This window comes from Trachurus japonicus, chromosome 6, assembly GCF_045865225.1.
Source record: "Trachurus japonicus isolate A0001 chromosome 6, Traja_1.0".
Lineage (NCBI taxonomy): Eukaryota > Metazoa > Chordata > Actinopteri > Carangiformes > Carangidae > Trachurus > Trachurus japonicus.
Genome location: NC_140912.1, coordinates 3,019,773 through 3,279,402, shown reverse-complemented (window position 1 = coordinate 3,279,402; position 259,630 = coordinate 3,019,773). Strand labels below are relative to the sequence as shown.

The 259,630-nt window shown below is 42.0% G+C and overlaps 15 protein-coding genes across 22 annotated transcripts in view; 5 read left to right on the top strand and 10 right to left on the bottom strand.

The window, feature by feature from the left end:
- Window positions 1–1,995: 1,995 nt before the first annotated feature.
- Window positions 1,996–12,149, bottom strand: tat (tyrosine aminotransferase). Its single transcript, XM_085778329.1, has 12 exons — window positions 11,966–12,149; window positions 10,829–11,133; window positions 10,488–10,592; window positions 10,028–10,095; window positions 9,669–9,827; window positions 8,180–8,318; window positions 8,020–8,072; window positions 4,092–4,244; window positions 3,881–4,009; window positions 3,497–3,580; window positions 3,142–3,240; window positions 1,996–3,023 (listed from the first exon to the last, which is right to left on the bottom strand). Exons 1-12 carry the CDS (start codon window positions 11,968–11,970, stop codon window positions 2,883–2,885), a joined length of 1,440 nt encoding a protein of 479 aa, XP_085634455.1. The 5' UTR covers window positions 11,971–12,149; the 3' UTR covers window positions 1,996–2,882.
- Window positions 12,150–22,125: 9,976 nt separating this feature from the next.
- Window positions 22,126–28,335, bottom strand: LOC146985377 (uncharacterized). Its single transcript, XM_085778319.1, has 7 exons — window positions 28,013–28,335; window positions 26,987–27,210; window positions 26,721–26,822; window positions 26,245–26,346; window positions 25,032–25,145; window positions 24,804–24,912; window positions 22,126–23,471 (listed from the first exon to the last, which is right to left on the bottom strand). Exons 1-7 carry the CDS (start codon window positions 28,125–28,127, stop codon window positions 22,195–22,197), a joined length of 2,043 nt encoding a protein of 680 aa, XP_085634445.1. The 5' UTR covers window positions 28,128–28,335; the 3' UTR covers window positions 22,126–22,194.
- Window positions 28,336–28,547: 212 nt separating this feature from the next.
- Window positions 28,548–32,730, top strand: pdf (peptide deformylase, mitochondrial). Its single transcript, XM_085778318.1, has 3 exons — window positions 28,548–28,659; window positions 29,770–30,448; window positions 32,040–32,730. The coding sequence occupies exons 2-3, from the start codon at window positions 29,821–29,823 to the stop codon at window positions 32,195–32,197; spliced, it is 786 nt and encodes a 261-aa protein (XP_085634444.1). The 5' UTR covers window positions 28,548–28,659; window positions 29,770–29,820; the 3' UTR covers window positions 32,198–32,730.
- Window positions 32,731–33,796: 1,066 nt separating this feature from the next.
- On the bottom strand, window positions 33,797–39,876 carry spata2l (spermatogenesis associated 2-like). 2 transcript variants are annotated; one of them, XM_085778316.1, is made up of 4 exons: window positions 39,728–39,876; window positions 37,629–37,998; window positions 36,459–36,743; window positions 33,797–35,164 (listed from the first exon to the last, which is right to left on the bottom strand). In XM_085778316.1, exons 2-4 carry the CDS (start codon window positions 37,992–37,994, stop codon window positions 34,172–34,174), a joined length of 1,644 nt encoding a protein of 547 aa, XP_085634442.1. In that variant the 5' UTR covers window positions 37,995–37,998; window positions 39,728–39,876; the 3' UTR covers window positions 33,797–34,171. The 2 variants fall into 2 exon arrangements, with proteins under 2 accessions (XP_085634442.1, XP_085634443.1); XM_085778317.1 differs by having other exon boundaries at window positions 39,718–39,857.
- Window positions 39,877–40,738: 862 nt separating this feature from the next.
- On the top strand, window positions 40,739–48,143 carry LOC146985374 (peroxisomal trans-2-enoyl-CoA reductase). The gene is made up of 6 exons (XM_085778315.1): window positions 40,739–40,915; window positions 42,142–42,249; window positions 43,119–43,258; window positions 43,478–43,574; window positions 45,746–45,870; window positions 47,705–48,143. Exons 1-6 carry the CDS (start codon window positions 40,831–40,833, stop codon window positions 47,879–47,881), a joined length of 732 nt encoding a protein of 243 aa, XP_085634441.1. The 5' UTR covers window positions 40,739–40,830; the 3' UTR covers window positions 47,882–48,143.
- Window positions 48,144–67,252: 19,109 nt separating this feature from the next.
- On the bottom strand, window positions 67,253–96,147 carry vps9d1 (VPS9 domain containing 1). Its single transcript, XM_085778328.1, has 17 exons — window positions 95,999–96,147; window positions 94,511–94,583; window positions 92,146–92,349; window positions 91,846–91,981; window positions 91,344–91,455; window positions 89,032–89,094; window positions 88,629–88,681; window positions 87,831–87,918; window positions 87,151–87,236; window positions 86,193–86,341; window positions 84,022–84,375; window positions 83,756–83,885; window positions 81,569–81,774; window positions 80,774–80,858; window positions 77,793–77,897; window positions 70,890–71,006; window positions 67,253–67,587 (listed from the first exon to the last, which is right to left on the bottom strand). The coding sequence occupies exons 1-16, from the start codon at window positions 96,089–96,091 to the stop codon at window positions 70,895–70,897; spliced, it is 2,049 nt and encodes a 682-aa protein (XP_085634454.1). The 5' UTR covers window positions 96,092–96,147; the 3' UTR covers window positions 67,253–67,587; window positions 70,890–70,894.
- Window positions 96,148–96,430: 283 nt separating this feature from the next.
- Window positions 96,431–104,776, top strand: znf276 (zinc finger protein 276). Its single transcript, XM_085778314.1, has 12 exons — window positions 96,431–96,573; window positions 97,031–97,332; window positions 98,421–98,736; window positions 98,838–98,881; window positions 98,993–99,382; window positions 100,602–100,683; window positions 101,026–101,109; window positions 101,231–101,350; window positions 101,944–102,019; window positions 102,348–102,465; window positions 102,594–102,693; window positions 103,230–104,776. Exons 2-12 carry the CDS (start codon window positions 97,101–97,103, stop codon window positions 103,498–103,500), a joined length of 1,833 nt encoding a protein of 610 aa, XP_085634440.1. The 5' UTR covers window positions 96,431–96,573; window positions 97,031–97,100; the 3' UTR covers window positions 103,501–104,776.
- fanca (FA complementation group A) lies at window positions 104,770–132,123 on the bottom strand. Of its 5 annotated transcripts, none has more exons than XM_085778313.1 (42): window positions 131,914–132,123; window positions 131,047–131,159; window positions 130,773–130,869; window positions 130,295–130,446; window positions 124,985–125,080; window positions 124,690–124,763; window positions 123,540–123,649; window positions 122,609–122,719; window positions 122,360–122,423; window positions 121,063–121,175; window positions 120,669–120,745; window positions 119,456–119,597; window positions 119,192–119,325; window positions 118,885–118,995; window positions 118,602–118,697; window positions 118,400–118,462; window positions 117,402–117,484; window positions 117,157–117,217; window positions 116,992–117,041; window positions 116,745–116,815; window positions 116,246–116,344; window positions 115,667–115,800; window positions 115,508–115,578; window positions 115,293–115,392; window positions 114,638–114,825; window positions 114,388–114,484; window positions 112,373–112,576; window positions 112,080–112,153; window positions 111,861–111,989; window positions 110,964–111,042; window positions 110,659–110,837; window positions 109,922–110,027; window positions 109,762–109,821; window positions 109,560–109,664; window positions 108,717–108,832; window positions 108,357–108,516; window positions 107,220–107,282; window positions 106,490–106,583; window positions 106,278–106,353; window positions 105,683–105,833; window positions 105,203–105,301; window positions 104,770–105,074 (listed from the first exon to the last, which is right to left on the bottom strand). In XM_085778313.1, exons 1-42 carry the CDS (start codon window positions 131,972–131,974, stop codon window positions 104,976–104,978), a joined length of 4,362 nt encoding a protein of 1,453 aa, XP_085634439.1. In that variant the 5' UTR covers window positions 131,975–132,123; the 3' UTR covers window positions 104,770–104,975. The 5 variants fall into 5 exon arrangements, with proteins under 5 accessions (XP_085634439.1, XP_085634434.1, XP_085634438.1 ...); XM_085778308.1 differs by having other exon boundaries at window positions 105,668–105,833; window positions 117,402–117,490; window positions 131,914–132,115; XM_085778312.1 differs by having other exon boundaries at window positions 117,402–117,490; window positions 131,914–132,115.
- A 4,472-nt stretch (window positions 132,124–136,595) lies between these two features.
- Window positions 136,596–139,136, bottom strand: slc10a3 (solute carrier family 10 member 3). The gene has a single exon (XM_085778307.1). The coding sequence runs from the start codon at window positions 138,635–138,637 to the stop codon at window positions 137,210–137,212; it is 1,428 nt and encodes a 475-aa protein (XP_085634433.1). The 5' UTR covers window positions 138,638–139,136; the 3' UTR covers window positions 136,596–137,209.
- A 6,308-nt stretch (window positions 139,137–145,444) lies between these two features.
- On the bottom strand, window positions 145,445–154,220 carry chmp1a (charged multivesicular body protein 1A). The gene is made up of 7 exons (XM_085778306.1): window positions 154,101–154,220; window positions 153,147–153,166; window positions 152,973–153,050; window positions 149,260–149,406; window positions 148,999–149,127; window positions 148,661–148,854; window positions 145,445–147,139 (listed from the first exon to the last, which is right to left on the bottom strand). The coding sequence occupies exons 1-7, from the start codon at window positions 154,105–154,107 to the stop codon at window positions 147,118–147,120; spliced, it is 597 nt and encodes a 198-aa protein (XP_085634432.1). The 5' UTR covers window positions 154,108–154,220; the 3' UTR covers window positions 145,445–147,117.
- Window positions 154,221–160,708: 6,488 nt separating this feature from the next.
- LOC146985368 (charged multivesicular body protein 4b-like) lies at window positions 160,709–163,922 on the top strand. Its single transcript, XM_085780546.1, has 5 exons — window positions 160,709–160,917; window positions 162,083–162,179; window positions 162,746–162,851; window positions 163,394–163,520; window positions 163,776–163,922. The coding sequence occupies exons 1-5, from the start codon at window positions 160,737–160,739 to the stop codon at window positions 163,844–163,846; spliced, it is 582 nt and encodes a 193-aa protein (XP_085636672.1). The 5' UTR covers window positions 160,709–160,736; the 3' UTR covers window positions 163,847–163,922.
- A 2,089-nt stretch (window positions 163,923–166,011) lies between these two features.
- The window catches only part of cdk10 (cyclin dependent kinase 10), a 192,800-nt gene continuing 99,181 nt past the window's right edge, over window positions 166,012–259,630 (top strand). Inside the window, exons 1-13 of one of the 3 annotated variants that reach the window (XM_085778305.1) lie at window positions 166,012–166,244; window positions 169,728–169,800; window positions 169,885–169,956; window positions 171,639–171,741; window positions 173,189–173,270; window positions 174,536–174,603; window positions 178,017–178,069; window positions 179,777–179,846; window positions 180,137–180,196; window positions 181,542–181,665; window positions 181,797–181,936; window positions 184,353–184,405; window positions 184,495–185,558. In XM_085778305.1, coding sequence (XP_085634431.1) covers window positions 169,938–169,956; window positions 171,639–171,741; window positions 173,189–173,270; window positions 174,536–174,603; window positions 178,017–178,069; window positions 179,777–179,846; window positions 180,137–180,196; window positions 181,542–181,665; window positions 181,797–181,936; window positions 184,353–184,405; window positions 184,495–184,589 — 867 coding nt within the window. In that variant the 5' untranslated portion in view covers window positions 166,012–166,244; window positions 169,728–169,800; window positions 169,885–169,937 and the 3' untranslated portion in view covers window positions 184,590–185,558. Of the gene's footprint in view, window positions 166,245–167,599; window positions 167,797–169,727; window positions 169,801–169,884; window positions 169,957–171,638; window positions 171,742–173,188; window positions 173,271–174,535; window positions 174,604–178,016; window positions 178,070–179,776; window positions 179,847–180,136; window positions 180,197–181,541; window positions 181,666–181,796; window positions 181,937–184,352; window positions 184,406–184,494; window positions 185,585–259,630 lie in introns of those variants that run through there. The other 2 variants (XM_085778303.1, XM_085778304.1) reach the window with 2 other exon arrangements.
- On the bottom strand, window positions 187,322–198,596 carry vps4a (vacuolar protein sorting 4 homolog A). Its single transcript, XM_085778299.1, has 11 exons — window positions 198,356–198,596; window positions 197,590–197,701; window positions 197,320–197,464; window positions 197,157–197,218; window positions 196,336–196,455; window positions 195,301–195,457; window positions 194,904–195,052; window positions 193,892–193,973; window positions 189,807–190,026; window positions 189,581–189,721; window positions 187,322–188,134 (listed from the first exon to the last, which is right to left on the bottom strand). Exons 1-11 carry the CDS (start codon window positions 198,374–198,376, stop codon window positions 188,033–188,035), a joined length of 1,311 nt encoding a protein of 436 aa, XP_085634425.1. The 5' UTR covers window positions 198,377–198,596; the 3' UTR covers window positions 187,322–188,032.
- On the bottom strand, window positions 199,344–240,032 carry sntb2 (syntrophin, beta 2). The gene is made up of 7 exons (XM_085778298.1): window positions 239,223–240,032; window positions 214,138–214,357; window positions 212,729–212,939; window positions 209,757–209,899; window positions 208,189–208,385; window positions 204,468–204,658; window positions 199,344–202,462 (listed from the first exon to the last, which is right to left on the bottom strand). The coding sequence occupies exons 1-7, from the start codon at window positions 239,986–239,988 to the stop codon at window positions 202,370–202,372; spliced, it is 1,821 nt and encodes a 606-aa protein (XP_085634424.1). The 5' UTR covers window positions 239,989–240,032; the 3' UTR covers window positions 199,344–202,369.
- Window positions 244,283–259,630, bottom strand: part of spire2 (spire-type actin nucleation factor 2) — a 39,591-nt gene continuing 24,243 nt past the window's right edge. The window contains exons 7-15 of the mRNA XM_085778297.1: window positions 258,970–259,087; window positions 257,715–257,881; window positions 255,566–255,788; window positions 253,145–253,272; window positions 251,720–251,857; window positions 251,458–251,525; window positions 251,128–251,155; window positions 249,447–249,544; window positions 244,283–245,806 (exon numbers count right to left, since the gene is read on the bottom strand). Of these exons, the coding sequence (XP_085634423.1) occupies window positions 245,422–245,806; window positions 249,447–249,544; window positions 251,128–251,155; window positions 251,458–251,525; window positions 251,720–251,857; window positions 253,145–253,272; window positions 255,566–255,788; window positions 257,715–257,881; window positions 258,970–259,087 (1,353 nt within the window). The 3' untranslated portion in view covers window positions 244,283–245,421. The remainder of the gene's footprint in view (window positions 245,807–249,446; window positions 249,545–251,127; window positions 251,156–251,457; window positions 251,526–251,719; window positions 251,858–253,144; window positions 253,273–255,565; window positions 255,789–257,714; window positions 257,882–258,969; window positions 259,088–259,630) is intronic.

Sequence of the window (259,630 nt, the reverse complement as noted above, 5' to 3'; positions counted from 1 at the left end):
CACACACACACAGATGCACACACACACAGAGGGAGGGAGAGAGAGAGAGAGAGAGAGAGAGAGAGAGAGAGGCAGTAAGGGTCACATTGTACTTAAATGTTGGTTGTAATATCTCCATTTCAACAACAGAGGGCGGTATTAGATTAATTTACTGTGTGGCCACAGGAGTAACCAAGACATGTAATAATACGAATCACATGGTAATAACATTTAATGGATACTAATTAAAACTTCATGTCACAGATAAAATATATCTAACAGTAAATTTATTTCATGATTTAGCTAAATATTAATCTTTTTGTTATGTTCTACCTTTGTCAATTAAAGCATTAAATACTTATGAAGTAACTGTCATATTAATTTTACAGATAAGGTATAAAATAAAATTTAAAATCTTCATTCTTCTATTTTGAAGAAATAAACACTTTCCTGACTGAACAGTTATTCTGTCCTTCTGTTCACACTGGAAATGAAAACATACTTTGTAGGTGATGTAGGTAAAATGCACAAAATCCAAAGTATCTTTGTGCTAAAATGAAGTCTAGTGTTACACTGATATATTACACTGGATAATGAGGTGTGTTTTTCAGAATAACAAATCGAATCAAATGGAAAACTTACAAAACTAGAGTGTTTTTGTTATTTCCCCACCACTACAGATCATCAGGAAAAAAATAAAGAGGGAATCAAACAAACTAAAGCACATGCAACTTTGAAACTTGGCTGACTGAAACTTAACTTTAGCCTCAGACAAAGTTTGTTAAACTTGTTTTGCACAGAATGAGGACTGTTGATTTTTATCCCTTATCACTTCCTGGAACAGCATCAAAGGATTTTAAGTTTTTAATGAACAGGTTGACTGATTACAGATCAAGGTAAGTGAAACCTGTGTACATATGGCCTCCTTGTTTTCAGACACACTTGACAAACAAGTAGAATAAATCTGCCTTTATTGTCATTGAACAAGTATGTACAACAAGATTATGGCTGCACCTCTGCAGCCACAATGGTAAAGAGCAACATGGGGCATGTTTGTTAGTTGTTGATGGATTTGAGCCTGTTTCTGCACAGAGCCTGCATGTTGTTGAGGTGAATGGGATTAGGGACAAAAGGACCAAAGAACCAAAAGTGAGACATATCTGTCCAGCAATTAGGTGCTGGAGTAAAAGTTTGGGGATCTTCCGGAATCATTTGGATTCATCCTAGAGACCATGTGAACAAAATTTCATGAATTGGCCGATTTGCTTGCTTCTTACTAGAGAAATCCTGCCCAATGGAACGAAACCAGGGGGCAACGGACTGCAGCGTAAGGATCCATATGTGTACTGTGCATTTATAGTCACGTGTGCAGTTACATAACAGTCGCTGTGAAAAAGTGGAGGAAGGGAAACACATGGAGAGTCTGCATGTATCGCTGATTTTAAAGACTTCTGAACTAAAATCACCAATGACTTGTTTTGTGTTGTAGGTTTGTTCACTGCTGTGCATTCTACAGTCATTGCATATATGATTGATGTGAAAAACGCTCCACGAGGTGAGTCTCCATCCGTCCATCCATCAATTGGCTATACAGTACCTGCAGCCAATCCCAGCTGACATAGGCCGAGGGCGGGATACACCGTCTATCACAGGGTCAACATACAGTATAGAGACAAACCACCTCACATACTCACATTCACAAAGTAAGGAGAATTTAAAGTCACCAGTCAAACATTAAACTCCACATAGCCCAGAGTATCTAATCCTCAAATGACCTTCAATCAACCAATAACTTTATTTACAGTATATAGCACATACAGCAACACAGGCAATACAAGAACCCAACAACAAATTGAGACCAGACCTTCTCTCACATCAATCAATACCAGTCATATCAACACGTTCTTTATTAGGTTATTATCAACAAAACAACTACATACAATTTTGTGTCTGTAAAAATATATTTATATGCCTTTCAATATGACACAATTAACATACAAATGTAAAGAGAGGGTCCTGACAAAGAGCTTGCCCATGCAGTCTAATTAATACATTGCACCGAGTCATTTTCTACCACAAGCAAAGAATACAGAGGATAATCAATACATAATAGTTATAAAAAATTGATACTGTAACTATATATATGCATACATACGTACATATATACTGCCTCTAATTGTGGATGAGAAAATAAAGAACAGGCGTGAAGTATCAAATATCAAAGAAGCCAACTGGTGTGTTCATTTGATCCTGCAGTTGATATTGAAGAGGCTGTATCACACAGTCATACAATAGCCGTACACAAATTATATAAATACACAAGGTTAACACAAGTTGCCTGTATAAAATATAAATATTGGGTCTACTCATTTCATATGGCTCGCATGAAAAATTACACCATGAATGGACCATCAGACACACTGCCTAGAGGCTTTTTGGTGCCACAGTGATGACAATATTTACACAGATTTGTGTGACTATAACCTCATAATATGGTGGATTATGGTGGAATAAAACCCCCAAGCTGATTCCAGTTCAGTATACACTAATGAGCCAAGACATTATGACCACACAGTGATAATCTCGCATCAGCGGTGCATGTCAAGGTCAGGGGTCAGGGTGCTGTGTGTGATTCACATATGAACACATGAACCTTTCCATGCTCGAGACTTGCCGCTAGAAACAACACCCCCCCATCAAAGCAGCCCCTGAACGCAGCATAGGTCTGATCCGCTGCTAACAACACATTACTATAAGAGGTCCTATTTTTTGGTGGCATGTGAGGGACAGTGTGTTGGACATAATTTGTTTTGGCTTATGAATGTATGTGAGCAGGGGACAGTTGATCCAGTCTTTAGGCCTAGGTCGCCACACTGTTAGACTCCAGGTCTAACTCAGCTCCTTCACTGGTCCAGATCGTTGCTGTCGCGGCTGCGGGGCCGATAGTGGCACTGGCAAAACTCCCTGATACGAGCACAAGCCTCCACCATCATCTCCTCCGGCACCGTCACCACAATGCGGAAGAAGTCGGGATACTCAAATGCCTGGGAGAGGACAGAATATGGATACTCTTACAGTAGGTACTAAAGCAATGATGCAATAGACACATGTAGGGACAAATGGATGAACGATACAGTGATAGAAAAAGTGATGGTGTCTCACCGAGGCAGGCAGACAGAAGACCGACTGCTCAGTCACCAGCCGTTCAGTGAAGTCCACATCATTCTTAAAATCTGGAAAGTGGTCCATGTCGATTCCCACCTGGACAAAGATGCACACACAGAAAACAAAAAAGTTTACTCAATTAAATAATGTACAATGACAGAAAGAAAAGAGCAGAGTAGAAAATAATCTGAATGACACATCAGACACATAAAATACACACACATGGTTCATTCACTACAGTGATTATCTTGTAAACTGATGTTTTACTGCTTCATCATAATAAAATAACATAATAAAATAAATGCATGAGTGTCTATGTCCAAAATGACCCTCACAGACTTCTGGTACTGACCATGAGGTACATGGCTCCTGAGGGCATGACGGGGTTCAGGCCAGCGACAGTGGACAGCTCATTGTAACAAATCTCTGAGTTGGACTGAGGGAGGAAAAAACATATTACACATGAGTGTGGTGCATCATTGCATTTCAGAATAAAAAGTATAATGTTTCTGGCAGAGATGATAAGAAATAAATGATTGTTTTTCCTTTGACCAGGCAGAAATCAGGTCATCTGTAGCTTTAAAGCTGCACAAGACAATAGTTTCACAGTAATAATATGTTGAGCTGTTAATCTTATGATCTTATGATACTGATCCTGGTTTAATTATACAAACAAGGATCATAATCAAAAAGAAGATACAATGTATATATTTTAATTCACTGTCTTCATCTTTACCTTTAGGAAGCTGATAGTGTTGTTGTAAAAGCTTTGACTTGTGTTGTTGAGGATTCCCTCCAGCGCTCCCTGGACAATGGTACATGCTCCCAGGATCCGTTGGCTCAGTTTCACCAGCCCCTGTCGAATCTGCAGACACGTACGTGTCAGTTAGTTCACGGTAACAGTATCCTACAATCAAAGTATACACACATACAGTGTATATATGTACCTCGGATCCAAATATCTCATTCCTGTCATGGATCTGGATCCATCCCAGCCTCCAACCAGGAACCAGCCAGCGTTTAGCCAAGCCACCGCAGGAAAGGATGGGAACATCACTGCTGAGAGACGCCATGGAAGGACAACTGCAGCCTGGGAAAACCTGAAGACAAGAACAGGAATAAAATCAAATACCTTCAGATGGCAAAATCATGTATACAGTAGGTATGGGTTGCCATGAAGTTAGTGCGCTTGAACAAGACTCATAGTCTCATGAAAATGTGAAAGTCATGGATATGATATGCTTGACATAAGAGCAGACAGACATTAAAAAACCCTGATCTAACTAAAAGCCTGTTTGAACAAAAGTCTTCTAGGGCTTTTTAAAAGAATGGACAGAACCACAGTAACCACAGTGATCTAGGCTCCACCCACAGAGAGCTGCTTCTCATTACAGTATCTTTGACATTGAGCGGGGAGCCGCCCCGCATCCCATTGGTCCGACCGCTGGGAATGACATAACAGTGCATTTGAAATAGTTCTCTAATTTAGGGCAATTTTTGGCTTGTAGTTGTGAGCTCACCTAACACGCAAAGCGGGCGAGATCACATCAACATCACGATCAGCACAGACAGGTCAGGGGAGTGCGAAAGTTAAAGTATAGCTGAACCAATAGATTGTCTTTACAGCTCACACACTTTTCCTCCAGACAGTGTGATAAAAACCTACTGCCGGGGTCTAATGGAGGAGACGGCCCCACTGTCTCGGCCTTGATTGGCTAGTGCCGTGCACAGACATCCTGGCCCCTCGAATCGCCATAGTCATAAACGCAAGACCTCACCACCACACCCCCCGACGCAGCTCCCCAGCCCCCACCCCCCCCCACTCCTCCCCTCTTTCCTGCTGCTCCAGAACCTGACATTGGCCTTAATTGCAAACACATGCAACCAAAAAACTGCAAAGTCATTCTGGTCTGCTTGTGTTCAGTGCAAAATGGTCAGATGGTGGTGGTAGTGGTGGGGGTGGGGTTTTCTGGATGCACCCAACGACCCCGACTCCAAATTTTTCCATTGACAATAGCTGCAACAAACAAATTACAAAAGCGCAGATGCAAGCGTTCAAAATGCATCTGCCTTTGTGCAGCAGATGAAAAGCCGCATTTTATTAATGGTGGCTGAGACAAAGTTTCCTCACACGCTTCTGCTGCTTATATTACATTTTACTCCGCTTGGCAGACACTGAGAAGTAAGGGACAAGATCAGAGTTTAGGACACTTGTATCAAATGCCTCTGTCTGTGGCACAGCAGCCTGAAAACTCCCCATGACACATGATCACACACACACACCTCACAGCAGGACTTGTGTGTCTCCAGCAACAACATCAACATCAGGTTTCCAGAAACTCTTAAAGTGAATAAACAGTGAGAAGAAACAACAACAAGTAAATGTGAGGAAGAGGTTTGAGATGTAACTGCAGGGGAAATGTGCAGACTATAATCAAGGTAAACCCCTTAATGAATGATATTCTCACAAATGCTGCAAGTAGGAATATTTTCACATCCTGGATTAAAGCTTTCAAGACAGCAAACTGGCCAATGATAATTGTGGAGTGTTTTTCCTGTTTTCCTTGATCTGTATGCTTTATTCTTCAATAGGAGAGTCTATGAAGATATGTACATCTCTGCTTTTCTGCTTCTTATTATCAACCACACTGTATGTACTTCAGGAGAAGCAGAAGCAAAAGTGTATTATTAAAGCAGAAGTAAGCAATCCGGTTGTTTTGGCTAATGCTGCGTTCCAGGCAGGCTTTTGAAACTGTAAAATACAGCTTCAAGTCACAACTTACGACTTTGTAGCGTTCCAGGCAACCCACTCGTGTTTTTCCGACCTGTTTTACCTGTGAAAGTGCACTATAACGGCCACTCGTAACTTTCGACCCGTGAACTCGTACCAGTTCCTTCACAGGTCGGAAAAACACGAGTTACGGGTTGCCTTGAACGCACAATAACGTCTTGTCAGCCGATGGAGTTAGCAGCCCCCGCCCTCGTCATGGCTCTATTGGTCCTCGTCCCTACGTCACCACATTCAGGCGCATCCCTTGGCTGCACACACAGCCCTTCATGCCATTCTCTCTCCTCATTGAATAAAACTTGTAGGATACGAGAAAAGCTTTCTCCTCGGCTCAGAGCAGAGCAGAGTGAATGACAGACCCGTGTTTCGGTCCAAACACTCTATGTAAGTGATTGCTGTCGGAAGATATAACTATTTAAGACTTATATTAACACAAAAATATCGCTTACTTCTGCTTTAATTATCATTATTATTGTCGTTGTTGTTTTCATTTACTGTCAGTATTACCATCAGAAACCGTCCACTTCTATAATTTTTTATGTAAACACGACAGCTACTGCAGTCACCAAATGGGTCAATGAGGAAATGAAATGTTGTATTTAAGCACTAACAGCTTCAAAGTGTGACTGTAAATAAGGCTCTCAGGGCTCTCAGTCTGCCACATTACTAATCTTTGATGGGACTGAATTGTTGACATGAGTCTATATGTGCTGATTAGTTGGTGCTGGAAGTCACGTAAGGTCTTCCACCCAAAGACCTTATGTGACTTCCTGCAGCAGCTGTCTGAACCTACAGTTTGACGTCCATCAGGTCATTTTTACCTCCTGACCTTGTTCTTATGTCACTATCAGTGAGTGTGGTCAGAACGAGGTCAGACCAGTGGAGTTACTGGCTTACGTTGTTTGTGTGAGTGAGGGTTTCCTCTGTGAGCACTCTGTAGCTACAGCCTCCCTGTACCGAGCAGAGATGGTTGAACCCTTGTACTTATTCTATGGTATATTGTATTTGTGTGTTTGTTTGTTTTTTTTTGTTTTTTACGTTAGTTCTCTTTTGAGCCACCTTATCAGTATGGAACTGAAGTGGAAAACTACTGAACAAGACAATTCAACTCTGACCTGATCTCCATTCATTGTGAGCTCATACACACACGCGCATGTGTGTGTGTGTGTGTGTGTGGGTGTGTGTATATCTGTGTACATGACCTTCAACTAAACTTTGATCAGTACAAACTTTTCAAGGCTGAAAAAACAGATGGCACAGATTTGGACTGAATGTGCTGACGATGTTATTTTCTGCTCTTCAGTTTGGTCATTTTCAGACTAATCATCAGTGATATCTACAGTCAGAAACCATGTCTGTGTTATCCTTTGATTCATTTCTCTATGGTAAGACTGCTGGGGAAACTGCATGTTCTTTGTGTACAGAGGAAGGATATATAATAAAAGTGCAAACATAGTGTATGTTAATTTGCTTTAAGATGTTGTAAATATGCTTCCATTGACTCAAAATCAGTGTAGTGAAATAAAAAGAGCTTTCACACAGCCACACATTTGTTGTTGCTCCTGTGGCAATAACAGTCCTGTACCTCATTTCAGAGTTTTAAACATGATAAAAGTCGCTATTACATGTGATTCCCCACATGGAGCATTGGCGTAAGGTTCGTACCAGCGCTGATCTGTTCTGTGCATCCCTAAGAGAGACATCTGGGACAGACATGTCAACATCTGGGGACATAAAACCCGTTGGTATCTAAAATAAGAATAAAGTTGCACTGTGGGCAGAGCTACACCTCTGAATCTGCATTTCAAATGAACCATCATTTGACAAAATCATCATTATATTAGAACTGGGCGACCTTACTGGTTGCTGCTCCCAGGCCTCATTCACGGCACATGGGCTCTAATCCCTCCTGTGCTGATGTGGGGTTGTGCCCTCGCCATCCAGAGCCAGGGCAAATACCACCAAATGCAACGCAACCTCTGCTGGCAATGTGCTGAAGAATGTGCCTCGCTGGTGTTATACAGGGCCAAACACACCTGGCAACTTGTAATGAAATGTGACTTGTGTTGGTGTGAATTTTTACTCACCATATCAGTGTAGATCTCATCAGCCAGAATGGGAACACAGTGTCTGGAGGCCACTGAGAAAACAAGAATCAACTTAAGTCAGTTATGTCCAGGCTGTGTTTGCTTCCATGGACAATGAAAGACTTTTGAGAAGTTTCAGCTCTATCGACTAGCGGCTCACCTTTGAGGATCTTCTGTAGGTGCTCCTTGGTGAAGACGGAGCCACATGGGTTGGATGGATTGGTAATAATCAAACAGGATGTCCTCTCGTCAATCAGGCTCTCCATGTGCTGCAGGTCGATCTCCCATGACTTCTCTGGCTGTAAGTCACACATGCATGTCAGGATGACGTCAGACACTTCACTGTGCATGGTAATACACCCTGATGATGTTCAGAGGTGACAAACACGGCCAGCACCCACCACTGACCGAACCACTTGGTCACACTTACACTTTAATAAAAAGGATTTTTAACAAACGTCCAAAGACTTAGAAAATGGAGCCACTGCTGCTCTATAGTCCCTGTGTACAATGTCCTAAATTCTTTATACTGATGCCAACAACTGTTTATTTCACTGTCCTTAAGTGTCCTTCCTGTTTCTTTTCTGCCATGCATCAGGCCCACATGCTCCTCCCAGTGGCCTGATTCCCACGTCTCCTCTATGATGTCTGTTTTTTTGTTTCTACTGACCTCTCGTCACCTAAATTGTTAAACAGAGATGTGTTGACTGATGTACAACCAATGTACTGATTCAGTATATTTCATTAAGGCATTGATTGCCACCTAGTTTGGTTTCCTTCTGCAGTGTATTTTTTTTAAAGGTTGTGATTATCAGTCTGAGATCTGTTTCCACTCTGTAGAGTTGTCACGCTGGACCACTAACTGCTCACAGCTTTTTCAACAAAGGAGAGAGAGAGAAAATGTGAAATCTAATGTGATGCCAGGGATATACTTATATAAGAAGTTGTTATTTTATGTGAAAGAGCTCTTCAATTACAGTACATTCATGACGTTGACAATTTGAGATTATTTTACACAATAAACACAATCTACACAATGTAGTGTACAACAAAAAGAATTTCTATATTTGCAAAAGCTGACCAGAGCCAAGAGAATATGTTTAAAATGTGGCTATAACAGTGTCTCCTTATAAAATCCATAGCCAACGGCAAAACAAAACACCAAAGTGGCAGGAAGACTAATAACATTTTTGGTGTATGCAACTGGATACTGTTTCAAGATGGTGACTGAAAGCTGCGTACAGTGAAAATGTCCTTTGGGCCTCATGAGGCTCCTGTTTTATGGGGTTCATAAATTACACAAATTAGAAATTCTTGTGTAGCTCTTGAAATGGCGCAAAGAGAATCTACTGGTTTGGCTACTCTCAGCTTTTTTTAATTCACCTCAAGAAATGAGTCAAATGTTTAAAATAGTCACATCAGAGTGTGATGTTCAGAATCAAAAAAGGAACTTTATTTGTGGCTGCAGTTCCTCTTTACGGCCACTAGGGTGTATCTCTGTTAGAGCGTCAGACTGACCACAGACTTCCAAGTGTTCCACTTCCATGTGAATTTGAAACAGTTTGTTGTTTTGTCTATTATCTTCTCATCAAGTGAAAGTAATGAACATGCTTTAGTAGGAGCAGGGATTGTCCCCTCCTCTCACTTACCAGCAGGTTGTAGAGTTTGACGTTGATGCCCATGGAGACAGCCAGAGTCTTATATAAGGAGAAGCCTGGGCATGGGACCAGGATGTTGTCCCCTGGGTTACACAGGACACTGATAGCCAGGTCAATGGCCTGGCTGCAGCCACTGGTCAAAATCACATCCTGAAAGAGCACAGACACAGAATTAATGTCCTTCTATACAGCTGATAACATCATGCTGCGTCTCGTCTCTGACCTGAATAACATCACATGTATTACAATCCAATTAAAAGCATTATGTAGCTATTGTATTTAAAGTTCTGCAGAGTAGTGAGGGTCAGAGAACATGAATGAAAAAGTGTGTGAGTGAAGCTATGAGGTACCTCTGCCTCTAGTGGAGCCTCTGGGCAGCTGTAGAAGTTGGCCACTGCCTGTCGGCTCTTCAGATAACCTGATTACAACACAAAGAGAAACATCAGACATACAGGCAGTGAAGAATCAAACTGTAACATCACCAGTTGTTTAAAACTGGCAAACATGAGCCAGAAGTAGCCTGTGTTACTGTCAGACATCAAACTATTTCTGAGCACTAAATATTTCATTATGATGAAGTGGCTAATGTAGCATTTAATCTACCGAATCTATAAACTATATCTGCACTCAGGGTCCAGGAAACAAAGATGATGTTCACCCAGATGTTCATCTTGTTTGTTCTAAACCTCACCTGGTGTACTACACTGTACCACTCATCATTTCATAATAAACACTGGTTTCTTCATCTCACAAGAATTGTCACACTATTTTGGTGCATTGTGTTGCATCTAGTCATTCAGTGCAACTCACCAACAGAAGGAGCGTAGCCGTTGTACTTTTGTGAATCTATAGCATCTTTCATTGCCTGAAGCACAGCATCATCTGTAGGCAAGTTTCCAAACACAGTAGGGTCGCCTGGGGAACAGACGTGGTGGTAAGAAATCAGTCAGCAGTGTCAAAAAGCTAAAAGTCAACATCCCCTCTGGAGACTAGTTAATTTTAAAAAATCTTGGCGTAAAAAACTCTGTGTCTTTACCAGACAGTATTAGTAATATTGTGTAATTGGAACTATCTCACTGTCGTCTTACTGAACATGTTAAGTGAAGCTACAACAAAGAGGTTTCTCCAGATGTTTCCACAAACCCTCTCACCTATGGAAAGTGCGATCATTGGTTTTTCTGGGTTGGGGGTGATCTTCATGCCATCCACAATGGCCCTGATGGGGTTGAGTGTATTGATGGCCATCTCTGAGGGCTTCACTTCCCATCGCTGCCTGCGGCTCTTGGCTTTGGCTGGATACAAGCTGCCATTCACGTTGACATGGTGGATGCCATTCCCGTTCATTCCTTTCCCATTGACTCCAGACCCATTCAGGGTTTTGCCATTGAGTGTGGTTTTGCCGTGGACTCCATTCCCATTCATCTGCACCAAGTAAGACTTGTTTTCCATCCTGGAACTGATGAGGATGATTGACAGAGTGTGTGAGCAGGAAGCACATTTACTCAAAACTCAACATTTACACATGTAATATTCCATGTTATGCACCTTTAATATTTTTTCTCCATTGCATTACTTTGATAGACATTAGTTACTACTTTACATATTAAGATGCTTCATTACCTTCCTTTAAGAGAATGGGAAAATGTCTCTTTGTTTACACTGATGCAAAAAAAAAAAAAAAAAAAAACCTTTTTCCTTTTTTTTCCACAGCAAAGATTTTTTTTTTTTAAAAGGGAAAAAAATGATTCAGATATATTCTGGAAATCTTAAAAAAAAAAAAAAAGAGAGAGAAAATCCTTGATCATTAATGATATAATCACCCTGCATTGATTTTTATAAATCAAATTTGTTTATGTATTAACTTGTGTATACATTTTCTGTCCTTCTCTGTGACACAAAGAGCACACAGTGATCAGCATCATAAACTCTGCAAATATTAGCGGAGTGAGTCCTTATATTCTCAGGTCATGTGATCATTTTCATTATGCTGCAAAATTAACGGTGGAAATGAACCGACAAAGATTTAATCTCCAAACATGGATAAACAAAGATGAAACGCAGATGCTCATAATTTAATATAATGTATGAAGGCCATCACAATCCTGCACAGTGAAACTCATATGGGCCTAATGCATTTCTGTTTTTCTAAATAAATGTAAGATTAAGTTTTATAATCATGCAAAATCTGACATTATTGTACAACTTAATTATTCTATAAATCAGTCATTCAAATAAAAAAAACAATAGTGATCTCACATCAGAACATGAGATGAAAGTTATTTACTTACCTCATTGTAAATTCAGCTTTCTCCAAAAGTAGCAGCACAGGTTAATTACATCAAATGAACTGTGCGGGATGAATTAACCCGGTTTTATAGCAAGATCCCCGAAAATGGGTGTCGAACCCGGCCCATGTTTCCATTGGTGGAGACTGAGGGCTGTGCCATTACACCCCTCTTACATCACTAACCAGAACCATACCACCTCAAACCATCAACTGTATCAGTCAGTCGCTGCAGGAGGGTCACAGACTGGACGCCTCAGTGCGTCATGCGCACTGGCGTCACAACAGAAAAGGCGCAAAGTGCGAGTCCGTCATGATAACACCAGGGATGAAACACTTCACATTAATTATACGTTATTGACAGAGAGAAACTAGATCCAACAATTCCCCAACAACGGGTCTCGTTAAAAAAAAGAAAGAAAAAAAAAAGGGTTAGAAGAATTCATTCACACAACTTCTTCACTACATTTCTGGTGGTTTATGATACTTTTCAGTCCATGACAACTTTAATTTACACAATTAGATTTCACATTCAATACATGATGTAGGCTAACTTTTTATATATATATATATATATATATATATATATATATATATATATATATATATATAAATTGTAGAAATGCATAACAAAAAGTTCCATCTGGAGTAAGTAAAGGAGTTTATACAGGTTTATGCATTGATGACAGTAACCACAACATAAACAGATGGGGCACTTCTCTTTTTTCTTTGAGGTAAAAGTGGTGAAACAAAAATGTAAAAAATAAAATAAAGTAAATACTCCATTAGGCCTACAAGTCTCCAGCATGGCTCCTCGGTGAAGGAAAGTATTCCTCCTCCACCCCCATGTGTATGACATTGTTATGTAACAACCCTCCGTGCCTCATTCACTCGTTCCTGAAAAGCAGGCTGCAGGACTTTCTAGAATTTGATCTGCAAACACTCATACAGTCGCCTAATGTTTCAGACAGAGAAAACCATATCACCTCAAATCAGCAATATGACTAAATATCGTTAACCCCTCATGGACTGTGAGGCTGGTCCACAGTTTACAGTCAGTGTTAATGCATTTCAGGACAACAAAGAACTGTTTAAATAGCTCCTGACATATACTGAGTTACATCTTAACCACATTTCGTCACATTGATCTTCATGAAAATGAAACCTATATCTTCTCAGAACTTTATTGATCAGTCTCTTCCAAACATATTACTGTGGAAATTAAACCACACTTAACCTTTGCAAACTGTGTGTCCAGGCCTAAACAAAATTGGAGGTATTGAACAATAGGAATTTTTCAACCTTGGTATTTGGTTGAAAATTATACAGACAATTCTGTAAATGTTGACTGCACAGACTTGAAGTAGGAACAGGTGATTAACTGCAGTATGTAATCACTGCACCATGTGTAGGAATAAAAAGAGGAATGTGTCTGAAAAATGATTCCAACTTCATGGGCAACAGATGTACATAGTCATAGTCACACCTTTTCATTCAATGGTTTTTCTTTACTATTATTACTTTCTACATTGTAGATTCATACTGAAAACATTAAAGGAACACATATGGAGTTGTGAAGTAAACAAGTGTTAATTAAAACAAAAGTCTTATCACCTGACCTAAAGCAAGTCAAGGCATCTTTATTTATACAGCCCATTTCATACCAAGGGGCAACTCAATGTGCTTTACATAAGACAAAATTAGAGTAGTTAATGAGGAACTAATGAAGAACTAATGAGTAGTTAGTGAGGAATTGAGGTACTTACTTAGTTACTGAGGAACTACTGATTAATTAGCTATTAGTTAAAGCAGAAGTAAGCGATCCGGTCGTTTTGGCTAATGCTGCGTTCCAGGCAGGCTTTTGAAACCGTAAATTACAGCTTCATGTCACAATTTACGATTTTGTAGCGTTCCAGGCAACCCACTCGTGTTTTTCCGACCTGTTTTACCTGTGAAAGTGCACTATAACGGCCACTCGTAACTTCCGACCCGTGAACTCGTACCAGATCGAACTGGTACGACTTCACAGGTCGGAAAAACACGAGTTACGGGCTGCCTTGAATGCACCATAACAGTCCTCGTCCCTACGTCACCACATTCACACGCATCCCTTGGCTGCACACACAGCCCTGCATGCCGTTCTCTCTCCTCATTGGATAAAAACTGTAGGATACGAGAAAAGTTTTCTCCTCGGCTCAGAGCAGAGCAGAGTGACTGACAGACCCGTGTTTCGGTCCAAACACTCTATGTAAGTGATTGCTGTCGGAAGATATAACTATTTAAGACTTATATTAACACAAATACATCGCTTACTTCTGCTTTAATGGTCAGTTCTTCAGGAACCCCTGATCAAATTTCAGAGGAGTAGTTACTGAGGAACTAATGAGGAACTATTAATGATCAGTTCTTCATTAACTCATGATCAAATTTCATAGAAAGTTAATCACAACTTGATGATTAGTGAACTAGTTAGGCTACTTCATCAGTACAAAATCATTACTCAATAACCTGTCCAGTAGTTAACCTTTATGACCTAAAGTGACACATAATGAGTGGTTTTTCATTTCTTCATCTTCATCTTTACATTAGTAGTTCCTTAAAAAAAATCACAGACAGCAGGATTCTTGAGAAGATTTTATTCATTAATTTCAGACCACATATACATGAATATGACCAATGACCATCCATGTTGCCTTCGAAATAAATATGATAGTTTGTCACATGTTTGGTAGGCTAAATGAATGTATCATGGGGCTGTGTGTAAAGTAGGCTACTGTATACTGATCACACCGTGGTTCACAGTTAGTCACTACTCACTATTAGTTAATGGCGAGTTCTTCAGTAACTCCTAATCAAGTTACTGAGGAACTAACTATTACTTAATCATTAGTTACCCTTTTTGTGTACCTTAAGGTAAAGTGAGACATCAAAATGAGTAGGTAATGAGTATTGAATCATTACTTAATCATTAGTTACCCTTTCTGATAAATGACACATCAGCAGCACGTCGGATGACGCTTCTGAGGAAGACTGGAGTCACAGTCGAAACTGTCAAGCAGGTAACATCACCCTTGATTTCATTGTCTGAATACAAGAAAAATATAACTAAGGGTAACTAATGATTCAGTAATGATTCAGTACTCATTACCTACTCATTTTGATTTCTCACTTCCCACGACCTTACAACCCTGAATTTAGTTTACCTGCTTTGAGAATGTACATACCAGTCAAACATTTGGACACATTCTCTCATCAGCTTGAAGGTCGTCACCTGGACTGGTTTTCCAACAGTCACACACACACACACACACACACACACACACACACACACACACATAACACACACATACTACCAGTCAGAAGACACTTCCAGAATAGGATTGGGAAAACAGGACTGGACCGAAGAAGCCCCAGTGGTGATGTAAAAAAGAAAAAGACTATTCCTGTTGGACATCTTTGACTTTTTAAATAACTGATTTATTCTGTGAAGTCTGGAATAATTTGTATTGAATGTGTGTAACTCTGGTTGATTCCCCCCTTGATTTTACTGTAAGAACTTGTGTTAGGCTGCCTTAGAGAGTCCTAGGGTTCTGCCAAACCCTAGGTGGCGTTGTTGGCGTATCTTTTTTTAAAACAACTTTTAATTAAACGGATCAACAATCTATTAGATTCATCATCACCACAACATGTAGTGACAAAAGAGGATTTAATTTCAACACATTCCAGGAGGAGAGAAGTACGACAGGCTAGCACCCGCACTTTCAGTCACAAAACAGTTTTGTTAATCACTGTTGATTATAAAATGCTCCACTTTGAAATGCTGTTAATAGTTGCAAAGAAATGTTCTTCCTACTCTGACAGACCTGCTGTCAAAAAGCCATATGAACTACAGTACCATATTTTACAGAATTAGACTTTGTCCCATGTGCAGGATGTAGGCCTAAAACTGTTTAATGAAAATACTTTGCCATGTCAAACAAACATTCAGTCATTAGCCTCTTGTCTCTATGGTGTTCCCTGCCCAAACAAAAAGTTACTTATTCATGATGGGAATGACATGGGCTACTAAGGCTAATATGAGTCAACAAAACATGTTATGACTGAAGTGCTCCTGTTTTTCCAGATGTAAGAATCTCCAGTCACGTTGTGTCAAATCAATATGTGAGACAGACAAATAGTGGACAAAACACAGTGGTGATGGCGTTGTTACGCCACATAAAAATTGTTCAGTCATATATCCAATGTATCCCATGTCCTTCAGTTATGATCAGTGAATACTGAGCACCAGTGAGGGTGAAAGATGTTGGTCACACCTCTGTGGAAAACTCACTTGCTGGTGGGTCAAGCTCTTTTCGCTGCTTTGAACCATGGGGTCCCTGTGCTCAGCATCACTCCATTTAATTGTCCCACTGACTGAATGACGTCAGTAACAGTAAAGGGAAACAGATGTTTGTTACAGGTAATAACATAGAGGGAAGAAGCAATAAAAACTACAGGGCAACGTGGTACTCTTGCAAAAGAAAAGAAAATAGACTAGAATAGAATTTGTTACTATAGCAGAAAATCATAACTTTTAAACTGAGCAAAATGCAAGTATTTTCTGAACACTGGACACATGAGCAAGTGACTGGTCCTAGTAGTTATGTGAAGATGATCTGGTTGGTTGTGTGGCCCCACAGTTTGACCCCAGAGTTCATCCAAAACTGCACAGTCACTGTCTGGTACTTCATCATGGGGAGATCTCCCACTTTCAGTATGTGCTCTGCATAAATAATCAAAGTTGTCAGAAAGTTAAAGTAAAGCAAATATTAATTTAAATGGTGCATTTTTAATATTACTAGCATAATTCTCCTTTATTAGCTTGACGACAATGGCAATTTAAGAGGTGAGGTGAAGTCTTCAGTATCTCCAGAAGAGGAGGGTAAATGTAGGGAGGTAAACTGGGTGAATGACCCTGCACCTCCAGCAGGTCAGCACTGTAAAGAGAAGTAAACATAAAATAGTGTAAGTAAATACATGGGAGGTCCCAAGTTACTGTAAGTGACAGAAACAATGCTCATCTTCTCCATATCTTTAAGTTAGCATGCAAACATTAGCTATAGCACAAAACACAATTTTGTGTATGAGTGAGTGTAGCAACTTGGAAGAGGGAGCTAAGACCTACAATAGCATTTTAATACTTTTAGTACCTTTATCCTAATTACTTCCGTAATTAGGCTGGTTGCTAACAAAAGGTAGACTACAGATGTTGTTGGGAACATTAAACATCATCATAGCAAACCGGAAAACTGACCCGATGAAAAAAATATAATTACAAGTTACAAGTGGTTGTGATGTTGAGGTCATGTGACTTGGTGTAGACCTAGTTGCTTTATTTATTTAAAGGGATACTTCGGAAAAAATTAATTTGATCTCTGTTTTCAGCCTTGTTGTAGCAGTAGCTCCCAGTGGCTGCGCCAGATTTGCTGTGAGATTTTCTTCCGTGTTTACATCATACATCCAATGTTTTTTTTACAACGATGAACAAACATCTCGCAGCAAATCTCGCGCATGTGCACAAACATCAACAGAGCCACTAGGATCTACTAGTACAATGAGGTTAAAAACAGAGATCACATTATTTTTTCATGTGGCGGCTTCAGGACACTTGGGTCAGTACGGACGAGCAGTATGGAGGTATCTGGATGTTTCATAGTGTGTGTTTTGGATGATTCAAAAGTGAACTCCGAAAGCGATTTGATAACTCCAAAAGTTCTCCGAAACCTTCCTTAGCATGACGGTGAGTAGAAAATCGATGAATTATCGAATTTGGGTGAAGTATCCTTTTAACCTTTATTTATCCAGGAAGATCTATTGAGATTTTTTTTTTTAATCTCTTCTCCAAGGATGTCCTGGCCATGTGAGCAGCAACACATTGTGCACCAATACAAACAATTAAACATTAAACAGATGTTTTAACAACAGAATAACAATTAATTGCATTCGTGAATTGCAATGTTCATGTCTGTTAATTAAAGCCATAGCCTCTGTACCTCAAGCAGCTGGATTTAAGCTTCAAACATCATAGACATGTAAGATGTTGGTAGCACAAACTTTTGTTAATATAGTCAATAACCCAGAAGCCAGTGTTAAAAAGCCATTGGTCAAGGGAACCAGGTTGATTCCAACTTGTAGGTGTGGCCTTCAAAAATATATGATCCTTACCACACACACTGAACAAAGCAAGATGATGGTGCTGGGAACAAATTTAGAGGAACCAAAGTTCTCGCAATTCATCGTCTGGGGGACATTAATGTCATAAGATTATTTCTTCAGTAACTGTCTGCACATTTCACTCAAATATCAAGCTGCTGGTGGTCATAAAGATAAAGATTAAGTAAAGATACTGTATTTAATTAGAAACCAAAATCGGAGGAAATCACACTTGCTTTGAATACAAAAAAAAAACCATGTGTTTTCTCAGTCATCCACTGAGCCTCATGGGACCATGCAACATCACATGTATCTGATGCAATCCTGATACAAGGAAAAACTCAAACTAAACAGTCACAGCCAGTACATCTGACATTAAACAAATAAATAAATGTGTCCCTGACTAATTCTATCACTAAAAACTCTTATACGTCTGCTGGACTTTTGCTCTGCTGTCTCTAAAAAACCAAAGTCACTAATAACACAATGTTCAATTCAAGTATGATCTTACATAAACACTGTGACTGTCATTGGATTAATTATTATTTAGGTGTTTTGTTTTGTTTTTTTGCTTTTTGCTTTTAGTAGGGATTTATATAACACCTCGGTACACACAGTTTACCCCATGCTGTGCACTTTGCTCCCTGCCATTTATCCAGCACTGTATCACTTAGCAAAGAGCCAGGGCCATTTTGTCCTCTACTGCTGGTGCAGGCACCTGTGCACAAACAGAGTACGTGCAGCATGTAGCATCAACAAGGAGGATGAATGGATAAAAGCAAACAACACTTGTAGTAACCACTTCATTTTGTAGGGGCCTGGTAATGTGAGTTACAAAAACATGGTGGATACTAGGTATGTTTGATGATCTTGTGTTATTGTGTGACACACACACGTGCACTCAGATCCTGCTACTCCACCCAAACCTCACGGGTCCCAACAAAGTAGGTTTTGGGTCACGTTAGGGCTGATGTGGTATATGAAAATTTGGGCTAGAGTTGGCTTTCAGTTTCTCTTTCTTCCTCTGGCTGTGTCAGTGTCCACGTCTGTTATGACCTAATGTTTTCCATTAGCCGAACAAACTAATGTTCAATAAGTGGAAAAAATAATGCGAAAACATCGTTTTTTGAAAAGTATTCTAAAGACAGACAAGAGCAGCATTTACGTTGCCAGACAGTTCCAGAAAGTTATGGTTTCTATTTTTTTTTTAATGTAATTAAAAATATGACCAGTCTGATTGGATTCCAACAAACTCGATATACAATCACAATCAGTATAGGCTGTATTCAGCTGATGTCGGGTGGTTTTGGGTCACTTTTTTCACTCTTTCTGACCACACTGTTAAACCATGTTGTGCATGTAAGTGTTTAGTTGTTGTGATGGCCACACTTGAAGGCAGAATGAATGTGCAATGTCATGCATTTTCAGAAAATCTCATAGCATTTTACTCATTTGTACACATGGAAAACATCAAATACTTGTGTAATGAGTGGGAAAAGACAGCCAGAGGAAACATCAGGTCAGTGTTGATACTCTGATTTTCAAACCACCAGCAACAATTTAGTAAGAAAAAAAAAAAAGAGAGAGAGAGAGAGAGAAACAATATAAACCCTCACACAGACTTGGCATCCTGAACAGCACTCCAGGTTAATATTATGTAAGGTTGACTTTATGATGAAATCAGATCAGAAAATGAAGTTTATTAACCAAAATTTTCACAGAACATTTATTATGAAGTCTAAACTGCTTTACTGAAGGTCGCTTCAGCCGTTAATCTCTAAGATATCTGTGCGCTGAGCTCTGGACAGAAAACCACTGTGAAGAGTAAAAAACAATATTCTAGTCTTTGGTGACTGAAGAGCCATTATGCAAAGTTACATGTCAAGGTGACGTCTGCTATAAATCCTGTATTTGTTCTGTGTTGAACTTATGTTCAGGATATATCATTCAAGGGCACATTTCCTAATCAACCCCTGAGGTCAAAAGTCAATAGCCAGTGTCCTCATTTTACTGGATTATCTACTATTCCTACCAATAACAAATAACACTGTGTAAACACACTTGAGTAAACAGAGCTGACCCTTTGTGATTTGCTGCTCACATCTTGGCTGTTGCTGGGGTCGTGCCACTCGACAGCTCCACACACACACAGCTGATTGACTCACTCAGGTGAAAATAACATAACTGGCCAAATAAAGTAGACGTGACTCCCAGAGGCTGGTCCATGGAGAACCGGTCTGTGTCTGACTGGCTGCATTTACATGCACGCTTGTATGCTGGTTAGGTTTTGTGCAGGTTACCAGCTTATCAGAAACCTAAATATACAACTTGGAGAAGACAGAAATCAGCATGTTGTGATGCATAAACTTGTTGTCCAGTTTTTTAAACCATGTGGTGCAGGACATACCTGCAGGCTCAATGTGAGAAACCTGGACACTGTTTATGATCATGTACAAGGACATGATTCAAAGGTTTCTCATGTTGCAGGTGAACACCAAATCTAGACGATAATCGAATCAAAAGACACCTGTTGTAAACACACTCACTAACATCAACAGGTACAGGTAGTGAAGTAGCAGAAGTGATTTTGGTGTTTGAAGAATTTATCTCTATAGCACTGTTCTGTTTGCATTCCCTCTCTGCTTTATGCCATTCTCTCTCCTCATTGGATAAAGGTTGTAGGATACAAGGAAAGTTTTCTCCTCGGCTTACAGCAGAGCAGAGTGACTGACAGACCCCAGACCCGTGTTTCAGACCAAACACTCTTATATAAGTGATAATAAAGTGAAAATATGTTGATGCTGAGATATTTCAAGTGTCAGCTTTTGATGGAGACCATGAGCATCCATCCGACAGAAATATTTCAATAAAGAGATGGACTGACTTAACTCTGAGTGAATAAAAAAACTGATGAAAAAGGTCTGTTACGAATCCCACTGGGTTATTTAATCTGAGCACCACAATGACACACATAATATTCAGCATTGTTCACACATTCACAACAACAACCATTTTTGTTCACAGTGCAGTCACCACCCGTCAAAGGCGCAAGTGGAAGACAAGGATCTACAGTTACCCTTGTCCTTTAAAACTTATTAAATAGCTGTCTTTTAAAAGATTGTAAACAGGTTATTTTCAAATTGCATTTAGCATGGCATGGAACACAAGTTCAAAATCCCTTGTTTGACATACAGTATTATGATTATTGCTGAGCAAGTAGCTTACTGAACTGTTTCAGTCCCTGCTGGAGCTGAGATAGATAGATAGGTTGTTGATAGCACCTTCGTCTGTATCATAACCTGGAGTTAGAGGAGTTGGAGTGTAACATCTCATCAGTAACACCAAATGCTAGACTGTCTGAACAAGAAACTGCTAAACAAAAACACACAACTATTCTTGAGATCATTTGGAAAAAGCCTCACCATGACAGGGCTTGACCACCAGGGACCAGTAACGACTTCATTTTTACCATGTAAAATGTCCAACAGACCAGATGTGGTGGTTCCCTATGAGATGGTTTATGCTATAATAGTGCAATCTTGGGTAACACTTTACTTGAATACAGGTTCATAAGATTGACATAATACTGTCATAACCATAACATGACACCTGTCATAAACATCAATGAATACTTATAACAGCTGTTGTTAAGTGTCATTCGGTAAGTTATGTCACTTTTGATGCAAAGTTGACATTATTTGAGATGTCCTTGTTATGAGAACTTGACATCATTTTAAAATTTTGGCAATTAGGTCTGCTATGACAGGTTATGTTGTCTTTATGTCAAGTTCTCATAACAAGGACATCTCAAACAATGTCAACTTTGCATTAAAAGTGACATAACTTACCGAATGACACTTAACGACAGCTGTCATAAGTATTCATTGATGTTTATGACAGGTTTCATGTCATGGTTATGACAGTATTATGTCAATCTTATGAACCCATATTCAAGTAAAGTGTTACCCAATCTTGTTATTGTGTGACCTTTAAATTTCCCAAATATCAATATCTCATTGGTCTTCCACTATCACAGTGTTCTCATTTTAGGCTCCTTGCATTCTCATACTCTAACAACAGTCTTTTCTTATTAATGTTTGGTTTATAATCAGGGTCGCAGTTAATCGAGTCCTCACTACTGTCGCTACTTGAATAATAACTAGAGTCAGAAGCGTACACATCAACAGAGGAATCTGAATCTTCATCTTTCTTCTTCCTCTTCCTTCCCTCCCCGTCGCTGCTTTGTGACTCTACATGTGTGGCTGACGATCTGCCTCCGGTCACTCGGTAACACTCCTGAGCGCTCAGCCTGGTGAGTCTCACACAGGGCTGCAGCAGAGCCGACTGCAGCAGCACGGCCTGACACGGCAGCGACAACCTGAGCCGGGCTGGGCTGGGCTCAGACCGGACAGCCACACCATCTGAGGTGGAGGTAGTGGAGGCCACGTCGGAGCACTGGAGCGCCTTTGATTGACGAAGCCTGCTTGAGTTCCGAGTGACAACTTGTGGAGCCGGTTTGGTAGATTCAGGGGTTTTATTAGCGGCACGGACCGAGGCCGCCTGAGCCTTTTCACACCGTTCAGCCTCAAGGTTTTCACTGCTGGTGATGCTTGCCTGCCTGTGATTTCTTGAAAATCTGGAGAAAGACTGTAGAGTTTGTGTCTGACGGCTGGTTGATAGAGGTAATGTAGATGCATCATGAGGCACAGGGGGGATCTGCAGTTTGGCTGTTGTGTTCGGGGGGTCGTCTGGGGGCAGAGGAGAGTCTCTGGAAGAGGTCTGAGGTAGAGCTGTCATTCGAGAGGCATCACATGCCTCTTGGGGGTTTGCTTGGTCAGATAGGTGAGCTGCTGTCGGAGCAGGGGGGGCGGTCTCTGAGGGTGGGGGATGCTGCTGGTCAGGGGGGCTGGAGACAAGGTCTGAGGGGGTACGATCTTGTGAGGAAGAGGTGGATGAGGACGACAGGAACAGTAGGGGCGAAGACGACACAAGCTGCAGCTCCTGTGAACACTGGACAGGACACTCCTGCAGGATGCTCTTCACCCAGCGCTGGTGTTTGGAGCAGAAATGAGGAGAGGGAGCCGTTTCACTGCTCTCTTCCTCTATCCTCCTGATGACCTCACCGTCTTTCTCTGTTTGTTGATGTGTCCTAACATCTAAATGGTTTTCACTCTCCAACAATGACTGAAACCCTTGGGCTGTTTCATCTCCCTCCAGCTTAAGAAGAGCCTTTGCAGAGCTGCCAGGTAAAGGTGACTTTGAGAGTTGAGAGCTTTTCATTTCATCTTCTCCACGCTCTGCTCGACAGGAAGTAACATCTAAAGGAACAGAGACGCAGCACGTTCTGATTAACATGTGTTCTGCAATTGAATTTACAGCTGACATCAAACATGTAATATAATAATGTGTATCATGTTAAAGAATTCACACAATTAATACATGATAGGCACTAAAAATGACTTAGGTGTCTCATAAAAAGTAGTTTGAGATGCTCGATTAGCATAATGCATCCAGATCCCGAACAATTCTGGTTACACACAACTACACTGTGTGTAATAATGTAAGCACAAAGTTTTTACAGGAAAAAAAAACACATCAGCTGCATCACTGATGAACTTCGGTGTTTCCTGTTGTTTGCTGTTTTGTCAGTTACTGTATTTCCTAATACTATAATATTATAAACAGAGGGAACATCCCAACACACACCCTGCACCAAAATACATTTTCACCATTTCCATATATTAATCATATAAGTGAGGATAGAAAGTTAGAAACAAAATGTCCTGTTGATTATTTGCATTATGTGTGACACATCATGTCGTTAAACAAGTCTAGTCCCCTTGTGTGTAACTCCAGCACCCAGTTAAAGGGATAGTTCACGCAAAATTGAAATTGGACTCATTATCTACTCACCCTCATGTGGACTAAGGGCTGGGAGAAGTTTCAGAGTCCTCCGTGGCTTCTCTGAGTTACAGGGGGTCTCGGCGTAGCAGTGCATGTCCATATAACGGTTGCAAATGGATACCAACTGTCTTCGTAACAAAAAGACACACCAAAAAACATCTAAATACCTCCATGCTGCTCGTATGTAATGTCCGTCTTGTATTGAAGCCCCGAAATGCGAAATTGTCCCGAAAAAAATTAAATAAGTCTATTTTTCAAGCTTGTTTGTAGCGGAAGCTCCTCTTCCCGGTTTGTCAAATTTGGACGAACTGGGAAGAGGACAGACCCTGGTTCGTCCAAATTTGACAAACCGGGAAGAGGAGCTTCCGCTACAAACAAGCTTGAAATATAGACTTATTTAATTTTTTTCAGGACAATTTCACATTTCGGGGCTTCAATACAAGACGGACATTACATACGAGCAGCATGGAGGTAGGCTATTTGGATGTTTTTTGGTGTGTCTTTTTGTTACGAAGACAGTTGGTATCCATTTGCAACCGTTATATGGACATGCACTGCTACGCCGAGACCCCCTGTAACTCAGAGAAGCCACGGAGGACTCTGAAACTTCTCCCAGCCCTTAGTCCACATGAGGGGGAGTAGATCATCTCAAATTTGAAATTTCAATTTTGGGTGAACTATCCCTTTAACAAAAGTATTAGTAGTGCATAGTAGCATGTGTATGCGAACATGGAGGTCTTTCTTACCGCAGTGCAGAAGTTTCTTTAGAGTTGTTGCTATAGTTGCAGAGTCAGATGTAATCACCTCCAACAGCAGCTTCTCCTCTTCAGTAACAGGGCTTTCCTTCCTCAAGATCTAGTGAACATATTCAGATGTGTAAAGTTTCCATCATAATTACAGGTAATTGTATTATTAAGTCAGTCTTGGCAACAAACAAACTTACTACAAAGTGCTCACTACTGGAAACCACAAACCTTATCGATGAAGGTATCTCCTGGTAACACAGTCTCCAGCTTCTGAAGATAGTGCAGCAGCCTGTCCTCTACTTTCTGGGCGTAATGTTCACCGTACTGCGTCTCCATCCCATTCTGCAACACAGACAGTATTTGTCATGTAACACTGAGATGTACATCACAGTTTAGACACTTTATTGGACGTAACCACATATGCCCAAAGCCAGAGAGTAAAGGTATTGAGGTGAAATGGTACAAAAAATAACCTGGGTTATTTTTTGGCGAAAGTTTTTTTTTTTGCAGTCAGATTGTAAATGAAACCACTGTGTTATGGGGTTCCTTAGAAACCAGCTGTTGTGGTCTGTTGTTCCCCATCTGTCTGTTTGCTGTTTTTACCTACTGAACTTTAATACTCACGTTCCAGAGATTTCTAGGAAACCGTTTTTGTCTAATTTCACTCTGGCGCCTCTAAACAAGACTTTTCTAGCATTTTACCCACAGCTCAGTCAGTTTATTAGATATCTGGTTGGCCACAAGGAGAAACAACAATGAAATCATTAATTACTTCTCATGACATCAGTTTTTGAATGCTGCGGCTCAAACTTCTCTACATTTGTTGGTATACATAATGCAGATCTGTGGCGCATCCTGCTGGACAGACAAGGAGTCACAGTTTAGGGCTAAAGACTGGACCCTGTGCTGTGGACTAATTCAACACACTGAGAGCTACATGTTTGAAATGATGGGAGACACTGGGAACCAGTTGTTTTCTTATAATCCCAGTTTGCAACAACCATAGCAGGATGAAGACTCTTAACATGTGTGCAAAATGATCTAGTGAGTGATTACAAAACTCTCAGTAGCAGGTGAGCTGTGGGAGAGATGGAAAGTGAGACACGCTCTTCATTTATTGGCCTACTGTATTTGTTGTTGTTGTTTTTTTAGGCCTCTTGTAGTAACTTTGAGAATAATTCTGGGCTGACTTGAGTTTGTGTTTGATGTTATGTTGAAGCCTAATACGGACTACGCCTAGTTGTATGGATGCAGCATGATACAATAATAACTTAATAACAACTTAATTTGCCTATTTACACAACTGGGAGAACAATTCAGTTGTGCAAATAAAATGTAGGCTACTCAATCTTTTATCAAACCATGTTTACAATCCATTTTTTAAGGGTAAATGTGGATACATACAGATATTCATATCCCTAATAAGTTATTGTTTTTCTACCTTAATATAATCTTCCAGTTTGTCCTTGTCCATAGCAAGAGATTGTGCCAGAGCCTTAAAGTCCTGGGTGTTCTTCCTCATGAGGAACATCTCATGTTGGTTCTGTGCAAGAAAAACAATAAAGGATTATTGATGCTGTTTAGTCAATTTTCTGTCTGCTAATGGGTGCTGAGCAGGTAATGTACAGTGACGAGTGTGATAAGAGTAAACCAAATCAGTCATGTGACAGACTATTATATACTATATTAAACTGAACCAATGAAGGAAAAGAGACTAAATGCTCTGTGAAACTGCAGTTAGGTTGGTGATACTTACTACAGCAGACCCCTTTCATATTAATAGTTGTCATTTTTTTCATGCTTAATGTCAAAACAGTGATTACTACAACTTTAAGTGACTGTGACTTGTACACAGATCTAAGATCAACTGAGTGTGTTTGGCTGAAATATGCAGGGAAGCTGGTGTCGGAAACTTACACTTTGATCCTGGTATTGAGGCAGTTTACTTGGGAAGAACTGGGAGATTTTAAACAGAGTATGGACCATCCCTAGATCCTCCCTGAGCATCCACATAATCACCTGAAGAGAGCAACAATAACCAAGAGAGAGGGGTGGATCAATAAGAAGCACATCAATACAGCCATGTATCATCTGCTACTAGAACGTGTGCTTAGCAACCGTTTAATGTGATCTTCTTGCTTGTTGAATGAATGAATGACTGTTACAACCACTCATTGCCTTACCATGGTTTTAAGGCCAAACACGACCTTCATGTGTTTGATGGGGGTCACCAGCGTGGGGAGAAGTCTGTAAGTGGTTTCCAGGAAGCTCACCACTCTTTCAAAGTGCTCCATGTCCCTGTTCTTCACTATGGAGTAGACCTGGGCCGAGGCAACACGCAGCCTCCAAGAGTCCTGGATGCTCAGAGGCTGAGAGTCCACATCAGGCCAGTCGCACGGCTCCACAACTGAGAGGAAGAAATATGTGAAGCGTGTCACAACCTAATCTGATTTCAATTTCAAGGCAATTGTCAATTTGAGGAGAGTCAGTGATGTTATGGAACGTTCTCTCTCTAATCAGAAACACATCACATCATCTAACACACAAGTGGTTCATCTTGATTATAACCAAATTACACCATAAATACTTAATTAATCCCCCTGAGGGAAACTGTTTAAAGCTGATACTTTTCATTTTAATGTGGCATCAGAACTAATTAAAAAAAAACAATGAGCAGTATTGGACATCTCTGCACACCCTCTTTATGATCTCTTTTCTTCTACTCTTTTCATGTGCAATCACAATCATGTGCAACAAATTAGTATGAAATTTAGTGCATAAATCATGAGCTGACAGTAGGCTAAATAGTATGCAAATATTAACTATGTATATTATTATTGACAGTTGTGTTTGTTTGTTTTTGAGTAGGCTACCTACGGGGTTATTTTGTTATTTTTTGAAATTGAGCTCTGCTGCATAACAAATTCCCAATGAGTTAAAACAAAATTTCTGATAAGATGTTAACACTGAACAACTTCTGGCTGCAGTCACTTAATGCTTAATGAACTTCCATACTAACACGATGTACTCGTACTTAATGCTTACACACACACAATAGATAATCTGACTGAAAACTTTTGTCCTCGTTGCAGCTTGTTTATGCCTACTTGTAACAAAGTAGCCTAAGGGTCAAAAACATCAATCGAGTTACGTTGTTGCTGCAGTGTAACAACTAGACAACACCTCAGTAAGAATAACTTTAAACCAACCTTCTTGTATATCCATCATCTTGTGAGCCCAGACATACTCTATGATCCACACTGGTAACTTGGGGAAGTTGTGTAGAGACTTGTTCCTCTCAGCCTGCAGCTCTCCTCCCTCCATCTCAACCACAACACCGTCGGCTCCGCGGCTCTGACGCTCTGGTCATCGGCCGACTGACCTTTTAAAACCGGGTTCATGAATACACTATGCCGGGCATGTACCGGCAAGTCAAAGGCGTCAAATGTTCTCCATCCAGTTTCTATTTACAGACCATTTCAAGTTAGAGAGAAACATAGGAATCACTTCCGGGTCAAACTCTCGGATGATGGCTCTCTTCTGAATAAAGTTTGAGAATGGCTAATTACGCATGTGAAAATTATTTTTATTTTATTCTATTTTATGTTATGTTATCATGAAACTTTATTTGAATTTTCACTCAATATTTTTTGTCAATGTAAATATCATGTTTGGTGTTTGTCTGTGTGTGTTACAATTTGGATGTGGACTTTTATTGTGAAGTTCACTCTCCGGTGTGACGTCGTTGACCCGGAACTAGTTCCAGTCTCTCCGGTGCTGTTCTCTCCTGTCAACTGTCTCCTGTCCTGTCCAGTGTCCACAGTGTAAGGTGTTGGTCCTCTACAACTAGTTCAAGGTAATAGAAACGTGCACCGTCTTAAACAAGCAACTGCTCCCCTCAGTTAGTGGAGCTGTCTCTGTGTTTATACATGTAACTCATATTGTCTCGTGCTAAGGACGTAGCTCTGGTACTTGTCGCGGCTGTCGAGTGGGCGCGCTTGTTTAGCAGCACCAGGTTACCCCGCTGGGGGTGTGGGGCTTACTGCTTAGCTGTTGACAGCAGAGCGGATGATGGAAACTGACCATGTAATAAACCGACCATTAAGTGTACGAGCGACAAAAACATGTAGGCTACTGTGAAATAACCACAATGTTGTTCTGGTATCTGCAATTTTAATATTAGTTATTCTACTGCGCGGAGCTAGGATTTGTGACCTTGATTAACTCCAGAACAATATTAAATGTTGAAATTCCATACACAGTGGCTGTAAATAAAGCCTGGACGTCAACTACATGATGATGATATGGTTTGACAATGGAGCTCCGATGATCTGAATGCTACATCCCAAACTACAGCCCCTGAATATGGACCGTGCCCTTGCTCTCAAAGGTCGGCCCACAGAAGAACATGACCTGCACTGAGTCCCAGCCTCAATAATGGGAGGAAATCTGCTTAAGTCTGAAACCAGAGGAGTGCAGGCAAATCAGTGCCCATGTTCAACAATAACACATGTTTATTCAAAATTGAACAAATGTATTTTCAGACTTTACATTCTTCACATTTTAGATTCACATCTATGATTGAAATGGTGGAACATAATGTTTGACAATGTTCTGACTCCACATTCCATCTCTGGTCTCCTCCACTACCATGCAAATGAATGGGTAGTTTCTTACACAGATGACATCAGCAGGCTTTAAAGAAACGACCCCCTCAATCTTAGGGCTTCATATTTTGATATTCATCCATCAGTTAATCATGCATAAAGTAGTCCCATACACTGGGAGAAAAGGACGATGGTGAGAAGTATTGGGGATCTGGGAGGGTCTGTGAGAGGCGAAATATAAGAACATCGGATCTGCACCCCTGATTGTCATCAAGTCTCTTAATGTGGTTTGTTCTTCTTGATACAGGGCGAGAAACATAAAGTAACTGAGTGTCCTTCTCCTGTTGACATCCTTACAGCTCTGTGGATCAGCCCTCGATGTGGTACTTCCTCCCAGCTGCCGCTCCACCATGAACACAACGTCATGTGTGTCTTTGCTCCAGCTCTCCAGAGCGGGGCTCAGACTCTGTGCATCTAAAGCTCCTCACTGCCGAGCCTCCTCCTCCAGTTCACCGGCAGTGACTTCCTCCTGTCTTCCACACGTCTCACCTCGCTCACCTGTTCCCTACAGACGCTCTTACTGCAGCAATGTCAGGGTGCGCTCCTATCTTCAGTACGTAAAACGCAAGATCATAGCCGCTCCCACTCCTCCATACAGTCACGTGTGCCAGGTAGGAGACCCAGTGCTGCGTGCGCATGCAGCTGCTGTCGACCCTGCAGCTGTGACAGGCCCCGAGGTCCAAAAGGTCATCGACACCATGGTGAAAGTAATGCGGAAACTCGAGTGCGTGGGACTGAGTGCGCCTCAGATCGGGGTACCGCTCCGCATCCTGGCCCTGGAGTATCCAGAGAGGATGCTGGCCGAGAGCTCAGCAGCATCCAGGGAGGTCCGCGGTCTCTCCGTCCAGCCCCTGAGGGTCTTCGTCAACCCGCAGCTGAGGGTGCTGGACGGACGGACTGCCCGGTTTCAGGAAGCTTGTGAGAGCATCTCAGGCTTCTCTGCCTCAGTTCCTCGCTACCTGTCTGTGGAAGTGTCTGGTACGTATGTTTATAACTTAATCTCAGCTGACTTAACATTTGCTGTTCTTTCAGTCATCATATCACATATCTGCTGTGTGTAAAACACCAAAGCACATGAGAGAAGTTTCAAAATGGAGTCTTTTTTTCTGTGTCTGCATTTGTCTTCCTAGTTTAACACCAACTTTTTCAAAGATAAATGCACTGTTAAAGGATAATTTAGCATAAAATACGATCATTTACTCACCCAGATAACTTTGGTGTCATTTGGAGTCGTTTTGACGAAATTAGCCCCAGTGGAGCGGCACGTATATCCATATAATGCAAGAACACGGGGTAGCGCAATGCAGCCTCTAAATAACACATTATCCGCCACAAAACTAGTTCATTTCACCAATATGTTGTTATGATACGCTAGTGCTATTCCCCTCCGAGCCCGTGGTGGCATGTTATCAACATCCGGCGTCTGTAGGTTGACCTACTAACCTCTGATCTGGATGATGTCATCTCCGAGCGCTGCCCGGCTCATTCTGATAATAATCATTCTGCTTCGGCATTCGGGTCCATTTTTATCTCAACTAGCCGGAGCTTTAGTGAGTCCAGGCTGAGGAGAGGAAGCCCGTGGAAGCTGAACTTCATCCAGCTGCCTTTTTGTTCTGACAAGTCAGAAACACGCAGAAACAAACTGTAGCATTAGCGGTAGCAAGTTAGCCGCGCCGTGGTCAAAGATGACATCATCCAGGTCAGAGGTCAGTAGGTCAACCTACAGACCCTGGATGTTGATAACAGCTAACCCCGGACTCAGAGGGGAATAGCACTAGTGTATCCTAACTAAATATTGGTGAAATGAACGAGTTTCGCCGCAGATAATGTGTTATTTAGAGGCTGCATTGCGTGCCCCGAGTACTCGCATTATACGGATATACGTGCTGCTCCACTGGGGCTAATTTCGTCAAAACGACTCCAAATGACACCAAAGTTGTCTGGGTGAGTAAATGATCGTATTTTATGCTAGAAATAAGGTCCAGGTTGTAAAAAACGGAAATTATCCTTTAAGTCTTGCAGCTGAAAAATTTTATACTGTTACTGTATGAGTTTGTGAGCGTCACCATCCCTCCCTGAGAACTAGGCTATCACACATTATTGAGGAGTTTCCTGTGAGAGCCAGAGACGGCAGTGGGTCAAGGGGGCAGTGAGGGACAGAAAGTAAGAGACAAACAGAGATGCTATATAGGAATGGAAAAGTCTAACTAGTGTGTAGTGGCCTGGCAGTTGTTGGGCTTCCCTCAGATTACAGGTGGAAAACAATATACTGAACACCAGAAATGTGAAGGTCCTAGATGTGGAGTAGAGCATTGTAACAGGTTCGGCATGTTGGACCACTTTTTGGGCGGTTCAATTGGTTCTTTACGACAGTGGACCCAATATGCATGGACCAAGGGAGCCGCAGGGCTAACAGCTTGCAGATGTTAATGAGCATGCTGACACTACACTGGGTTTCTGATGTGATCGTAACTTTTCTATGTCTTATTATTACATACCTTCAAGGGTAGGGTTTTTTTTGCTGATGTATTTTCTGTGTGTTTTCTTGTCCTGCTCACTGATCCTGCAGGTATGGATGAGAAGGGTGAAGCTGTGTCGTGGCAGGCCAGCGGCTGGCCAGCCCGCATCCTCCAACACGAGATGGACCACCTGGATGGGGTCCTCTACATTGACCGCATGGACAGCAAGACCTTCATCAACATCAACTGGCACGCGCACAATGAATAGAAAAAGGACAAATCCCAGACATTTACATTAAGACTGACCGTAAAACGGATGCAGACTGCAGTAACAGAAGTCTTTCTCCATCTTAATGGCTGAAAGCTTTTCATCTGCTCTCTGAGCACACTGTTTCTACATAAGCTTTCATGTGAAAAATGACTGATTTTGGTTTCTGGTTCTGGTTTGAATAAGAGCTGAGTATCAGGATCAAGTGCTTCACATGAAGAACCATCCAGCACTGGAAGGTGCAGGGAAGAAACTCAGAAGCAAATTACCACCACTTTAAAGTGCAATGAAAAGAGAAAGGTTTTGTGGACCACCAGATAGTTGATCAACAAAAAGGTTGATATTTTCATGATAAAATGAGTGAATCATGACTGACACCATGATAACTCATATGTTTTCATTTAGAAAAAATAAGGGAAAATACTTATTGAGCAAAGAATATTGTCTCATGTCAATAAAATGACTTCTGTCTGTTCAGCTCCTCTAAATACAAAATGCTTATAAGTTGTAATTAAAGTTATTTGTACAAAGATTTTCAGTCATTATTTGGAAAATAATTTTTAGCAGCCGGTTTCACAGCACTGAGAATGGAGTCACTATGAACCTGGTCACATCTGGACAAGGGACTCAGGACATGTCCCATGAACCTGGTCACATCTGGACAAGGGACTCAGGACATGTCCCAGACATGAGCAGACATCTCCCCTGGTCCTCCATTGCACCTTTTTGTGCTGTGTTGACAGAAATCTCATCTATTGGTTTTAGGGCTAAAATTATTATTTATTAATGGAAAAATAACTACTTCTCATTACCGATTAGTCATTTAAGTCTTTTTTTTTTTTCGCCCCAAAATGCCCAAATACCTGAAGTTTGCCTTTAGGAAACCGATGGCCATTTTATCACCTACACAAAGATTTGATTTCATTTTCTGTTGTACTTTGTAGTTTGGCCTTGGTGTCTCGCACTCTCTCTGTGTTTCCACAGATCCACCGGAGTTCTATCTCTCTGCACCAGCCGCCGCCTGCAAACCCCCCCCCCCCCACACACACACACACACTTCCCCTGCTGTTAGACCGGTCTGCCCTCCCTTTCCATGGACCAGTCTACCATCCAGTCCCCCCATTAAGCTGGCCTACTCTCCCTGCCTTCCTTTCCTACCAGAAGCTTCCTTCTTCAGCTGTTGTTAACATTTCCATGTTTCTCACATTCTCCGTTATAAACTGTTTTCTTGTCTGTAACAACATCTATTGCACATCTGTCCGTCCTGGGTGAGGGATCCCTCCTCTGTTGCTCACCCTGAGGTTTCTCCGATTTTTCCCCGTTAAAAGGGTTTTCTATGGAGCTTTTCCTCAGTGGATGTGAGGGTCTAAGGAGAGAGGATGTTGTTGTGATGCCATGTAAAGCCCTTTGAGACAAACTGTTTGTAAAAACGGGCTATACAAATAAAATTGCCTTGCCTTGCCTTGATTGATCAAATATAAATAATAAGTAAATCATCTACTATCTCTAGATGAATCAAGAACACGGATCGTTTGTTGCAGCCTTTGTTTCCACAGCAATTATACACTAGGTGATAGAAACACATTTAAGAGACAAGTGGCATAGTGACTATTTTTACTCCAGTCTGAGTGCAGGCAACAAATACAGATGAAAACAGACGACCATGTGCTTTGCACCAAGTTACATTTAAGTGACTCAAGAGTACAAATTGTAACCACGACTTCAAGTCTTAACAATACACAACAGGTTAAATTGCTGATGGTGGTAAACATGTCCATTTACAGAGTAACTGGATGATAAAGAGAAATGAGACAAGTCCAAAATAGAAAAACTGGAGCACACTTAATACTGCATTTCAGCGCTGTGTCAAGGCAACATTTGGATTTGATTGTTCTTGATTTCAAAGTGTGCAGATTTAAGGCATTGTGATTTTGCTAGTTGTGCCTTGTTAGTGTATTACGTTTCAAATACACATCACACAGGGGATGACTGGTCAAAGGTTTGGCCACAGATGCATGCAACAGGATTCCTGTACCAACAATCCCGGCAGTACTCCTTTCCACAATATCTGCACAGAACCAGGGGGTTTCTGGGACACGTCTTCCCGCAGAGACACACTCCAAGCTTTTGGACTTCGTGGTGTTGACTTTGGCAGCGGTCTGCATCTCTGCAGACCCGGGAGTGGAAGACATTGCAGGTGCGACACAGTAGTTGAGGGTCCAGCTGGGCGAGGTTGCAACAGTTGTGGTAGGTGATCGGAGGAAGAGACGGATGTAGGGATTCGGGGTCGTCACACGGAACTAAGGAGGACATCGCTGCGCCGCCGCTGCTGGTGAGAGATATGGCGCCGATGTCGCCCACATCCAGACGTTCACTCTGTGCCGACCCCACTTCTGACTCTTCAGGCGTGATGTAAGACCTCCCTATACTGTGGTTGTTCTTCTTGCAGTGCTGAAGCAAGTCACAGGTGATGTGGTGCAAAGTGTTGCATTCAGTACAGTGATTAGGACAAAGAGGAGAGGACTGGAGGCAGCTGCAGAAGTGGTTGGTTTCAGGCACACTCCTGGAAAGCCCCATGGCTCCCAACTGCAGGCTGACCGACTGTGCCTCGGCACTGACCGACCCCGATTCTTCATAGGGACGTCTGGCTTGGCCTCTGCTGGCCGAGGAGGAGCTTCTCTCCGACTCCACAGGCGTCATCTTGGGCAGCTGGCAGTTGAGTGTAGAGATGCAGAGCTGCTGCGTCGCTCCGTTGCTGTGTGGTTTAACAGCAGCAGGTACGTTCCTCTGAGTCAGCCAAAGAGGGGAGTCCAAAGAACGGCGACTTTCATCGTCGTTCACGACCGCCTCTCTCTGCCGCCCGTTGATATGCTCATCTGTGTACAGATCCATGTCTGATTCACCATCAAATGGCTCCATCAGCGGCTGACTGACTCTGAGTGTCTTCTTGGTGTTGTCCAGCGAAACCTGTTGACAAGGACGGACGAGAAACATCCCCAACAGTTAACAAGTCTAGATGAGACTGGATCTTATTGATTCTGTGTAATACAGCGTAGAAATCTGCTTTCAGTGTTGTTGAGTTTGTAGACTGTAGGCTCTTAACAATTTTGACAGGCCTCAGCCCCAACACAATACAATCAGCGAGTTTACTAAATTTAAAGCAGAAGTAAGCGGAATGTTTGTGTTAATATACTGTAAGTCTTAAATAGTTCTATCTTCCGACAGCAATCACTTATATAGAGTGTTTGGTCTGAAACACGGGTCTGTCAGTCACTCTGCTCTGCTGTAAGCCGAGGAGAAAACTTTCCTTGTATCCTACAACCTTTATTCAATGTGGAGAGAGAACGGCATAAAGGGGCCGTCCTCTCTGTGTGTGCAGCCAAGGGATGCGCGTGAATGTGGTGACGTAGGGACGAGGGCGGGGACTGCTAACTCCACTGGCTGACAAGAAGTTAGCCAAAACCACCGGATCGCTTACTTCTGCTTTAATATCGGCATTTATTAACCATTTATCTACTATTAACTCACATATTGCACTTAGACTTTGGTGAAGCAATTTCAAGCATAAAAACAATTCAATTCAAGGGTGTGTTTTCAAAAGATATTTGAATTCAATCATTTCAGAAACCTGTCTTAAATTTTTACAGAATTTGGGCCAAATTATGTCTTTTAATATTGACTAGAGTGTATCTATATCAGTTAGTATCTAAAACTACATTTCAAACAATACCCAGTAAGAATGTGTCACTTAGAGGCAGAGGAACAGAAGAGAACATCATTTAAAAAGGTGTACTTTTACTTGCAAGATTTCTTTTTGAAAAACTCATCTACATATTAACTGAACTTATATTTTAAGTGGAAGTGTGTAATGGAAAAATGGAATAGAAAATCAACAACAGTGATACTCAAAGATCTGGATAGAAATGGATCTGGTGCCGAACTACAGCATGACATTTTTAACAGTCTGTAATAATATCAATAATCAACCAATCAATAATAATCTTCATTATTGCCTTGTGTTTACACAGAGTGAAACATTCAAGTCCAAGACTCCGTGGCCTCCTATGGTGGGACAGATCCTTCCATGAGATAAAACTATATTACGTAATTATTTTATGTACATTTCCCCATGATTCTGCCTCACTTAGTGTTTGGCATCTTTAGAAAGTTTGGGATAACCCCAGAAGTAAAAATATACCTGCAGGTGTGTCAAAGCATTTTTCAAAATACAGAAAATTTCCCAACAAGCAGGCGAACATACCTGCAGGCTGTTTCCTTTCTGCCTCTCTCTCACCAAACTCAGCTCCCACTGGGCGTCACCGACGTGCTTCCCCAGAGCCGCCTGGAGGAGGCGGCACTCGCAGCGAGCCAGGTAGAAAGCACAACACAAGCGGAGGAGTTCATCCAGAGAAGCAGCGAGTGCCTGGAGAAAAAGTTGCTCGTGGCGAGATGAGCTGGGCTGATATCCTAACAGGCCAAAGAGTTTCTCAATCTGTGGCATTGACAGCACTGGTTTGATATAGTGGGTGAACATGCCAGAGTACATCTAAGACACAAAGGTAGAGAAGATCAAAACAGAGCAAAAAAAAAGAAAAGAAAAGAAAATAGATCAGATTTTCACCAGTTACTTTGACTTAACCACACATTATTTCTTTAAAGGGATAGTTCACCCAAAATTCAAATTTCACTCATTATCTACTCACCCTGTGAGAATTTTCAGAGTCCTCTGTGCCTTCTCTGAGTTACGGGGGGGTCCGTGCAGCAGTATTTGTCCATAATGGTTGTGAATGGATACCACCTTTCTTCGTCCAAAAAGACACACCAAAAAACATGCAAATACCTCCATACTGCTCGTCTGCAATGTCCCTCTTGTATTGAAGCCCCGACATGAGAAGTTGTTCCGAAAAAAATTAAATAAGTCTATATTTTAAGCTTATTTGTAGCGGAAGCTCCCAGTGTCTCGGTTCACTGCTCTTCCTGTGACCGGCGGAACAATTTCTCATGTCGGGGCTTCAATACAAGAGGGACATTACACACAAGCAGCATGGAGGTATTTGGATGTTTTTTGGTGTCTTTTTGGACGAAGAAAGTTGATATCCATTGACAACCATTATATGGACAAATACTGCTGCGCAGACCCCCCCGTAACTCAGACAAGGAACGGAGGAATCTGAAAATTCTCACAGCCCTTAGTCGACATGAGGGTGAGTAGATAATGAGTGAAATTTGAATTTTGGGTGAACTATCCCTTTAACAAAGAGAGTCATTACCAAAATATCTACTCTACTGTAATAGTCATTTAAAAACATGCAACACATTTGAAGCTTGAAATGATTTTGTCCTGGCAAAAAGACAGTTTTATTAATCCTAACTATTTACATCATAATCATAACAGGCAGGACTAGTCTGAACCCAGTTATTTGCAGCCAACCTTGACGACTTTGTACTCTTCCCTCCAGGGGCCGAGGTACAGGTTCAGGGCAGCTTGCTCCAGGACCTCGAAAGCTTTAGCCAGACCTCGCAGCCCTCCTCTGGCTCTGACCGGCCCACCGCTGGCAGCTGCTGCTGCCGCCGTGGCTGCCTTGAGCGACTCCTCCATCACGCTCAGTGGATCCAGCCCCAGGCAGTGCGTCTCCTGAGCATCCCCATCCCTCAGCCGCCCCTCCACCTGCTTCCACAGCTCCTCGTCTCTGCACACCAGGGTGGAGCCTCGGCCCAGTATCTGCTGCTCCAGGCTGTGATCATAGGCGTTCTGCAGATCACTGGCCCTCTGCTTGGAGTTGCTCATCTCTATCATTCAGCTGAGCAGGACACAAACAGAACATTGAAATGAAGGTTTAATCTACTAATCACAGTGCTATCTGTCCATAATCATTTCTTGTGCAATTGAATCTGATCCATAATTTCGCAGTTTTTGTTTTCCATGTTTGGAATTAAAGCAAAAGTAAGTGATCCAGTGGTTTTGGCTAACTTCTTGTCAGCCGATGGAGTTAGCAGTCCCCGCCCTCGTCCCTACGTCACCACATTCACGCGCATCCCTTGGCTGCACACACAGAGAGGACCGCCCCTTTATGCCGTTCTCTCTCCTCATTGGATAAAGGTTGTAGGATTAGGATACAAGGAAAGTTTTCTCCTCGGCTTACAGCAGAGCAGAGTGACTGACAGACCTGTGTTTCAGAACAAACACTCTATATAAGTGATTGCTGTCGGAAGATAGAACTATTTAAGACTTATATTAACACAAATATTCCGCTTACTTCTGCTTTAACTCAGAGGATGCACTTCAGCAGGAGACTTGTGTGTTACTATTTCAACTAGTCTTGAGTCTAACTCAAATAGATATAATAAATGCACATTTTAAGCAATGTAGTGCTTATTCCAAATTATATTAAATTATTACGGCTGTGATACTGCAACAGTAACCACCACAGCCTCCTTCCTCATGCCTCAGGTCAATGTGGAAAACATAATTATATGATGACCCTTAACATATTTTAACTTCCTGTTTTAGATGGCAAACCACTGGGAAGAGATTTTCAGACAGAGCTACAGTACTACCAGACTAAATGACTATCCTTCTGGCACAGCAGAGACACTACTGACATTGATGGTGTGACAATGATATAGAATATGGCCATTATAATAGCATGATATGATAAGTACATGAAAAAGACCAGTGGTTTTATAGTAACACAGAAAGACTTGATACATTACACTAGACAATAACAGATGGTATATAATATGTCTGAAAATAAACACGAGCTTAATAAAGCTCAAGTCACTGGAAAAACAAAGTATTACAACACACTGTTACTGTAGCTGCAGCTCAAATCCACTTGTGCTCAAGGCGAAAGTGAAACCTGAGAGACTTTTGGCCCACAGAAATATATATACATCTATGTCCGTGAGCTGTCTTATGTAAAGAAGAGCCATGTTGACCGACACCGAGGTCAGGTTAAATCAGGTGGCCTTGTTGTTAGCATTAGCATCCTCCCTCACTGACTAGCTGCGTTTGCTAGGTTGAAATGTTTCTGTCGCTTTATTTATTTATTTATTTATTTATTTATTTTAAGGGCGAGAACTTCACGCCTAAAGTATTTATTTACACATTTCTTCCCTGGTTTCTCATAATATACCGTTTAAATGGTTTTCTGATAAGTTAAGGTTATTATCCAACTCGACTGACACACATTAGTAAACTTTTAGCAGCGGCTCAGACCTCGGTGTTTCATTTTTGGGAGAGGACTCAGGAAGTCACGTCAAAGTCAAACACTTAAAAAGAAGAAAAGATCCATATTGTCTTAGTCACTCTCTGTGTTAAAGGTCCAAACTCCTGAGTCACAAAACGACATGGCTCACTGTGATCTTTAACGCAAAGCAACATCATATTTTATCAAACGTGACCGACGCCTCTGACCGACCAGACTAGCCGAGCTAAGCTAATGTTAGCTGTGTGACAGAAGCCGTGCTTTGACAGCAGTGTCAGTTTTTACTGACACACAGGAGGCACGTGAACTCACGTGAACTCACCTGTGTCTGGAGCGTCGTCAGATGTCTCTCAGATGGTTGTGGAAGACATTTCCGGCCACGCCGGTCATCGCAGTGTCGCTGCTCGCTGCTCGATCTCCACAATAAAGTAAACATTGTCACGTGGCACGGAGTTTCCCAGCTTCAGGGGTGCGCTTCCTAGGTGTGTCAGGGCGGGCCGGCGGGCGGCGTGGAGGGCTTCTGTAAAGAGTATGTGGCTTCAAAAAAAAATTAAAGTAGCCTACATAGATAAAATAGATGAATGTAAATTGATAGATTAAAAAAAAAAAAAGTTTTATGGATAAATTATGGAAATCCCTCTCAACTAAATTCAGAGGTGGACATGGAACATTATGAAGGACAACAAAATGACTATAAATAACTAATACAAAATACCAAAATAACTAATACACAGTTTTAGAGTTTACATCTGGTTATCTATCCAGTCCACTGGGTGGCAGTATTTCATAGTTTTAAACCCTCTGCCTTACCAACCTCAACTCTACATGAACCACACACACACACACACACACACACACACACACACACACACTTGTAAATCTATCTTTGTGAGGACATGTCATTGACATAATGTATTCCCTAGCCTCTTACCCTAACCTTTACCATCCAAAACAAATGCCTAAACTTAACCATTACTCTAAACCTAATTTAAACCTAATTATAACCTTACGTCTTAACCCAAGTCTTAACCCTCAAACAGCCCTTGGAAAAAGTGAGGACCGGCCAAAATGTCCTCACTTCCCAAAAATGTCCTCACTCTGCTGGTTAAAAACTCGTTCAGGTCCTCACAACGTAGCATGTAGGCCTACTAGAACACACATACACACACACACACACACACACACACACAGTAGTGAGGTGAATCAGTGGTGAGCCTCTTTTTGTCGACCTGGGGGCGGGACTTCAGTGAGTGACACCGGTAGAAGGGCGGAACTGTTGTTGCCCCCTGAGTTTTACTTAAAAGCCTCCTGGGTTGGTGAAGATGCCAAGCACAAGTCAGCAGCTTCCCTCCAGCTCTCCTCTCCTCTCCTCTCCTCTCGTCTCCTCCATCCTCCAGCAGACCTGTGCAGCTGCAGACAGACAGCATGTCAAACTCGGACAGGGTGGTGTTGGCTCTGGGAGGAGCAGGGACAGTGGGCTCTGGGATAGTTAAAGGACTGCTGGATAAAGGTAAGCTGACAGGAAACACCTGAACTAAATATACTAAGAATTTAAAAGCTGACTTCCACACTAATTCTAATTCTGTATGATTATTATTTTGTTTTGCAGGACTTTAGATGGAATCAGAAGTGGTTTTGGCAACAGTAAAATCAGCTATTTGTGATATGTTGTTGTGGTGAGATTATTAGTTTAAAGAAATTGAAGAAGAAAGTATGTTATTTTGCAAAACACTAACCAACAACCAATGTTGTGAATTTATGATGACATGCGGTGGACATGAAACATGTGAAGGACAAAAAATGACATGGCAGGTGTAAATCATTTTTGCTTTTATTTGTTTCTTTATTACATTTCTGCTTCCATCTTTTTATGTAAAGAAAATTTGATTCAACAAAATAAGTAGGCAGTCCTATCATCAGTTGTTAATGGGATTAGCTTTAGTTATACTTTTGTCATTTCATATTCACAGAAACAGCTCCATTACCTCAGACACCGTACAGATCCTCCTGGTCAAATCTGACAGTCAGATTTTTACTTGTTTTAAAAGAACTGGAGAATTTTGAATAATATTCAAAAGTAGTTTTGAATTTTCTTATGTAAACACATTGTTTTGTATTGCTCCAAATGTATAGACTCTACTATAAATGAGCCATTATTGTTTCCTTATTGGTTTATGGTGAGATTGTAAACTCAGCAAAGATGTCAGACCTCAAGATCAGAGCTCTCTGGACATATTAGTCAAGATTTGTCTCCTGTTGATTTGATTTTTACTTGTCTTTTTATACTCTGACCTGAACTGATCTTAAGTCTGGTATACTTTTCACCATTACACAGTGAAGATAGCTGAGTGTGGCACATGGTTCTTCATCCCAGATCAGGGCGCGTCTCAGTCCCAAAGCTGAAATTGAATTCCTCTTTCTTTATGTTGCTCTGCAGCCTCCACACTGTGTGAAGCAGTGATAGGGACAGCGCTAAATGCTGTGACAGTTTACTGCTTTGTCCATAGTTTGCTGCTCTGTGACAGTCACTCCTCTGATCTGACCTTGATAAACAGATTAGAACAATTTAGGCCTATTACTGAATATTGATTTTCATGTGAGAGGGATTAGTCTTGTATCCGTGTTAAAGGTGCTGGTTTTATCTGTCTGCACCACAGATTAATCTGATCTTTGTGTGTGTGTGTGTGTGTGTGTGTGTGTGTGTGTGTGTGTGTGTGTGTGTGTGTGTGTGTGAAGGTTTTAAAGTGGCTGTGATCTCCAGAGACAACAGCCGGCTGGAGAGACTGCGATCTTTCGTTTCTCCCAACACAAAGGATAACCTCACCACCATAGTGGGGAATGTGGGTAAGTTGTGGGTACACCACACCATCCATCCATCAGTGAGGAGTGTTCGTTAACGTTCAAGTCATCATACACAACCTCAGTACTACTTAGCTTGATAATGATGTTGTGTAAATCTTATTGGTGAGTCAGTTGTCGTGTCAGGAGGTCATTAAAGGGATAATAGCATTTTTTTTAAAGTGGGGTTGTATGATCTACAAATAGCCCCTAAGTACTTTAATTGCAGTAGAAGACTCTCTGCACTCCTCCCGTTAGCAACGCCAGCCCATAGCCCTGCCCAGAGGTTTACAACATACAGTGTTGTGAACAGACCCAAAGAAACGGCCTATTTTCACGGCCTAAAAGAGGTTTGACCTGAAAGAGGTTTGACCTGAAAAAAAAGTTTTTATTTGGAGCTAACCAACTGCTGATCGGCGGGCGCTAACCCTGGGCGGAGGGATACGTGAGTTGGTTAGGTCCAAATAAAAACTGCATTTTTCCTGCACTTTGAAGGGCTGGAAAAAATTATATTATAGTGAACAATGGAACTGTGTATTTTTTTTCAAGTAAAATCTCTTTTAGGCCGTGAAAATAGGCCGTTTCTTTGGGTCTGTTCAAAACACTGTATGTTGTAAACCTCTGGGCAGAGGGAAGAGAGTCTTCTACTGCAATTAAAGTACTTAGGGGCTATTTGTAGATCATACAACCCCACTTTAAAAAAAATGATACTATCCCTTTAAGTATCATGTATCACCAAAAGATAGAAGCGTCAGTCAAAAACAGCCAGTGTCAGCCTTTCAGACCCATGTGAGGGGCACACATTGCTCTGGTCTCTGTGGTCTCCAATGGACTCTAACCTGGGGACCTTTCCTCTTCTGACCCCTGTGTTCTAGGGACAGAGGAGGGAGCGGAGCAGGCCAAGCAGGCCCTGCTGAAGGCTGTGGGGAAGGTGACTGACATTGTTTCCTCTTTGGGCTTCAGCTGGTGGCAGGGAGGACCTCCACACACCCAGACCCTCAAAGACCTTCACTGGGTGAGTAAAAAACCAATAGCTCAGTACATGAGACAATACGTGCTTCTATTGTGACTTTCTTTGCGTTCATGAAACATGTATATAATTTGTTACTGCTAATAGTTCCATTGGTGGTACTATTACTACTGGTTGTTGTAACAGTAGTTCTACTGTTATAATATGTCTAATTGTTTATTCATCAGATTATTGTGTCATATTTCTTTTCCTTCAACCCTCCAGGTGATTGAGACATTACTTTATAGCACATTTGTGTCTTGGAAGGCCTTCTTCCCCCTGGTGAGAGATGACTCCAACTGTACCTACACCTTTATAACAGGTGAGTCCTGACCTTCAGCCAGTATTTCTACTAAGAGCACAGTAGACAGTTCCCTGTGTAATGTAGGAGATGCTCGCCTGTGCTCGACTCATACCGTACTGTTGGTTTTACATATTGAAATAATGAATGAATACATAAGTGAGAACAGGAAACATGGTTTGTAAAAGCAGTTTATGTGATTAGGTTGTTGTGACATAATATATATCAAACTGTTGTGTTTACACATCCAGCGACACTTAAACAACAGACAACATGGGTAACGGCCCAGTTGGGTGATATTTCTAACACAATTAGTCACTTCATGTTACCAGAGATGGACAGAGTACTCGACCTCAGTACTTGAGTAAGAGTACAAATACTACTGGTCAAAATTTACTCCGTTACAAGTAAAAATAGCTCAGTTGACATGTTACTCGAGTAAGAGTATAAAAGTACTTGCTTTTAAAGGTACTTAAGTATCCAAAAGTACAGCTTTTAAATTTACTTTAAGTAAAAGTAAGAGTAAGAGTAAATTTCTTATTTTTCACATCAATGAATTACTATATTTTTTTCTAAATGAATTTAAGGAGCTTTTAACTCTTGTTTGTGAGAATGAACTCTTTGAAAGCAGCTGCACTGATGTGCTGCTTTTAGGGGTTAGGGTTTACTTCTTTGACAAACACAGCTTGTGTCCAATAGGATTTTAGAAAAAGACCTGAAAGTAACGAGTACTTTTCAGCCTTCCTAGAAATTAACTCGAGTAAAAGTAAAAATATTTGTCTTGGAAATGTATTCAAGTAAGAGTAATAAGTACCAAAGAAATCTACTACTCAAGTAAAGTACAAATCCTCTGGATATGTACTTAAGTACAGTACTCAAGTAAATTTACTCCGTTACTGTCCACCACTGCATGTTACACAAACTCACTTTATCTTTTGTTATTATAAAAAATACAGTAGGGGAGAGCAGGGTCGAAAGTAACGGAGGACGAAAGTAACAGAGCGATTTTCTCCGAGCCCATACAAGTCTGACATGTCTAACTTGGTCAGCATGTATATCATGCAGGACCTAACAGAACTGCAAAAAAGCTTAAGAATATGTCTGACTTTGACCGAGTTACACTCAAGAACCTGTTTTCAGTGACGAAAAGTAAATTCGTTTGAGCGGTAATTTTTTGGGTTAATCAGCTGTGTTTACCGTTTCAGTTGTTATAATTATGATGGTTAGACACTTTAATTAGGCCTCTAACACATCATAAAGTTTGACTTGTCAGAGTTTTTCAGTATAGAAGCAGCTCAGGTTTGTGTGTCGGGAGTCGCTGGAGGGACGAAAGTAACGGCCTGTTACTTTCGTCCCTCTACACATTAACAATGAGCAATTCAGTGCAAAAAAAAAAAAAAAAAAATCGGTCACCGTGCTACGGGAGGGATTAAAACACACAACGTAAACAATTTGACCATATATAAGTGGAGAAGTGCAGGAGGAGGGCATGACCAGTTGCTCATGGTGGTCCAGTCATAGTGGACCAGGACAACAGGCTGTCAGCAGGAGGGCAACAGAGATCTGTTCTGACCAAGTCTCAAGGTGTAGTGTAGTAAAAAAAAAAGTTAATAAATTTTATTTAACACCAATTCACACTGTAATTTAGAGAAAATAGCGGGAATTTAGAGAAAATCAGCACGCTAATAAGCGATCTACAAACGTAAAAAAAAAATCCAAATGAGCGTCATTGATCGTTCGTTCTAAAAATTAAATTTAATATATTTTTAATAATATAGGTCACAATATGTTTGTAATCACATATTAACAAGAGCATTGTCAGACATTTTAAATAAAAACAAGAAAAATAAGAACAAGTCCAGTTTATATTGTCGTGTTACTTTTGACCCACCCCCCTGTTACTTTCGTCCCTGCCATGAGGGACGAAAGTAACAAAGCGCAGCTTCTCTTCAAAGTCAAATTACACCGACGTCGTTTCACATTTTTACAAAATAACACCTGGTATTGATAGAGAACACATATGAGATGGTGATTACAACAAAAAAAATGTCTCTTTCTGTAATACTATCTTTTTAAATGACATTTATTTGAAAAATGTTACTTTCGACCCTGCTCTCCCCTATGTCAAACTTAGGGACTATAAAAGTGGCCTGTGCTAATACAACTTGATGCTGTGCTGCTCTGTGCCACAGGAGGAGCAGGAGAAAAGCTGCTGATGCCGGGTACCGGCTTCCTGACAGTGGGAGCTGCCAGCACTCTGGCCTTCTGCCAGGTGCTACGAGAGGAGTACCCCGAGGTGCCCTGTAAACTCAACCAGGTGAGACTTTAAATGGATTACGCTGCACGACGTCAGTGAACAAAGCACCGGAGCTGATATAGAGTTTCTGTATGACCTGGGTCTCACAGCTTCAGTCCTGATAACAAAAGGAGACTTCAGATTTCATTTCAAGAGGAGAGATCCTGTTGCTTCTCCCATAGAGCAGCCAGGAACCTTTTTAAAACACACACTATTTGTTAATTATACCAGTTATCACTTTGATGTGCTGTAAGCTGCATTAGTAAAGACACACAGCCTCAGCATTTGTGTTTTTCACACATTGTTCATTCAACAACACCCAGTTCACCACTGTTGTAAAGTTGGATTAGCAGGTCTGGGCTAAATATGTTCATTTGTTGTTTTTTTCTCCCACCATTAAAAGGTTTTTTAACAATCCTGAAGTTCTGCAGCCACAAAGCTGATCCCACATAACATAACAACCAATGCTGCAGAAACCCAAAATGTGAAGAACATCACCGCCTGTTTTTCCCAGGTTTCAAATCTGTCATAAAGTGGCTTCAGGTTGAATTACCAATAAGCTTTGTTGGACTTTATAAAGCTGTATAGAAATTTACAGATACAGTATGAGCATGTCATAATTAAATTAAATTCAGATTCTTTCAAGGATTTCAGCAGCAATTCTCAAGCACATCTCTAATTCAGTAACTGGAGAAGGAGGAGCTGTTTTATTATAGATCACTGTGTGCAGATAATTTACTGTATGTCTGGTCAACTAAAGTGCAGAATGAAATACAGTATACCAGTTGGAAGTCTGAACCAAAAACCAGAGGAAAGGGTTTACTCTCGTGAACTCACTCTGCTGAAAGACTAACTAATCCAATCAGTGAAATCCGTCATTATCCAACTCAGTGCAGATGCAGGACAGAGCCAGCTGTTTTCCTTCAGCTCAGCTTCATCTTTTATGATACAGTTAGTGTGTCTACGCTGTTTAGCCTGTCTCTGGATACTGCACTGTTGAGTTTCCCTCTGAAATTGTGACTAACTAACAACATACAAACCCTGATTTGAGTTTGTGAATCAGTTCAGAATCATAGAAAATAAGTGCAATTCTCATGTTAGGAAAGTGTCAGTAGTATATGATGTGATCACTGGGCAAATAAAATAATTACAGGAAAAAACATTCTTATTAAGTACTGATTACTTTTCAGATCTTCTTTTCATATTAATAACACATTTTCTAGTTGTGCTCACCATATGAATAACATACACACCTACATGGGATTGTGCAGTGTTGAAGAAACTTAAAGCAGAAGTAAGCGGAATATTTGTGTTAATATAAGTCTTAAATAGTTCTATCTTCAGACAGCAATCACTTATATAGAGTGTTTGGTCTGAAACACAGGTCTGTCAGTCACTCTGCTCTGCTGTAAGCCGAGGAGAAAACTTTCCTTGTATCCTTCAACCTTTATCCAATGAGGAGAGAGAACGGCATAAAGGGGCGGTCCTCTCTGTGTATGCAGCCAAGGGATGCACGTGAATGTGGTGACGTAGGGACGAGGGCGGGGACTGCTAACTCCATCGGCTGACAAGAAGTTAGCCAAAACCACCGGATCGCTTACTTCTGCTTTAAGAGAAAACAAAAATGGACAATAAAGTTTTTAGACTCATAGTAAACAGACCAACTTCCTGCTTTAAGGTTGACATTTCACAGTTGACCTCCACATGAAGAGGTTTGGATCAATTGCATGACGTACTGGCTTGTTTTCAATGTAATTGATCACTTTAGTGTTATGGAACGTGTGAGCAGTAAACCTGAATTACTCTATGATACAATCATGGCTAAAACTCTCTCCTCACTGTTTGGTGGCGGTAGGTGAAGATCGACACGGGTGTAGCCACTCCGGAGCGCATGGCCCCTGGTTACCTGAACCACCTGGACCTGGGCCAAGGGGTTGCAGCCCTGGTGGAAAGGAAAAGCTCCTCCCACAAAGTCTTCACCGTCAACTGCCCCTCAGACTTAAAGACTGTGCTCCTAGAAAGGAACCTTTAAATTGGGAGAGTTGTCCTCCAGCCTCGATGCCACAGAGACACATTTACATTTACTGCTCCTGCTCTTGCTGAACTCTCCACACACACATTTACAGTGTCCGTTTGTTTTCCTCTCCCACGACTCTGAGCTATGTCCTCGCACAGCTGTATGTGAATTGTTTGTTTCAATATATATTGTATATTCTACTTCCTATTCCTAGATCATTCACAAATGTTTTCCCTGCATGTGCTGTTGTGAAATGTTTGTAAAAAAAAAAAAAAAAGAAAAGAAAAAGAAAAAAGAATTTGTATACTGACCTTGTCATTGTTTCCTATTCTATACAAATACTACACAATTCTGCTCTGTCCTCTGTGATGTTGGGAGGTACTCACTGTTTTCTCCATCTCTTAAATATATTAGGTATAAAACTAGACACCATTGGTGCAAACAGATAAAGATTGAGCTGTGTTTCCCACTGAAAAGAGTCTTTGTACAGACATAATCTGAATCACAAACCAGAATTTAAAGGTAAACTGCACACATAGAGGATGCACATGTAATACTAATATAATAAACTTTATGAATATATAGTAGGCTACTTTTCTAAACTGAGTTTCAAAGTGCGTCAGTCGGTAAAATGAAACTGGGTAAGAGAAACACAAATTCAAGTGGGCATCATTATAATGTACAGTATAAAAACATCTCAAATCAGCACTGAGTAAAGGTTTCGAACAGCATTTTAACATGTAGAAAGAATGATGGGATTTAAAATAGATAATAACAGACAAATCTGACATTACCAAAGGTTAAGGCAAAGAAATGTGTTTCAGAAGTGGTCAAAGAGTTACCGTCTCTGCTTTGGGATGATGATGTTAACCCCTTAACATATTAACTTAAGAAACTGAGATATTTAAGACCTTCTATGTTGGCAGAAATGATTTGTTGTAAAATCAGAAGAGTGAATGAATTCCCTGTAGACATGTGCTTGAAATGAACTTTCATGTTTATAGCAGGTCCAAGCATCCATCAGAGCCTCCAGTGACTGAGGTCAGTAAACTGGGACAATTGTGTACAGCTTCTTGTTGAAGATGTTCGTGGGTTAGAAGAGCGCTTCAGAGCAATGTTCAAACCCTGCATGCCTTTATCACTGCAGCGCCGTGTCACATGCACACCGACTCCTTAAAGCCTGGAATGAAAAAGCTCATACAACAGGTCACAACAGTTGTGTGAAAAGGTGCAGAAAATGATGAGACGAACCATCACTTGAAGTGCACTGTCCCCTCATGGATGGACACTGTGGCTCTGAACAGTAGCCTATGTCTCTAACATGTCAGAAGCTGCCTGACCACACACAGCTGACACAGCATGGTTTGGCCTATTTAGTCTCTTTGTTAAGCTAAAACACATGAGGCGTAAAATCGTTGAACGAGATGTTCTTCAACATTATTGTCTCTATGTCACTGGTTTATTTTCCTAGAAGTTATAGATTTTAGTAGTTAAGGTCAAGGTTAACTGTTAGGTCTCCATGGAAACAAGGTAATACAGATAAAGGTTGGTCTTTGGGGGGTGGGGGGGTTTGACACATTTACATCCCCGTATAGCGTGACTCTCAAGCACCAGCAGCGACCTCCTATAGGCCCCTTTGTCTGTTGCTCATTATTTGGGGCAGCGGGGCCCTTAGATAAACCAAACAGAAGTTTGGGGGCCGTGGTAGATTGCAGTATCAGAGGGGGCATTGTTGTGTTGTCTACTGTCTTGTGTTGTGTATTGTACAGTTAATGCGTGCATGCTTTCACAACAAGAATGTGGGTTTGTCGTGCCAACGGAGGAGCCTGTACGGACTAATTTTGGCTTCCCCTGGTTGACATGGATAACTGGGGTTGGACAAGGAAGCGGAGTGGGGGGAGTAAAAGTCGTAGTAGTTTTGTTGTGGGGGTTGGGGGGTGGTTGAGTGGTGGGGTGGTCAGTCACAGTTTTTGTTTTGAACTTGTGTGGCTGACAGCTCAATTAGGCCAAATTATGATTAAACCACAAGGGAGAACCCACTGGGCCCCACTTTCTCTTTCTCTACCTCATCACCCCCACAGAAAAGGCGGAAACGGTCAAACACACTCACACAAACGGCCATGCTTGCCCTCCGATGATGACTCATCTCATTCTAATAAGAAAAGAAAACTGGCTTTTGTTTAAAAGGGAGCAAGGGGCCACTGTCTTCTGAACAAGGCCCAACAGATTGAGGATCAGTCAGAAAGACACAGTGAACTGGCTTGATGAATGAGAGAAAAGTGGGGGAACAGGAAAACACTGGCACCGGAAAAATGTTGGATTGTGATTTCTTTAATGTATATTGGCAGCAATAAAGTAACAGAGCCACAAGTTTGAGAATTAAGTCTTATTATGTCTTTATAATAATAATCTGTGAAGTCAAAGTATTATAATTCAAAATGTAAAAAAACAACCTTAATATTTAGGGATATTACAAGCAACCAGTAAAACGTGTGCAAGGAGAGTCCTGTGGATGGTGATGATGATGATAATGATACTTATAGAACTTCATAGGACGCTCCATGCTCCTCATTTGAAACATTTTCATTCAACATTACTGCTCTTCAGATGTTTCACATAAATTGATTGATAAAGTCAGTGATTCCTCTGGTGCCACCATGACACTGACTGATTAGAGGTTTATAATTAAAAGCTATGATGAAGTGTCATGTTCCCTGCGCTTTTATTTATTTATTTATTTTGTAGCAAGTGAAATGACGATGTATTCAGTGACATAACCCGATCAAAACGAGATAGACAGACACACGGTTCCTAGACAACGGTCAGACCGAGTGTGATGATGCCCTGACTGCTTGAGCACCACCCTGGGGTGGATATGTATGATTTTAAATAAAATGTCTTGACAGCTATTGATGACACCCTCAGGATGAAGTGTCATCACTTTAATGATCTTCTAAGTCGCCCAGTACTTTGGTTTACAGTTAAATAGCTGCAAACCTAAAGGCATTCACCCTCAGCTGTTCTCCGCTCAAACACAAAACTGATACGGGGAACGTGGTAACTATTAACAGCAGCTGTGACTACAGTGTCACAGAGCGTGCAGACTCTCAGATGAGAAGTTGCATCACAAGGTTAAGTGAACAGAAAAAAAACCTTACTGTGACCTTACTCTGAAACAACCAGGGAACTAGAATTATTCTTGGATGATGATCAATAAGCCGAGGGTAATTATACTATAGGTAATTATGGTAATTGCACAAACTTAGGTCAGTGTGATTGATAGTGATTGCATATTAGGCTAATGAATGGGGACAGATGTTGATGTCTCTGCACCTGATGATACAACAGATTACAGTCAGAACACAGAGACAATGTCAACGAGGGAAGGAAAACAGCGGCTCAACAGTTGAGAGACAAGTGCCAAACTACTCCTCTGCTTTTGATTAAACACTGGTGGGACTGAGATAAGAGGGATTAACATTTTGAACCAGATGGAAAAACAAGCCGTGAGCTCAGCGCTCTGCCTCTTCGTGACAGAGCGGTTAGTCCTCATAGCAGCTTCTGAAAAACGAACACATCCCACAGCACCAACGCACAACACCACAAGATGCAGTGTGACAAGCTGACAGACGGCAGGTTCATCGGAGAGGCCAAGAAGCTATGAAGCCAGGAGACTGCGACTGTCTGTGTGTCTCTCTCTGTGTGTGTGTGTGTGTGTGTGTGTGTGTGTGTGTGTGTGTGTGTGTGTGTGTGTGTGTGTTTGTGTGTCTGTGTGTGCATATGTAAGTTCATGATCCCCAGTGAGATATCTCCTTTCCCCGGCCTGATGTGTGTGAAAAGGTGACAGAAGGGTGATCGGCCATAAATACTGCATCCACTTAATAACAGCTGCCTGCATGCTTGTTGCTATGGAAACCATTAATAAAGGCTTAAACACTCCAGAGGCTTGTGTCATATCAGTGGCCAGCTTTGAGGTCAGGGGAGCTCAGAGTCAGGAGTCTCAAGTCACGCTATCTCCAACAGGGTGTGTCCCGTCCCGTCACACCAAAGGACACACAGTCACTGACAGTGCAGTAAAACACACACAGTTGTAAACACAGACAGATGCCAGCATGTCACACAGAGTAACTCAATTATAAACTAATTGGTTCAAAATGTGGTTTAATTGGGCGGTTTAAGACCAGTGAGACAACAGGGTGGGAGAACACCGCACCGCAGCCATGTTTAGGGGAACACGTGTGGAGCAGTCGATTCACAATATACCAAATAAGTACAATTGATCCATGTGTCAAATTTTTGAGCGATGCAGAAATTGCAGGGAAACAGTGTGTACATGTGTAATCCGCTGTGCTGTGACATGGATCCATCTGTCTGTTATCTACATGGCTTATCTGCAACAGGGCCGGAGCCAGTCCTAGCCCACATTGGGCGAGGGTAGTGGGGGGGTGGGGGGCCCTCAGAGGCGGCTGACTGCTAGTCGCCAGTGCTAACCACTGTACCACCCTTCTCTCAGCAGAGGTTAAAAAGCATGTGAGGACAAAAGCAAACAGTGCAAGAATGTGACCTAAACAACCCAAGAGAGAAAATAGAGGCAGAGAAAAAACTGAAAAACAGATCATTCCTGACATTAAAACATGGAACCCCAATATAATGTCATGATAAGGTTCAAGATTAAAGGATAACTATTAATCTATGATATTACATATAGAGAAACTGAAACTCACTGCGCTGTTAAAGGCACAGTCTGTAATGTCTGTAATGTAACGTGTGAAACCTCTGACTATAGGCTGCTCTCCATCAAAACAAAAACAAAAGATGCCATTGAATGGCATCAATGAAATAACATGGATTTCTGGGAGTTGTTGTCTTTACCACCATGACCATAAGCTCCTCCCAGTTTGGATTGCTTAAGTGTTAGTGGGTAAGTAAATCAAACCACCCTGTGATTATGATGTGAATAGTGAATACACTGAAAGCAGCTTCACATTTAAAGTTTCACTGGTGCTGCACAGAGGAGACTCTGTTCTGGTTGTTGTTTCTCTGAGAACTTATGAAGCAGATGTTCAGCAGGTTGTAAGTGAACTCAGACATAGAACAACGCTCCTCAGTGGACATGGGACAGGACGTCTCTAGCAGCTGTCCAACATTCACTCAGCTTGTTCCTCTAATGAACTTGAGTTACAAGAGTTGAAAACCACAAAGGAGCAAAAAAGTGTATGTGGCTTAAAACTTGGTAAAAGTGCTGATTCGGAGCATATGATGTCACTGACGGTCAACCAATGACACAAAGTGTTTCCACACTTAAACAACATATTTCTCTGGTTTGAAGATTGACTGAAAGATTTAGGAAAATATAAGAACACAACTCAACAACATCTAGAACATCTATCTAGCTGCTTCTCGACATTTTACAAATTATAACTTTAAAGCTAGGATGCAATGGTTGGAACATTTGTTGGTATGTTGTAACAGGGTAAGTGAACTAGAAAGGGACAAAACATTCATGGAAAGAAAGACCAGGATAAAGCGAGCGAGAGGAGGGTGACGTGCTGAGTGGTGCTGTGGCTTCTAGTGGCGCCGTGACTGATTCAAAATGGCACGTTGTTTTTTTCTTCAACTTCTCAGGCCTCTGCTGCTGTTCAGCCATGTGCCCATCATCACAGCCTCCTGCATCATCCAGGAATCATCCTCACACAGACGCCCCAACAACTGACAGCCGCAAAGAAAAAAAAAAAACAAAGGAAAGAAAAACATGTCACATCAGTTTGAGCTGGCGTCGTTGGACAAGGACTGTGAAAAAAATGTTTTTCATTTTGCCTTTGTTCCCAATTACAGTCATCAAACCTCAGTAAATAAGGACAGTATATCGAGGATATACTATATTGAGGAGTTATCGAGGAGTCACAGGAGTTTCACTTCACTCTTTATAGTAGGAAAAGGGAATGTCCTTAAAGGGATAGTTCACCCAAAATTCAAATTTCACTCATTATCTACTCACCCTCATGTTGACTAAGAGCTGTGAGAGTCCTCCATGCCTTCTCTGAGTTACAGGGGGGTTCGCGTAGCAGTATTTGTCCATATAATGGTTGTCAATGGATACCAACTTTCTTCGTCCAAGAAGACACACCAAAAAACATCCAAATTAGCCTCGTAAACCAGCCTCTCGCGGAAATGCATTTCATTTCATTTCTCGGGAGAGTCTGGCCTCATCCCCCCTCTAAGCGTTTGGGGTGGGCGGGAGCTGGGCGGGAGTAGTAGCAAAGACGGTTTAATATCTTTGGTAGTGGCGTTGACAGACAACCCCATTCAGCCAATCAGCAAGTTGGTGTAGTGACGGGGCTTTGCACCAGTTGGTCCCTGATTGGCCAACGTGCTGTGTCAATCACAGCGGGCGAAGCTGATTGGCTCGGCCTTCTGAGGGTTTCAGTCCAAACGCTTAGAATGGGGATGAGGCCAGACTCTCCCGAGAAATGAAATGAAATGCATTTCCGCGAGAGGCTGGTTTACGAGGCTACATCCAAATACCTCCATACTGCTCGTCTGTAATGTCCCTCTTGTATTGAAGCCCCGACATGAGAAATTGTTCCACTGGTCAGTGCAAATCACGCGAGATTTGCACTGACACAGGAAGAGCAGTGAACCGAGACACTGGGAGCTTCCGCTACAAACAAGCTTGAAATATAGACTTATTTAATTTTTTTCAGAACAATTTCTCATGTCAGGGCTTCAATACAAGAGGGACATTACACACAAGCAGTATGGAGGTATATGGATGTTTTTTGGTGTGTCTTTTTGGATGAAGAAAGTTGGTATCCATTGACAACCATTATGGACAAATACTGCTGCACGGACCCCCCTGTGACTCAGAGAAGGCACGGAGGACTCTGAAAATTCTCACAGCTCTTAGTCGACATGAGGGTGAGTAGATAATGAATGAAATTTGAATTTTGGGTGAACTATCCCTTTTATGACACTCATTCTAGTTTGAAGATATTAATCACTGTCTCTTCTGCCCTCGGCTAAACGGAGTGCTTTAGCTTATGCAGCGAGCTAAACATAAATGGCTTCAGTAACCACTCGTGAGTCACTTGTAGCATTCTTCTGAGCTTTACTGGTGTACCATTTCTCACTTGTAAAACTGTGACAACAGAAACAGAATAAAGAGCATTCAGTTCCAGTGTAAAAATATACATTTCACATTCAAAACTATTGCTATGTGCAAAATAACCAATTCACGTACTTAACGTTAGCAACAGATCCTGTATTGAATAGCAACCAAAAGGCCAACTCATAACACGTAGCTTTGACTGATTAGAATAGCGTATCGGCTGTAATAATACGAAATGAAAGCACGAATACACGTCCATAATCATAACTTACAGATTATGATCTTCTCAAGCGCAACAGGTGAGGAAAACAGCAGACTTCACACAGGAACGACATGTTAGGAGGACTCGGCTATACTCTGCCGATACAAACTCACTTCCTGCTCCCGCTTTACGCCACTAGATGGCAGTGTGTGTCAACAAACTCAAAATCCACTTCTCTTAAAGGGACAGTTACCAGATCAAAACAAGAGCAAAATAGCTAGAGTGTGTCACAAAATAAAACCTCAAGTACAGAATAACTAACAAAACAAGACTGAGAGACAGAATACTCCCCGTCTGACATCAGTAGGATGTCACACCCACTGTTTTCAAAGGACATGTCTTTCAGGTGTGGTCCTTCGCTACCAGCAGGATGACTTCACTGATAGGTCTCAAGTACAGTCTCTGTTCGCCGTTGCGGACTATCTTGACTTGGATCTTCCTCACTCTTCCATCCTGGCTAGGAAAGGTCTTTGCAACAACGCCAAGAGGCCAGTCGTTCCTATTCTCTTGCCCATCTTTAAGTAGGACGACTATTTGTAGGTTGGGTTTGGGTGTTCTCCACTTGCGACGAGGTTGTAGTCCACTGAGGTATTCCCTCTTCCATCATCCCCAGAAGACATTGGCCAGGTACTGTACACGTCTCCATTGTGCTCTAAACAGGTCACGGTCGTCAAAGTGACCTGGGGGGACTAGAGGCATGGCAACTTTCTGCGTGAGCAGCATGGCAGGAGTGAGAATCTCAGGGCAGGGTTTGAAATTAACTTTTTGACCTACTAGCCAAGTGGCTAGTAAGTCAAAAAAGTTACTCGCCAGACAGATTTTTTACTAGCCAAAACCAACAAGTTGCTTCACTATTGTATTTCGACGTCAAGTTATATAACAGTCATCCTGTTCTTCTCAATCAATTGTGCTCTGTAGACGATGACCTTTCAACTTTTCTGGAATAACAGTAGTTTATGTGTGGCGGCCTGCCACAGGCTCTCACAGAAAAGAAAAAAATAATTTTATTGACAGCCCTAATATATATATATATATATATTAGGGCTGTCAAACGATTAATTTTTTTAATCGCGATTAATCGCATTTTTTCCATAGTTAACTCGCGATTAATCTCTATTAAAAATATTATATATGGCGCTTTGGACTTTCATCCCTCCAAAGTGTTATAATCTCTAGACAAACAACTTTTAGACCAGACCTAGCAGGCCTAGTATCTAATCATAACACATGATGCATGAAACTCACACAGAATTGAAACGAATTGCATCCAGTGGAAATTGCCCTTTACTTTGCTACGCCTCTGCCTGGCCACGTGCATTTGTTGACAACCGACCCCGTCAAAAAAATCAATACATGGCCATGTGCATTTGTTGACAACAAAGCCGTCAAAAAATCAATGGATGGAGCTGTGGATATATGTTAGACTGTGTATATTTGTGTAGCAACCAACTTGAAGGTGCCTTACCGCCACCTACTGGACTGGAGGTCCCACACTCCAGTCCTCCAGTCCAGCAGACAGAGGACAAAATGGGCCGCTATTAACCGCGATTAAAAAATTTAATCGCGTTAATTTTTTTAATTAATCTAATCGCGATTAACGCTTAACTCTGACAGCCCTAATATATATATATATATATATATATAAAATATATATATATATATATATATATATACAGTATATATATATATATATATATATATATATTATTATTTTTTTTTTTGATGACTTTCTTTAATGGAAGCAATTTCACAGGTAGCAACATGACAGTACAACGTGACATAGAGACTTCCATTCTTCCGTTTTTTCCCCAGTTTTTTATCCCTCCCACAATCCCACCCCACTCAAAGAAGAACAGTATAATAATAATTTTTAAACAGCGCTTCACCAACTCTCATCTCTGCCAGTCAGTCCACCTGCCGTCTCTCTCGCACGCACGCACACACACGCGTGCGTGCACATACACACACAGACACGGGCGCGCACATACACACACAGACACGGGCGCATGGACAGTTGGCACTTTGCCGCTCGTAAATGCGCTATATCGCGCTGATTGTACAGTGTTCAAATACCACCCCCCACCCCCCCGTCCGTCGGATAGTCCGACCACCGACTCCGGCGTGCTACCAGCTAACAGCTAACAGCTGTGCTACAGCAGCTGACTGAGCCTTTTGGAGCCGCGGCTGGGCTCACATTAACTGGGCTCGGTGCGTTCCTCTCGGTCAGCTGGTGAAGCAGCGGTCTGATGAGCATGATGTCCGTGACGTGTCCCGTTATGCGCGACTAAGTTGTGACGTTGTCAGGTGACTATAAGTTTATAATACACTGGGGGAAACCCTGGAAACAGATTGGGAGTCTCTTTTTTTCTAGCTCGCCAAGTGGCGAGACGGTTAAAAATCTGTCTCGCCACAGAGAAATCTGGGTCGCAAATGGCGAGTGGCGACCGCTAATTTCAAGCCCTGTCTCAGGGTGTTCTGAATCAGTGGAAACTGCTGTGAGTGGTCTTGCATTAACTATAGCAGAGACTTCCGACATGAATGTCACTAACACCTCACGTGTGAGCTTGGCCTTTCCATGTTGTAGCAGCATTGCATCTAGAATCCGCCGACTGACGCCGATCATGCGCTCCCATGATCCAGCCATGTGGGAGGCATGTGGAGGATTAAAATGCCACTCACAACCACTATCTCCGAGGTAGGTATTGATTTTGTCATTGTGACAGCCCCTCTTGTCAATTTGAAGTTCTCTGCAAGCGCTCACAAAATTTGTACCACAGTCTGATCTGAGCAGCTTGGCAGCACCTCTGATGGCAAAGAAACGTCGCAGTGCATTAATAAACGACGAAGTGTCCATTGACTCTATTACTTCAATGTGTATGGCACGAATACTCATACATGTGAAGATTACAGCCCACCTCTTAGCTTCTGCTTGACTTCCACGTGTTTTTCTGACTGTGACGGGCCATGGGCCAAAAACATCAAGGCCTACACATGTAAAAGGAGGGTCTACTCTGTGCACATTCTGTCCTCTGGCAGATCTGACATGATCTGTTCTTGTCGTTTGCCTCTTAATCTGCGACATGTAACGCAGTTAAAGATAACACTGCTGATGGCTCTTTTCCCACCCACTATCCAGAAACCTGCAGCTCTGATTGCGCCTTCAGAAAAGTGTCTGCCCTGGTGGCGTACTTGTGAATGAAAGTGCGTGATTATGAGCTGAGTTACGTGGTGTTTACTGGGGATGAGTATGGGGTGTGTTTCATGTGCCGTGAGTTTAGCTTTTGTTAGCCGACCTCCCACCCGGAGAATCATGTTAGTGTCCATGATTGGATTCAGTTTGCTAAGTGGGCTTTGTTTGGGAACAGACTCACCACGTTCTATGTGCCTGATGTCATCTGCATACACCTCACTTTGAACTGCACGAATGATGATGGCTTTGGTCTGCTGGAGTTGTTCTTCAGTGATGTTCTTGTCACACTTGTGCCATCCATGGCATGCGCTCTCGGGTGCAGCTTTAAAGGATGTGACTATGTGGAGTAGCCTGGCAATGGCCTTTAACAGACGACTCCAGCTAGAGAATCTTTCAAACTTTGCAGCTCCGAGCGTTCCTTTTGACAGGGCGGTAGCACAAGACACAACCTCTGGACACAGTTCAGTGTCTTGTTCGGGGCTGATGAGCTCAAAGGGCGCTTCCAGTATTTGACCTTGGCCTGAGTCAGTAAGGAAGGGAGGCCCGCTGAGCCATGTAGAGCTGGAAAGACGGTCAGCAGGCAGTCCACGTGTGGCGTGGTCGGCTGGGTTTAAATGTGTGGGCACATAATGCCATTGGTGGGTCTGAGTGGAGCGCCTGATGCGTTCCACACCGTTATGTACATACACATAAAAGCGTCTCTTTTCGTTGAAAATGTAGCCCAGCACTACTTTGGAGTCTGTGTAGAAGTTTACTTCATCAAATGTAGCATCAAGCTCTTCTTGGACTATGTCTGCAACTTCTACAGCCAGCACGGCAGCACAGAGCTCTAACCTGGGAATGGTAACGTCTGGTTTTGGAGCCAGTCTAGCTTTGCCCATGAGAAAGCCCCCGTCCCTGTGTCCATCAGCAGCTGTAAGTTTCAGATAGGCAACTGCCCCGACTGCCTTTGTGGATGCATCACAAAAAACATGCATTTCTTTTCTTTTTGCTTTGGACAGTGAGATGGATGTATACATACGGGAGACCTTGAGCTGTTCTAGGTGCTTTAGAGAGTCTTTCCACTGTTGCCACTTGTCCTGTTTCTCCTTTGGTAGCAGAGTATCCCACTCACTGATATCCTTGGAGATCTCTCTCAAAATGGAGCGTCCTTCAATGCTGACTGGCACAGCGAACCCAAGTGGGTCATACAAACTGTTGATGACCGATAGTACGCCGCGTTTAGTGAAGGGCTTGTCACTTATTTCCACTTGAAATGAAAACTGGTCTGTGGACAAGTTCCAGCCCAGTCCGAGGCTGCGTTGCATGGGAGGGGCATGCTGTCCAAGCTCGAGTCCCTGCAGACCTGTAGCTAGATCTTCACCTGGGAACGCACTAGTGACTACAGGACTGTTAGACGAGATCTTGTGGAGACGGATGTTAGCCTGAGCCAGTATTTTTTGTGCTCTGCAAAGGATGTCGATTGCTTCATGCTCAGAGGCGAATGACTTTAGCCCATCATCTACGTAAAAATGGCGCTCAATAAACTTCCTCACCTCGCTGCCGTACTCCCTCTCTCCCTCCACAGCAGTTCTCTTGAGTCCATAAACGGCAACTGAGGGGGATGGACAGTTTCCAAACACATGAACTGTCATTCGAAACTCCTCCACTTCTCCATCCAGGTCGTGATCGCGGAACCACAAGAAGCGCAGATAATCACGATGGTCCTCCCAGACCATAAAGTTGTGAAACATCTGCTCCACGTCAGCCATCACCGCATATGGTTCGCCTCTGAAACGGACAAGCACACCTGGTTTTTGTGGATGGTAAATCCCAAAGCTTGGGAGATACCAACATTCTTGGTGGGGTTTGAGCGGAGGAGCCCTTTCTACATGTCCTTTGTTGAATGTTTTTTTCATAAACTCCACGTAGTGCCCTTTCATCTCTGGCTTTCTCTTTAATGTCTTGCGTAGTGACATGAGGCGGTTGAGAGCCTGCTCTCTGTTGTTAGGTAAGCGCTGTCGTGGATGACGAAACGGCAGGGGAGCCACCCAGTTATTTGCATCATCTTTAGCAAACCCATTGTGCATAACATTCAGAAACGACTCATCTTCTGCAGAGAGTGCCAGTTTGTCATCATTTGCTGTTTGTTCAAAGATGTATTTGCTCAGCTCATCTTGGGGTTGCGTGCTCTCACAAAAAGGCTTGTCTTCTGTGAACCTTCCCTTGGTGTGTAGATTCTGCTTTCACAGGGAACTAGAAAACTGGGGCGGCCATTGTCAAGTATGTTAGTCTTGTAGGAATTTACTGTGGGTCTGTGTGCTCCTGAAAGGCAGACCATCTCCGATAATTACCCACCCGAGATCAAGCTGTTGGGCATAAGGTGCTTCGTTTGGGCCGTTTATCTGGCGGCGAACCTTGTGAGCCTGAATCACATCTCGGCCCAGCAGGAGAAGAATGTCGGCTGATGGATCAAGGGGTGGTATTTGTGTGGCTACATGAGATGGGTGAGGATGCGCAGCTGCAGCTTCAGGAGTGGGTATCTCACTCCTGTTGTCTGGGATCTGATTACATTCTGTAGTATGGGTAGTGACATCGACACTTTCCTGTTTATGCCCTCGATGGCAAAGCCGTGAGCTCTGCGCCCTAGTGTGTTCACTGTTCCAGAGCATGTTTTCATTGTGTATGGGAGGGCTTCACTGTGTAGGTTGAACATATCAAAAAAGGTGGAGCGGGCCAATGACGCGTTACTCTGATCATCTAAGATTGCGTACACTTTTCTTTTCTCATGGGGGGCTGAGCAGGGGTACACATTTACCAGGCAAATTTTTGAACAAGACTTCCCCTGTAGTCCTTGTCCACACACCTCAGTACAGCTGGATGTGGTCACTGTGGGGCTTAGGGTATCCGGCTCCCCGCCATGAGCCCCTGGTAGGTTGTCAGGGCCTGCATCTGCCCACGGGGGTGGCCCAGCATGCATGGCGGAAATGTGTGAATCACTGTTGCACTCTACACAGTGAATAACAGCTCTACAGTTTTTTGCCCTGTGTTCTGTTGATGAGAGACACTTGTAGCAGATTGACAGCTCCTTTAGTAGGCCCCTCCTCTCATCTAGTGTCTTCATTCTAAACCCTCTACATTTGGTGAGTGAATGTGGCTTCTTGTGTACTGGACACTGTTTATTAGGGTCAAGAGAGGGAGGTTCTTTGTTAGTTGCACCGACCTGTGTTTTGTTCGTTGTGACGGGAACTTTGAACCGTGTTTGTCTCACCAGCAGCCTTTCTGTTTTCATGTGTGCAGTGCCGCAGTTTTGCAGAATAAAGCTGGGGTCTGTCCTCATTTCAGCATGGTTGTTAACAAACTGTACAAAATAGGAGAAAGGCGGGTAGTGAGCTTTATGATCTTTCTTATATCTCGAACCTTCTCTGACCCACGCCTCCTGCAGGCCACTTGGGAGCTTTTCCACAATTGGGTTTATTCCTCTTGAAGTGTCGAGAAAGCTGAGGCCTGGTAGATACCCTTCATTTTTTGCTGCTTCGAGCTCTTGGAGAAGATCTGCAAGCTCCTGCAGGAGGTGACTGTCTTTATGCGCAGCTTTGGGAAAGCTTTCCAGGCGATTGAACAGAGAAGCTTCAATGGCTTCTGGTGAGCCATAATTTCTGTCGAGTCTTTGCCATAAACGTTGAAGACCTGCTTCTGGGTTGCTAACGTGGACAGCTCTTCTTTTCAGGGCATGCTGGAGAGACTCACCGCTCAGCCATTTGGTAAGTAAATCAAGCTCTTCGCAGCATTTCAAGTTCAAATCTCCAGTAGCGTTGCGAAACATAGATCTCCATGCTATGTAGGTTTCTGGCCTGTTATCAAACACTGTGAGTCCCGCTGTCAGGAGGTCACGACGTGAGAGGAGCACAGCAAGGTCTGATACATCAGTTTGTTGACGCGAAGATGGAGCTGGGGTGCAATCTGCTCTGATATGGCTGAAAGAATGGGATGGTGAATGCTTGGGGTGTCTGATACATGGAGAGCTGGGGGAGTACTCACATGCATGTGCCATTGCTGCTGGCGTGCTTGGCCCGATGTTGTTGGTGTTGTTTATGTCCCACTTTTTATCAGGCTTTGTGTCCTCATCCATATTTGTGTCGTTATGGAAGTGAGTGTTTACATATTCTTGAGTGCGGCTGGCAGCCATGTCTATTGTAGCAGGAACCTCTGCGCTGCCTTTGCCTCTCCCTCTTGCTTCAGGGCGTTCATAGTAGCCACCAACCGAGTCTTCTCCATCTCGATGCATGCCTTTTCGACCTCCATGTCTATTTGGCGTTTGGCGTACTCTGCTCTGATGCTGGCGGCGGTTACACCCCGCCTTTCCGAAGCCCCGCCTTTCCGACAATAGACTTCCATTCATCGTAATAGCGGGGTTTTCTATTTTTTCTAAAGACCCCGCTACTCCGAAAAGGCTATTGGGGGAAACCCCCAGCGCGCAGTGCGCATTGATCCTTTTTTCCTTTTTGGGGTCAAACGGATCATGTGCATAATTAACTGCAAAACAAGCAAATACTTCATATTAATGACATATAACGTTCATTATGCTTCTAGCCTGTCTAGCCTCTACCTGGTCTTTTTTACTAAACTTAACCAACTCCTTTCTTCATTGCCTAAGCCCAACCAAAGCATCTCCCTCAGTCAGCTGTCAGCACGAGCGGCGGCTGCAGCAGCCTCGCGCCCGTGTGAGCTCAAGCCGGCTTCAGCCGTGCTCGAGCGGAGCAGGGGGGGAGAAAAAGAAAAAAAGTGTATTTCTATTACTGTGTGGGAGATCTCCAACAACGGAGTCGGGGAGAAAGCAAGTGGGACAGATCTGCCCAGTCCCTGAGCAGCGCACGTTTCACAGACAAGCCACAAAGCAGAATGTAAACAACGTCACGCGGTTCAGCACCTTGGACAGCTGCGGGGGGGAGGAGGGGGTGTCGGAGTAGCGGTGTTTCGAAGTGGGGCTATTTCGGAACAGCGGGGTGTCGAAGTGGAGGGGTGTCGGAATGGAGAGCTGTCCCCGCTGGCGGCTTCAGCCTCGGCTCGTGCCTTTGCTGCAGCTAGGCTAGCTGTGGACCGGCGTGATGAAGCTGAGCTGCACTTTGACCTGACTTCCATTTGGGAGAGCGGAGGGGTGTTTCCGTGGGTAGACATGTCTGCTTTCACTGGCGTGGAAAGTCTCCGGACCCCGACGATGCACTGGATGCGTAGACAATCTTTTTACTCTTCTGCCCTCGGCTAAACGGATCGAGTGCTTTAGCTTATGCAGCGAGCTAAACATAAATGGCTTCAGTAACCACTCGTGAGTCACTTGTAGCATTCTTCTGAGCTTTACTGGTGTACCATTTCTCACTTGTAAAACTGTGACAACAGAAACAGAATAAAGAGCATTCAGTTCCAGTGTAAAAATATACATTTCACATTCAAAACTATTGCTATGTGCAAAATAACCAATTCACGTACTTAACGTTAGCAACAGATCCTGTATTGAATAGCAACCAAAAGGCCAACTCATAACACGTAGCTTTGACTGATTAGAATAGCGTATCGGCTGTAATAATACGAAATGAAAGCACGAATACACGTCCATAATCATAACTTACAGATTATGATCTTCTCAAGCGCAACAGGTGAGGAAAACAGCAGACTTCACACAGGAACGACATGTTAGGAGGACTCGGCTATACTCTGCCGATACAAACTCACTTCCTGCTCCCGCTTTACGCCACTAGATGGCAGTGTGTGTCAACAAACTCAAAATCCACTTCTCTTAAAGGGACAGTTACCAGATCAAAACAAGAGCAAAATAGCTAGAGTGTGTCACAAAATAAAACCTCAAGTACAGAATAACTAACAAAACAAGACTGAGAGACAGAATACTGTCAATGAGCTGCCAATGCACCTGACATGAGATGATGCAGCCATCACAGATGTTAGCACTCACACCGCTTTGTGCAGTGACAGTGTATATAAGCATTAACAGTAGAGAGTTTGCAGCCAATAATGAAATGAGTGTGTTAGCCAACCAGCTAATTCTTTGGTCAACACTGTGGCTTTAGTCTCGTAAAGTCCCGTTTCCATGTTGACTGACACTATTACAGATCATAACATAAATACAGCTTCAGCTGCAAGAAAACATGACCAAGCATTTACAGCCATGTAGCTCTTTGAGATATTGGTGCCAAAAGCTGTCGTCAGCATCAATAGCCTACTCCAATGTCAATGCTATAAGGCTAGTTTAGTTTAGAAGGCATTGTCCCTGTCTGTTCTATAGTGGAAATTCTGTTCAATCTAGCTAATCCAAACTGCTTGCAGAGGTGTGTCAAAGAAATTTCAGGCAATATATAGAAAACTGGTGAAAACGTACTGTCCTAAATACTGACTTTATAACTGTTGTAGTGAAACCAGGGATCCCACCCAGTGGCTCAGAGACTCAAGTCCATTGACTTTCATGAAACAGAGGATCACAGTGAATGATTTGAGCAGAGTTCTCTGTTCTCTTTAGACATATCTCTCAAAACACACACATCAGTCTCAATCTTACATTCCCAAGCTTTCACAGTAAATAAGTTTAATAATGAAATGACATTCACATTACAGAATGTACAATAAATCATTTACATGAATATAGTGGTTTCATCCACTTTGCAAATCATCACAGTATTTTGCCGTTTTTATTATAATTACACAAACATTTAATACACGGACAAAGATAAATCTGTATTTGGTGTTAGTATTGCAAAATATAAGCAATAGTACTAAATCCAAAACAGTTCAGACACAGATCTTTTCTCATCTTTTGGACCCATACAAAATAAAAATTATTAAATAGTTAATTCAAGCAGGCAAACAAATAAAATAGCACTTTATAAAACTATAGTTTTTCAGTCTCTAAGTTAACCAAGGGGCAAGTCTGCTAAATATGTGTCTACAAAACACAAACCAAACATTGGTTTTGCATATTTTAGCCCCTTTAGTCCATGATGCCATAATCACTGCCCTCCATATACAGACACACACCACAGGGTGGTTCCTTCCTCCAGCAATTGGTTTCCATTTATTTCGGTACATTATAAAAATTGACTTAAAAAAAACTACAAACCATTGACATTAACTTGGTAATAAGGATCATAACACATTCGGCCTACAGACACATTATTGTTGTTGTTAACTTGCAGTAGATATCAGAGTTTAATATATTCACATGAATGTGCCATAGCAGCACATCAATGCAACGCATGTTTCAAGGATTGATTTGTATGTTGAGGTAAAATTAATGGAAACAAACGGCTGCCTGGAAGGACTGAACACACACTTATGACTTAAAAGAAAAACAAACAACAAAACACAGAGACTCTTCAGAGAATGGTCACAGAGGTTAAGATGATTTGCAGATTTCTTTTTTAAAAAAAATGCAAAAACACAAAGCCTTTCCAGGTTAACACTCACTCTAGTGTCTGCATGTATTAAAAAAAAAAACATTTTGAAGGATTCAAAACAATTTAAAACATAAATGTAACACAATCCCTTTAACAACCATCTGTCTAATATTTCAAGATCTACTACTGGATGACTCATTTCCAAAAAAGCTGGTGTTTTTTTTGCACTCAACCTGTTACTCAGGCAATGCTGATATTAAAGAATGCGTTGAGCTGTGAAAACAATATTCACTTTCAGCTTTTACCTTTTAATAGGCAAAATGGAAAATCAAATTATGTCACAGCTGGATACTGAAATAAAAATCATAAACCTAAATGACCAGATGATGGTCACATGTGCCTGCAGGTAAAGCTGGCTCGGCACGGAACCACCCACACACACACACACACACACACACACACACACACAGGAGCAAACTAACAAAGTGCAACAGTATTACCACCTACCCATATACCTGTATACCCATCCTAAATGGTACAAACATGGTGTTATAGGCAAACGCAGTCACTGTCACGAGTCGCTAACAGGAGCAGTGACGTCCTTCCACTGTCTCAATGTCCCTGTTAGAAAGTGTCTCTGACTGTCCCACCGACCGGTCTGAACTCAAAGCCAGCATCCCGTGTAGCCTGACCCCTGAACACCTCAACACCCAAAGTGCATAGATTTATACTTGATAAGTTTAGCCACTAGTCTGAAAACCCATGAACAACCACATGCACACACGCTTTAGTATGTAAACAAAAAAGTAAAAAAGAGAAAGAAAAAGCCACAAGGTAAACAGATTAAAGCATTTTTTGCGCAGCATCAGTCTGAGACATTCATGTCTTACAAAAGATTTCCTAAAGCAAAGGCCCGTTTGGACTGGATTTAATTCTCTACGGGAGGTGGGATGATTTTAACACCACCTTCCCCTGGTCATTGACTTTAATGGCACCCAGTGGATCTAATTTTCCATGGGATATTTTTATTCAATTCACTTTTGTGTGAAAAAACATGATGCCAACACACAAGCCCATTGGGAAACTCAATTCAAGTCAAAGCCATCAGGAAGGTTGCACCTCCTAAAGTGATCAAACCTCTCCTACAGGTAAGTATCAGTGCTCTCATTTGGCGCCAACTGCTTTTATGTGCCACTGGTATTTAACAGCATGATGACATCACATACACAGGTCCTCAGTTATGAACGATGAGATAAGTAAAAGTACAAACAACACATTAGAGCCAAACTCTCGCTCCTAAGTGTGAGTGGTGACACCACTGTCTGGCCACATTCTGTAATTTTGTTAAAGTTTGAACTCCGGTCCAGATCTAACCCATCCTAATGGGGCTTTGGCAAACATGGTTCACACAATTTCAGTGTTGTGTTTAGTTTTTTTTTTTTTTACCTCAGTTGCCACAGATGTGACCCATTTCTTGAATGAAATACATTAGTAAACCATGACATAATGTTTCCTTTGTAAGCGTTCATGTCATCAGGGGCATCCCTTCCAAAGTCCAATCTTAACCAAATACAGTTCATCCCTTTTACCATCCAGTGCCACAATCTGACTTGGTTAGAAATGACCGAGGCACTGGTTTAGTCCTCTCGTCAATCAAGCGTTGCTTTTGTACAAGATTATAATGCATCTCCACAACTTGCAGGGCGGAGCAGGTTCAGCCTCTGTGTAGTGCAGCAGGGAATGTGGGATGTGGGAACTGTTGGGAAGGTTTGCAACGGCCTGCAACACAAAATGAGAGACTTATTGTACAGGGAATGTCTTAAAAAGTAAAGCATCCAGGGTTCAGTTAAACAAAAGCTCAGTAAACTGCCAGACAACGTCACTCTAACTAAACAGGAGGAAATGTGATCGTTGCTTTGGCAGTAACGTGGGTATTTTCAGTAGCTGAACATTGACCAGCTACAACATTAAAACCACCGCCTCATACCACCCAAAAAGCAGCTGACAGGGACTCCACTGGACCTCTGAAAGTGAATGACACACACACACTGGTCTCTGTGAGAGATGCTTGTGTTAGGGATTGTGTGTTTTTAAAACTTATTTCAGGGCTACCGCTCACTCAGGATGTTGCAGCCCCAACTATAATTTACATAATTTAAAGCACAAACCTTTTTTGTATTACATTATTGCAGGTAAGTAGTTCTTTGTCACCAACAGACAAAATACAGAACTTTCAGCCATGTAAGTGCTGCTTATAATTAACAACGGATTCAGTTGATAACCAGCTTTGGGTTATCAAGATCTTGCTTCTTCAGATAGGTCCTTGGTTACTGTGAGGCCAATAGCTGAAGATTTTCAGTTTGTCTTTCACTGATGCTAGTTTGAATCTGCAAAAGTTGTTTCCTGGATCATTTATTCTGGTTAAATCAATCTGTTCAAACAGGAACTTAAGAGTCTTAAAGAATCTGTTTCTAAAGCTTTGGCTAGAAGCAACTACAAATGACAAAAAAAAAGCATTATTAGAAATGAATGTGGTCAAATCTGTTGCATAAGAGAATGTGTGTGGAGTCATAAATGAAAACCCTGCCTGTATATTGTATGAAGCACACATTTTAAAACGTACTCTGTTCCTCCAGCATTAAATACTCTATCTGCTCCCACAGCTCGGTTGACGTTGTCGGGCGGCAGTGGCTCAGGTGGTAGAGCGGCTCGTCCAATGATCAGAGGGTTGGCGGTTCGAATCCCGCTCTGTCCCGGTTGCTGCCGTAGTGTCCTTGGGCAAGACACCTTACCCACCTTGCTCCTGATGGGTCGTGGTTCGCGCCTTGCATGGCAGCTTCCGCCATCAGTGTGTGAATGTGTGTGTGAATGGGTGAATGTGATGTACTGTAAAGTGCTTTGGGTATCGTTCAGGTATAGTAAAGCGCTATATAAATACAAGACCATTTACCAGCTCAGGGCGGCGGCGCAGCAGATAGGCGACGGCTCTGTGGAGCACAGCGGTCTACAAAGTTCAATATTTGGCAGTTGTGAATTCATTGTGTCACTGGGAGTTTTGGGGAGTGCTGTTTGACGATGTCACATTTTATATCCTGCAGTGTCATTGCGCCCCGTCCTGCTGAGAAGCAGTGTGGAAACATCACCTTGGGCACCCGACAAGATAATCAGCAACACTCTCACCCTTCAGTGTAATGCATCAGTCTGAGTCTGCTTCATCTAACCCCTAACCACCCCCACCCCCAAGCTCTGCTCATAACTGTTAGGAAAACCGCTCTAAGAGTGGCCTCTGTTTCATAGTTCAGTCTGTCCAAAAGATCAGATCCAAACACTGAAGTGATTGAAACATTAGGGGTGGTGAAAAAAATCGATAATCGATTAATTGTGATTATTAAATGACTGTTTATGAATCGATTATTAAAGGTACAATATGTAAGAAATCTAATGCAACTGGCCGTAAAATCGCCTCCAAAAATAGGGGTCCATGATCAGTTAAAGTGTTTGTTGTAACAAAAAATCCAAGAATCAAAAAATGAGCCAACAAGCAATCAACGCAAAAAAGAGTGACTGACTTTAAATAAATTGAAGATCAATAATCATTAATAATCGAATCGATAATCGATAATAATCGAAAATCGGTCTGTAATTGAATCAAGACTTCAATAATCGTAATCGAATCAGGAAATTGGGCCAATTAACCACCCCTATGAAACATGAGTCATCAGTTCAAAGGAGCCCCAAAATCCAAACATGTCTTATTTTACTTGCCTAAACACTTTGGTTTTATATTATATAGTAGAATCTTTCTTATTGAATACCAAATTAAATAGATGTGTATGTTTTTCCTCATTATGCGTTTGTACACTAGGGACATCGCAAGAAATGACATGTCAATGCCACGTTGATGCCAAAACTCTGACGGTCCTTGTAGTAAAGTAACACTAAAAGTGAGTGTTCTAATCTGGGATCCAACTCATTGTTTAGTGTAACCACCTCCTTCCTCTCACTAACAGGTGAGATGATAAAGCACATGAAGGTGCAGCAACAGGTCAGCAGGGAGTCATGGCAAAAAAATTTAAGGTCTTTTTTTGACTAATTTTGATTAACTGAGTGACTTTCAGTTGTTGACTTATTCCTAACATGGTCAACATGTTCAGGTCCTGAAACGGCGCTGCTACCGTTACAGCTGTGACAGCTGACATCTGTTGTAACAACACTCCACATACACTCAAAACACTAACATTAGCTCAGTGTAAGCTAATGTAGTGTAATGTAGCCTGGTGTCCCAAAATTAGCCTCTACAGTTAATATAAGACTGCCTTTTAAATGAATATTTGCACACCACGGGTCCGTCTCCATGTTCGTTTACCTACCGCTTGTAGATGCACAAGCTTCAGTGAACATGAACATCAAACATCAGACAGAAATGTGATCTCAGTGACACCAACTCAACACATTCAGATCCAGACGGGCCAGTTTGAGTGTTTCTGAAACTGCTGATCTACTGGGATTTTAACTCACAACAGTCTCTGGAGTTTTTAGCTCAGAATGTTTTGAATCAGTCGATCACTTAATGGCTCCATGGAAAGTACAGAAAGTCTTAAAGCTGCAATTATTGATTTTTTTGGCAGCTTGAAGGCAAGTGAGCAGAGCTGAAACAACATCTGAGTGAGTTGACAAGACAAGAGGAACATTTGGAGTCTTGTTTATCATGACCTGACATGTTCAAAGCTGACTCTCATCTGGTTTGCTCTAAGGTGCTTTTTGAGCTACAGTCTGTTATTAGTGCTACAATACTGAAGACAAAACTGATTGTACTTTGTCATCTACAAACATTCACAATGAATTAATTTACAACATTCACAATGAATTAATTTACAATAGTGGAATCAGATGGAGATACTTTTCTGTGAAGAGGTTTTGTGGATACCATTATTTGTGATAATCATCAATTCTCTATATTTTCATCACTGGCATCAAACATTTCAATATTCCTTTCATGAAACATTCATACCATATGTTCTCAGATGTCTTTAAACATAGGCCAATAAAATGCTTATCAGTACGTCCAGTATAGACATTACCTTTTTCATAGAGGCTTGTCTGCAGGAAGCAGGGCTCCTCCTGTGTGCAGGGACTCAACGTAGGCCAAGGCACTCTGCATGGAGGTCAGACAGTAGCCCTCCTCTCCTATCAAATAGCTGAAACAGAAGTGAAGACAACGGAGAGTCAGCAGTGAAGTCACTCATCTCACAGAACAGATTCACATCCATTGTATGTAGTAATGTACTGTAAACTAATCAACAGTGACACTGGTTTATGTTCCAGAAGGACAAGGGTGTTAATACCCCTCCTCTCATGCCCTCAAGTTACACTGGTCCACTGTTTGGTTTGTCCAAGCTGGTCTGCAGCAGAAAGATGGCAGGCTTCATGGAAGACCACCCGACACTGCTCCTTAAAGATTTTTTTTTTTTAGAAGTGGTGTGATGTGTTGCAGTAGCCTAGAAATCTAGCTGCACCAGGGGTCGCGTTAACCGGATATTTTCCGTCATTGACCGTTTTTTTAAAACGGTGACGGAAAAATTTTGAGGCCATCCGTCATTTTGACAGATTGTAATTCACAGCCATGGCCGTCTGGTCATGTGCATTTGTTTACAATGAAGCCGGCGGATAATCAATACATGGAGCGGTGGATAACGATATAAAACATATACAATGTCACAAAGTCACTACGGTGAGAATTAGATTAAAAAAAAAAAAAAAAAACCTCACAGCTGGCTGGTGCGCTCAGTAGAAAACGCTGTAGTACCTCCTCTAGGCCTGTGTGGAGCGTGTGTGGCGCTGTAGCGCTGCCACACAGAAACACCAACAACAGAGAAGAAGACAGAAGCTTCCCCGCAGTATTCAAACTCCTTCAAGTGGATTAAAGCAGAAGTGAGTGATCCGGTCGTTTTCGCTAATGCTGCGTTCCAGGCAGGCTTTTGAAATCATAAATTACAGCTTCAAGTCACAACTTACGACTTTGTAGCGTTCCAGGCAACCCACTCGTGTTTTTCCGACCTGTTTTACCGGTGAAAGTCACTATAACGGCCACTCGTAACTTCCGACCCGTGAAATCGTACCAGTACGTCTTTTTGTACAGTCTATGTACCAGATCGAACTGGTACGACTTCACGGTCGGAAAAAAACGAGTTTCCTTGAACGCACCGTAACAGTCCTCGTCCCTACGTCGCCACATTCACGGCGTCCCTTGGCTGCACACACAGCCCTGCATGCCGTTCTCTCTCCTCATTGGATAAAAACTGTAGGATACGATAAATGTTTTCTCCTCGGCTCAGAGCAGAGCAGAGTGACTGACAGACCCGTGTTTCAGACCAAACACTCTATGTAAGTGATTGCTGTCAGAAGATATAACTATTTAAGACTTATATTAACACAAATATATCACTTACTTCTGCTTTAAATGTTGATGGGAGTCGTGTCAGTGCAAATATGACGGTCGATAATGATTTAACGGGCGATATTCAGCTGCAGTGTCTGAGGGACCGACAGTAGTCAGCTGTTAAGTTACGTAGCTGTAGCTACACAGCGGTGTGTCTCGGTACAGGTAGAGCGGTGGGGGTAGTATGGAGTTATTTTTGTCTCATAAATATCTGTAAACGCACAGAAGGTGATCTACAAATGTTCCTTGGTTTGCACACGTGTTTTGCTATCCACAAATACAAATTTCTAATTTGTAACTTGTATTTTGGTTTTTACAAATAAATGTGTATTTGTAAATATATTGTGTATTTGTAAATGTATAATTTTCCATTTGTAAAAACAAAAAAGCCATTTGTAAAACCGAAAATTCTGTTTGTGAAGTGTAACTCTGCATTTGTGGATCACCAATCACACACACGCATCTCTTTCCGCAATGACGTATTTCTGAGACATTCCTGCCGAGATCCACACAGATCCACAAACTCACAGCTGCTGATTCACAAAGGGCCGCTCTCCTCACCAGGAGGGGCAGTGTTGGCGAGTAGCTGAATGAAAACTAACGAAGAAGACTGCTACTGGCTTCAGGGATGCAAACAGTGCACCGAAAAGCGAAACTCGCTTTTTTCATGACCAATTAGGTGACTTGTGTGAATCGTTCAGATCCGAAGAGTTTTTGTTTTTGAGAGGGGGGGGGGTCTCAGCGTCTCAGCTGGGGTCAGTAAAATGTTTTTCTAACAGGCTGACAGTGACAATCACGTGAAACTGAGGCGAACTCATTCATGGTTGTCTCTGATTATACTGATAACAGCCGACCTCAAACGTAGACGCGCGACATGCGCGCTCATTAAGCGGCGCGTATCCGCGTGCAGTCGGTGCGACGGCGACGCTGTTTTTTCCCCCCGTGCATGTCATGGATGTATTATATTAACGGTGCATGTCCGTGGAGCTGTGCACCGGACATGCCCCGTTTCAGAGGTGAAGGAAGCCCTAAAGACGTCGCCTCCGCGATGTAGAATGTGTTCAATTAAAGTGAAACTAACACATTATATAGGGCTATATGTCCATTACACACTGAATGAAACATCCCGTGTCTTTATTTATTCAGTTTATTTTAATAGTAATAATTATGACTAACATTCAGTGAAGACCTAAAAATCAGTATCTCCAAAATGGAAATATTGCAAAGGATTTTTTTTAAAAGCATTTTAATATAGAAATGTTGGCCTTCTGAAAACTATGTCCATCTATATGCACTCAATACTTAGTTGGGGTTGAACTACTGGAAATTGACTTTTCCGTGATATTGTAATGTACTTATTTGTTAATGGTGAGCGCGCCCTCCCCCCCCCCCCCCCCGGAAATTCCTCTCTTTTTTGGTCCTGACCCGTTTGCATCCCTGTGGCTTATCTCGAGAAATTATTTTAATTCCCACTGTTAATGCGTCACTTTATTAAGTTTTAATGTTTTTTTCATGCGATAAAGTAACTGTTTAGATCCCCAATATGCGGTTAGTTTATCCAAATGACGCCTGTTTGGAAGTTTGCTCCGCCGTTCGCGGAGCAGTGAAGCTCCATCTGTGGAGCAGCTAAGCTAACTAGGCTACCACCGGACGAGCGGTCTATCACAGAGGCTACAGCCGGGCTGCTGTGGTTTTCGGCCGGCTAACCTCCGCTGTCATCCAGGTCTCCCCCGGCTCGTTTTTGCCCCCGGAATGACGAAGCTGGTTAGCCAGCCCACCGCAGCAGCCCGGCTGCTGTTTAGATCTGATTAGATGTTTAGATGTTAGACTGTTTAGATCCCCAATATGTGGTTATTTTTATCCAAATGACGCCGGAGCAGTGAAGCTCCACCTGTGGAGCAGCTAACTACAGCCGGGCTGCTGTGGTGGTCGGCCGGCTAAGCCGCGGTCTCCTCCCAGGGGAGAAAACGACCTGCATTGTTAATGTCAACTGACTGACCGTTTCATTGTAAAACATTTATTTATTGATGTAGCGGTGGTGATTGTACATAGCCCATTATAGACTAAATAGTTTTGTTTGTTGATATAGCCTACTACACCACTGAATGAGACAACATTTATCTCCTAAAAATAATTCATCCAGCCGGCGGTAAACCTCTAAAAAACTGCCGGTAGATTGATGGGCTCCTTTTCTCCCCTGGGAGAACGACGCAGATTAGCCGACCGACCACCTCAGCAGCCCGGCTGTTGCTTCTGTGATGATCCGCTCATCCAGAGGCAGCAACCGGGTTGGGGCTTGGTTTCTCCCCTGGAATGACGCCGCGGCTTAGCCGGCCGACCACCTCAGCAGCCCCGGCTGCTTCCTCTGTGGTGATCTGCTCATCCAGAGGCAGCAACCGGTGTACTGAAGTGCTCGTTTTCTCCCCCGAGAAGATGCCGTGGCTTCGTCAGCCGACCACCACAGCAGCCCGACTGTAGCCTCTGTGATAGACCGCTCGTCCGGTGGTAGCCTAGTTAGCTTAGCTGCTCCACAGATGGAGCTTCACTGCTCCACGAACGGCGGAGCAAACTTCCAAACAGGCGTCATTTGGATAAACTAACCGCATATTGGGGATCTAAACAGTTACTTTATCGCATGAAAAAAACATTAAAACTTAATAAAGTGACGCATTAACAGTGGGAATTAAAATAATTTCTCGAGATAAGCCAGTAGCAGTCTTCTTCGTTAGTTTTCATTCAGCTACTCGCCAACACTGCCCCTCCTGGTGAGGAGAGCGGCCCTTTGTGAATCAGCAGCTGTGAGTTTGTGGATCTGTGTGGATCTCGGCAGGAATGTCTCAGAAATACGTCATTGCGGAAAGAGATGCGTGTATGTGATTGGTGATCCACAAATGCAGAGTTACACTTCACAAACAGAATTTTCGGTTTTACAAATGGCTTTTTTGTTTTTACAAATGGAAAATTATACATTTACAAATACACAATATATTTACAAATACACATTTATTTGTAAAAACCAAAATACAAGTTACAAATTAGAAATTTGTATTTGTGGATAGCAAAACACGTGTGCAAACCAAGGAACATTTGTAGATCACCTTCTGTGCGTTTACAGATATTTATGAGACAAAAATAACTCCATAGTGTAGGACATCACCGTTTCACACACTCGCCGCGCACAACTCTTCCAAAGGTAACGTTAAGCCTTCTTTTAATGTATTTTGCCCGCCGTGGCATTGTTTATAACACTTACAGCTGAGTGGGTCTTGTCCTGTCTGAATTTGTGCTGCATCTGGCTGTGTGGTCTATAGCTTCAGTTGTTTCAGTGATGCGCAATGGCTGCGTGCGTGCGTAAAAGAGAAATGGCGTGTGTGTGGTGTGCGTGTGTAAAAGAGAAATGGCGTGTGTGTGGTGTGCGTGCGTAAAAGAGAGATGAGAGGCACAGAGAGAGAGAGAGAGAGAGAGAGCTAACGCCAGTGCACTATGCGGTGCCTATGTGAAAACGTGCTCCTTGGGATGTTTTGGTATAGCCTAACACATGGGTTAGCATGTTGATTGTTGACAGAAAACTGATGTCATCATCAGGTATTTACGTTGTATTTAGATGTTGAGGCAGAAAGTGACCCCGCATTCACTGACTGACCCACGGTTAGATGTGCTCTGACGCAGACTCTGCTCCGGAGCATCCTCTGTTCAATTTGTTTGGACTTGATATGAATTAAACATGAATTAAAATTGAATGCTATTGAATATGGCATTATTATAATTTTTAAAAAATTAAAGTGACCGGTAAAAATAGATTATGACGGAATTTTTATGACCCCGTCAGTCAAAACGACCGGCGACGAAAAAGTCTAGTGCAACCTCTGAGCTGCACTCTAGCGGCAGCAAAAATATTTGCTCTGCAGGTGGGTCTAGAAACGAGCCATAGGAACTTTTTGAGTCTCGAACACCGTTTGTGTTCACCAATCACAGCATTCTATCTGTTTAGAGAGTCGTTGGGTGGGCTTAACGCGATGACGACATACATTTTAATTGGCTTGTCAGGCTAACGTCATCCTGTTCTTTGCTCTGATTGGTCGTAGCGCTACCCTATTGGTGCAGAGGCAGTTTGAAAGACAGCCTTCATCCCGCCCCCTGGATTGAGCCATAACTTTTGCTAGATCAAATCCATTCAGGCTGCCCCCCTTTCCTCTTGTGAGCTGGGTTGTAACACCATGCAACACGTTTTTGAATTAAATTATGGACATGAGATCAGGCTAATGAGTATCAAGTCAAAGTAAAATGAAACGGAGCAGGAACATTAAAACTAATCAGTCCCTTCTACCTTCATGTTTTTACCCTTCATACCTTTTACTGGCTTCTTGTGAACTACACTTGGTCATACAATCTGTCAGCTGACTACTCACCCTCCACCTCTCCTCTCATTGAAGCCTTCCAACCCACTGAACTACTTAAATGTCAACTGGGACTTTATTTGTGTTTTTATAGAGAAGAAAAAAACCCAAAACCCAAATATCCTGGTATTCCTCATCCTCTGCCACACTGACCATTTTTACAACCCACTGTTTTACAGCCGTTAGTTGATCTTTTGGGTGTGGTCTGAATTCACACGCAACAACGCTCAGTGTGATGGCGTATCTCGGCTCAAGACCATCGGCCCTCCCCAGCTGTCCTACTTGACCTTGGTACATGGCACAACACTAAAACTGTGTGAACCCTTCATGGACATTAATACTAGAGAGATACAAGAGATCATCAGGGTTTCCATTCATTTCCTACAAATCATTTTTCTAGGTCTTTTTCAGTAATGATCTAGCCCATATGACAAGAATAACACCATACACCAATATATTCCTGTCTGTGGATATTAGTACTTACCTATGACATCATCTGACTCACTTTCTTATGAATTACATTATCCATTACTGCTTGAACACCAGCCCACAATTTTCCATACTGACAAATCTAGACTGAACCTGATGACTAAATTAGCTCAGATTAAGTCCTATCAGTATATCACACTTGAGCCCCTTGACTAGTAACAGGAGTCCTGAGGTTCAACTCACCCATTGAGAGTCATTTCATGTCAGCAGCAGAGGTAAGTGACTGAGCTGAATGAGAACTAGATCGACCTGAACTTCTGCACGTTCTGTCAAAACCTGGTCTGACCCATTAACTGAATATATAGGCCCGAGGCTGATTTAAACATTAACATTTTAGTTATAATTTGTCTATTATTATTAAGTTTCACATAATAATTCAGAGTTGTTTGAAAGACATAAGTCTAACCTCTTTTATAGAGAGGTCTCCGCCTTTGCGAATACCTCTCATTATTCTATTTTTGTGTCTGATGACTGACAATATACTCCCATACTCCCAGGTTCGATCTTGCTAATACAGATCTATCATTAAAAACCCTGTACTCAAAGAAGTCCTTGTCATAGTAATTGATGCTGACTGACTCTGGCAATTTTTTTTGTGTATTTGGTGCAAACAATAGGAGACCTTCATCCAACATCTTCTTTCCACCACGGTGACTCACCCCTCATGAATGAATTCCTCCAGAGCAGCACATTCAGACAGCAGCTGAGGACACTGGCAACGCAGAGCCACGAAGGACAGGATGGGCAACAGGTCATCTGCACCGCTGTCAGATCAAAAAGACAGAAGAGGGCGGTGAGACTGAGTAACAGAGGAAAACACGAGTAAATAAATAGAGCAAAAGGGGAAAATATAGAGTGACATTTACAGAGTCTGATGGCATGTGCTCCCCGGGGGACTCAATGGAAACTAAATCAAACACAGCTCTAAATGGGATGCGTGTTCGGGGATGGGAGTGATAAAGCTTTTTTTCTCTCCCTGAGATCTGTAGGGAGGACAAATTGCAGCCTGGGAGTTGATGACGGTCTGATAGCATTCTCCCTGTGTGCAGACAGTGACCATTTGTTTATCAGGACTCACACGCAGGGCTAACTGCTTGCTTGCTAGTTTGCGTGAGAAGGTAGGTTTGCTGGCCCTGCACTGACCCGGCCGCATGCAACTGGATACTCTCCTTCTGCAGGTTCTGGAAGGTGTGGACAGGCTCATGTAACCGCTGAGAGTTGGACCTCACACACACACACACACACACACACAGACAAACCCCTGAATTATAATCTTCTGAGTTCACTACTGTAAACACACACATGGGTCCTCTCACACGAAAACTGGCGTCTCTGCATTCCAAGGATACAATGCACTCTCCCCACATGCATAAATACTGATTCCACGAGGAGATTAGATCCCATTAAGGATTTGCAATGTGCTCTCATTTGGTGGAGGATCAAAAAGGTGAAAAAAAACCCATCAGATATTGGCAAAAAGGATAAAAAATTCTTGTGGCCAATTTAGACAAGAAAAAAGGGATATGGACGAAAGCACACAATAAGTGAGCTCCCGGTTGGCTGAAGACAAGGCACTGATGCTCCATGAATAAAAAAAGGCAGAGAGAACAATAAAGTGTGTGTGTGTGCAATTCCAAATTAGAACCTGGAATCCAAGGGCGTGGCAACAAACAGACACACACTGATATCCAAATATGCAGCGTTTAAAACCATGCCATACAAACATACAACACAGTCACTCCTTCTGAAATAATATGAGCTCGTCTCTCAGCAGAACATCTTGTTTAGCTATAAATCCACCTCCAGAGTCTGAGCCCAGCCTTGATCAGAAACACTTCGTATGAGTCAGAGTGACACGCAGAAAGCCAACCTGTATTTAGATGGACTAAGAAAAGCAGTCACACATGGCCCGGTGCTGAGCCGCACTGAGGGCCGAGGCCGACAAAATATGAACATTGGATTCGACACAGGAAACTTCACAGTCCAGATCTAACCTCTTTGAGAAGCTTAGAATTAAAGTTAGACGCTAAGTGTTCAGTTCAATTCTGCGTGAGAGTTTTATTGAATTAAAGCTGCCAGCGGTTACTGGCTCAAATGTGACATTGTTAAGAAAGAAAAAATTAAATGGATCTGTGATGAGTTCTTAGTGCCAGAATTTGCCTTGGGGGAATAGTTGTGACTTTGAAATGCTGGTTTTAATTCATACGTTTTTTTTTGTTTTTTTTTTTTTTTTTATTTTGGCAAAGCTGCAAAGAATTTCACCACAGATTACATCCTGTGATGGCAGACCTGATTGCATTCTTGGTCTATAAACTATAAACAAGAGAAAATAAATGACTGATTCAGATGCCTTGTGTGGTTTGGCCATGTTTGACTGATGTATCAAAACAAACTCAACAAACTTAGATTGTGTTTCATTTCTCTAAACTATACTTTGTTTCTGCTGAACATACTGAGAGGACAAGGAAATCCTTCATCGTCACAAAAAGCTTTGAGAAGTGCCATCGTCTCTTCTACCCCGCTGTCCCTGATCACTTCACACACACTCTCAATACAAGGAGACAGATATGGCGCAAGAGACATAGTCCCTGCAATTCTCAAAAACCATTAGTGGGTTGAACACCAGGGAAAGAGGGACGAGGACAGGAGTGGATAAAACACAAGATAAAAGATCAATGTTTGGAAAAGAAACATTATTGGATAATAAACACTTTAATTGTTGGAGAAAACGCTGATGAGTTTCATATCAACCTTTTTTCAGCCTTATTAAAAACAAAAACCTTAAGCCTGGCTCTCTGAACAACCCACTAAGTGCTCCTATTCTGAGACTTCAGTTCCCCACCCACCTTAAAAAAAAAATTTAAAAAAACCCTTTGGCTCTCAGTTTGTTTACTTGTGTGTCTATAAAGAGTCAGAGTTCTGCGTATACAATAATGATGCCAACTGTCAGTCTACTAACTTACAAATGAGAGTTCAGTCAGGCAGTGATGAGGTTGATCATAACGACTTAACTGCCGTCTCTCTGATGTGGTTCAGGGGATAATGTGGAGCCGCGATCAGGAGATGCACAGACAGTTTCATCTGCGTTCATTTATTTTTCAGTGTTTCACTCAAACTTTGTCGACACAGAGCAATTTAAGCTCGCAGTGGTCTGTATGAGCTCCATTATCAGCGCTTTGACCCACTGAGCCTTTGTCCGAGTCTCTGTGCATCATCATGGATTCCACAAAGTTCCGTCTCTTTTCTTCTTCTCGCCGAGCTCGTTGTCGGGACCTGGGTCTTTTCCAAACCCAGACAGGACGACCTACTTTTAGACCTGGCCAGGAAGTGGCTCTCTGTAGGGGGCAATGGGCCTAGGACAGCCCATGCTGTGTCGGGCAGAGCTGAGCACTGATGAGACCTGACAGAGCAGCTACCCAGGCAGGGAGCCCTTAAATGATGTTTGGCTACTTTCACTGGACTTTGGGATAGTCTCTTGCTCCCTGTCAGAAGCATGTAGTCAGTGGGGAGAGGGCTCCTATTTCTAAGTTTAATAAGGTCACCATTTGAGCTATTTACCTTTTAAAGAAAAAAAAAAGACATATACACCCACACCTAATAGTTTTACACTGTTCTGCACATTAAGATGATCAATACTCACATGGCAGCTGTTTTGGGTGCAGAGTCCACCTCATGAAGACTCCTGTAATCCTCAGCACAGGCACAGATCACACGTAATGTCCTAACTGTGACAAACCATAGCAGAAGAAACATTATTACTTACAGTACAGGTGCAGAAAGATAATACTGAGAGTACGCATTGTAGCAGAATGCATTGCCATAATGAAAAACAACACTGGTTGCATATGACAAGGATTAATCACTACTGTTAGAGCTAATTCAACTATTTATAAGTCAAATTTGGATTGTTACAGATGAGTTACACTTTCTTTACACAAACCAATGCTACACGCCAATAGACAAAAGGTCGGAGGTGCATGGAGGCTGAACGACGAGCTGGGTATGATGGGTAACATTTTTTTCAATGTTTTACACAAGCCATCTTTGGTTCTAATAGTTGTGTTTTTCTTTCAAAAGACACATCTGTGTTTCTGTTATTGAATTTTCAGCTCTGAAATACTTCTACTGCAGAAGAGATTTTGGCAAATATGACTGTGGAAGTGATCCCACTTTGAGCTCACAGTTGTGTAACATTGCCTGACAGCTTTCAACAAAACAGTTTATTACCAGTTTGCTAACTGCGTACCTTTCAATACATTTTCTGTTTTGTTGTTTTTCTGAGGAATTGTTTTCAAGAAGTTTTCATGGCCTTGAGTCCTTAAGAGTCAGTATCACGTCTGTGGTAATGATGCTCTGTCCACATTTAAATTAATACTCTGCATCCTAAAAGTCAGCATTTGTTTCAGGGAGAATAAAACAACACTGTGTGACTTACCAATACATTCCAGCTTCTTCTGTGGACAGCTGTCTTTCACGAGAAGCTCCAGCTCCTGAACAGCAGACTCGTAGGGGTAGGAACCTTGTAGTGCGCTGGGTTCTGGGGGGAACAGTTTTGCAGGAACACCGACGTCTCCAGGTGAGACGTCCTGATACAGTTTCATACTTGTTTCAAAGGCCTGTTCTCGTTCCCTGTTGACTTTCCTGAGAAAGAAAGACAAAGAGAGAAGTTTTTCCTGCTTCCAACTGGATGGAGGCATAAATAATATCTGGGAACAACAGTGTTGGAGGTAAAACTGAACTGAGAACAGTGCTCATCCTCCTCAGGCCAATAGTGGACTTAGCAGAGATGTAAACAACAAGATGTAACCAAATTTCTGAAACATTCACAATTTTCTTGAAATCTGATCAAAATCTCCCAGAAGAAAAATACAACACACACACGCCTTATCATCTTATATTTATTCAAATGTATCTGTGGCCTTCAGAAAGAAGGAAATTATGAGTTCTAATTTCATTTATACACGATAAGCCTATAAGATGCCAGATTTTCACAGACAATCATAAAAACAATGGATAAAAAAAAAAGTTTGTCAATAGCACTGTCTCTGTCATTCATCATTGAGGCGGCATGATTTTCATTACCGTACATTATTTTTTTCACGCAAATCAGAATAAACTACAAGCTAAAGCACAAATATGAGCAGTGGGTGAAAATGTAACACCCAAATAATAATAATCCATTAAAATTAAATGTCCCATCATGTCCCATCAATCCAAACATTAATTCAACCGGCCAGATTATAAATGATATGAGAATAAGAGCTCAGTAGAGGAATCGATTGTGAAAACTCACAACAAGTTGCTACACAAGTTGAATCAAATTTTACCAACAATGGGCTTTATGCACAGCTCTACTACTTCCTAAATTAAGCCAGCTCCTTTATTGGACCGACTGTTTAATCCAGGTGTGTCTGACCACTGCTGGCAGGTCAGTCGGTCCAATAATGTCAGACAGGAAATAAAGGAGCTGGCTTAATTCAGGAAGTAGTGGAGCTGTGCATAAAGTCCATTGGTGCTTTATGTTATTTTGATTTAGGATGAATAATTGTCAACCATAAGGGAACAGAATCACCCCAAGCACCTTGTAGCTTCTAACATCAGTGTTTTATTATTAATACTAAACACTTCCTAAAACAAGATGTTTTTTTCCTTGTTTTTTTATTTTATTTATTTAACTACACTCAATGTTCTTATGATATTATGAGAAAAGGTCCATTAAGTAGAAATCAGTAAAGACTCTTCTATTAACACTGCATTCAATGTACAATTATCAGTGCTACTGCAATGAAGCACAGAGGAGGAAGAGAAGCAGAAACTGACATACTTGGAGTAGCACTGCCACATGCTGGTCAATGAGAGACCTCGACTCACTTTGGGTTTTCCAGGATATGATCCCATGATATTTGCTCTCACTGCAGTTTAACAATAAACCCTGACGATACCAAACTTGTGCACCCTGTGACCTCGGATCTACTGACTGAATACCATGAACATGATGGGGCTGGAGTGAAATGTTGAGTAAACCAATCAATAAATGATCCATTATTTGATTTGGTCTGTGCTTTATTGCCAATTGGATACTTTATTTCCACAAACTTTTCCCAAAGAGTACCGCTAAGTTTTAATTGGTTTCAAATTCTGGAGCAGTGAACTAACATCACACCCTCTGAGCTCAGAGTTTCACTTTTTGAACGAGTACTTAACAAGCAAATGGCTTTGGTTGTGAAGTGTGAAAACCAAATGTCCTAGACAGTGAAGGCTTCTTTAATAGACCACCAATAAAGAGTCTGCAGTGATTTGACTGGTAGTTAGTGTGTAGGCTGAGACTAGGCAAAAACAACAGTGCCAAACAGTGTCATTATAAGTACTGAGTGAAAATCAAGGTCAAATTAAATTATTTTAGCAGATTGCAACATAACAAAATGTGGAAAAGGTGATTCCCTGTACAGGTATATGTGTAAAAAGCTCTCACAGTTACTATGACCAGAGGTTATATAACTGCCCCCTGTGAAACTCTCAGTCTCGTTGATTTACTAAAGCAGTAAGAAACTTAACTAATTTAAGACAGCAGCATTGTAGGCATAAAGACAGGTTGAAGCCACAGGGGCTGAGGCTGCACTACCTGTAAAGAGCCACCAGGGCGCTCCATAGCGGCGTGAAGAAGGACTCCTCTATGTGGGCCAGGCACAGGTCTCTGGAGCTGGCTGTGTTGAGACACTCGAAGGACAGCAAACACAGAGACAGCAGCTGATCTGAAATAATAAAAACAGCAACACTGACTACTTGTCAATGTCTTTAACTTTCAACAGGAAACTGCTGATGCCAATCAATATGTGACAGTTTCTCTGCATCCTGACACACACATCCTTCCTCTAGGGTCACGCTCACCAATTGCAATGTGAATGTCTTTGACTGTGGCCTTCAGATGTTCTTTCAGCGCCCTCATCTCCAGCTCTTGTATCTGGTCCTCATTCAGCATAGATGTATCACAGGTCAGCTCTGAGTCTGAGCTGGCGTCGCCGGTGCTGCCCTGGGGTGGGGCCAGGTCCAGCTGGGACAGAAACTGCTCCAGATCTTCAAACGAGTTCTCTCGGTCCACCGTCAGCTGTGTGTCAGGCTCCTCCCCTTCCTCCTCGGCGTCGTCGGTGTGGAGGTCATGAGAGCGCGAAGGGGAGAGCGACAAACTGGTGCTGAAGCTCTGGCCACCGGTGCCACTACTCATAGTGCTGGTCGACTTCCTCTCTGTGTGACACACAATGATGCACAATTTAACCATGAATGAGTGATTTACCGATGGACCATTTAGACAATACTTAGTGTCCTGATTTCTTATTCATCTATACAAGAAAAATCGAATCTGATAAAATAGATATCTGTAAAATGTTTTGCACACCGATTCCTGAAAGCCAACACTGAAACACAGTAGCCTTTCCAGCTATATTTTTCGGACAGAACCTTTACATACAAGTAAGTCATTTCAGATTTCAGTAAGTGAATGAAACTGACAGCCACCAACGGCCAAAGACTGGAGCTTTTTCTTATAATAAAACATGCTATAAATAAAAAAGTGAAGGTCATGAATCTTTTCAGCATCAGCCTCTGCAGCACTAGGGACGTCTCCATTAACCTGTTAAATTCACAATTTGAAACAACAAACAAAGAAATGGAAAAAAAAACTGAATTTCTAAAAAATGTGCACACACTCAGAAGAGGTGGTTTTATCAGAGTTGACAACAAAGCAATCTTTGGCAAAATTGATATTGAAAGACTGAAAATCTGTTTAATTGAACTAGGGCCCGACCGATTTATCGGCGAGCCGATTAAATCGGCGAGCCGATTAAATCGGCCGATTATAGCCCGTTTGAGAATAATCGGTAATCGGCCAAAACTCGTCGATTGTCGCCGATATTTTCAGAAATAAAATGCAGGGAATAAGACTTGGTTTTACTTTGAAAATGTTCCCCCATTTGAAAAGATCCCCCGACATTAGGTTATTTATCCTGTAGAGGGCGCATCCAACTGCATCCACTAACCACCTCACAGCACAGCAGAGTGACTGATCTGCAGCAGGACACGCTCCGCCATAGCCTTTGTCACTCACACACATCACACAGCTTATTAACAACTTGATTAACTGTTAACTGTCTCAAAACCAGTGTTGCTGCTGGCTTTCTTTTTACTTTTTTTTTTTCTTCTTTTTTTTACACCGCGGTCGGGTTGTGAATTAATTAATTAATGCTCGTGACTCCGGCCGTGTTGGGTCCGAGATTCAACAAGCCGGTCGGGTTTTACAGTTATTATCGGCAGTAGCTACGCCCGTTTATCAATAAACTGGATGAGGAGGGTGAGTGACTGAGCTCAGGCTGTGTAGACTGGGGGGCGGGGGCGGGGGGGCGGCGGCGGTGCGGGTCTCTGACTGCAGCGGGACAATCATGTCTCTGCTCCGTGACACACTGAGCGCTGTGGGACCGGGGCTCGCGGCAGCACCCGCTAAACATTGAAAACAGCGGTGATACGTGCTTCCACGTCGGAGTCAACAAACCAGAAACGTCTGGAACAACACTGGAAAAAGTCGCTTTTCAAAAAAAAAAAAAAAGAGAGCGAGAGAGAGAGAGAGAGAGACCGCCGTGCCGTGTAAAAACAACATCAACAACAAAAAAGTGTCACGTGTCATGACTTCCTGTATCTGGCCCTTCAAAATAAAAGCCCTATAGCCTTTCACAGTTCAGTCATTGATTTTGACTTAATTTTGACAAGACAGTACTCCAAATGTTGTTGTTTTTTCCTGCAACCAAATGACCAATGAAAATTTGGCAGCCCTAATTTATATATTATATAATATATGTAGATATATTACTTAAATTAATAAAATTGTAAAACTTTATAAAAAAAATAAATAATCGGCCGATTAATCGGTTATCGGATTTTTCCCCCCCTAATAATCGGCATCGGCATCGGCCCCAAAAAATCCATATCGGTCAGGCCCTAAATTGAACAACACTGGGCAAGTAAAGGATGCACTGGTTGCCTCTGTAAGCAGCAGCAGGCTCTGGGCCTACCTGGATGGAGCAGGTTGTGAGTGCTGCGAGAAGGTCTCAGCAGCAGGGGGGGAGTCTGAGGGAGGCCTTTGCTGACGAGGGGGTAGAGGCGGTTGTAAACCCGGTACTGGTGTTTCCTCAGCAGCTTCACTACAGGGTGGTCAGACCGGCTGAGGACAAATAGTAGTCAAACGTTACATATAGCACCAGCACTATACAAGTTATCAAAGATAACAGTTCAGAAACCAGAGCGACCATCCAACACTGAACAGAATGCCTTCACTGTCAGTATATGTCAGCACCAACTCCTGCAGAGAACATAAACAAGTACATATCTTCTAAAAAAAAAAATCCTCACACACATATCAACACACACGCCATAAATGAAGTATAACAAGAGATAAAATATTCATCAATACTAAGAGAAACAATGAAGAATATATTGGAGGTGCGAATTGGCTTTAAAAAATGACTATTTATGACAGAAGTCACGGTTACATAATGATTTAAATGTGTTGAAACTGTCTCAGGTCATACTAACTGGAGCTGACTCTGAGGATAACAAAAAGGAAACACAAACACAAAAAAAAGTCATATATTGACACCAAGTCTGATGCTCCACCACCAAGCTAGAACCAACTTTTTGAGCACAAAAAAATCTATTTATGTGTGGTTGGTGTCAAAAAAAACAGTGTCACTAACTATAACTTGCTAATAGGAACACTGCAGAATGTGTATATTATATAGACATACCGTATAGACACACACATAAGTTTGTGTGGTAATCGTGAGTGCCGGTAACTGACTAAAATGCAGGTGGAGGCGAGGTGAACACAAGAGAAATGTTTGGGAAGTTCTCCACTGATCTGATTACACAGGACAGCTACCAGGTCAAAAGTTCTGGTCAAATCCTGATTTATTAACTGTGATGTCATCTGACAAACACATGAAACACACCAAACACAGAAAAACCTCCTACCTGAGCAGGTAAGAGACCAGACGTGACACTAATGTGACATCTTCAGGATTCTCCTTCATGCTGGCTTTCCACAGCTTGGGCCAATCCTGAGGAGGCATCAACATGTGTAAATGACCTGCAGGTAACCATATCTAGAATTTCATATAACCATGTCATCTTTAGGAGCTCTGGTGGGTGAGTGGTTAGAGAGCACATCCCATATGGGCTCTGGCCCTGGAATATCGTGTACTGTTGCCCCATTCTTTGTGTCCACACATTGACTTATTTATTTTAATGTGTATTTTAATGTTATTTATTGCAATTGTATGTAAAAAAAAAAAAAAAAAAAAAAAATCTATTTCTAGGATTGAGAGTTTTTAGAATTTCATAAAATTAAATTGTGAATGATCCAGGTTTTCTAAACAGACCAAATTCACAGTTCAAGGCATCACCTCACAGTCTGCTGACTCCCTCCACCTTTTTATATCAATACTAGATACCCATAATGATCATTTTTCCATTATAATACAACAACAAATTCTAAAATTGTTGTCATTATAGGGCATTGAGTATAGACTGATGAGTGAAAACCCTGCAACATGACAAAATATGTGTTAAAAAAGAAAAGTGAAGGCGTCTGAAGACTTCCTGATTCCACCATGTCATTACCATTGTTTGGATAACATGAACTAAAAACTTACATGGTCTTGCTCATATTCCAGTACATTGGTATAAAGCATACGTTGTTCCTGCTCCTCTGCAGTCATTGCCCCAGATGCTGCAAATCTCCTGTAGTGAAAAACACAGGAAACATACTGACACATTTCCATACTTGGATCACCCCCAAGAGTCCATGACAACAGTCCTTGGTCTTTTTTCGTTTTTTTTAAATTATTATTTACTTAATATCCTTACACAGACTTGTCTGTTATTATTATTATTCTCTTGACATATTGGTCAGTAAATTCTATGGATTTTTTACAAACTATACAAACTTGCAGAAGTGAATACTAATGTACAGAACATGCACTCAGCCTTTAATATTTCATGTCCCAACGCCATTTCTTTATTTATTGAATTGGGACAGTGCACATTCATCAACACTGACGCATTAAGCACCAGTGTAAATGTGCTGGACTTAGCACAACTGCTTAATGAGTTTAAAGGTGAAAACAGCAAGCAGTAAATTGTTCTCAAAACTGTGTGACCCTAAATTATTTCCAAAATGGACTAACCCCTTTCCAAGAATTTAATGACTGCTTTACCTTCAGATAACTTAACAAATAGATAACACCACTGACTCCATATGCATCCTGTCAAATGCACTTTGGAACACGAGTGGGTGAAAATATCACTTCAAAGATTAGGACACGCTGAGATAACAACCAGAAACTCTACATCATTACAGGAAAAATAAGCTGGTGCTACGATACTTTTAGTTTTTAGGCGTTTAAAGAAAAAACGTGACAACAGATAAACCTGACACCGTGTGTTTGTACCTGTTAGCTTCCTCCTGGAGCCTTAGCCTTCTCTCCTCCATCTTCCGTTGCAGCTAATATTACAACAAACATTAAGGAAACCTCCAAACATCATAGTCATCACATGAAACAGGAAGTGGCAGTGCCTTTGACTTCAAATTTAAAAAAAACTGAAAACAAATATGATGACTGAGTGAGCTTGAGCTTTCAACTGAGTTCACAGAAGTGCACACAGATATCAACAGAAGGAAAATGTGTTGCTTCAAGGAACCGCTCAGCATCAATGTAAAATAGGGCATGGGTGGAAATGTAAGACAATATTTTATTTAATCAACACAAATATCTTATGTGTAATGGTCTGGCAAATACACAGCAAAGATGTACAACAGTGAAAACAGGACACAAGTTGACAACACAAGGATACAGCATCCTGTCTGGCCTTGGCGATGATGAGGTTCTCCATCATCTGCCGCTGGAGAGAGAGCTTCTGTATTGAAAAAGAATCACAAGCCTCCATGGGATGTCGGGCGATCACATAACACCAGGGCAAAAAAAAAAAAAAAACTACATAAAGTTGTATAGAGATATTAATAGTTTGTCTAATCTAGGTTGCACTGAATGATCATAACTAATTAGATCCAGTTTTCTTATTTTGGACCTGCAACATGAAACAACTGAAGCAGAATACTCTAAAACTTTCTTCACTTTTATTCTAAGGACACTTTAAATCTTTAATGATATCACTATTTACTTTCAGACATTCTTGTTTTAGCCTGTTATATTTTAATTATTGTTACTATTTTTATTTTTTCTTAATGATTAGTGTTGTTTTATTTCTTGGGACTTTTTCAACTTTATTGTGTATAAGTTTCCTGACAACTTTTATGCACAAGCTCAACATCGTTGTCTCTTGTGTCCAGGACCTATTATTAACCTATCCTTTGCACAGAGCTATACTGTAAATGAGTCCCAACCTCAGTGTATTCCCAAGTTAAAATAAACAAATGAATTAATGGATCAATGAGCGAACAAACAAAAATGCATTCCTAACTTATGGCTGATTTTTAGATAGTTCAGGAGGAAACAAAAAGTCAGATGTCAACAATTACAACCAACTATGTCCCATCCAGACTCTATGTCTAAACAAAGTGAAAAAAAAAATTCTCCATCTTAAACCCCTGAAGTGGACCCTCAACCATGTTACAGCCTGCACAGATCAAAAGTCAGCACTGACAACACAGAGCTACAGACTGTGTGGTGTCTGTGATCTGCCACAATAAATGTCCAGAGACCATAAACATGACTTTGTCTACAGTGAACAGTAACACCTCACTAATGATGCTGTTTTTGTTGTTGTCGCTCCTTCGGTGTTACAGTGTGTTACTTAGCTCTGGCCGCACCGTGACTTTACAGTACCTTCAGAAACGCCTTTAGCTTTCTCCAGTAAGCTCGGAGCTCCACTTGACGCCGAAACATTTTCCGTATCTGGACGATAAGTTAACATGATTTTTGAGAAAATCTCCATCGCGACACAGGTAGGTGGCATGCCGCGAAAAATAAATTAGCTTAATAACGACGGAAATTAAGAAAATGTGTCAATAAACTGCAGGTTAAAATGCTGTGTAAAAGCGCTTACCATGATGTTACTGTGTGGAGAAAGTGGCCTTTATTCTCTGAGACACCGACACGACGAGCGGAGAAAGTTGTGCGTTTTCAGAGGTGAAGTTACCTACGTTTAAATATCCATGTGGCTCAGACACACGGCTCACTACGGCTCACTCCCCCTTCACTCAGGTATTCATTCATCAGCTGGTCACGGACGTCAAGCTGACGTAGGCTACGTAGCCGGAAGTACTACAGGTCATTCAAAGTAAAACCATGGATACATGAGTAAAACCCGCACAACAATTCCGCATGTATATAAGTTTTATTATGAATGGTATTTTTAGGCGATTGATTTATTCTCAAATAAGCCTATGTGTATTCCTAACGGCAAGAATCCTTTTGCACAATATTGACCTCAGCTGTGTTTTGTTTTTGAAAAATTGCACACTGTTCAGTCCGTACATCAAATTTAAGGTAGTTGTGTTGACTGCTTTCTTGTTATCTAATGTGTCTGGACAATCAAGTTGTTTTGAAGTAGCAGAGGTTGCTGTGAACATTATCTTGTGTCTGATCACTAAACTGTATGAAATACAGAGTAACCATGTACGCTGAACCCATTAAAAACCTTTAGTCCCACACATTAATTCACTCATTTAAAAGTCTCATTAAAATCATTATATTAGATCATTAGATCCACCAATAGAAAAACCAAAATAATAAAGATTGTTTGAAAAAGCATGATAGTGGATTAATCAGCTGATACCAGAATAGCTCTGGGGTGCATCTTGTTACACTGTTAAATGTCACTCTCACTAACAGAGTCCTGAGTTAGGAGGATCCTAAAGTGTGGCTGGATGATAATGGGTGAGGGTAAAGTACACCCCGGGCCCGGACAAACCCACACAGACACTAGCTGAACCCAGAAGCTTTGTGCTGTGAGGAAACAGTGCCAAACACTGTACCACCTGTCTGATTAAATAGTGCTTTCAAAAGTACTTATTCACGACACGGTACAATGTAACACATTTCAATCAACACAAGCCAGATCCTCCAGAATGAGCTTCAACACAAAGGAAAGCACTGTTTAATTAGCTAGGTTTTCCTAATACACTACCACACACACACACTTACCAAGGATGTCTTCTGATAGGCCTGACCAGGTGTGAGTCTTGCCAGACGAGCTTCATAATTGGCTTTCAACTTCTGGTTCAAACGCGACGCTTGTTCAATGGGTGTTAGCTCCCTAGAGCCCAAGCACACACAAACATGACAAAATTAAAAATACAAACAAATAACATGTGGCTTAGAGGTGTGCTCTCCATACATCTGTCATCATAACAGGCTTAACTGCTTTTACTTGTTTTTAGAGACCACTGAATATATTAATAAGCATGGATACTAGTATTATTTTTTTATTTTCAAAAGTAACATAAAACACCAATGAGAAGGAGCAAGACTACCTTTAAATGAACTAATCTTCAGTGTAGATACAGAAACAGTGAAGGGCGTGTTTGTTGTTTTGATGTGGTAGAATCCAGAAGTGTCTGGTTCTTGGAAACTTGTTATCATTGCTGTGTGTGTTGTTCACTTCAGGGTGATATCAGGAATTGACCAGACCAACATTTAGCCGTACTTTTTGCTGGCGTCCTGTGACTCCACTGTTTGCAGTCTCTTGAAGACTTCAGGGGGGAGAAAGGGGGAGAGCTCCCCGTCGCCCTCTGACAACACCCTGCGGTGACCTGTCTTTGTGGGGCTGGTGGCTTTACGTCCTGTATCAGCAGGAGCAGCAGATAGGACAGTGACTGACAGCAGAGGTGAAACAGGAGAAAAAAGAAATCATGTGGCTGCACATTGGCTAGATTGGTTTTGTGAGCCCGGGGGCAGACTCCAGGTTAGCACAGTTTGAACATTCATGTTGATCAGATATAGTCACCGGTGTTTGCAGCAGTGGTCACTGGTAGGGCGTTAGTCTGAGGCTCTTCTGATTGGGCAGTCGAACAGGAAGAGGAAGGAGAGGCAGCCACAGAGAGGTCAGGACGCTCAGTTCTCTTCTCTATAAATGACTTGGCTCGCTCCAGACACTGCTCAGCCAGCCTCAACATCCGCTCCACCTCCACCGCCACCATCTCCCTGTCCTCTGAGGGTGGGACACAAAGATAGACAGGACAGAAAAGGTTATGAGAAATGATTTTTTCCTGAATGATTCATCTAATGCCGGTATATTATATAAGGGTCATGGGATTTAAGATTTGAGGCAGCTTCATGCTGAGTCAGGTACTCTATTCAGGCTGATTAGTTTAAATCTGGTTAGAATGATTAACTCCACTGGCAAGACATTCCACTGTCTTGACGCATGCTCAAATCTCTTATTGCTTTATTTATTTCTCTTACTCTTTAAAACAGTAAAAACACAACGATTTGAGAGTTTGCAGAGTATAAAATTTGTTCAAAATTAAATAAAAGCCTGTCTCAAACATAGACACAAGTCGGGTCAGTTCGGCTACAGTTCGGCTATTTGAGAATTTACAGTACATAAATGTCTTTCTATTTCTATTTCTTCTCCTTGTTTTTCTAATAATACACTGTTTTCCTGCTGTCTTAGGTCAGTATGTAACATTGAGTAAAGGGCAATGGTTCAAAATGATTGATCTCTTGTCAAATATAGGCTAGTGTAGTGCAGTGGGCTGTCTTGTTTTAGTTGGTATTCAAAAGCATTTGAAGCTACTTGATTTAAAAATGACTCAGCAGACAGATGCTCAGCAAAGTAAAACATGAACACAAAACTGCATCTGCATGAAATTCACTTTTAATTGTTCTGTACTGATAGAGGGCAACTGTTATTGTTATAGATCGACTCTGTTGCATTAAATATTTCTCATTTAACCAGCATTCTGATCATAAAGTGGCCAAAAAACATGGCTGCCAAAGTGCCATGGGTAGGTCCAGTCATTGGGAAAAAGGTTTACAAGAGTATTTCAAGCCCAGCCCATAGAGGGCACCAAGAAAAACATGGTATAAAACCAGGTGGACTGTATGTGCACTGGAGACAGGTGTTAACCAAAATGTCAGGTCCACAGCTCAACACTAACCATATTAGACATGAATGAACACATGATGTTAGAGAATCTCTGAATTTCAGTATGTTACTGGTGTTTAAATTTAGTTGATAGGACTTTGTTTTGGTGAGCAAAGCAAGAAACCTCGGGACTCCACATGATCGCAATAAAGGCATAAGTAAGTTTAACTGTGAGCCAGGAATAAAGGCTCATTTCTCCACTGATGCTCTTCTAGTGTATAACCCAATAACGGTTCAACTTAAGGCTCTCAATAGTGGTATGTTCACTTTTTTGATCAAATCCTAAGTATTGCACAGTCAACAATCTGGCCTCTGTGAGATGTTTAAGGGCCTTCTTTGTCCTAAACTATGTGTTTTCTCCCCATTTGCCAGTTATACAGTAACATGTTGCAAGCAGTTGTTTAACTTACTGCCACTTTTTTTTCACCTGAGGTAAGGAGAGAGGAGAAGTGAAACACTGTATGGGTGATCTAGTGGTAAATGTCAAACATACCTCAAAAAACAATTCCTTTGACCAACAAATTAAAGTTGAATGTCATATGAATGAATTTGTTAAACTTTGTTTCCTCCAGAAATATTAAAGAGAAATCTTCAGTTTAAATCGTTCTAGTTGTTTCAAAATGCAGCTGCCAGACTCTGACAAATATCCTGTCCATTACACCACAGAGTGCTGAATTGATTTTAAATATGTTTAATCACCTGTAAAGTGTATGGCTGGTTCACTCTTATATTTATATCTATATTTATATTGGTGGGATCACTGATGAAAATGGAACAGCACCTTCTTGCACTTTATTCAGTTGTTGTTACTCCCTCCCTCTCCAATCAACTTCCTCTAATCATTAAAGATGCTGACGGCTGAGTTTTAAGAAGCTGCTAAAAGCTCACTTGTTTCTCTATGTGATGTGTTATTGCCCCCTGTGGAGCATGTTTGTTTTTTTTTTATCATTTTCCTTTTATAATTTTTGAATATTATCCCCTGTTGTTGTTGTTTTTTAAAGGTTTTTACTGTACAGCACCTTCTAAAATGTTTTACTTAAATAAATGTCCAGATGGGGAGTTCTATTTTTTCAACTCTCTACAGTTCAACACACGTTCAACTCTGTACAGTATGCCGAACTGACTGAACAAGAAAGAGAGAAAGCCATCATCAGGTCAGACATCTTATTGTAAAGCAACTGTGTCTTTTACATAACTCACACTTGCCATGACTCAGACCTACTTTGAGACCCAGCTTCCTCCAAAAGTGCGTGTGATATGTAGTTGATCGTCCGGAGGTATTCACAATATGCTTCCTGCAGAGAGACCACAAACACACAAACAGTAAACAATGCAAGATGCTGCTCACACATAGATAGTTATGTACTGCATCAGTCAAACTGGAACAGGAAAAGTGGGTATGATAGATATTCATTAAAGCAGAAGTAAGTGATATATTTGTGTTAATATAAGTCTTAAATAGTTATATCTTCCGACAGCAATCACTTACATAGAGTGTTTGGTCTGAAACACGGGTCTGTCAGTCACTCTGCTCTGCTCTGAGCCGAGGAGAAAACATTTATCGTATCCTACAGTTTTTATCCAATGAGGAGAGAGAACGGCATAAAGGGCTGTGTGTGCAGCCAAGGGACGCCGTGAATGTGGCGACGTAGGGACGAGGACTGTTATGGTCCGTTCAAGGAAACTCGTATTTTTCCGACCGTGAAGTCGTACCAGTTCGATCTGGTACGAGTTCACGGGTCAGAAGTTACGAGTGGCCGTTATAGTGACTTTCACCGGTAAAACAGGTCGGAAAAACACGAGTGGGTTGCCTGGAGCGCTACAAAGTCGTAAGTTGTGACTTGAAGCTGTAATTTACGATTTCAAAAGCCTGCCTGGAACGCAGCATTAGCGAAAACGACCGGACCACTTACTTCTGCTTTAATCATAGTCAGGATAGTTATTCCTTCACTGTATGTGGTGGTTAAAGCATGTTGTCTTCGTTGGTCTACTGAATTCATCGTTGCCTGCATATCATCACAGTACATACTTAACTTCTGTTTTTTTTTTTCATCTACAGTGCACTGAGCTATAAAAAGTAAAAAGTCTTTAATAAAGCATATCACCTTCCACTAGGGGCCAATGAGAGGACAGCAGTTATTTGCTGTAGGGTAATGTACTAACTGACTAACTGACTATATTGTGTTATTGGTCAGAGTAGTTTCAGCTGTGTAAAACAAATGTGATATATTATACAGTGCTAATGATACGTTTGGTAAGTTACAGCTTTTATGTTGATGTCTACCGGAATTGAACCTACTTTTTCTTTAATATTACCAGTTGTATTGTATTTAAATTGTGAATTAACGTCATTACAAAAGTCTAGAGTAAAAGTATAAAGTTTATTCTCAACTTAGACGTAATGGGAGAGTTAAATATGACGAATTCAACAACAAGCTAATAACTTCCGTTTAAAATTATTATATTAATGTCATAAACTAAACTAGACTAGAAGTGGGTACCCTGTGGAAATGATGAAGTTAATGGTGCATATTAATAACGAGATAAATGTACAGAATAAACATCACAGTTTCCTCCAGTGGTGTGTTTACGTCCCTGACAGGTTAGCCTGCTAACAGCTCCCGCCCCCTCCGGCTGTTTACCCCAAACACACACACACACACACACTGCGTGTTGCCTTCACGGCCCAGCTGTGAAACAGAGACACTACCTTATGTCTGCTCCCTCCATCCAGCTGTATCGCTATTTTGGCCATTTTCATGGCATTTTGGAGAGCTGTCACTCCACTGTCAGCCGTAGCCATGGTTAGTCAGGATCCTCTTCCTCTTTGCTCCTCCTCCTCCTCCTCCTCCTCCTCCTGCGCCTCCCTTTCTTCTTCTGAGATTTTACTAACGGCCGATTGAAAACAAAATTTGAAGTGTGTACTGCCTCCTACTGGACGGGAGTAGCAACCAAAAAACTAACATTTATAGACATGTATACATATGTTTGATAAATTCTGGGACCATTTTACAACTGACACTTAAACTCACCTACAACTCGATAAAATATGATTGATTACAGTCGAGTTTATAGTCGCAAACAATGAAACTGTCTCCGGGGTTGGACGGTGGGTGGCGCTGTGCCGCGTCTCCTCAGTGTGTTCCTCCAGTTGTACTTCCGGGCTGTAATGTTTACAGCTGGTAGCATCGTTGATAGCACAGGACGGGCTCCACGCTGATGAAAACCTCCTACTGTGTAAATACAACATGCACGGCACCTGCTAGGAGTTACACGCAGTCCACGGTAGGACACGGCGCGAGACCGTGGGACGGTGATCTGCATGTTTGGCACGAGCCAGCAGACGGTGCAGGCTCAGTCAGGCTAATCATGCTAAGCTAACTGGTGGAAATAAACACTTAATATAGACAGACACATTGTCATATAAACGCTGTTATCTTCTAGACGCTTCTCTTGTGTTGTGGATCGTTTTCAGTTGTTCTCTCTTTGCAGTGTCGTGTGATGACAGGAAACAGCTTATTGTTGTTCCCCTGATAACAAATAAACTCAGAAGCAATGTATGAATATTTCAAATGGAAACGCAATGATTTGTTTGAACAGTTAGTGAGCTCATTCAAACCCAGATACGTGAACATATTTTTAACGGTATCGCTGGCGAAATGTGGATAGTAATTTTAATTTTTGATCCAGGTAAACCTCTTAAACTAATTGGGACTTGCTTTACTTTCCAAAATCTTCACAGTGGCCCAGGCAGCAGGTCTGGTCTCCATCATCAGAATCATCTGCTGACAGTCCAAGTATTAAATAAAACCATGAAGAAGAAGAGCAGGCGTCTGAGGACCGGCAGGACACAGGGGACGGTGGGTGTCCCCGAGGAGAAGAGGACACCCGGGAACAGGGGGAGACCTCGGAAGACCGTCCCCGCCACCACAGACGAGTTTTACCTTGGAAAAGCAGCAACAGACAAGACTGTTAACTTGGACTTCAGTGTAACAGCTGCTGACGACGCACAGAAACATCCGGAGGGCAAGGCTAGGTCTTCAGGTGAGTCCTGAGTCCTGACCCCGGTGTGTTGTGGTGGCTCCTACATATGAATGCAGCATCAGTCAGTGTTTACTTGAGAAGAGTTTCAGTTTTAATAACTACGTGTCTGTGGTCTTGTTATTTTCTTCCGTCACCAAGATTTTCTGAGTGCAGAACATTGGATCAGATGATGTCAGAGTTGTAGATTGCCTGCTTTATGACAAAGTTTAATTTGCAGATTTTTAATGTGGTTTTGTCCAATGTCCTTTTAATTTAAAGCCGGGTTGGCAGGATTTGTTTTGGGTATCTTTGACCAATCAAATCTATTCTGGTCTGGGGGTTCTGGTTGGTTGAAGCATGGGTGCAGATCCCGGGGAGGGCTTCATGTTTTGATATTCATCCATATCAATTAATCATGCATAAAGTTCCATACACTGGGAGAAAAGGAAGATGGTGAGAAGAATTGGGGATCTGGGAGGGTCAGAGGGAGGTGAAAGATAAGAATGTGAGTATTTAAACATTACATGTCCGAGACCTTTTAAATTATAATTTACTAATATAACAGCAGTGATACGTGCTGTTGGCTGTTTAGGACAAATAAACAAGAAAGGTAAGAAAAATAAATGATTCCCTGTGCAGTACTTTTTGAATGATATGCCGAGACTCTGCGGAGTTGTGATTTATGGCGGCATGGTATGAGTTGCGTATGGGCAAAAAAAAAAAAAAAAATCACTTTTGTGTCCCCCCCAATCCTGGCATCGGATCTGCACCCCTGGGTTGAAGGGCCGGCCCTACTAACAAATCGGGAGGACAGAGTAATCAACCAATCAGGAACCCCCTGACCAGAATAGATTTGATTGGTCAAAGATACTGGGAGCTGTAGGCTTTTCAGGCTGCTACATACAGAGACTTATAGAGAAACACTGTGATGGCTCCAAACATACAGACCTTTCCTTACTGATAGCTGAATGGGAAAACACAATTTTCTTAAAAAAAAGTTTTAATATTTAGTTTTTAACACAAATCCTGCCTACCCCAGCTTTAAATAAAGAAATGAAATGGTCTAACATTGGGTACATTCAGTTCACCTCAGTGTCTTTGCTCCACAGGCAGACTATCCACTGCTATCTGCCGGCTCTGCCACGGAAAGTTCTCCCCACGCAGCTTGCGACATGCCTTCAACAGGTGGTCCCACGATCCCATCGACATAGTAGACGATGAGTCGGACGCCGCGGCCCAGTCCCCCCTTTTATTCCACACAGATTTCCAACGACTGGTAGGAGTCCAATTGAATCGTGACCCGCGTTTATCAGAGTTTATCTGTAAGAAATGCCATGCCAAGTTCTACAAGTGCCACAGCATCCTGATCAGGTTTCTGCAAAGAGTCAACCTCCCACCAGTTGGCAAGGAGAACCTCAAAAGCCGGTGCGTCCAAGTGAAAAAAAATCTATCTTAGTGTTATTTTAGGAAGTGCGTGTTCAAGCAGATGATCTACAAATATAAGCAACTGTTTGTTTGTTTTTCAGGAGGAATAAGTGTCCAGAGTCATCCATAACTCAAGGTTCAATAAGTAAATAAAGCTCCTTTTTCTTAAGTTCTGCATACAGCCATTACACAAAATACAAGTGACATTTCTTGTGACTGCACAACCCTGTTGACACATTCTGCTGTTTTCTTTCAGCGCCACCGTCCTTTACCTCAGACCCTAAGTGCCTGCACAGCCTGGTGTCCTGGGCTCACCAGCACGGAGAGGGCTGCCGCTCCTGCCCCGACCTGAAGGAGGTGCTGAAGGGCCAATGCTGGGGCTCCGTTCAAGCGGTGTGGGGCTGCGTTGATGGTCACAGGTACATCATGGATGCTCAGTGCACCACGGCTACTAATCCAGGTTACACAATGAACTTCAGCAGCGGCAATGGTGATGGAGTGATGTCTGAGGAGGAGGAGATGGAGCGGGAGGAGGAGGAGGAAGAGGAGGGTGAGCAGCCCAGTGGGAATGGAAGTATGAGTCAACCAGCAGCCATGGCTCAGACTCAGAGCTCAGCACTGGCTGACTGGGCCAGCAGCACTGAAGGTGAGACTGTTTACAGGAGTCAGCTGACCCAATAGGATCAAGATCAAGATACCTTTATTATCATACTGGTAAAACAATACAACAAAATTTTGTTTAGCAACATTTCATAGCAGCGTGTTTGTGTTTGTTGCTAAGTGCATTTAATTGACCTTAAAACAGTCAGGATAAATAAATAGTCCTTAAGATGTAGTTTAACTTTACAATGAAATAGATGAACAGTTCATCGTCTTAATAGTTGCCAGTTAATTTTCTGTCAGTGGGTTAGTTATCAACCAGTTTTCACTGTATCTGTTTACTTTACCAGTAGACGATGAAAAATGCTGTGTTTATCCCCATACAGTGCTGCATGAAAGCTTGTGAACCCCTTGAGTTGTTTAGATTTTATCTGTTTTTTTTAACCATGATTTTCTTATTTTATCATTGCCAGTTTTTATGTATGAGATGCCAGGTTTATGTTTGTCAATTCCATATACTTGTTTTGAGGGAACTGTGTGTTTAGCCAGCAGAGTACGTAAAACATGGAGTCAGATTATGTGGAAGCTGCATTGGTAAAGTCAAGTAGGTAATAGACTCAGGTGAAACACATGTGGGTGGTCAAGTAATTAAGTAAGTAGACCAATCAAATGAGACATCCTTAGGAAAGGTTTTGTAAACTGTGAAGACAAATCATTTCCAAACGGAGGGCACTCGGCATCACTGCAACTCTGTCCAGGAGTGGACTTCCATCAAAACGTTCACCAAGAAGCACCAGAAGAATAATAAATCAGGTAAAGGCCGACCCACACATCACCTCCAAACAGATGCAGGCTTCTCTGACAGCATCTGGGATAAATGTACACGCGTCAAGCGAAAAATGAATAGACATGTCATTCATGGGAGAGTTGCTAGAAGGAAGCCTCTGCTCTCAAGAAAGAACAAAGTTTCCTGTTCAAACTTTGCCAGAGATCCATGTTGGGACCAATACAAGAGACCTTTTTGAAATCCATTCTCTGGGCAGATGAGTCTAAAATTTAATTATTTGGACGCGATCACAGGCACCATGTTTGGACAGTTCACAAACTTTCAAGCAGCACTGTATATGAACACAGCCAGTGAGACAGATGTGCCAAACCCCTGTCAGTCTCCTGCAGATACAGATGTTGAACTCATCTGTTTGTGGGTTTGTGTTGTGTCTGTGTGACTTGGAGACTCACCTGTTGCTGTGGATTTTCTCAACTAGATTTTGCCGGTCACGAGGAGGCTCTGTCTCCTGCTCTGGCCCAGCTGGAGGACAGGACAGCTGACAGCGATGTGTCTGACAGGTGGGTCACACAGCTCATCTTTTTCATGTGATTGTGTCTCTGCATGTGTCCCTGGCTCAGGGACACAACTCAGTTGGATCTGTCCCATCCTTCGCCCTTTCAAATCTCCACTAAAAATATTTTCTCCTCATTATGAGAGTTTGAGCCAGGATCAGTTGTCTCCTTGCTCTTTGCTCTTCCCACTTCATTGTCTGTTGATGTTTTTAATTCTGTTTTGCTGTTTTTTTAATGTGTTCTTTGCATACATGTGAATAGATTTCTAGGAGAAAACCTTCAAAGGTCCTGTTTCTGCACTTTCTCAGTTTTTTAAAGTAGATTAATTAAGACTGTGTGTGTCTCCAGGGTCATCTCGGAGTATGAGTTTGAGGAGAGTAGAAAAGGAGAGCTATTAGACGACGAGTTGTTCGAGCCATACTCGGACAAAAGGTGTGTACCAATACTGTCAACCAAAGAACAAAGAGCAGAGATGTCCTCACGATGGGTGCTCACAACTGTAAAAAAGAACAGTGTATGTACTTATTTCAGTTCTCTCCCACCTCTCTCTCAGATCTCGCAGGGTGAATGTCCCCAACAAGAGAAGACAAAGTCCAAAGGCCCCAAAGGAGCCCAAAGTCAAAAAGAAACCTGGACCTAAACCTGGCTGGAAGAACAAGTTCAAACCTAAAGGGTGTGTAACTAAGCACATCATAAACACACAGTTACAATTTTATATTTAAAGGGACAACGAGGAGTTTTGGAAAAGCAAAGCGTTTTCACACTACATTTATGAGCCTCCGCGCACCGTGAAATTTTTTGACCGGCGCAAAACAGACTCATGTTTTCATTCATCAAGAATTAAAGTCAGAGGTACAAAGACGATCAGATACCGTCGTAGTTCCGACCATAAACGGCGATTCGGCGGCATTATTCTCATGACTCGCCACAAAACCGAAAGTAAGGAAACGCTGGTTGGCTCGCCCAGCGTTTCCACCACCACTAATAATAACAAAATAATGACAGAGACAAAACGATATATTTATCGAAAATGGGCCCATTAACAAGTGTGGGTAACGTAGATTCATCCACATTAATATGAGACTTTTTTATTGTTGCGGAATTTTTCGTTCTGCCGCTGGAGAAACTCCTCGTTGTCCCTTTAAATATGCAATATACTTTATTTGTAAGCAACAGATTTAGTTTTTCAAACTGTTAATTTTACTTTCGTCACTGGTTGAAGTTGTATGCTGCATTAACAAACTACTGTTGTGTTTTCATTTAAAGAGAGGAGCTGCCCAACATCTACAAGTGTCCGTATCAGGGTTGCACTGCTGTCTACAGAGCTCCTGATGGTCTGAAGGTCAGAATTCAGCCTGACACCAGGTCACTTTCAAATAAGACATAAAGAAGAAGCAGAGAACCTTTACTGTCATTGATTGTACATCCTGAAATACAAAACAACAATTTTGAGAGCTATTCTGGTCAGTGCCAAACTGTTTAAGTTAAATGATGAATGAAAGCTTTAAAGAAAAAAAAGACACGCACAGAAATCTTTAGTAACTCTATGAGTCATTTGTCCTCAGGTCTGTGAAGCAAAGTTTCACACATTTTGGCCTGTTAAATTGTTGGTATTTGACACCTGCAGCCGTCAGCTGCTTGATCATCCAGTTTTCTCTCCGGATTTTTAGAAGCACATCAAAGAGCACCATGAGGAGGTGAGAGAGCGACCCTGCCCCCATCCCGGCTGCAACAAGGTCTTCATGATCGACCGCTACCTGCAGCGGCACGTCAAGCTCATCCACACAGGTCAGGTCAACACAGATTGGAGTTGAGATGAGCTGAGCTTAGTTCAGTAGTTTTTAGACAAGAGTTTTTATCAGCAGAGTATTAGACATGTTTTCTTGGATTTTATTGTGTCCTTTCCTTTCTTCCAGAGGAGAGGAACTACATTTGTGACCAGTGTGGTCAGACCTTCAAACAGAGGAAACACCTCTCGGTTCACCAGATGAGGCATTCAGGGGCCAAGCCACTGCAGTGAGTACGGTCATCTAAACCAGGCAATAAAATGAACTTGCCGTTTTAATTTATTCAGACCATGTTTTTGGACACTTGCCACAAATTTTAGTGGTGCACCTCCACAAATCTGATCCCCAAACTCCAAAAACACTGAATTCTACATTTGCTTTAAAGGGGAACTATGCAAGTCGGGCACATTTTCGCCTTTTCGATAGCTTTTTTTCTCTACGGAGCTCCCCCTACAGTTTCAGAGTGCATATTTTCACTGTCGTAACAAGTCATTTAACCATCACAATTACTCTGAAGCTGTTTAATTAAGGTAACAATCTTGCATAGTTCCTCTTTAATGCATCAGTGTTTTATGTTAAACCTTCCATGAATCTTTCAAACTCATCAGGGGTTTTCTCTGAGTCTTTACAAAACTTCACCAGAGCTACACCAGACTTGATAAGCTTTGTTCCCACTAAACTAAACTGTGTGTACGAAGTCAGTGGAGTGATCCAGGTGACTTTTACACATTCTCATTCTCATCATCATTGTTTTCCCTCCTGCAGGTGTGAGGTATGTGGCTTCCAGTGTCGCCAACGAGCGTCACTAAAATATCACATGACCAAACACAAGGCTGAGGCCGACCTGGAGTTTGCGTGTGTGATATGTGGGAAGCGTTTTGAGAAGCCTCACAACCTCAATGTCCACATGTCCATGGTCCACCCACTGACTCAAATGGACGGTCAGAGAGGCAGCAGCCAGCAGCAGCAGCAGTTCTCTGACCTACACACCATCACACTGACCGGGGAGGTGGTTCAGCAAGACCAGGACAGATGACGACAGGGAGTCCAGGTCCAGCTCTGCTGCAGGGGTATATAAGCTGTGGGACAGAAACCAGTTCTGGAAACCTGTGTGCTGTTGTTTCCATTTCTATACATTCACTTCATGAACTGGGATGGTGCCCGAAACAGAAGCTTCCTTTCAGTGGATAACAGTTGCCATCCAGCCACTTCCTGCTCAGCTCTGACTCATTCCTAAATGAATTTATTTCCTTGTCAGGACAGTTTCCAAACAAAGGAAACCACATGTGCAGGTATTAGCTTGTTTTGGGTCAGTCTGTAACACTCACAGACGCTGCCGTGCCACCTGATCCTGAGAGAGGAGTCGAGAATCTTTTTAAAAACAACCACTGGCATAACTGTAAGTCATAAACTTATTCACAGCTAGATATAATATCTACTAACAGATTTTTTTAAATACAAAGTTGTAATCCTTCAGATTTTTGCTCTGTCTGGTGACACCTGTTGTTACCATGAAAACATGGTAATACTACACCCAGACATCCAACAGAAGAAGAGCAGGTTCATCTGTTTATAGAGAAGCCGAACAAACGTTTAATGAAGAACAGCAAAGTGTGTCAACAGCGGCAATGAGGACTGTGAACAGTACAGTTTACTGTCACTGCTTTAACATGAAACTTTACTGGTGGGAAACGCTGAGTTTGCTTAACGTGGTGCGTTTCATTAGGCTGACATCAATAAAACCAAGTTAGAAACGGTTACATTAGATGATAAGCTGCTGATCACTTCCTATGTTTGCACACAGGCAGGTTTAGGAATGGTGAACGGTGAACAGGCAACAATTACAGGTTGTAAATACAGTCCATTGAATGGCTCTTGCTGAAAATCTTAAGGATTACAATATTTTTGAAGAAACAACCACTTCTGGTGCCTCTGATACAGACCTGATGGAAATATTCATTTACACTGCCTATGAACTATGTAGAGCTTTTTATTCCAGTCACGAATTAACAACTGTGTGACCTAAATAGATGCAGTTTTAATTCCTATTATGTAATGTCCATGTTACCTAAATACATGTAAAATGTGCTGTGTCACATCTTCACAGTGCACATAGTTGTGCAAAATGATTTCCAAGAACTTAAGGTTCAGTTTTCTTAGGTCACTGTTCTTTGTTAAGTTATTCCAGCGTTCAGTACGTTCAAGAGTTTATTCCTGTATTGTAACAACGAAAAGGGCTTCAGATGTACATGTGTAAAGTCGTGTGTGCATTATGTACAAAGAGACATAAATAAAATGTAGAAGGTTTTTTTTACAAAGCTGAGTATGAACAGGCTTTACAATGAAATGCTTTTCGGTAAAATATCACAAAGGAGCTGGTTCCTGTTGGATTACATCACAAGGGAACCACTGAACAGAACCTGGTGTGGAGTCAGTTACCACGACAACTGTTGAGAAGTAAGCAGGGGTCTTTAGCCACCAGTTTCTTAGCCTGTGGCGGTTTTCAGCTGTTCAGAAGAAGTCTATCTCTGGGCTCAGGCTCTGAGGGTGGAGGTGCACAGACAGCGCTGCAGCCACCTCCGGGTCCAGGTCTGCACACTGGGACTCCAGCTGGACCAGCAGAGAGACCAGACAGGAGGGGGTGATGAGGACAAGATACAGGGGTGAATAGAGAGGAGTCAGTCGTGGAAGTGGAAGACCAGATTGGTTAACGGCACATGTTGAGGTGTGTTGGTTACCTGTCTGAGTTGGCTGGAGGACAGAGCGGCAGCAGACGTTTGCGAGATGCTTCTCAGGAGAAGCTGCTTGGCCTGGCTCAGGATCTGGGAAGGCTCCGGCTGACAACACAATTCATGCATTTAGATTTTTCTTTTTTTAATTTAGTTTTTATTGACATTCTGCAACAAATATTACATGTACATCCATTTCAAATATTAGTCACAAAGTATCAGCATGAATGTCCTTTTTCTAGTAATAAAAGAACATAAAAAACTAAACTAAAACATGAACATTTAGGGAGTGAGGTATGGTTACTGCTACATATACAGCATATTATCTCAGGTTAAGCAATCTATCCATTTCTTCCAACGTAAAACAAACAAGTCCTTCTTGTAGTTCAAATCTGCAGTCATGCATTTAGATTTCAGAGCAAATGTCACATGTTTGACTGCAGCTGAACATGAACAGAGAGAAAGAGAAAACACCCGAGGCTCAGTCACCTGCTCTTCGGAGGGTCTGGTGGTTGGTGTCGGTGTGTGTCCTTCCAGGAACAGCTGCAGTAGACGGATGTAGCAGAAGACGGCGGTGTGAAGGAACCCCGGACAACGCACAGCTCTTTGCAGCAGCTCATCATTCTGCTGGAGCAGCAGGCTAAACACACACACACACACACACCAGCAATTTATAGGTTTCACAAAGTATAACAGCAACAAGTATATGAAGTTGAACTTGCAAAAAAAGATCTTTGCACTAGCTACATTGTTAGCCAAAGCTTGTCTGTTGGTTGACGGTTGATTTAGGCATTTCACAGAGGTCAGGATCTCAGAATAATACAACCCTGTTTCCAATGAATTTTTTGATTTTCAACATTTCATATTTCGTCTTTATGCTATTTTTCAATGAAATGCAAATCCTCAAATTCAGTTCTTATTTATATTTTACACCAGGTCCCATTTTTTGGGGGAAACAGGGTTGTATAGAGAGACACCCAGTCGTGAGCAGCAGTTGGTAGTGACAGGTCTGGGTCAGCAGTTACCATGTGAACAGAAGATTTACAATAAATCTAAAGGTAACATGATGTTATTGACAACCCACCTGTAGAAAGTCCAAGGCATCAGTCGAGTAAACTCTGCTGATGTCACCATGGTAACTGACTCATAAACCCCTTGTTCTAGATGTGGAGAGAGGATGCAGCACATCAAATATAGATATTAAACTTCACAATAATGTCACATTAACATTAGTTTTAATCAGACACATGTGATGTTCCTGTGCAGTGAACAGATGTGTGAAGATGTTCACTGTACCCTTTGGGTGGAAGATGAGCAGCCAATCAGCAGAGTCCGCCAGCACAGATAGAAGGTCTGTGCATGAACTCCTGGCTCTTTGGATGCTTTTCTCCTGCAGAGACACACAAAGAAAACACACAAGTTTGTCTCCTCAGCTGTGGAAGAAACAACAATCAACACGTTGAGCAGTTTTGTTTCCTATTGTTTTAGTGTTTTGCTGGAAGCTTAACCTTTGCAAACATGATGAGGTCTGAGATGAGGGAGAGTGGACTGTAAATGACTGTGTAAAACCTTTGTATTATCTATCAGTTCAATGTTTCTGAAAACATATAAACCTCAGAAATATCCACAAGAAGTGTGTGTGTGTGTGTGTGTGTGTGTGTGTGTGTGTGTGTGTGTGTGTGTGTGTGTGTGTGTGTAACTGCACTTACTGTTGAGTTTGTTACATGTCCGGTGAGAGTTTCTATTTGGTTGTGTTGAAGTTCTAAGTTTTTATTGCTGCATATTTTTACATGAGTGGATATATTTTTTATATTTTGTCTTTCAGTGTACCACACTGACTTTACATGAAATTTGCTAAACAAATAAAATTGCCTTTGTGTGACTGAGCACAAAATCTAACTCTGATCCTTCCTATTGCTGTGTGCTCGGTCTCTGAAACTTTATACAAATCCACATATCTAGCCCACACCTGCACCTGAACACAACCTGCTGGAGGTTACTGAACAGGGATGTACATGTCAGTTACCTGGGGACACAGGAGCGCTGACAGGTAGTCGTTCACACACAGGAAAAGCAGGAAGACCAGAACCTGGAAGACACGAGACAGAGTGATCAGCTGGTGTGTCTGTTCTGTGCAGGACTGAAAATATCATGACTCCACCTGATTTTGACCTAAAAATCTTGAACCGGACATGAGGTCAACACAAATACAGGTAGATTTGGACCAACATGTATGTGAGTAAGGGCGTATTCACACCAGGCTCGTTTGGTCCGCTTGAAACGGACTTTTCCTCTGGTGCGGACTTTTTGGGGAGGTGTGAATACAAACCAGCGGACTCTGGTGCGGATCAAACAAGTGGACCGAAACCACCTCTGCAGCTGGGACTCGGTTCACTTGTTTGATCCGCACCAGAGTCCCAAACGAACCCTGGCTAACCCTATTTGCGTACGGTGTGAATGCAAACCGAACCTTTCCCGAACCAAATGCAAAATCCAAGCGCCTTTTTGGATTCAACAGGCTTCCGTTGTTGTCAGAAAATGTGGAAATGATCAACAATGAGCCATGGGTCAACATGGAGCACAGATAGACATGCTGCCTCCTGGATATCTGGTCAGAGGAAAACATTTATCAGATGCTGGAGAGGACGCATCCGTCGCCGTTAGGGATGCACATTCTTAATATTTTTTAAACTGATAACAGAAAGTCGTTATCCGATTAATAACCGCTCACAGAAATAAATGTGACTAGGCTTATGCCGATCGGCAACGCGGCATCCTGAGAGAATGATTATGTTTTTTGTTTGTTTGTTTTTTGCTGTGCCATCCTTTTTTTCTTTCTTTTTTTAGCGCACCATCCTTCAGACGCACATGACGTGCAGACGTCTGTGTGTTTGTTGTCTGACCATCCTTCACGGGGACTGCTGCATAACGGCCACATAGCCTCCAAATGATGAATAAGCACAGGACAGGTGCAACTGGAAAAAGGCAGCAAGAAACGCATTCATGACCTCCATTGTGTACTTTTCCTGGAAGATCCCACTGATAATTTTTATCCAATGATTGAGCGACTGTGGGACACACGTGCTTTTGTTTAGTCTGCACCAAAGCAAGTGAACTATCGGACTTTCCTGGTGTGAATACGCCCTAAGCTCCTAACTCTCACCTGCTGATGCTGGGTGCCCCCATCTGGTCGCAGCATGTTCAGGGCTGCACTGAAGCCCTGCTTGTTCCCCCCATGACCTCGCCACGCACAGTGCAGGCTGGAGGCCAACAGCAGGGCTGGAGCTTGAGGAGCTGGCAACAGCGACCGGCCATTTACTAAACTGATCCCCAGAGAGAATATAAGTCAACTCAATGTGAAACAACTCCCACACAAACCATCACCACAAGACAAACTGACAGTTACAGAGGCAAGATGGACCAGGACAGAGAGTGAAATATTTCAGCAGAGATGTGGACTGAGGTGGATCAGACGCAGCATCTTCAAGTATCTACAGCCAAGAGACAGGGGACAGAGTTTTACCTGTGAGCCCAGTGCTGAGAGTCAGCAAGGAGCTGCAGCTGCTCTGGTAGAGGCTCTCCATCACACACACCACTCCACAGTGATGACAACACTGGAGACAGACGCTCCCACCAGTGCTGCACACACACAATCATCACGAAAGGCACAAAACAAAGAAACGTGTGAGGTTGGTATTAGTGTATTAAGTGATGTGAGATTTCAAATTAAGGCACTAAATAAATCCTGATAACTTCATTTTTATTAAAGCTTAGGGTTTTTTTTCTGTTACATCTGTATCACCAATTTATTTTATTTTCATAACTGAACCATAAAGATTTACATTTATAAAACCTCTGAGAAAGGGCTAACATTACATCAGACTTTTATTTTCTAGTTCTGCAATGAAAACAGTAGAAATCACACTTCACTGCAGATTTTATAGGATCCATAAAAAACAGCAGCTTCCCCAGTGGGGCAGTGACAGAATCACTTATTTCAATGGACTAAAACCTTTAGAATAGCAGTTTTCTTATTCCCCAAGAATAAGAAAAGTACACTGCCATACTAAACGCCAATGCAAGGTCAACCATTTAGAAATAGCAGTAGTTCAGAATGTGAAACACTTTAGGGTGGATTTTTCCAGTAGCTATTAAAGGATATTTGACTTGTCTCGACTTATCAGTTCAATGCCAGTGTCTCAGTACGAAACAACAAGCAGGGCTCCCAACACTGAAACTGATGTCATTCCTTTTATAAATTCTCTGTAACACTAAGTTCAAAATATTTTTGTTTGCATTTAGACAACTCGAAGTGCTCTTGCACAGGTTAATTAAGTATAGCTGTTGTGTGGAGAACAGAAAATACCATTGTTGAGGTCAGGAGCAGGGGACACTGGAAACTGATCTGAGACCAGGCCATGTTCACTTCTGTCCTGGGATCTCTGCAACACCTACTGGCACATAACACGCCCTGGAGAAGAAACACAGTCAGCTGACATACTCTTTAAAAATGATAGAGCTAATCACAGATTGAATAGAACAATAGATTTTAGTTAAGTAGCTCTCACTTTCAGGAAGTGCGCTGTCACGTGGCAGGGCAGCAGGCCGGCTGGAGAACACACCATCCTCTGATGAAAGCCAGTAAGAGCATTTGTCACACACAGTCACTTGACTTCTCCAAACAGCTGTTCATGGCTGAGAGAGAAGTGTCTCGATTCCACCGCTCACCTGGTGCTGGTTGACGTGTTGGATCAGTGCGTTACAGTCCAGAGTCGTCCTCCCTCCTTCAGCCTTCACTTTAACCAACAGCATGGCAGGGAGAGCCAGCAGCACTCTGTGACACACAGGAAGTTTCAGTGACTCTGTGTGTGTGGCAAATTGGCCCATTGCCATAATCCCTATAGTCATAGCAGTAGGTTCGTTACCTTTGTTTGTCGGTGCAAGTTATTTTTAGAACGGCGGAGCAGAGCCGTGAGCTGCTCAGAGCTACGCTACGGAGGCTCATGGGATTTCTTGGTTTCCCTCATCAAACTCATCAAATACACAGTCCAACAACTCCAAAACGTTCTGGTGGACAAGTTGTGACCTGCACATTCACCACGCTATGAGATAATAACGGAACGTTGTTACAAAACAGCTGATGCGTGTTCCCGTCAGGGAGCGTTTTTTGGCAAGCAGTCCCTTTTAACCAACAGAGTGATTTTTGGGAAGTGAGGACATTTTGGCCAGCCCCCATTTTTCTGGAGGCTGTTTAGGCTGTTTGAGGGTTAAGACTTTAGGTTATAATTAGGTTCAAGTTAGGTTAAGAGTGATGGTTAAGGTTAGGCATTTGTTTTGGATGGTTAAGGTTAGGGTTAGGGGCTAGGGAATACATTATGTCAATGAGTGTCCTCACAAAGACAGCATTACAAGGATGTGTGTGTGTGTGTGTGTGTGTGTGTGTGTGTGTGTGTGTGTGTGTGTACCTGTTCCATGTCTTGACTGTGTGTTGCAGGCTGAGCTGGGCGCTGACACTGGCTGAAGCTGAGCTCGTTGTGGAGGAGGAGCATCTCCCAGACATAAACTCAAACAGGAAGTCACACACATCAGCTCTGCTGCTCCGGCCTCCACACAGGTCCGTCACCTCCATTTCAAAGATGAGCTCCTGCGCACACAATGAACTACAACTATCTGTCGACACCCCAAGCACTTTCCTCGAGTGCTGCTCAATATGAATATACAGTGTCTGAGTCACAAAGAAACATCACATAAACAGTTTTTTAACACACACCTGTAGCCTGGACAGGATGTCTGGTAGACAGGTCCCTGTAGCTGACGCTCTGTGATCCAACTTCCTCAGGTTCTGGTCACTGTCAACATTTAAAAACATAGAGGAGATACATTTAATAATCTACATTTGTAATGTACACTTTACCTAGAAAAGTCTGTTGTATCTACATACATACAAGTACTCAAAATGTGCCTAAAGATCACATCTTAGGCCCTAATTTCTTGGCGCAACTCAGGGTGGCGCAGCGAAGCGAGCCCTGACGCAGCTGGCGAAGTGGTATTATCGTCCAGTGCAACAAGGTGCGCAGCGGATTCGGTAAATTGGCAGACTGCTGTGCGCTGAGATGGGAGTGGTCGCGCAGCACCTGGTTCACGAAAGTAGAGCCCCTTGTAGTAACATCCAACCAGCTATGATGTAGTATGTTGTTTGGATAAGGATTAAATAAAGAAAAAAGAGACATTACAGTTTACAATTTTGTACCAATATTTGATGGGCCGGATTAAAAAGCTTAATGGGCCATATATGGCCGTAGTTTTCCCATCCATGCCTGTCTTAGACATATACACATATACTTATATAAAATAGACAGAGAATTGAAAAAATATATATCTTTTTTTTATCTTTTAATGCAAGACTGACAGAAGTTGAGAGCAATATCTGGTTCAGTGTCTCACCGATGCTTCGACTCATGGACAAAGGCACTGACTCTGAAGTGCACTGTGACTTCAACAGATTTCATACCTAATGTGTAAAAGCATTACACTACATGCTTCCTGCTATGCTATTGAAAATATTTCACACACATCTATTATAATTTGAAGTCTTTTGGAAGTTTCTATTTGTCTATTGACAGACTACATTTAATGTGCAAGTACATATATGAAGATGTGCCCCCACCTGAGTTGCTGGTCCATGATGGCACTGAGGAGATGAGAACAGAGGCTGTTGATGTGTCCTCCACAGCCTCCCTGGTCCTCAGGGAGAGACCAGTACAACTCCAAGCAGGCCCACTGCTGGTACTCCTGACTACACACACGCACACAATCACCCAGTTATTATGTGTATTGATTTCATTTCTATTGTATGTCTAAAGGCAGAGTGTGTGTCCTGCCTTACCGTTCTGGGTCGGACAGAGCGTCTTCACTTCTCTGTACTCTGAGCTCATTAACCAGCCATTCAGAGAACGATAGCTTGACAAATACAACAAAGGATGATAATTACTTTCTGCCAATAAGATCAAGCCATCAATCAGTTTCATTGACCACACAAACTGCAGCTACTGATTGCTCTGAGTGTCATGCACCTGTTCCCTGAGCATATTGGATTGTCCAGTCATCAATAATGTGACTGAACCGTGGCTCCATTCAAAGTGGAAAAGCACACGACCAAATCACTGAGCTCCACCTCACCTGATACTGTGGTGTGTGTTGTAGCTGCTGGAAGCCAGTGTGCCTCCACAGACACCAGGCCGTCTTCCTCCAGGTGCTGTTGCTGTCCGTGGCGCTGGTCCACAGGCCAGGCTGGTTCTCCTCCTGGTTCTCCTCCACAGGCCCGTCAGCAGACATAGGAGTCCTTCTGGTCTCATGCAACAGTCTTGGGATGAGGTACAGAAGCTAAACACAGACACACAGTTACACAAATATTATAATATCATAATAAAAGACATGACAAGACTGGTAGTGGAGAGGTGGAGCTACTCTGTCCTCACTATGCGACAGTTACACCTTCTCAAATTCTTCATTGCAGGCGCACAAATCATGTTTGACAAATCACAAATTAATCACAAATAATGTGAATTCATAGACAAAATGTGCATGAGTAAATCAAAATGTGAACTCATGCAATGAGAATTGAACATCTGTAAAATAATTTGTGACAATATTTTCTCTTTTAGCATAAGTCAGTCAGCACAACGGCTCAAATCATCCACTCTGAGTCTCATATGAAGTCCAAAGCTCTTGGAATCTGTTTCCTCTGTGACCTAAAATGTACTCTTACACATGAGTGAATAAATTCCTCTATCATGAGTCATCGATTTGTATTTTCATTGTAGCAGGTAAAAGTGATACCTTGTGTTTCACTGTTTATTTCACACCAGACCACAGCAACCAAACAGAACAAACTACAGACACCAATATACCAATACAACAACAGCACAGTTAGAAAACAACAACACCTGATGTGAAAAGGGGATGGACGAAGCATAGCTTTTAAATTTCCATCCCCCACATAAAGACACCATCGAGACATACAGTACATAACAACAAAAAAAAAAACAAGCGAGCAAACAAACAAACAAAAAGCATTGAAGTAGGAGCATTGCAAGCTCCCTCAACAGTCCTACATTTGTCCTATATTATTTATGTATTTATTTAATCAATTTAATTTAATTTAATTTAACCACCACCGTCTTCCCTACTGTACACATCAAACATCTGCTGTTTAAACTTTCTTTTAAACTCGCTCAGGCTTTTACTATTTCTAATGTTTTCAGCCAAACTATTCCACATAATTACTCCACAAACTGAGACACACATAGATTTAAGGGTTGTTCTTGTGAGCTGCTGTGCCAGTTTATGTTTACCCCGGAGGTCATATCTCTTGGCACTTTCCCTTTCACAGAAGAGTCCTTGTATAGTATCAGGTAATTGATTATGTTTGGCCATATAGGCAATTTGTACAGTTTTTAGTTTAATCAGGTCCAGGAATGTCAATACTGCTGCCCTCAAGAACAAGTCATTTGTATGATCATTGTACTTTACATTACAAACATTACGAATAGCTCTTTTCTGTAGAATAATCAATGGGTGCAAATTAGTGTTGTATGTATTGCCCCAGACCTCCACACAGTAGTTCAGATAAGGAAAAACAAAAGCATAATATAGTGAAAGTAAAGACTTATGATTTAGTATATACTTAACTCTTCGGATGACACCCACACTCCTTGCAACTTTAGAACGAACATGTTTTATCTGAGGTTTCCAGCACATTTTTTCATGAATGATCACTCCAAGAAATGTAGTTTCTTCTACTTTTTCAATTATTACATTATCAATTTTAATTTGAACTGGGACATCAGTGTTGTGTTTACCAAATAACATAATCTTTGTTTTTTTCAAATTTAGAAATAGTTTGTTCAAAGTGAACCAATTTTTCAGCTTGTTAATTTCATGTGTAGTCGTTTCCAGGAGTTGCTCTAAGTTTTCACCGGAGCAAATAATGTTGGTGTCATCAGCAAAGAGTATCCATTTCATCACATTTGATATCAAACAAATATCATTAATGTACAGTATAAATAAGATGGGGCCTAATACCGACCCTTGAGGAACACCACAAATGATATCTCTACAGGTTGAAACATGATTATCTATTTGGACAAATTGCTGTCTCTCATTCAGATAGCTTCTCAGCATACATATCATACCTTCTTATACAGGCTGCTGGGAATGTAGTCCTGTCGCTGATGCTGAGGTAGTGAGTCTCCTCTGCAGAGCCCGTAACTCACAGCCGCCACACACAGTCTAGACAGGACAAAGAAGACTTTGAGTCCCACTTCCACCCAGGCCAAGACAGCAGTATCACATGATAATCAAAACATTCAAATTGTCATCAGTGGGTCTAAAATGAAGTACCATGCATCAATATTCTCATCAGCCTGTAAAAACAAAACTCACCTGACACAGGAGAGCATGTGAGCGTGCGTGCTGCAGTCCAGCGCTGAGCTCAGGGCCTCTCCAACAGGTACTGGTCTGGACACAATAGGCGGGACCAGCTGAACCAGATGGCTGTGGGACATAGAGGCGTTGAGGTGGACCACAAAAGCTGCCAGGCCGAGTATGTGTGCGGCACTCAGAGATGACACCTTTGGACAGAAAAAGACGTTTGTGAAACTGATGAGTGAATATACTGATTTCAGTGATGTGGAGGAATAAGGGCTCATGGCAAAATGTAAAACTAAGATACCAGGCATTTACAGTTACTACTTAATATACATTTACTCAAACATAAGTTTTCCCATTTTTTGTTATGCATTTCTACCATATCTTGATTTGTTGCAATATTTAGTGTATTTAGTAGTATTTAGTATTTAGTTGTTTTTTTTTACTTTTCTGTCCTGTTTTGGTCCTGCTTTATGAAGTTGTCAGGTTTGTTCTGTCCTTTGTTTTCTGTTTGTCTGTTTTTGGCCAGTGTATTGTAAGTTTACAAATTGTGTATGCCATTGCCTGTTTCCATTAAATAAATAATAATAATAAAAAAGAAAAAAAGATACCAGACATAAAGTTAAAGATAAAGACATGTATGTAAATAAGGATTGATTGGTTGGTGTACCTGGTTATGGAACAGGTCCCAGATTCTGTGAATGAGGCTGGAGAGCAGCTGTGTGTTACCAAGCAGCACAGTGACAAACCTGGATGCCCACAGGCTTTGTCTGGAGAGACAAAAACATCTTTGTAAATACCAATCCACAAACACCAGTGTGATTTATTTTCTAATTCCTGAATCTTATATTATTGGTTGACTTCCACTACATTTGTCACACTCACTTATTAGGAGGGTTTGCTCGAGAGGCGTCTAACAGGCACTGACAGAAGTTTCTCAGGATCATGTTGATGACCTGAGAACATAATGGGAGTTATTCATTGTAAGATACATTTACATACTGGTGATATAATAAGAAGACATTGTATTTCATCAGTGCATACGTTGACATGGAGCTCGGGGGACGGAGGAGGGTCTATGTGAAGTTTGATGACGTTTTTTTCAGTGAGCTCATCACGATGGCCAGGAAAGATGACACTCAGCGTGTGTGAGATCCTGGACAGCTGGGCCAACACATCTGGACATACACATGACAACATGTGTGGAAAAGTGGGATTCAAAGAGACCAAACTCAGCATTAGTCAGCTGGTGATGTGTACATGACAGTTTGGTGAAGAAACTCAACATCTACACTGTAGATACAATGTGCTTTATCTAAGAATCCCACACAGTCTTCTAGAAAAAAAATACACACCTCCAAAAATAGTGTTTGTGCTGTACATATTTAGCAGAAGGCCTGTGAATATTCTCATTTGTCCAGGTCATCGTTATCCCCAAAGAAATTTAAATCAAAAGCAACTGGACTTGGTTATTTGTCTAAGAAGACCAGTCCTAGCCTGGTCAGATGCTTACATGAACTGATGAAGCCTCTTGGATGAGAGGTGAAACATCTTTTTAGACAAATAACCAAGTCCAGTTACTTTTGATTTAAATTTCTTTGGGGATATTTAGCAGAAACCTACCTCCATCATCTCCATCAACCACCAGCTCTGTGAACGCCTGCAGCTGGACCTTCAGGACCTCCACAGGGTCGTCACTGGTGTCCAGAGACACAACTCTCTCTGAGGACACAACACAGTGTAAATGTAGTCGTCTCGTTTTCCAACATCAGGTCTGTCTTTGTCATGATGTGGGTGGTTTTCAGTTACACACATGTTCATTTTAGCGAGTTTGGAGTCACAACAAAAGCTACAAGAGAAATAATTTATTTTCTATCCCTTAATTGTTTTTTTATTCTCTTCTATGCAGCTATTACTATAACTACTATGTGCAAAAATTGTTTGTTCTTATATTTCCACTTTTCCACCAAACCTATTTCTCTTTGTATTTCTGGACTTTTCTTTCTCGTTCTTCTACATTATTATTATTATTATTATTATTATTATTATTATTATTATTATTATTATTAGGCACTCCTATGACTCTGAACATGAATAAACAAGAGTTCTAGAGGATACCTACTTTCCTGCTGTCTCTGTCTCTGGCAGGACTCCACATAAGATGAATACTGGGCAGCAGGGATCTTGTCTGCTCTGAAGACAGAAAATGAATTTAAAATAAATTTTCTAGAATTTATATAAATGAAGAAACACTGAGAGATTATAAACTAACAGGATCAATTTATAACGACTCACATGTGTTAACACTGACCAAGACAGAACTAGAGAGGAGTACTGTAACAATGCACATGTCATAATAACTCACTCACTTTTTCAAAGCTTCTATAAAACTCATCTGAGCATCAGGTTTCACAGGAAGCTAATTGAAAGAAAAGTTTCATTTAATTATAGATTTGTGACAACATAACATTTTTATTAGTCATCTATTGAATATAGATATGAATATATATGAATATAAAGATGAAGGTGCTCACCACTCTGGGTGTCAGCAGGGCAGGAAGGAATCGCGTCAGGAAATACGGCCTTCGGAAAATACTGCAAGAGGAAACGGGTGTCAATAACATCAACATGTCTCTGTCCTTCGATTCTTGTTCAGATGTAAATCCTTTTAATGGATGATAAAAAAGCAACTGTAAAATCTGCTAAACAACATTAGAAAGGACCCTCATATACCATTGTGCATATATGCTCCTGGTGAGCTGATTATGTAGCTGCATACCTGGCCTCCATGACTGTGGCAGAGATTCTTCCTGTGCTCTCAAACAGAGAAACTGCCTTTTCAACATCCTGGACAGCCTGACACTGAGGCTGCAGACACACACATGTTAGACTGTTAGTAACCACCTTTCAGCAACAACTCACCCAGGAAGTAGAAGGGCAGAAAGACAAATCTTATGACACTTGTTCATCAAATATACAAACAATACAAACAATAACATGATTCATTCATTTGACCTGCAAGCTCTGGTCCCACAGGTTCAGTCCTACCACACACATTTGGTGCCAGCAGTAATGAGGTGTTTCTCATTAGAGCAAGACTAAACTGAAAATGATGACTGACCATTTGAGCTACACAGGAAACCACAGGGCACTAATGTGTTTGAGAATTTGCAGTTGTGTTGCATGTAGTTTTGAAAATCATTGTTGAGACAATGTTCTTGTTACAGATTTTTTTTTTATAACAGATTGTTATAGACAAGACACAAAACTCATGAAGAGCATATAAGCGCCAGAATTTAACAACGAAAATACATGTATATTTAAAGGGATAGTTCAACATTTTGGCAAATTGGCCCATTGCCATAATCCCTATAGTCATAGCAGTAGGTTCATTACCTTTAATTGTTGGTGCAAGCTATTTTTAGAATGGCGGAGCAGAGCTGTGAGCTGCTCAGAGCTACGCTACGGAGGCTCATGGGATTTCTTGGTTTCCCTCATCAAACTCATCAAATACACAATCCAACAACTCCACAACGCTCTGGTGGACAAGTTGTGACCTGCACATTCACCACGGCAAGCTGTCTCTGCATTTGCCTCTAAAACAACTCTGTCTGGTAACGTTCTGTTATTATCTCATAGCGTGGTGAATGTGCAGGACACAGCTTGTCCACCAGAGCGTTTTGGAGTTGTTGGATTGTAATCATGACTATTCAGTCTGCAGACTACGTGGGTGCAGCTCCCTGACTACGTCCTGATCGATGTGTGCCACACTGTTACCTGCACTGGTGCTCCACCCGCTGCAGAGACATCCTCATATAAACCCATGTCCTCCACTGACTCCTGCACAACACACAAAAACACAAATAAACATACACACATACCATTGTGGAGAAACAGTGTTGCTGTTACATAGTTTCAATATGAATCACTCTATGTGTGCAGTCCTACTGTATTGATTCATTTCTACCCTTGCTCCTACCTTGAGGTCAGCCAGCCTGGTCTTGGCCAGGGAGGTGTACTCCATCAGGAGGCTGCGGTGTTTCACTGGTACATACGGAGGGTGGAGGACGTGAACCTATGACATCACACTGACAGTGAGGTTTTCAAAACCAAAACTGAGTCATCAGAGCAGGCTGCACTCTAAATATACTCATAGTTGTTTATTATACCTTTCTTTGATTGAACCTGGTGTGAAATCCAACAATAGAAAGATAATGTACCAAGAATTTATTAGGACAAGATGAAAACTTGCAAAAGGTCACCTTGAGGTACTGGGGGGGCTCAAAAGGAACCAGGTCAGAGAGGAACTTTAAGAGGAACACCAGAGATTTCTTGCTTGTGGCATGGTAGCTGCTGCCACCGCCAAAGGACATCTAGGAAGTCAGAGCAGGACATTTCAGCAACACAAACTGCAACTTTCTCAACAAGCAGCAGTGTCTGTTTGATTCCACCAGGTGTCACCAAAGTTACATATGTTCAGATCCAACACCTGAATATCAGTGCAACACTGGCCATACAGTATAATCGTCTTTGTTTCTAACACAGCTGTTGTAAAAACTGAGATGAAACCTTGAACCAGTCGCTGTAGGAGGAGAAGATGTTGGTTCCCTCCAGCGCAGCCTGTCGAGCCAACAAAAAGGCAGTTATCATGTTCTCCAAGTCGTAGCTTTCGAACGCAGAAGTCAGCAGTCTGGACAGGAGCTCTGACGGAGACACAAACAGGCAGACCAGACACAATGAGCGATTTACTGAGCACACAAAGTATTGAAAAGTTTGAAATTTGAATCCAAGAATACAGGTATCATCAAAGACCAGCCGCTCCCTTGCATTTACCTTTGAGGCTGGACTGGGCGCAGGGGTTGTAAACCAGCAGAGTGGACAGGAAGCACAGGACATGTTTCCAATTGACCTCATGGGTTTCCAAAACCTGCTGCAGGTGACGCAGCAGCTGCTCAACACTGAAGATCACAGCCAGCTTTTATAGAAACACAGCAACAACACAGATGAGTAAGTGTTAGTACAACAGACCCTGGCTGCACATCTGAAGACACATAAAGCACTTGCTGGGCTTTTTAGACGTGTGAAATCAAACAGAAAAGTGCTACTCTGAAGAAACCAGAAGAATACACAAGACATCAGCTGACTGATGGATTGTCATACAACTGTATAAATAAGATCAGGATCAGCACTGTCGATACTTCTTCTGGCCTGAGGGCCGATCATCTGAAGCATTAGTCATTCGACTGCTGTTTTGTCGGTTAAAGCAGTGATGAGAATGACTGTATGAGTCTGCAGAGGAGTGAGACTTGTTAGTGTTAAGATGATGTCTAATTTCAATCTATTACAAGTGAGTTTTCATAAATAAACATTTATATTGTCATAATACATTCTGATGAAGCAGCAGGCACAGATGCTGGATGGTAGGCTCACTATTTGGCAAGCAACGGGTCACTGTGGCCCTTTTTTATCCAATGTATTATAAAACCTTATAAATAGCTTAAGTGTTCAATCAAAAAGCTGGTTATAGACCATTCATAAATCCTTTAAAGGTAGTCTGGGTGTCACCAATTAAAATTTACAACACTTAAGATGCTGAAAAATAAGGGGGAATGGCTCGACCAAATCTTTAGGGGACATCTCTGTGCAGACCACTGACCTGCTGGTGTAGACCTGACTCAATTGAGAGAGACAGGACACCAGATTTGGATATTTGATAAGGGCTTACTGTAGATCCAATACTGACATTTATGCAAGAAATATAAAATAATAAAAAATAAATAAATCAGAGGGGTTTTCCCATACCGAGCTTGTCTGACTGTGGACTGGGATGTATGAGCCAATATTCAAACAAAGGGCACAAAAGGTGTAATGGCAACATGTACAGTCAGATGGTAAAGAATTTGTGAGTTTCCAAGACTTAAAGACAAAGTATGGTCTTGAAAACAATTTTTTATATATATATATATATATATATATATAAATATACCGGAGCAGTTGATTAAGATAGAAAACAATCTAATATACACAAAGGTTAAATAACTCTCACCTTACGAAACAAACAGGTCAACAGCCGGCTGGCTTTTGCAAAGGTCCACTTGTTCTGCTGAGTGATGGCATCTGACACTGAGAGAATATGGTTTAAGCAGAAGTCATGTCTGTTAGCATGTGCTTGTGTATCAGTAAACTTCTAAATCATCTCCAAAACCATAATTTTCGACGCCCATGTTAAGTTCTAGCCAGATGAGTCGAGGCAAACGTAAGTGTGAATATTATCTATGAAGGAACAGCAGCTGGTAAAATGGTCTACAACTGGGCTTGGGTGATATCCAAAATTTAACATGCAGTTGTGTGAAATGATATTGTGATATTTGGGCTCAATGATCATGAAAAGCATTATATAGACAGTAATAATTTGTGTTGATCTAATAACTTGTCTTTACCTGTGAGTCGGGGCTTGTAAGTGAGTGTCTGAGTGAGGGAGTGCGTGAAGAAACGCTGGAGAGCGTCTGCTGATGCTGAAACTCCACATAATGAAGCATCAAATATTTGAATCCTAAACAAAACACAGGGCAGAAACGGGTTAGAAACAGAGACACCTACTGGTGCATATACTCTTGATGCTAAGGCAATGGTCCCTGTTCATCCAGTGATATTTCACTATAGAAAAACATGTTGAAAACCTTCTGGATAAGAATAGGTCAGTTAACTTCAATTCTGATGCACAGTGCTTTGGGCTTAATTATAAGAGGTAAATACTACAGTCAGTGGTGTAATGCATACTGTATGTGTATGCTTTCTCACATGTCCTCTCTGTCTTAGTTGAACCCTGTGCTCCGTTGTGACTCAGTGTGTGAAGCAGGCAGACTGAGCTGAGTGGAACAGTTACTGTCACCGTTATGCTGTTTCAAAGCACAGTCTGATCTCAGGTGCCAGCTGCACTGCTCCAGCATTTCAGGACCAGACAAGCACCGAGGAATTTTTCACACTCCGGTGTGAGAGTTTACAGAGACCTGCGCAGGAGCGGCAAACTCATCCAGTCAGCTGCTGTCCTGATGCATTAAAGTGTTCTAATAAAAACGTGGGTGTGTTACCAGAGAGGCAACAAGTCTGCACAGAAAATCCTGAGTGGGAGTGAGCTAAAAACTCAACAATTTTTAGAAGCATCATTTCCTAACATGACAGAACAAATAGTTACAGGTCACTGAGCACATTCTCTTTAACAGGTGTTTGCCCTGACAAATTACAGAGATTACTGGTACTGCTAAAACCTTTGATTGATTAATCAATGGGCTTTATGCACAGCTCCACTACTTCCTGAAATAAGCCAGCTCCTTTATTTCCTGTTTTACATTATTGGACCAACTAATTAATCCAGGTGTGTCTGACCATTGTTGTGAGGTCAGACACACCTGGATTAATCAGTTGGTCCAATAATGTAAAACAGGAAATAAAGGAGCTGGTTTATTTCAGGAAGTAGTGGAGCTGTGCATAAAGCCTATTATCTGATCATTAATCCATCCTTTAAAAACACTTCTCATACTACAAATCTGCTGCTATTTAAATTGTCATAGGAAATCTGCAGTTGGTGTTATATAAAACTGAATCATCACTATGATCTTTGCCAAATGTCTGTGTGTATGTTCTCCATCATAACGTGCATTGTTTTCGTACTAGGACCTCTGAGAACACAGTCCACTATGGCATAAAGGTTAATAAGACAGATCAAAAGCAAATAACCAAAGCTCGGCTGCTGCTCCAGAGGGCTGCAACATCAGACTCTTGTCCACAGTGTCCAGGAGCCCTGAAGCAGAAAGACAGAAAAACAATGAAATGTTAAAAAGCGAGACAAAGAAGAAAAGCACTAAATTTAGACAGTTAAAGGAGTAGAAAATTGCTTTTAGGGTCCTGAGGTGTGAATCAAAGTACTTTACTAAATATTTAATCAACACAGGGCAGGGTAAGTGGGACGGGGACATGTAGACTCACAGAAGAGCATTTCATCGAGCACCGAGCAGCAGAGCAGGGAGATCCTCCTGTCTGGAGCTGCTGGTTCGATACTTGGCTCAAATCCACATCCCACCAAAACTCCAACAACCACTGAAACATAGGAGATCTCTGCTGAGCAGGGAGGACACTACAACAACAAACACTTTATGTACCATGAGTAATATCAGAAAGGCTGGATCTTTTTTGTAGTTTGGGTGGTTTCAAAAATAAAATACTGCATCTAATCCAGACCCAGACTAGCTCTCTTATTTATGCTTAGTTAAGATGCATAGTTTCTATGTGTAAGGTCCAGGTGATTAAAGGGATAGTTCACCCAAAATTCAAATTTCACTTATTATCTACTCACCCTCATGTCAATTAAGGGCTGGGAGAAGTTTCAGAGTCCTCCGTGGCTTCTCTGAGTTACAGGGGGTCTCGGCGTAGCAGTGCATGTTCATATAACGGTTGCAAATGGATACCAACTGTCTTCGTCCAAAGCTCCTCTTCCCGGTTCGTCAAATTTGGACGAACCAGGGTCTGTCCGCTTCGAGAAGCTTCCGCTACAAAACAAGCTTGAAATATAGACTTATTTAATTTTTTTCGGGACAATTTCGCATTTCGGGGCTTCAATACAAGACTGACATTACATACGAGCAGCATGGAGGTATTTGGATGTTTTTTGGTGTGTCTTTTTGTTACGAAGACAGTTGGTATCCATTTGCAACCGTTATATGGACATGCACTGCTACGCCGAGACCCCCTGTAACTCAGAGAAGCCACAGAGGACTCTGAAACTTCTCCCAGCCCTTAGTCCACATGAGGTTGAGTAGATAATGAGTGAAATTTCAATTTTGGGTGAACTATCCCTTTAACAGCTCGCAGACTAACGGGCAGCACAACAGATGAAGGTGAAAGACATCCGAGGCCTTACATGACAACACTTTCTGTTGCACTTGTTTGGTCTGGTCCTCTCCCTGTGGAGGCGTCCAACTGCACAGAGCCGTCAGCTGAGACACCAGCCAGGACCTGACGCCTTCGTCACTGAGCGGAGAAACACAACAGGAAGACAGACGTGTCAGCAGTGACGTTGGTGACTTCTCGGTGACCTGGATGTCTCTCTTGTCCGTCATAGCTCCAATGAAACTACGACAACGGACATCAGTAATGTTATCCTTTGCTTTGAATTCAGCAAAGGATAACACGACCTGCTATGTGCCGACTACAGAACAAAATACACAGTACTTAGCATTTAATATCACTGAATTTGTTGCATTGGAAATGTGTTACTTTAAAATGATCTGGGTCATGTTAGAAGACAGACAGATAAATAACTGTCTAACTGAAAAGTAGAAAACAATAAAATATGTTTAATTATACAGCCTTTGTATGATTTATGCATTCATTCATTTATTCACCTATGGTCTAAGATTTTCCTGCTACAGATCCTTTAATATTACACTTTGGTGTCATGTGGGTTTTTATTTTGAGCTTTTATACAGTTCACTTCTGCTGTCCATCTTCAGTTTATGTGGTTCGATTTACCGTCTCTGAATTTTTGTAAATCCAGAAACAAGATTTATTTGACAGAGTGGCACACTGAGAGAAAATCCAGGCACTCGTCTGAGTTTTGATGGATCTTTGGATTGGTGAAATTCAGACAATGGAAAATTCCAGCTTGAACACTTAGACCATCAATATCAGAAACCTGTTTTTGATTTGGATTTGAATTGTTAGATCCATAAAAATTGAATTTGTGCGAATTTTTGAAAGCGTTTTAATTCATCACACTTTACATACATCAACACTTTGATTCATCAAATGAAGCAACTTGGGACTCAACCAACATAAAATTCAGGTTTTGTTTTCGTAATAATAATTATCTACTAAATGCTATAAATATAGATGCAGTGGTATTCAAATGTCAGCACAAGAGTTCAAGGGTTGTTTCACATTTAGTTAAATCATGCATTCATTCATAAATAAGCCTACATGAAAACACAGGTTCCAGAGTTGTGACATTAATCCCTCAGGGATTTAGAACAGCAGCTGACCCTGATGGATTAAAAATGAATATTTCTTACCTCTCTAAAATGTACTTGAGAGTGAGGATGCTGTAAACACAAAGATGATACACCACCTCCAGACTCGGTAACCTCTGTAAAAACACCACATAAAAAAATTATCAATTTATTTCATTTAATGTGCTGTGTAAGAAACTCAAGCTGAGGGGTTTTGCTTTCTATTGCTTCACTATCAATCTGTTTCCATTGAGAAACAAACTTTTCCATACAGTGTATAAACATGTTATAATAATAAATGCACACACACACACACACACACACACACACACACACACACACACACACATGCACACACCTGATTTCTTCTGTACTCCTGCCACAGCAGTTTAGGACAGAGGGCTCCCTGTGATAGCAGGTCTTTACTGGACTCCAACAGGACACACAGCTGCACCTGGAGAGGACAGGACAGGACAGGACAGGACAGGGACTTATTGTATCATTATTATCATTTCTGATCTCTGAGGAAGTATCCTGCAGTAAAGAGAGGCAGAGTCAGGGTGGAGATATCGGTTTCAACTGGCAAAACAGAACTGACACACCTGAGCCAAAACAGGACCCAAGCCCACATCACACAACATACGCTAGCTGAAGCTGAAGCTGAACAATTTATAAAACAATTCTATCCCCTAATTTCCTTTCGCAAATTATAGGCATACATGTTACATCAGTGATATGCTGAAGACATGAGTACAGCTTTAGTTTAAAATATGGATGTTTTAAAATCCTCTGTAATTTGTGAATTTCCATTAAAAGGATAATACTATCTAATCCTATTTAAAACTAAATCATATGGTTGTTTTTTACTGGAGGGAAGTCTTTCCTAATTTTGCATTTCCTTGTGGAGTATCTAGATGAGTTAGAATGGTCCTCCTCAGATATGTGATGTCCCACAACCAGACTAACTAGTTCTGTGCAATCTATACTTAAATTCAACTTTGTTCTTTGTACTTTTTGTTTTCCCTGATCTCCCTGGAGCATCACACCACAACCTACTGATTTGATTTTTTTGCAGCTGTGAGCAACTCAACTATTTCCCTTGTGCTTTGCATACAACAACAGCACCCACAGAGATCAACTGTGTTTATTATGTACACTGTGAGGTTTACAGTAAAAATACTACAAAAAAACTGCTTAGAATCAGTGGGTCTGGACCCACATGAAAATAAAAATGATTATGACCCAGTGTACAAATGAATTCTGAGACAGCAGCAGAAAGACAAATGAGACTGTGTTTTTCCTTTTGATACTTTTCTTTGATGGAAAATACACTGTGATTTTAACTAACTTTAGGTCACAGGTGAAGAATCCAAGGAGAGCATCACATGTTGCACAGAGACCATGTGATACAAACAAACCTGCATCAAGCTGTGTCAAATATTCATTACAACCTAATATGTGAGTGTGACGTGTCCGACAGTGGCTTTTATACAACAGTTCTACGAGCTCCAGAGTTAACGATGGTAAGCAACAATAGGTCATGGGTTGTACTGTATGTTTATTTTTGTTGGCACAGCCAACATAAATAGTTCTGCAAGTGGACAGCTGCTAAGCAACACAAACATTTTCATGATCTTGATCTTCACACTGGCTGCTACTCTGTCTACATGTTCATTCAGGTGTGCACTGAAGTGTCCAGTCTTACTCTCTTTCATTTCCTTTCCTGACAACCAGACATCATTTCATTAAATTCTAGTTTGTACAATCTGAGTTACAAAATAACCATTAATGTGATGTTTTAACTTTGTGGTAAGGTGGAGTGATACATGTAGTCAACCGTCTCAGTTTTGTTGTCTCCATGGTGTGTGTATATGGACACACATACATAGATAGATAGATAGATAGATAGATAGATAGATAGATAGATAGATAGATAGATAGATAGATAGATAGATAGATAGATAGATAGATAGATAGATAGATAGATAGATAGATAGATAGATAGGTACGAAAAGTCAAACCTTCTCCTCAATCCATCAAAAACCAAGGAAATGTGTATTGATTTCAGAAAAGAAGAAGCCCCTAACACAGTAACCTTAATCAATGGAAAGCCAATACAATAAGTTTGTGAATTTAAATATTTAGGGATTGTGGTCTACAGCAAGCTTAAGTGGGACAAGTGGACAGATCAAATCTGCACCAAGTCTCAACAAAGAATGTTCCACTTAAAGAAACTTCTGTCTTTTAATGTTGAAAGGAGAATGCTCCAAATGTTTTCATGTGCCTTTATTGAAAGCATCCTTTCCTTTTGTATCACTTGCTGGTTTGGCAATGCCACAGAGGAACAGAAAAAAAGGGTTAGAGAAATTATATCCATATCTAGTAAATTGCTGGGCATCACTCTTCCATGTATGGAAGACATCTACAGAGATAGGACAGAGAAAAAGGCAAGGAATATTATAGGTGACCAAAGGCACCCCCCCATTTAACCCTCTTCCATCCGGGCGATGATACCGCCCCCCTCTGTTTACTAAAAACCAGGGGCCTCATTTATCATTGTGGATACACGCTTTTTTACACGCTCTTTCCCCCATTTTGTGCGTACGCACTTTTCTCCGCCTAATTTGGGATCTATCAAACCAAAACTTGTCGGGAGTAAGAGCAAAAATTTACGACCAGTCCGACCATGGCGTACCGGCATTTACACGCTTTTTGAAGAACAAGAGGAATTGGCGACGCCGCTGCTTAGTCAGAGAACTGCAGTATGCGAGGGAGAGAGGAGCGCGGACACTAGGGATGTCCCGATCACATTTTTTTGCCCCCGAGTCCGAGTCCGAGTCATTTGATTTTGAGTATCTGCCGATACCGAGTCCCGATCCGATACTTTGGCAATGCAGTAAAGTTTTTAAATGTAGATCAACTGTATCATCCCACTATTTTTCTGTTCTTTGTGCTCTACTAGGGATGTAACAATATCACAATCTCACAATAATACTCTACCTCAATAACAAGCCCATGACATTTATTGCAGTATTGTAAACTCTCAATGTATATTAGCACAGTAGCTCCACAGTATAATATTAATGCCGTTATCCATAAGCCAACAACAAGAACATTTGGTCAAAAATAAAATAGCTTATCATGTCTTTCTCAATCACCAGCCTCTCTCCCCTGATCCCACCCTCTCCTGCCTGTCTGCCATTCAACCCCCCACTCCCTCACCTCGCTCCCTCTCCCTCCCTCACTCACTCCGCTCCTTCTCCCTCCCTCCCTCCCTCCCTCCCTCCCTCCCTCACCCAGCTCACCTTGCTCCTTCTCCCTCTCTAACTTTAAATAAATACCTGGTTCTGTATCTGCCATCACGCAACACAACGGTAGTTTTTTTATTCAACAGTATGAGAAGTTTAACAATGTCCGCGACATCTGCGCGGTCGGTCCGTGTGTCGGTCTCACGTGCGTTACGTCGGACTCGCTCTCAGTAGAAGCTGCAGTGACTGTTGTTGCTGCAGGTGTGTGTAGCGCTCAAACATCAACAACAAGCTGCTTGGAAGTCAGCAGTGAAACAACGCAGCCACACACACAAACAAACAGCAAGCGCCGTCATTTCATATCGTTACTTGTCCGCGACAACGCAGCCACACACACACACCGTGGAGCTGTGCGCCACAGACCATGCACAAAACACAAGCACGCTGCACCGAATGCGCGTCGCTTTGGGTAATGAGCGCACATGACGAACGTCTACAGTAAAAGTAATGTGTTTGAGAGTGCAAAAGATGATACATCTGAATGCCCCCCATGCGGCCCGTCTTCGCTTTAGACAGATAGGAAAACCCTGACATGTAGATATGTAATATATCCGATTCCTGATCGGGATGTAACGTCCGATTCCGATCGAGTCTGAAACCACGTGATCGACCCCGATTTCCGATCACGTGATCGGATCGGGACATCCCTAGCGGACACTGTTTGAAGTAGCAAGTGGTGGTGATGATGACCCCCCCCCACCACCGCACACGTGTTGACGTCGGCACTTTACATGAAAAGCACAGCGACTCAGATTTTTCCCTGTGCATTTACACTAGTTTGCTCCTAAATACTGGCTTTATAAAACGAATTTCGTTTTCTTTTGATATCATATTGATATTTTCCCCTGCATGTAGACTACACCTCTTCCACAACCAGTCTGTCCAGTCTGGAAAATAATTTCTGCGACGTGCGTGTGTTACGTAGCCAGACTGGACACACACAAGCAAGCAGCAAGCCCAATAATGTCGGCGCAAATCAAAGCAAATGAGAAAACATGATCGATATTTTTTGTGTGAATAATATTTATTGTATTTAACAAAACTGGGTGCTGCCCAACATCATTTTAGGAAAAGTCACAGACTGGTGGACTTCAATGTTTTTTTTTTTTTTTTTTAAATATATAGCTATGCACAAATGAAAATCAAAGTCTTCCAGTGAACGGAAGTTGGGGGTTAGTGGAAAGGGGTGCAAAGTACTGACTGGCAGTGGAAACCCTGCTTTAAATTATTATGACATAATCTAAAATAAGGGGCAGAATAAATATGATTCTTCTTCTTTCTGTTCTGTTTCATTTAGATTTGGGAGTTTTTTGTTTTTATTGAAGCCTTTCAATGCAAGATGATGTTTCTGACTGATATTGCCGTGTTACCGTGTATCTCGCTTTCAGAGAAATTCCGCTTCTTTCTCCGCTCTCCGTCCGTCTGTTGTCTTCACCGTCTTCCACTGACGTCATTCCACAGGTTTCCAGAGCGCACATGGCTACTTAATATGCACGTACTGATTTGCATTGACCACATATGGTTGCGTGGGGCCGTTTAGGGGGCTGGGTATGAGGCGTGTTCTCATCCACGCTTTTCTCAGGTCCGGTGTGATTTATCAAGGGAAATACCGTGCAGCCGTGTGTACGCGGAGTTTGATAGATCTGAAAAGAGTGTATATTTTTTGGTCGTACGCACATTTTGCCTTTCCGTCGTACTGAAAATTTAAGAGGACTTTTACACGCTCTTTGATAAATGAGGCCCCAGGGCCGTTGTATAGGGGAGAAAGGTGATGATAATTCTAGGGGCCCAGCGCCCAGTAGGGCCCACGAAAAACCCTAGTAGTCTAATCTTTGTATGACTGATTTATTTCTGCATAAGACCCTGACTAATACTCATAGTAATGCTGCATTAGCATCAAAACAAAGTAGGCTAAATAAAAAATGATAATACATACGTAGTCTAAGAAAAAAAAAAGTGGAAAGGTTAGGGGGTAGGGGCCCACTTTAGTATTCTTTCAGGGGCCCAGAATTCCTAGCAACGGTCCTGCTAAAACAGAGCAAAATTTTCTTTTGTGCCTCAGTCACTGTTAGTCACCTCCTAGCCTGATCAGGTTAAGGCTGAGACTAACATAAAAAGTGTGATTCCTACTGATGATGAGTGTTGTTAATCTATGTGTGAAAGTTGTCTACTGTGCTGTTTTTATCTGTGTTGTTTTAGATGAAATGCCAAGTGTGTGACCTGCTGCAACTCAATTTCCCTACGGGGACAAATAAATTACTACTACTACTAGATAGATAGATAGATAGATAGATAGATAGATAGATAGATAGATAGATAGATAGATAGATAGATAGATAGATAGATAGATAGATACTCACTCGCTGAGCAGAAGTTAGCAGCTCTCTCCTCTTGTCCTCGTCCTCATCTTCTTCAGTGTCCATTATCTCCTTCAGCCTCTGGAGCACCGTCCTCACTGACAGCCCCACCACCGGGACACCCAGCTGTGTGGCCTGATGCCTCAGCTCACTCACTGTCCACAGGTAACACAACACAGGCTCCCGCTCATACCATGTGGTTCATGTCAGGGCAGGGACCATATCATACACAGCAACAGACCACCATCTGAAAACTGACAGTTGTCTAGCACATTAATACTGAGAGGGATGTGATGAAAACATATTTGGTGTTGCAAGTCCAAATAGAAAGTAGTGCTACACTTCTCTTCTCCTCTCATTCTTTGACAGCTCTTTGTTTAGTAATGATTGTATCCAGCAGTATGTCTCTGGCCCAGAGTGTATCAAATGACTTTCCATTTCAACTTTGGAAAACTAATGTACAGCACAAAGTCTGACTCACCCAGCAGTGACCTGACAAGAGAAGACGAGACACCGTTGGACACTCCTGGTTGCTGCTCTCCATCCTGAGAGTAAAGAACGCTGCATTGATCTTGATGCTACAAGAAGTGTGAAAAACACAATTATTAATAACATACAAGTGAAAGTCTGAATCTGTTTTGCAAGTTCTTTAAAATTGTAAAAAATAAAATAAAAAAAAATTAAAAAAGGATTATTATAGATGTTTAATTTTTGTTGGTCTTCTTCACTCATGGTCCTGAGGTCACATGACTCACCCCGACCTCCCTGAGCAGACTGCAGATGTTCTGCTGCTGCTCCAGCAGCTGGATCGCTGCCTCCTGCAGCCGCTGACCATCCTCCAGCCTCGGCCTCTTCACCACATGACCAGCTGGTACCACAACAGGGATAAGAAATGATGCTTGAACATTTTTAGATACACAGCATAACAAATCAATAATGAATTCATAATATACTTTAAATGACTGATTTTGTGGATACCAATGTCAATGGGGATGATTATTTTGAGGTTCACACCAAATTCCACCTGACAGTTCAACATGTCAGTGGTTGAAGGAGGTTATTTTAACATCAGCACAGGGGGCAGGTGACTGTGTGTTTCAGCTTCAGGTCATATTCACATTGTTCAATGCTGCTCCTTCTGTCATCAAGTAAAGTGGTTCAGAGCCCAGTTGTACTATGAAGAAGGTAACTTCAGGGCTTTTTAGTCCTATGACTGTGGTTCACTTGTTACCAGGGTTGATCACCATGGCAACTGATACTGACACACCCAGCTCCGGAGCAGGTTAACTAGAGGGTCCGATCCAAAACCTGTCAACAGGCAAAACTACTGACTAGTGAGTTATTATTCAATAAAGTGATAATTTGTGCTGTTATTTATATGATATCACTAGTCTGACTTATTTTTAACGGATTTTTTTGTGTGATACTTTATCTATTTGAGGTCGTAATGGTATATCGTTTAACTAGATTTCACCTTGTTGAAAATCACCAGTGGACACGGCTGTAACTGAAATGACCTGAAGGCATCAGCAATGTTGTAACCCAGATAAAGGTTAGGTTAGGTTAGGTTAGGTTAGGTTAGGTATCCTGAGTGTGTTTGTCTGGCTTGGTAGCAGACTCACCGAGGAGGCTGGACAGGCTCCTCTCCTGGATGACGGAGTCACACGTTGCGCTCACTGACATTGTTTACAAAACACTTAGACGTCTGCGCCGCTTATCGCTGTGAAATTAATCCATTGACGGTGTTTCAGAGAGTTAATTGCCCCTGTTTGTGTTTCAAAGCTGCGTCCTCCTCCTACGACCTGTCATGGTGCTCGCTCTCTTTCTTTCATCACCGTCTTTGCTTTCATGTTGCTGCTCGCGCTCTCCGCTGCTATTGGTCAGCTCCACAGCCAATCAGAGAAGAGACGGGTGCCGGGACAACCAAAAACCATCCCGGAGTTTTAAAGCTCCTCGAATATCTGTAAATCGAGGATGTTTGTGTTAAAATTTAATCCAGATTACAGTGATACATTAAAAATACATAATAGATATATTATCTATCCATTTATATATCAGTGGAACAAACTGCATAACAAATTATCAGGAGATGGAAGAACAGACAAGAGGTAAACAGATGAGTTACAGACCACTGCTGTCATGCATGACTAAATTACAAAAAGACAGAAGAAAAGATACAGATAACAAGAATACAACACAACTGCACTGACAATGTTCATAGATTCTTCATGTTGACATAAAGACTGGAGTGTGTGTAAGGAGTCTGTGGAGATGAAATGTAAGAAGAGGTCGCCAAGTGGTTCATGCCTATGTGCCTATCTATCTGTGTGTGAGAGTGTATGGGCAGAGTGAGGTGAACTCTTGCACCTCTCAAGGTGAAAGGTCAGTCTGTGGTGGTGGTGAGCCTCAGTCATAAGCCTGATGGCCTACTGGGTAAAAAAAAAAAAAAAAAAACCTGATCTCTTGTCCTTGTTGGGCTCCTGTGGTGTCTCCTTATCGGTGGCAGTGTGAAAAGGTCATGCTGTGGGTGGCTGCTGCCCTCAGTGATGTCACAAGCACTCCCGATGACCCACTACATGTCTGGTGGATGCTCTCCACCGTTCCACTGATTAACTGGACCGCTACTATCACCACCTGCAGAGGTTCAATGTGATCCTATGCTGTGCAAATGCCAAACAAGACTTACTTATTGTTTGGTTTTCTGGCCTCTAACTTTCTCTTTCACTCCTGCTACCACTCATAGTGTTGTTTCAGCTACAGCAGGCAACTGTTGTCTGACTAGACCACAAGCAGTTAGAAGCAAGGTGGAAGAGAACAAACACAGGCTTAAAAAAGGGGGGGGCGAGCAAAAGAATATTCATGTTAAATTTACCATGTGTCCAGAAACATCGCTCTAACATAAATTTAACAAACTAACAGATCAATGACACATTGAGGAAACTTCTTCAAATTCAATCTCAAAAACAAAATTATTATATTTTGGTGGTCAAAGTATGTCTCTTGTAGACTCTTATGATTTCACACAATCGCAGCAGTTCCATTTTCAATTGCGCTTTTTTTGGACAGAACAGTATCAATGAAAAACACAGATACAATCTGAGTATCAGTATGCATTAAATCATTTAAAAGCTTGCTCTTACTTTATTCTGTAATCTTTCTACTGTGTGTGTACACTAAATAGGACACAGGGCATGTAAGGACATGTGTGACTGCAATGTGGGCTTCCCCATTTTTGTAAGATGGATCTGACCTGGTTTTGAAAGCCTGAACGACTCTGTTATCTATTACGTCACAAGCAAAAAAAAAAAAAAAAGGAGCAGCCAGTGATGTGCATAACATAGTAATGAGCTCTATCCATCATTGAACAAATAAGATTTTGATTCATTCAAGGTGTTGCAGTGTATACCATGCCTCGCCACATCACCCTGAGTGTGGTGACTGTATAGCAGCAGGCTCCATCTTGTTGTGTGGGAGTGAAGAAGATCATTCCTCTCCCTCAGTGTGCAGAGAGCTCCTCTCTCCTCTCACCACAGCCACCCACGTATTTTGTGGACTTCCCAGCTTTATTGCAGCAAGCAGTAGGAAAACTGTCTCATGGGAGCCAGTGAAAGGAACTCATGAAAACTTAATGCAATGTGTCCTCATGAATTTTTAAGGGCTCTCTCTTCCTATTGTGCCCCTAATGTGCAGGATAGAAATGTAAACAGGAGTGCTGATGTACAGGGCTGAGTGCAAATCTACCAGCACGGCAGAGCATCATCAGCTGTCAGCACCATGAGCAACAACACACACTGACATCTGAGGACACACACACACACACACACACACACGTTCAGCAGTAGTGGCAGCTCTTGTTTGAATCATGAGGGAGCCACTGTCGCTGGACGTCTGAGTAGGTGGGCAACGGTTTGATTAAGGACTGACTGGATCTGGGTCTCAGCAGGATTTCCTGTGTGTGCACGTGTTTGCATGTGTGTGCGTGCATGTGCATGTGTGTGCCTGTAATAAAGGTTGAGGAAACAGGTCATTATCACAGCCTGAACACTTACCAGCTCTAATAGCATGTTAGCTCAAACACAAAGAGCACCAGATATGAAAACCACCACATTCAACCATGAATTTTGTGTTTTTCCGGTACAGAAACAATCTGCAACAAAAATGATCCACCCACTTAACAGCTGCTCCTATTACATGATCAAATCACAGGGTTTTATTGTATTTCCACAATTTTGTTCCTTTAATCAAAAGAAATCCATTTCCATTGAGGAGCTATAGTCAAAATCTGAGTTATCTGCATTCTCGCTCATTATATGGCAGGATATGCCAATTGAAGTGAAGAAGAAAAATTTAAAGGATTTCTGTTTTGAAATGCATGGTGAAATTATGAATAGGCGATTATGAATAGGCGACCATGCAGGACAAAATGGTAAGAGGAAAAAAAAGATGGAGGAAATGGATGGATTATGAAAAACAAATTCATGAGCCTTGTTCATAGGAAGATTTTTTTTCTTTCTAGGTGACAGTAAAATGTATTCAAAATTAGTATTGAATAGCAAAAAGTAAAAGAATGAATATATATATTTTTTTAAAGGATGAAAACTGGCTTTGTGCCCATGAAAAGTCCACTAATTGCATGGATGTGTTAAGCTGTGGTTACACCCATGTGGGTCAGGGAACATGTCTGTCTATGACACATGTCCCTGGGGGCAAAAATCAATAGTAATCCTAAAAAAAAAAAAGAAATGTTTTAATGTACAAGGGAGTGGAAAGAGGTCGTGACTCAGAGAGATCACGTTGCTCTGTTTAAAAAAAAACCATCATTCACTTGTCTGGGGCAGAGACCTGGACTTCCCCCTCCTGTGTGGAGGAGACCACAGGAGTCAAAACGCTACAGTATGGACTCAGACTCTTATACCAAACAAGCCCAGCTCAGCCTGGAGGCTTTACAGCTGTGCTACATTCCTGAGAGCTCAGGCAGATCCGCTGGGCTCAGTCAAACCAAGGGGGCAGAACTCTTAGTTTCCACTACAAAACTTCCCATCAGAAAACCTGTAAACGAAAGCACATGAAGTCCACACGTAAACAGGAAGTGCAGTCTGCACAACAAAAATACCCGCCTATAAAAACCCTGCATGTTGTCTCAGATAAGAGAAGTCGTGGTGTTGATTGTGACCTGTGAGCACATTTTCTGAGTTTTAACCTGATAGCCAGCAGCCAGTTCAGCTCTTGTTGAAACACAAAGCGGGCCCACACAGAGGAAGCTGATAAAAACTGGACCTTGTTCTCTGTTACAATAGCAGACACAGATATACAGCGCCATGCTGACCTTTAGCATACATCTTCCTTTTAATCTACTCCGATTCAACACTAGTTTCCATTTCTCCTCGAATTAGTTTATGTCTTCAACACATCCCATCTCATTTACCACTACTGGTATCTAGCAGTTTCTTTCTTTCTTTCTGTAAACAATTTCCACCAGCTAAACTAGGGGAAGGGTTGTGGTGACAAAAATAAATTTCAAAAAACTCTTTCCCACGACTCTGAATGAGCCACACTAAACCGAAAGCGTTTCATACCAAAGATATAATCCCTAAGAGAGCTGTTGACAGTGTGTCCTGTGGATTACTAATAGGGGACACCTTTTCTGGACAGACATTTTACACTCGAGCCTCTCTGCTTTTTAAATAAATACAATTTTGTTCATTTTCATTGTACTGAGCAGCACAGGTAAAAGTTTCCTTATGTAGAAGCAGATAAGTGTTAGTGAAGAGCACATCTCCCTCTTAGAAGTCGTGATGTATGAAGCATCAATTTAAAATGCAGAACTTTTAATTGATCCTGGTGAAGAGTCTTGTTCTACTTAGGTAAAAGGTTTCAGTGAAAAAAACAATCTACAGCTTAGCACATCTTCCTGGTATACAATTAGTGTAGGAGTGAAAACATGTTTCTACTTGTTTTCTGGAGCAACTGGCCATTTGGAAAAGACCCTGTCAGTGTTGGATTTGTTGAATAGCTGTTGTTTATCTTCATCATTCATGTTGTCTATGAGAAGTTTATAACATTTGATAAATATGACTGAATGTAACTTGGACAAAATCCCCTTCACAGGAATTTCAACAGAAAGTGAAACGATTCTTTACAGTGAACAACCGTCAGCTTCTCCATGTGTGAAACCAAACATTCAGAGTGCAAACAGCTGCAGGTTGTCACAAGTCTGTTGAACTGCTCATGGTTTTCTTACAGCAAACAGCAACGTTGACCTGTTCCACATGTTTCTCTGCTCACACAGTCTTGACAAACTTCATCTGCTTTGACAATGTTTTTTTTTTATTGACATTTCTTCCTTTCTAATATTCAAGTACATGGATTTGCAGATCCAGGAAACACAATCAGTGGCAAATACTTTCAAAATATCATCATCATCATCATCATCATCATGTTCCCATTTGATACTTAACACCTGAATCCTCCCCCCTCCCTTCCTGTGCTAAGACACATGGACCTCTTGTAAACATGATACAAATTGATTTTTTTTTTCCTTTTTTGATTACAAAAAGTAATCTGGTAGAAAAATATCTTTTTCTTTTATAGGTATTTCTCTTTTTAGGAATATTTACATTGAGTACCTCACAGTATAATCTGATTTAAAAAGTACATCGTGTAAAATTCACACAAAAAGGTCTCAGAGGGGTAAAAGGCCTTTGGTTTTCATGAAAAATACGAAAACAACGACAAAAGAACCACAAAAAGTCTGTTCACTGTCCTGTGTACAACAACAGTGATGACTGGATTGGTGATTGTTGGGGCGTCTTGTAGCCAAGATTGTGGGACACCAAATTTTCCACAGGTTTTTGAAAGGGTTCATTCGTCAAAAAGTTCGGAACAAAAAAACAAAACAAAACAGAACTGCAGCTACAATCAAGCGTCACTCCTGGGGACGGCAGAACCACACAACCTCCGCTGGGCAAAGTATCCGAGGACGATGAGCAGCATCTCCGAGGTGCTGCTGAGGGCCACGATGAACGGTGCCTGGGACGCGAAGTCGGCCTCGGCCCGGCGAAAGGACAACTGCATGACGGCGAGGGCCAGCAGGCTGTTCTGGACGCCCACCTCGATGCTGACCGTCTTCCTCTGCGGCGGGGCCAGGCCGGACAGCTTGGCCAGCACGGCCCCCACCACCAGCCCCAGCAAAGGCACTGTCACCCCAACCGCCACGATCTGGGGCTTGACGTTGGCCAGGATGGACGCGCCCATTTGGTAGGCCATGAAGATGCCTCCAACGATGAGCACGAAGCTGAAGGGGCGTATGAGCGCCAGCAGGACGCGCGTGAGGGCGGGCAGCCGCAGCTTGACCAGCATGCCCAAAGAGATGGGGATGGCGATGAACAGGAGGGTCCCGAGGATCTTCACGAATGGAACGTGCAGGGCCGCGTGCACGCCCAGTAAGCGGCCGTACAGAGCCGACGACAAGGGCATGGCCGCTGCCGCCACCACGGTGGAGACCAGGGTCATGGAGATGGCCAGGGTGACGTCCCCCCCCAGCAGCAGGCTGTACAGGTAGCCGCCCCCCCCGCCGGGAGCAGAGCAGGTGATGACCAGGCCCAGGGACAGGGCTTTGGGCAGCGAGGCCAGCTGGGACACACAGTACGCGTAGAGCGGCATCACCAAGAACTGGCCCACCACCCCTAGGAGCAGGGGCACAGGGCTCCTGAGGAGACCCCGTAGCACCTCCACCTCCACCTTGCAGCCGAAGGCACACTTGTTGACGAAGATGAGGGGCAGCAAGGCGAACAGCACGGGGTTCTCCGAGAAGTGGGACAGGCCACCACCCGCCTGGATGAGCCGGGTGGCCGGGTCGTCGTTACCCGGCGCCACGATGATGGAGTAATCCTTCCTCTCCTCGATCAGAACCGGCACCGAGTCCTGGTCCAGGTCCAGCAGCTGGATCTCTAGCTGAGCGGTGCCCGGGAACCCGGAGCGGATGCTGATGATGTAGCTCTTGGCCGGACCCGTGTGGCCGCTGTCCGTCACGTTGAGGATGGAGAGGACCTCCGGGTCCATGGAGCGGACCCTCACCGTCTGCTTCCAGCTCTGGCGGCCCTTCCTGCTGCTGGCCGCGGCGCTCCGGTACTGGCTGGAGATTACAATCACGCCGTTGGTGTTTTCAGGAAACTCAAATTCCTGCGATGAGCCGTCTCCGATCCTGATGTACTTGCTGCTGCTGCTGCTGTCGGCCGTCAGGTTGGTCTGCTCGCTGCTGTCCACTGTCAGGTTTCCGGTGGCCCACACCCGGTCCGCTCCGCCGGTGATCAGGAAGAGACAACAGAGTGTAAATAGCGTCCTCATGTTATTGATTGACAGGGGGTGGAGGGGCGCCGCAGAGACACGCTTCTCCTCCGCCAGCGGCCTCCCCCAGACGGTTACACCGCCCTGTGACACCGCCGCGCTCAGCTTCTCATTCTAGTCTCCGAGATAAATCAACAGCAGCGTCGGCGGCCGCTTCCACATCTTGTCTGGTTCTCATTTTCTCGCCGCCTTTATACCGGAACCTGAACATCACCCCGCCCTGTCCGAGCCGAGCCCAGCTCCACAGCAGCAGCAGCGGCCCCCCCCCCCCGGCACACAGGCAGGAAACACCCGCACTCACACACACACACACAGCTCTCTACCGGCTTCTCCTTTGTCTGCTCGACGCTACCGCGGCCGTGTCGACGAACCGAAGCTTCGCCCCGTCCTCCGTGCTCTTGTCTCCGCGGCTGATGGGAACACTGAGCATCGTAGCCCGGCTGCGGTTTGCTTGCGGCTCGGAGCTACTTCAGTCAAGGTAGCCTGAGTCACACACGTACTTCCGGTCGCGAAACACCAAAATAAAAGCCCATGATATTCTCGAGGAACATTAAGGCAGAAGTAAGCGGAATGTTTGTGTTAATATTCGTCTTAAATAGTTCTGTCTTCCGACAGCAATCTCTTATATAGAGTGTTTGGTCTGAAACCATGGATGTATTATATTAAGTGAAACACGGGTCTGTCAGTCACTCTGCTTTGCTGTAAGCCGAGGAGAAAACTTTAAAAGAGAGTAAGGACACCACCATTGACTCCCGTGGTAAGGGTTTTGCGCCCCTAGTGGCAGGATATGGGTATTGCAAAAGCGCCCAGAAAACTCATTCACTCCAATGTATGTGTGTTGCCCACTTGCTTGTAAATTGATGAAAACGGCCGTGTTTTTGTTTTTAGGTGTCTTGGTCATATCAAATTATACTTATAATTTGTTTATTACAAAATGTAGATTGAAACATTAATGTAGACAACTATTTTTTTTTTTTTTTTTTACTTGCCCATGTGTTAATATTTATCTGTAAAGGGTCCTCAATGATGCTATTAACGTGGGTGATCTATAAATGTCCTTAAATTATTGAAAATACCACTTGCTCATTCACCAACAATGCAGAGATGTCAGTTCTTGGGCGCTTTTGCAATACCCATATTCCTCCATCAGGAGGCGCTTCCATTGAACCAATGCGTGTCGTTACTCTCTTTTCCAGTGCTCTAGTATCCTACAACCTTTATCCAATGAGGAGAGAGAACGGCATAAAGGGGCAGTCCTCTCTGTGTGTGCAGCCAAGGGATGTGCGTGAATGTGGTGACGTAGGGACGAGGACCAATAGATCCATGACGAGGGCGGGGGCTGCTAACTCCATCGGCTGACAAGTTAGCCAAAACGACCGCATCGCTTACTTCTGCTTTAAATGGAACTTGAGGTTTTATAATATAAGAACACACATGCAAGGACACCAATTTGCTCAGTCTGTAAGTGTTTCTGGATACACAGAAAGTGACAGACCCAACTAAAGACTATCAGTAGGCCTAAACATTTGCATCTGAAACATAGTGGTGAACCAAACAAACTAATTTTATATTTTAACACCACTGTCTTCACAACTTCAATCAAGAAGCCTTGAAGGAAAGCGTGGCCCACCACAGTCACCACATATTGTGTCCCTGGAAACACTGTTGAAAGTATTTTCAGAGCAGATTGATGAAGTGTCTTATGTGTGTTTCCTTGAATTACATAGCATTGATCTCTGGGCCACCATGGGATTAACAGGATAAAGTAATATTCCTGGAAAGCCAAATGTCCTCTGTGTAACTTAATGTAAAATTCAACTGCCAGTACGCTACATTGTTGTTTTATATTCTTTCATTTTTACAATTTGCCCTAAAAGCTTGTATGTTGATGTAGGCCTACAGTGCGAAATCAGGTAGGCCTATGTTAGTTTATCATCAGCTAACATTATAAGGTTTGTGTCTTGCTTCGTTGGGTTTGTTGCAAAACTCACTTTTTCATTGCTTTAGTATGTGTATTTGCGTATCCAGAGTGCCTCCTCACCCCTTAAACGTCAGTTTTGACAACTACGTCAACATTTTGTAAACTGCCATAGTCAGAAAATGTGTCTCTTGACAAGCCGTTTTAATTTCACCCGCTTATTACATCACAAGCCGGGTGATGTGAATATTCAAGCCCTCACTTCCATGGTTACCTCAGCTACCAGAGCGAAGATAAACCGACCGTTTAGAGCAGGGCTGTGAAACTGGTGCTTTGGTTTTTCTGGCCAAAGCATGTTACTAACATTACTTTTAGACATCAAGGTACCATGTCAAGAAGCAGAAATGAGCATAATATGTCCCCTTTAAATCCGTTTATTTTTAAATAAAACCTTTATTACTTCCGGTCCTTCCCCCCCTAACTCCGGCTAGCTTGACGGAGCCCTCCATTAATCCAGTTGGAGCGGCCCAAAGCGTCAACACCCGTCAGCCAATGAGCAGGGGCGGTCACATGGGAGAGGGAACACCGTGATTAGTATCCACATGGGGGCGTGGGGCGCAGCCAGGGATTATCCATCACTCACAGACACATGGAGACATGTATTTAATTTTCTGAACAAAGGAAAATGGTGGAATGGCTATAGAAACTGAAAACACAGTGATGAAGCAGTAAAACAAAACACAACATGTTAAACTCATGCACCCCCTGATGATGTGATGTTCATGTTGATGCTCATCTTTCAATGTCCCACAGTCTTATTGTCTCCTCTGAATTATCCAGTTTAACCAGGTTTTCACTCAGTTTCTGGACCCTGCCCATCGATCACTGTGGTATTAATGCACTCACACCTCACAAGCAGTTTCATGTTACACACCTGCAGCCAAATACACTATTGTTTGCTTGTCATACTGAAACAGCAGCCACAACGGGACAACCTGACACCGCCTCCAACACGAAGGAATTTGTTATCAAAAGGGAATTCCAGTCTGTCAGCATAACCCTGCCTGCAGGCCACATATTTTTAGAGTAACTCGCAATTTAATAATCATTTTCACTTTGTAACCACTTCCCCAGTGGAGGGTCAGTGAGGTCACCACCAGGTCAGTCTTTTTCCATGAGAACACCACCCACCGAGCCAAACTGGATATTAACTATCACTGCTCACTGTGTTAAAAGTCAGTCCTGGGACAGCTTATTCATCATCTATTGTGTTTTCATGAGTTGTGCGTCCTCCTTCTGTCACCATGGCCATGAGTCAAGGCTTCCAGAGAGGGAGGAGGCGGGGGGGAGTCAGGGGAGTCCTCAGTGGAAACATTCAGTGCACTACACACCAAAAACAACCTGCTGGGGTGGCTGCTCCGGCCTCTTCTCTGACATTTCATGGCGTGACAGCCAGTTGTTGGGAGTTGTTGGGCTGTCAGGCATGCACATTTTGTGCCAGGCGCCTGCGCTGCTCCCCTCCCTGAGCTGTCTAATTACTTTGCAATGGAATGATAATTTACAACATGATTTACTTCACAAACAGTGAAGGAGGGAGGTGGCAGGAGAAGAGTGACAGAGAGTGAAGAGGGAATCAAAACAGCCCTTCAGTCAAATATTCCATCATTGCCCATCTTCATATTGTGATGGCTGCACTGAGAAATTACAGGAGTATTTAGTTTCCTTTTTTCTTTTTTAAGACAAGAAGTGTTTCATATCTTTGTTAATAGTTTTGGCGTGTTCTTCTGAAGAAGGTGGAAGAACACGCCTTGAAAAAGAAAAAAGGAAACTAATTATCACATTCGGACATAATGAACTTTCATAATATACAGGAGTATTTGCTGTGCGTGCTGCAGTCCTGCTGTTTACCCAGGCAACACGGCAACCTGTGTTTACCTCTGTGTGTGAACTCGCTGCATCTCTATGAATATTCATGAACTGTCTCAGAGCAGTGGTTATGATCTGCCTTGTGTTGTGTTGCAAATGAGACCGTAAGCAGCCATGATGACTAATCCAACAGCACTGTCCTCAAACGCCAATTTAGCAGCGGTCTACACAGCGTTACCCCCGGTCAGACGGTTGGGTAACAGCTGGTCACAAACAGGGCCATGGCCTGGATTTTTACAAATACTCAACACAGGAAAGTGTTCAGACTGAACACAAAACTAACGTTTGAACTCATGTATAATCAGATGATGCAAAGACAGTAGGCTAAGGATTACAGATATATTTTCACCATGACAAAAACTGACGTAAAGAGTCTGTGTGGAATCAAAATGTTTCAGCACGAGCAAGTCATTTGCACCAATGTTTTTTCTTACTTTATTCATTCATGAAACTGTTCCATTATTATGGTTAAGGTGGCCCATCAGGTCAATGCACTGCAGCTGAAGAAGTCTTTAGTCTGGTCTGTACTGTTGGTCCAGTCTTCAGTTTGCTCATAGCTCAGTCTGATGCAAGGGATAAAGACTGAGTCATTATAACCAGACTATGATTATAACACACCTTGCCCATAGGCTCACTCAGACCTAAGTCTAGTGTTACCATGGTAACATGATTAAACAGTGACACCTGTGCTGAGCAGCAGGGGAAAAAAAACATGGTTCATGTGTGGTAATTTTGCTATAATTTAGAAGAAGGTTTTTAGACATCCACAGTAATTTTTACCCAAATCAATTTAATTTAATTTTTTTTTATTGTGTCACTCCTCAAATAAAACAGTAAATCGTTCTTGTTTCTGTGAATTTTTCCGAAACACAACATGTTCTGCTTAGTTGGGTAATTGAACCTCCTTGGTTGGGTGCAGTTCCTCAACCAGCCATCTAGAATTCACTGGACCACAGTCCATCTGAACAAAAAAAAGACAAGAACTACACTGCTTCATGCAACAGATGACTTAGACCTGTCTATCCCAAGTCTGGCTTTTGTGACACCCACTGTGGGGTCAGTGTTGCCACGACTACAGGTACTGTGGAGTCAGACCACAGCTCAGACCTGGGATTTATTATTATAGCCTAAGCCTACAGTACCACACAAAATAGATGTATCAGACATTTACACATCAAACAGACACAGGGCAATTAGCATGCAGTTGTTCTTTAGAATAAGAGATGTAGTCCTGTCATTTTATGAAAAAAGGTTGAACAAATTGCAACAGAAACAAACTCAACTGATTTTGTATCCTCACCATGTCCTGAGTGAGGGGAAAAAAAGCCCCGAAGTATCCCAAGTTTAGAAAAAGACCCAAATATATCCCATTTATACGCCTATTAATAATTTTTCTCATGTGAATAGGGTAAAATTTTAATCTTTAGATATCTATATGAAAATTACTGAGTTTATTACTTACATTAAGACAAACAAAAAATGTATTACAAGTTTTTTGAAATTCTTTGTTAACATGAGCAAATTTGCATAAATTCCACCATTTTGACGGCACATGTATATAGGTGCTGTGGTGGTACCAACATGAAAATTGGAATGAGTTGACTCCATCGGTCAACCAACAAGAAACCACTTTAAATTTCAAGATGACTGCAATTTTTCAAGATAGCCACATCCTTAGTAGAGCAGGTATGACATTACGTATGGCTAATTTGCATACATACCAACACCTGATCTAAACATTGGGTATAGCAGGTGAAATGTCTTGTTCAGTCTTGTTAACATATTACAGTTAAAAAATGTAAGGTCTGAATGGAACCCATTTAGCCTATCAGGTGTTGTATGTATGCAAATTAGTCATACGTAATTGGATTATGCACTGTTTGCTCATACCTGCTCTACTAAGGATGTGGCTATTTTGAAAAATTGCAGTCATCTTGAAATTTAAAGTGGTTTCTTGTCGGTTGACCTCTGGAGTCAACTCATACCAATTTTCAAGCTGGTACCACCACAGCACCTTTATATGTACATGTGCCGTCAAAACGGTGGAATTTATGCAAATTTATGCACATTTGCTCATGTTAACAAAGAATTTCAAAAAACTTGCAATACATTTTTTGTTTGTCTTAATGTAAGTAATCCATCCAACCAGCTTGGACAGGTCACCAGTCTATCCAAGACTGACATATAGAGACAAACAACCTCACACATACTCACAGCAGCAGGCATGATTGTGCATGTGCTTGAACAGCAGGAGGAAGCCAGAGACCCCACACAGGCCCAGAGAGGAAATGCAAACTTCACACAGAAAGGGCCCAGACCAGGGAATCGAACCCAGAACCTCGCTGCTGTGTGGCAATAGACACTGCACCACCATGCTGCCGTCGTGCTATGAGCTTAAAATTACAAAAATGTCACAGGTGTGCAGGGCAGAGTTGGTGGTAGTACATTTGCAACCTTTTCAAGCTACTAGCTCACAGTGATGATGCTGATACTTTGATGTGAAGCAGAAATAATATTTACAGATGGAAACACAATTAGTTTATATAGTTATAAATGAATTAAGTGGACAAGCAGGAGCCTGGAGTCTAAAGAGCCATAGACTTCTGTACCAATCGGTCCAGTAAATGTTCAGATAATAAAGTTGATGCTAGAGAAGAACTGAGGGGATTTCAGGTCAGTGGAGTCTGTCCTCTGAGAACTATGGACACCTGCAGGCTGCAGCAAACCTCTGCAGTCCTCATGTCCCCTGACACATTACATACACCTCACACCGCTATCCACAGTGGCTGCAATGGTTTATTTCTCAGGCTATTTGACTTTTGATTATCAAATATTTAATATCAGTTGTTGTGGCCTTACCTTTTGTTTTATGTGCATTTATTCTTGCTTATTTTTTTAACCCACTGTATTTGTGTTAAATTGCTGTGTTGCTGTGTTGAACGTTGTCAAATGAAAGACGACGATCAGAGGGCAAGATTTTATTTCCACAAGATAGATATACAAAACAAAAGTGCTGCAAAGTCTGCTATACTCCCGGAATAAAGAAACCCTCCCCGTGTTGAAATGGACAGAGAAGTGAACAGAGGGTGAAGCTGCTCTGTTCCAGGTGGAGGTCTGGCTTCAGGCTGCCTGGCCCACTACCTGTGTCTACACTGAAAGCGCAAAGAGGGAAGCATCAAAACCAGTCAAAGCACTTAGCAGGCAACTTCACACAGAGACCTATGACCTTGAAAAAAAGACAGAAGGACAGTGTTTTGTGAATTTAAACACATTCTGAAGCCTTTGTACATTTTACGCTTCTGTCTCTCAATCTGCTCTTGATGTAAAACATCTCCTCCTTTTACCTGAAACCTTACAAATGAACTTTTAAGCCGCTGTGCAGTTCACAGGGCAAATTAGAGAGAGTGTGGAGTGATTCTTGTCAAATTAAAAAAAGATCCAGCATGTGCGTCCCGTCCCTGCTCTGAGATGACGTCTCACTCCTGAAACAGTCCAAGATGAAACTGAGACAGGTGGGCATGATCGGATTATTTTGAGCAGAGACGGTTCTAAAAATATCTAAATGAGGTTTTCGGCGTTGCTGAAGGGGAGAGTGTCAACACCTCAAATCAAACACCCAAAACCAAAAATAAGAGATCAGGCAACTTCACGCTACAGAGTTAAAGACATATCTCTAAACTACTGTCCTTCAGGCACTGTTGGGGGAAGCGCCTAAGTAAGCACCTGCATCCCAAATAAGGCGTTCAAAGGGAAAAGACTGAAGACAGGCATGAGAAAAAAAACACAGACAAATCCGAATAATAACAATGACAACAAAAAAGAAAGAAAGAAAAGAAACATCATCCATTTTGACAATGAGAAACACACGTTGTCCTCTGTTTTATACAAAGTTTGTGAAGTGGTTGATGGACAGATCTGAGGAAGGAAGGAGACCATTGTCCGTTAGTGTTTAAGACATGACGCCATATTTACCGTAAAACACCGAAGTGGAAATGGATGATTTTCTTACAATAATTTACATGTCTCCCTCCTCCCTACAGAACCGTCCATTTAAACCATTTCTCAGACAGATCCCCCAAAAACTTAAAAAGAAAGTGTACCCATATCTTTGATATAGCCTTCACCTTATGACAGGGGTTCCCCCGTTATAATTATCACAACTGATCAGCAAAACTTCCATTTTTCGTCTTTGTTCATTATATAATTTGTAAAATGTTTTCTTCTTTTTGTACAAAGCATAAATGTAATGTGTGTGTTTTGGGAAATGCAGGGCGTAGACACAGGAGAGGTGGTGGTGGTGGTGGTGAAAAAGGGAGGAAAAGGGAGGAAAAAAGAGGAAGGTAAGATGAGATCCAATGGGGAATTAGAGGGGAAAATAGAAATGGGAGTAGAGACGGATCGAAACGGGAAGGTGAACAAGAGACAGACTCATCCCTCCTCAGGTGGTATTTCTAGCCGTTGTGTCTGTGTATTTATAGAGCAGGGGGAGTAGTAATCAATAGCCTCATTAAGTCCTCCCGGTAGGAACAGTTCAACAGAAACACACACACACACACGCACGCAGCTCCTGTCGCCGTCATAAAGCACGTCTGCTTCCACGCAGCTGTGAACCCCGTCAGCACAGCTGGAGCAGCACTCAGTTCCTCAGAGCAGCCAAACTGGAGGGAAGAGGGAAAAACATGGAGAGAGGGTTTAACTGTTTGAGCTTTGGTGAAATTATATAAAAGCCACATGAAGCCGGGTCCCACTGTTGCATCTCGCATAAAAAATAAAGATTTAAAATATGTAACTTAATTAATAAGTAATAAAATAATTAATAAGATAAAAATCCACTAAAAAGCACCGCAGACATTTAGGTTATATCAAACAGCTGAGAGAGAAAGTCAAAAATAGAGCTGATTTGTTAAAAAAAACCAAACATATTGAACATATCAACAAAACACATTTTAAATATATTATATATATTATTTGCTCTTTTTTTAAAATAAAATTGACAAACTGTTGTAACTACTGTGAAAAACCACAGTTCATCTGACCCATATCTCTACACTGCAGCCTCCTCCTTCTCTCTTTGGGCTTCTCCATTTGAGATGGACACAGTTTATTTGTCTTGGTCACTCATGACTTTGCAGACACAACAATGATGTTCTCTCTCTGTGTGTGTGTGGATATACAATAGTACGTTATGCAACTCTCATGCTCCAACTGAAAAACACGTGCCACTTGTCAAGAGTGATACCAGGTTGGGTTGATGGTGGGAAGATGTAGCTAAAGGAAACATGACATTGACACACACACACACACACACACACACACACACAGTTATGGGATGTCACATACAATGATCAGCCACCATTTTAAGATGCCTGACTGGTTTTAATGTTGAGACTAAGTCGAGCCACAAAGCTGCAGACTACTGATGGTTCAGAATTAATTCTTGATCAGGCCGTGGATAAACTAGTTAGTCACTCTTAAAGGGATAGTTCAACATTTTGGCAAATTGGCCCATTGCCATAATCCCTATAGTCATAGCAGTAGGTTTGTTACCTTTATTTGTCGGCGTAAGATATTTTTTAGAACGGCGGAGCAGAGCCGTGAGCTGCTCAGAGCTATGCTATGGAGGCTAAAGGAATTTCTTGGTTTCCCTCATCAAACTCATCAAATACACAATCCCAAAACTCCAAAACGCTTTGCGTTGCACAACGCTATGAGATAATAATGGAACGTTATGAAACAGAGTCTGCTTGCTGAAAAACTGTCCCTGAACGCAACGTGCATCAGCGGTTTTGCATGAATTTACCTCTAAAACAACTCCATCTCGTAACGTTCCATTATTATCTCATGGCGTGGTGATTGTGCAGCTCACAACTTGTCCACCAGAGCGTTTTGGAGTTGTTGAGTCGTGTATTTGATGAATTTGATGAGGGAAACCAAGAAATCCCATTAGCCTCCATAGTGTAGCTCTGAGCAGCCTGCTGCTCCGCTCCGCCGTTCTAAAAATAGCTTACACCGACAATTAAAGGTAACAAACCTACTGCTATGACTATAGGGATTATGGCAATGGGCCAATTTGCCAAAATGTTGAACTATCCCTTTAACAATATAACTAGTCACATGTTTCGGCCGATCGTGACTGTGTATTGTCTTGTATTGTGTCAAATCTAGACACTGGTCCTTACCGTCGAGACAGCTGGTCCTCCCTGTCTTGGCTCCGTGTGCTCTCTCCACCCAGCGAGGTGGCTCCTGCTGGCAGCTGGTTGAGCTGGTCCATCACCTCCAGGCCGCTCTCTTCTGCTATCTGGTGAATCAGATCGTCCACCTGCTCCTGAGGCGTGGTCAGTGTCATTGCCGAGCTCATGGAGTCTTCCATCACCTGGTGTAGGAAAAGAGAGGGATGGATTAGATGAGGGAAGGAGAAAAGGAAACTCGGGCTAGTGAGTGTCGGACTGATTATCTTTTCATTGGGAGTTTTTAAAGCCGACGACGTAGTACAAGCGCATAGTGTGCAGTCACTCACTGAGGTGTGGACGTCGAGGTTCTGTACTTGAGTTTCAAACTTATCCATGACTTGCGAGACCTTCTGAAGGTCCATGGAGTTCAGAGCTTTGTCCAGGGCCTTGGTCACTTGACCCATGTTTTTAGTCACCTGAAGGAAAAGAATGAGATACATTTATAATATATTCATCTTATTCTGGAAAGACAAAATAAAGTTGCTTCTGCATTATGAATGTGAAGTTGAGGGAGAGCATGTGTTAATGAGATGCACACTGGAACTTACTGCCTTCATGGTGACCGCAGTCTGGACTTTAGAGGCCACTGCATCCACTCGTGACGACATGCGCAGCCAATTAAGACCTTCGTTCTTTTTCCGGATGGCATTCTCTGCATAAACTCTGGCACATTCCACGTTTTTCTGTTGCAAAGCCTGGTGACAGCGACAAAGAGAGAAGCTGCATCTGCAATTCACCTTTTCATCATTTCATCCCAGTCCCATAAAAGGCCAACAATAAATAGTGTAGTGACAGAAAAAACTATAAAAACATGAAAATAAAAAGATGATAAGACGAAGTGGCAGATAGATAAATCAAAGATCAGTATTAGCAGAGTTTGGGAGTAAGGGGTGGGTGAAGCTAGCCTCGTACACCAGCCTCTCGCGGAAATGCATTTCATTTCATTTCTCGGGAGAGTCTGGCCTCATCCCCCCTGTAAGCGTTTGGGGTGGTCGGGAGCTGGGCGGGAGTAGTAGCAAAGACGGTTTAATATCTTTGGTAGTAGCGTTGACAGACAACCCCATTCAGCAAATCAGCAAGTTGGTGTAGTAACGGGGCTTTGCACCAGTCGGTCCCTGATTGGCCAACGTGCTGTGTCAATCACAGCGGGCGATGCTGATTGGCTCGGCCTTCTGAGGGTTTCAGTCCAAACGCTTAGAATGGGGATGAGGCCAGACTCTCCCTCGTAATGAAATGAAATGCACTTTCGCGAGAGGCTGGTTTACGAGGCTAGGGTGAAGCCCTACAGAACCGTGTAGAAGGAGGAGCCCAGGAAGAATAGCCGATGCTGTTGCAGGTGCTAATGGGGATCCTAATAAAGAAAAGAAAAAGAAAGAAAGGAGGTATATGAACAGTACTGGGGTCAGTGAGACACTTTGAGGGGGAAGTTGATCAACTGATTCAGAGCAGCTCTTGCTTTGGTATGGAAGCTATTCATTGTTGGGAGAAGTTCCAGACAGATGATAAAACAGGTGTGTGCTGGCCCAGTTTCTAGGGCGGTAAACATCCTCCAGGGCTGGGCGCTGTGTCCCAAACAGATTCTGTGGGACCAGACAGCACACAGTGATGCAGTATACAGCTCTGGAAAAAATGAAGAGACCACTCCCAAAATGATCAGTTTCTCTGGTTTTACTATTTATAGGTATGTGTTTGAGTAAAATTCAATTTTTTTTGTTTTGTTTTATTCTATCAACTACCGACAACATTTCTCCCAAAATTGAAAAGAAAAATTTGTCATTTAGAGGTTTTATTTGCTAATGACTAAACTACTCTAAACAACAAAAATATCGTCTTACTCAAAATCTTTTCAGACCTTGAATAATAATAATAATGCAAAGAAAACATGTTCATATTTATTCCTAAAGAACACAGCAAGAATATTTTAACTCAGGAAGAGTTTATAAATCAGTTTTTGTGGGATAATGTCAGTGTTTAATCGCAGCAGTGGTTTTTATTTATAATCTTCCTATAAAACCAGATGTGGTTCAGGTGATGACCTCATCAGTGTCTCATTAAGTAGAATGAGTTGTGTTTGTGTTGGTATTTAAAAAAGAAAAGAAAAGAATGACTGTCATACATGTAGAGATGCTTTGAAGAAACATTTGTGAAAGTGGTCTCTTATTTTTTTCTGAAACAAATAAGAGACCACTTTCACAAAATGTTTCTTCAAAGCATCTCTACATGTATGACACTCATTCTTTTCTTTTCCTGAGTTAAAATATTCTTGCTGTGTTCTTTAGGAATAAATATGAACATGTTTTCTTTGCATTATTATTATTATTATTCAAGGTCTGAAAAGACTTGATATTTTTGTTATTTAGACTAGTTTAGTAGTTTAGTTTTGCGAGAAATGTTGTCGGTAGTTGATAGAATAAAACAAAAAACATTTAATTGAATTTTACTCAAACACATACCTATAAATAGTAAAACCAGAGAAACTGATCATTTTGGGAGTGATCTCTTAATTTTTTCCAGAGCTGTATGTTAGGACCCTCTGTGTGCAGCAGCAGTAGACGGTGACCAGCTGCTGTTTTCCAACAGCTCTCTTCAGCATCCTCAGGAAGAACCTCCATGGCTGTGTTTCTTTACTGGTGCAGTGTTGTCAGTGGACCATGTGAGCTCCACTGAGACAGCGATGATGCCCAGCAACACGAAGATGGACACACTAGCTCGTCAGAGTCTGCACATCGGTGGGCTGAGTCATTGTTGTTGGAAATCCAACCCTGTCACTGTTATGTTCCCTGCAAACTATACAGCAGTGTTTGCGGTAAAAGCAGGAACACAGAGTTGTGTGAGCAGAGAATAGGCCTTTGTACACTAGGGGTGTGCCAGTATGCTCCGACAGGAAGTTCAGGATCCAGTTACATAACAAAGAGCTGAGGCCGGTCTGATGGAGCTGAGCTCACTGTGGATGTACTCAGAGTATTCAAAGTAGGGCTGTAGTTTGTGAAAAGCAGCCTGTCTGTCCAGGTGAGTCCACACAGAGACATTTATCAGCTGCTTTTTATCAGTGGACTGGACCAAACTTCATTATTGCTGATGTGAGGGCAAAAGGATGATAGCTCTTCAGATTTCTGACATTTGGTTTATTTGGTACTGTTGCCACGGTGACTGCCTTAAGGCCGGTCCATTTCCCAGTATGATCAAAATGGTATTTCCTCTGTAGTCTCTAAGTACACAGCAGAGTTTCCCAGTGATCACATAACAACTTAAGCCATTAGCCATTAACCATTAAGGAAACAGTGACACATCAATTTCACAACAGGCAAGGTGCATGTTGTTCAATGTTTAAGTTGTATTGCCCCCTGCTGACTGATGTGTGCCAGTAGTATAATCTATTGATAACAAAGTTACTATTATGAAGTTGCAAAACTAATAAAAGGCTGTGAAACTAACTGAATATATTGATAAATATAACATAGACTAACTGTTATATATCCAAACTGTAACCAACTGGAATGTTTTACACTGTTTTATGTATTCTCATGTAAAAAGGAAAACCATTTTTACATTTCTTTAAAATAAGTCATTGTAATCCTTATTTAAATGTATCTTTCACTAGTTTTATAAGATGACTAGAATACAAAGAAAGAAAAAAAGCTTTATATATTATATATATATATATATATATATATTATATTTGTTTCCACACTGCATTTCAATAATTGAACTCTCTGTATTATCTATTCATGTATTTTGTTTAATTCACTATGTAATTAAATCTTATTCAGTCGTCTTTTGTCTGTTTTGGGGTTTTGTATATGATGTATATATTAACTTAATAAGTCTGGAAAGAAGAAATATGGGAATGACACCAGCCACACCCAAACACTGCCATCTCCCCCTCCAGGCCAACTGTAAACTGCAGAGAAGACACCACAGAGTGTGTAGGGGACATGAATCTGGTTGTTTTACATACCGGTAGTTCCTTTATGCTAAAGATAGAAGAGTTACTGTAACAGTAAATTACAAGTGGTCTAACTGGTGGTTGCGATAAAACATGTACAAATAGAACAATCCACTTTTTTCATTCTTCCCATTATTTTCTTTTATCTGCTATCCACGTCCCTTTACACATACTGTGGCTTGGCCTTTGTTTTTAGGTTACTGTTTTGGCATTTTGCCTTTCTTAGAGAGCAGAAGTGCTGATGGAAATGATGTAGTGAGAGAGATGGAACAAAGAGCCAACACATTGCCCCTGTGGTTTGGCCAGTTCACTTACCTTCTTGACCTTGGCCTGCTCCTTTTCAGACTCCTTCTCTGCCTTCTTGGCTAGTCTCTCAAGTTGCTTGGAAGTAAACTGTAAGACAAAAAGAGAAAAATTATAAAATTAATTATTCACTTTTACTAAATTATATCAAGATGATTTGGACTCAACATTTTCCCAGATACATACCTTTAACTGGAAAAGTGTTTCTGTGGAGTAACAGTGAGAGACAGAGTTAGGACTAGTGTGAATACATTACACATTACATATCTATTACCAGCTCTACATTGTACACAGTGTCTGGTGAGTTTGGCTTTTGATTCTCTGAAACAGCTGGTAACCTGATAAAAAGCTTTGTCTTGTCACAGAGTAAAAAAGTAAAGAGATGTGTGTAGATCTTAGATGTACCATTAACTTCTGACCAACTGCATTCATGATGAATGTTTCAAACACAAGATGAATGATTTGCTGATTATTACATTGACTGAATATTTAACATCTCTTAGGTCCCTGTTTATCCCTGCCACACGCACCACCCACTTTGAAATGTCTAATTTGGGCCTTAATGATAATGGACACATTATATTTAATGTCAGATTATGTGTAAATTGGATCTAGGGATCCAAAAACTAATACATAACCTTAACCAGTAGAAGATATTAGCTAAACTACAGAAGAAAGAATACAGTAAACTCTAACAAAGAAGGGCTGTTACAGTCAATACACTATTCCGTCCAAGTAATACAATACATTTTTATAGGTTACAAAAAAAAAAAAAAATCAGTCAAAAGTGTTTGTATTTCTGTAAGTGTCTAGATGTGTCTACGTTTGTCGAGGTTACACAAGACCAGTTTTGAGCGCGGTGTGACATTCCTCACACATTATTAATGTGCTAAGAACAGCCTCTGTGGCAGGGTTGGTGTAAAATGTTACATGAATCTGAATTTCAAATTTATTGTCAATCCGGGCAACGGACCAACTAAGAATAAGAAAACGATTCTGACAACTAAATCTAGCTAACCGCCCACCTGAGCTAACAAGCTAACGTAAGCTATCTGTCTTTAGATTGATGGTATAGCTGAAAAAAACAAACGGTCACAAAGTCTATCAAGACGGCTCTACAGCTGTTAAAATCCCACATACCGTCCATGTCAAGACGAATATTATATCAGGTGATCACAGGGAAATTATCTTCAGCTCCGTAACAGGCTGTTTTTATTTGTTTTGATTTGTCCGTGTATCCGACGCCGCACTTCCTGGTTTAAGAATGGTCACGTGACCTGAATAAGAAATTCCTCTTCTTCTTCGTCGCTTGGCAACTTGTCTTCTTCTTCTTCTTCTTCTTCTTCTCGTATTCCGGCAGGCTGTACGCTTTCAAGCGTAATGCTGCCCTCCACCGGTTATAAATAAAACTACTTGCTAAATCCTCCCATAGAGCCTAGTAGAGTGCAGGAACCTCAGCACCGCCCTCCCAAAGGAGTCTGATTTTTCTCCTGATGTTAAAATACCTTGCAAGGAAAATACAGTAAGACCCTGATCACACAATTCCATAAACAACTGCCGTCTCTGACTGGCATAGAGGTTACAAGAAATAAACACATGAGCCACCGTCTCGACCTCTCCACATTCACACAATCCATTCTCATGTTTACCTACTATTTTTAGACAACTAGCCAGACAACAATGCCCCAGCCTCAACCTAGTTAAAACTACTTCATCTTTCCTCCCCAATGTACTTTTCCATTTTTTCCTCTTGACTGAGGGTTGCAAACAATGCCTTCCCCTCTGCTCATGATTCCACTCAACCTGCCACTGCTGCTCAAGCTTTTCATTACAAATACTAACACATTCGCTCTTACCCATGATGACACTCAGGTCTATATTTTCTTTAGACAGCGACTCTTTAGCCAAACTGTCAGCGATTTCATTTCCCTCGACCCCAAAGTGACCAGGCACCCACATAAAACACACATGGCTACCTAGCCTCTCAATTCTCAGGAGACAACACAAAATCTCCCAGATCAGGTCGGGCACAAGAGGAACCTACTTCTAGAGCCAACAAAGCGGCTGCAGAATCTGAGCAAATAACACTGTTCTGAGGCTTATTTTGTTCTATCCACTCCAAAGCTTTTAAAATTGCCACCAGTTCAGCTGAAAAAACAGATAAATTGTTTGATAAACGAATGCTGAACTTAAGATTCTCATCTGCAACAAAAACCCCAGCCCCAGTTTTCCCAGAGATAGGATCCTTTGATCCATCAGTAAGAATTTTCATGAATCCTTCATATTGACTCAAGATCATTCTCACATCTCTAATTTGACTATTTCTCCCTTCTTCAAGGAGAGACAGCAATACCTCAGGTTCAGGAAGAAACCACGGTGGCACAGGTGACCACACATGCCCAGCCATTCTCTGCCCCTCTACCCCAAAATCCCCCGCCAACTGCTTAATGCAATGCAAAAAATTAACCTTCTTCCCATTACCCGAGAACTCCCAGGAACTTTCGAGCAGACACCTTGAGGCAAAACTAAAACTTGAGCCACTCAACTTAGCCCAGTAATGGAGCCCTAGCTTTTTCCTCCTGATTTCCAGTGGCAATTCACTCCTTTCTATAAGTAAAGCAGGAATAGGAGTCGTCCTAAAGGCACCATTACAGATTCTCAAGGCCTTAGCCTGAACCCGATCCAGTTTACATAGCACAGACTTGGCAGCTGAACCAAAAACCACACAACCATAATCCAGAACAGATCTAATCATGGCACGATAAATCATAGTTAGAGTATCTCGATCAGCACCCCAATCACTCCCAGCCAGACAGCGAAGGATATTAATCACCTTTTCACACTTACTCACAACTTTCTTAATATGGCTTTTCCATGTTAGTCTTTCATCCATCCATAGACCAAGAAACTTAAATTCTTTAACTCTTTCCACTGGACTGTCATACAACAAAATACTCAAGTCAGGAATTTTCCTCTTATTCCCAAAGATCATATATTTACTTTTAGAGGACGAAATTCTAAAACCCCAATCATTTGCCCACTGAACAACCTGGTCCAGAGCCTTTTGTATCTGCTGAAAAAGAACACGCAAGTTCCTCCCCCTCTTCCAGACAGCCCCATCATCTGCAAACAGAGACTTCCCAAAATGATTGGGAACACTTGAAAATATATCATTTATCATTATACTGAAGAGGACAGGACTAATAACTGAACCTTGAGGAGTTCCATTTACAATGTTAACAGTCTCAGAAAGATCTCCCCCAATTTTAACTTGAATAGTTCTATTATTAAGGAAATCCTTAATCCAATAGAACATCCTACCTTTAACACCTGCATCATGAAGCTTAATTAGTAACCCGTCCTTCCACATAGAATCATATGCTTTTTCAATGTCTAAAAACACAGCAATTACCCCCTCTTTATTAATTACGGCCTTTTTAACATCTTGATCTAACACAGCATTGGAGTCCATAGTATTTCTTCCAATTCTAAATCCATTCTGATAATTCACAAAAAACCCTTTAGTCTCTAGGAGATAAACCAACCTATTTGTCACCATCCTTTCCATTACTTTACATAAAACAGCTGTTAAAGCTATAGGCCGATATGACGACGGACAAGAGGGATCTTTCCCTGGTTTCAGAACAGGAACCACAACAGCATGCTTCCACACCTTAGGTAGAACACCTGCCTCCCATACATAATTACACAAAGCCAGAACTTCCTCCAAAGCTACATCATCTAAATGTTTAAGCAATTCATAACTGATACCATCTTGTCCAGGAGTGGTCTTAGCTCCTGCTTGAACTGCTTGCCTAAGCTCCTTCACAGAGAAGAATACATTATAAAATTCATTTTCCGAAGATACAACATTCAACTTCCACCCTTCAGTTCTCAAAATTTCTTCCCTCCTCAACAAACCATAATCCCCTAAAGACTTGGAGTTATGTACCTCTTGAAAAACTTTGACACACATGTTCGCTTTTTCCTTATTATTGACTGCTTCACTGCTTCCATCAGACAGGGCTGGCATTAGTGACCTCACCATTTTCCCCGACATTTTATGAATCCTTGACCAGACCTGCCCAACAGGAGTGTCCGGCCCCAGGGTCCCACAGAAATCCCTCCAACACTTTCTTTTAGCATCTTTTATTATTTTCCTTGCCTTTGCCCTACTTCGTTTGAAATTTATACTGTTTCTCTGTGTAGGGTTACTGCGCAGAAGCTTAAATGCTTTCTCTCTTTCACTGCCCTATCACACTCACTATTCCACCACGGAACAATTACTCGATCCCTTGGGACCCCCTTGCACGGAATTGTCCTTAAAGCCACATCAAAAATCATTTTACTTAAGGAATCATTAAACTCATCAATAGAACCTTCACTATTAATTTCTCCTAAACTTTTCCCAATTTCTACCCCAAACTTACCCCATTCAGCCCGAGAAAAATCAAACCTTTTACCTGAATCCCCCTGAACCACTATTAATGACCTTCCAAACTTACTTAAGACAGGAAAATGGTCACTTCCCATTGAGTGTTTCCTTAGTACATCCCACTCACCTACTCGTGCCAGGGCTGGAGAAGCAAGAGTTAAATCAAGATGGGACATTTTAAGAGTATTAATGTCAAATCGAGTAGGTCTGCATTCATAACTACTAACCCGCAGTTATCTAACAATTCTTCAACCACAACTCCATTCCCATCCCTTACCTGACTTCCCCACAAAGGATTATGGGCATTAAAATCACCTACCCAAATGACAGGGGAAGAAACCTTATTTAATAACTCTTCAAGTTCAGTCAAGACTAAAGGTTTACAAGGATTATAGAAATTTACTAAACTTAATTTGCCCTGATGACTCCACACTTCAACTATTAGACATTCAAGAGATACCTCATACTCGCAAACTTTATATTGGATCCCTGATTTGACAAAAGTTGCACATCCACCCCCTGACTGATCAGCCCTGTCTTTGCGCAGGCAAATGTATCCTGGAACTACAAAATCAAGATGTGGTTTTAAACACGTCTCCTGAACACACAAAAAATCAGGCTTAACTTCAAAATCTCTGATTAGCCTCTTAAACTCCTGTCCGTTAGCTATAAGACTTCTTGCATTCCACTGGAGGATGCAAAACACCATGAAAAGATTAAACATCATCTATATCTTCGAACAGGGCACCATCATCCATGTCTTCCCCTTCCTCATCCTCCCTCTCAGACTGGCTGCTAGACTCCTGCACTGCTTGCTCCTGATTTACCCTCATATACTCATGCAGTGACTGAGGGGAATAGTCTTTTACTCCCAGAAATCTCACCGCAGCTTCAGACACAAACTTAATCACATCTGACCTCGATTTCTTTTCCCGAGCACCATAGATCACATCAACCATAAATGCCAGAAGGGCCTCCTTATTAATTACAACTTCTTGTCTAGAAAGAACCTGAGAAGGTTGCTGCCTAGACACTGTCGGCCCGCTTACAGGCATTCTCACAACCGGGTCTGGGGCCCTTGACCCTTCCACTTTCTTTAATGCGCATAAGAGATTTTATGTTGATCTCTGACCTCCTGAACTTGCCTCGCTTTTAGAAAGTGTCCACACTCTTTGAATGAAGCCATATGATTTCCTCCACAATTGCAACATTTAGAAGCCAATTGGCCACATTTCAAGATGTCATGATCTTTTCCACATTTAGCACAACGCCTGTTCCCCCTACAGGAAGCCGCCATACATGGCCAAATCTCTGGCACTTGAAACACCGCAAAGGAGGTCTTTGATAGGGCCTGACTTGGAAAGACAAACATCCTAAGAAGACACGAGCTGGAAGAACACTTCCATCAAAACTTATCAGCACAGGGGTATTTATGTTTCCACCTTCCTTGGCCTTAAACCGCTTCACATCTGTTGCTTTCCCCCCTCTAATGTTTTCCTTAATTTCTTCCTCTGAAATGTCAGCACACACTCCATAAATGACTCCTTTCAACTCACTTTTCTTCTCAGGAATGATCACCTCCACTCTTTTCCCTAATATTTTCCCAACTTTCATTGCTCTCCCTACTTGATCCATATTCCTGCACAACAGAAGCATTGCACCATTAGGCAAGATCCGAGCATCTAGCCCTTCCCCTACACACCTTAGAGACTCAGCAACTTTAAGAGGATTCATAGCTCTAAACCCTCCTCCCACCTGGTCTTTCAACTTGAAAATAACCCGAAAGTCCTCTTCAGCCCTCACCATTTTCACCACCCTATCTCCTTCCTTCTCCGAAGAGCGACCACGTTTCCCTCTCTCCACCTTTTCCCAACCCTGCCTACTTCCTCCGTTCTCCTCCGAATCAACAGCCATACACTACACAACTCCCGCACCACACAACCACAAACTTAACCAACTAATCCCTGGCACACCAGCCAGGAAGAAGCAGAGCAAAAGCACCGTATACCGGACCTGTACAGGCCGTCGGCCGGTGTTATGCCGAGAAGTGCCTGCTTGCCGAGATCTGCACGCCGCACAACAGATGTGGAACTGGATCATTCATTACGGGGACGGGGATGCAGTATTCGGCACAGCAGTTTTTGGACCTGCCAAGATTTGCATCCCCTGGCTGTTTTAGCCAAATACACTGCTACGCAATTCATGTTCATATGCATAAACACCCCTAAATACAATGTGCATAACCCCATTTGACCAGTGAAACACATGGGGAATGCAGTATTCGGCACAGCTGTTTTTGGACCTACCGAGATTTGCATCCCCTGGCATTCCACGAGCGACATGCAGATCTCGGCAAGCAGGCACTTTTCAACACATGCCGAGAAGTGCCTGCTCTGCTGGGGTTACGCACATTGTACGGTTTAGGTGTTTATACATATGAACATAGATTTCATACATGTAGCAAGTGTAATTGGCTAAAACAGCCAGGGGGTGCAAATCTCGGCAGGTCCAAAAACTGCTGTGCCGAATACTGCATCCCCGTCCCCGTAATGAATGATCCAGTTCCACATCTGTTGTGCGGCGTGCAGATCTCGGCAAGCAGGCACTTCTCGGCATAACACCCCCGCACCTACTCTCCCAGACCTAGTACCTGAGACACAAAGCACAATACACACACACGCTATAGGCTACACAAAAGAAAGAACGCTGCTTCTGCTAACTCTCCGCATAACCATACAGTCTGTCTATGCAGACAACACAACAACCAGTCTTCTGTCCCATAACAGCTCTACGTTTAAAATCATTATCATTCAATGTCCAAACATGCAAGTCAGTGTTGTTTAAGTTCGTTTTTTACTTGTTTTACTCGCAGTAAATATTAGTCACATTATTAATAATCGTTCCAAAATAAATCCACTTTTCTTTTCTCTCAGCAAAAACTAGGTAAATAAATCGGCGTTTGATAAGGCAAGGCAAGGCAAGGCGATTTTATTTGTCTCAAAGGGCTTTACATGGCATCACAACAACATCCTCTGCCCTTAGACCCTCACATCCACTGAGGAAAAACTCCATAGAAAAATCGGAGAAACCTCAGGGTGAGCAATCCCTGACCCAGGATGGACAGACGTGCAATAGATGTTGCTACAGAAAAGAAAACAGTTTATAACAAAGAATGCAATTGCATCTGCATTGCAGAGAATGCAATGCGGAGTTGTAATAAAATTATTCTAGAGTGTTAACTATTTCACTGTAAAATAATGCTCGTATTTTCTTTTGAAACTGGACACAGGTCACGGGTGTCAGTTAAAAGCTGACTGTGTTTCAGCAACACAGGCAGTCGGATGTCTTTTTTGAAGATGTTCAGTGGAGGGGAAAAGGTAAAGAAGAAGCCCTGTCAGAAAGAGGGGGTGGAGAAACTCATTGAGAGAGAGGGGCTGCTGATGGATAAGAAAGAACATCTGAAGAGGAAGATTGACCAGGAGCTCCTGTTTGCCAAGAGGAACAGTAGAACAAACAGAGGAGGTGAGATGTGTTGAAGGAAGTTCATACACCCATTGGCTATATGTTAACCATTTTAGGCAAGCACAGACTTATTAAGAAAATAATATGTCACCTACAAGTACATTATTATGACTTGAAAGAATAAAAAGAGGTGAATTTAAAAATTAAACATTGGAGCTGTGGACATGGAAACAATTAAGGCCATGGAAAATGGGGATAAAAAATTGTATAGGCTAGTGGATGCAGTATAAAATGGGACTTCCCAATTAATCGCAGTGTAATCAAAATCACAATAGGGCCAAGTGCAATAACTAAAGGTAAACTGTGTCACAACATTGCTGTGCATTGCTAGCCCAATAGGTAGCCTACCATGGATCTACATCCATGTACAGTAGCATATTGGTTTGGCTAAGGATCATGTTTGTTTGGCACAACTCAACAAAAACTATAGCCAAAGGGCGTCTCTGTTACTAATATCACCATGGTATTTATGGTTGATACCACCAGACGGTGTTTGCTTGTACTGTAGCTAATCTAGCAAATTAAATATCTGACTGGCAGGTTACATGAAACAGTCATACGCACTGAGAAGTTATGTCGTTTTTCTGTATAACCAGAACTTTTTAGACCAAGACTTCAGTTTTATCTGTGTTTTGTATTGTTGTTTGGATGTGTTATATAATGGGACACAGTGTTATGTGTGTTGTTGTTTTTTTTAAAACTATTTTGGTGGTCAGTTGACTAGAATGGGAGCACTTTCACTCACTTCTTTTTTTGCTAATAAGTTTTTGCAAATGAATACATCTAACTTGGGAGCTTTTGAAATCAAGACACTTAATCACCTTAGTGAAATACACAGATTAAATATGATAGGGGAAATATGATATAATGTAACATTATCTTATAGTTGAAATATCAGTTTTGTCTTACTGTATGTAAATTAGGAGCTTTTAATCAGCTGTGCCACCTTTAATATTATTAGCTCCACTGCAAGGCTGGTGAATCCTCACTTATCCTGAAAACTAACAGCAACAAATATAGCTGCACATAAGATAACACTGCTTAAGATGTGTGTGATCACTCTGACACTGTTGTTGTGTTTGAAAATTGCCACGTTTTTCTTTTCACTTTGTTGAGTCAGGCACAGTCCTGCTCATATACAGTGTCTGCCCTGCTCTCTTCACAGTGGCTCTGCAGGCGCTGAGAAGGAAGAGGTGGTACGAGAAACATCTCAAGTACATTGATTGTGCCGTTAAGGCCATGAGGTCTCCCCATGAACACATGTAAGGAGAGAACTGTCAGCACAGGAATTTATTTGCATTAAAGGGACAACGAGGAGTTTTGGAAAAGCGAAGCGTTTTCACACTACATTTATGAGCCTCCGCGCGCACCGTGAAATTCTTTGACCGGCGCAAGACAGACTCATGTTTTCATTCATCAAGAATTAAAGTCAGAGGTTCAAAAACGATTGCATACCGTCGTAGTTCCGACCATAAACGGCGATTCGGCGGCGTTATTCTCATGACTCGCCACGAAACCGAAAGTAAAGAAACGCTGGTCGGCTCGACCAGCATTTCCACCACCACTAATAATAACAAAATAAAGATAGAGACAAAACTATATATTTATCGAAAATGGGCCCATTAACAAGTGTGGGTAGCGTAGATTCATCCACATTAACGTGAGACTTTTTTATAACCAAATACAAACTCCTCATTGTCCCTTTAATGACACAAAAATAGAGAATAGAATACAAACAAGAAGCCAAGCATAATGTCAGCAACTTTGTGTTGATGTTATAATTTAATGCTTTGTTGTATAACTGACAGTTTTTTGTGTGTGATTACAGAGATATTGTCAACAAGGTGAACGACCTGATCAGAGACATTACAGAGGAGCAGGATGTGCCAGACACCCTCCACACATCTGTGAGCTTTGGAGTGGAATTTGATGAGGTACCATGAACAATGAATTACCTTTTGAGTGTTATACACTAGTTTATTAGAACTGAATAGATTTTATCATATTAGATTTGATTTTTTTTTATGCCTCTGCAACTACGACAGTCAGAGCTGGAGCCATATTGTTTTTAGGTTGTCCATCTGTATGTCCCATTCTCATGGACACAATATCTCAGAAATGCTTGATTAGAAGTTCAAAGCTGGCACAAATGTCTACCATTCTAGTGGTTAAAGGTCAATGGTAAAGGTCATGGTGACCTCACAACATGCTGTGTTGGCCTTATGAATGTGATATCTAAAGAACTCTGAAAGGGAGGCTCTTCACATTTGACACAAGGGTGAACTGATTCGATTCTAGAAGTCAGACAACCACCAGGAGGTGATTCTACTTATATCTAAATATCTGAATGTGTTATTTGGATTTGTGTGTGTGTATTTGTGTGGGTGTGTGTGTGTGTGTGTGTGTGTGTGTGTGTGTGTGTGTGTGTGTGTGTGTGTGTGTGTGTGTGTGTGTGTGTGTGTGTGCATGTGTGCAGGATGAGCTGCTAGCTGAGCTGCAGAGGCTGGAGAAGGATTTGGATGAGAGCGTCTTTGAGGAGGACAGAGTGGAGAAAACCGTCCCTTTTCCCAAAGTGTTGTCCACGTCACCACCTTCCTGTCCTGGTGAGAACTGTCCAACGAGGAACGAATTCTAATTGATTAAGTTCATAAAGTTAGAGTTATTAAAACAGAGTTACGTCAGTGGTCAATATGAAATCAATATGAAGCCTGAAGCAGCAGATTACACATACATGTGTTTAGTAGCGCTAATGTAGTAGTGGACAACTTAACAATAACAACAAGGGGCAGTTCGCCGTAACATACTGTACATCATTGCACACAAACCCCTCACGGTTTGTTGTTTTTTCTTCTTTGAAGGCAAGACGGAGGAGGATGAGGTTGAGGATGATTCAGAGTATCTGCGGCGCTGGGCCAATGAACCTTCTTGAACACAACAACAGCTACAACACAAGAGAGGGGGAAAGTGAAGGATATAATAAACAGGCAGCAATGAGACTGTATCGTTCCAAATTGTTTTATGATTGTATATTAACCTAATGCAATGCTTTCTATGAATTTAACGCAACGCGCATCAGTGGTTTTGCATGAATTTACCTTTTAAAACAGCTCCGTCTCGTAACGTTCCGTTATTATCTCATAGCGTGGTGAATGTGCAGCTCACAACTTGTCCACGACAGCGTTTTTGAGTTGTTGAATTGTGTATTTTAATGAGTTTGATGAGGGAAACCAAGAAATTCCCTTAGCCTCCATAGCATAGCCCTGAGCAGCCTGCTGCTCCGCTCCGCCGTTATAAAAACAGCTTACACCGACAATTAAAGGTAACGAACCTACTGCTATGACATAGCAATTATGGCAATGGGCCAATTTGCCAAAATGTTGAACTATCCCTTTAATTCCCACAAACACTAAAATCAACATGATCATTTTAGAAATGACAGTTTAATATAAAAATCCTGTGGTATACTGTGGTTTATGTTGTTGCATCACAACAAAACAAGAGCTTGCGCTTGTTATCCCTATTCACCCTTTAAATCCAGTCCCTCTTACTACTGATGAGAGCGACTGCACAGGATTAGTGTCCCTCAACCAGACAGCAAGTGACGGAGACAAGGGGGAGGTGGCAAAGGCAAAGACAGGACACCTGGCAAACACAGGAGCCTCATGTGTACCACAGACTCTAGCTGTGCTATAGCATAGGTAGACTGACCAAAAAAATGTGAGCCCCATGTATGTGGAGATATACGGAGTGTGCCACCGCTGAGTGAAGACTAATGGGGTCTGGAGCAAGCCAGAACGAAGACTCAGGTAGGGATGAACCTCCTCAAATCATCTCAGTAGAAACTTGGTAGAAACTGCATCAGTAAACAGTGATAGAGTAGTGACATTACTGACTAATGGTTCAACTTGACAATAATTGTGCATTCACAATAACGGTGTAGAAAAGAGACATCTGTATGAGAGTGGAACACCGTCCTGAGAACATTAGGACGTATCTTTTGCCAGATGTTAAACACATTTTCTGCCTTTATTTTTGTATAATTAATGCAGATAGAATAGAATAGAGAATAGAGAATACTTTATTCATCCCTAGCAGGGAAATTCAGGGATTCAGGGATGTGTGTTGTTGTAAGTTGTGCCAATAAAACAGCTACAGAAATTACAGTACATGGAAATCTACTCTAAAATGTGCTTATGATGGTGTTGGTGTGTACAGTTTGCAATATCCATTTGCTCTTTCATCTACTAAGATACAGTTGTGTTCATCAGCTGAATATATTAAGACATGTACCTATTGCCGACCATTGTGTCTGTCTAGTAACTATTGTTCCTCGGCAGAGTACTAATATGATGTGGACACAGCCCTAACACTCTTAAGAAATTAGCGCAATCCAATTTAAAAGGTGTTGTTGCTCTTCATAACAAACACTATGATCACACACCCAAGCACACACATCCTTGTTTTACTGTATTCATGGGGACACAATGCATTTTGTAGTCCCTTAGTCAGCAGCGAGTTCACCTATGTTCCTGTGTGCGGCCACTTTCAAATAGGTCAACCAGACAGTTTCAGACAAAGTATTTAAATTTTAAATTGTTATTCCCTTGGGCCAGAATGTAAAGTGAAATGAAGAGTCATATTTTGCTCATGCACTTTGATGATACCTGCAAGTGTCTCTTGCCTCTTTCCCTATCCCTAACTCTAGAAAACAAGATTGTAACAGCTATTCAAGCTTGTCCAGCATTTTGGTTAACCTTGCCTGGCCAGCAGTTCACTCCTAGGGCAAGGATGCTCCAGTGTTTACTCTTGTGAGGTCCAAATATAGCAGGCAGGAGCTAAAAATAGAAGCTGTGGAACAAGGAGTGGGTAAACAACACATTTTATAACTTTACAGGGGTGGTGACCTTTTAGTGTTTAACTGTAGCCAAAACAAAGAAGTTGTTTTATTGAATTATTTGCTGTATGAAGCTACAGTTTGTTCAATAATGCATACAAAATGTCCTTTCCCATCATGAAAGCAGCCTTTTGGACCCCCTTGTGCTGTGTATTTGACAAAATTAAAAAAAATTAAAAATTAAAAAATTTTTCTCCCTCTCAGCTACAGAGACGCCCCCCTCCTCACAGTGCAGCCCTGAAGCAGCTGAGTACCCCCCACGTCCACCTGCCATCCTCATCACTGCTCCGTCACGAGAAGACGTCCATGCTACACCGACCACCATCACTATAGCTGATGCAATCAAAGAGCAGAGGCCTTCTACCACACCGTTTGTAGTGGGGAAGAAACTTCCACAGTCCAGACACTGACTCAAAATGACCTGCTACAAAAGGTAAAGTGATCAGTCAGAGCAATCCACCTTAAAACCAAAATACACAGCTGTAGAAGATGTATCACAATAATCATAATATCTTGGCTACAACTGCACACTCGTGGGTAACATGGTTTTGTAAGAAATGCAGAGTCTGACCTTGAGAGGGAATAAAGCTCAGCATTAATGTGTATCCTCCTACATTATGTGCAATTATAGAGATTTAGGGCCTTTAAGGGCCCTAAAATCCTATTTTCTAACTTCTCAGGCTGAGTAATGCGGTTCCTCTCTTGGACCCAGAACTTTATTGGAAAGTTACAACAGTATAGCCCATTGATCTTGTCTTTGCACTTGTTTTTAAAGTGTGCAGGGCTCAGTGATGTCACAAACTTGATAATGCCAATCCGAATCTAGCAATAGGACCTATATTGAAAATAGCTGTCAGGCTGTCTGCTGTCAGGCAACTAGTTCAAATTAATGAAACCACACTCTCTTGTTCCAGATTTAAGATTAAAGATTAAAGATTAAAGATTATTGAGATTAAAGATGAACACCATCTACAGGATATAATGGATTAACAGGATATGGAGGTTCAGGTTGACAGGGACAGGACATTTGTCTAAGACCAGGTTGTAAGGGAGTGTGTGTGTAGAACAGGTTAATCACATTTATGTGGATACCATCTTATAGAGGTATAAAAGGCAATGAGATGGCGGATACCTTGGCTAAGCAGGCACTGAAACAAGCGGAGGTTATGGCTGTGTTTCACTCAGTATATCAGTAGGCTACCTCTAGCCATAGACTGTAAAAAGAATGGACGTAGCGTCCGTGACGTCACCCATTGGTTTGGGGGAGTCTGTTTTGTGCCGCTACTACGGGGGTTTGAGCCGCGCCATGTTGGATTCTACTTGCCATATTTGGAGCGGTGCGGCCGTTGGCCGGCCGAGGTCCCGCCCACTGGCCTCGTAGCAGCGGTCGCCGGACCTGTCACTCAACGGTTCTGCGCCCTAATTGGCCAGAACTTTAAACCTAATAACAGTAAAACGGTAGAGTTTAAAAAAAATTCACCCCCCTCAGAGTGTGTGCGGGGGTAGAAACTATCGGTTGAGACCAAAAAAATGAAATGTACCAGGCTGTAAATATGTTTTTTAAAGCTGTAAAATCGGCTATTTTAACATGGGGCTCAATTGGAGTTGCTCCCTTCTGGAGCCAGCCCCCAGCGACAGCCCAGGGGATTGCAGCTTTTTGAACGCGGAAGTGAGCTTCACTTCTCAGAACGACAACTGCCCCCTTGCCTCTAGCCTACTACTGAGCCGTACTCCTGACCTGAAGGGGGCGTGATGGCGCCAATAAGCTGGCGGTAATTCGTGAAACGCAGAAGAAAAACCACGAATCAAAACACTATGGCGGCGTCCGACAGACAGAGATGCAGCTGGTCGAGTTAAAGCCGTAAGCGACGATAGTGTTGATTTTCTCAGAGACGATGGAGACAGTAGGAGAGGATGAGCCGGACGTTATCAGGCTGAAGTCCGTCAAGAACAATAAAACATTCACGGTGCCTCAAAATGACAGGGTAAGAAGATTATCAGCTCTGTGAGAGGACACAGTGAAGACAGACACAGTCCAAACCATGTCCAACACACGGCAGCAGACAGCGAAGTTGTTACTGAGCAGATAACTGTCTTTAATACTCATAACATCAACTAAACCACGGACAGTAGGCTACATTTTACAAAGGAGACTTTTTAACGGAGTCTGAGGTGCTCTCCATCTTAGAGAGTCAGTGTGTTAAGTAACAAGCATGAGCTTATGTGTACACATTGTGTAAAAGTAATTAGTGAAGCTCCTTAATTAACCTCTCTGTGAGTTGCTGAACTTTGAAGGCAAAGTCCGGGTGTGCATTACGGTGGCCGCGGGGGTTCAGGGCACCACTACAGCCTAAAAAAACTAAACATCTGTAACTCACAGCACAAACGCGCTGCAAGAATTCTTGAAGTGTTTCCGGGGACACTAAAAAGTGACGGACAGAATCTAAAGACTAAAGTCAACAGCGCATATTTGCAGAATCGATATTGACGTTATAATAAACCAAACAAACTCACCTTATTTTCTAACACCACTAACAATAGGTTCAAGAGCATGGACTAAAGAGTGGCAAAGTCCGTCACTTGTGTTCCCCATAATATTTCTTCTTTTGCTGTATGATCTGTATTTGCGGGCATTGTGGGTGTTTGCAGCACGTGTGTTGTCAAATGAATCTTAATGAATGAATCCTATGTTCCCCACTTTGTATGGGACCAGGGAACATAGAACCCTTTTTTTTTTTTTTTCTTTAGAAAAAGGGTTCTATGTTCCCCACTTTTCCCCAAAAGGACCCAGGGAACATGCAATTTTTGTACCCATACCTGGAAGTGGAGTTGTGACTTTGCAGATTTTTGCCTATTTCTGAATGAGAAGTTGAGTTGTGACTTGAGCGAGAATTTTAGGCAATGAAGAAAGGAGTAGAGGCTAGGGTTAGGGTTAGATGACCAAGTAGAGGCTAGACAGGCCAGATAGAGAGAGAGAGTCCATTGATACATAACATAGGACCCTTTTTTCGAAAAAAGGTCCTATGTTCCCCAGTATGTATTGCGACCGGGGAACATAGGACCCTTTTTGGAAAAACAGGATCTGAATGAATTTGCAGTATACTCCACTGCCTCTGTCATTGTTTCCAGCAGCAGCCAATCTCATTACTGACTTCCACTAACACGTAAGCCTGCACGCTGGAGCACCTCACTGCCCACGTCATGTGGTAATAACTCAATGAATCCTCACTGCCAATGTGAATTGGCTCTAAGTGTTTTCGTTTAATGGGGGATTCACCTGAGAGCCAGTTCTTCTTCTTGTGGCTCAGGGCTGTTTGGTTTGATGGTCACTATTACGTCTGTTAACTGGTGTCTTGTTGTTGTCCATTAAAAACCATCACTATTAAAAATGTTGCAGTCACAATGTTTCCTTATCTATAATTAGAGAGGAACATGATGCACAGAGTTCAGTGAAGAGATCCGCTCCGTCTTTTTGCAACTGACAAGCGTGACTGCTCTTTTTAGATCCTGCTTCACAAACAAAGTTGGAGAAATGCATCCGAAAATATTATATAAAACTCCAACAAACATATTGTACATTTAAAGATTTATGAATATTGATAACACAGCTTCTTTCATTTCTGATTTGGTTATTCATATTTTATTTCACTCTGGAAAGATTTTGATATTATGCAATCCATGGCTAACACTGAAGAGAGAAATAGGTTCACTTGAATTAAAGGACAAAGTCTTTTCAGTTTTGTTCACCTCCTCATTTTACAAGGACATTTTTTATCAAATCATGTTCCTCCTTGAAGTTGGTCTGAGTTGATCTTGACAGCTCTCAGTCTTGTAATGAATAAGTCTTAAGCCAGCAGGTAATATCTACTCTGAATTTTAAATTTTTTTTTTCATATTCTTTCACTCTCTCTTTCAGTTCGGGAGCTGTAGAAGTGTCAGAGAGTTTGAGAAACTCAACCGCATCGGTGAAGGAACTTATGGCATTGTGTGTAAGTTGTTTTTGTAGGAGACCATAGAGATGTTTGATCAATTTAACTGCTCAGTAAATAAACAATTTACTTTTCTTTCCATAGACCGAGCCCGTGACACCAAGTCAGATGAGATTGTGGCACTGAAGAAGGTCCGGATGGACAAAGAGAAAGATGGTGAGACTTTTTACTCTGATTCATATAGTTGTGTTGCATTTTAATTATAATCTGTCCACTTACACACATTAGGTGTCTGATATATTTTGTATGTATGATGATGTTTCCCCTGATGGTAGTGAAAATGTCAAGCTTTTTTATTAAGACCACTAGGGGCAATCCTCCACATCAGTATCATCAGAAAAAAATCCTAAAAAAAATCTCTTCAGAGGCAATAAAGTAACACATTTAGTAGAGATTCTCACCCAAATGTCCTTGTTTCCTGATTTTCATACTGTTTGTTAAAGGGATAGTTGACCCAAAATTGAAATTTCACTCATTATCTACTCACCCTCATGTCGACTAAGGTCTGGGAGAAGTTTCAGAGTTATCTGTGGCTTCTCTGAGTTACAGGGGGTCTCGGCGTAGCAGTGCATGTCCATATAACGGTTGCAAAAAAAATTAAATAAGTCTATTTTTCAAGCTTGTTTGTAGCGGAAGCTCCTCTCCCCGGTTCGTCAAATTTGGACGAACCAGGGTCTGTCCTCTTCCCAGTTCGTCCAAATTTGATGAACCGAGAAGAGGAGCTTCGAGAAGCTTCCGCTACAAAACAAGCTTGAAATATAGACTTATTTAATTTTTTTCCGGACAATTTCGCATTTCGGGGCTTCAATACAAGACGGACATTACATACGAGCAGCATGGAGGTATTTGGATGTTTTTTGGTGTGTCTTTTTGTTACGAAGACAGTTGGTATCCATTTGCAACCGTTATATGGACATGCACTGTTATGCCGAGACCCCCTGTAACTCAGAGAAGCCACGGAGGACTCTGAAACTTCTCCCAGCCCTTACCGTGCGTTCACACCAAACGCGATGGACGCGATGCCATCGCCCGTAACGCGAGCATCGCGCTGCTTGACATATTTGTCACATTTTTCACCATCGCTTCATCGCTTCATCGCGCTATGATGCAACCCACCTCCCGCTATTTTCTTTCTCTCCTCAACCATGGCTGAGAAATAATAATAAATATTAATACATATGAAATATTCACAAGGAGGAAGCTGTAGGTCCTCTGACCCTCTGCAGGCATTATCTTTTTTTATTACGACCGCGGTAACCGCGACGTCGTGTCATAAAGCTCCGGGAAACGGCCATGGATGTATATTATTGATCTGAGGAAAACACACACAGCCCCTGGGTTGTTTTTTTTTTTTTACACAGCCACAGGTTCTCTGTAGGAGGGTCTGGTGAGCGAGACTACAGCCACAGTGATCTTCTCCACCATGTTTTGAAATGTGTGTCTGCAGCTGTGTCGGTGATGTGGTTGAATATCAACACTGATTGGATGTCGCGGCACAGCGTCACGCGATGTCGCTTGAAAAGTTCAAATTTTTCAACTTCAAGCGATGGACGCGATGATGCGATGGCCGCGATGGACGCGTCATCGCTTCATCGCGTCGCTCGTATCGCCCGAAACGCGCCGCCCGACGCGCCATCGCGTGTCATCGCGCCATTTACATTGACTTTTAATGGAAAGTTCATCGCGTCCATCGCGTTTGGTGTGAACGCACCGTTAGTCGACATGAGGGTGAGTAGATAATGAGTGAAATTTCAATTTTGGGTGAACTATCCCTTTAATTGTTGAAATGACATTTAAAGCTTCTTGAACCTGCTGACGTCCTGCTCTCTGCTCTGCAGGGATCCCCATCAGCAGCCTCAGAGAGATCAACTTGCTGCTGAGGCTGAGACATCCCAACATAGTGGAGCTGAAGGAAGTGGCTGTAGGCAGCCAACTGGAGAGGTACCACACACACACGCACACAAACACACTCATATCCTATCATCCTAATGGTGTTGTCACAGTGACCCCGTTCAGACCTGGCATTTAATGATGTGTCTTCAGTGATCCAATCAGCACAGTGGTCAGCACTAAATACGTCTGTCCAGTGTCCACACCTGCTGTAGATGCGTCTCCCGACAATTTACTCTCTACTCATCATGAAACTGTGTTGGCACAAATCAGACTGTGGCAGAGAACATCAATATGAAGCCTACAGAGAACATCAGTAGAATCAGCGGTGCCCGACCACCTCTGTATGGTCATCTGAACACATATGGAGTTAGAGTTGACCATTTATGATGCGATGATCTGAGACTGATGTTAACATCAGGTCTGAGTGGGGCCCATGTTCCTGCCCCCTGATAAGTTAAGTTTTTTTTTAGTTTTGTATTTGCACATTATAAAACCTGTATAAACAATGAAAATAGTAAAATTAAACATTGTGCAGGAGAGGTAGAAGCCAAAAAAGGCTTATAAAAATACCTCCCCTATGAAAACAACTGTGGTGGTCTTCAGAGTAGGAAGACAACACAGAAATTCACAACATAAAAAACAGAAAAGAAAGAAAAACAAGGAAAAAAGAAAGACAGGTTAACATAGAAAAATGAAAGATACTGAATTAATTAAAAAAAAAAAAAACAGTTTACATAATGAAAAAGGAAAAAAAAAAAATTAAATTACAAATTAACAGATCCAGAAATGCTACAAATCTTAACTGAAAAATGATTTTTTTTCAGTTGTTTTTTGAACAAAGCCAGAGTGGATATTGATTTCAGTGATGTAGGTAGATTGTTCCATAAGGATGGTCCTTAAAGTGCGTTGATTGTATGAAGTCCGACAAAAAGGAAGGTGGAAGTCCTTTGAGTGTCTTGTCTGATATAAATGAATGTCTGAGGAAAACTTAAAAAAATTCTGGAAACTAAATGGCAGATCATGAGATAAATATACATACTTATACATAAACACACATGTTTGGAAGATGTTCACATTGAAAACAGATAACAAATTAAATTTCCTAAAAAGAAGAACAGAAGATTCAGGGTTTTTTTTTTAGCAAAACTAACCATTCTCAAAAATTTCTTTTGAATTAAGAGAATCTTGTTAAGATAGGTAGGACATGTAACTGCCCACACAGAATTACAATACATGGATAAATTAAGCTGTAATAACAAGTTAAAATACAGGATTGATTTACGGGGTAATGTCAGAGCAGTAATAAAGAGCAGGGTAATGTCAGTGTATACGTTTTTTACCAAGAGGCATTAAATAAACCAGGGCAGATTTGATGGGGGTCTTTAAATCAGTGTTTGAAATAGAAGGGAAACCTGCAAGAGTGTATGTTTGCTGTATCCTTAGTCATCACAACCCGTCTGTTAACTTAACACCGAATCATGTGTTTCCCCTTCAGTCTGTTTCTGGTGATGAGTTACTGTGAGCAGGACCTGGCCAGTCTGCTAGAAAACATGCAGACGCCGTTCTCTGAGGCTCAGGTAGGACAGAGTGAAGTTCCTTCCTCCAACCTTCAACTCACATTCATACAGTCTTTTTTCCTTGGTGTGAATTCCCTACAAACTGATGTGTCCTCATTGGTCTATTCTCAGATGACTGGATTTCTTCTTTTGCAGATATGACACATACTGTATACACTATTTACACATAATGAATTTCCATATATAAGGTTTCCATATATAATATATAAAAATGATTATTAGAAATTAAAACAATTTCATATCATGATATATACTGTATACTGTATATATCTTGTCCAAACCAATATGTGTATTTATGTACATACAGTATTTATGTTAGATAGATATATAACCCTCCTCTTACTATATGTTGATATCATAGAAAGAAGGGTCTAAAAATCTGAGACTACTTAAGAAGTAAGACATGTTAAAAATGTTTGAGAAATTTATATATGTAAAGTAGAATATTGAAATAGTCAGAAATGAACAAATGGAGGTACAATTAATTAGTATAACAAGAACAACACAACATTGCAACTGTACTCATCTCACTTCGCTCATGATGTAAAGTGCTTTACCAATGTTCTGTAATTAGAGTAGGTAATTATGAGTTATTGTTAAGAACAGTAACACATTTAGAAGACAACGCTGCTCAACGAATGTCTGTAAACACATCACCTCCGAGCATGTGGGGTTTGGTTTCCACCCACTAACCCTGATTTCCCCACTTATCCCCAACATGTAAAGCATGCAGATTTTTTTTTCACATTATGTTATTTTGGTGAACTCACACATACAGTATAAATTAAATACATTATCATTTAAAATATATGGTCTTAAAGGGATAGTTCAACATTTTGAGCGGCAAGCTGCTCAGAGCTACGCTACAGAGGCTCATGGGATTTCTTGATTTCCCTCATCAAACTAATCAAATGCACAATCCAACAACTCCACAATGCTGTGGTGGACAAGTTGAAGGGAAACCAAGAAATCCCATGAGCCTCCGTAGCGTAGCTCTGAGCAGCTCACCGCTCCGCTGTTCTAAAAATAGCTTGCACCGACAATTAAAGGTAACAAACCTACTGCTATGACTATAGCAATTATGGCAATGGGCCAATTTGCCAAAATGTTGAACTATCCCTTTAAGAAGTAAGAACATATAATATACAATATACTGTATGTACGTAAAAACATACGTAACTATGGGTATTTTATTTTTTATCCAGAGTAGGTCTGCCTTGGTTTGTGTTGTGCATCATAATATTTTCCTCTCCTCTGTTTTCCAGGTGAAGTGTATCGTTCTTCAGTTGCTCAGAGGCTTGGAGTATCTCCACCACAACTTCATGATACACAGGTCAGTGCCAAACGTTTATTCCCCAGTCTTTCTCCACTCTGAAAAAAACAGTGACTCTCACTTTCTGCACAGATCAAACATGGAGACTGATATCTGGTCCGAGAACAGTAGCAACTAATAAATCTTAGCAAATATGTATTTTTAAGTATCTGTTTACACTTCTAATGTGTTGACCTGGCAACACATCAACCGAAAACTAACATTAGTAGGTGCTATTGCATGTTAGCATGGGTCAATTAGTTAGCTACATCAGGGTTGATTAGTTAATAAACTACAGTCAATTTTGGGAGAGGTAAACTTGGGCTAAATGTCTGTCTCAATAACTATTCCATATCTTGGTATTATTTGTGCATGACGCCAGGCTAAGTTGTGACTGTTTTTATTTCTAATGCTATCATACAGTGATCTTTTTGCAAATGCACTCAGATTTTATTGATATTTCACACTAAAATAAAAATGGAAAACAGTTTGAATGTAAGGTATACTGTGTAACGTATGTCAGGGTTTGGAGTCAATGTGTCACAGAGCTGCTGTTTTCACTGATCAGTTAAAGATAAGTTTCCAAGTTTCCAATATAAAAAGTTGAGGGCGAGTGCAGTGCCATCAATTTTTCTCGTTACAGAAAACTATGATGTTGACGTTAACAAGTCAGGTTTAGGCAACACAGGGAAACCAAATTATTAGTCTCAAACAAAACGAGTTTATTGTTCTCATGTTTCATATTTTCAGCCTTCTAGCGCTCTTTTTCTCTTCCTGTCGTATTGTGCATCATTGAGACGGGCAGTTGGATTAACTAAGTGGACTGATCTGATTTTCAGAGCTGTCGTCACATTTAGTGCAGAGGTAATTAAATGAGCTAAGGAGGTGATTTTGGAGTTCAAAGTAAAAAGGTTAATGGAAATCAGCAGTTAAAGATCTAGGAATGTAGGTTTAAGTGAGGAAAGTGATGTCTGTGACACAGTAAATAGGTCCAGCTGCAGCAGACTCATTTAGTATGACATACTGTAGCAGTGAAATGCTTCACTTCATGATGGATTTAGGTTGTTCAGAAATCAGCTGAAGGATCGCAGCATGAAAAGGCTTCAAGGAGGCTGATGTAGCATTGGCCCCGGAGCCAAACTCGCCTTCACCTTTACCTGAGTCTTTAAAACTCGATCCACATTAGAAGAAGCTAGTTCTGGTTGGTGGTGACGTTGGTGACAGGAGGGGATTCATACAGTCTGTGCTTGTGAAAACAAAAATGAAAACAGTTGTTTATTAAGCTCAGGAGGTTTGTTAGGGCCACAACTGAAAAAAGCTTTTATCATTTCCTATTTAGTTTAAACAGCTTTACAGAAAGCGCTTAACTAAATCAGACAAATAATTATAATAACTATACTAATAAAAATCTGTATTTAGCACTTTCCAAAATTACATCATAGAGTGCTTGTGGAGATGCCAAATATTGGATCACCAGATTTCAAAGAAAAGAAAAACAGATTAAATCAATCAGGTATAAGAAAAGAAACACAGGGTCTCTTAGATAACATCACATCTTAGAGAACAGTTTAATTGAATTTAATTCATTGGTTTATTTGACAGGGACAGTGCAAAACTGATCAACAGAATAAAAAAAAAACACTGCTAATTTTCATCCATAAGGGAAAGAAAAACCAGGACGAGTTCTCAGATAAAAGTGTTTTTTAAGTCTTAAAGAAGATCACAGACTCAGCCGACCTGTTTTCCCCACTTAAATCAGTGTGTAGCCTCTGGAACAGACTGTAAACCTTCACCCAGGGAACTCAAGGTGAGTTGTAGTTTCTATCAAAGTAAAAGGTCGGAGATGTAACTTTGAGAGAGGCCACAGAGTGGAAAAGTAAAAAAAAAAAAAAATCTTAAAATTTATTCTAAAATGTAGCAGCAGGAGGCAGAAGGAAATTTCAATCAATCAACTTTATTTATATAGCACATTTAAAGGGACAACGAGGAGTTTTGGAAAAGCGAAGTGTTTTCACACTACATTTATGAGCCTCCGCGCACCGTGAAATTCTTTGACCGGCGCAAGACAGACTCATGTTTTCATTCATCAAGAATTAAAGTCAGAGGTTGGAAGACGATCACATACCGTCGTAGTTCCGACCATAAACGGCGATTCGGCGGCGTTATTCTCATGACTCGCCACGAAACCAAAAGTAAGGAAACGCTGGTCGGCTCGCCCAGCATTTCCACCACCACTAATAATAACAAAATAACGATAGAGACAAAACGATATATTTATTGAAAATGGAGCCATTAACAAGTGTGGGTAGCGTAGATTCATCCACATTAATGTGAGACTTTTTTATAGCCAAATAGAAACTCCTCGTTGTCCCTTTAAAAAACCACAGGGGAAGCCAAAGTGCTTTACATTGAGACATAAAAAAGGTTTAAGATTAAGGTAAAAGACAAACACATAAACACAAAGTCACTTTAAAAACAAACAAGAAAAGGCAAGGAAACAAGGCAAGGAACAGACCAGCTCACTGCAAGTGCTATTAGGGAATTAAAAATTAAGGTGAGTTAAAAGCGAGGGAGTAAAAGTGCATTTTTAAAAGAGATTTAAAAACAGGAAGCGAGGAGGCCTGTCTAACATTCAAAGGCAGCTCATTCCAGAGCTTGGGTGCAGCAGCTGCAAATGCTCTGTCACCTCTGAGCTTCAGCCTTGTTTTTGAAGACTGTCAGCAACAGCTGGTCGGCTGATCTTAGGGATCGGGGTGGGCAGTAAGGCTGAAGCAAATTGGATAGATAAGGTGGAGCAAGGTTGTTCATGCTTTTAAAAACAAATAACAAAAGTTTAAAATTGATTGTGTAATACACAGGGAGCCAGTGTAGGGCCAGGGCCGGTCTGGGTTAGCAGGCGTGCAGCAGAGTTCTGCACAAGCTGCAGACGGGCGAGGGACGCCTGGCTGATCCCTATGTACAAGGAGTTGCAATAATCAAGACGAGTTGTAATAAAAGCATGGATTAATTTAAACGGTGATGTTGTCATGTCTGCTGGTTGGAGCCCTGTACAGTGTGGAGACGAGTAGTTTTTATTGCCAAATAGCTTTTCTATCTACAAGGAAAGTGACATGGTGTGTGGTGCAAAGAACAAGGAAGAAGGAGAGGGAAGAAGGAGAGGTACATACGTAAAATATCAGATATAGAAGAAGCTAAAGTAAAAGAGTGTTGATCGTGTCACAGTGTCCGTAGTGTACACACTGCAATATAATATCTGACAGTGCAACAGGTTTGAATGAAAATCAGCTCTAGTTAGTTTGGCGCGTTTCCTCGAGGGAAACTCATCGCATCAGTTTCAGATTTGTCTGCAAATATGCGAGGAGGAGTGTGTGTGGGGGTTAAAGCTCTGCATCTTCTGGCCGCTGCTTCATTATCCTCTTCAATCTTGTTATCAGGGACCTGAAGGTGTCTAATCTGCTGATGACAGACAAAGGCTGCGTGAAGATTGGTGAGTCATCACTGTTAACGTAACATCACCTCTGCAGTGCTCACTCTAATCACATTAAACCTACACTGACATACAGGGCCTAAGTAACGGCCATTACTGACCTCTGATCTCCCTCTCTGACAATGACACACACACACAGATTGTACAACATCTTCTTGTACTTTAATGCTAAAATAGTAAAATTCATTGTTTCCCTCAACGATCTACACTCTGATCTAAACCCATAATAACAAAGTAACAACAGAAGTTCAGACACTTTGCTGTGACAGTTGATGTTTAGCTCAGGTTCCTCTGTTATTCTGGATCATATCTGAGATATTTCTACACCTGCTGAGTGGGCACACACACCCGTCTCCGTCTGCATAAGGCCTGACAGCTGATCAGAGCAGAAATCCTGAGGATAAAGGAACCGAGCGCAGAGCTCAGAGACAGGACTGTGTCGAGGCTCAAAAACATTTCTGCTGCATCCAAGGATCCTGAGAGACTCCATCGTTCTGACAAGAAGAAGAACCAGGACTCTTGAAGAGCTGGATCTGGATCTAGGCTAACTGAGATATTAGTGGGGGAGAGGTGATGGCTCAGTCTGATTGAGGATGGAGGATAAACTGAGACCAGTTTAATGAAATTGAAATAATAAAAATGAGGTATAGACACTGAAAATAAATCACATAATGACGAAAAAATAAATTAGTAAAACAAGTTAAAGTGAAAACAGTGATAAGAGCATCTGAATAAGATGGTGAAATAAAATAAGACAACGAAGAAATAAGAACAATAAGTAAGAATACAGGGGATAAATGATGATGACATCACGTAAATGCAAATCTGTAATAGTGAATTAAAAGATTGTGCTCAATGCTCCAGCCACGCAGTGATCAGTATAATCGTTACACCTACTCTAAAACTAACAGGAAGTCAGTGTAGGTAAGCTAAGACTGGATTTTTTTTTTCAAGGTCCAGTTAACAGAAAATTAGTTTTCCCATGCGGACTCTCTGTCCACTGCTGAAAGTGTCTACAATGGGAATGTGAACATCAGAAGTGTGAAGCTTTGGACAATGTTCTGCTGTCAAACCTAGACTCCTGTGGACGTGGATTTTCCTTTGACACGTACCACCTACCCACCCAAATAGTTTTAGGTAGTGTTCCCTAAAGGCAGAGGAACACAATGATGAGGTCAAGGCCTTGACATTGGCCTCCCTGTCAAGGCCTCAGGTCTGTGGGGTGTAATGAACATGCAGGTTTTGATCCATGGAGCCACCACCTCACCTTTACTGATGTTTCAAGCTTTACATACTTAAACACACTCACATCATTTTTCTTATTAAAAGCTTTAAATTCTTTTGTTCCATATCTGAGTAAAAAAAGAAAAGGCAAGGCAAGGTGGTTCCATATTCTTAGGACAGTGTCAGAGGTCTGAAAGTTAAAATAAATGATTGGATAAATAATAATAATATCGATAATTATGTATAATTAGATTGAGTAGAATTACCATGGTGATTGATACTTATGAAATGAAGACATAACAAAAACAAAAACACACCCTTTTACTTCAGAGGGTCCAGGCCTGTAGGTGATGTATAAGCAATTTTAATACACAACCTGACAATGAATTAAAAAACAAACATACAAGATATTATATTACATGTTATACGTTAGTAGTGGTTTTCAAGTATGTATTTTTGTCCCTTTGTGCCCCCTGTATTTAGCTGATTTTGGGTTGGCCAGGATGTACGGCATCCCCCAGCAGCCCATGACCCCCAGAGTGGTGACACTGTGGTGAGTGTTTATTTGATCTCTCAGACAGTTTGGCTTAAGTGCCCCATTAGCCTAATTGTATTTGTGTGTGTGTGTGTGTGTGTGTGTGTGTGTGTGTGTGTGTGTGTGTGTGTGTGTGTGTGTGTGTGTGTGTGTGTCTGGCGTCCTCTGCAGATAACCTTTGCTTACGCTGTGCTTGTGCAGCCTCAGTGGAAACCCTTCCCTGTAATCCTTCCCAGTAATCCTCTGTCATAAGCTGCGTTACCTCAGAGTGATGGGGCCAAGTCACAGTGTGTGCTCACTGTCTGCAGGTACAGAAGCCCAGAGCTCCTCCTGGGGACCAAGACCCAGACTACAGCTCTGGACATGTGGTGAGTGTCTGTGCGCCATGAAAACAACACACTAACTAGAGGTCTGTGCTACGAAGTGGGATTTAAAGGTGAATTCCGGTCATTTTCTAAATAACGCTCTACAGCTCTAGGTCCCCGAGTGCTACCATAGGAAAAGACCCGAGAAAAATCTGTGCAGCCAGCACCTAGCTCTGCTCCTGCTAGCTGAGCTATACTGCAGTTAAACAGTGAAGTAATGGGGGCAGACATTTAAACCAGTGACTTTAGCCTCTATTATGCTCAAAATATCACTACACATGCTTTGCAACATCCACCACACAACAGCTAAACCTACAGGATCCTGAGAGGGACAAAAGACCTCATGAAGTGATTTCAGAACATTAATGATATTATCTGTTATTCTGTGATAATAATAATGGATTGGTTTTATGTAGCGCCTTTCAAGATACAAGGCATTTTACGCGCCGTCTTACAATGTTACAGAAAACCTGCATATGGTTTTTCTCCTCATGTCCCTACACTAGAGAACGTGTTCTTCTTATCACCAAACGAGGCTGCTCTCTCTCTCTCTGACAGCTGATTTTTAAATACCATGAATGGAAAGCATAAAAAACATCCAGATCTGGATGCTTCTTATGCTTTCCATTCATATTGCTGTTATTTCAAGCAAAGATGCGAATAATAGCTAGCCTGACCAGCCAGACTATATCATTAACATGTCTAGTCTGGCAACGACCGGTAGACCTCGGCTCAATCCAGGGGGCGGGATGAAGGCTGTCTTTCAAACTGCCTCTGCACGCAATAGGGTAGCGCTACGACCAATCAGAGCAAAGAGCAGGATGACATTAGCCTGACAAGCCAGACTATATCATTAAAATGTATGTCGTCATTGCGTTAAGCCCGGCCAACGACTCTCTAAACAGACAGAGCGCTGTGATTGGTGAACACAAACGGTGTTCGAGACTCAAAAAGTTCCTATGGCTCGTTTCTAGACCCACCTACGGAGCAAATATATTTGCTGCCGCTAGGGTGCGTCTAGATTTCTAGGCTAAATAATAGCGATTAACTCAGGAAATTTTGAGATTAATCGTGATTAAAAATGTTAATCGTTTGACAGCCATAATTCATACACATTCATGCACATACCAAGGACATTTATGACAGTGACTGGGGATGAAACAGGATTCAAAACCGCCAATCGCCAACCCTCCAGTTATTGGCCGACCTACCTACTGCTCCACCGTCTCCCCCCGAAATATTACATGAGGAAATGTACAGGAGGCACCCAGACCACTTTAAACAGGACATGACGGCGGCCGGAGTCACTGATGATAACGTTCAGACTGTGGTGCTGTGCGCTGTGCAGGGCGGTGGGATGTATCCTGGCCGAGCTGCTGGCTCACAAACCTCTGCTGCCAGGAACCTCTGAGATCCAGCAGGTGGACCTGATAGTCCAGCTGCTGGGAACACCCAACGAGAACATCTGGCCTGTGAGTCTGCACCTGAACACACCGTCAGCATCCACTCAACTCTGAGACAGGGATGTCTGAGGATGATGATGAATGTGTGTGTGTGTGTGTGTGTGTGTGTGTGTTTGTGTTTGTGTGTTTGTGTGTCTCAGGGCTTCTCTCAGCTGCCCCTCATCAGTCAGTACAGCCTGAGGAAGCAGCCGTACAACAACCTGAAGAATAAGTTCACCTGGTTGTCTGATGCCGGACACAGACTGCTCAACCTGCTCTTCATGTACAACCCACAGCGCAGGTAAAACCCACTGTGTGTGTGTGTCTGTCTCTTTCCTCTGATAACACCTGCACATGAGCCTAAATGCACGTCAGATGTTTTCCGCTGAGTTTCATTTAGCTGCTTCAGGTGTAGGACCCGGTGGCATTCATGTTGTCATCTACTCCTACTCTGTTGGGTGAAATGGTTTCTGGGAGAAAAGCCTGCGCATGTTATCAGCAAAAGTACAAATACCTAATGTGCATTACACTGTCCATCTTCTACCTATAGGATTATTAACCCTTACACCTTAATGTGTGCTGTGAACAACAATTTTATTGTAACTGACCACTCAACAGTTTTATCCTCAAAAACATGAATCTTACAAACTTTTCAACTTCCAGTGATCAGTGTGTTTAGAGACGTCGGACAAACTGAAATAGTCACACACTTTCCTACACTTTTCTTTTTTAAAGTATATTTTTGGGCTTTTATGCCTTTAATTGATAAGATAGCTAGCCCCCCCATCCCTCCCCCCCTTTCTCACCTACTCCCCCTCCCCATGGGACACACAGTCATACATTTTTACAAAATCAGAATCAAAACAATCAAATAGTGTAATATATATATATATATATATATAATATGATGTGATATATAGGATTACAAACATACAGCAGCGTTACCACAGATGTGCCTCAAAGATCATGACAATAATGTTTTAACATCCTCTGCAGCTTTTTTTTTTCCCACATCTGCAACGTTTGTGGCTTAGAATTATTAATACGAGCTGATGACCACTCCAGGTAGATCACCTCGAGGAGAGCTGGTGCCAGTGTTTTATTTATTTATTTTAATGTTTATTTAACAGGGACAACACATACAACATTGCCACAAAAAATGGGAAAACGTGATGCATATAAGATGTGTAGCTTCAGCTAATTTACAGTCTTTGTCCCTGGTCAGGCTTTAGAATAGGATAAAATACACTGAATACAATAAATGCAATGATACAAATACAGTGAATAGGTACCATGAATAAATAAACATAGCTGCAAATCCACATGCTAACCTACACTTTTCAATAGAACTGTTTTGAAAATGTAATGACATTATCAAAAAAATGCAAATGTATTATTATTATAAATTGTAAAATGTAAATTAAGGAGGAATTCCTGCTGTACGTCACAGCCGGCCCTGCACTGTCATCACCTTGTTACTATAAAATAACCCCGCTATTCCTTCTATAAATGATCATCCACTCCTCTTCTCTGGCAGCCTTGCCTAGTAGTGTTGCCATGGTTACTGCACCGTCATAATCAAGATTGTTTTAACCTCTTTCTGGTAAATAAAGACACCTCACACCAACTACAGCCGCCTCGGCCTCATGCCGACTCCAGTGACACGGTGAAGTCCAGCTCACACTTCATATACGTGGATACACTCATATACCTGAGGCGACTGTGGCGTTGTGTGTTGAATTATTGATCAGATCAGCCCGATGTCCGAGGTTCACGTCACCTCTGCAGATGAACATCTGGGTCTACGAGAGCTGAGTCATGGTTTGACGTCAAAGCGAGGGTTTCTGCTGTCGGTCTCTCACATTCAGAGGAAGCTGCTCTGACCTGATCTGACAGCTACAAATTATTTACTGCTCTGTTTAGGGAGGATGTGTTATTTTGCTCTCGGTCGCATCTCTGTGCAGTGGTGTTAGATTTATCAGGAAACACAGTGTCGCCGACTCACCACTTCACAACTGCTGCTTTTTACAGTTATATGTGTATATTCAACACATTGGGATTCAATATACAGAAGAAACATTTTAGATTTCATCAGGTATCAGAAAGCACAAGTAAGTGCTGTACAAGCAAGTACAAGCTTTGGACCATCTATCCTTATGAGAAGATATATTTACATTTAGATAAATTGCAACTTTGAATAATGTTTTTTTAAAGAATTTTTAAGGCCATTTAACTTTTTTTGTAGACCAAGAGATTTAGTTGAAAACGAGAAAGTGAGATTATTTTTCCAAGATACTATTTATAGGTTATTAACTCTAAATACAAAAAAAAAAATGCTATTTAGTCACCAATTACTCCAATTAGTCACTGGTCATGAATACGAATAACTTTATTAATTCATTTGTCTGTCTGCCCATCAACCATTTGCAGAAGAATAAAACAACTTGTCTAATGTCTCCTACCAATGAATAAAAAAGAGTTATCAGTTAGTTGTCAATTAATAATTTGTCACAGCCTTAGTACATATGCATACATAATCAGTAGAGGATGTATTTGTCCCTTTGTTCTTCCTGTACACAGCTGACACTTTGACAGCTACATATTATTTACTCCACTGTCGAGGGACAGTGAGTTTCTTTTCCTGTGTGCCTCAGCAGTGTTTGTCAGGAAGCTGCTGAGCTGCCACAACTGATTGTTTCCTGCTTTCCTTAATACAGAGCTACGGCCAAAGACTGTCTGGAGAGTTCCTACTTCAAAGAAAAACCTCTACGTGAGTGAAAAGGATTTTGGCCGTGTATAGGCTGCGATCGCTGCCCCCGATGTCTGTCATTGATGGTGTTGCTCTGCTCCTCTGTGCAGCCTGTGAGCCGGAGCTGATGCCCACCTTCCCCCACCATCGCAACAAACGGGCTGCTCCTCCTGCAGAGAGCCATGCCAAGCGGAGCAAAGTGTGACCGTGGATGGAGGTGGTGACGGAGGAGGAGGAGATTTTTACTCAAAGGGTGGACACTGGTTTCTGTTTCCATGGCAAACACTGGGATCATGGCTTTGCTCTTAAGGACGTTAATGGATTTTACTGTGGAAATTTGAAATGAAATGAAAAATCAAATGAAAGCTAGCTCCAGTCAGGAGAGCTAAGTAAACAGTAATGCAGTAATCAAAGTGTTTAACAAGGCTGTAAACACACACTCTGCCCTGTAGATTCAGGCGGCTGCTGCGCTGTAGAAACCTCCTCTGCTGTAGCTTCCAGGTTGTTTCTTTAAGTTTATTTTTCTGCCAATATCTGTACATGATGGTTCAAGGTAATGAGGTTGTCTTCACAACTACATTGAGGCTCACTTGTGTGGAGAAAGTGACAGCTGTGTCAGCTGTCTTGTGATCAGTTTCCATCCCAAAATCCAAACAAGAAAACTCTGAGAAGTTGTGACGAGCAGCAGGAACTGAACCGACTTGCCTGCGCTCTGCCACAGTTCCACTGGATCTGTGTGAACCATCGTCATGTGTCAATGGGCAGTCCTGTGTCCTGTCAAAGTGTCCTTGAGGTGAAGCACTGAAGCCCTGAACCTGCTCACTTAGTGCAAGCTGTTAAAGGAATAGTTCAACATTTTGGAAATTCGCTCATTTGCTTTTCTACTTTACTGAATGCACAGAGTGCAGAATAAATAGCTTGGAGAATGTGGATGTTATTAGTCAGTGTGGTCAGGAAACATCTAAAACCACATGACTCTTTATTTTTTAAATGTTTGAAACACAGACCTCAGATCAGATCGGGGTCTCTGGTAAAGACTCCTCTGCTTCATCTTTATCTGAAGGAGCGTCATTAGGACACTGACAGGTTCAAACATGGCCGACAGTGGAGTGGTGGTTTTTCTCCTGTGACAAACCGATGTGTGGTCTGTCACATTTTCAAAATAAAATAAAATTCCACTGACTAAAAGGTCGTCTTCAAAGTAAGAGTGGAATAGTCAAAAGTACAATATGTGTCTGTAAGTGAAGTGATGTCAAAATCAGAAAATAAATAGTACAGATACAAGACAAATATACTGAAGTGAAATAATGTACTTTGTTACTGTGTACCCCTGAAAAGGACACTATAAAATCCCAAGGGTAAGCGGTGTCTTGAATGCAGCAGTCGTCCTCTCAGACTCTACACAATTTTGCAGCAGTTCTTGTCTATAACCATAATATTCATGTTTGTTGCTTCTGAAATTCCAATTGTGTGGCTTGATAACTCCGCCTTCCTGTTAGCTGCAGCCGACACCACTTACAGCTCACTTCATAACCACTGCACAGGTTTACACCTGGTGGTGTTGATGGTCTCGTGGTTGTTCCCCAACATGAAACATTCCTTCCAGAGCCTCATGTTGATGCCTAAAACGGACTGTAAATAAAGAGTGGCCTCCGTAGCAGAAATCACTGGTGCATGTAGTAGAGAACGTAGTGGCGGTGATGCAGAGCTTCTAAATGTGTTTGAACCACCAGCTATTAAAGGAAAAAAAACATCAAACCAACAACGGTCTGTTTTCATTTGAAATGTCAGTTTTTATTAATTCAGGTTAAATTAGTAGTCATGGTTACATGGCCAGTTGGAGATTAGGTCCCTTCGCAGGACTGTTAATAATAATAATGACCTCCCACTGAACCATTATGTACCTCCACAAACACACAGCGATACTAGCACTGAGCTATCACAAGAAGTGCTGTTTACTGAGTCAGCCAGACTGCTGTGACAGTGACAGGTCACAAGAAACATCCAACAGCAAACTGATTGAACCTGGCTAACTGCACCCAGCTCTCCTTTCTGCCCGTCAGTCCACAGCAGGACAAACACCAGGTTTAAACCAGCACTCGACACATGGTAGTGAGACAATATTATAGTGTGTCGTCCTCAGAGCTCAACTTGGTGCCATCGACTCCCAAAGGAAAGGAACAAGGCTTTCACTGGAGCTGTCTCATGAAACCTCAGTGAAAGAAACACTTCCAGTGTAAACAGACTGGATCTGGTAGTCAAGTTACATGTCAGGTGGGATCCAACGGTTGTATAAATAGTGTTGAACAGGACAAAAACAAAAAAGTGTCCATGTTGAAAGAGATGAGAGATCTAAGCCTTTGTGAACAGACTGCTACGCAAAACAACAAACGTCCATGGTATCAACATTCAAACAGGAAGGTGCATTCTGGGAAATGGAGCTTATTAAAAAACATCAACAAACAAAACAAAACAAAGTCCATCTTTCATTGGAAATAACAGCTGAGAAAAGAATCTCACCACTTGGTGTGTTTAGTGTCTGTTGTGGAGCCACCTCTCCTCCATGCAGATCATGTGATCTGATCAAAAACTCACCAATCAGATGCCGCCATGAGGTTTTTTTCTTCCCTACTGTTTCTTCCAAGATCACGAATGACTTTTGGACCAACATGGACGAGAGGACAGGATTTAAAGCTCCACAACAGCCACTACGGAGACATGGAGGTGAGACTGGTATCTCTAGGGCGACTGGAGTATCACCACCCAGTTCTTCTGAATCCAGTTCATGTTCTTGGATTCAGTCAACATGACATTTGGCTCTCAGTCAAGCGCAGCTCTTGTGTTGCAAATACTGACGATGAATGCTGAAGCTGCAGCAGCCGGCTAGCACAAGAGTTACCGGCCCGGTGAAGACGCAGAGCCATAGAGGGACGTGGAGGCAGTGATCATCACTTCATTTACCTTTTCATCAAATAACAAAAATAACAGGGCTCTCAACATATCGACGTAAACATTAAGACACACACGTTTAAGAAAAAACATGTAGATGCATTCACACACTCGCATGCCTGGCAGGAGAACTAACTTCTTGTTTGTTTCTTCTTCAAACGTCACTGTCCTTCATTGCGATCCAAAACAAAGTGCACGACGGCAACAGAAATGTACAGTCCTTCAGTCAGAGAGAGAATCGGCTCAGTAAGGGACAAACTTGATGCATTTAGACTCCAATGCAGATTTCCTTCGTCGATGCGGGCTAGATGAAAAGTTCTTTGAATGTGCTGTAGCGGCGGCTTTGTAAGGGAACATTGTCTTGAATGGAGGGGTTGGATGGGGGGGGGCAGACACGGGCTCTGTTGTCCAGCTATCAACTCACACCAAGATTTTCTATTGTTGCATTTGGTCAACGTCCTCCAGGGATTCAAAAACACTGGACTGGTAAAAACAAGTAAGAAATACACGACTTGTTGTCCTTTACCTGTTCAACCAGACCAGTGGTTAGTTTCAAACCCATGAGAGGCAGTGAACCAAGCGCTCAGCGGGGGGGTGGAGGTCTACAGGATGGTACAGCAGTAGAGGGGGGGATACGTTGATGGGAGCAGTTTGACCCTTCTGGTGGACCGGGGGAGGGGGAGGGGGGGCATGTGGAGCTCAGCCCTCCATCCCAAAGTCCTCTGTGAACTTCTTAACCTTAAGCAGGTCTTCGGTGTTGACGGTGGGACGGGTGGTGGACAGAGAGCGCAACATGTCCGACTGTGAAGGAGGCGGAGACACAAGTGGTGGTTTCAGTGCACAGTATGTAACTACAACAGGATGTACCTAACAGTAACAGTCCCACACAACAATGATTTCATTTGTTATTGTGTCTTCATCATCTCTTTTGGCTCTCTTTCATCTACTTTCACCAATAAACTCATTTCCCACACAAATCAACTGTGTGGTTTTACCTCATGAATATTTGACCCTTGATCTATTTGTGTTTTTTCACTCTACAGTGAATTTTATTTTCATCCAAATCAGTTCAAAACACTTTGTTCATCCTTCAATTTGACTCAAGTCTTTGGAAACAAAAATGTTGTGTCATGATGTTGTGTCTTGGACCAAACAAACACACTCCTTTACATGGGAATGGGATTTGTAGGCTGTTGTGTCAACCACCACAATGCCTATGCTGCTAACATTACACAACAGAGTTGTGTTTACTTTTACCGAGTATTGCAGGCCTTGTGATTTGGTAACTGCACTTGGCCATAATGTTATTTCAATTATTCATTGTGCAGCTCTATGTTAAAGCAACATTGCGGAGTTTCAGCGCAGTGCTTCCACCATCTGGTTGAGAAGCGCTATCTTCTGGGGGGAAAAACGAAAACGAAACTTATCAGCGAGCGCATCCAGCGTTTATTCCCATTAATAAACGACAGTATTTCCCACATGTTTGCAAGGAGACTGTGTGGCGGGTGGTCGGGGGAGGAGGGGAGGGGGTGTGTGGGGTGGGGGGGCAGCGGCGGCGGCAACAACGGCGACGACGAGCGGAGGAGAACCGTAGTTTCGCTTTTACCCACCACGTCTCTCCCTCGACGCAGAGGGGAGGGGGGAGGAGGGGGGGCGGTGTTTCGTACCCGTGCAGGGAAGTTACATAGTGCAGTTTCAGCCGATGCGACCCGGCTCAGGCTGCGGCGGCAGCACCATTCATCCTATTAACCATTTTTCTACCATTGCAATGAGTCTGGAAACATTATTTTAAGGCCGAAAAACTCTGCAATGTTACTTTAAATATAACAGGACTTACAACACTGCTGTGTCAATGTAGGTATATTAATGCTGCATTAAGACAAACAGACAGTTTCTTGTGCTCCGACTGTTCAAGACTGGCTGCATTGACATGAGCTTAATGTTGTCATAGAGAACACATGGTGCTGGGATATATAATAATAAATGACTCTTTGAGGACTTGTTCAGTATTAATCTATGATAGAGACCTTTTTGTGAACCAGGGGCTACGAGTCCTTACAATCATTTCTAGTCCTTTTGAGACAGGGAAGAGAATCATTTTAGGATTGAAAAACCAAATTTCAATAAAAATATCATCAATATGCTCTGATCTACATAAACAGTGCTTAACTGTGCTTCTGTATTGTCACTAAATCTCAATCATTGTCCTCAAACTTACTTTTTAACCTTTGTAGCACTATCACTCACCATGCAGACTATGGGCTCCAGTAGCTTATCACTAGGCACATCCATCCAGGTCATCTCTATGGCTGCAGGGTCGCCAGGGGAACACGGAGTCAAGAGGTCATCCACCATCACCTGGTTGTTGCTTCTGGATGGACCGCGAACCTGCAGGAGCAGCCACCAGACGCGTAAAAAATGATGTCAAAACATTCACCGGAGCAAAAGCGCGACCAATCCCTCATGAACTCACCTTTTTGAAGTGCGTGGCAGACTGGACCTTCCTAACGGGCTGCATGAGCGCGTCCCGAACGATGATGCTGATGTCGGCTCCGGAGTAGCCGTCTGTTTTGCGCGCGAGCTGCCGCAGGTCGGCCTCGCTCAGGCTGTGTGGCGTGTTGCCCAGATGAAGACGGAACATCTGAGCCCGAGCCGGTTCCTCCGGAAGAGGGATGTAGATACGCTTCTCAAATCTGACACGTGACAGAGGACAAGGAACGTTCAACGTGATCATCAGCTTCACATCACAGTAGATGAGCAGCACTCTGACCTAGTAAAGACTTTACAGAGCCAGGCTGTTTGTATCTGAACTAGGGATGTCACGATTAGAGATTTTCTCGGTACGATTATTGTCAGAGTAATAATTACAGTATTACAATTATCACGATTATTATGCATTAATTAATTTCACAACACTATGAATATGTAAAATCAAATTTTGTCAAAATATTTAAGTATCTATTAATGTAGGACCAATTAATCATCCCCAAGGGGAAGTGTTTGAAATTTGAAGTCATTAATTGTCATCTACTGTATACCAAATGTTTAACTTTATTATTTTAATCATTTTTAATTACAAATGACACGCTAACATTTAAATTCCTATAAATTCAATGTTACATTAGGTAAATGGACCAGTATCTGTGCATTCACCTTTACTTTGGCGCTGATCTGGCGATATGGTTCCAAAATAATCTTTTTTGGAAAGTGACGGTATTTATGAATCTTTACAATTAATTAATCGTGGCGTTTAATGCCATGATTAAATGTGAAAACAAGTAATCATGACATCCCTAATCTGAACGTAACACAGTTACAGATACATCAGTGTGAATTCTGTGAAAATGAAGAAGAGGCGAGCATTCACCTCCAGCTCACTGAAGCAACAAGGTCTGATCTAAACCATTCTGTTCTGTATTCACTCAGTGGCAGAACATTTTCAAACTTGCTGATTGACAAAACCTTTAAAGATGTGACCTGTTTTGGTTTGGAACTGAACCCAGCACGGTAATGCTTTGTCTCAACTCGCATACTTCCATGAGTACCCTGTCATGTAGTATACTACTTACTTCTGTAGTGCGCAAATTTCGACAGATAGTGTTGTCTCAAATCGAATGCTATCGTTGTGCACTCACCGGAACTAACAATCGCAACGGCTGCCAACAGCTTCTTTTTTTGGACCGCTAGTGTCACCCGTCAACACATCTACTGGCTTGTTTTGTTTGTAATAATAATAATTAGCGGTCACGAACGCCGCCGCATCAGCCGGCTCCTCATACCAGAGACGTTCGCTCATACTGACAGAAAACATTTGCCTGCCAGTATGTTCATTTACATATATTATCTTCCACTACGTAGCCAAGACGGCGATCATTGAGGGTGGGAAATGTCCATCATTCCACACTCAACTTTTTGGCCATTATGAGTGGACCATCCGGATACTTACAGTGCACTGCATTTTGACATACTTCAGTCAGTTGAGACGCACTTACATACTCAAAATACTTAGTGTAAGTATGGAAGTATTCGAATTTAGACACAGCATTAGTTTGGTTCAAGTCATATGTTTTAGTGAACCGACATGCACCTTGCATTACATCTAAATGAACGGACAACGTGCACTCGCAACATCCACATCCACTCAAATATAATACCCTACATTTTAAAACACATCACTTCTACAATATTTACTTTTTAACTATTTTTTTATCTGAGCACACAAACATCCTGAACCAGCTGGCCTGAATCATGGTGTACAAGTACAGTCAAATGTCTCCTATGGAAACAAATTGGCTCAACAAAGCAAAAATGAAATTATTAAACAAACATTGACAATATGGAACAAGATGGTAAAAGAATACAATATGGAGGGAGACATCAAATTATTAATTTGGCCTGCTCTAGATCCCAGATTCGAACCAGGAATCAGTGATGCTGGATTCAGGCGATGGTGGGACAGAGGCATCACAGCAGTATGCACAATAACTCATAGAGGGCTCTTAAAAAGTTTCAGTGAGTTACAAAAAGAATTCGGGCTGGAAAACAAAGATTTTTTCGTAACCTGCAAATAAGAGATTTTTTCGATAAAAGAATCAAACCAACATTGTCCAGAGAGGGCAATACAGTGATAGATACTCTAACTGAAGCCTATAAAAAAAAGAATAAAAAAAGAATATCTAAAATATATCAAGGCCTTCAGAAACAGAATGGGATCAACACAGGATACATTAAAGCAAAATAGGAGAAAGAACTAAATATAGAAATATCAGAGGAGGATTGGTGTTCTATGTGGAGTGCACATCAACTGCGTTTACATGCACTTCAGTACCCCGATTTCAATCGGGTTTTTTAAGTACCCCGAATTTGTGTTTGCGCATGTAAACACCATTTCCCGATTCCAGAAATCGGGATAAGCTCATATCCCGATTTTGAGAAACCCGATTTTGCTGCCCGGAGAACTCCGAAAGAAATCAGGATACTGGAGCATGTAAACACAGTACCCCGATATCTGAAAGCTGCTCAGCCAGCTGACGTAACCGTTACCATAGATACGTTACGTAACAAAATGGCGGCGACAACAAGAGCGCATTCTGGAGCGACGAGGAGACTATTAAGTTTGTTTTGTTTGTTTTTTTCATGCGAGAAAGTAACTGTTTAGTCCCCCAATGTGCGGTCGGTTTATACAAATGACGGCTGTTTACAAGTTTGCTACGACGTTTTCCAGAGGAGTGAAGCTCCCCGTGTGTGAGCTGTGACATCACAGAGACAGCAGCCGGTCTGCAGAGCTGCTCGGCCGGCCAGACTACTCCGTCACCTCGGTAGAGAAGACGGTCGTTAATTAACTTACCCGTAGGTTTTTAGATGTTTACTGCCGGCTGGTTAAATTCTTTTTAGGAGATAAATGCTGGTCTCATTGATGAAATCTAACAATTGTGGCAGTTGCCTTAGTTTGTTTGAATGAAAAGTGAAGCTTCATGTGTGTATTGGAGGAGCAGTGCTGCCTGCATGGAGGCTCTGTCGCCTAACGTGTGTACAGAAATCACCACTTTTACATCAATAAATGCATGTTTTAAGATAAACCGATCAGTCTGCATTGAATTTACCTTTCTTTTATTAAGTTATATAACATGGCAGCATTTTTAATTTGTAAATTTTCGGACCTACATATTTCCTAGTAGTTGCGCTTCCTGTTGTAAATAATAAACATGAATGAAACACACATACGCACGTAAGACGCAGTAATCAGAAACCGGGATACTGTATTTATCATGTATACAGGGATACTGAATAACCGGGTTTCTCTAACTTCATGTAAACACCATACCCCAAATTTGATCAATAATCGGGGTACTTAAAAAACCCGATTGAAATCGGGGTACTGAAGTGCATGTAAACGCAGTCATTTCATCTACAAGTTCAAAGAAGTGGAGAATATTTGGCTGGATATTCTTTTTTTCATTACACCTCTTATAAAAAGCAAATTCTCTCAATCACAAGAACACAAAATGCTGGTATAAAACAGAATCTCCAAGCATTAAAGCAGAAGTAAGTGGTCCGGTCGTTTTCGCTAACGCTGCGTTCCAGGCAGGCTTTTGAAATCGTAAATTACAGCTTCAAGTCACAACTTACGACTTTGTAGCGTTCCAGGCAACCCACTCGTGTTTCTGTGTGTTTAATGGAAAAGATGACTTTCTCTCTCCGATCTAGAGGAGCAACCTTTTCCAGGAAATGGGAGAAATGGGCTGCTTTTATCAAAACAATTGAGGACGCTACACACTAACAAGTAAAGACACTGGACATTATATATAGGTCTTTCAACTGAGGAGCCCCCATGTTTTCATTTGTGTTTTTGTTTTATTGTCTTGACAGTTTGTTGTCAACTTGTTTTTCTCTGAAAATACTTAATAAAAAGTATTTTAAAAAAAGAAATGTCTCCTATGAATGACAGAGATGTATTTAAGTCTCCTGTGGAATAAAAGCATTTGTTACTTGAATTATGTCCCCAAAAAACCCTTGTAAAACAAACTCAGGGTGAGAGTAAGTAAAGAGACACCTGACCTTCTGCGGATGGCAGCGTCTAGCACCCAGGGGATGTTGGTGGCTCCTAACACCAAGATCCCATCGTTGTTGTTTCCCACACCTACAAAACCAAAGGTCTTCCGTCAGCACCAGCACTTCCTGCTTCCCTCAGTCCACTGAGGGTTTTTTTTATATAGCAGACCTTCTATGTTACTTATACAGTACATAATAATAAATACAGAATTTGGTACTGCACACTCTGCAATTGACCTATAAGCCCCGCCCCCTCCACTCTCTCGGACAAACAGTCAACATTCGGTGACAGTTGCTATGGCAGCTGTCACAGTAGGAGATATTTCACAGGAGGCAATTGATGATTTTTGGAGACAGAAAAATTAAATATCATCTCGAAGTCACCAAAACTTCACTTAGCTTTACTGCTATGACTGTCTGTTGCCGCGAAACGCCGATAGCGACGGGCTAATGTCTGTTAGCCTATCTATGGAGTTTTACATTATACGTTAGCATTAAGCTAGTGGACTTTATGCTTAGTTGTGATACTGGCTAACATCTAAACATCTCTGACAATATGTTGCCTCAAATACGTTGTTGACTTAACTTAGAACAGATGTAGACATCCTTGTTAATTTTATCCACGTTTAGTTGGTGTTGCAGGTCTACCGCATAACTTTATCCAGAGCAGACACTTCTCTCGGTTGAGATGTGGCTTGGGAAAAGGTAAAAAAAAATCCACCCCGTGGCCCAGCCTCTCGGGATACCTAGTGTCGGAGTTGCATCTACCCCATGCACACCATTTGACCATTTTAAACTTAAAATGTCAAGAAAAAACATATAAAAACGAAGGAAAACTGACTAACTGCAATGCATTTCAATGGACGTGGAAGCAGAGAATGTCCGAGTGTATGGGCTAGCTATGCGCACTGTGATTGGCTCATCGCGTTTGGGGGCGTGGCTTAGCCATAGGTCAATTGTGCATTCTTATTGTACATCAGTCTGTTTGTTCTGTTTCTTCAGCTCATCATCAGCTCACCCTGCATCTGGACCAGGAACTCTGTCTTGATGCGTCGAGCAGCCTCGCTCTCATTCTCATTCCTGGAGCCGCACAGAGAGTCCACCTCGTCAATGAAGATGATTGAGGGCTTGTGTTGGCGAGCCAGGTCAAACAGATTCTTCACCAGCCTGAGAGAGAAGGTGAGAGACAAGAACAGCACATTTGAAAGGAGGTGCAGTAGGATACAATGATGATTGTGATGAGGGAGTGTCCCTGTTCTAGTCTGACAGGAAATTAGTTTACAGAGAGGTGGAGGTAGGTTTGATCAGCTTCAAAAACAAGCTACAGATGTTTGATCACTGCAAAAGAAGCCCATGTCCTGACTTTCCCTGTTTATAACACAATGATTTCAGGTGTGTGTGAGGAGGAGACATACTTCTCACTCTCTCCCAACCACTTGGACATGAGGTCTGAGGAGGAGACAGAGAAGAAGGTGGAGTTGTTGGCCTCTGTGGCCACGGCCTTGGCGAGGTACGACTTCCCCGTCCCTGGAGGACCGAACAGCAGGATGCCTCTCCACGGAGTTCGCTTGCCTGAGAACAGAGAGACGGTTGGTCATACTAGTGGACAAGTTACTGGGGGAGCATCCAGTAGCCCGCTGCAGCTGTGCAGGACTAATGGAGACGATGATAAATCAGGTGCAGAGATGACCATGAAAACATTTACTGCTCTACCAACTAACGGTCAAAAGCAGCTTTCCAGCTCTACAATAATAAAATAATAATAATAATCAAAACTAAACTATCTAAATATACAAGAGTTATATTTATTATGAAAATAACACCTGCATTCCTCACACACATAGCAGCTTTTATTGTATGTAATTTTTTTTTTGTTTGTTTATTAGATGGATCCCCATTAGCTGCTGCCTTGGCGACCACTAATCTTCCTGGGGTCCATAGGGTACATAGTACAGTGTAACATCAATGATATACCCAGACATCAATACATACAGTCATACATTCCAATCATAACTACACTTCACATATAATAAACACTTATAATAAAAACAACAATAACAACAACAATACACATGTGTACACACACACACACACACACACCAATTTATACATGCATACTACCACAATATATCAAAAACATCATAATTCATACATATCATATATTAATGCCCTACATTTGTAATATATTTTTTGTCACTACTATCATAATAATCCTAATTGTAATACCAATAATGAATTCCCAGTCATATGGTCAGCTGCATTAGGTGAGCCTCGAGTAGTTTTTTAAAAGTGAATTTGTTTTGTGAGTGAGATATGTGAGGAGGTAAAGAGTTCCAGGACATTGTTGAACGATAGATCACAGAGTGTTTGAGTAGATTAGTTCTCGGTAATTATGAATCTTTACAATTAGTGGATGTAAGCAGATGTGGAGGCAGCAGATGCAGCAGTACCTGTGAAGAGGTGAGGGAACTTGATGGGCAGGATGACAGCTTCCTTCAGAGCTTCTTTGGCCCCCTCCAGCCCGGCCACGTCGTTCCACCGGACATTGGGCTTCTCCATTACAATAGCACCTGGACACAGAGGCAGGAGGACATCAGTAAGAGCTTAACAACCCTGAAATGCAAACTTGGAGAAACTCATCATGGCAGCCATTCACCTAGCACTACCCAGAACTCATTACTTTCATTGAATCTGGTAGAGTTCAATCATCAATTCAATCAATTATACAAATATAAAATAAGAAAACATCCTAGGAGGCAGACTGTATGTCTTGCTCTTCATTCATCATGATGCACAGTATTTCTATTGTATCGATATGTTTACATTTTCAATTGTGATGCAGATGTGTTGCGATACTCAATGTAATTATAACATTGGTTTATGTTCTAATGTGCCTTACCTCCTAATAAAAATATTAACAAGAAATTACATCAATTATTTAGGTCTTATGTCTTTCAATCAGTCATAATTATTATTATTGCTGAGCTGTTGTTATTGCTGATACTTTCATAGCCTGTCCTTTTTTTTTTTTTTTTACTATTTGTCACGACAATCATACACAACACTTGGACATGCCAAATTGTGCATATCACAACTGCTGTTTACTCCCATTTCAGTTGGCTAATATTTTGTAGTCTGTATAAATCTTTACTGTATCAACAAACCCTATTGTCTTGCTTTTGCACCAGTCATCAGAAACAAGGAGGTCGTGAAAAAAAGACAAAATAACAGTTTTAGTAATTTCACACCCATCATGGATTTTCCTACTCACCCATTAGCTGCTCCTGTAATTTCTTCTTCTCTGGGTTTTCACCCTCGCTGTCACTATCACTCCTAGGATGAAAACAGAGCCATGTAAAATAACAGGAAAAACAGAGAATCCCACTACTAACGTCTACATGCTCACTGACAGAGCAGGGGAAACGACAACATACTTGTCATTGCTCTGTGCCTCTTTCACAGGCTTCTTGCCCTGTTTGTCTTTATTCTTCAGGTAGTCCTTGAGTTTCTCTGCTCGGTCCAGGTACTGCATACATTTTGCCCGTATGCTTTCCTTTGCTTTGTCACTGTGGGCCTCATCTATAGGAAAAGACGATTCATTTCAATGCAGCAACATGAATAAACCCAATATTTAAGTCAATAGAAGAGCGCAATAGTTAGTGTAGGATGGATAGTTGAACCTCCAGTCATGCTGTAATACTCACATTTGATGGCATGTAGGAAATACTCCACAGCATGCTGATACAGGCGCAAGGCCTCCTCATAATTCTTTGCCTTGTCTTCTTCTGTGGCTTTAGTCACAAGATCAATCGCTTTCTGCAACAAACAAATATAAATCATATCACAGGACAGATGGAGACACAAATAGAGGCAGGAAAATGTACATGTTAGTCATCATTGTATTAGTCTGCTCATGTGCACAGTGAAGCTGCAACCAAAACAAAGCATCAGTGACACATAATGTCATACAATAAGATCATATAAGTTTCATTGTTTTAAAAATAAATTTACTGTAACGCTTGCTTCAGCCAATCGCCACATTTAAAAGATCCATAATATAATATTTCATTTTTCTCCTATAACTGTCTGTAAACAGGAGCCACAGCCCAGCTAACGGGCTCTTACCGTTATAAACATCACCCAGCTGGGGTTTGACGTCAGTTAGCAACCCACAAACACATGAACAACAACCAAATTAGTCAAAATTATATTATTTCTTAATTATTTAGTTAATAAACACGGGGATGTTAAATTAATATGTTTATGGTTATGTTTCTGTAAGACAATGGAAGTACTGTTAACTGAACTGGCTTGCCAACAACAATGTCAGCGGGCTTTGGCGTCAGCTGTTTTGTTAGCAGCAGCAGGTTAGCTCGCTGCTGCTGTGAGCTCAGAGAAAGACAAGTTGTGTCCAGTTGTAGCCATAGAGCTAAGGGGCAGCAGCTAGCAGCAGCTAATACCCTAACGTACCTGCAGTGTTGACGTTGTCATTTCATCTCACTCTTCTGCTAACACCGCCCAGATTTCTATCCTCCCCCAAAATGTGGATCTCTTATGACGAGAGGGACGCGTTAACAGCCCTGTGTTGTCGGGAGGTGGCGGCTTGACATGACGAGACTGCGGCTTGTGTTTGCTACAGCTAGCAAAGATGACAGCCCTGCATCGACCCAGCGAAACCACAGTAGCACTGCGTCTGCCGACAAGCTAGCTGCTGCTACACACATCACTTCCGGTGGAAACCTTCAAAATAAAACGCACACTTAAACGCTAAAACCAGAGGATTTCTGGCTCTGCTAAAACTCAGATTATATAATTTTACTATATACAATTGTTCAAAACAAAAGACTCCAGGGACTTCTTGCTGAACTTGTTCTTGCTGTGTTAAAAAAAAACAGGCGTCCAAGAGAAAAGGGGGACTTGAGGCACTCTGTCATCAGGTGAAAAAAGATAGAATTTTGAGAGCAATGGCAGTAGAACAGACACTGATGAAGACTATTGAGTCAATAAGTGTAGGTCTGTTTTGTTGCCTTTGCTGTCAAATAAAATATGAAATAAAATCAATTTCTTTCACCAACGCCTGCATTATTTGTCACAGCAAGAAGTCCCTGGAATCTTGTTTTAAGATACACCTGCCTGGCTGCCTCACAGAAGAGCATCTGTCTAAGATAATGATCCAAACAGTGCTTCCTCCTTTATTTATTTATTTTTTAAAATATATTTGTTCAATTTCGACTATTTAAACCATACCATAAAATACCATATAGCCTACATTTCTATTTTCCGGTTGCACGGCGAAAACTGGTAACTTGACGAATGAAACAGGAGGAGACGCTTCCGGTGAGCGCAGCTGGCGCCACCAAGTGGTACTGTAGCAGTAGTACACCCACAGGATACCACTGACACTACACTACTCAATACAGTACATGAATATTTTATTTCAACAAACCACGCCGTGAACTTATTTGATTTGTAACAGTTTTATTGGTGGATATTTACATTTGAGATTATTACATTGCTATCATACATTGTATACTGTGTTTTGGAAGGAAGTCTAAAATACTTTGCATATGACAGGTTGTTGCAGCAGCACTTTATCGTCTTGTGACCTTTCAGTTAAGTGATTGTGTTGGACGCAAGCTGCCACAGATATGACCTTTGGTTAAAAATAAACCCCTTCTTTGAAGCATTGCTTTGCATAGACAGGATAGCCGCGATTCCTGACATAAAGAAAGAGGTTTTTTTTAATCACTCTGCAGAGGAGATGTACATTCACAGGTTTTAAAGGGGTTTGTTAGATTAGTGCATCAAGCTCAAAGAGGGACGGCCTGCATCTTGCTGAAGGCTGACTCCCTTCAGACAATCACATCTGTGCAGCAGGTTAGAGGAATAAAATGAAATGAAAAGATGATGCAACGCAACACTTCTATTGCTCCAAACGCTGAAGGAAGAAGACTTCATTTGAGGCCTGATATCACTCAGACCTCCCACATACTGTCTACCAATCCTTGAACACAGCCATTCCAATAATCATACCCTGAAAAAGCTATACAGCTCTAGGAGATACATGGTTACATATTTTTGCTTTCATAAACAGGCCAACAAACTGTTTTTTCTCCAAACCATCACAAGCACATCAGAGTCTAAATTAGAATAGACGTCCTTCAGAGGTGATTGTGTCTCTTATCCAATGAAAGAGGGGCTTTCCTATGTTACAAGGTCAGTGGACACAATGGTACATTGTTTGAGGTCCAGAAGAACTCTAAGGTTCTGCTGACGGGCGACTAGTGTCGTGTACCATACAGTTAGACTGATTTCATGTCAGGTCTCAACACAGGCACTGGACTGAACAGATGAACTGACGGGAGCAGGACTGTAGTTTATTCAGCCGACATAGACTCTGACCTAACGTAGGCATGCAATACCTAAGGCTGAGTGTCAAAGACATGAACAAACAGCTGATGGTACTTAGTTCTGACAGAGATTATAAGGTCTGCAATGGGATTTCAGTTTCACAGTTTAACCATAGTTTGCCAAATAACTTTAACTCTTGGTCCATTTATTAGCTCTTTCATCTCCATCTTACTGTCTTCCTCAGTATTGTTCATTACATGACCCCAAAAGTGGAGGACTACTTCGGTGAAGGAGAGAACAAATATTGTAGAGTGATATCTGTGTGCACCTAGGTCCATAATCATCAAACTGCTAAATGGGACATTTTCGGCTTAAGTGAAAGATAAAACCAAAACCCCTCACTGTTATGCCTATCAGCAGACATACTCAGACCAGGGTACTTTTAGCCAACTATGTGAAACATATAAGGACATTTAAAATGTTTTGTCTTGTTCTGCTTCCCTCAGGGAAGTAAACAGCATGAATACGGCGAGCAACTACACTGTTCTTATCTGTTGTCTTTGACGTACCTTGTCTACATGCAGCAGAATTTCTTTCCTGCTAGAGTTTGGTTTTGTTTTGCCTCCGTTTTTTAGCCTATTTCCTATTGTTTTATCTTTTTTTTCCTCTAAAACATTATAAATATATCGACTGTTACAGTTCAGATTATAAAAATACAATGGTACCTCTGTCATGTGATGGCCCACCTCGAGACAAACCATTTAACAGTCCTTTACCAGAGAAATGATGCTATAGTAATCTCAAGAGAAGTGAATGAGATGATAGCGACGCTGAGACGGAGACAACATGGTAGTGGAGGTGAAGAGCATCATGTCATATATCATCATCTGATACAGAGCTCGGTATCATGAAGTCATGCTATCATGAGATAGATACACACATAAAAAAAAACAAATGGCATAATAACAAAGTAATATTGTTTACACTATAAGAGTAATACTATTGCTTGTGCATGTCAAAAGCTTAAAATTCTCTTATTGTGTGAAATAAAAGGAAAAATGAGTGTCTTTGACTACATGTGAAAAGGCACAGTTGGCAATCCTGATTACAACAGTAGTTTGGGATAATGTGCTAAAAGGTGAGTCTGCAGGCAGGCACACTATCAAGCCAACAGACACATGTAGTAGAGACACACACACGCACACACACGCACACACACACAGTGACTTCCATTCATTGTGGACAGCCTGACCCTAGCCTTAACCTTAACCAGGATGTGAGAAATGACGTTTAGCCTCATTCGGTCAACATGAGGACAACTGGCCCCAACATGGTCGCTGTTTATACTGGAGAAGGTCCCGCAGAGGTAACAACACACACACACGCACACACACACACACACACACACACACACACACACACACACACACACACACACACTCAATCACACAATCTCTGAATATCAGTCAACTGCATTCTGACTCTACACCAGCTCTCACATGTCAACACAAATACAAACAAATACATTAAAAAGAGCCCAAAGTACATTAGAAGGCTGTCGTGGAATGATAGGCATAGAGTAAAAACAGGGAGCGTTCACCAATCTGTGCTTGGCTGTGTATTAATTGTCCAAAAACATCCTTCTGTCCTTTTATATTTAGTAACACGTTGCTTGAAGTCCACTGGTGATGTCATCTCATTGGCACATCACATATCTCAGCTCCTTTTTATTCTGCATAATAATGGACATTACATTATACTGAGTTTTAATCTGTTATCACATGGAATGTTATGAGATTGTTAAGAGCTTTTGTTTTTTTTTGCGTACTGTGACTGACTTCAAGCAAAGTGCTGCCAACCTTTACCTTTATCTTGCAGCACAACTGAGTGCAAGAGGCAGCGAGGAGCAGTCAGGAGAGAAGGCACGTTTTTGAGACAATCAACAATACAACTCCTGGGTTAGACCTTCCCTGCAGTGCCACATCAGGCCTGACTTCAGCTGTGAATGGAGAAACTGGAAGAAAATAAAATGAAAAAAGACATAAAAAAAAAAAAATGTAACCCCCATTATCAGCATTTTAAGGACATCTTCCCCGCCTTTGGAGCTCATCCACACTGCTGCTGGCGGCCGCTTCACGTCAGCAGGCCCATACGAGTGAGCTTGGCTGACAGGAAGGAGTGGAGGACAAACACCACCGGCTTTGGACCAGAGTGGAGGTCAAACACCTGGAGGACGGAGACAGGAAAGAGAGAGGCGACATGAAAGAGACATAACACGAAAAATAAATGCAACAGTTTACACATAAATCAATTAAATTAAAGGTACATTGTGTAAGAATTACTCCCATCTAGCGGTGCGGTTGTAGATCGCAAGCGACCTGGTCCTTATTTTTCATGCTGCATTCACGTGAAATTGGGCAGACGGCAGACGGATGACAGCTGCTACAGGTAACGGCATAAACAAGCCTCTATGTAAACAAGTGGTCCGTCAGCACGAGGCAAAACAATACAAGTGACAATATGTTGTCATGGCGATGTGGTATTGTTTACCTGACCCACGTTTTACCGGCTTTCTCTGGACTTCTGTGACTAAAATGACATCTGGTTTGTTACCGACGGCCGTCTGCCCGACTGCAGGTGAATGCAGCATCAGTGTAACGCTCCACTCCTCCTCACTGCGTTACCACGGTGACTTTTCACAGACGCCACCTCGACCTGAGCCGACAGCTCCGGTGTCTCCGCTGAGTTTCCGTGGTTTCCTACCGTCACGCTGCCACTGAACGTAAAAACATGGAGACACCACATGGCAGCAGCACCGAGCTTACCCGCTCCATGTAGATATGAATGATATAAACGGCTAATTCAGAGCTGAAAGGAACACTTCACTTTGTTGATGGGGGTGATTACTGATTACTGAAAAGCGTACTTTTGAACGAAATAATCGATTTTCGTGAATAGATAACAGGAGAAGTTACACAATGTACCTTTAATTAATTATGTTGTTCTTTGCTTCTGGACTCGGTCTGCTGTCTTCACTGCAACAAAAGTTCTTTGCTGCTTCTCAGAGAAAATTGATTAAAAACTCTGTCCTCTGACCAAATACATCCAAAGAAACACACACACACATTAATTGTGCGTGTGTGAGGCCCTATAAAAGACTCAATCACTCCTGGTATATCCCAGCCCGACCCTGCGTTGATAAGGGATCCAGACGATGGATGGATGTAGTGGACAGCTTTACTTATGTTATTACACTGTATCTGTGAGTGTAGTCACACTGAAGGTCTCCACACTGTGTCTGAACTCAGATTTGAAAATGTGTACGTTACAGTAATCTAAGTCTGCAGACATTCCCCTCTGTTATGAGTGAAATTAATTATTTTGGCTTCCTGAGACAGAAAATGACATGACAAGCAGAGAAAGCTCCACCTGTTTGTTTGTTTTTTTGTTTTTTTTTCATGACGAGCCATTTGTCCTGAAGCCTCAGCTGATATTAATGTCATGTTTCACAGTTTCCATGTTAACTGGTACTGGCGTTTCCTCAGTGTTCCTGTTTCCTTTAAGGGAAAAGCTGCAATCAAACTTCTGACATACAACTGAGATTAGGAAATCACGTGTACTGTAGCTCTATAGTTGAGATAAGCTGGCACACAGTCACTCTGACGCAGACTCTCTGGTCTTATCATTACAAAACTATTAACTCATAAATGGACAACAACAACTCTGAAGATTATTTATTTTATCAGGCTGAAGTACCAAATATGTTCTGGTTTCAGCTTTTTGCTCTTCAAACATTGTGATGACATCACATCACTGTGATGGGTCACCAAACAATCACAACCTAATACAGTATATGGAAACATATTAAGATTATCAGTTTGATTGCTCATTGATTATTATCATTGATCAGTTGATGGATACTGTTGCCATAGCAGATTCACCAGAGGAAAACATCCTGATGCCCAGAGGAACTGTATTTATTGATTTATGATGTTACTAAATATATGAACGCAGTCTTTTTATAACGTGTGTAACATATAATATGTAACAGTGGATTCATCACTGTGTTGTCATTGTTATTCTTATATGGTGTTTATCATTATCTTCTATTTCATGGCTTAGAGCCACTTCCTATCAACATGGCTCCTCACTGTTGGAGACCATTTGTCCAATTGTTTATCGCAAGTCAGACAGTCATGTGACAACCTATATAAATATGACAGTAGCTCACCATTTCTCCCTCTGGACCTCCAAAGTCAAGGTAAAGGTTGCGTATTCCGTCGTCAGCGGACATTTTCAGCTTCTCGTAGGGGTATCTGAACAGCACGGCTCCTCCAGGCGGCTCGGCCGGTTCTCTCATCACAGTGAAGCCCTTCTCGTAGTGCAGCGTCAGCCGGACATCCTGCCTGTTTAAGGTGCAGCCTGGGGGACGGGGTGAGAGAGGACAGCAGGTGGAAGAGACGGATGGGTGAGCAGGTGAGAGATGTGTGTGTGATAGGTGTCAGACAGACTATCCAGGTTAACTGGGATGATAAATCCTCCTTGGTATTTACCCAGGGGGCAAAATCCCAGTTTTTTGGAAAACAGACACGGAGCGTTGTAAAAGGTTTGACACCGAAATGATATCTAGGAACTTCAAGGATTAAAACCTGGGTGAACAACCCGGTCAACTAGCTGCTGGAAAGCTACAGGGGCCTTGGGTCATTTTGTTGGCAAAATTATGTAAATGCAAATATTTAGGTACTACAATGGCATAAATAGTCATACAACTATAAAATTTGGCAGAGAGTATCTTGACACATAGAGGGAGGCATGAAAAAAAGATTCTGGGGTTTGTTGCAACTCGATTTTAAGATATCACCCTCAACATCCCAAAAAAGACCAAAAAAAAGTACTGTTCGCCTGACAAATTCTCATGAAAATTATTATTTTTCAGCACTTTATGGAGAATATCTATGCTTAACATGTACGTATATAGAAAACTTCCTTAATTCATAAGCTTCCATTTGAGTCCAAGATAGCCTTTCTATCTCAAAAGCCCCACTTGCTGTAGCCAACGGTCTTCTCTATCTATCTGTTCACTTTGGGGAGACCAGAAACAGAATGGTTTCTGATCATGCCAGTTAACATGGAGTTTTTCAGTGTTTCATTGTTTGGAGACAGCCTGTAGCTTTCCAGTAGCTAGTAGAAAGGCTATCTTGGATAATAACTCTTTCGATAAAACATGGATGGACGACATTTCTGGCAAGGAAAGGTTTTTCTTTTTTTCAACAAGTTCATCCTCTGTTTTGTCATAGAAATTCTCCAGGTGTCAAATCAACTATATATTACCAATGTAGTTCACTGTAAAAAAAATAAAAAAAAAATAAACCAAAGCAAAAGCATTTTCAGCGTATAATTTCACACACAAGAAAGCCTGCTAACTATTGACTCTTGCACATTTAGTTGCAAACGTAAAGGCATTGTGTTTAATGCACATTGCATATTTGAATAGCAGAAAACAAGCTCTGAGGGAATTTAGGAGTTATGAATTTGACATCCTCTAAATCTGAAACATAGGTTAAATTAAAAAAAAAAGAGATAGAAATCTGTCAAGTGGTAAAATACAGTATATGTTTCCTCTGCCAGAAATGTTATTTTTGAAATTATTTTGACGTATGTACATTTAAAAGATTATTGTAGTTATCTGCTGCACTTCCTGTTTTAACACAAATCAAATGAGTGACTGTCTCTTTATTATCTGTCTCTTTATAATAATAATAATAATGATCACTTCCTAAATCTACAACATCTAATCAAACCAGGTTTGATGTGTTGTTCTGCTACACCTCAGAGTCAAGTGTATCTTCCATAGAGAAGTGAAGCAGCTTGAGCAGCTTTAACCGTGAGCTCATCTGATCTGAAAGCATTTCAAAGGCCATGACTGGAACCTGAATGGCCTGAATGCTTCTGCACAACTACGTGTTTGTGTAGCAGCGGGACAGGGAAGGAGGGAAAAAAAAAAAAAGACTGAGGCTTTTACACCAGCCAACTATTGTTCTGCACAGAGTGGAAACATTCCCCTCTGCTGGCTCCCACTTCTGCTTTTCCTCCACAGAGCTGCTCTTTCTGAGCTGCTGCACAGTGCTAGTTGAGCCAGTTACTGTCAGGAGCTTCCTGTTACAGACAAACTAACGTCTGTCTGAGGCATTTGAAGAAAAATACATTTAGAAAAGTTATTTACCTCTGCTTTTGTAAAAAACTAAACAAATTACATACAAGTGGATTTAGTTTGGACAAACATTTCCTCTAGACTTTAACTTCTCTTTGACCTTCACTTGTAAATCTGATGACTTCATGGATGAGGTCAAATCAAATCCTCTGCTGGATGGTTTACAACACTCTCTGCCACCCTGTCTGCACTGACACAAACCATACCCACAGGAACACAATAAGACACAGCCTGTCCAATTCAACACCAGAGCAACACGACACCTTTACACTATTAATATATTACATATTTTTTTCCCATTCTTGCTCTCTCGCTCTCTCACCATAAGAGAATATACCCCTTACAAAATAAAAATTCTGCATTTAAATTCATAAGCACCAAAGCACTATCAGAAAAACAGTCTTTAAATTATTGGTGATAATTATACCACAGCCCAGTCCTGTCAGTGTCGTATCATCATATAAAAAGATTTGATTACCATAACTGATCTGTTGATATGTGGGTAACATCTGCATATAGAAGCTAGGTGGAGCCAGTTTACATTCATATTTACCATCTGTCAGATACTTTTATCCAAAGTGGCTCACCAGTGAGGGACATCACTGAAGCTTCGCTGCAGTAGAGACCTCCATGTGAGGACTAAAAACTACATCTATTGTATTCAAAGTTTGGCCTGAAAAATGTTAAATATAGAAATAAGAGCAGCGATATATGCAATATTTTTTTCTGAGATGTAGTGAGCACTGTTTCCTATGCCAGAAATGTCATGCCAGAGTAAAATCATAAAGTAATAGTATATAGTATAAAGCTTCTGCTTGTGGACATCACTGCTATTAACTTTATTTATTGAACTGTTGTGTTGATGATGATGATGATGATGATGATGATGATGATGATGATGATGATGATGATGATGATGAGAAGGATTATAAGTGAGAGATTCGTCATGTTGAATAATTTGGTTCAGCTCAGCCATATCCAACACCTACAATGTTATAACATTACTGGTATGTAGATCAGTATATTTGAGCTGAACATAGTGATGACATAGGTCTGTGATATATTATGTATTATAAAACGGAGAGGTGAAATCCGGCAATCTGATTGGTTGTTAACCGTGGTATAATGAGCATATACCACGGCTACTATTCTAAAGCCTTATCACAGCGTAGGCTATCACTCCGTGTCAGGCACGTATGACTGGTATGAATGGAAGTTGTTGTCATGTATCCATGACAATGGACTGTTGCAGTCCGTAGCCAAAGACAGTTGATGTTTTTACGATGTTAAAAAATGGACTAAAGCAGTTGAATTCACATGTTTAAGGTGAACTTTCACCTCCGGGGAGGGTTAACAATGGTAGAGCCGAGCGGATTGAGCAGTGACTTTCACCTGAAAAAAAGCGGAGGAAAAGACGAGATGCAGAGCTAATTTGGAGCTAATGTCTGGAGAGGTGGGACTATTTTTTCACAGTGGGGCTATTTTATTGGATAATATGTATTTCTGGTTGAATAAAACTACATGAAATTGATTGCGTATCCCTCTTTCATATTGCCTTTATTGGTAACTGTTTTATAAAAGCAATACATCACGACAGACCGTGGTATATGCTCATTATACCACTGTCGTGATATATTGCTTAAGTGACTGTATGGGGAGATCAGCCTCTATAGCAAATCAATGGGACTGATTTCAAACTCTCAGGACAGACTGATCAGCTGCAGCACACACCCACACTCACCGATGGAGACTTCTTTGATGAGCTCGGCGGCAGCGTGTGCCCCCTGCACTAGCGCTCGTGTCCACGAGGACAGATCCCAGTGGGTCTCCACTCGAAAGACGTGGGACTCGATGCCCCGCCCTGTGCCTGTTCGAGTAGCGAACACCAGGTCTGAGCCTTGGGCTGGAGACCCTCGTGCACTGCCAGAGTGAACCAGTCTGGAGAAAGAGAGAGACACACATGGAGATACTGGCACACTTCACTTCCTCACATAATCTCACACAGACACAGACAGACACAGACAGACAGTCTCAGAGATGAGTGACCAATGTAATTTACTGCTCTGGTCAGTGTGATTCCATAAAGAGGATGAACAGGGTTTATACATGTGCTAATGTGTATCATTGAAAGAGTTTCACTTTAATTTGTCACATTTCAAAGTGAAAATCTTCAGATACTTCTCATAGTTTGAATATTCACACACATTTTCTGCCTTGCCTTGATTTATATAGCTCAGTGAGAGACAGAGAGGAAACTCAGGGAGAGGGAGATAGAGGTGATCAAATGCAGCAAAAGGCCATGAGTTGGATTCAAACCCACAGCTGCTGCAGTACCTCTACCTAGCCACCACACTCAAATGCATTTCAATGTAAAATGTACATTTAAAGGGATACACCAACATTTTTTTTTTTTACGTGTCTTGCCTCACTCCTGAGTCCATGACAAGCAGATAGTCACCATCCTTTCGACTGTGTGTGCAGTAACAAGGGAGAGCCCATATCGCCTGTAATTAGCTTAGCTCAAATGCTAGGTAGTGTTAGCCTGCACCTAAAGTCATCAGAGAAACTGTTCAGCAACTCTAAACGGAAAACGGCGGGCCGATCTTCGTCTCAGAGCTGACAAAACTCTCCGGTAAGGCATCTTGAGCGGTCAAATGCTGGTAACGGGACCAGATCGGTCAAAACGGAGGGTTCAAGCAAAGACGGTTTATTTTGGTTCAAGCTAGCTACATCGAGGGTAGGTTAGCTTCCTATTTCAAAGTAAAAGCACAAATTCTATCGTCATGGTTTTCTGTAAGTAAAGGGCAACAGGTGTTTTATTTTGTGAAAGTAACCGGAAGTGCGTTGGTCACAACGGCTAGCTTGAGTAGCGCCGAATTCGTCTGAACAAAATTGTAAACAGCTGGTATTTAGACAAATTAACGACACACTGCTGATCTAAACGGCTACTTTCTCACCTAAAAATGTTTGAAATGTCGATAAAGTGATATATTTACAGAGTTTAGAGCTAAAATGAAATCAGCTTCTGACTGCTGATTTCGGCTCGGGTAGGAGGCAGGCTAACACTACCTATACACTTCCAGTGTTTGAGCTAAGCTAATTAGGGGCGATACGGCTCTATCTCCCTTGTTACTGCACGCACAGTGGAAAGGATGGTGTCTATCTGCTGGTCATGGACTCAGGAGTGAGGCAAGACACGAAGAAAAAAAATGTTGCCGTATCCCTTTAAACACTGGTGCCAAGACACAAGAAAGTGCTGATGTATTTTACTGTTTGGGCAACAGCCTGCGTCTTAACTGTAGTGTTTACCTGGTGGCGAGCAGCGGGTGTGTGAGCAGAGGCATGGACCAGGACTCTCTGCTCCACGGCACTGATTCAAACAGGAGGATGTCCTTCTCTGTCAGCGCCATGACAACCGGCCTGTACTGCTGCCGGCCTCCTTCCAGCTGGACCTGGAGACACAAGTCAGGGGGAGGGGTCAGATCTCATTCAGGTTCCCTGGCCACCTATGACAACGGTGCATTTTTACCCAGGGTAAGCCGGTGTGTTTTGTTTAGTTTAGTGTTGCCTTGTTGTCCTCTTGTTTTATGTCATCTCTGTGAAGCACTTTGTGACTCTGTGCTGTGGAAAGTGCTATAGAAATAAAGAATTATCATTATTGTGATTATGATTGACTCTGGTTCCAGAGTTCATTCGTGCTGATGACACACAAACCTAATTATTCACTTTGTCAAGATGTTTAGAAATTTCTAAATAGTTTGAAGGGGATACGTTATATGATGTCACCAGATAGTTTGACATGTGTTTGACACACAGGTTTGATACAACCTTAACTGCATAAAAGTATATTCATGTTGTCATTTGTTTTGTTCACACACCCATATGATTTATACACAATTATATGATATGATGTCTTTTCTTAAGTATTTTTTGGGGCTTTTATGGCTGTTAAGTTGGAGAGAGACAGGAAGTGTGGATACAGAGAGAGGGGGAATGACATGCAGCAGGGGCCATTGGTGGAATCGAACCAGGGACTATAGCCTCTGCATATGCGGCGCCTGCTCTACCCACTGATATGGTGTCGTATTGACACTATGCAGGACAGAAGAACCAAGTTTGAGCCTATGCTACACACAGACAATTGAAGTTGTAACAGTTTACGTTTCTGCATTTGTTTACATGCTTGTGAGTGACTTTGTGTGCTCGTACTTCCTGTAGTTTGTTCTTATATGGATGTGTCTATATTTGGTAATTAGTCCAATGTGCAGGAGATGATTTGTTATCAGTACCAGTGAACTGTGGTGCTGTCTATTTCCTGGAGCGAGTGACAACAGGTACACAGATTGATTTGATGGGTAAAAGGTTAGTAAGACAGATATAGGCATAGTGATGTGGTTTGACAAGTGCCAGACTGCAACAGGATGTGGGTACCTGCGTGAGGCAGTGGCAGGGTAGGGGACACAGTGATTGTTCTGTAGTGAGACAACACAGAGCTGGAGGACAGACAGGCCTGTGTTCAACATGCTGCAGTGTGTGTTTGTCATGGCTGAGTGGAGCTGGACTGAGAGGCAGTGACATTAACCTAGACAGTGTGTTTGTGAGTACAGTAGGTGGGCTCGACAGGAAATGGTGCGATTCAACGGAAACTCCCATTGGTGTTTCCTGTTTGAGTCCGGTCAAGATAAGCAGAGCCATGCATCCTTATATTCAACTATGACCTTGAATGAACACTCCATCAATGTGAAAAGCTGCTTGTTCCTGGGATGTGAATTGGAGAAGTTTCAATGGCAGCCTGTATGTCTGAGGTCTCGGTGCATGCAGTGAATGGTAGTCTCTAGGTGACTTATATTCAAACTATTAAATGTAACTCCACTACGGCATATCATTTTCCACATGTGTACCGGTATGTTATTCGAGTAAAAATGAAAATGCCACCATCCGACTTTAAATATTAAAATAAAAATGGACCTATAAATGGTCATAGATGTGAGAATGAAAATGCTATTATTATCATTTTCAGGTTTACATCATCATTTAAAATCACAGCATGTAACAAAACCTGCTCTAACCTCACATCTGCAGCAGCACACTGGAAGAGCGTGTTTCCTGATCATGTACTGAATTCCTATACGAGCATCTAGGTATGTGCTAGTGCTACTGAAAAAACGTATTCTTCAAAAAAATAATTCATCAGCTACAAAAGAAGATTGATACCACTTTCATGTCCACATGCTGTAACTTAGCACATGGACATGGACCAGCGCCAACAAAGAGTCCCAGCAAATAACTGACAACTGAACTGATAAATTAATTAACTATTAATTAAAGCTTTTTGGGTGCTGGTACATTTGGACAGGTCTTGTCTCACTGTTTCCTCCTGCTTCCAGTGTTTGTGCTGAGTTAAAGGGATAGTTCACCCAAAATTCAAATTTCACTCATTATCTACTATATACTCACCCTCATGTCAACTAAGAGCTGTGAGTCCTCCGTTCCTTCTCTGAGTTACGGGGGGGTCCGCGCAGCAGTATTTGTCCATATAATGGTTGTCAATGGATACCAACTTTCTTTGTCCAAAAAGACACACCAAAAAACATCCAAATGCCTCCATACTGCTCGTCTGTAATGTCCCTCTTGTATTGAAGCCCCGACATGAGAAATTGTTCCGAAAAAAAATTAAATAAGTCTATATTTTAAGCTTGTTTGTAGCGGAAGCTCCCAGTGTCTCAGTTCACTGCTCTTCCTGTGTCAGTGCAAATCTTGCGTGATTTGCACTGACCGGCGGAACAATTTCTCATGTCGGGGCTTCAATACAAGAGGGACATTACAGACGAGCACTATGGAGGTATTTGGATGTTTTTTGGTGTGTCTGTTTGGACGAAGAAAGTTGGTATCCATTGACAACCATTATATGGACAAATACTGCTGCGCGGACCCCCCCGTAACTCAGAGAAGGAACGGAGGACTCTGAAAATTCTCACAGCTCTTAGTTGACATGAGGGTGAGTAGATAATGAGATGAAATTTGAATTTTGGGTGAACTATCCCTTTAACTCTAGCTCTACAGTTGTATCTATATTCTCTCTCTTTTTTACATTGGAAACCAGGGCTTCTTTATTTAATGAATTTGATATTAATTATTAATTAGTTTGAAATTGGACATTAGTTCATAAGACAGAAGTTCACCTGTACAGTACACTGTGTGTGATGCAGCGGCTTCTGAAGCTGTGACTCCACTAATCACATGTTACATCATTTTAGAATGAGATCATAGCTGAAAAATACCTGTTCAGCCAGCCATCCGATGTGTTTGAGGTGGGGGTGTGTGGAGGTGGAGGACGAGGCCCCCAGGTAGGCGTTGATGTGAGCCAGGGTCTGTGGCAGCAGGGCAGCGATGTTGGTGTGGATGGCAGTGAACCAGGAGTTGGCAGAGGGGCCGTCTTTACAGCGCAGCACCACCGTGTGCTGGCCGTCCGGGGAGTGGAGCTCCAACAGTCTGACAGAGACGGGGACATTTAGCAGTTTAACTAAATGATGTAACAGCACATGAAAAGGAGAGACCAGAAACAGAGTAGTGAGAGACTGAGTCTGTTCTGCCTTATAAAAGGATTTTGGGAGATGTGCAGGAGTACAGAGTACTTTTTTTTTTAATAGAAAATATATTTAATATATTGAAACCTGCTTGGACAAACTGTAAAATATATAATTTTTCTACGTAATGTCCCTGGAGCTTTGTCCATGCCCAACAAAATTACAGCACATTTAAATTCACATGACAACTTGATGAGTTTAGTGATTAGATCCTATTCCATATTATATTATCGATTAGATATTATTTCAAAAAAAGGCATCACTTGGCCTGTAAGTGGCTCGGTGTGTTGTGAGAGAGCTACAGCGCACACACACAAAGCAAGAACATTGTTTATTTCTTAAAGAATTAAGATATACCTCATATTATGATTTGCTTATGTGAGAAATCTCATGTTTGTCATGGAATCAGTGAGGACATTTAGTTAAGTTGTTTTCCTTTTGAGTCCATATTTATTTACCTTTTGGAAAATGTGCACCATGAGGAGTCACACTGCATTAGCTGCTGTTTGCACTGAACTTCCACTGGATCAGATTTGATTCTGACAAAACCTAAAAATGATCATTGACTTGACAAGAAGCTGAGGAGTGTTGTCCTATAATCCAGTGGACACTGACTCAGGAGTACGTGCACAACTTCACTCTGCTCCGAGCTGACTGAGCAACTTGTGTATATTGTACAGTTTATTGCCATTTGTCACAGCTACGTAAACAACATAGGTACAAACTTCAAACTGAAGGTGAGCTAATTACATTATTTAACAGTTTGATCAACATCATCCTGAAACTGCACTAAAATAGACACATCCAGCTGTGTGTGACCCATCGGTTCTATCTGGAAATTTACCGTCATGTCCTGGAATTAGTAAGTTAACCAGTTCTAAATATTACTGGGCGTTTTTCATTTTCTGTTAATTTTTCCAAACTTGATATCTCCCAGAACAAAACACCAGTCTAATGAACAGATGTCGGACACAGGAAAAAAAACACAATGACACACCCGATGGTAACACACACACACACAAACATACAACCACACCTAAACTCCCACATGCTCCACTATTTCTGTCAAACAAATACAAACAGTGAGGAGTCTGGTCTCAGACCTGCTCTCCAGGTCGGGCATGGTCAGGTTCCTGCTGATGAAGCACATCCTCAGGCTGATGACCTTCCTGTCTTTGGACGAGGAGGAGCTGCTGTGTTTGGGCGAGCCCGAGTCCTCGCTGCCGCTGTAGCTGGGCGACTGTGGGCGGACGCCGTCCCAGGGCAGGTCGGCTACCAGGGACGGCTTCTTGAAGAGCGGAGAAACCTCACGGATGTACTTCACTGTGGAGGAAGAGAGGAGAGAATGAATATCAGCTGATGAACATCAAATACAAGATGGCATGATTGATTGAGTGTTTATTAAAGGGATAGTTCACCCAAAATTCAAATTTCACTCATTATCTACTCACCCTCATGTCGACTAAGAGCTGTGAGAATTTTCAGAGTCCTCCGTTCCTTCTCTGAGTTACGGGGGGGTCCGCGCAGCAGTATTTGTCCATATAATGGTTGTCAATGGATACTAACTTTCTTCGTCCAAAAAGACACACCAAAAAACATCCAAATACCTCCATAGTGCTCGTCTGTAATGTCCCTCTGGTATTGAAGCCCCGACATGAGAAATTGTTCCGCCAGTCAGTGCAAATCTCGACACAGGAAGAGCAGTGAACTGAGACACTGGGAGCTTCCGCTACAAACAAGCTTAAAATATAGACTTATTTAATTTTTTTCTGAACAATTTCTCATGTCGGGGCTTTAATACAAGAGGGACATTACAGACGAGCAGTATAGAGGTATTTGGATGTTTTTTGGTGTGTCTTTTTGGACGAAGAAAGTTGGTATCCATTGACAACCATTATATGGACAAATACTGCTGCACGGACCCTCCTGTAACTCAGAGAAGGAATGGAGGACTCTGAAAATTCTCACAGCTCTTAGTTGACATGAAGGTGAGTAGATAATGAGTGAAATTTGAATTTTGGGTGAACTATCCCTTTAACACAGCCATCTGATGATTTATATAATATGATATGATAACATGAGGAGTGAAATAAGCATCAGCAGCACCATGACTGAGTGTTTCCACCTTGAACCAATGACAGTCTCATAAACACTAATTCAGACAGTCACAAACCGATGCTGTCAGTTTGTGGGGGGCGGGGCGTCAACCTGAGACCTTTTCAGTACAGAGAGGTAGCATTAGTACAGTCACCAACACTGTGATGCAGGTGCAAGTCATTAACTCTAGCACTTTAAATTTCTTACTCCAGCACTTTATTGCCCAACCCTAGCACTTTAACCCCCACTACCTACCACCTGTGCCTACTGTGAACCACGATTGGTTCATGTGGTAATGTTGTAAATGTGATTGGTTCATATGGTAATGTGTTGTAAGTGTGTTGTAATGTGAATGTAATCGTATTACTTTCTTTGTTTTTTCTTTCTAAAAAAGAAAAGAAAAAAGGGGTACCTGGCCCTGGTTTTAAATTCTTTTTCTTAACCTGCTTGTTTCTATTTCAGCATAGGCAGACTGTCAATGGAAATTAGCTTGGTAGCTAGAATTGGGTACATTTACATTTTATTTTAAAACGTGCATCAATGTACATTGTCCCTCTTCATCAAATAAATGAATTGAATTGAATCTGCTGGTCTCTGGTTCTGGTCTCCACAGACTCCTCCTCTGGGTCGGGGTCTGACTGAGGCTCAACCTGTGGCTCAGTCTCTCTGATGTTTCCTCCTCTAACTGTTCTGATACTCTCTGCTCCTTCACCTGGAGCCAGCAGGAGATGATATTCAGTCCCAGTTTGTTTTTTTTACCTTATGTTTGAAATTCATGTTAAACAATATTTTAACATGTAGAGAATCAACAGCACTCTTAGTAAGTGATTGCACTTTCTTTTAATATAAAGCGCACAGCAGCAGTACAGATACGCTGACGTGTTTGGGCTAACAGCCGTCCTCAGCACTGATATGTGGGTGTGTCTCCCTTTTAAACACAACCAGCTGGTCCAGATCAGTCATCACGATAGAAAATACATTCCTATAAATCATTCAAACAGTGATATATTCGATAATGCATCATAATAGTTTACATATAACTAGGAAAAAGGTGAACCATCATGAACATCCCAACCATATCAGAAAATAGATCCAATAAAATAGAAGCTCTTAAGCACAGTAACAAGAGACTCTAAGCTCAAATGTAATAAATAGAAAAAGGAAAAAAGAAAAATATATAATAATATGATGAATATGATTCTGTATGATTTCGAAAAGAAAAAAAAACTGTATAAAGTATTTTACAGAGTTTTTTTTTTGTCACTTCTGGCCAGGAGGAGTTCAAACATGTCCAGATCCACTTCCAGTTGAGTGAGGAACTGCTAAGTGAAGAAGTTCACTCTGAGCTTCAACACTGCTCTTCACTCTGTGGGTGACGACTCTGAGGCGACATCCACTCTTATTTACAGTCTATGCTTTGAAACTATTGTTTATCTAGAGTCTTCTTCGGGTTATATTTGGTTCTTTGTTTTAACAGCATCCGTTTTCCCTTTCAGTTAACCTCAAACATTGTTTATACCAGTCTCTTCCAGCTCCGTACAAATAAATAACTTTGCTTAACCAGTTGCATCTGGTTCTATGGGGCTTCCCTTTCCCAGAAGGAGCTGGGTTGTAAAGTTACAAGACTTCAAATGTTACATCAAATGCTCTGTTATCTCTTCTAGGCAACACAGGGAAATAACAAGGGGCAGTTTCCCTAAGTATCAACAGTCATCCAGCTTTTAATAGGCCAAATGGAGTAAAGTCCTTTACAAATGTGTGAGAGCAGCAGATAATCTTCTTATCATAACAGAATAAACACATCAGTTTGTTCGAGTTTGCAGGCTGAGCCAACGGCAGACAGCTGCTGAATATCTACAGACCTCCAACAAAAAGCCTGCCTCTTATTGGGCGGAATCCCAGCGATGGTCAAACAGTCACTCAGGATGTATGGTGTGGCCAGCCATAAACCGGGCCATAAGGAAACACTCTGGGATGTTTTGTGAAAGGAACCAGTGGGCCCAGTCAGGGTAAGACTGTTTCAAACGTGGTCGGATGGAGCTGAGGTTTGGGAAAGAGTCTGAGTGTCTGAAAGTTTGAACATAGCTAATTACTGATACAGGATATTTCCCAAACTGAAAAGAACACTGATCATATTCCAGCCCAGAACCTGGACCACGACCAGGTCCCTGCTGGTCCTGCAGTCTGAAAAGGACAGACTTGGTCCCCTGTGTGAAATGATCTGAACAACAAAAACGGCCCCGGCCCTACAGCTGTGAGCTCCACGGGCCAGATGTTGAAATAAAAGAAGTGTGGATAGTGGATCCCATGGCCCCCCTATAACACACACACACACACACACACACACACCTTCACTCTTACTGTATGTCTTCTACGCGATGAGACCATTTTATCTCCTTGCTTCAGTGCATGCTCTCTTATTCCCTTAGTGTGTATGTGTGTGTACGTGTGTGTGTGTGTGTGTGTGTGTGTGTGAGAATATGAGAAATGAACACCGTGTGTGTGTGTGTCTTGGACCACTGGGTTGGTCTGCTTTTTATGAAACCTGAGACGAGACTCTAAAGAGGTGAGGTCATTCTTGAATGTAGACTGGCATACTGGGTTTGTGAAAGTTTGTGTACCTTCTATGTGTGTGTGAGAGTGTGTGAGTGTGTGTGAGAAAGAGAAAGAGAGAGCGTTAGCAAAAAAATGCAGTCAGGTCTATAAAGCTGCACAGTGCATGAGTGCTGCATGCCTGTGTGTACATTACTCTATGCATGACTCAAGAGTGAAGGGCAGGGCTGGTAGTAATGCTGAGGCAACAAGCCAAGAAATGCATCCTCATTTCAGCGCTCGGTCCAGACCGCACTGCCCATAGCGACGGGGTCTGGCATGGTTTCTGCAGATGTAAGTTAGACTGAGAGCATTCCTGAGTGCTCATGTCTGAGGGTCATATGGAAGAGGACGTCTCTGCTGCTGCTGCAAAGCCCTACTTTCAGACTAATCATCAGATCTGGCACTGGGTGATGATGTCCATGGAGATATTTTCCGTCCGCAAACTTGCAGCTTTCTGTGGTGCACATGTTTATATCTTGAAACGTTAGACGACAGCTCTCCGCTCTCCACATCACTGTGCTGCCTTCTGTTTGCAGCTCCGCAGTTATTAGCACGAGCAGTTCAAATACCGCTAATGACAAAACAATGATCGGAACCATGACCGGGCAAAATTAAAAAGGGATGTGGTTTACGTGGAATTAAAAATATAACAATCAGTGACAGCTGAGCTATTTGAAGTGGGAACTGAACTGTGAGCAGTCAGTTATGTACAGTTTTCCATTTGCACTAATAATGTTCAATGTATAGTTTTTGCACTGATTTCATTCTGTCTTGCACTGCTGGTCTTTTTGTGTGTTTTTTACATACTGTGTGCCTCTTAAATAACCCCCCGGGAACAATAAAGTTTCTTGAATTGAACTAAATACATATGCAACATTTCATCTCGACTACTTTCCATTTATTTCTGAGTATTAGTCACAAGAGTGGTATTTTTTTTTATAGTCCCAACTGAGAGCTGAAGATATATTTGATGTTTTTTTATTTTTTATTTCAGATATTCATTATTCAAAACATGTGTTGGTTTTTAAGATTAATTGTGTGACTGGGGGATGTGTGATGGGATCTGACTCTGTATCATGTCCAGAAGAGAGAGTTTGCAGAAGGCACCATTCATCTGACTCGCTGCGTGCCCTCACCGCCCGGTCCATAAAACAGGTTATTGTTACTCTGCCAACATAAAATGGAGACAATTTGTGAGCTGTGCTGAACAGATACGATAAGGCCGTGTTGAGAATGCAGCTGCCTTCCAGTAACACGAGCCTCTAGGCCAAATAAGGCAGCAGAAACACTGTGGATGAATGGAAAAACATTACATCTACAACCCAGTGTATGATTGACCTTGACGGTTCGTTTAATATAATATATTACAGCTCAGTTTTCATTCGTTCATGATTGATTCTTTTCTTCTGGTTCAGCTCTATTAGGAGTTGGGACCAGGGTTTTAAACAAGCACAACATCTGAGGGAAGAATATTATGTCTGTCCACAGTGGAAAACAACTATGAATAATGGAGGACAGTGGCTACTGGCTTATACAAACGTACAGCATCAGGTTATGAGGTAGATGTTGGCAGGACAGAGTGGTGTCTGGTTAGAACCTGATGCTTCTGGTGGGTTAGGCAGCGTGGACTTCAGCCATAGACTGTAAAAAGAATGGACGTAGCGTCTGTGACGTCACCCATTGGTTTTGGGGAGTCGTTTTTGTGACTCAAATATGGCAGCCTGAACAGCGCCATGTTGGATTGGCCGGCCGAGAACCCACCCACTGGCCTCGAAGCAGCCTGCCTCCTGACCGATCCGGACCTGTCACTCAACGTTTCCGCGCCCTAATTGGCCAGAATTTTAACCTAATAACAGTAAAACGGTAGAGTTAAAAAAAAAATCACCCCCCTCAGAGTGTGTGCGGGGGTAGAATCGGTTGAGACCAAGGGGGCAGTTATTGGTCTGAGAAGTGAAGCTCACTTCCGCGTTCAAAAAACTGCAATCCTCTGGGGGCTGGTGTCAGAAAGCAGCATTCTCCATAGACCCCCATGTTAAAATCGCCGACTTTACATCAAAAAAACAAAAACGACTCCCCAAAACCAATGGGTGACGTCACGGATGCTATGTCCATTCTTTTTACAGTCTATGGTTGAGACCAAAAAACGTTCTGACACCAGGCTTTGATCATGTTTATTGAGGATGTTGAGTCTGCGATTTTAACATGGGGGTCTATGGAGAAATGCTGCTTTCTGACACCAGCCCCCAGAGGAAGCCGAGGGGATTGCAGTTTTTTGAACGCGGAAGTGAGTTTCACTTCTCAGACCGACAACTGCCCCCTTGTCTTCAGCTCAACTGGCCTGTGTCTTGATGAAACAGTGAGGCACAAAACCAAGTGGACACTAGGCAGGTCTGAACCTGAGAGCCAGAGTTCAGGGTTGAGGTCACAGAAAGTGATAATACAACAAGAATGTAGAGAGTGGAACAAAAACAACCAGAATCAGGTCCTGGTGGTCGCCTGCCTCCGGCACTCAGACTGGTGTCAGGTTACATCTCCACACTCACAAAATATGAACCATCTGTGTGAAATGTTATGATGACTGCTGCATGAAGTCTGAAGTAAGTAACTGCTAAAAAAAACGATTTATCTGATGTCACCATGACCTTGATCTTTAACCACCAAACTCTAATCAGTTCTCCCACAGCTCCTAACCAATGTGTCACATTTGTCAAGTCATTTTGTGTCAACGAATGTGACGGACGGATGGACAATCTGAAACACACTTGTGCCTCTTAAAAGGGATAGTTCAACATTTTGGCAAATTGGCCCATTGCCATAATCCCTATAGTTTTAGAAGTAGGTTTGTTACCTTTAAAGCAGAAGTAAGCAGAATATTTGTGTTAATATAAGTCTTAAATAGTTCTATCTTCCGACAGCAATCACTTACATGGAGTGTTTGGTCTGAAACACGGGTCTGTCAGTCACTCTGCTCTGCTGTAAGCCGAGGAGAAAACTTTCCTTGTATCCTACAACCTTTATCCAATGAGGAGAGAGAACGGCATAAAGGGGCGGTCCTCTCTGTGTGTGCAGCCAAGGGATGCGCGTGAATGTGATGACGTAAGGACGAGGGCGGGGACTGCTAACTCCATCTGATGACAAGAAGTTAGCCAAAACCACCGGATCGCTTACTTCTGCTTTAATTGCAACTGATGGTGGAACTAATGGGATGCAGAGACTGCTTACCGAAAAACTGCTCCCGATGGGAACGCGCATCAGCGGTTTTGCATGAATTTACCTCAAAAACAACTCTGTCTGGTAACGTTCTGTTATTATAGCGTGGTGAATGTGCAGGTCACAACTTGTCCACCAGAGCATTGTGGAGTTGTTGGATTGTGTATTTGATGAGTTTGATGAGGGAAACCAAGAAATCCCATTAGCCTCCGTAGCGTAGCTCTGAGCAGCTCTGCTCCGCCGTTCTAAAAATAGTTTGCACCGACAATTAAAGGTAATGAACCCAATGCTATGACTATAGGGATTATGGCAATGGGCCAATTTGCCAAAATTTTGAACTATCCTTTTAAAAGCACCTGGGGAACACCAGCACAGTAAAATTAACTCTTCACACAGCTGATGCAAAGAGGGACTGAATATGAGATTTTTTTTTTTCTTTTTTAAGTAGGCTTGCACCTTCACAAGTCTCTGTATAAAAATGAAAAAAGTCCCACACTAAGCACACATCATGTGCGTACATGTTCCTATTTCACAGAAAAAGCTGGGTTTCACAATGATGGCTGTTCTCTGTGATGGGAAAGTGGACTCTGATTGTCCACGCAGCAGCTTCCTTCAGCTTTCACTTCTGTCATTCATGTGAGTATCTTTCGATGACTCTTGAAGCCCGTCATGCACAGAAGTGCACTTCTGTTGTTTCAGAGTAGACTGAGTTGTTAGCCCCGTGTCCCACCCTGAACCTGGAGGACCAGTGGACCACACCAAGTCAAAGCCTCTGACCCTCCACCTGTCCGGCTTGGACCAGGAGACCGAGCCCCCCCTGGCAGAGCTCTACATGTTCCTGAGGTGTCGGCCCCTCAAGCAAAGCCAGGTGCTGAGTTCCACAAGTTGTCAGCCTTTAACACAAAAAGCCTATGAAACATACTGCAAATCATCTGAACCGAAATCATCTCCAACACAACATCAGCTCAGCCAGTGCAGGACATGATGATGGACAGCCATCATCATCATCATCATCATCCTCATCATCATCATCATCACAAGGAGGTGATGGAGATGGATCAGGCTTGTCATCCAAATAGAGCAGGACAATCACCTGAAGTGCCCTTCACTGGACACCGGGTGGAAAACAAAAAAGGGGCAAAAGTAAGAAGACCTGTGGGACAATAAAGGGACAGCTGGAACACTTAACAGTATCAAACCACTAGGACTGGGCATCACTGTCTTTCTTGTGCTGGGACTATCTAGACTGAGAGATCAAGTCACATGACTGCTTTTCTTGTGTCTGATTGATTTATGGCAGTCAGTCGAGCTCGCTCCCTGGTTGACCAGATATAAAACTGAAACATCGCTTTCCAAGGAAATCATTTCCAAACTAGATACAGTTGCAGTCATACATTGTAGAATGGATTTGGGTCAGAAAGGATTTTGACAAGTAAATGTCATGTTTTCTTTAGAAATCATAAACAGCATCTGTGCAGAGTAATGATGAATCCCTCTCTGCTTACAGTAGCCTATATATGAGTATTGCTGTCAGATATCAGCAACAACGCGTCCTTGCGTCGCGGTTGTGAAAACCCTCTGCAACAGTGAAGCTGGTGAAAGTCCTGTTGTGCAGTTTTGTTTGCAGTGTGGACAACTGTACATCTGCTTCTATTCATCGTTTCTCTGTCTGGTCTAAATGAAAGGCCTGGGAGCAATTGCAGTCTTTGATGTGGCAGGAGAAATCAAATCCGTCGTCATAAGATGAGAAGCTTCTTTCAACACTGAGATGCTGCAAACACTAGAGCCAACTTTGCCCATTAGGCTTGAGCATTATACTGAACTGAATATCTTAAAGGGATAATTCACCCAAATTTCAAATTTCACTCATTATCTACTCACCCTCATGTGGACTAAGGGCTGGGAGAAGTTTCAGAGTCCTCCGTGCCTTCTCTGAGTTACAGCGGGGCTCCGTGCAGCACTGCATGTCCATATGATGGTTGCGAACGGAGCTCACTTTTCTTCGTCCAAAAAGACACACCAAAAAACATCCAAATACCTCCATGCTGCTCGTCTGTAATGTCCCTCTTGTATTGAAGCCCCAACATGAGAAATTGTTCCCAAAAAATTAAATAAGTCTATATTTTAAGCTTGTTTGTAGCGGAAGCTCGGAGCACTTCTCTTCCTGGTCCGTCCAAATCTCGCGTGATTTGCATTGACACCCAGTTCACGGCTCCGCAAATCACGCAAGATTCCGGCAGAGCAACACTGGGAGCTTCCTCTACAAACAAGCTTAAAATATAGACTTATTTAATTTTTTTCGGAACAATTTCTCATTTTGGGGCTTCAATACAAGAGGGACATTACAGACGAGCAGTATGGAGGTATTTGGATGTTTTTGTGTCTTTTTGTTACGAAGAAAAGTGGTATCCATTTGCAACCGTCATATGGACACGCAGTGCTGCACGGAGCCCCGCTGTAACTCAGAGAAGGCACGGAGGACTCTGAAACTTCTCCCAGCCCTTAGTCGACATGAGGGTGAGTAGATAATGAGTGAAATTTGAATTTTTTTTATATAGCTCATGCCAAATCATGATATACCATGTAATCCCAGGATTTTATGCAGATGTGTTGTGTTTTTTGTTTTTTACAATATATAATTATATTATTATACTTTATGTTTCAGGTCTAAGAGATGCCAGACAATATCATTTGTTTTTTCTATCTTATGCTGTATGAGGCCCACTGGCATTTACAATATGTACAACTTGTTATAACATCTTCATATCTGAAGATCATATATGACAATGATGTTGGTGCAGCTCTAAGAACTGAAATGACAGCAGAGTACAGAAGTGGAAACAATGTTTTGCAGCTGTTTTCTAACAAGCTTTACTTAGGCACTGCAGTGCTTTCAGCTAAATACTAATGTCAGCATCTCCTTTTATCATGTTGGCTTGCAAATAGTTGCTAATTAGCAGAGTACATCTGAGGGTGATGGGAAAGTCAGTATTTAAAGGGATAGTAGCATTTTTTTAAAGTGGGGTTGTATGATCTCCAAATAGCCCTTAAGTACTTTAATTGCAGTAGAAGACTCTCTGCACTCCTCCCGTTAGCAACGCCAGCCCATAGCCCTGCCCAGAGATTTACAACATACATTGTTGTGAATGGACCCAAAGAAACAACCTATTTTCGCGGCCTAAAAGAGGTTTTACGTGAAAAAAAAACCCAGTTCCATTGTTCGCTATAATATAATTTTTTCCAGCCCTTCAAAGTGCAGGAAAAACGCAGTTTTTATTTGGAACCTAACCAACTCACGTATCCCTCCGCCCAGGGTTAGCGCCCGCCTCTCAGCAGTTGGTTAGGTCCAAATAAAAACTGTGTTTTTCCTGCACTTTGAAGGGCTGGAAAAAATTATATTATAGCGAACAATGGAACTGTGTATTTTTTTTCAGGTAAAACCTCTTTTAGGCCACGAAAATAGGCCGTTTCTTTGGGTCCATTCACAACAATGTATGTTGTAAATCTCTGGGCAGGGCTATGGGCTGGCGTTGCTAACGGGAGGAGTGCAGAGAGTCTTCTACTGCAATTAAAGTACTTGGGGGTTATTTGTAGATCATACAACCCCACTTTAAAAAAATGCTACTATCGCTTTAACGGTTTTTATCTGAAGTGCAATGATCATCAAAGTGATAACACATCCTCTAGACATTCAATCTAATTTCAATGGCTTATTCAATTCAAAACATACAGTCTATAAGTCTGACAAAGTGTTTGTCTTGTGGTTCAGTACTGGGCTTTTCTAAAACCAGCGACTGACCCCTGGGTGAGCCAAAATGGGGGCAGTAGTATTTCAGGTTCTTTGTGGTCAATGGCAAAACGACAAACAAAGACAAGGCTGTTTCCTGTCTAAGAAGCACGGTCTGCCTGAGGCCACATCTCACCTGCTGCTGCATTCAAGAAGATAGTCAGGTGCTTCATACACATTTTAGCTTGTGACATAGGAAGGGCAAGTTTAAAAAAATATATTTTTAGAACAGAGAAATGGACATCTGTCTCATCAGTAGGGTTGCAAAGGGGTGGAAAATTTCCAGTAAATTTCCAGAAACTTTCCATGGGAAGTTAAGCTGGGGAATTTTGGAAATATTCCAAATTGGAAACTTTCCATGGGAATTATGGAAATTATTGGGAATTTATGGGAATTAACTGGAAATTGGGGGTAATTTCATATCCAAACATAAATGTAAATATTTAGTTTTGTCATAAGCAGACATCCATGCAAAATAATACAATTAAAAAACATTTTAACAGATTTATTTGTGAGTAGAACTTTATCAAGTTTTAATTCTTGTATGAACAATCAATTCTTTTACTGAACAACAAAAACCATGAATGTTGAGAACAATATTACTCACACTAAGCAGCGTGCTGTGTGCATGTGATTGAGGAATAGCAGAGATAGATTTAGCACTCCCCTCCCCCTTCCCCTTAAGAGCTTCTAGCTCTTTCAGGCTGCACTTGAAAATAAGAATTTTGTTCTTAATTTGCTTGCCTGGGTAAATAAAGGTTAAATAAAATAAAAATAGATATTCAAGTGTACTTTCTTTAAATCTGGTTGTTTTAGCCAAGATTACGCTACAATATATTTTCCTCAACATATAGGCTATATATTTAAGTTCCCTGTTAAGGGCCAACCTTCAGTTTTGTAAATTTCAATTTTATTCCAGTTTATTCCCATATATTCCAATCAATTCCCATATATTTCCGTTAATTCCCATGGAAAGTTTCCAACTTTGAAAATTCCCGGAGTTTTGCAACCCTACTCATCAGTAGCAGGAAGGATGAGATAAACATTAAGAAATTCAATTTGTGGGGCGGCGTTTAGCTCACTGGGTAGAGCTGCCGCCCCATGTTGAGGCTCAGTCCTCAGTGCAGGCGGCCCCGGTTCGAGTCCCGCGTCGGACGGCCCTTTCCTGCGTGTCATTCCCCCACTCTCTGCCTCCCCATTTCCTGTCTCTCTCTCGACTGCACTATCGATTAAAGGCAATAAAAGCCCAAAAAATATACTTTAAAAAAAAAGAAATTCAATTTGTAAACAATAAATGCTCCCTGCCACATCCAATAACACTCTCTTGCACCATCTCAAATACAAAAAAAAGTAACCATTTACCATTGATAAAGGTTCATTCATTTAGAAAATGTCATGAATGAAAAACATCTCTGGCTGAATCAAAATCCAATCAAATCCTGAACTGAGACTGAATCAATTCAGGAAATCCATAGTGATGCCCAGCAGTGCTGTCTGAGCTGTAAAAAAAAACAACAACTAATGGGCCGAATCAATGAAAACCCATAAAGATCTAAATAAAGTAAACAGATTTGATTAAACAGAGCTCATTTTCCCAGATGCTTTTTCTTTTTCATGACATTTTTCCTCCATCCAGACCAGAACTAATAACTGTTCCTCTCCACAGCCTGTTTCTCTTAGACAAAACTCTTTCTTCCTTCCCCAACAGTACAAACAGACTCGCTGCTTCCTGCTAACATCACACGTCTGTTCCTCTGTCTGTCGTTTGGTCCTGTTAAAAGAACTCATTAGCTCTGTCATGCCTGTCACTCAGCTCCACTTCTGCTGCTAATTAGGCCTGTTCACAGAGGACCGGTCTGAACGCACACACTTCTGCCTCTGTGTGTGCCCATCTACATGAATGTGTGTGAGAGAGAGATGCCAACAACATCCACAAGGCCGGATCATCTGCTTCCCTTCATGTCTTCAACAGTGGGGGGGAGGAAAACAGGGGGATGGATGGATAGAAGAAAAAGAGGACAATACTTAGAGAGGAGAGGGTGCGAAAGGCAGAAGAGTCTGACTTGACACATATTTGGTTGCGGCCTTAGTTCTGCCGCAAAGCTGCCCGTAAAACTACATACACACACACACACACACACACACACACACAAACACACACACAGTAATCATCTTCTAGCGAGGCCAAAATAACAAAATAATAGCTTACAAAGCAGCAAGTCAGTCACAGACCCTGATCTCTGTGTTTTTCCCCTAAAACTGCCCAGAAAGTCTCTGTGGTTTGGCTGCTCCTCCTCCTCCTCCTCCTCCTCCTCCTCCTCCTCCTCTCCTGTTCTTCCTCATCCTCCTCCTCCTCTCTCCTCCTATTACTCTCCCTTCCCTCCTTCTCTATCTCCGTCTTCAGTCCTGAATCTCACCCCGACTTCATCTCTCCCCTTTCCCACCACCCACATGAAGTGCCTCCTCCTCCTCCTCCTCCTCCTCCTCCTCCTCCTCCTCCTCCTCCTCCTCCTCCTCCTCCTCCTCCTCCTCCTCCTCCTCCTCCGACCTGTTCTCTCGCTCTTTGTGTCCTTCTCCCCTCTTCTACCCCTTCACTTCAAATATAAGCTTGCCAGGAACATAATGAGAACAATATGTCAGAAAGCAGCTCAAACACACACAGAGAGAAAGAGAGTGTGTGTGTGTGTGTGTGTGTGTGTGTGTGTGTGTGTGTGTGTGTGTGTGTGTGTGTGTGTGTGTGTGTGTGTGTGCGCGTGTGTGCGTGTGTGTGTGTGCACATGTGCAAACAGTCACTACAGCATGTATGAACATTTCTGTCTGTGTTCCATTAAAAACCCATTTTTATTGAGCTTTGACCAGAAATTTCACTTCTCTTGTTTGAATCACTGCAGTAGTTTGAAGATGGTTCACAGCTGAAGCTACAGAAAAATCAATCTGCAACTATTTTGACATTAAGTCACTTTGTCTTAATTAAAAAGTATCTTAAATGCCAATTTCATGCCTTTTCTGTGGTAGAAAAGTGAGACCACACTGGACACAGCTACTGGAATGTTAATTGATAGCTGAGAATGCATCTCCATTTTGAACTGTTACTGGCAAAGACAAGGAATTTGACTAATTAAGGTAAACTTGACAGAAATGTTTAAAGTCACTTCATCAGACTACTGAAACCAATCAGTCAGTATCAGTACCAACAGTTTTGTGTCATCACTATAGATCAATTTGTCACCTTTGTTAATAAACCTTGAGTATATTTTGCTTTGTTTTAGTAAGTAGTCCGTTCCATTCAAGTGTCCCATACGATCAGGACAGTGGGACTGAAGCAGCTAAAGGGAATTCACATTATTTATTTTACTGTGAATCTCTCTGTGCTTTTCATACACACATCACATGTCAAAACATCTGCAGCAAAAGAGCTTGCTGACAATGAACCTCATTCAAACAGGACATGAACACTGATTGTTGTTTTATGTTTTTTTTTGTTTTTTTTAACACAAGACTCAAAAAAAAAAAACTTTGCCAAAATAAATTAGAGATTACCGTAGATGACCAAATAATCGCCCGCGTGCAAATACGCGCCTGTGCTCTAATAGCCGCCGGGGTCCGACCTCATTTGGCAAAATAAACGCCGGTTCAATTAAACGCCCGGGCGATTAAGTGTTTACCATAGTCTTGCACAGAAAACAAAAGTTGTTTTTTTTAACAGCGCTTCACCGGTTCTCACCTCTTCTGTCAGTCAGCCCCTCCTCTCGCTCTCTCTCCCGCATGCAGGCGCACACACACACACACACACACACACACACACACACACACACACACACACACACACACACACACACACACACACACACACACACACACACAAACACAGGCGCGCTAGACTGAGGGATATAGGGATATAGATAAATGCGCTAATGTACAGTGTTGAAATTACCGCGATCGACCCCCCCTTCCGTTATCATTCATAACACTGATCTGATCAGCTCCCTGTGTCGCGGTTACACAGACAAACTCTCTTTGTATTTATTGTCTGATGTCAATAAAGATGCGTCGGGGGAAAAAGTAGTTTTGTTCCAGTGGTGCTATGGTGACCTCTTCGTTCTTTGCATGATGGTCTGGTGCTGCTCATTGCAAAAATAAATTGTAGCCGGTTGCAAATACGCGCCTGGTTCTTATAAACGCCTGGGGTCCAAGTCGATTTAGCATATTAAACGCCCGGGCTACTAAATGGTCATCTACGGTAGATTAAGAAAGGCAAAGCCTCTGATGCCAGCAGTCAGTGCTACAATGCGACAATGTGGAGTTTCAAATCCAGCACTTCCAATTCAAACACTGACTCTTAAAATATTGTGTATTGTTGATGTTTTATGGCTTCATACTGTACTTGATCGATTCTTTGTGTGGTATTAATCCTTCGTAATGGTTCACATGGTGACGGTGGCCTTTGTGTTGTATGTGAGCCTCCAACAGACGTAGTTCACACTGCACAAAAAGCAGAACTATGTCGGATGTTGGAGGAACTGTAAAATGGTCAGTCTGAATGATAAAGATAAACTATACGCTTTATGCACATAACATTTGTGTGTTTTTTTTAATAACCCTAACCCCTGCTTCCTTTAGGCTCAGTTTTAAAGGATCTGCCATACCTTGCTTAAATATAGACGTTGTTGGCTACATACATACATGACTGCTTGGCACTGTAATCAGATAATACTGTGGGGAGAAACTCTTATTCACACATATCATCATACTAAGAAAAATATTCCCTTGATCCTTCAAAACACAGAGTCACAGCTGCCCCCTCCTCTTTGTTCTCTGACCTGGATCACAGACAAACCGTTTGGGAAATCATGCAGCTGAGGTGTAAACACAGGAGTGTGCTCATCTGCAACAACAAACTGTAATATTTATGGAATTATATAAATCAGTTTTCCAAAGGTTAGTGTATTGGCCTCACAGAGTATTTGAATATGTGTGCCAACTTTTTTTTTTTTTTTACAAAGGATAAAGCAGATTATAAACCAAAACAATCACATTCATCATTCTCTGCAGTAGGGCCTGTTCAAGATTACAAATGTCATCCTGTCATCCTGGCAGCGAGGACACAGCTCATGGTGCTTTAGCTCCAGCTGAGGAGACGCTTGATGCTTCCTGCTGTGCTGGAGATTTACAAGCCAACAAGAGTCTTATGAGTCAATTAAACTAACAAAAAGACAAAGCTTCCTACGTGACAGGATGCTGGAGCTGAGCTCCACAGACCTACACACTACACAGACCTACACACTAGTCAACAGGCCAGTTACAGCTTAGAGGATGAATCAAGGCGAGTGAGACAGTGGAGAGGCCAGATAATCTATTTTTCCTGCTGCGTTACAGTAAGTTTCATTATTGATTCTTCTGTTGATAAATGACTCGTTTTTTCATAAATGGTCTGGCTTGGGCGATAACCAAAATGTAGGACCAGCCGAAATATTGTGATATGATGTCATCACACACAATATTTTTGTTTGTTCATACAAGAATTAAAACTTGATAAAGTTCTACTCACAAATAAATCTGTTAAAATGTTTTATAATATCTTATTATAATGAATGGTCCGGGTATCTTTTATATCATAATTATATGGTTACCTTTTAGAGTTTTTACAGTTTCTGGACGGGCACGGTGGTACAGTGGCTGCTACTGTCACCTCACATGTCAGATCCTTCTGGCACCAAACCTTTTCTTTTTTAAGATGAAATCTTTTTGAAGCAAAACAACTTATCATATTCAAAATGTTATTTGAGAAGATTTTGATGTTGCAGATTTATATAACACATCTGAATTCCCTGTATTGTGTGTGCACAAATATTTGGGGCTACACATTACAAATATCACACACAGTACATTTTTTTGTATCAATCCTCAGACAGCATAACACTCACCTGGCATGAATCAGTTTTCTGAGGCTTCTATTCATACACTACTCACAAAAAGTTCATGCTACAGTGATGAAAGTACCTGGCATTTACAAGGGTTAAAGCAAAAAAAATCTTTTGACTGAAATTTTTTTTGCAAGCCCCCCCCCACTCAGCATTCCTTCGTCCGGTGTGCATAAATTGTCGTCATTTCTTGCCTTGTATTTTAAACCTGATGAAGGAACCTTGTTCTAAAAATGTTGTTTCTTTGATTATTCAATAAATGATTCTGCATATGCATAAACCTGAAGATGCACACTGCCTGCAAACTCAGAAGTGGTGAAAAAGGTGAGTCACCAAACCCCTGTATGGGGGGGTCTGGGGGCATGAAAAACCGAATATCCCTAACTTTTTGTGAGTGTGTTTCATTTTATTCTAATACACACAGACATCTCATATTTAAGTTTCTGTGACCACCACTTGGAAATTCCTTGACAACTGGACACCAGAGACATCTCTGCAGATGGATATCAAAGGAAGTTCATAGTGAGATGGAGCTGACAAACCAGCGTGTCCTATTTCAGGCTGTGCAGACTCATGCTGCGTGGCAGATCTCGCTCCGTGAGGACACCAACCATCACACTTAACCAACGGTCGGCTAGTTTTGGCCTCATCACAAAAGAAAAGAACAGTTCTTCGTCAGGGCTGTCCCCATTTCATCAATGGCCTCTGTGTCTGGTATGTGCTGTTTTTATTCCTCCAATTACTCACACAAAGGGCTCATCCTACATCTCCTCCTCTTCTCCTGCACCACTGACCAGCAGCCTAATCCAATAAGACACAAGGGACCGCTGCAGCAAACTTCAACTAATCACTTCGAAATATGGGATACTGTGTCTGTCCGTCAGCTGCCGAGGGGAGGGGGGGGGGATTAACCAGCACTGTGTCACGTCTGGGATAAATATGCCATGTGATGATGGGGCAGTTTAGGAGGAGCTCATTCATTCAGTCCTCTTCAATGCTGAGACCACCCTCATAAAGCAACGCATACTGAATTTTGATAAGATGACAGCCTACAGTGAAAGAGCATTTCATTAAAGGATCATTTCCGTTTTTTACAACCTGGACCTTATTTCTAGCATAAAATACGATCATTTTACTCACCCAGACAACTTTGGTGTCATTTGGAGTTGTTTTGACGAAATTAGCCCCAGTGGAGCGGCGCGTATATCCGTATAATGCGAGAACACGGGGCATGCAATGCAGCCTCTAAATAACACATTATCCGCCGCAAAACTCGTTCATTTCACCAATATTTTGTTATGATAGGCTAGTGCTATTCCCCTCCGAGCTCGTGGTGGCATGTTAACAACATCCGGGGTCTGTAGGTTGGCTACTAACCTCTTATCTGGATGATGTCATCTCCGACCGCTGCCCGGCTCATTCTGATAATAATCATTCTGCTTTGGCATTCAGGTCCATTTTTATCTCAACTAGCCGGAGCTTTAGTGAGTCCAGGCTGTGGAGAGGAAGCCCGTGGAAGCTGAACTTCATCCAGCTGCTCATTTTGTTCTGACAAGTCAGAAACACGCAGAAACGAACCATAGCATTAGCCGTAGCAAGTTAGCCACGCAGGGCAGCGGTCGGAGATGACATCATCCAGATAAGAGGTTAGTAGTCAACCTACAGGTGCAGCATGTTGATAACATGCCACCACGGGCTCGGAGGGGAATAGCACTAGTGTATCATAACAAAATATTGGCGAAATGAACGAGTTTTGCGGCGGATAATGTGTTATTTAGAGGCTGCATTGCGTGCCCCGTGTTCTCGCATTATACGGATATACGCGCTGCTCCACTGGGGCTAATTTCGTCAAAACAACTCCAAATGACACCAAAGTTGTCTGGGTGAGTAAAATGATCTTATTTTATGCTAGAAATAAGGTCCAGGTTGTAAAAAACGGAAATTATCCTTTAAGCTTGGTGTAATTCAATGAAAGGAAATGTATCATTTCTGCCTCAATAATAGACTACATGATGGACTGGTAGACATTTTTTTGCAGACTACAGCGATATTAGGAGAGAAGATCCCATTTGTTGCCTTTGCAGATTGGCTTGCTTGTTTAAAGGGATAGTTCGCCCAAAATTGAAATTGCACTCATTATCTACTCACCCTCATGTGGACTAAGGGCTGGGAGAAGTTTCAGAGTCCTCCGTGGCTTCTCTGAGTTACAGGGGTCTCGGCGTAGCAGTGCATGTCCATATAACGGTTGCAAATGGATACCAACTGTCTTCTTAACAAAAAGACACACCAAAAAACATCCAAATACCTCCATGCTGCTCATATGTAATGTCCGTCTTGTATTGAAAAATGAAACAAGTCTATTTTTCAAGCTTGTTTGTAGCGGAAGCTCCTCTTCCCGGGACAATTTCGCATTTCGCATTTCGCCGAGACCCCCTGTAACTCAGAGAAGCCATGGAGGACTCTGAAACTTCTCCCAGCCCTTAGTCCACATGAGGGTGAGTAGATAATGAGTGCAATTTCAATTTTGGGTGAACTATCCCTTTAAAAGCACAGACATTGGACAAACTACAAAATTACAAACAAACAAAGAAAATCAAGATACAGACAAATGTTCTTGAAAGACCTGTTTTGTACGGCGGCCCTGAGGGCCCCACACACTGCATCTTAATAAAATAAATGCAAGACACAAACCTAATATCGAAAAAGCACTTATTTCAATCCAAATCACCATGTTTTCCAAACCCAACAAAGTCACGACTCCCCATGACGAGGGTAAATATGCCACTGAGGTCACAGGAGGGTCGTTGCCCCTATGCAAACAAAAAAGTTATATGGTTGTTCAGGTAACAGATATAGCGTCCATCAACCAGCTTCTCTAGTGAATTAGTTTGGCTCAGTATCTTGGCACGTATTCATAAGACAGCGTGACTTTGCATAATGTCCATTTGTGTTGTGTGGTTTTAAAGTAATTGAGTAAACGACATGTGATTGAAACCAGTAAAGACAAATGATCTCGGTCCACAGGCAGAGAATTCATTTACAGTGCTTCTGCTGGATATTTACAGTCATGTTAAATATTCTCATCCTCCTTAATTTGAGTTTGACTTAAACACCTTCTCTCATAACATCCTCCTTAAAGGTAGAGTCTGGAGGTTTTTGCTCAAAAATAATTGCTAGACTTATACAAAATTACAAATGAAATCCATCTTAATCATTACCTATGGCTAGTCTGTGCTTTGGTCTTTTGCTTTGTTTTGTTGTGCACAGGGACGTTTCTGGGTGGAGAGCGAGATAGTCCGCGTTTTCTCTCCAGCCAAAGACAGAGTTCAGGTGAAGTTTCATGCAGCCCGAGTAGGAGGGCTGCTACACCCGCTAGCTGTCCTGGATGCTAGCGGCGGATGCTATCCACCATCGCTAACATCCGCTAGCTCGACGCTAACTTCGGCTAGAAGTGGTGGCTAGCATCCGCTTCCCAGCTCACCACAACAGCCTTATACTCATTACAGCATAACACTCGAGGCTATCATTGTCTGTGACTATCTACTTCCTCTTGGCCATATATTCCACAAATTTAAAGCAGAAGTAAGCGGAATATTTGTGTTAATATAAGTCTTAAATAGTTATGTCTTCCGACGGCAATCACTTACATAGAGTGTTTGGCCTGAAACACGGGTCTGTCAGTCACTCTGCTCTGCTGTAAGCCGAGGAGAAAACTTTCCTTGTATCCTACAACCTTTATCCAATGAGGAGAGAGAACGGCATAAAGGGGCGGTCCTCTCTGTGTGTGCAGCCAAGGGATGCGCGTGAATGTGGTGACGTAGGGACGAGGGCGGGGACTGCTAACTCCATCGGCTGACAAGAAGTTAGCCAAAACCACCGGATCACTTACTTCTGCTTTAACATCCAAATTCACTGCTATACAGATGACACCCAGATCTACCTACCTCTCCACAAAACTAAAACTGCCCACCTCCTTCTCCAAATACTGACTGGAAATCAAATCCTTTCTCAAACTAAAACTGTTATAAAACCACAGTTCTCCCCTTTGCCACAAAATTCACTTTGACAAAACTTGACAGTTCTTACCTCCCAATTAATAACTCCTCTGTTTCACCTTACTCCCAAGTCAAGGGTCATCCAGCCCACCATCACTCCAAGCTCACATGTTGCTGTTAACATTTACGTGACAATAATCGCCTTTGCGCGTCTCTCATCCAACAGTGCTGATATTCTTGTTCACTACCTGGTTACATTGCGCATAGATTGCTGCAACTCCCTTCTCTTCGGTCTCGGTTACCTGGTCCTGAACTCCTGTCCTTCAGCAATTTCACTGGCTCCCAGTCAAATATCAAATTGACCTGAAGATTCAGCTCCTCACCTTACAGGAAATCCACAACCTCGCTCCACTCTCAGGTCTTATTCTTCTTCTTCCATCCACCTCACCATCCCATCCACTCACTTGGCCACCATGGGGGCTTGACCCTTCAGTATCTCTGTAACACAGACTCTCTCTCTATTTTCAGATCTCCCCTCCAAACACATCGCTTCAAACTGGCATATGAAGTCTCACCGTTTTCCATCTCGTTACATCAGTGCTTTATATTGATTTTATACACCGTGAACTTGTTTGATTAATTTATTGATTGATTGGTTTTGGGTGTTTTTGAAAATGGCCTATAAATAACATGTATCATATGTAATGACTCGGACAAAATTAGACTGCCAGTTCATCCATGCAGTATGCTTCAAATGGTTCAAAGGTTTGGTCGCAAGCCTGATTAAAAACAGGACACTTCTATACTCTCTACTCTCGCATGCAGCAGCAACGGTTACAGGAAGAAGAAAAAAATCACTGAGAATTTGCTGCAACCCTGGAGCAGCACGAATCACAGAGGCGCTAAGGTGTTGACCTTTGCCCTAAATACGCACATGCGAGCAGAGGTCAGGAATGTGGGGCGCCTAAGCTAATTGTGAGAATATCTGGGGGTTTATGTATTGTGTACACGGCACAGCGGTCTGGAAAAATCAAGCCTCGGTCTAACTGGCTGCAGACCCCCCCCCCCACCCACACACACACACACCGTCTCTGATGAGAGCCATCAGAGACAGAGGGAGAACTGAGGAGGAAGAGCCAGTCCACAAACAACACAGCTCTCTGCCCGTCACACTGACAAACAGTGACAAGCAGCTGATACATTCTTCCGCAGAGAGTCGGACGTCTGGACCGAGGCTGTGGCAGCGGGAGACCATCTTACACTGATGTCACCGCAAGGCGCCAAACTTAGATTATTCTTATTCCCGTTTGACAAAAAAGCCCCTCCATGGTGTTTGTCTGCTTGCAGTAAATGACTCAAAATAAAATAAACTGTACAACCATTCTTCTGGGGGGAAAAATCATAATATATCACCTTGCCTATGGTATCTCAATATGTCATAATATTACTTAAAGGGATAGTTCACCCAAAATTGAAATTTCACTCATTATCTACTCACCCTCATGTGGACTAAGAGCTGGGAGAAGTTTCAGAGTCCTCTTCCCGGTTCGTCAAATTTGGACGAACCAGGGTCCGTCCTCTTCCCAGTTCGTCCAAATTTGACGAACCGGGAAGAGAAGCTTCGAGAAGCTTCCGCTACAAACAAGCTTGAAATATAGACTTATTTAATTTTTTTCGGGATAATTTAGCATTTCGGGGCTTCAATATAAGACAGACATTACATACGAGCAGCATGGAGGTATTTGGATGTTTTTTGGTGTGTCTTTTTGTTACGAAGACAGTTGGTATCCATTTGCAACCGTTATATGGACATGCACTGCTGCGCTGAAACCCCCTGTAACTCAGAGAAGCCACGGAGGACTCTGAAACTTCTCCCAGCCCTTAGTCCACATGAGGGGGAGGAGATAATGAGTGAAATTTGAATTTTGGGTGAACTATCCCCTTAAGATATTCAGTTCAGTATAATGCTCAAGCCTAATGGGCAAAGTTGGCTCTAGTGTTTGCAGCATCTCATTGTTGAAAGAAGCTTCTCATCTCATGACGACGGATTTGATATCTCCTGAAATTTCGATTTTGGGTGAACTATCCCTTTAATACATTATTACATTAGGATATGTATCATGTTGCCATATTCTTGTCAATGCACAGCCCTAACCAGCACAATGGGTGACTGCAGAGTGAGTCTATCACAGAGTCGACCTAGGTTTATGTTGGGAGGCACAAACGGGTCTCACTTTGACTTGAGTGGAATTGTGTCACACATTGATTAGTTACTACAATTTGTGCTCTTCAGTATTCATCCAGCGTCCATTCCATGCCATTAAACACTGCACTTAGCTTCAAGTTTCCAGGCCCCAGGGGGCTCTGTGGCCTCTCTCCTTCCATTCACTCTTTTTTCCACTTTTCTAAACATTGAACAACAACGGCAAAGTTTAGTATCTGACATCTTCTCCACGATGAGCTCCTACCTCCTCTACCTACAGCATGTTGCCTCTATCTGCAAAAGGCATGTTTTACTTTGTATGGAGCAGGTTTTCTCCATCTTCACAGTTACACCGCTGCATCTCTGGGCAGCGGAGAGTTAGTTTTCCCACTGGCCATAACTCCTGGTGGGGGGATGCAGCCAAATTGGCACCTTTGTTGCCAGATTTACTACATTATCTGGCCCCTTCAGCACCTATGAACGAACCTAGTGACTTTTTGGACAAACCCAACATCCTTTCATAGAAAGGAGCTGGTAACATAGTCCCATAGATACACCTCTTGCTACTTCCCACATGGACACAGATGTTCTTGCACTTGTTCTAATCTACTGTCACGACAACAAAAACAGAAAAATATGTCAATGAGTGTAGCTTTATTGTGAATTTGTCTGAATGTAAACACTGGCGATAAAGAGCTTAAACCAACCAACCCTGGACTAAATGCAAAAACACATCACAGCATCATTAAAGGGATAGTTCACCCAAGATTCAAATTTCACTCATTATCTACTCACCCTCATGTCGACTAAGAGCTGTGAGAATTTTCAGAGTCCTCCGTTCCTTCTCTGAGTTACGGGGGGGTCCGCGCAGCAGTATTTGTCCATATAATGGTTGTCAATGGATACCAACTTTCTTCGTCCAAAAAGACAGACCAAAAAACATCCAAATACCTCCATACTGCTTGTCTGTAATGTCCCTCTTGTATTGAAGCCCCGACATGAGAAATTGTTCCGAAAAAAATTAAATAAGTCTATATTTTAAGCTTGTTTGTAGCGGAAGCTCCCAGTGTCTCGGTTCACTGCTCTTCCTGTGACTGGCGGAACAATTTCTCATGTCGGGGCTTCAATACAAGAGGTATTTGGATGTTTTTTGGTCTGTCTTTTTGGACGAAGAAAGTTGGTATCCATTGACAACCATTATATGGACAAATACTGCTGCGCGGACCCCCCCGTAACTCAGAGAAGGGACGGAGGACTCTGAAAATTCTCACAGCTCTTCGTTGACATGAGGGTGAGTAGATAATGAGTGAAATTTGAATTTTGTGTGAACTATCCCTTTAACATACTAGTTTGCTTTCCCTTGGAAGCAGCTCCACACTGCTCATACTGACCAAACACAGCCTAGCCTCACATTACCTTTGAACGCGTCTTGCTGATGTGTGGACAGTTTTATGGAGCGAATATGGAGTCTGCGTACATTAAAAAAAACAATTTATGTGAAGCAGTTTAGGAGTATACTTTGCACGTGTGATGCACTTACTAATGATTCTCCTTCATGGTTTAATTGTTTCTAGTATTAAACCATAGCTGCTGCCAGTTAAATAAACAAACACTTGTTGTGTTACATTGTGTTTTGTTCATATCCTTGTTCCACTATTGTTATTACACAGTTTGATTCACTTCTGCTTTGCCTGTCCCCGGACAGAATATCACTGCAGTCACACACACACACAAATCTCATCTACTCATGGTCACAGTGTTCCCTTATCTTTAGCAGCTCACATTGATTTAAATACACAGTGCATTTGACTGTTGACTGTGACCACAACTGTGGTTACTTTCCTGTTTACACTAATCACTGTCTCTCTGTTCCAGTGATATTATTTCTCCTCTACCTCCTCTTCCTCCTCCTGACTGACAATAGATCAACTCAAGTAACTCAAGTTTGTTTATGCCCCTCTGGGTGTGTGTCTGTAGTTGTATCATAACGTGTTGTGCCAGTGATTATTTGTGTGGTCAAGTAAGTCAGGACCCACAGGACATGTGTGGGTCAACTCGGCGGTGGTAGTCTGGCTGTTTGGAAATAAAAGTGTGAGTACCAACATCATGGAGTGTCTTAGAATCAATCTAGAGTTGTTGTTGTTGTTGTGTAATAAACGGTGCCACTTGTAGCCTCCCTCTGTATGTTGTAGTGTATAGTGTGAAAACCTACTACAAGTTGACTTTTATGTAACAGGGGCGCCGCCACACCTTGGCTAACCCAGATCACATCAGCCATGTCAACAGGGCTAATGCACAGAGGTGTGTGTGTGTGCGCCCACACCACACCAGTCTAATCTCGGCCCTCGGCAAATCCCCGCTCTCGCGTGGGCCAACTTACCCTCCAGCGTCACCTCTTTCCCCGCCTTCTTCAGCGCCTGCACCGCCAGGTCGTGAGTCGCCTCCCGGAGGTCGTTCCCGTTCACCGACAGGATCGCGTCGCCCACCCGGAGAGCCCGGCTCTGGTCCGCGGCCAGGCCCGGGAAGATCTTGGAGATGAGGATGGGCATCCGGTTCTCTCGCCCCCCCTTTATACTGATCCCCAGCCCGCCGGACTCCTGTTTGACAACTCGGACTTTCCTCACGGCTTCCGAGGAGCCGTCCAGACTCACGGGGAAGTCGCCCTGTCTCGACCCGAAACTGGACCCGGGACTACCGTAGCTGGAGCTGGGACTCCCAAAGTCTGAGTTGGTGCCGTTATTCGGGTACTTCCCGGGGCTGTTTACACCGTAGTTGCCGTCGTATTGACTCCGGTTGACAACTCCGCGCCCCGGGCTGGAACTACGCCCCCGACCCCCGTGGTTCTGGTTCTGGCTCTGGCTCTGGAGCTGGTTCTGGTTCTGGTCCTGGCCGGAGGACGGACCGCGGCCCGGGTTCCCCGGACTCGACCCCGGCTCGTTTCCGTTCGACATGCCATTTCGCAGGCCCGCCGAGGAGTTGTTGTAGTCCCAGTGGTTGGTGCCGTGCCCCGGCCCGGCCCCGGCCGCCTCCGCCTCGGCCGTCAGAGTCAGCGTCTCCCGGGTCAGCTCGGCGGCCACGCGGATCCAGCGGTCCCGGAGCAGCAGGTCCAGTTGGCCGTTCTTGTCCGCTCGGGTCCAAACTGCCATGTCTGGACGGGTTAGCCTGCTCGGAGGCGGGCCGCGCTCACACTGAACTCATCACCAACTTTTTCCTCTTTTCAGAGTGCGACTAGGCTGCACCGGCCCACATCGACACACCCACCACACACACACAGCAGCAGCAGCAGCAGCAGGCTACAGGCTGCAGTCTGCAGCAGCAGGCCGAGGGGGAGGAAACAGCCGCTGGCTCCGAGCAGAGAGAGAGGGGAGGAAAAAGAAAAGAACAACTGGCTGTGATGGGCCAGCCGGAGAGGGCTTGTTGTTGACTTCAGACTCTAAAGCTGCTCGACCTCCACGCTACAGTCAGCGGCAACACAGCCGGAAAACAGCCCGTCACGCCCTTCAAAATAAGACACAGCAGCGCTGATGTGACAAAAGGCTAATGAACGATTAAAACAACACAAACAAACAAAAAACGAACAAGAAACACAATCTAAAAACATTTGATTAAATGAAAACCTCTACCGTTGTTGGAGACAAATTGGTGATATTACAGAATATGGTTCGGTAGACAGGACTGAGATGCAATGGTCTGATAAAACTAATAGAAAAACAGATTAAAACTGTCTGTCTAGACAAAAAAATAAGTAAAGATTCCTCTGGTGCTCTGGGAGAGGATCCATGTGTTACAGCTGTGCAAAGAACACAGGCTGACTGTATTGCATAGACCTACTGTAATTTTAATATTTCTATTTTGTTTTATTCATTTTACATTAAGTCATTCTTATTTTATCTCTCATTCCCCTTTGTGCTTTGTGCTGATTAATAAATGTACATCTTATCTTTATGAAAAAGCTGCCTGACATAAGCCTACTTTACAATATCTTAGGCTTCAATTATGTGGCTCAAAAAGCAAACGACGGAGGGTGATGCTGCCTTCATCACAGGTGCACCTTAAAGTCTATGGAGTAATGGTAAAGAGCATACAATAACTTAAGTTATGACAGGTTTACACTTTTATTTTGAAAGCAAAATCACTCCACTTCCTCAGCCTGTCTAACCGGGGGTGGCTTCATCAGCCTGTCAGTGTGCAGAGTGGACTCACTCAGAGCCGGATGACAGACAGTCGAGAGCCAATAGACACGTTGACCTGTAGATTATTTATTCATGATGAAAGGGGTGGGGCGACAGCAGGGGGACAAAGCCTACTTAGGTTCACTCACTGCACGGGCTCTAATTAACACACTCTGCTCCCTCTGCTATTAACATTGTTGTCATATTGTGAATATCAGTCTCTGTTCATTTTCAAAAATCTGTTAATGATGTCACAAACCAATGATTAAAACCTCAGAAGAAATCTGGGGCGTTGCTTTCCTGTCGATACAAAAGTAGTGACATGAATCAAGAGACAGTAATGATGTCATGTATCCAGAGATGGACAGAGTACTTGACCCCAGTACTTGAGTAAGAGTACAAATACTACTGGTCAAAATTTACTCCGTTACAAGTAAAAGTAGCTCAGTCGACATGTTACTCGAGTAAGAGTAAAAAAGTACTTGCTTTTAAAGGTACTTAAGTATCCAAAAGTACATGCTTTTAAATTTACTTTAAGTAAGAGCAAGAGTAAATCTCTTATTTTTCACATCAATGAATTACTATAATTTTTCTAAATGAATTTAAGGACCTTTTAACTCTTGTTTGTGAGAATGAACTCTTTGAAAGCAGCTGCACTGATGTGCTGCTTTTAGGGGTTAGGGTTTCCTTCTTTGACAAACACAGTTTGTGTCCAATAGGATTTTATAAAAAAAAAAAAAAAAAAAGAGCAGACCTGAAAGTAACAAGTACTTTTCAGCCTTCCTAGAAATTAACTTGAGTAAAAGTAAAAAATATTTGTCTTGGAAATGTATTCAAGTAAGAGTAATAAGTACCAAAGAAATCTAATACTCAAGTAAAGTTCAAATCCTCTGGATATGTATTTAAGTACAGTAAGTAAATTTACTCAGTTACTGTCCACCACTTCATGTATCAAATGATTTGATTGTGATCACAATGAAATTAAAGATACACATCAGCACAGTAAAACACCATCCATCCACCACTGACTTTACCTCCAGTGGAACCATGACGTCTCGCCTCATGTGACAGAATCACATCTCCCAGCATTTTACTCAATGGTCAATTTAACCTTCATACATTTTCTATGAAAAGAGCCCAGCTGCTGCAACCCCCCCCCTGCTGGAGCAGCTCTCTGCAGACACACAGATAAAGTGACTCCGCCATCGGTTCAGTTTAACAGGAACACATACAACCTCAAACATACGATCAACATTAACACTGCTGCTGGATAGCTGCCTCAGACTTGAGTTTGGTGGAGTAAAGTAATTGGGAACTCTGTTTCCTTCTAATGGTAGAAAAGTGAAAAGAGAAAACCATGTTGAGTAAACAAACTTGTTAAACTGACTGATAGAAAACCATACAACTGTTTTCTTGTCTGTAACAACATCTATGTCACGTCTGTCCGTCCTGGGTGAGGGATCCCTCCTCTGTTGCTCACCCTGAGGTTTCTCCAATTTTTCCCTGTTAAAAGGGTTTTCTATGGAGTTTTTCCTCAGTGGATGTGAGGGTCTAAGGACAGAGGATGTTGTTATGATGCCATGTAAAGCCCTTTGAGACAAACTGTTTGTAAAAACGGGCTATACAAATAAAATTGCGTTGCCCTTGCCTTGCCTACCTGCACAATGAAAGATGTAAGACAGTAAATGCCAATGACTCTGTGGCTATTTTTGTTTTCATGTCTCTCTGTCTTTTCACATTTCTGTTTGTGTATGGATTAAATGAGCAAAAGACAGCGTTCACATTGTTATTATCATTAGTAGCCTAGTAGTAGCAGTAGGAATAATATTAATAATATTCGCAATAAACATTAAAAATCTTTAAACCAGGCAGACAGTGTAAAGGCTTAATGTGAGAAGTGATCAGTGGTCACTGGTCTGACTGTTAACTGACAACTGGATGGGTCAGAAAATTCGGTCAGCTGTCCGCCATTTTAACAGCTGTGGCAACATCTGTTATACACTGTGAGCTGTTTTTCATATTGTCACTGCAGCAGCAAAGGCAGCAAAAAAACATCAGATATGAAAGACTAGCTACGATAAGGTAAACAAGTTAACGTACCAAAAATAAAACAACACAGAAACAAGATATTGTATTTAACACAGTGTTTAAAACCTTAATGTAACTGTGCTGTAGCAACTGCTTCTTTAGTCCCATAGCAACTTGCAAGATGACACTGATCCACCTCCACTTGCCTGAACAATACAGTGGTGTAATAATAAAGTCCTGAACTACAGAGCCGCAGCAACAAGAACATGACTTCAATTTTAAATTGTTTAGGCTCCTGACAAACAGACAGTTGTCAGGGGATACATATTTGTCCAACTGTGACAGTAACAAATTCACATTCATAAATCTTGCCAAAGCACATAGCTGTCACCGCATCTGTGTTGTATGTTGTACTGTGTTAGTCATTTGTACCAGTGGTTGTTTCTTAAGACCAGCTTCTTCATCTGCTTTTGATTTTACTGTAAATGTAAATTCACAGATTTGAGTTTTCCTCCAAGAAAGAACTGAAATTACTCCTCCACTCCATTTACTTGATGGAAAGACTGACTTACTGTCTCAGAATGAAAGCAGGGACCTTGGACTAAAGGTGGCACAAATGGTCTAATATGTAGCAGACCTAATGGACAGTGATGAAAGCTGCAACCAGAGTGGTGTGCCCCACCTCTACTTATTATTTTTTTTAAATAATTTTTCTTTATTTACTTTTTACGTTTTTCACCTCCTATCATTTTGGTAACTTGTATTGTTGTGCAATGGCTCTTGTTTATGTAAAACAAAAAAAGCTAAATAAATAAAGAGTTAAAAAAAATTATAATAATATAAAAATGCATGAGCTGGAACATATGAAAATGAATTGCAAACATCAAACGATCCCACCTTTTTTAATCTGAGTTTCATGGTGTCACTGTGTTTGATTTTTTTTTTGGTCCATGAAAACAAGGATGAGTAACATTTTACAAAATGGAATAAAAGTAGGTTCAAAGGCAAAAAAAAAAAAAAGACTCCTCCACTCAGAGTAGTTTTAGGTCACATCTCTGTTTATCCAGAGTCATAGAAAATATTAATCCTTTGTGTGAGACTTCATCATGATAAGTGTGTGTTCAGTACCAGCTGAAGGGTGTTTTCCTTTGACTTCCTAAAGCCAACCACTTCATGCTTTGTTGCCGCTGTGAGCAGCTGAACACAGGTGGAGAGTTAAAACTCAGAGACGCAGCACTGGTCGTGTTTGTCAGTTGATTTTTTATTGCAGTTGAGGTTTACTTAGTGTTTACAAAACCAGAGCAGATTGCAAGCGTCCATGGGGAGTGAGAGAGACGGGAGCTTCATCTGCTCGCTTCACATCGGCATCATTGAGCGCGGTCTGCAGCTTCACCCCATTACATTCACTGTGTCATCACTACCAGAGCTCATCCTGCTGGACCTGGGACTTTAGAAGCACGTCGAAAATGCAAAAAGTTATACAGCAGCCACTCGTTACAAATCCCTTTTTGGATGATTGGAAATAAACGTTATTATGCAGAGCGCGAGCTAATCATTTTACAATTCTGTTTCTGTTCTGATTCTAAGTTACATTCATGACAAAAACAAGGCAACAACAAGAGCTAAAATGTTACAGTTACATGTTGACTAAACGCTGGGAAGCTTTGATCCACATTGAACGAACTCCATCCCAAACTCAGTCAACCTCCCCTCTCAAAGTGTGTGACCCGCCCCCCCTCCCCCAACCACCACCTTCTACCCTCTCCTCCTGTACGCTTGCCCCCCCAGCAGCTGTGAGCTTCAGGGAGTGAAGTCATGGTGCTGTAGATAAGGCATACAGACACAATTGCTTCTTATTGAAACCTTTTAAAGTGAATGGGTGGGGGGTGGCGGGGGGGGGTCTGTGCATGTGTGTGTGAGTGAGATGGTGAAACATGGAAGATAATGTTGCTGGGAACTGGATGATGTGTGAGGTGGTCGTGGTTTACAGTCGCTAGATTCTCACTAAAAAGGGATCTGCACAGCTCCGGAAAAATCTTCTTTAGAGTCATACAATATATCATATCATAGCATAACCATTAAATAATGCATGTAATACTCAAACCCAGCAATATTCAAACAACTCTGAAGGATCCTCACTGGATTACTTATTGTCCTTTATCATTCTTCATTTTTTAGTTCATTTGAACCAATCAGATGGCTCTTTGAGGTCATTACTGCTGTGCATGGAACCACCAGAACCCTTAAAGAACCATACGTTTTCTGTACATGTGTGTGCGTGTGTGTGTGTGCGCGTGCGTGCGTGCGTGTGTGCACTGTAGTAGCACAATTCATTAAGGAGTGTGTGTGTAGGCAGAAAGGCAGAAAGTGTCAATCTACTCATTGGTTGATGTTGTTGGTCAGCTTGGTGTGGAGCTGCGGTGAAGACGGAGACGACGATGTCTGGAGCTGCTGCAGGTGACGATGGGAGTAGATGGGGAGCCGGGGGTGACGCTGTGACTGTGGCTGAGGTGGAGGGGGACATTGAGGGTGAGGCTGGGGGCAGATGTCCAGGTGGGACTGGCGTTGCAGCTGTGGTCTGGCGGCAGCTTTGGCTTCCCTCTTGGGGGTGTTGTTGAGGATGTCCAGACTCCGGCGGCTGGAGGAAATGACATCGGCCACAAATTTGGTGCATTCGGCGCAGACGTCGCGCAGCGTGCAGCCGTGAGCGTACAGGTGGGGGAACTCCTCCTCCACCGAGTGGCGGGATAAGCTGCGCAGGGACCTGCAGGGGTGCACAGAGGGGGGGGCAGGTTTTACATGAGTGGTGGAAGAAGGCAGAAATAATATAAACCAATAATTCCATCATTAATATTAGCTGAATACCTAATAGCTAAGTTGCAAGCAAGAGGGGTGGTGGTGGGGGGTTGCATTATTCCATTTAGGAAAAGTGCTTTTAGTCAGTCTGCATTCTCTGTTAAAAGAATAGTTCACCCAAAATTCAAATTTCACTCATTATCTACTCACCCTCATGTCGACTAAGAGCTGGGAGAAGTTTCAGAGTCCTCCGTGGCTTCTCTGAGTTACAGGGGGTCTCGGCGTAGCAGTGCATGTCCATATAACGGTTGCAAATGGATACCAACTGTCTTCGTAACAAAAAGACACACCAAAAAACATCCAAATACCTCCATGCTGCTCGTATGTAATGTCCGTCTTGTATTGAAGCCCTGAAATGCGAAATTGTTCCAAAAAAAATTAAATAAGTCTATATTTCAAGCTTGTTTTGTAGCGGAAGCTCCTCTTCCTGGTCCGTCCAAATCTCGCGAGATTTGCGCCGGCGTCAGTAATCGCACTGACGCCGGCGCACGGACGGACATTACATACGAGCAGCATGGAGGTATTTGGATGTTTTTTGGTGTGTCTTTTTGTTACGAAGACAGTTGGTATCCATTTGCAACCGTTATGGACATGCACTGCTACGCCGAGACCCCCTGTAACTCAGAGAAGCTCAAGATCAGATCAGTCAGTTGCATCTCTCTGACCTCAGTTTGTCTTTGCTGTCTGCTCTACCTGCTGCTGTCTTGCTGTCGCCAGACTGCTTCCATGTACCTGGATGCATGTCTTATTGTGGCTCTGCTTTTATTGGGTCAGTCTGTCTTATGTATCTTGTATGCTGTGCATGCTTTTTATGCCTGTGATTTTGCTCTACTTGACTGTTTAGTGTTTAACAAGGTTCGTTATCTACTGTACGTTGTCCTTTTATATATTTCATTAACATTATTATGCCGCGTTCCAGGCAGGCTTTTGAACCCGTAAGTCACGATTTCAAGTCACAATTTACGACTTTGTAGCGTTCCAGGCAACCTGTAACTTGTGTTTTTCCGACCTGTTACCCTTGAAAAGGCACTAGAACGGCAGTCAAACCAGTAACTTCTGACCTGTGAACTCGTACCAGATCGAACTGGTTCACGGGTCGGACTCGGAAAAACACGAGTTACGGGTTGCCTGGAGCGCACCATTACATCTCATTTTATTGTTTGCATTTATTTTGTACCTCCTTCCTCTTGTACTTTTATAGTCTGTTTTAGGGTGACATTCTAACATCTGTCCTGGGACTACAGATGTGGAAAAAAGCCTTTTTGGCTAACTCTGGCGCATTTACAGCAATATTTATTGATGGGCACTGTCCCTGCTAAATAATAATAATAATAATAATAATAATAATAATAATAATAATAAAAACATTCCATCATCTGGTCTTTATTAACCCGCATCTGTTGGAGAATAAACTGCTCCATAAGCACGGCCACGGTGCCACAGGTTCAGTGACACTATTTAATCACTGTCTAACTAACTGATTAACAAGCTACCTAGATAGAGGAGCTGCTGTGACTGACTAGCACTTGCATGTTTGTGGCTTGTAAGCCTGTTAGCAGGTCGACTGCCAGCAATGACAGTTCACACGGTCACTTAATGAGAGTCAGCCAGCTTTTTAAGTCAGGACTCTGAAACAAATGGATGAATATGGAGTGAACAGACAGCCTGTATCCTCCATCTCTCACAATACATCAGCTGAGCATCTGGAAAAAACAAAGCAACAGTGTCTAAGCTCATTTTAAGTGAATCAAATATAAGCACAACATGCTCGAATGTGTGTAACAGACAAACAAACAGAAGACATGTGTTGGAGGTGGGACATCATGGCCACTAAAGGGAAGATTAAGGTCAACGTCTCTGACTAAAATCACGCCAGCATTTCCTGTTATAAAACCTATTCTTTCTGTCCTTATAGTGGCAGCTAGTATTGACAGGTGGATAATATGACACTTTATGCACACTTGCTCTCTCTCTTTCCCTAACCCCAACACACTGTCTAGCTCTCTCACTCCATCTTTCTTTCCACCCATTTCACACTCTCTCTCTTCTGTGTGTGTCTTCACACAGGCACAAGGAGCGAGGATATTAATGACAGCTGGGTAATTATTACATAATGGCTGCTTAGAGGCCATGGCAATGCACTGATTATATAACACAAGCGCAGTAGGTGGTGGTGGGGTGGGGTGAGGGGGGGTGGACGCTGGTGATTGGATTGAGCCGGCCATCTACGATTGGTCGAGGTAAACACTCGCTTAGGCTGGAGAAGGTTAGCAGTCAGTGGCTTGAAGGAGGGGCAGATTTAGACAGATTTAACCTGTTCTTACCCTGAGAGGGGGCATTTGTCCTTGACCTGAATGTGGCCAGTGATTGGTTGCAATGTTAAATGAACTTTCTCTTGAGTTCATTTTGAAATTATACACAAAGAAATGCAATTGTTATCAACCAGCCTCCTCTGGATCAGGGAATATTCATATATAGAGTGAGTACGGAGTGACAGAGCCCTACAAGGCCCTGAAGACTGCAGTGGTCAAAAACATCGCACCACAGCATACAGATAACTGCTTATTATTTGTTATTACTCATGTCTTATTTATTATTGACTTTGATCAACTTCAGATTGTTGATGGTACCAGAGGGATGAAGCCTGTTGACTTTTCCTCCTCTGATTGTGAAATATCTTGACAGCTGTTGGACGGTTTTCCACGAGGTTTAAAACAGACATTCATGTTCCTGCCCTGGATGAACTGCAGTGACCTCACTGATCATCTGACTTTTCTTTTGAGCTAAATGCTCCCAAGTCTTATTAGAGTTTCAGCAGTGGTGGGGCTAAAAATATAAATGATGGTGGCACCTCAAGGGAAGATGTTTATCCTGGGTGCATGATTGTACATATTAGTGTGTGTAGTCTCAGTAAGACATGAACTCTAAAAAGAACTTTACCTCTTACCCACTATCAGAAATATTTTGTTCCCTCAGGGTTTTTTTTGTGTATGACTTTCATAATTTCCTAAACTGTTAAAGGGGTAGTTCACCCAAAATTCAAATTTCACTCATTATCTACTCACCCTCATGTCGACTAAGAGCTGTGAGAATTTTCAGAGTCCTCCGTCCCTTCTCTGAGTTACGGGGGGGTCCGTGCAACAGTATTTGTCCATATAATGGTTGTGAATGGATACCAACTTTCTTCGTCCTCAGTTCACTGCTCTTCCTGTGTCAGTGCAAATCTTGCGTGATTTGCACTGACCGGCGGAACAATTTCTCATGTTGGGGCTTCAATACAAGAGGGACATTACAGACGAGCACTATGGAGGTATTTGGATGTTTTTTGGTGTGTCTTTTTGGACGAAGAAAGTTGGTATCCATTGACAACCATTATATGGACAAATACTGCTGCGCGGACCCCCCCATAACTCAGAGAAGGAACGGAGGACTCTGAAAATTCTCACAGCTCTAGATAATGAGTGAAATTTGAATTATGGGTGAACTACCTTTTAACAAACAGGGTCTGACCCTCTCTCTGGCGGCCTCATAGATGAATACCAACTCACTTGTAGACTTGGCTTTTGTGTCCATGGCTCTTTGGGGTGCTGTGGAAGCCCACAGTGTACACAGGAATATGGGCCATCTTCTTTGAGGGAATCTTCATCTGGAGGAGGAAGACAACGAGGCAGAGATGAGAGCAAAGGAAGAAACGGTGGTGATGGGACACAGCCAACATGAAGGCGCAGTTTGTCGTCATGTTTGCTGTGTCCCATCACCACACACCACTGTCATACTAGAATGTATCAAGTCCAATAGATTCACACACACAAACACTGATCACAACCACAAATGAACCTCAAGGAATGCACATAGTATAGTTCAATAAGGACAAACCACAATAATGTTCAACAGCACAAAGTCACAGCACTCCAACAAACAACCACACCATATGTACAATTCAGAATCACAAAAAACAAGTCCAATGAGTCCAAACAGCCTAAATGTCAAACCTACAGACTCACACATCCAACATGGCCAGGGACTGAGGCAACTAATTAAAACCAACAAAAGAACAGCAGAAGAACTGACGTCAACACAAACACCAGCCACTTCACTAAACATGACAAACTGAAAAAAAAAAACGTGTACCAAAGTGGTAAAATATCCAAATCTATTCAGGTCTCTGTACAATATCTACAGCGTACGACAAACCTGAGTACAGCTCTGTCATTTTTGTGCCTTCTTTTATTGTGGTGGAACCTGCTGATGCTCCTGTAGTTATGTTACATTGTTACACTAGAGACAACCCAGGCTAGACCTGGGAAAGCTGTGGTGCTCATCACCTTGTTCATTCCCTCAAACTGAATTGGGCCCCCTATTTATAAGCACTTTTTGCTTCTTTGGGGTTCCCTTTCATCTACATTTCTTAAAGGGACAACGAGGAGTTTTGAAAAGCGAAGTGTTTCCTACTACATTTACCATGAGCCTCCACGCGCACGGTGAAATTATTTGACCGGCGCAAGACAGACTCATGTTTTCATTCATCAAGAATTAAAGTCAGAGGTTGGAAGACGATCACATACCGTCGTAGTTCCGACCATAAACGGCGATTCAGCTGTGTTATTCTCATGACTCGCCACGAAACCGAAAGTAAGGAAACGCTGGTCGGCTTGCCCAGCATTTCCGCCACCACTAATAATAACAAAATAACAATAGAGACAAAACCATATATTTATCGAAAATGGGCCCATTAACAAGTGGTAATGTAGATTCATCCACATTAATATGAGACTTTTTTATTTTCGCAGAATTATTTTTTTTTTTTGTTCTGCCGATGGAGAAACTCCTTGTTGTCCCTTTAAGTACATGAATAAAATATCTGAATCTGAATGTGAATTAAAAATCATTACAGGTGCAATCACTTTTGTCACAGTGGTCCCAGGTAAACTCATCTTTCTTCCATTAAGGTCGTATTTTGGAGTCTGTATTGTCAATCAGTTTTAATTATACATATGGTCAAGAACTTCAACTAATACCAACTACCTAACACAACTAATATTTGACTTTCACTAAAAAAAAAGACACAATAATTGTTTCACGAACCATTTCAGAATTTAATTATATTACCGGTACATGAGGGTGTACTCATGATGTATACTGTAGACAAATAACCACAAAATCAACCTTCTAGAAGTTAGACAGAAAGTGTGTGAGGAGCTGAACATAATGTGAGTGTTTTATTTTTACCTTTGCACTGCAGGAGACACAGACAGATCTGTACAGGAAACAAAAACAAATCAATACGACTGTCAAATGGGTTGGAACTAAATTGTTTGCTAACTTCTATCATAAAAATACCTGAGTAGATCGTTAACTGGGCACTTGTTCAGTACTGTTGGTTTTACTGCTCTATTGCTAAGAGATAATTAAAGTCATCGAGTTTTGTTCACAACTTATTCATCTTTACTGGTGGTACTGCTGAGATGAGTTAATGGGATGAAATCATTGCAAATGAGAAAAGAGGTTGTAAATTTCAATGAAAGAGAAAGAAAAGGGGAAAAAACTTTTCTGTGATACCTTTTACACAGTAAGCAGGTGGATGGCCACGAGAAGAGAGGGAACTTCACTCTGCAGCAGCAGCACACCTGAGGCGCACACACACACACACACACACACACACACACACACACACACACACACACACACACACACACACACACACACACACACACACAACACACACACACACACACACACACACACACACACACACACACAGAGGTCACTAGTGTACACACCACAGTGCGATGCTGCAGTGAGGGAAGAGCCTCTCTGTTACCTTGCCTCTCTTCAGGTTGTTGTAAAGCTCTTTGCTCTGGAGAAACTTCTCCATCTCTGCTTTAACAAGCACTCGACGCACGTTGATGACCTCATCCACTGTTAGGGCCAGACTCTCCACAGGGTGACTGAACTCCTCCTGAACACAGCACACAGAAAACACTGGAGTTTATTTCAGTGCAGACTTGACTGAGATTTTACCACTACACATGCACACACAACTGTAATACCGGTATATGTCTTTTTTGTTATTTGTCACTATCAACTGCTAGATTTTATTTTACTGAAAACAAGTATAGTAATGTCTTACTTAACGCACACACACTCAGTATTACTTGTGTCAGCAAACTAACTTTTAAACTTCTAATTATTAACCATTATCAATCTTTTGATGATATATGAAACTGAGCTCACACTCTTTTAACCTTTTTAACGGTCCTTTTCAGACACAGCAGTGTTTTTTGGGAAATGCAACTCAGCTGATATTTTGAGCTTGAGACAAAGACCATTTAGTAGCTGCTCTGAAGCTTTTGTTCACATCCCAAGATCTTAATCGGCAGATGTTCAATTCAAAACTGTCTTTCTTGAGAACTTCAGGGATTTGGTTTAAGAAGCTCTATCTGTTCTGAGGTAAAGTGATTAATCTTATTGAATATGACTGGAAGCTCTGGAATAATTACCAAGATTTTTTTAAGGTCAAAACTCAACTTGACCCACAGATTTTAAGTGAGTGAAATTCCATTTGTTGACAAAGATCACATCATTGGATTGCTGCTGTGTTAATGGATCTTGTGGAAAAATTGAAAAAAACAAACAAATATATACGTATACAGGTAATACTCAGAAAATTAGAATATCGTGAAAAAGTTCATTCATTTAAGTAATTCAACTTAAAAGGTGAAATGAATACAGTATATTATTTAGACTCATAACAGGCATTGCAAGATATTTCAAGCTTTTATTTGTTAGAATTTTGATTATTATGGCTTACAGCTTATGAAAACCCCAAAATCAGAATCTCAAAAAATTTGAATATCGTGAAAAAGTTCAATGTTGTAGCTCAAATTGTCAGCCAATTAATCCAAAACACCTGCAAAGGGTTCCTGAGCCTTTAAAAGCTCTCTGTCTGGTTCAGTACAGTTCGCAATCATGGGGAAGTGAATGAACTTTTTCACGATATTCAAATTTTTTGAGTATTACCTGTATATGTATATATTATATTGACATTTTTCTGGATTGCTGTGCATCAGTCAGATCCTGTCATCGGTGAAGACTGACTCATTTCCAGAAAATATTTCAGGCAATAGGCAAAATTTCAAATGAAAATGTATTGAAATAATCACTAGAAGATTGTCTTGTTGTCTTGTACAATTTAGACTTAGCATTAGAATTCAAGATGAATATTTCTGCTTCGACTCTCACTCACCATCCACTGGTGTTCATCTCCAGCTCTGGAGCCTGACGCCACGTCTGAGGCCTCGATGGTCTCTTCAACTGAACTCAGAGACAGGCGGGCCGGAGAGGATGGCACCCAGCCGGTGACTGGGAAGGAGGCTTGAGAGTAGAAATGGTTGAAAAGTGGAGGAGGCAGAGAGGAGGGGTTTATCAAAGGAACTAAATCAGTCTGAATCAAATGAGCAGCATCAGTGGGAGAATAAGAGAAATGTCACAAATCCCAATCTAACAAGTCCATGAATTACACAGCAGCCTCTTTCATTTGGTCCCATCTCAGATCTCAGCCGTCAGAGTGTCAACACTGCCATGTATTATTCATCTGATTTCAGTCAGTGGCAGTGCTGCTTCATCTGGAACTTAAATCCCACTGGGTGGTCGCCTAGTTGCTCAGGCAGGAGAGGGTTAAATCCAGACCGTACAGGGTTGAAACTGGGCGCCTGTTTGATCCTGCAAATGGAAGACGTCAATTTGGCTCTAATGGAAAGTAAACAGGTTGAGGGGAAAGCTGAAACAGACTGGCAAACACCATTGGTACATATCATTTGGATCAGCTGCTGATGACAGCTGCACTCACACAGTTTAGGCTGCAGAGTCTCCTGTTGGCACAGTCATGTACTACATATTAAATGTCCATCGGGCCACGCTTCAGGCCTGCAGCAGCATGGATCACCATGCAACCATCGAGTCTGAGAAGGGATTGAACACTTACCTCGGAATATGGACGACAGGGAGGCTAATGTATGAAGCATGGCCATCAAACACATCATCCTCCTCTCTGTGGTTTACATGCACTACAATTCAAACCCATTAGCGTCTACTCTCCTTCCCTCAGTTTGACTTAATCACCACATCTTTATATTTAATTAGAATCCATCCCAACTTTCCCAATAGCTTCAGTGCAGATGTAATCCCTGTCAGCCCCCGATCAACCAGGACTGGAAGGACTGACACATGATTCAGCTCCTATTTCAGTGAGGTAACAGTAATTTAATGAGGTTACTGCTTGAGGTAGAACCGAGGACAGACTGGAAGCGGTGACGAGCCAGAGTCTCTACAACCACAGGATCATTATATGGCCTTCACGGATGAAATAAAACCCCTGAAAAATATTTTACTTTCAATTGAATAGGCATTCGATAATTACAAGGGGGTTCGGAAAGGGCTTGCGTTTCATTCTTAGCAGTAGACGTAAACAGATGATGGGTTTTGTCATGACCTTCTGGTTACTACTCTGCTCCTCGGGCAGGCCTCAGGGCAGGAGGCTGCTCAGACTCTTGTATTGAAGATATACTGCCCTCAGTTTGTGAATGAAGATAAATATACAGTGCGGGACCCACAGGCTGTAGTGCCATATTACAGCACTGTGTCTCCCTCTGTGGGAAGATAAGTGAAACTGCAGCTGGAATGACTCATCTGTCACAGAGGGAGCAGCTGCTCACTGCAAACAAACACTCCACAAAAACTCTAACCACTTTGCTAATTAAACTGCAGACTGCTGAACGTCAGCGAGACTTGGTTGAGAAGCAGAAAGAAATCTCTGTTATCATTGTCATGTGGAGAGCAAAGAGAAGATAAAGAGTTTAATAAAGAAGAATAAAGAATAAAGAGAGACCAAACCACAAATGATGAGCCATGTTTTATACTGTTCAGCACAGGTGTCTTGGGTTGTTAACATGGTAACGTGGTTTAAGGCCTGAGTTCGCCTTGGGACGGGGTTTGTCAAATGCTTTTAAGACATTTACACAAAAGACTCCGAAATATCCTTGTGAAATAATAATTAAAAACAATAAACTACAACATGAAGTATTCTCTGGTGAGCAAGTCCAACTATTCTTAAAGTCCCAAATGTTTCTAGAGTGAATGGGGAACTGAAACACAAGATCAGCTCCGGCCTCTCTAGGATTTGGCAGACATGTTTACTTGATGAATATTACCATTTAGAAACATCAGAAACATGAACCATCTCTCTATCTTATGCTTTAAAGGCATAGTTCAACATTTTAGCAAATTCGCCTATTCAGTTGTGTATTTGATGAGTTTGATGAGGGAAAGACGAAAGTACCATGTGCCTTAGCTGAGCAACTCATGTCTCTGCCCCTTGCATCTAAAAACAGCTTGCACTGACAATTAAAGGTAATGAACCTTCCCTTAAGACTATAGGGATTGTGGCAGTAGACGAATTTGCCAAAATGTTGAACTATCACTTTAAACGTTTATGAGATGAATGAATTTAGCTTTGCTAAAATGAGAGCACGCTGTATTTCACCAAAATGATTCATTCATCAGTCTGCAGACATTGTGATTTGAGAGGCCAAAAACTATTTCTGATAATATTAGTGACACCTGTGTTTGAGAGGTCAAACTGTCTGGTGTTTCTGCCTGTATGACTGACCTCTGTGAGTGGGCGGGGGCCCACCGCTGGTCAGTGTGTAGGACCGAGGCCTCTGGCCCCGCAGCCGGACCACGCCATCCAGCTGGGCCGACTCAGAGAGCGAAGGAAGCATCTCTCCGCGGAGCAAAGCCAGGTCGTGCTCTGAGAAGGAGCGATCCCTTTTCAAAGGCATGGGGGAGCTCTCTGCCCTCCTCAGCTCACAGCTGTCCGGGGACTCCTCCTCCTGGGGGGGGGGGGGGCGGAGAGGGAGGAGGAGAGGGGAAGAGGAGAAGGCAACGTTAGGAAGAGTTGGAGGAGGGAAACAGAGGAAAAAGGAGAGTGTGGGGATGCCGTATAGCTCGGTGGGTTGAGCACACGCCCCATACTATGCAGAGGCTACAGTCCTCGCTGCAGCCGGCCCCGGTTTGAATCCCAATCTGGTGGTCCTTTGCTGCATGTCATTCCCCCTCTCTCTGTCTCTCTCAACTATCCTTATCAATTAAAGGCAAAAAGACCAAAGAATATACTTAAAAAAACAACAACAAAAAAGTGCTTGTGTAAAGACATGTCATCATACTCATGTACAAACACACTGAACCAGAGTCAGACTGTTTCATGCAGCCAAATCAGAGCTCATGTGAAAAATCAGTTCAATCTAATCTTGTTTTTTCATTTGTCACTGTTCAAATCAGTTCACATTCAAAACCAGAATAATCCCCTCCTTGTTGTCTGCCTCGTCCACTTCCCTATGGGACAATAAAGGCATTCTATCTATCTATTCTATTTCAGACTACTCTTGGGTTAAATCTCTGTTTATTCAGTATCATAGAAAATATTAACTATCTGTGTAAAATCTGATCATAATAATGTGTGAAGTCTGCAGTGATGATGACACTAAAATATGTTATGTGAGGTAACTGTAACCTTTGACATTTGACCACTAAAATCTAATCAGTTCATCATTGAGTCCAAGTTCATTTGTGCTACATTACATAATAAGTTCCCTCAGGACATGACTGATATCACACCCATGAGAGTGGGACGGACCTGAAGACATTAAACCTCCAGCTCTGAGACATAGAGAAGCTGTCGCAATGTTTGCAGTCTACAGAGCAGCACTTAGCAACAGTAAGCTCAGTCTCAGCATAAATCAATAAAGGTGAATGACACAAATTACACAAAACAAACAAAAAAAATCCATTAATACAATTCATCCGCTGTTCTTGTGTTAAATGGAATACTGTGCAGATACTCAGATGCAACATGTGTTAAAATACACTCAAACTGAGTCTTGTCCAACCTGGGACCAGCAAGCTCATAATCAGCCTTGTCTGTTTCCATGGTAACATAAGTCAGAATTTCCTGAAAATGAACCTGATTTATTATTTTTGCAGCAAAACTTCATCATTCTGTTGTCAGGAGAACTTTTTAACTCTCATCTGCTTCCAACTGGTTCACTGTGCAGCAGCAGGATAACAAGTCTGTGCAGGTGAACAGGTCTCATGGTGGTCCATGCACACTTCTTTTTCTTTTTTTTTTTTAAAGTATATTTTTTGGCTTTTCATGCCTTTATTTGATAGGACAGTTGAGAGTGTGACAGGAAATGGGAGGCAGAGATGGGGGGAATGACATGCAGGATAGGGCCGTCCGACGCGGGACTCGAACCGGGGCCGCCTGCAGCGAGGACTATAGCCTCAACACATGGGGCGGGTGCTCTACCAACTGAGCTAAACTCCGCCCCTGAGCTAAACTCCGCCCCAGGTCCATGCACACTTCTACTGGATATCAAGAACCTGCCGGCCATCACAGAGGAGGCTTAAACCCATGTGAGAGATCCTGTGTTTTTGCAAACCTTCATAAAATACCTCATTCAAAGGATGAACATAGTTGAAGAGAAGAAGAATAGAAAGATGAGCAAATACTCATGCCACATAAATAATTATACAAATGTGAAACTGTGGTGAAAAACAAACCAGAACAAACAGCACCACGACGGCTGCTGAGAGAAGAGGATTCATTCCAACCATTGTTTCACTTGCTCCCCTCTGTGCAGCTGCAGAGGCATTTTAACCCACTTAGGCTGAGAATCGGTGCATGTGTTCCTGTGAAAAACACCAGTCTGCCCTCAGGGACAGCAACAGCAATTCCAATTTTTCCTTTTCTCCCTCACCTCAGATATGTTCATCTCCTCCATCTCTGCCAGAGTCGGGGCCTTGAGCAGGATGCGAGGGCGGGACGGCGGCCGGGGCCCGGGGTCTGACACGGACAGGTCGATGCACGAAGTGGATTTGACGTTGCAGGGGCAAGTCTGAGCCAGGCAGGGGAGGGAGCCGAACGCTGAGGGGAGAGAAACCAAAATACTGTCAGGGAAGGGAATACATGAGATGCACTGAGACCAGGAGGCCGTGACTCAACATGTAACATGTACTGTTTGCAGCATTTTAGCATCATGGGTCTAATTAGCAGCAACCAACATGAGTAGCTAGTAGCTACAGTCCCATGGTCAGGCACTCAGTCATGCTAGCAGCAGGTTTCTGTGTTGACTGTTTGAGGAGGGAAACAGGCTGTTTCCTCGAGCCTACGACTACGAGCCAACTTTGACTCAGCTCTTCAGCATCATTCAGCTTATTGATTATTTATGCTCCCCAAATCAGCTGTTTTCACTCAATAGCATTTCTTTATTAGCATTAGCGAAGTTAGCTGTTGAGTATCTTTGATGAGTTTGACTCTATATGTGGCCCTGTGATAGACTGGCGACCTGTCCACAGTGCACCTTGTCAACACCCTATCCCACCCCCCCCCCGTGACCCTACACAGATAAGCTGTGTAAGGAGAAAGGGTGGATGGAATGTCTTTGTTAACATTTCAGCTTGTTTTGCCTCCAAGTGGTATATGTTGTAATGACATGGCATACAGACAAGCAAAGTGAAAAATAATTAAATAATTAAATATATTTCAGAGATGTGATCCCTTGTTTTCATGAATTACCCACTGCAGCTTTAAACAGAGCAAGTCTCCTTCATCAGCAGCCTACACACGGACTCACTCTGACCTTGATCTGTAAATAGCAGGTCAATACTTATGAAATACAACACCGCCTCCACATGTACTGTAGCAAAAAATGGAATAATACTCTCACAGCTTACAAACACAAGTTTGTACATAGTTCGACCTGCATTGTGACCCTCACAGGCTACTGTATCGGGCACACAGACGGGAGTGTCATCCCTGAAGTCATTATTTAGCCGAGTGTGTGGTTCGTTCACTTTGAGTGTAACTTGGTGAGCAGGAGCAGAACGTGGGTCACACTGAAACTGCAGCAGCACCAGGCCTTATCTTTTACGTCATTTAATATCACATCAATAATTCTCACCAGACAACACCCAACATATGTGGTAAACAAGCACTGTATGATAGTCCCTTACGTCTGGAGCTGGGTAGGACCACAGGCCTGAGCTTCCTCTCCTGCTTGATCTCAGCCAGGACCCGGTCATGGAGCGACTGCTGCTGCGGGGGAGGAGGGGGGAGGCTGCGCTCTGTAACCTAACGAGAAGAAGGAATAAGAGGATCCATTAAGTGCTAAATGGAAGGCAGACTGAAGAAGACTTTCAGATTAGAGGTGAAACATTTTCAGGAACTGAAAAGAACTCCAGTTGCCTTGGATTTTAGCACTTAGCAACCAAGACCTGGACGACTGAAGACCTGCTCAGACAATAAGAGGGTCCATACTGAGAGAAATGAAAAAAAAGAAAGAAAAAGATCAAATTGAGATGAGTAAGAAAAGACATTTTTTTATCCTCTTGGTGCTCTCAAGGACAAACTACGTACATACATGTATGAATGAAGATAAGACATACACAAACTCTAATGAAATTCAGAATAACATGTGGTACTGGTAATGTTCAGAGAGTAAAGTAGATGTACAGGAATATCAGACTACAGGACAAATGAGAGTCATCTCCTGGTGGGTGTCCCAAAACAATGTGGCTACTGCTCTACTGTTACCAGTATGAAGGCAAACACATTGAAAAGTTATATGTTAACTAATGATGAAGGGTAGCAGTATTAGAAATATATCTATCAAAA

Bases quoted from the DNA above. Each gene is read 5' to 3' on its own strand.
- LOC146985377 (XM_085778319.1), bottom strand. From the start codon at position 28,127: ATGGAGGGAGGAGAGCTGCAGGCTGAGAGGAACAAGTCTCTACACAAC. The intron at 27,211-28,012 runs GTTGGTTTAAAG...TCTTCCTCTCAG, and splicing joins GATGATGGATATACAAGAAG to TTGTGGAGCCGTGCGACTGG. The intron at 25,146-26,244 runs GTAGAAAAACAA...TCTGTGTTGCAG, and splicing joins AACTGGAAGATTATATTAAG to AATGGGATGGAGACGCAGTA.
- vps9d1 (XM_085778328.1), bottom strand. From the start codon at position 96,091: ATGGCTACGGCTGACAGTGGAGTGACAGCTCTCCAAAATGCCATGAAA. The intron at 88,682-89,031 runs GTATCCTTGTGT...TTGTAATATTAG, and splicing joins CCAAGGCCAGACAGGATGCT to CTGCAACGGAAGATGGAGGA. The intron at 81,775-83,755 runs GTAGTGCAGCCT...TTTCTTTCTCAG, and splicing joins GCCCTGGTGGCTCTTTACAG to GAAAGTCAACAGGGAACGAG.
- tat (XM_085778329.1), bottom strand. The intron at 10,593-10,828 runs GTGAGAGGGTTT...TCTGTTCCCCAG, and splicing joins AATGATCGCACTTTCCATAG to GCGACCCTACTGTGTTTGGA. The intron at 9,828-10,027 runs GTACCTCATAGC...GTGCTCTTTCAG, and splicing joins AGGCTCCACTAGAGGCAGAG to GATGTGATTTTGACCAGTGG.
- pdf (XM_085778318.1), top strand. From the start codon at position 29,821: ATGAACACAACGTCATGTGTGTCTTTGCTCCAGCTCTCCAGAGCGGGG. The intron at 30,449-32,039 runs GTACGTATGTTT...CTGATCCTGCAG, and splicing joins CCTGTCTGTGGAAGTGTCTG to GTATGGATGAGAAGGGTGAA.
- LOC146985374 (XM_085778315.1), top strand. From the start codon at position 40,831: ATGTCAAACTCGGACAGGGTGGTGTTGGCTCTGGGAGGAGCAGGGACA. The intron at 43,575-45,745 runs GTGAGTCCTGAC...TCTGTGCCACAG, and splicing joins TACCTACACCTTTATAACAG to GAGGAGCAGGAGAAAAGCTG. The intron at 45,871-47,704 runs GTGAGACTTTAA...TGGTGGCGGTAG, and splicing joins TGCCCTGTAAACTCAACCAG to GTGAAGATCGACACGGGTGT.
- chmp1a (XM_085778306.1), bottom strand. The intron at 149,407-152,972 runs GTAAGTGAACTG...CGCTGTCACCAG, and splicing joins AGCAGGCCAAGGTCAAGAAG to GCTTTGCAACAGAAAAACGT. The intron at 147,140-148,660 runs GTAAGGACCAGT...TCTTCCCTCCAG, and splicing joins GAGGACCAGCTGTCTCGACG to TTTGGCTGCTCTGAGGAACT.
- sntb2 (XM_085778298.1), bottom strand. From the start codon at position 239,988: ATGGCAGTTTGGACCCGAGCGGACAAGAACGGCCAACTGGACCTGCTG. The intron at 208,386-209,756 runs GTAAACACTACA...CTCTTTCTCCAG, and splicing joins CACCCGCTGCTCGCCACCAG to ACTGGTTCACTCTGGCAGTG. The intron at 202,463-204,467 runs GTGAGCTACTGT...TCCGTCCTCCAG, and splicing joins GAGGTCCAGAGGGAGAAATG to GTGTTTGACCTCCACTCTGG.
- vps4a (XM_085778299.1), bottom strand. From the start codon at position 198,376: ATGACAACGTCAACACTGCAG. The intron at 190,027-193,891 runs GTCAGGTGTCTC...GTCACGTGTCAG, and splicing joins GACGCTGCCATCCGCAGAAG to ATTTGAGAAGCGTATCTACA. The intron at 188,135-189,580 runs GTGAGTGATAGT...CCTCCTTCACAG, and splicing joins TGGAGCCCATAGTCTGCATG to TCGGACATGTTGCGCTCTCT.
- fanca (XM_085778308.1), bottom strand. From the start codon at position 131,974: ATGTCAGTGAGCGCAACGTGTGACTCCGTCATCCAGGAGAGGAGCCTG. The intron at 114,485-114,637 runs GTGAGTTTTGTT...TGTCCTGTCTAG, and splicing joins CACATGCTCTCCTGTGTCAG to ACTGTGTGTGGCGGCTGTGA. The intron at 108,517-108,716 runs GTAAAACTCTGT...TCTGGGGATCAG, and splicing joins TCTCAGCACTGGGCTCACAG to TTTAGTAAATGGCCGGTCGC.
- slc10a3 (XM_085778307.1), bottom strand. From the start codon at position 138,637: ATGAGGACGCTATTTACACTCTGTTGTCTCTTCCTGATCACCGGCGGA.
- znf276 (XM_085778314.1), top strand. From the start codon at position 97,101: ATGAAGAAGAAGAGCAGGCGTCTGAGGACCGGCAGGACACAGGGGACG. The intron at 98,882-98,992 runs GTAAATAAAGCT...GTTTTCTTTCAG, and splicing joins CATAACTCAAGGTTCAATAA to CGCCACCGTCCTTTACCTCA. The intron at 102,466-102,593 runs GTCAGGTCAACA...CCTTTCTTCCAG, and splicing joins CGTCAAGCTCATCCACACAG to AGGAGAGGAACTACATTTGT.
- spata2l (XM_085778316.1), bottom strand. From the start codon at position 37,994: ATGATAGAGATGAGCAACTCCAAGCAGAGGGCCAGTGATCTGCAGAAC. The intron at 36,744-37,628 runs GTTGGCTGCAAA...TTTGTGTCTTAG, and splicing joins AAGAGTACAAAGTCGTCAAG to ATGTACTCTGGCATGTTCAC. The intron at 35,165-36,458 runs GTATGTTCGCCT...CCTTGTCAACAG, and splicing joins AGAAAGGAAACAGCCTGCAG to GTTTCGCTGGACAACACCAA.
- LOC146985368 (XM_085780546.1), top strand. From the start codon at position 160,737: ATGTCTTTTTTGAAGATGTTCAGTGGAGGGGAAAAGGTAAAGAAGAAG. The intron at 160,918-162,082 runs GTGAGATGTGTT...CTCTCTTCACAG, and splicing joins CAGTAGAACAAACAGAGGAG to TGGCTCTGCAGGCGCTGAGA. The intron at 162,180-162,745 runs GTAAGGAGAGAA...GTGTGATTACAG, and splicing joins AGGTCTCCCCATGAACACAT to AGATATTGTCAACAAGGTGA.